This window comes from Xenopus laevis, chromosome 9_10S (genome assembly GCF_017654675.1).
Source record: "Xenopus laevis strain J_2021 chromosome 9_10S, Xenopus_laevis_v10.1, whole genome shotgun sequence".
Lineage (NCBI taxonomy): Eukaryota > Metazoa > Chordata > Amphibia > Anura > Pipidae > Xenopus > Xenopus laevis.
The window spans coordinates 113,280,446-113,544,337 of NC_054388.1; the positions used below are offsets into that span (position 1 = coordinate 113,280,446).

The 263,892-nt window shown below is 42.2% G+C and overlaps 3 protein-coding genes and 1 long non-coding RNA gene across 6 annotated transcripts; 3 read left to right on the plus strand and 1 right to left on the minus strand.

Annotated features, from left to right (window-relative positions):
* The first annotated feature begins 16,201 nt into the window (after positions 1 to 16,201).
* LOC121399050 (NACHT, LRR and PYD domains-containing protein 1a-like) lies at positions 16,202 to 71,184 on the plus strand. Its single transcript, XM_041578856.1, has 9 exons — positions 16,202 to 17,085; positions 28,268 to 28,377; positions 31,930 to 31,979; positions 32,371 to 32,591; positions 37,796 to 38,061; positions 41,984 to 42,109; positions 60,211 to 60,373; positions 61,838 to 61,870; positions 70,865 to 71,184. The coding sequence occupies exons 1-9, from the start codon at positions 16,212 to 16,214 to the stop codon at positions 71,146 to 71,148; spliced, it is 2,127 nt and encodes a 708-aa protein (XP_041434790.1). The 5' UTR covers positions 16,202 to 16,211; the 3' UTR covers positions 71,149 to 71,184.
* Positions 71,185 to 84,443: 13,259 nt separating this feature from the next.
* LOC121398821 lies at positions 84,444 to 112,341 on the minus strand. Its single transcript, XR_005964529.1, has 3 exons — positions 112,296 to 112,341; positions 111,047 to 111,143; positions 84,444 to 85,182 (listed from the first exon to the last, which is right to left on the minus strand). It is a non-coding gene; the product is annotated as an uncharacterized LOC121398821 (long non-coding RNA).
* LOC121398819 lies at positions 103,608 to 208,077 on the plus strand. 2 transcript variants are annotated; one of them, XM_041578155.1, is made up of 19 exons: positions 103,608 to 104,508; positions 132,423 to 132,476; positions 132,623 to 132,676; positions 132,804 to 132,857; positions 139,353 to 139,406; positions 167,344 to 167,397; positions 167,544 to 167,597; positions 167,725 to 167,778; positions 171,714 to 171,767; positions 171,866 to 171,910; positions 186,163 to 186,189; positions 186,971 to 187,083; positions 188,151 to 188,200; positions 199,489 to 199,709; positions 200,437 to 200,696; positions 201,678 to 201,803; positions 202,666 to 202,807; positions 204,675 to 204,707; positions 207,270 to 208,077. In XM_041578155.1, exons 1-19 carry the CDS (start codon positions 103,815 to 103,817, stop codon positions 207,539 to 207,541), a joined length of 2,415 nt encoding a protein of 804 aa, XP_041434089.1. In that variant the 5' UTR covers positions 103,608 to 103,814; the 3' UTR covers positions 207,542 to 208,077. The 2 variants fall into 2 exon arrangements, with proteins under 2 accessions (XP_041434089.1, XP_041434090.1); XM_041578156.1 differs by lacking the exon at positions 186,163 to 186,189.
* Positions 116,326 to 118,734, plus strand: LOC121398820. Of its 2 annotated transcripts, none has more exons than XM_041578158.1 (3): positions 116,326 to 116,495; positions 117,764 to 117,827; positions 118,489 to 118,719. In XM_041578158.1, exons 1-3 carry the CDS (start codon positions 116,326 to 116,328, stop codon positions 118,570 to 118,572), a joined length of 318 nt encoding a protein of 105 aa, XP_041434092.1. In that variant the 3' UTR covers positions 118,573 to 118,719. The 2 variants fall into 2 exon arrangements, with proteins under 2 accessions (XP_041434092.1, XP_041434091.1); XM_041578157.1 differs by lacking the exon at positions 116,326 to 116,495 and adding an exon at positions 116,534 to 117,461 and having other exon boundaries at positions 118,489 to 118,734.
* Positions 208,078 to 263,892: the final 55,815 nt, after the last annotated feature.

Below are 263,892 nucleotides of genomic sequence, written 5' to 3' on the forward strand. Positions count from 1 at the left end.
ACTGTGTAGATTTGGCAAGGAGACCATGAAATTAGTAATGGACAGGAGAACATCATCTGCAAACAGGGAGACAAGAAACTAATTTTTCCCCAATCTGGGTCCTGTAATATCTTTATTGTCTCTGATGGCCGTGGCCAATGGCTCTAGACTGAGAAACTATAGAAGGGGGAAGAGTGGGCAGCCCTGCCTAGTACCATTTGAAATATGGATCGTTGAGTGGTAGTGTAAAGGAGACATTTTGTGTAAAAAATAAGAATGTACCAGTGCATTATACTCATTTAGATATAGAAGAATTGTGCTTAAAAAAGTAGTGTTTCAGACCCCTGAATTCCCAGGCTGTGCAGGGTAGCCAGCGGCAGCTCACTGCACTTTAGGATAGGAACCAATCAGCAGCTGTCAGGACCTGATAGGGAACTGAAGCCTGTATTTGCTTGTGTGACTGCAGGGCTGTGATTGGCTGCCCCCCTCCTACTGTGCCTCTGGCTGGATAATGTTAGAACACGCCCACCCCTCATTTGAAACACAGACAGGGCCCAGAGAACATCTATAGTGAGCTCTAATAAGGGGCTATTTTTAAAGATAATTTCTAGCACCATGTAAAAGCAACACCATATATTATATTGCCTACAAAATTAGGGGTTTTTTTCATTTATCTTATATGTCTACTTTAAGAGTTGCTTTTTATACATTGTATTGTTGCCAGAAGCTGTGGCTGAGCTTCATGTGGTTTTTAATAGCACCCCATACCCCCCCTTAAACTAATGGGGCCCTATACTTTTAAAAATGGGAGTTGGTTGGACAATGCCTCTCCCTTAAAAGCCGCATACTGGCGGGGGAGGATAGATCCTTTTCACTGAAACCAAGGTTCAACAGACACTGATTACACTGAATGCTACTATGCAGGGACCGCCATGTGGGGTTTACCTTGACGTGGTATGGTGGCTTTTCAATTTTATGATCATAACTTTGTAACTAAAAACCCCTGTTTTGTAAACTTACTTTTGAGACAGGGGCCCAGGGAATGTACATTAAAACTAGCACTTCCTTTATACTTAAATATACTATTACTTAGCCTTTAGAGTGCTTCCACACCCCTATTTTTATACTTTAAGAGTTGCTGTGTGAGTGGAATAGAGTGATTTTATAGCAGTTAAGAAGGGACCTTCAATCACCATTAAATGTAAATGGTCAAACATAAAGCACCAATCTAAGTGGTCAAGCTCTTTTTTCTGCATCCAAGTTGAGTATGACAGCGGGGGGAGGGTTGTTTTTCTATGAGATCTATTATATTGATATCCCATCGGGTATTATCTCCAGCCTGTCTACCGTGAATGAACCCCATCTGATCAGGATTGATGAGATGGGGCATTATGGGGACCAGTCTAGTAGCTAGAATCTTTGTAAATAGTTTAAAACCGGTGCTTAGTAGGGCTATGGGGCAGTAGCTTCCAAATTGGCTGGGGTCGGGATGGGGAAGCCCATGAGGAAGGAGTTGAAAAGTTTTGCTAGATATGGGGTTAGTGTAGCATTAAACATTTTGTAATATGAGTAGGGAAAGCCATCCGGACCTGGTGCTTTCATTGAATGAAGGGATTTTATTGTGGCTGCGATTTCCTTTACTATAGGAGCATTTAAAATCTCTAGATCTGACTAAGAGGGTTTGACCTTAAAGTGATACTGACACTAAAAAAAAACACTTTTTAAAACATGAATGTACATTAAAAGTTACCTATACGTCATGTTGATCGTTTTTTGCTGAGAGGTTTGTTTATCTAAGTTATTGTTAGTTGACGTTTCTAAACCTGACTGTTTTACCAGCCTGACTGTCCCATCTCAACCTGAAAGTTTCTAATGCTAACGGACTCCTGCTGCACAAATATGGCAGCCTCCTCATACAGGAACATGGGGCATCAGACAGGTAATGTAAAAACATTGTGCAAATACTTTATGGCAAAGTTATAAGTTGCTTTCAAAGGCAATAATATGATAGATGTAAAAAAGAGTTTAATTTCTGGTGTCAGAATCTCTTTAATATTCTCTTGAAGAAAGTCTACCTACTTATGTTCAGTAGGTTTTTGTGGAGTTTGCATTTGAGTGCTTCAAGTTATACAATGCGGAATAATACGTTCTTTAAAGCAACTTTTCACTGTGATTTGTACACACTTGAAAAAGGGCCTTTGCTGCCCAAAAAAATGTCATGTGGACACACAATAAAGCCCTGAGTAGCAGGTATTCTGCTGTTTACCCTTGATTTCCATAACTTATGATTGAATAATACATTCTAAATATCTATGCTATTTCCTCAGGGGAATACACCATTTGACCATTTCCGGCAGCCTAAAGGGGGTACGATGGTACTGTTTCTCTCAGAGCATCAGGTTGTTCTCTAGCTATAATATATGCATTGCCTTCATTTTCTTTCACCTGGATGCAAATGAAATGAGGTGGTCTCTCAGAACTGCCTTGAGGCCTTCCCACAGTGATGCAACATTATCTACAGAGCTATGGTTGTCTTTAGTCAGTTATGGTATCCTGCCTGCTAACATTAGGGTCATTTAAAAGTGCTTCATTCAGACGCCAGTGGGGTGTCCTTGCAGGCTGATGTGTAATGTCCATCTCCAGCATCACTGCTAAGTCATCTGTCCATGAAGTGGGCAGAATGGAGGTGGCAGCTGGAAACAGTAGGAGGTCTCTAGAGACCAGGAAAGTCTATTCTAGTTAAGAGGACATGCCTGGCCCAAACAAAGTGTAAGATCTCTCATTAGGGTAGTGGATTCTCCTGATATCCCTATGATCCAACTTACAAACAAAAGAGCCGTCCCTAAATTCAGAAAACACCAAATTATAATCTCTGCCTATTATAATGGGTGTTTGATAGTTCCCTTTCACTTTACACAGCTTGGAGCGGAGACATTTTAGCTGCAGAAATTACATTTGAAAGACATTTCAAAATGTACCAACAAAAAACATCCTAAATATAAATGCCAGGGTCTACTGAACACTTTGATGCCCAATAAACATAGATTTACCAAATTATGTGGCACACAGTGGCACCCATCCAGGATATTAAGCACACCATCCCCAGGCTTTGCCTTTAAAACATTTTATTTCAGTGGAATTCACACACAAGCTTTCGGGGGGAAACCCTGAGGAAGGGGGTTTCCCCCGAAAGCTTGTGTGTGAATTCCGCTGAAATAAAATGTTTTAAAGGCATAGCCTGAGGATGGTGTGCTTAATATCCTGTTATCCCATGTGGCAGGCACACAAACAGCCTGTGGCACAATAGAAACCCCACTGGATCCTTTTCCTTTCCTCTAACCTCCCACGGGCCACTCACCCGGGGGCTCACACACAGAGCTGACAGGCTCAAACAGAGCAGAAAAAGGCATCCAGCGATGAGATTCATTCAGCACATTGTAGCAAGCAGTTAAGGGCAACAATGTTGCATCAAAACATGTATTATGTATCCATGGATGTTAGTCTTTTATATTGTGAAAAGTCCCCAGGCAACAGCAGGAGTTCATGGTGCAATGCCAGTCAGATAAAGCAGCCCAAAGGGAGGGTTTCAATTAAACCCCTTGGGGTCATGGTGTCCAAACGATAAATCCATCTGGATTCTCTGGATTCTCCATAGGGCTAAATCCCTATTTCCTCCTCTGGGTGGTGGAGGTTGGTGATCTATGGCCATACATCGAAATGTGGGTAATTCGTGTTCCATTTTGAAGAAAATGTCTGGCCACTGGTTGTTTGGCTGAATCTTTTTTTTTTTTTTTTTTTTTCTTTTTATTTATCCACAAACATAAATAGATAAACAAATAAAAGAAGAAGAAGAGAGAGAAAAAAAATACAATAGAATAGAGTAAGAGTATAAAGGAAATATAGGGGTATATAGGGCCCATGGCTATCTCACAACTGGGTACATCTGGCATCCACTACCTCGCCCTCCGACCGTATCTCCAACCTTTAGGGTTGCTGGGACCGGTTACTACCTTTATTGTTTCGGCTGCCTCCCTTATCCCCTCCCCGGTGCGTTCCAGTCTTTACTACTGAGGAGTCTCCCTATATTCCTATTCTAATTGACATCCCCTTTAACTCGGATTATTTAAATACCTAACCCATGGACCCCAGATATCCCAGTATATGTTACTCTTATTGTGAATAATATGTGTTATTTCTTCCATTTTTCTAGTGTGTTCTACTTCCTGCTGCCATTCCATGCTGCTTAATGGGCCCTTCTGCTTCCAATGTCTTGGGATTATTGACCTAGCCGCATCCAGCAGGTGTAAGGTAAGTGGGTCCCTTAATAGTCCCTTCTTATCCATATCAAAGCTTAGCAGAATCAAAGGGGCGTTATCCAGCGACAAATTGGAGTTAGTTATTTCTTTTATTACTTTGAGGATTTTACCCCAAAAGTCCTGCAATTCTTTGCACTTGCACCAAATATGTGTGTGTGTCCCCCTCTCCTTACCACATCTCCAACATACATCTGTGAGTGTGGGAAACATCCTATTCAGCCTACTTGGAGTAAGGTGCCATCTAGTTACTATTTTGAAGTTCATTTCCCTCACTCTTACAGCTCTAGATGATTTATGGGCTTGCAACACGATCTTATTCCACATCTCAGGGGGGATCTCAATACCCAAGTCTTTTTCCCATTCCCTAAGAGCTGTATCTTTGCCCAAAGAGATGTTTGATATTAAGAGTGTGTATGTATTTGATACTATTTTATTAGGAACCTCTTTACTATCCAGTGATATTTCCCATTTGGTCAATTCTCTATCCCAATCATCCTCTTTATATTTATAGGTGTAATTTTGCAATAGGCGGTAGTTCCATACATCTCTAACATGTTTTCCCCATTTCTTATGAATATCATTTAATGGGATCAATTTATTGTTTTCCAGGAAGTCGCTAATTCTAGTTGTTCTACCCTCAAATATCCGCCAATTCCCAAATGCACCCCTCTCCATGCTAGGTATAAAAGAAATGTTATTTATTAAGGGTTGTAATATATAGGGCCTTTTAGTCAACTTCAACCTTGTTCTATTGCCGTACCAGATCCTAAGTGTGGTTGAAATTAAAGGGTGGGCTTTCACCTTGTCTGATATGTCTTTGGACTCACACCATAAATGATTTAACAGAGGTATCCCTGCCCACTGATTTTCTAACACTGCCCACTCTTTCATCCTTTCTTCCCTTGCCCATTGTTTAATACGAGTTAAATGAATTGAGATATAGTATAGCCAGGCATCTGGGATAGCTAACCCTCCTCGATGTAATGGTAGTATTAATTGTTTATATTGAATCCTAGCCTGTTTACCGTTCCAAATGAATTTTATAAATAGGGATTTAATTTTTTTAAAAAAAGCAGCTGGTAAACTAATTGGCAGAACTTGTAAGTAGTAATTCAGTTTAGGCATCAAGAACATTTTCAATGCTTGTACTCTTCCCATCCATGATAAGTTTATTTTATTCCATTTATTAACCTTCTCCTGTAGTGTTAACAGTAAGGGGACGAAATTGCTGTTATATAACTCAGACATATTTGGGGTTATGTTAACACCCAAATATTTAATACTACGGTTTGCCTTCTTAAAAGGAAAGTTCTCTGTTAGACTATCCATCATACTTTCTGGGGTGTTAATACTCAAGATATTAGATTTTGTAAGGTTAACCTTAAAGTTTGATAGAGTTCCAAAGTGTTCTATGAGTGATAGGAGGCTGGGTAGGGAGGACATCGGGTTTGAAACAAAGATTAGCATATCGTCGGCAAAAGCTATTGTCTTATATTCTTTCTTTTCAAACTTCATTCCCTCTATCTTTGCCTCCAATCTGATATGTGACAATAGTGTCTCAATTACCAAAACAAATAGCAGTGGTGATAGCGGGCATCCCTGCCTGGTTCCATTAAAAATATATATTGGGTCAGATAATTTACCATTTACTTTAACTCTTGCATATGGATCTTTATATAGAGCTAAGATGCGACTTATTGTAATCTCCCCTATTCCAAATCCCCTCAAGACTTTTTCCAAAAACGGCCACCCCACTCTATCAAAAGCTTTTTCAGCGTCAATTGAGAGAAGTGTTGTTGGAATTCCTACTTTTTGCCCAATTTTCAATAGTGATAGTATTTTATAAATATTATCTTTTCCCTCCCTTTTAGGTATAAACCCAGCCTGGTCCTCATGTATTAAATCTGGTAAGTATTTTTTCATTCGGTTTGCTATTATTTTAGCGTATATTTTTAAATCTATGTTTATTAGGGAGATTGGCCTATAACTTCCACAAAGCTGGGGGTCTTTCCCCTCTTTTGGAATAATTGTAATGTTAGCTTCTTTTGCCTGTTTATGGAACCCACGAACTCCATCGATTGTATTATAATATGAACACATCAAGGGTATTAATTCTGTTTTATACGTTTTATAATACAGTGCACTAAAACCATCTGGTCCAGGACTCTTTTCCACGGCCAGTGAATCTATGGTGTCACTTATTTCTTGTGGTGTGAAAGGTAAGTCCAGTGTATTTCTATCTTTTGCTTCTAAAGATGGTAATTGTGCTTCCTCTATAAATTTATCTATTTCCTTCGATTTGCCTTTGTGGTCGACCCCTCCCTGTAGTCTATATAATGTTTGATAGTACTGCTGAAATATTTTAACAATGCTTTGTGTGTCATAATAAGACTTTTGATCCTTGCCTTTTATTGCTGTAATATGAGTTGCACTATTCATTTTCTTTAACTTTTGAGCAAAGTATTTGTTACATTTATCCCCCAGTTCGTATCCTTTTTGTTTGCTGTTCATGTATGCTTTGTATGAGCCCTGGTCTAATATTGCTTTCAATTGAATTCTTTTCTTTTCCAGTTGCTCTAAAATATCTTCTGTTATTCTTGTTTTATGTATCTGCTCCAGGTTCGAGATCTCTTTAAGTAAGTTATTAATTTGTTTCTCTTTTTCTTTTTTTAGATTACTGCCAAGAGCTATCAACTGTAGGGATGGGCGAATTTTTTCGCCTTGTTTCGCCGAAAAAATGACGCCCATAGACTCGTATGGCAGCGTGCGTCAAAAAAAAAGACGCGCGTCAAAACAGTTTCGCCGCGCGACAAAACTTTTTTGCCGCCCATAGACTTTAATGGGCGTCTGCGACATTTCGCCGGCGGCGAATTTTTGGCGAAGCGAAACGGGTCAAATTCGCCCATCCCTGATCAACTGTCCTCTGAGCACACATTTTTTAGTTTCCCACAGTGTCGCCACCCCAACCTCTGGTCCTGAATTCTCTTTTAATATTTGTTGCAACATATTCCTTATTTTACCCTTTGTGTCTTTTTTATGTAACAATAAATCGTTAAATCTCCATGTGTATTCTTTGTCATTTATTTGAGGTATATTCAACTTTAAAAAAATTGGGTAGTGGTCCGAAAACAGGTTTGTTACAATTTTGGCCTCCGTGACCCAGTGGAGCCCCCTTTGTGAGACAAATAAATAGTCTATCCGCGTGTAGACCCTGTACTTTTTTGAAAAATGTGTATAATCTTTGTCTTTCGGGTGTTGGACTCTCCACGTATCGACCAAACATAACTCTTCCAATTTTTTTTTTAAATTATTTATCCCCTTATGGGATATATGGCCTTTCCCATTGTAAGAGTCCATTGATGGATTGAACATCAGGTTAAGATCCCCTCCCATTATTACTATCCCTTCTTTAAAATTATTTAAATCTTCTAAAAATTTCTTTAAAAAATTAACCTGTGCTGTGTTAGGCGCATACACATTAGCTAACGTAAGCTTGGAAGCCCCTAGGTACCCCTTAGAATCTTAGACTGTTTGAAGTTAGTCAGCTCACGTTTATGTTTAAGCCAGTCACAGGTGCTGTCAGTTTTTAAAGTCTCTAAATGACCAGTCTCAAGTTTAGATATGTCCTCCCGTACCGTCACCAGGTCTTTGCCCACTTGCTCTACCACCAATAAAATTAAGTCAAGGGAGCAATGGTTAAGTATGCCACAGGACTTGCTGCAAAAGTCTGGATTACTACGGCCAATAGTGGGGATATTGTTAATTCTAAAGCCCCTAGGTATTAACTTCTGTCTATGATAGTTGAAAGAAAAACCCCATGTGGTTGCAGATCCACTGCTTTTCTTTTTAAATCCAGCAGTTCATGGTAAATGTTGAGGAGCTTTACTTACAGTCTCTTCAAATGCTGTGGCTGGGAACAGAATCCCGGCCTGCATCAGATGTTGTAAAGTGTGTCGATATTTAGTGTGAACTGTGTATGCTGCAGCTTATCTCGTCGCTCTCTTTGAAGACACCAACCTGTGCGCCATCCACGCCAAGAGGGTCACCATCATGCCCAAGGACATCCAGCTGGCCCGCAGGATCCGGGGCGAGAGGGCTTAGTCCCAGCAGCACAACACAAAGGCTCTTTTCAGAGCCACCAAATCCCCACTCAAATGTGCTTAAAGGTTGATATATACTGTTAGTGAAATCCTGCCCAATCTTGTAGACAATAATGAATAATATTTAGCGGTAGTTCTACTTTGAGCTAAAAATAAATATTATCTTTAAAAATGTACCCTTTATTGGAGCTTCCTACAGTTCTGCTACAGCAGCTGTCCAAGTTTTAAAGGAAACATATTTTGTGAAAAACAAGAATGTGCCAGTACATTATACTTTCTAAAAAAAACAATTGGCATCAGAAGCCACAAAATCGTTGCTGTTTTCTTTATTACTTAGCTTTCTATTCAGGCGTCATTTTCCAGTTACTCATTGAAACCACTTCCTGGTTGCAACCTGCTAGGGTAATTGTGACCTTTGCAACCAGATAGTTTTTAAAATTTCCATCTGTAGAGCTGCTGAGATGAGAGCTTTTAATCAAAAAGCTAAAATAATTAAATAACAAATACTAAAAAATGATGATTGCAATTCATTTTCCACATCATACTTCATCACTCTCTTTCTACATCATACTAAACGTTAATTTAAAGGAGAACTTAACCCTAAAAATGAAAATGCCTAAAAATGCCATATTTTATATAGTGAACTTATTGCAGGGGGGTAAAGTGTCAGCTTGTCAATAGCAGCAATGATCCAGGACTTCACACTTGTCACAGGGGGTCACCATCTTGGAAAGTGTCTGTGACACTCACATGCTCAGTGGGCTCTGATTGGCTGTTGAGAAGCTAAGCTTAGGGCTCGTCACTAATTATCCAGCAGAAAATGAGCTTCCCTGGCTGTAATATAAGCTGATGCTACAGGTTTGCTGATTATTCAATTCTGATGCTAATTGCACTGGTTTCTGTGCTGCCATGTAGTAATTATGTGTATTAATTACTAATCAGCCTTATATTGTGACATTTCTATTCTATGTGTACTGTATATTGTGAGTGGCTCCCTAAGCTCAGTAAGTGACAGCAGCACAGAGCATGTGAATCAGTGAATCAGCAGAAAAGAAGATGGGGAGCTACTGGGGCATCTTTGGAGACACAGATCTTTACTGCTAAACGGCTGTGGTTGCCTTGGGCTGGTACAGAATCACAAAACACAAATGTACATAATTTCTACCTACTTTTTTAGTTCTCCTTTAAAGAGGACCTGTCACCTTTCATCATGCCTTGGGAAATGCAAATTGCATCTTTAAATAACTTTTTCTACACCTCTGCTGCCTCTGTAAACCAAGCCATTCTGTCCCAAGCCGTCTCTGCATTTCATCGGGCTGCAATGTTTCTCCTCCATCTTTAATTATGACGTTGGTTCTGTGCAGTGAAATGTGTATGTGCCTGAGAACCACATGATAGAAGGTGACAACACTCACAAAGTAAAACCAACTTCTAAATGTAAAATTTTGCTCAAAAAAACATTTCACCTTGATAGTTTGATTAGTAGTACAGCCAATGTAACTTTTCTTTGCCTAATGGAATATTTATTTTATTATTCAAATAAAACAGAGAATTTAAAAAAAAAAATACATCCAGGAAGGAGCATGTTTGTCTAAAACGTTGTGCCGTGCTATACAATATTTAATGGATTTATATGAATAAAAGGCTCTCCAGTTGACACTTTATAGCAGGGCTGGACTGGGCCGGAGGGACACCGGCAGAAAACCTGGTTGCCCCCGGCTCTTGTGGGCCCCTCTGGGCCACCCTGCACTTCTTCTTGCTGCCTCGGCCTCCCTTCTTAGGGTACAATCATGGTAAAAACTCAAGTTTGCTTGCTTGCACGCGCAATGCAGGGGGGGAGAGCGCAGCACCAGTGATAAACTTTGAGATACGTTTTTCAGAAGTGAATTGTATCTCAAATTGAATCTCGTCCATGAGTTTTTAATGTGATCCCTCTCACTCAGCAAGTGAAAACACCAAGTGAAAACATTATAATTTGACATTCATTAACTATTAAAGGACATGTCAACCTTATTTTATGTTATAGCATGCCTAGGTAGAGCGACTTAACCCAACCCAAACCGCATCAATTGCGCTCCTGAAATTGCCTTCTGTGCCCCACACAGCTGCCTCGTTCCTGGCTGTATTCATTAGCTCATCCGGCAGCCATTTTCCCTGCATTACATTCTTCCGGCTGTAAATGGGCATGAGCCAAAAGCCCCTCCCACTTGACCTCTCCATTCAGTTTATTCCCTAAAAAATACTTTATTTAAACTTGTTTGAATATGTTTTAACATGCTGAATTACTTAGAAAAAAATCCTGGTTGGGGAAGGTGGTGAAATGGTTAAACTCTCCTGCATGTCCTCGCTCGCTCCGCTCGTGCAGTCATAAGAAGGAATGTGTGTTAGGAACAAGGGGGCAGAGCATTAGTATAAATTGACTATAGCAACCCTCCCCCCATGCTATCACCGATTCCTCTCTACTGCGCATGCTCAGGATGTTCTGCCTGTAAGTGCGCGTGTGCAGATCGCCAAGAGCCAAGGACAATTCTGAAGGGAGAGGGACTGAGCGAGCAGGACAGAAGCAGGAACAACAAGCGAATGAAGCAGCTGAGCTGTTTGCTTTTCAGAGACCAGAGTAAGAGGTATGTAAAGAATGTAGTGAGGCATTTTAATGATTCGATTTTTGTTGTGGGGGTTGACATGTGCTTTAATGTTACAGCAAGGAAGACAGCCATTGACTGTAGTCAAATTAATTATATTTTGACTCAACCACATTAAGGAACACATGAAGTATTAAACTATGTATGAGATTTCATGTCCAAGGCCAACGAATATTCTTGTCAAAGGTTGATTACTGTATAGATCTTGCTATATGTAATACTTTATTTTCATACATTTGAATTTTAACTGTACAACTAATCTATGATACAAAAACGTAATGATATTAAATTTGAAATGGAAGAAGCATTTCCATCCACCTCTTCTGGAGTAACGATAGATGATAATTACCTGATACAGGTCGGTCAACAAACCATTTTTGGTTACACCTATTTTTATCCCAAGTAACTTCTATATCACTTACCCGCCACTGCTCCTGTGCTACATACTATGGGGCAAAATCAATAAAGGGCCAGCAAAGGCTCTGCCACACTTTGTGCCAAATCGTCAGGCACAAATTCGCTATTACTACGCTTATTCACTAAAATGCACTAAAGGTTCATCTCTGTAGCTGAATGCTGGCAAAGTTTCACTAGCCAGCCATTAATTTGTCACCGCAAGCATTCATAGCGATCTTTCGCTAGCGTTCATTTCTGCCTAGCTAAACTTCGTACATACTCTTACGCTTAGGTCAATTTGAATAGGGCGTATATACGTCTTTATTAGAGATGTTGGTGCAAATGCTTGAAGTGGCCACTTATTATTACACATGTCCATGGAAGCAAATTAGAGACAAAAGAGATCCTCTAATGCCCTAGACATGAGCCCACCCTAAAACAAATGGCATGCCCCTTTTGACGGCAATCCCAATGTTTTTTTAATAATTTTTTTGACTTTTCGGCATACAGGATATGATGTCACTGACATAAGATCGAGGAGGATGAAGCTTCATCTTATCAGTTCACAAGGTCTAAGGTGGTGAAGGAAACTATGGCGAAAAAGGGAACGTTTTGTAAAATTCACACCTTAGTGGATTTGTGGAGTAACAATCGTTTGCCGTGTGATAGGGAGCGAAACTGCACTAGCGATTGTCTCTTTCACTAGCGAATTGTTCTCTACTCCAGTAACAATTTTTTTTTAAAAAGATTTTTGTTTCTTTGTAACGAAAAAAAACCACTAAGACAGTTTTAACTTTTAAATCACAAAGCTTTTATTAAGAAATTACTTGCCAATTCTCTGCATGCGCTCCTCTTTAGAAACGGCGACAGGGTGGCGATCAATTGTGCGGCGTTTGATTTCGGAGATATTGATTTTAGGAGAAATCGAGCGCCGCACAATGGATCGTCGCCCTGTCACCATTTCTGAAGAGGAGCGCATGCAAGGATCGGTAAGTCATTTCTAAATAAAAGCTTTGCGATTTAAAAATTAAAACTTTCTTGTGGGGTTTTTTTTCTGATAGGAGCATCGGCCTGGGGTTTCAGGTAAGTATATATAATCACTTGGGGGTGCGTAACTTTTGGCACCCCTGAGTAAATAAGCCTTTCCTCCTCCATTAACAGAGACAGAGTCTAATACAGGAGCTGCAGTCTAACTTCCCAGACAACCCACAAAGATCAATTTCTTCTGCTAACAATACCGAACAAATCCTTCCTGATCCACATTTAGGAAATAATAGCTGCTGCACATGTGGACACTGTATAGTAATAATGCCTACAAGTGAGGAGTGTGTTTGCTGTGAGGAGATACCAAATGTGCTTCTTCAAATTACAGAACATTCAACTTGTATTACTTCCATTCAGCTGTTTCACACAATGTGTTTAGATAAAAGAATATCTGATATACATTACATTATGATTACTAACCAACCAATTCGAGAGGATACAAGTTTACACCATAGGTAAGAAATTTTAGTTTTTATGTTGCAAAAGAAATGTATTTTTTAATTTATGTAGTTATTCATTTTGTATTTTTTAACCAGAAATCTACGAAGGACTGCTAACAAAAGATTCACTTCATGGATTCATGGTTTTCTTGGAATAGGAGTATGTATTGCTATCCCATCAGGTGCTGTTGCTGCTGTTTGTAAAGCTTATCCTGATCTGGAAGCAAATTTGTAAAAGTTAGGGATTATTGTGCCATGGATATGGCTTATAGAATACAACCTTGAATTTGTATTTAAAGGACCAGTAACATTAAAAATTTTTTTTCAAAATTCGTTAGTATAGAACGAAAAAGAAACATAGGCAAATAAAACTTTTAAATTGCAAAGCCTTTATTAAGAGATAACTTACCAAAACTCCACTTCCTGTCCTCTTCTAAAACGGCGAAAGGGCGACCATCCATGCAGCGGTGTTCAACTTCTCCTCCCTGGCAATTCTAGTGACAGTATGTGAAGGAGCTCTGCAGCGATTCCCCTATTCCCAGCAGTCGGACTTTGACTCCAGCCTTTCCTCCTCCGGCGAGGAAGAAGAAGAGGAGGAGGGCAGCCTCTGCCTCTCCAGCGGCAAGTGTTGTCTGCAGGCGCACCGATCTGCTGAAGAATATCCCCAGGACTACGGTGCACAAGCGCATGGACAAACCCCTTGTTCCCGTGATGTTCCCACCTGAGTGTGCCTGGGGCAGGCAGTCCCCGCTGCTACAGGAGAAGGCGGAGATTTTAGACTCAAAGGCGGAGCGGAATGCCACGGTTTGCAGGAGCTGTGCACTTGGAGAGTGCACTTGGCCGCGTGGAAAGCCTTGTGTTTGCGCAGCTCCTCCACGTCGTACTGATCCATGCGCTTGGGGATATTCTTCAGCCGATCGGTGCGCCTGCAGACAACACTTGCCGCTGGACAGGCAGAGGCTGCCCTCCTCCTCCTTCTCCTCTTCTTCTTCCTCGCCGGACGAGGAAAGGCTGGATTCAAAGTCCGACTGCTGGGAATAGGGGAAGCGCTGCAGAGAGAATAGCCAGGGAGGAGAAGTTGAACACCGCTGCATGGATGGTCGCCCTTTCGCCGTTTTAGAAGAGGACAGGAAGTGGAGTTTTGGTAAGTTATCTCTTAATAAAGGCTTTGCAATCTAAAAGTTTTATTTGCCCTGGTGTTGATTTTTCGTTCTATACTAACGAATTTTGAATTTTTTTTTTAATGTTACTGGTCCTTTAACACTTTTGTTATAATAAAATTATTAATGTTGCCATTTTTTTCTGTTGCAAATTGCAATAAAAATTATTTACATGGACTTTTTGTTCTTGATTTTTGCACCTTGAAAAATGTATTTTTGGTGGCTCATTTATGATACTTGATACTTAGAGCATCGCCAAAAGAAACCATGGGTGTGCTGATGAGCTCACACTTCTTGACCTGTGGTGGAACAGGGACCCAGTGAACAAGGCTTTATTTATAGCAGGTCAGATATTCAGTAGCAGGATCTAAGAACATTAGTTAGTTATACCTAGCAATCAGGAGAGACATCAGGGAGTATTCTCCTAACAGTTGCCTTAGTCAATGGACAGAAGTAGTGATGAGGGACAAGAATGTCTTAGAACTATTCTCCCTGATCCAGGTCTGCTATTTGGGACATTTTCTTACAGACCATGTTACACTCTATAGTGGTCAATCATAGTTCTGCTTGCTCTGCATTTCACTGTGCCATTCCATTTCTCTACTCTACATTTGTCAGTATTTCTATACATAACCCTGTAGAACAATTGTCTTGGTCAATAAACCAGGTCTGTTTCCGTTTACTGCAAAAACCTTCTGGTGTTCTATCTCTATTATTTTTTTGTAAGCTAACAGCACAAGTGAGTTGTAGTTGCTCACTTGCTCTACCTCCCCCTTGAATGGCCATTCTGTGTATTAGAGTTGAGTATACACCATGCTCTATATCAATCTAGCTAGTTCCTGTCTGTGTTGCAGATACATATAGTCAAATACAAGATTCCTCTGCACTCAACCCATTATCAATATATTTAAGACAGAGACATTTTGTGCTACTGCTACTGAAAAATGCCTTACCCTTTAAACAACACAGGGATTGTTTGTCGATATATTGCAATATATTTAAGCTGAACAACTACGTCACAGTCATCCCATATCTGGCCAGTCCTACGCTTAATTTTCATCTGATTCATTAAGAATTCTATTGCTTCATTATACATTTTACACAGGGACTAAGTTTTACCTGCAACTTACTTGTTGCTTTCAAAGTAAAACTCCCAAACTTGGCTGCCCTTTTATTAGACACCCAGGTGTGCTCCGCCAATGAGGCGAGCTGAGGCGCTCGCCTCAGGTGGCAGCGCCAGATAAGTTTCCAGGGGTGGCAAAAAGCCGCTCCTGTCACTTTAAAGAGCCGAATTTCCGGTTTTGAAACCGGAAATTCAGCTTTACTAGTGCAAGAGAGCGCAGTTCCGCTCTCCGCACTAGTGTTTCTGCGAGGGGAGGGGCGGCATTTAAGGAGCCGCCTCAGGCGGCGTCTTCATTAGAATCGGCGCTGTAGAGACCAGTGGGATCACCTGACTATAGCTGGGAGGGGTGGGAGCTACAACACGGAGCTGGTCACTGCTCCTGTATAACTAGAACAAACAAGGGAAAGTTGTGCTCACCACTTAGTTTAAATAGCCCTGCTTGTCCCCTGCACCCACTGCCCCCAAACTGAAAGACAAGGTGCACAGTCATCTCACTCCAGCACTGCATCTCATCACCCCAAAGTTCCAATCTGAGGAGCTCCATAATGGATATAAACAGAATTGAGGTGATGCTCCTATAAACACAATTCAGTTTGGCTATTATGTGTCACAGTCAGAACCTGCAGTGCAGCTCAAGCTCCTCCTTTGTTCCTCTCATTGGTGCCAGTGACAGACACAACTCGACATCTGAGGGAACAGTAGTGCCCTGCCCCCACCATCCTAAACAGTCACATTAACGTGTGAGTATAAAGTTCATTAGAAGTGGAAGAACCCAGGGTCTCCTAGTTGTGACTTTACCCAATACTTCTGCGCTTCTGTCTGGAACACACTGACTCACACACACTGACTGTGCTCTGTCCCCTAAGCTCAGCCCCGCCTTCTCACTGTTCCACGTATCTCATTGGTCATAAGTGTACAGAAGGTTGAATGAACTACACGTAAGGGAGCGTGCACTATATATAAGGGAGTAGCAAAGCGTAGCAAGTCGCAGAGAAGTGATAGTAAAGTGCAATGAGTCTGGAGGAGCCGGTGCAAGAGACACGGGGAAGATCAGGCAGGAGCAGGAAGATGAATAAGAAGCCGGGTAGTGTCCGCCCTCCCTCTGTACAAAGCAAGTCGTATACATTTTGGGATCTAGACATTTCAAGGGAGGATAAGATGGAATTATCTTTAGTTCCCAACCCGCCCCGAGCAAAGAGAAAAGTGACAGGAACAATCAGCAATAAGATCAGACACCGACCAAAACATAGGGATAAGCGCAATATTACCATCAGGTACCGGAGCTTCTCCAAAAGTTATTTCCTCTTGTCCCTTTCATTATCCCGGGCAGGATTCTACTATGTGGGGCCTGGGGACCGGGTGCGATGCTTCTCCTGTGGGGGAGAGTTGGACAACTGGGAGGACTGGGATGTGCCCCTCACCCGACATCGACTCTCCTATCCCAACTGCCACTATGTGCGGGAGCTGCACGGAGCCACATCCTGGATATTGAGAGATGAGGACAACAGGTTAGAGACTTACCGGGGGCACAGTCACCATTTCCCAAATAACAACCAGCAATGTTTGTCCCAGGCAGGATTCTACTATGTGGGGCCTGGGGACCGGGTGCGGTGCTTCTCCTGTGGGGGAGAGTTGGACAACTGGCAGCCTGGGGATGAGCCCCTCACCCGACACCAACAATCCTACCCTGACTGTCCCTATGTGAGCAAGTGGGGAGCCAAGACACAAGCTATCTCTCTATCTAATAAACATCCTGATACTGACTCAAATAAATGTCTGAGTTATGGGAATAAGTCTCCATCGCTCCATGCGAAGAAGAAGAGAAGACTCCGTCCAACTGTTCCCAGCAGCTCTCTGACCCATTGTGACAAGTCTGACCCCACAGGTAAGCATTAATGTCTTTTTAAAAGAGACATGTAAAAAATAAGAATGTACCAGTTAATTATACTCATTTAGAATTGTGTTTAAAAAAGTAGTGTTTCAGGCTGATTTATTGAATATTTCTGCAAACACCCTAATAATCCCTCCCTTCTCTTCCACTTGCTGCTCCCTGAATTCCCAGGCTGTGCACTCAGCTCACTGCACTGTAGGACAGGAACCAATCAGCAGCTAGCAGGACCTGATAGGGAACTGAAGCCTCTCTGTGCTTGTGTGACTGCAGGGCTGTGATTGGCTGTCCCCCTCCTACTGTGCTTCTGGCAGGGACCGTTAGGACACGCCCACCTCTCTCTTGAAACACAGACAGGGACCAGAGAACATCCATAGGGAGCTCCAATAAAGGGGCTATTTTTAATGATAATATTAATTTTAGCACCATGTAAAAGCCAAGCCATATATTACTGAAAATTTCCTACAAAATTAGGGTTTTTTCATTTATCCTATGTCTCCTTTAAAGCGTACATAATGAAAGTCCTTGTAAGATGTGTCAGGAGATTTATTTCCATCACTTACCTCCCGGCACGCCTCTCTTAGTACTCATGTGCAAATGTCCAGTTTAGCATTTTGACGCCAGGGGCCATGACACTGAGCGTCATGACATCACCAGTGTTGAATCTTTTGCTGCCAAATCCTTTTTAAAAGCCGGATTTACCATTTTGTCAGTGCCCAAGCTAGGCTTCAGTTTACTTATGCATGTATGTATGTTTTTATTTGTATAGCGCTCCTTGAGGGCAAAGCACTGTACAGCAAAACAATAAATTAAAAGTAACCAACAAGGGGTCATTGAAATAAAAAGTAAAAATAAGTGCATTATTAAAAATACAATTCACGTAAATATAAAATATAATTACAATACAGATTAAGTGCTCAGTGTCAAGGAAACAAAAGGCTAGAGGACCCTACCCCGTAGGGCTTACAGTCTAAATGGGAGGGTAACATTCAGACACAATTCAGAGGGGTATTAAGGTGCTGTGGGTTACAGTTTGTTACACTGTCAAATAAGTGCCAGTTCCCAGTACTGTCCCTGCTAAAGTGTATTTTTGACTTTGATATCCTGGTTTTGACACCTGCCTGACCCTTGACTATGATTCCTGCCGCCTGCCTTGAACCCTTCGTCTGATTCTTGACCACATCTTCTCTAAATCCTTGCCGATACCTCACTTACGGACTTGTTTCTAGCTACACACATCCTTGTTGGTTTCCGCAGCAGAAAGCCTGGGCCCCAAAAGGGTGTCGGTGAATACCAGAATCCACAGGGTTCACCTGTGCATTCGAGTGTACCCGTCACTGCGCAAGGTTCCTGATTACAGTTAGTATGGGCTGCTGCGTCCTCTTCTATGGAGGCTTATTTTGACATTATTATTATTATTATTAACATGTATTTATATAGCGCCAACATATTGCGTAGCACTGTAAAGTAAATGTGATTATACAACTACATCACATGAATTCTATACATAGAATATTTGGAGTTACATACATCTCAAGCAATACTGGTACAAAAGGTGAGGAAGGCCCTATGCAGAAAGAGCTTACACTCTAAAGGGAAGGGAGTAATACACAAGGTGTGGGAGTGGGCAAGATCGAATTAAGTGGGTGAGAAATGTGGTACTGTATGTGGTGTTGCGTTTGGTAGTTAAGCAGAGTGAGGGTAGGCTTCTCGAAAGAAGTGCGTTTTAAGAGATTTCTTGAAAGCAGAAAGGTTGGGAGAAAGTCGGACAGACCGTGGGAGAGCGTTCCAGAGGAGGGGTGCAGTCCTTGCAAAGTCTTGAATGTGAGCATGTGAGGAGGTAATGAGAGAAGAGTTCAGTAGCAGGTCAGTAGAGGAGCATCGTAAGCCATTGGGTGAGTATATAGAGATGAGTTCAGAGATGTAGGGTGGGGCAGAGTTATGAAGTGTTTGAAGAAGAATTTGATTCTGAAAGGTAACGGAAGCCAGTGCAGGGATTGACAGAATGGCGAGGCAGAGGAGGAGCGGTTGCTGAGGTGTATGAGCCTCGCAGCAGTGTTCATTATGGACTGGAGAGGTGACAGTCTCTGGAGGGGAAGGTCAATTAAAAGAGAGTTACAGTAGTCTAGACGTGATATGATGAGAGAGTGAATAAGAATTTTGGCAGCATCTTGGGTGATAAATGATCATATTTTGGATATATTCCTTAGGTGGAAGTGACATGATTTAATAAGTGACTGGATATGAGGAGTGAATGACAGGGCAGAATCTAGGATAACCCCAAGGCAATGGGCCTGGGGAGAGGGGGTGATAGTGGAATTGTTAACTATGATGGATACTTCTGGGATGTTACTGGTGTTAGTTGGAGGAAAGAGAACCATTTTAGTTTTAGAGAGATTTAATTGAAGGTAGCGTTGGGACATCCAGGTAGAGATAGCGGACAGGCAGGAGGAGACGCGAGTTAGGAGTTCTGGGTTGAGATCAGGAGATGAGAGATAGATCTGAGTATCGTTGAGGAACCCCAACAGAAAGATGACATGATGATGAAATGTCTGGACAGCCAAGAGACACAACAGGTGCATCTTGCTAAAGCATTGCAGCATATTACCTCGCAAGACACTTCAAATTTCTGGGACCTCAGCTCATTCTCCCCCGTCTGCACCAGCAAAGGTTCCTGAGATTCCAGCTCCAGTTCATTTTGGGGGTGATCCGGATGCTTGTCGAGGATTCCTAACGCAATGCAAGATCCAGTTCGACTTGGCACCCGACCATTTTACCATGGAGAGGTCTAAAATCTTGTATATCATCGCTCTTCTATAGGGTAAAGCCTTTGCTTGGGCTTCTCCGCTACTGGATAGAGATGATCCCCTGGTTCATGATTCTGTGGCCTTCTTTTCTACTTTTCATCAAGTTTTTGATGTTCTGGGTCGGAAACTTAATGCCTCTGACCGGCTCATGAAGATCAAACAAGGATCCTATACGGCCTCCAAATATGCTGGCTGCTGAAGTGTCCTGGAACGCTTCATCAGAAGCCAATAGCACAAAATGCATCAGGAGGGTGAGGCTAACACAAGGTAGGCAGACTGGGGGGAAGGCACTGTGGTGTGTTTGTAAAATGTGTTGATATGCAATTTTGCTGTGGTTAAAATGCACAAATGTTTTAAGTGAGAAGCTGTGCATGTCTTTAATTAACTAATTCTGGAGCTTCAGGTAATTTTATCAACAAATCTTGTGTGAAATCCTGTGGGTTAAGATCTGAGCTGCTCAAGGTCCTGCTTTCGGCTTGTGCTGTGGATGGCTGACCAATTTCTCCAGAACTCCTTTCTTCAGCCATTACTCCAGTTCTATTCCGAGTCGGCAGTCTTCATGAAGAGGAGATTTCCTTTCTAATCATTCAGTGTCCTGAGACTCCCATAATTTTGGGGTTCCCTTGGCTCCAGTTACATAATCCCTCTTTTAATTGGTCTGCTGGTGAACTGCTTGGAGCTCGTTCTGACGCTCAAATTGTATTTTCTCCTCCATTCTTCCAGTCTCTGCTTCTACTTTGTCCGCTACCGCTAGTCTTCCAGATGTGTATAAAGATTTCACAGATGTCTTTGAGAAGAAGAATGCTGAGATTCTACCTCCACATTGGGTTTACGATTGTCCTGTTGATTTGTTACCTGGTACTATTCCTCCTAGTGGAAGAACATACCCTCTGTCTATCCCTGAAACACTAGCTATGAAGGAATACATTTTGTAGAACTTATCCAAAGGCTTCATTAGGAAGTCTACTTCATCTGCTGGAGCCGGGGTTTTTTTGTGCAGAAAAAAGATGGCAGTCTCAGACCTTGTATTGACTATCGTGCATTGAATAAGATAACGGTTAAGAACCGGTACCCTCATCCACTTATTCTGGAGCTCATTGATAGGTAAAGGGGAGCCAAAGTCTTTACCAAACTTGACTTAAGGGGAGCATCTGCCAGGGTGATGATGGAAAATGGCGTTCAATACCCGGGATGGTCACTATGAATACTTGGTCATGCCCTACAGCCTATGCAATGCCCCCGCTGTTTTTCAAGATTTTATCAGTGATGTTCCGTGATTTGTTGCAGTCTTGTGTCATTGTATATCTGGATGATATTCTGGTCTACTCTTCTTCATTTTAGGATCATGTTGCCCAAGTAAAACAGGTTTTGGTCAGAGTAAGAAAGAATTGTCTCTACGCCAAACTTGAGTAGACCAGTTTTTCCTTTTTGGGATATGTTATTTCTTGTTACAGCTTTGAGATGGACCCAGTAAAGATCTCTGATCTCTGATGTACTAAATTGGCCAGTTCCCACGGGCTTGAAAGCAATACAGCGATTTTTGGGCTTTGCCAATTTTTATTGTAAATTAATAAAGCACTTCTCTCAGACCATTGCTCCCATTACAGCGCTCACGAAGAAACCATACACAACTTCATGGACTCCGGAAGTGCAAGAGGCTTTCTGTAAGCTCAAACAATTATTCACTTCAGCTCCTATACTCATTCATCCTGATCCAGCTCGTCCGTTTATTTTAGAGGTGGATGCCTCTGAGGTGGGCGTAGGTGCCGTCCTCTCCCAGAGAGTGGACTTCCAAGGAACTCTTCACCCTTGTGCTTATTTTTCCCACAGACTTTCTTCAGCAGAGAGAAATTATGATGTGGGCAACTGCAAATTATTGGCAGTAAATCTCGCTCTGGAGGAACGGCGTCACTTGTTGGAGGGTGCTAATCAACCTATTACCATTCTTACAGATCAGAAGAATCTAGAATATACTTCTGCCAGAAGACTTAACCCTCGTCAAACTCGATGGGCTCTTTTCTTCTCCAGGTTTAATTTTTTCATTTCTTATTGACCAGGGTCCAAGAATATGAAGGCGGATGCTCTGTCTAGATGTCTCATGGAAAAGGAGGCTGATCCCTTCCCACCCTGCCCTATTATTCCCTCTGAGTTTATTGTGGCTCCTACTTCTTTGTGCTGGTCTAAATGTGCAACTTTGGATTCTCCTCCCGAATGTCCGGCTGGGAGGTTATTCATTCCTCAACAAATGGTTTCACAAGTTCTCAACTGGGCTCATTCATCAAAAATTTCTGATTGTCCCGGAGTTAAGAAGACACATGAGTTTGTGTCTAAAAACTATTGGTGACCTTCACTTGCCAAGGATGTTAAGCTTTTCATTTCAGCCTGTTCTATCTATGCACAACAGAAGATTCCTTGTTCCTTACCCTGTGTTCTGCTTCAACCTTTGCCTATACCTGCGCAAACCTGGCTAAATATTGCCATGGATTTAGTTGTGGAGTTGCCTAAATCCTCCAAGATGACTACTCTTCTAGTGGTGGTCGACAATATTTTCAAAGATGGCTTATTTCATTCCTCTGAAGAAACTCCCTTCAGCTGCTGTCCTGGCTCAGGTTTTTATTAAGGAAATTTTTCATCTGCACTGGCTTCCTCAATCTATTGTGTTGGACCGTGGTGTGCAGTTTGTTTCCAGGTTCTGGTGATCCTTCACTAAACTGTTGGAGATCAAATTAAAATTTTACCATACTCAAAGCAATGGTCAGACAGAAAGGAACTGTTTTTGCAATATTTTATTTCTCAAAATCAAAACAATTGAGTTGAACTTCTTCCTTGGGCTGAGTTTGCCCATAATAATTTTAAGTCCAGATTCTTTGGACTGTTATCCTTTTTTCATCGTTTTTGGTTATAATACTTCTTCACTACCAACTAACATCTTTAAAGTGGAGGTTCCTGCGGTGGATGCATTGGTCTGTGACTTTAGAGCCATCTGGTCACAGGTTCATCAATCCCTCCTTAAAGCTTCTTCACGTCAAAAGATGGCTGCGGACAAACGTTGTTTTAATATCTCAGCTGTCAATCAGATTTCTGCCCCACCTCTATGCCTGAGGCATAGAGGTGGGGCAGTCAATCACTTTCACTTTCAATTCACTTTCCATTCAACAATTCCTACATGTCCCTGCATTCCACACATTTCCCCTTCCCTCCTCAGGCTCTATAATTGTGTAGGTTACTATGCGTCAGCATTAGGTCCCCCATTCTGGTGCTTACACAAGATTTTGGGGTGATACACAATTTGTTTTAATAAGTGTCTTTAAAATGGCACCTGCCTGCTTGCTGTGATTGTATAATTTCAAGACTGAAGGAAACAAAATACTGTGACACAAATGTGAAGCAAGGAGAAAACCAGTATATGAATCATTCCCTTTGCCTGTCAGTCTCTCCTTTATATGAAGCAATGTATTCTCAAGCCAGTCTCTCAGACATTAGACAACTAGCAGACAGATTAAAAAAAACTAAAAGGTTGAACTTGATGTTACTTACTATGTTGTTATGTTACATTCTGAACCCCCATTTTACATCCCCTAATTTTAAGTTTTCCCTCATTTTACATAGTTGTTTTGTGGTCCCACCTATATATTATGCATAATACATTGCCCTGGTTTTACATTTTCCTGGATTTTACACCATTTTTTTATGGTCCCCTGAAAAACATAAAATGGGGGTTCTACTGTAAAGTAAATCGCTATCTGCATAATCACAGCCTGAAAGAATCTCATAAAAAATAGGAAATAGTGTTTCATCTCCCTTCCAGCCAGTATTGTCATTTAAAGGGAATGTCAGCCCACGAGAATTTTTTTGCCTAATGAAAGAAAACATAATAGAAAAAAAAAATAATGTACACAATATATACATTGCAACTCCCTGCACCTGGCCATGCTTTTCACAGGGTTAAACACAGAACAAAAATGGGAAGTCTTTAAAATGCTGCTTAATAAATCTACTTGTCAGTATATTCCACTTGTAAGCAAGGAACGTCGTTGCAAAGCAAAACCTTTTTTAAGTGTTAGTGTTGAGGTGGGTAAAAAGGCGCGATTTTAAGGTTTTCACGTTAGCTGGGACAGCTGAATCATTTATAAGGTACAAGGAGGCCAATAAATCATGCAACAAATCTATCAGGCAAGCTAAAATTGATATGGAAAAGGATATTGCAGTAAAAAGAATCCAAAATTAGTTTTGAAATATGTTAATAGTAAAATGAAGCATGAAGGGATGGGATCTTTAATATCAGAGGGGGTCAGCTGATTGATGAGAACAGAAAAAAAGATCATATTTTTCGTCTGTCTACACAAATGAGGAATCATTTAATGAAGGTTTCCGTCCCAATTCTAGTAATACATGGTTCACACATGAGGAAATTCAAAAGAGACTAGAACATGTTACAATAAACAAAGGTCCTGGGCCAGATGGTATTCATCCAAAGGGTACTTAGCGAGCTTAGCTCTATGATTTCCAGACCTCTTTACTTAATCAGGATTCATTGAGGTCTGGCATGGTGCTGAAAGAATGCTTATGTGGTGCTGTTATTCAAAAAGGGATCCTGCTCTCAGCCTCAAAACTATAGGCCAGTGGTAGGAAAGATTTTCAAAGGGTTAATAAAGGATAAGACTGGACTTCATAGCAAATCATAAAACTATGAGTTTGTGCCAGCATGGTTTTATGTGTAATAGATCTTGCCAGACTGACAATTTCTTTTTATGAGAAGGTGAGCAGGGATCTAGATTCTGGGATGGCAGTGGATGTGATTTACTTAGACTTTGCTAAAGCATTTGATACAGTGTCACACAAAAGGTTACTGGTTAAATTAAGGAATCTTGGCCTGGAACATAGTATTTGTACCTGGATAGAGAACTGGCTAAAAGATAGACTACAAAGAGTGGTGGTAAATGGAACATTTTCTAATTGGACCAGTGTTGTTAGTGGAGTACCGCAGGGCTCTGTACTAGGCCCCTTGCTTTTCAACTTGTTTATTAATGACCTGGGGGTGGCCATTGAAAGTACTGTTTCTATTTTTGCAGATGAGACTAAATTGTGCAGAACTATAGGTTCCATGCAGGATGCTGCCACTTTGCACAGTGATTTGTCTAAACTGGAAAACTGGGCAGCAAACTGGAAAATGAGGTTCAATGTTGATAAATGCAGGTTATGCACTTTGGCAAAAATAATATAAATGCAAGTTATACACTAAATGGCAGTGTGTTGGGAGTTTCCTTAACTGAGAAGAATCTTGGGGTTTTTGTAGATAAGTTAACTCATTAAAGTGGACCTGTCACCTACACATAAAAAACTGCATAATGAAAGTCCTTTCCAAATTAAATATGGAACCCAACATTTTTTTTCATTAAAACATCCATACCTGTTATAAAGGTGTTTAAATATCTAAACTGTCAATCAAATATTACCTGCCCCCCCCTATGCCCGTGGCATAGAGGAGGGGCAGTCAATTACTTTCACTTTCCATTCAGCACTTCCAGGCTCTATATTTGTGTAGGGCAATGCACATGGACTTTAGGTCCCCCATTCTGGTTCATACACAATGTTTTGGGGTGATACACAATTTCCCTTAATAACCGGGTCCACAAAATGGCTGCTGCCTGCTTGCTGTGATTGTATAATTCCAAAACAGAAGGAAACAAAATTTAAATAATAAATACAGTGTAAGTAAAGTTTATTTTGCTCAACTAACATGATAGAAAATAATTTGAAATTATTTCTTAGGGTGACAGGTCCCCTTTAACTTATCTCAATGGATGAAAACATAATTGTGTCTCTTTATAGGTCCCTGGTGAGGCCTCATCTGGAGTATGGGGGCAGTTTTGGACTCCAGTCCTTAAGAGGGATATAAATGAGCTGGAGAGAGTGCAGAGACTAAGTGCAACTAAACTGGTTAGAGGAAGGGAAGACTTAAATTATGAGGGGAGACTGTCAAGGTTGGGGTTGTTTTCTCTGGAAAAAAGGCGCTTGTGAGGGGACATGATTAGACTTTACAAGTACATTAGAGGACATTATAGACAAATAGCAGGGGACCTTTTTACCCATAAAGAGAATCACGTACCAGAGGCCTCCCCTTCAGACTAGAGGAAAATAAGTTTCATTTAAAGGAACAGAGTAGGGGGTTCATCACAATGAGGACAGTGAGGTTGGGGAATGCACTGCCGGGTGATGTTGTGATGCTGATTCTGTTAATGACTTTAAAGGAGACATATAGGATAAATGAAAAGCCCTAATTTTGCAGGCAATTATAAGTAATATATGGTGTTACTTTTACATGGAGCTAAAAATTAATATTATCTTTAAAAATAGCCCCTTTATTGGAGCTCCCTATAGATGTTCTCTGGTCCCTGTCTGTGTTTCAAATGAGGGGTGGGCGTGTCCCTTCCAGAAGCCCAGTAGGAGGGGGACAGCCAATCACAGCCCTGCAGTCACACAAGCACAGGCAAGATTCAGTTTCCTATCAGGTCCTGCTAGCTGCTGATTGGTTCCTGTCCTACAGCGCAGTAAGCTGAGAGCAGTCGGTTCCCCTGCACAGCCTGAAATTTAGAGCTAGAAGCTCTAGATGACCCAGATAGGACATCTTTCCACAGCACAACAGAGACAGAAAAACTGGTATGAACAACATGCATGAGAACATAGTTTCCTAGAAGGGGATCAAGTTCTCCTCCTGCTTCCTGTCAAACATGACAAGCTACAAGCAGCTTGGGAAGGCCCCTACACAGTGACCCAGTGACTGCATGAGACAACATATGTGGTAACCCTCGCATACAACCCTCAACAGTACAAGACAGTTCATATTAACATGATGAAGCCATTCTTTATCCGGGAGGAGCCAGTCTCCCTACTGATGGTAGTGATGAATGTTCCATTCCAGGCCTTTTACCTGATCAGAAGGAACCATCCACAATCCAGCATGTCACCCTGGAAGAACAACTCAACTCAGATCAACAAAAACAATTGCAGCATCTGCTACAGACCTATGCGAGACCCATTCCAGGTCATGCAAGTCTAACGGAACATCAAGTGCTTGACAGAAAACCACTCCCTGATTCACTGCCTAAAAAAGATGAAAGCACTAGATTTTGTGTTAACTACAGGAAGCGCAACATGATCAGTACCACATATGTATACCCCATGCCCAGGATAGATGAACTTTTAGACAAGCTTGGGGGGGCACATTTTTAACTACCCTGGATTTGAGCAGAGGGTACTGGCAGATTCCACTGGCTGCAGAAGCACAGGCCCAATCTTCTTTTATCACCTCATTTGGTTTGTATCAATTCAGAAGTCATGCCATTTGGTTTAAGAAATGCCCCAGCTATGTTCCAATGCCTAGTAAACTCTTTACTAGAAGGCTGCCAAGACTTTGCACAGGCCTATTTGGATGACATTGCTATATACAGCCAGACCTGGGATGATCATATCAATCATCTTAAAGGAGACATATAGGATAAATGAAAAAAAACAACTAATTTTGTAGGCAATCATAAGTAATATATGGTGTTGCTTTTACATGGTGCTAAAAATTAATATTATTTTTAAAATTTGGCCCTTTATTGGAGCTCCCTATAGATGTTCTCTGGTCCCTCTCTGTGTCTCAAATGATGGGTGGGCGTGTCCTAACGGTCCCTGCCAGAAGCACAGTAGGAGGGGGACAGCCAATCACAGCCCTGCAGTCACACAAGCACAGACAGGCTTCAGTTCCCTATCAGGTCCTGCTAGCTGCTGATTGGTTCCTGTCCTACAGTGCAGTGAGCTGAGTGCACAGCCTGGGAATTCAGGGAGCAGCAAGTGAAAGAGAAGGGAGGGATTATTATTGTTTTTGCAGAAATATTCAATAAATCAGCCTGAAACACTACTATTTTAAGCACAATTCTGCTATATCTAAATGAGTATAATGTACTGGTACATTCTAATTTTTACACAATATGTCTCCATTAAATGTCCTGTCCTGATTTCCCAATTTCCTAATTTGGAAATCAGGACAGGCACTTTTAACCCAGGCAGCCCTTCTAAAAACCAGATTGTCCGGTTGAAATATGGACAGGTGGCAACCCTAGCACATATGCTCACAAATTAGACCCACGGTGGGCCACAGCCTGTCTAATGAAACACGGCCTACATGCTGTACATCTCACCCTTCTCAAGTAGATGTTTTCACCCATCTGGAACAAACTTTTATTATATGGTATCAATAAGGGAACTGTAGAAAAAACACATATTAATAGCCTGGCAATATAAAACCAATTCCTCATTCCTACAAACATCCGTGAATTTCAGCATCTTGCCATTTTATTGATATGTTGTATAATAATCTTTTTCAGCTCAGGATACAGGATTTTCTCAGACCATTAAAATGGAATCTAAAGAGCAAGAACAGAGCACCAGTGCCCGGCCCAGTGGATATGTGATGGATTGTGAGCTGTGTGGAAAGGTAACCAGAGTTTAAATATATTTGATTGCACATTGCACCTCACTGTCCCCAGATTTTACTTTAAGTATCTGGTAACCTTATTATAGTGTCATAGTGTTTGGAGCAGGGACAAAGGAGCGAGCTGACTGGGAAACAAGCAGGACAAACATGAACACTAATTTATATGTACAGGCAGGGTTAGCAAGGCAAGGCAGAAGGTAGGCACTGACCCACACAGGGTAAACAGGCTGGTGACAGGTTAACAAGCTCAAGTCAAAGTCCAGAAAATGGGTTACAACAGGCAGCATTCATGTAGGGACAAGTAGGGACAAGTAAAAGTCTGCATCAAATCAGGATACCAGAGCAGATGCTAGTGTACCTGCCCCAAGAGACCAGCAACATGCTAACCCTGTGCCATTAGTGAGATTGGCTCTTGAAAATTAAATTTTCCACTTGTAATACTTGTGTGGAGGGTACCCCAAATATTGACCTTGTTGCTGCAGACTGATATAACAGGGACCTGGGCAAGGGGTCTAAGCAGGGCCGGATTTGAAGAAGCGGTGCTCCAAGGTCAGTGCCGGATGCTTTGCGCACCCTCTCCCATTGCCGCATGGTCCTAGTGCAAAACCCCCCCGTGCACCCGTGAGCGCGCTCTCAAGCACCGGGACACCCAGTGCTCCTTAGGAAGCAGCTGGGTAGCATGCTGTCCCTGAAATTTTGCCACCCTAGGCCCAGGCCTCTGTGGTCTCACCACAAATCCGGGCCTGGGTCTAAGCACCAATATTAGTAGACTCTGTCTCTTCCGGTGGACACTCCCTTATGGGATGGAGGAAGGGATACCACTACAGGATCAGGTACAGAGGGTGGTTGTTAATGGGACATTCTCTACTTGGAGTAAGGTTCTTAGTGGGGTCCCTCAGGGCTCAGTATTGGGGCCACTTTTATTTAACTTGTTCATTAATGACTTAGGGGAGGGTATTGTAAGTAATGTATCAGTGTTTGCAGATGACACAAAACTATCAGCCCAATTAATTCCATCCAGGATGTGGCACTTGCAACAGGATCTTGACTAACTGGCAATCTGGGCAGCTAAGTGGCAAATGAGATTCAATGTTGATAAATGTAAAGTCCTGCACCTGGGATGTAACAATATCCACTTATACCCTTAATGGGACTGCACTAGGCAAATCCATAATGGAGACGGAGCTTGGAGTCCTTGTAGATAATAAACTTGTCTGTAGCAAGCAATGCCAGTCAGCAGCATCAAGGGCAAATAAGGTCTTGAGTTGTATTAAATGGGGCAGAGAGTCACGGGAGGAGGGGGTCCCACTGTATAGAGCCCCATCTAGAATATGCCCTACAGTTTTGGTCTCCATCACTCAAACAGGACATTATTGTATTAGAGAGGGTACAGAGAAGGGCAACTAAGCTGGTAAAGGGAAAATCTTAGCTATGAGGAAAGACTGGCCAAATTGGGGATGTTCACACTGGAGAAGAGGCGCTTAAGGGGTGATGTGATAACTATGTATAAATATATAATCATATAATGCAGGGCCGGAACTAGGGGTAGGCATAGTAGGCACGTGCCTAGGGCGCAAAGCTGGGGGGGCGCCAGGCACGTACTTGCTCTGTCGCCTACCCCATTGTCTGGTCCTAACTTTCCCCGACTGGCGTTGATATTCTCTTGGTAATTGCGCTTCTGCGCATGCGCACATGTAGATTTGTGCATGCGCGCCTGCGTGTAGTTTCGCCCATGCGCACTCAGACAGCGCCGTGGCCGGCCAGGTTGCCTAGGGCGCCTGGCCGGGTTGGCCTGGCTCTGATATAATAATCTCTCTAATGATTTATTTACCAGTAGGTCTTTCCAGCTGACACAAGGTCACCCATTCCGATTAGAAGAAAAGAGGTTCCAGCTAAATATTGGGAAGGGGTTTGTTACAGTGAGAGCTGTGAAGATGTGGAATTGTCTCCCTGAATCAGTGGTACAGGCTGAAACATTAGATAGGTACAAGGAAGGGTCGGATGCTTTATTCACCAGTAGCTCCTCCCAGCAGACAGGAGGGAGCCAATGAGATTAGAGGAGGGAAAGGGGTGTTACAGGGAGAGATGGGAAGTGAATCAGGGGTACAGGCTGATACATTAGATAGGTATAAGGAAGGGTCGGATGCTTTATTCACCAGTAGCTCCTCCCAGCAGACAGGAGGGAGCCAATGAGATTAGAGGAGGGAAAGGGGTGTTACAGGGAGAGCTGGGAAGTGAATCAGTGGTACAGGCTGATACATTAGATAGGTACAAGGAAGGGTCGGATGCTTTATTCACCAGTAGCTCCTCCCAGCAGACAGGAGGGAGCCAATGAGATTAGAGGAGGGAAAGAGGTGTTACAGGGAGAGCTGGGAAGTGAATCAGTGGTACAGGCTGATACATTAGATAGGTATAAGAAGGGGTTGGATGGTGTTTAGCAAGTGAGGGAATACAGGGATATGGGAGATAGCTCATAGTACAAGTTGATCCAGGGACTGGTCCGATTGCCATTTTGGAGTCAGGAAGGAATTTTTCCCCCTCTGAGGCAAATTGGAGAGGCTTCAGATGGTTTTTTTTGCCTTCCTCTGGATCAACTGGCAGTTAGGCAGAATAAAAAAGTTAAAAGGTTGAACTTGATGGACGTGTGTCTTTTTTCAACCTAACTTACTATGTAGTTCCCTATCAGGTCCTGCTAGCTGCTGATTGGTTCCTGTCCTACAGTGCAGTGAGCTGAGTGCACAGCCTGGGAATTCAGGGAGCAGCAAGTGGAAGAGAAGGGAGGGATTATTAGGGTTTTTGCATAAATATTCAATAATATTCATATATTCAATAATTCAATAATTCATATAATTACATTAACAATATATGGTAACATTTTAGTAAAATTTCTAACTTTCAGCTCTTCTGAGGTCCTTATGGAGACCTTATGAGGAATTGTATTGATAAAAGGCCAATAATCTGTTAATTTGGTGACTCCTGGGAAGTGTGGCTGTTACCATTCCTGTTATATGGTTCTGAGGTATTGGGACGATTCCACAACCAGTGGGTGGTCTCTTCATGTTTTCAGGTCGTATCATGTTGTGTTTAAATGTATAGACCGTGATGTGTCAGATTTGCTGCGGAAGAGATTTTATGTGTGTTGTCCACATGTTAAAGGATTTTATTGTATTTTGTTCTTTTCGGGTTAGTGCTTCTAGCCAGTCCATATGGAAGATAGGATGTAATTTTTGTTTTACCTGCGTTATGGACGGGGCTCAGTAATTAACCATTGCTGCAGTATTGTCTTTCTAGCTGTTGTTGCTGCTAGTATCCCCTTCAAATTCTTTTCTGCTTTTGTTAATTGTGCATATGATGCAGTGTTGCTAAAAAAAATGTAATTGTTAATTGTGCATTTGTGTTTGGAGAGGTTTCCCAGCCATCTGTGCCCCATATGAAACCACTTTTCGACAAAAGGTTTGTAGCAAAGAGCAGGACCATAACTTATGTATTAAGTCAGCTTTGGGGGGGGGTATAAGCAATTCTGTTTAATAAAATTGTTTTATTTTTGTTTAGATTTCTAAAACTGAGCAAGTCAGGCCAAAGATACATGGAAATAAATACAGGTACAAAGCACTTATTTCTCATGTTTATTCAAATTTCTCACTCTACTTAAATAGATAGAAATAAATTTTTTGCTCCACTGAATTAACGTTGCCTCATCGCCATAATATGTTTTTAGCTAAAAAAAAAAAAAAATACAATATATGGATTTTTTTAATGGATAATTTTTAGTTAATTAGCCCTGAAATGGAAAAACATTGGAGACCATGGATCAATTTGTCTGACACCCTATGCAACCTGGCCAGCCACTTTGTAGCCCCAGTCCCTGCACATATTTGTGAGATGACAATGTAGTAGAACTCGGCTGAAGGGGGAATGACCAGTGAGCAGTGGGGAACAGATGTTAATAATACAAGTAGATTCTAATTTAATTCACTGCCCATTGCTTTATAGATTAGAGCTGCCATGCAAGGGTCTCTTCCGCTGTTCAGAAACAGGAATCCAGTTTCGTGTGAAATCACAACTTGCTATTGAATATGAACTTCTTTCCTGGAGTGATTATTTGGAAACAATGAAGCAATATGATATTGTTGGGCCCCTCTTTAACATCTCCATAACATCAGAACCTGGCTTGGTATCAGAGGTCTATCTGCCCCACTATGTGTGTCTGAAAGGTAAGTCCCAAATAGTGATGCGCTAATTTGTCCAAGTTCACCTGAAAATGCATGTGACCCCCACTAGAAAATCCCCAAAAGTCTATACATGGACAATTGTGTAAGTATGCAGCTTACACCCCAGTAAAACACAGCAGTGTTGCCAGTTTTGTAATGGTAGGACTAATAATGACAAACTTCTTGTTACATAGTTACATAGTTAGTTACATAGTTAAATTGGGTTGAAAAAAGACAAAGTCCATCAAGTTCAACCCCTCCAAATGAAAACCCAGCCCCATACACACACCCCTCCCTACTTTTAATTAAATTCTATATACCCATATCTATACTAACTATAGAGTTTAGTATCACAATAGCCTTTGTATTATGTCTGTCCAAGAAATCATCCAAGTCCCTCTTATAGTCATTAACTGAATCATCACCCGGCAGTGCATTCCCCAACCTCACTGTCCTCACTGTGATGAACCCCCTACTCTGTTCCTTTAAATGAAACTTCTTTTCCTCTAGTCTGAAGGGGAGGCCTCTGGTACGTGATTCTCTTTATGGGTAAAAAGGTCCCCTGCTATTTGTCTATAATGTCCTCTAATGTACTTGTAAAGTCTAATCATGTCCCCTCACAAGCGCCTTTTTTCCAGAGAAAACAACCCCAACCTTGTCAGTCTCCCCTCATAATTTAACTCTTCCCTCCCTCTAACCAGTTTAGTTGCACTTAGTCTCTGCACTCTCTCCAGCTCATTTATATCCCTCTTAAGGACTGGAGTCCAAAACTGCCCCCATACTCCAGATGAGGCCTCACCAGGGACCTATAAAGAGACACAATTATGTTTCATCCCTTGAGTTAATGCCCTTTTTTATACAAGACAGAACTTTATTTGCTTTAGTAGCCACAAAATGACACTGCCCAGAATTAGACAACTTGTTATCTACAAAGACCCCAAGATCCTTCTCATTTAAGGAAACTCCCAACACACTGCCATTTAGTGTATAACTTGCATTTATATTATTTTTGCCAAAGTGCATAACCTGCATTTATCAACATTGAACCTCATTTTCCAGTTTGCTGCCCAGTTTTCCAGTTTAGACAAATCACTGTGCAAAGTGGCAGCATCCTGCATGGAACCTATAGTTCTGCACAATTTAGTCTCATCTGCAAAAATAGAAACAGTACTTTCAATGGCCACCTCCAGGTCATTAATAAACAAGTTGAAAAGCAAGGGACCTAGTACAGAGCCCTGCGGTACTCCACTAACAACACTGGTCCAATTAGAAAATGTTCCATTTACCACCACTCTTTGTAGTCTATCTTTTAGCCAGTTCTCTATCCAGGTACAAATACTTAGTTCTAGGCCAACATTCCTTAATTTAACCAGTAACCTTCTGTGTGGCACTGTATCAAATGCTTTAGCAAAGTAAATCACATCCACTGCCATCCCAGAATCGAGGTCTCTACTTACATTCTCATAAAAAGAAATTAAGTTAGTCTGGCAAGATCTATTACACATAAAACCATGCTGGCACAAACTCATAGTATTATGATTTGCTATGAAGTCCAGTATCTTATCCTTTATTAACCCTTCGAAAAGCTTTCCTACTACTGACGTCAGACTAACTGGCCTATAGTTTTGAGGCTGAGAACGGGATCCTTTTTTGAATAGAGGCACCACATTAGCAATTCGCCAGTCTCTCGGCACAATGCCAGACCTCAATGAATCCTGAAAAATTAAGTAAAGAGGTTTGGCAATCACAGAGCTAAGCTCGCTAATTACCCTGGGATGAATACCGTCTGGCCCTGGACCTTTGTTAATCTTAACATGTTCTAGTCTCTTTTGAATTTCTTCATGTGTGAACCATGCATCATTAGTTGTATTACTAGAATTGGGACTGTTAAGAAGGAAACCTTCACTTACTGGTTCCTCATTTGTGTAGACAGATGAAAAATACGAGTTCAGAATCTGCGCTTTTATTTTGTTTTCATCAACCAGCTGACCCCCCTCTGATAGTAAGGGTCCCACCCCTTCCTGCTTCATTTTTTTCTATTAACATATTTTATAAATAATTTTGGATTCTTTATACTGCTTGCTGCAATATCCTTTTCTATAGCAATTTTATCTTGCCTTATAGCGTCTTTGCATGATTTATTGGCCTCCTTGTACCTTATAAATGATTCGGCTGTCCCAGCTAACTTGAAAGCCTTAAAAGCAGGTCTTTTCTCACCCACCTCAACACCAACACTTCTATTGAACCAAAAAGGTTTTGCTTTGCAATGACGTTCCTTGCTTACAAGTGGAATATACTGACAAGTATATTTATTAAGCAGCATTTTAAAGACTTCCCATTTGTGTTCTGTGTTTAACCCTGTGAAAAGCATTTCCCACCTAATATGTTGCAGAGATGCCCTCAGTGTCGGACTGGGCCGGCGGGACACCGGGAAAAAACCCGGTGGGGCCCGGGCTCTAGTGGGCCCCGCCGGCCCAGATCCGCTATTTAGTTTGGCTGCGCGACCCCACTTTGTCGGGGTCGCGGTAGAATAGAGGATCTGCGCATGCGCACAAAGGTATTGCAGCGCGCGTGCGCACAAACGCGGCACCGCGCGCATGCGCACTGCTCCGCTGAAGCACGCCGGAGAGGCAGCGGGGCCAGAGCGGGGCCCTGGGGCAATAGCCCCGGTGGGCCCGAAGCCCCCCAGTCCGACCCTGGATGCCCTTATACTGTCACAGTTTGCACGTCTGAAATTTAGTGTTTTAGTTCGTCCCTTATAGAATTGCTTCTGCAACAGAATCTCAAAGGAGACCATGTTATGATCACTATTCCCTAAATGCCCCTCACCCACACAAATGTTAGAGATGAGTTCAGTATTGTTAGTTATTACAAGGTCCAAAAGAGAGTTATTCCTAGTAGGTTCTTGAACGAACTGGAATAAAAAGTTGTCATTCAGCATATTTACAAACCTACTCGCTTTTTCTGTCTTAGCAACCCCATTACCCCAGTCAATGTCTGGATAATTGAAGTCACCCATAGCAACAACTTGACCCAGCTGTGAAGCCGCTTGTATCTGCAAGAGTAGCTCGGCTTCATACTCGACACTTATACCAGGTGGTTTATAACATACACCAATGATAATTCTTTTTGTTACCTTTTGCCCAGTCAAAAACGCTACCCAGAGTGATTCTACACCCTCACCAGTGGCAGCTATTGTTATTTCTTTAGCGCATGGCTTTAATTCAGGCTTTACATACAAACACACTCCTCCACCCGCTATTTAATCCCTCTGTCCCTCCTAAAAAGGGTGTAACCATTTAAATTCACAATCCAGTCACATGTTTCATCCCACCAGGTCTCAGTGATACCAATTATATCATAATGTTTAGAGCATGCAATTAATTCCAGGTCTCCCATTTTACCTGACAAACTCCGTGCATTTGCAGCATACAGCGGAGGTTACTACTTTTACTTTTGAAATTTGCATTACTTAGTGAAGAATTATACATTAAGTTAGTATTATTCTGTTTTCCTTGTAACAGAGGGACCTCCTTAGCTGGTAAACTGTATGCCCCCCTCACTCCTCCCCCATGACCCCTTACTAACCCCACTGCCCCGTCTACCCTAGCTCCCCCATAATTCTTTATCTCACCCCCCCTTGCCTAGTTTAAACACTCCTCCAACCTCTTAGCCATTCTTTCCCCTAGCACTGCGGACCCCCTTCCATTGAGGTGCAAACCGTCACGACTGTATAGGTTGTACCCCAAGGAAAAATCAGCCCAGTGCTCTAGGAACCCAAACCCTTCCTTCCTACACCAAGACTTGAGCCACGCATTAAGCTCCCTAAACTCCCGCTGTTTTCCTAAACTTGCACGTGGCACAGGCAAAATTTCAGAAAAGAGGACATTGGAAGACCTTTCCTTGATCTTAGAGCCTAGATCCCTGAAATCATTCTTTAAGGTCTTCCATCTACCATTTATTTTGTCATTAGTACCAATATGCACTAAGACAGTTGGGTCATGCCCAGCCCCACCCAATAATTTGTCTATCCGATCAACCACATGCCCAACCCTGGCACCAGGTAGACAGCAAACTGTTCGGTTGTAGCGATCCAGACGACAAATTACCCTATCCACTTTCCTAATAATTGAGTCCCCTACAACCACAATCTGCTTAGGCCTGACTCTACTCTCCCCCCCACCACTACTAGAGAAACTGGTCTCCCGGCTGTTAGAGAGATCAGCCCCATCTAGAATTGCCAATCCAGAGTTCATACTCCCATCATCTTCACACAATCTGGCAAATTTGTTGCGATGTATAATCTCTGGATCAGCCTCCATTTTCCTTTTGCCCACCTTAGATTTTCTAACTGTCACCCAGCTAACTGCCTCAACATCCTGCTGCTGTTCTGTTCCCCCCAAACTATCTGACCCCGCTAGGTCCTGCTCAGTGAGCAAAAGACTCCTCTCAAGATTGTCAATTGACCGCAGTGTTGCAATTTGTTGCTCTAGTGCTCTAACTTGAGCCTCCAAAGTGGCAATTTGCGCACAACCACCACAGAGGTAAGTATTGTGGATCTCTTGTTCCAAATCTACATACATATGGCAGACTGTGCACTGAGTCAGACCTTCAATCTTGCTAGCACTCATTATCCCAGTTACAGATCAAAACAGGAAAAAATAAAATATATAAAATAAAAATTAGGGTTTAGAACAAACTTTTGACCTAGTTTGAACCTCCTTTAGTTTTAAACTCCGATGTTTATTACTCCACTTACAGATCCCCCACTTAACGAGCAAACACTTAAGAGAAGCTAACACTAGAGCAAGCTCCACTGGAGTCCCAGGGGTTCTATTGATACAGTATGTTTAGGTGCAACTAATCAAACCCCACCCCCTCATACGGAGGGAAAACTAACTGCAAAGTAAAGCAGGTAGTGACAAACTTGCTGTAAGCACAATAGTACACCAAACTTTGTTGTTTAGCACCCAAGACAGAAAAAAAAACCTTTAAAAAATAAAACCACAGTAGTTAAATATAAACCTTAATATAAAATAGCAGTTAATAAATACTTATCCTTTTCAGTTGATTTGTTTGCTTTAAGTTGCTTTAAACCAGTCAGCAGCCTGATTGCTTTGTCCTCTTATCACTGTCTGCATAATACTAAACTATAAACTTTCACTTATCCACTGCAAATTAATGAGCCGGTTTATGTTTCTCTACAGGTGGAAATGTGGATGCTATGGAAATGAAAATCGCTCATTATAAAGATGACAATATGATTTTGGAGTCGCCAACCAGAGTTGAGCCCTATTATGCTGTACTGGAAAATCCCACCTTCTCTGCAACTGGAGCTGTTCTGTTATGGCTTTTACCTAATATCTTCCGAAGAAACATCCCAATTCATGGAATTGTCCAGTTGTATTACAGACACATTAGAGGTTATACCTTTCACCTCTACTTAATGCCACAAGACCTGTCTCTAAGGAAGGTAATTCATTCGACACCTCTATACTAGAGAGCTACAGCCAAACCTCTATTTTGCTTTTGACGCCTTTAGGAAATTTGTATGCTTACCAGTTACCATCAAAATATCTTTTCCATTAGTCCAATGGTTAACTCTCTTGTGTCCCTGATAAGACAGGTAGCACAAAAAAGTTTATTAGCCAACCTTTAAACACTTTTGCTTAGCCCCTCCCCCAGAACGTTATTTTCCTAGTAAACCCAGAACAAATTACAAAGCACACTTTACTGCATAACACATTTTTGTGGTGAGATATTATTGTGCTGCCTTACAGACTAACAGAAAAGAACATTTTGATGGTAAGTACCAATTTTCTAAATCAGTTATGTCCTACAGGCATCTCATCATGGGAAATTGCTAGCTTTCCTTTATAGGAAGGGTTATATCTTCTTAGAAGTGCAACTTGAAGCACTTTGTTGCCAAAGGGTGTATCTTATGCAGATACAATGTCTAGTCTGTTTGACGAATATATGTAGATGTGACCACATTGCCACCTTGCAGATATCCAACGGGAAAAATAGAGAGAAAGTCTGCCTCCAACTTTCATCTGTGATAGCCTGGCATCAGAAGTCCAGTTTTCGGCCCTTACCTTCTTTAGACTTGTTTCTTCATTCTGTGTCTCTATCTAATCCTACAAGTCTAGTGCATGTAGATTCTCTAAAGTATTCTTTAAAAATCTTGAACATATAGTCCTGTGAGAACTACTTCTTGATCTATGTCAAAAAAGGTCTTTTAGAGGCTCTTGTATGTGGCCTTCATACAAGTCATAAACATTCTATGCATATGATCATGCGGTAGTGGCTGCTCTCATGCTTCACAGCATCTGTGTTTTCGGTCTTCTTAACAGGAGACTTAGACATCTCAAACAATAACCGCCAAGGTTAAAAATGTCGGTACCTTGTCCCCCGTGCCATTCTTTCAGGTACATGTACTGGCAGAAGTACTGGCAGAAGAATAATGGAACTGCAACTTCCTGTCCCTGCACACTGCTTGTTCCTGACCACATCTCGTCGGTATCACTTCCTATTCAAGTTCCTTGTAGCGACTGCCCTCAGTACCATGGCCTTCAGAGACCATGGGAGGTTAAAACAATGGTTGCATGCTTGAAAGTTAGCAGACTTGTACTCAGCACGACTCTCACTTTCTTCCTTGGCTGGGTGTACGTTCTCCAATGGCCACTTTCCACTGGTAATACTGGTAAGGAAGTCCAGCACCCAATATATTTCTGAATAAAAAAAGCCTTTATTGGTGCAAAGGTATTAAAGCAACATTTCAGACCATGCAGTCTTTTATCAAGCTTACTAACATGTAATTGCCAGTGCCACTTATACTCTATTACACTATCTAGTGGTCATTTGTGAAAAATATTTCCATTATCACAAGACGACAAAAAAACAATTTTTATACATTTAATACCATGGGGCAGATTTATCAAAGGTTGAGGTGAAGCTTCGAATTTCAAGCTATTTTTTGTGTACTTCATACTTGAGAAAACTTCGAAATTCGAAGGTTGAATTTTTTTGACGTACTGTCTCTTTAAAACTTCGACCATTTGCCACCTAAAAGCTGCCAAAGTGCTGTTTTAGCCTATGGGGGACCTCCTAGAACCTCTATGGAGGCAATTGGGGGAGATTGGGAGATCGAAGGTCGAAGTTAAAAAAAAACTTCGAATCGAAGTACGATGGTACGATTCAAAGTAGGCCGAACTCGGCCCACTTCAACCCCATAAAACCTTTGACCTCCATTTGATTGGTGTTTTTGAATTCGAAGTTTTTTTAACTTTGACCTTCAACCTTTGATAAATATGCCCCCATGTGTCCAGATCAGTAAATAAACAAGTGTTCAATATCTACCGTAAGAGGCAAACTCGACAAGGTGTCTATAGTAAGTTTATCTGTAAAAGATAAAAACATTAAATATGAATAAAAATCTGTAGGAACACATTAAAATCATCTGAAAATGGGAATCAAGTCATATTCTTTGCTTAAACCCCATGGTTCTAGGGTTTCAAGTTATCTAATCCAGAATGCCTTCTTATATAGTAACTTCTTTTGTCTATTTCCTCCCCGTCGCTTTTGTTTGATGGTATCTACAATCTTGGGGAGGAAATAGACAACTGGATCAAAGATATGCAAATAAAACAAGTTTGGACAGCGCTGATCCACAACTTTTATGCTGTGTATCTTTAAAAGGAAACATTTGAAATAGTAATGATAAATTACAAAACATGTTTTTTATGACATGGGCTGTTAAATTACTTCTATTGTTGGAAAGGTGAACATCTCCTTTAAAATCCAAAGTTTAAAAGACCAGCGCTAAATGAAGCTCAGGGGAAAAAAGTAGGATGAAAATGGAAAACAATAGAAATGTTCATAGTGTAGTATTTACTTATAACGTTGTAGTTCCACACTTTCTTATGTTCCCAATTATACCTGTAGTGTGATTATCCTTTATAAGTCACCACGTGGGGGAGATGATGTCAGACGCCTATGACTTGCCTTAAGCGTTTCGTCTCTAATCACTGCTTCTCTCTTTATTTGGCATGACCTCAGGTAATGCCAAATAAAGAGAGAAGCAGTGATTATCGATGAAACGCGTAAGGCAAGTCATATGCGGCTGACGTCATCTCCAAGCATCCAGGAAGTAGCGAGGGGGGTGTGAAGCCCAAACCTCCAACTACTAAAGCCACTCAGAACATCGGACTTAAGCATGGAGACACGTTATGCCTGATTTTAATCATGAAAATGGTCATTTAGCGCTGACCTTTTAAACTTTATTGTATTTTACTCGAGGAGAAACAAGCTTTTGTGGGTCGGATACTAAAGGGGAAGATCCAGAAACTTTGTTCATCTTTTTGAACATCTCCTTTAGGGGCAAATTCACCAAACAACGAAGCGCCTAACGCTAGTGTGAATACGCCAACGTAGTGCATTTTTGTTAATTCGCCGATTCACTAACGGACGCTGGCGTAAATTCATTAGTGTTACTTCGCACCCTTACGCCTGGCGAATTTGCGCAACGGACGTAACTACGCAAATTCACTAACGCGCAAATTATTCTGAACGCTACTTTTTACGCTAGACTTCCTTCGCCACCTCAGACCAGACGAAGTGCAATAGAGTAGATAGAGATTGCTTCAAAAAAAGTTAAAAAATTTTCTAAGTCCCCAAAAACGCTGGCGTTTTTTCTCTTTTTATGGGTGATAGGCTGAAAAAGTTCAAAATTTTTTTGGGGCTCCCCTCCTTCCCCCCTACATTTCCTAACTCATGGCAACTTAACTATACAGTGGGCATATGTGTAGGGCAAAATAAAAATTTTATTTGCTGTTTTGAAGGTTTCCCAGGCTTGTGTAGTGCTGATACGTATTCCTCCATTGTAACTTCAATTTGGCGCCGTATGCAAATTAACCATCGCTAGCGTAACTTTGCTTTGCTTGGCGAATTAACGCTAGCGCAACTTCGCAACCTTAGGCTTCCCCTTAGCGCAACTTCGGATTTTAGTGAATTTGCGTAGCGCTGGCGAAAATACGCCTGGCGAAGCGCGGCGAATCGGACGCTGGTGCAACAACGGATCTTAGTGAATGTCCCACAATGTTTGTTATATGCGTTGTGATTGGGTGAATAACTGTGTGCAACAGCTTAACTAGAGTACATTGCTGTATTTATTTAATTTACTTGCAAATCACATGAATATGCTGTTAACTTTCTTTAAAGCTCCAAAATATAAATATCTTATTCTGCTTTAGCCTTTCATCCCTGAAAATAACTTGCTTGATTTAAACTTTCATCAGCCTCCACTAATTTAGCCAGTTCCCTGAAAAATGTAACATGTTTGATTTAACTGCTGAAAGATTTATTCATATAATAACTAGATATTGTTCTGTATTTAGGAGGTGGAGGACAAGGAGACTACAGATCATTTTTATCGAATTAACAAACCCCCGCTGGCATGTAATGTGTACACTACAAACAGATATACTGTGACAGGACCGGCTGCAGCAGAAATAAATCCACCGGTGAGTCTGACACACGCATGTTGCTATAACGCCCAAAGCAGTAGATCAGAGGGAATCAGAAGTCCAAAAAAATTTTGATATTCTGGGTATTCCTCTTTTGTTGACTATAACCTTTTAGTAAATCAAGTTGACTAAAGGTTGGGTAAAAAAAGAGATTAACGTTAAAACTTTAGTCTCCTCTGCAGAATTTACGTAGTAATATAGGTTGAAAAAAGACACACGTCCATCAAGTTCAACCTTTTAAGTCTATATTTAACCTGCCTAACTGCCAGTTGATCCAGAGGAAGGCAAAACCCCATCTGAAGCCTCTCCAATTTGCCTCAGAGGGGGAAAATTCCTTCCTGACTCTCAAAATGGCAATGGGACCAGTCCCTGGATCAACTTGTACTATGAGCTCTCTCCCATATCCCTGTATTCCCTCACTTGCTAAACACCATCCAACCCCTTCTTATACCTATCTAATGTATCAGCCTGTACCCCTGATTCACTTCCCAGCTCTCCCTGTAACACCCCTTTCCCTCCTCTAATCTCATTGGCTCCCTCCTGTCTGCTGGGAGGAGCTACTGGTGAATAAAGCATCCAACCCCTTCTTATACCTATCTAATGTATCAGCCTGTACCCCTGATTCACTTCCCAGCTCTCCCTGTAACACCCCTTTCCCTCCTCTAATCTCATTGGCTCCCTCCTGTCTGCTGGGAGGAGCTACTGGTGAATAAAGCATCCGACCCTTCCTTATACCTATCTAATGTATCAGCCTGTACCCCTGATTCACTTCCCAGCTCTCCCTGTAACACCCCTTTCCGTCCTCTAATCTCATTGGCTCCCTCCTCTAATTTCATTGGCTCCCTCCTGTCTGCTGGGAGGAGCTACTGGTGAATAAAGCATCCGACCCTTCCTTGTACCTATCTAATGTATCAGCCTGTACCACTGATTCACTTCCCAGCTCTCCCTGTAACACCCCTTTCCCTCCTCTAATCTCATTGGCTCCCTCCCATCTGCTGGGAGGAGCTACTGGTGAATAAAGCATCCGACCCTTCCTTGTACCTATCTAATGTATCAGCCTGTACCATTGATTCACTTCCCAGCTCTCCCTGTAACACCCCTTTCCCTCCTCTAATCTCATTGCCTCCCTCCTGTCTGCTGGGAGGAGCTACTGGTGAATAAAGCATCCGACCCTTCCTTGTACCTATCTAATGTATCAGCCTGTACCCCTGATTCACTTCCCAGCTCTCCCTGTAACACCCCTTTCCCTCCTCTAATCTTATTGGCTCCCTCCTGTCTGCTGGGAGGAGCTACTGGTGAATAAAGCATCTGACCCTTCCTTGTACCTATCTAATGTATCAGCCTGTACCACTGATTCACTTCCCAGCTCTCCCCGTAACACCCCTTTCCGTCCTCTAATCGCATTGGCTCCCTCCTCTAATCTCATTGGCTCCCTCCTGTCTGCTGGGAGGAGCTACTGGTGAATAAAGCATCCGACCCTTCCTTATACCTATCTAATGTATCAGCCTGTACCACTCATTCAGGGAGACAATTCCACATCTTCACAGCTCTCACTGTAACAAACCCCTTCCCAATATTTAGCTGGTAAATAAATCATTAGAGAAATTATTAAATGATCCCTTTATATAGTGAATAAAGTACCCCCTCTTCTAAAATATAAGGATATTATTAGTTACCGAGGAGTTTCATGACCATATAAAAACACGAGGCCGAAGGCCGAGTGTTTTTATACAGGTCATGGAACTCCGAGGTAACTTCTAATATCCTCATATTTTACAACTGGGGGTACTTTATTTATTATAATACACAAATTTTAGTGAGTCATGTGACAGAAATGACATCACTACTCACCGTTTATAACTGATGACATCACTACTCACCGTTTATAAGGATATAATTTACAGGATATTCATGACTTTTGTGTATTATATATTTATATACAAATCCATGGGGAGCTGGCACTCACGATAAAGCAAATCAATTTGCCTGGGTGCACGATCAAAAACCTCTCAAAACACTTGCAAAGAAGATCAGCACTTCACAGGTCTTAAAAAATAAACATCATTTACAGTATTTAGCAATAGACGAATAGATGTTTCAGCTGAATCCTCAGCTTTTCTCAAAGTTCCAAATACATTTGAAACCATGTCTTTTAAACACTCACTGGCGGGAAAACCCATTAGGCTATATCTATGCATGTGTAGCGCTACAGTAATTTGAGTGCACCTTACTCTACTATAAGCTTCACTCCCAGTACATATGATCCGGATGAGACCTTAAAACCTGAGGGAGTGAGCCTTCACAGCGATGTGGAAGCAGGGTGTAGTGCAACTATAACTGTATTCAGGGTGCAAAGAATTGGGTGCCAGTGGTTCTTATAACTTAACCATAGAACAGATTTATTGAGCACAATATACAATCCTCAGTGGAGTGTACATAAAGAGAACATTTGCAGGATCATACAGTACATTGAATAGGCAGTACTCACAACACCTTTGGTCAGTATAATTCTCCTCAGAGATAGGAACAATACATGCAGCTTTGAGGAGGTACACCCAGCTTTTAGCCTTTTCTCTAAGTGGAACCTGAGGGGAAACTCTACCCTAGGTCTGTACACTTAGTCCCTACTTCTGGGCAATTAGTACCCTGGGATCTTATTCCCACTAAAATCCTCGTAGGAGCCTCAAACTGCTCAGCTAAATAACCTGTCTGTCTGTCACTCCTAGAGTGATCTGTAAGGGTGAGTAGCCTATTCTTATTAGACCTGACCTGTCTAGGTTCCACTCGAGCTCTGCCTCCTGCACAAGCTAGAGCCAGCACAAGATGGACACTGAAAGCATGGCTTCAGAGGCTTTTATACTCTAGCACAGTGCCATCTGCTGGTCACTGTGAGAAACAACAAGGGGCATAGCTTAGAGCAGGAAGAGCAAACAGTTCCCCTCCCAGCTGTATTTTAGTACCCAGTTAGGTGACTATAACACTAGGGTACTGCCTGCCAATAATACTAGGGGTGGCTATTTTACACATCCCTACACATGCAAACTAACCCCAGGTAACCTCAAGTTCTGGTTTCCCTAAATTACATAAGTATACGACCTACCAAACATCCCACTGTGATGCTGTGTTGTAGGAGAATTCATAACAGCGGTCTCCCATCTCCTCCTAAGTCAGTGATTATAACATATAATACAGCATAACAGTGGGATGTTTGGTAGGTCGTATACTTATATAATTTAGGGAAACCAGAACTTGAGGTTACCTGGGGTTAGTTTGCATGCATAGATATAGCCTAAGGGCTCTTACTCACTGGCGTTCTGACCTGCGCTCCCCTGCGTTCCGTTTTTTGGCGTTCAGCCGCAGGGGAGCGCAGGAATAGACGCATGTCATTATTTCAAATGGGGCTGTACTCACTCAGGTGCGTGTAGGCGCCGAATGCAGGTTGAGACGCAACATGCTGCATTTTTCCTGCGTTCGGCGCCTACACGCGCCTGTGTGAGTACAGCCCCATTTGAAATAATGACATGTGTCTATTCCTGCGCTCCCCTGCGGCTGAACGCCAAAAAACGGAACGCAGGGGAGCGCAGGTCAGAACGCCAGTGAGTAAGAGCCCTAATAGGGTTAATTATAGAACCAAGAGGTAATATACCAATATAAGTAATGTTTTATAGTCCAACTAATGTAGAGGAGCCCGTTGTGTTTGTCTCAACGATTTTCACAGGAGCAATTTAACTAATCGTTTCCCTGAGTGCAAGTTTAATGTGAATAGAAAAGATATAGATTGAACTGGTAACATTTATGAACAGTTTTGTGAAGCACCAGGATAGTTTTAACAACATTATTGCTTTTTGTTATTAATCTTGTCTGTGTAATAAATCTGATGTGTATGTACTGATATTTTGTATACAAATTGACCGGATGGAATCATAGCTGAATATTTAATTGAATATTTAATCTTTTGAATAGAAAAGAACTGATTTAGCACATCTGCCTTTTCTGTATCATGTTACAACCATACTGGTACCATTGTTTAAAGGAGCACTCTCAACCCGCATCTTTTTACTATTAAAATATTTTAAAAAACTTTTTTGAAATTAGTCTTAGCTTCTGACACATTGTGTTCCCCATTTTCTATCTTTGCCTTCTGGATTGCTGTTTTACAACATTTATTATAGTTTTTATATTCATTAACCCTTTAAGTGCCATAGAACGTAAAATCTACGTTCTGTGGAAAAGTCACTTTAAATGCCACAGAACGTAGATTCTACGTTTTGCAGCACTTCTGGGTTTGGGAGTGGAGGAGCAGCTTCTAGAGCCGCTTCCTTTATTCCTATTTAATACCCTGCCCCTAGGCAATGAGCAGAGTGGGGAGATTGAGTGGCCCCTGGAGCACAATTGCCCAGGGGCCCCAAGGCAGCAGCAGGCATGTGAACCTATGTGTCCTTCTGCTGCACATTCTTCTCCTCCTCCGCCCAGTTGGGCCCCCCTTGCAGTATTCAGCTGAAAGTCTGCTAATCTGTGAGACCGTTTTTCAAGGATCTGCTGCCTTTTCCCCAGGTTAACACAAACAAAAACACACAAACACACACTTATTATACTATTGCACACTTAGATTCATACTTGCACACACTCACATATACATTTTTGGGGATTGGGGGTCACACACACTTGCACACTTGCACACTCAGATACACACACATAGCACGCATATAACACACAATTTACCAATTGTACACACACATCCGCACATATGCTGTTTTGTGGCTTTTTCCTTATCACATCGGGGTTTTTTGGCTAAAAAAAATGATTTATTGCCATTGTGAATAGAGTATTCGCTAACGGAACTTTGCAATACCTTTTGTATGTTGTTTCGGTGATTATATTGCAATTTTGGGGATTTTGGTGCATTTTTAGCCATTTTATTGCATTTTCAGCTCAGCATAGGTGTTGTTTGCTTTTTTCTGTCCGTAAAATCTATTTTGCCAAGCTAAAATATTCAAACGTTGATTCTGATGGCTTATTACACTAGTCTGGAAAAAAAGCATTGATTTTTGTTTTTTTATTGGATTTTAGTAATTTATTTGCATTTCACATTTTTCTTATATACTATATATCCATTTGGGCATCTCTGTGCACCACATAGTTTGGTATATGTATGAATATTGGGCATCAAAGTTTTCAGTAGAACCCTGGCCTTCATATTTAGGTTTTATGCTGTTACATTACAAAATGTGAGGCATATAATGGGGTAAAATTCACGCTTTGTGATGATTTTCAGAAATTTGATAACAACTGTTACGTTCAGCATAGCTTTACAGTAGAAACACATATTTACCCATATTGGGTCTCTGTACTGTAGTAGCAAGTAGTCAGCACAACGATTATCAAATTCCATGAAGGCAGTGCACGTTATTTCAATATCCACTTTCCATTGGAATCATCATAGGTAGAAGAATTTTGAAACAGCACCACAATATTTTTCTTATTTCTTAAAAGCCTTTAATTGTGCATAGGGCATCACAGCTTTCTAGGGTCTCTGTACTGTTAGGGGGTCTTATGTCACATAATACACATGCCAGGTGCTTATATTGCGGCAGCCAGCGCGTCAGCCGTGAAAATGTATATACACTATTGTCAATTGGGGGGTTTATGTATGCTACATAGTTTGGTATATCTATGCATATTGGGCATCAAAGTGTTCAGTAGACCCCTGTCATTCATATTTAGGATGTTTTATGCTGATACGTTACGAAATGTGGGCCATATAATGGGATACAATTCAAGCTTTGTGACACTTTTCAGAAATTTGATAAAAAACTTTACATTCAGCATAGCTTTACAGTTTGGCAGTTTGCAGTAGCAACACATATTTACCCATATTGGATTTTTCAGAATGTGTATTTTCTGAAAATATATGGTTTTCTAGGGTCTCTGTACTGTAAGGGGGTTCTTATGTCACATAATACACTTACAGGGTGCTTATATTGCAGCAGCCAGCGCGTCAGCCGTGAAAATGTATATACACTATTGTCATTTGTGGGTCTCTGTGCGCCACATAGTTTGGTATATCTATGCATATTGGGCATCAAACTGTTCAATAGACCCCTGGAGTTCATATTTAGGATGTTTTATGCTGATACGTTACGAAATGTGGGGCATATAATGGGGTAAAATTCAAGCTTTGTGACGATTTTCAGAAATTTGATAAAAACCGCTACGTTCAGCATTGCTTTGCAGTTTGGCAGTTTGCAGTAGAAACACTTATTTACCCATATTGGATTCATGAGAATGTGTACTTTTGGAAAATATATGGTTTCCATGCTGTAAGGGGGTCTTATGGTGCATAATACACATACTGGGTGCTTGTATTGCAGCAGTCAGAGTTTCATACGTGAATATTCATATGTACTATTGTCATTTGGGGGTCTCTGTATGACACCTAGTTTGGTAATTCCTTTCATATCAGGCATCAAATTGTTTAGTAGTCCGCTGGCGTTCATATTCAGGGTGCCTTTTGCTGGTACTTTACAAACTGTGGGGTAAGTAATGGGGTAAAATGCAAGCTTTGTGACTATTTTCAAGCGTTATGTTTAGCATAGTTTTGTGGTTTTGTAGTTTGCAGTAGAAAGATGTAATTACCTGCTTTAGATTCATCAGAATGTGTACTTTTAGAAATCATATGGTTTTCTATGATCTACTTAGTGTTAGGGGGTCTCATGGCACATAATATAGATACCAGGTGCTTATATTGTGGTAGTCCGAGTGTCATACGTAAAAAATTCATATACACTATTTGAACTTGGGGTGGGTCTCTGTATGCCACCTAGTTTGGTAAATCTTTGCATATTGGGCATCAAACTGTTTAGTAGACCCCTGTGTTTATATTTAGGATGCTTTATGGGTACCCATTAAAGATTCAGTAGAATGTGTACTTTCCAAAAATATATGGTTTTGGGGGGTAAACATTTATTTCTGTGTTTTACCCCACAAAAATTCAGTCAATGTGTTGATTTTTCATTTGCTGAAGTTACCCACAGGACTATTTGTATGAGCTAATGAGATTGTGTCATTGATTTCCTTAAGCAGACAGTGTGGAACCCTAGTGGTGAGAAATCCCAGGCGTTGCACTCTGATTTCTCAAAATCCAGGCGATCCCCCAACTCTGGTTAACCAAACCTGGCAAAGGCGGCGGCGGATGCCGATGGATTCCAACATCCTAGTATTAAAAGATGGAATGTAAAGTAGGGGCTCATTTAGAGTGTCTTCCCCTTGAATGGCTCCTTGCCTTGACACAGAGAACAATTGCCGGTCATACCCCATATTGCGTACTTGGTGATAAAAGCTTAATGCTAGGGTACATCACTGTGGAGAAGGATCTGCATATAAGTATCTCTGTATTTGCTGGAGACAGAAGGTGTGTACTTGAGAACATATGCACACGACTCCCTGTCCTCCCTCTCTCAACGGGAGGCTTGAAACACCTGCAGAGACCCAGTGCTTTCCTATCCGGAGAAAGTACAGTAATCTTGTCTGGATCTTAGCAATGAATTCTTGGGTTGGGCTAAGACATATCAGCTGGTACCAGAGCTGAGAGGCCACCAGCCGATTGATCACCAAAGCTCTCCACCTCATAGAAAGTACTTTAGCAAAACCCTTCCATTTTCCCAGGCGGGTTAGAACACGCTCCTTAAGTTCAATGAAATTCTGTGAGACAGGATGCTCCTCAGCTGATAGGTAGACCCCCTAACTATTTAATGATGTTAGTCTCCCACAAGATGTCACAAAAAGCAGGAGGCTGGAAATCCCTGTAAAGAACCCTCCAGAAGGCCTGAGCTCTTGGACCAGTTGATCCAAGCAGCTGAAGCAGCAGCATTGACCTCTTGACACTCTTGTGCCCAATTGAGATCAACTAGGTTCTGAACCACAAGAATTGCATCATCAGCATAGGCTGAGAGAACCACCTTCATGTCTGGTTCGTTGAGCACCAGCCCTGTGAGCCTTTTCCTTAAGAGACGCAGGAAGGGCTCAATGGCCACATACAGTTGTCCTGACAAGGGGCATCCTTGCCGAACTCCTCGTCCAATGGCCAGAGGTGTAGTCAGAGACCAGTTGACTTTAGCTAAACACTAGCCAAAGCTATAGGCCTGCAGAGTGCCTATAAGATATTGGTTATCCACCCTGTCAAATGCCTTCTCTTGATCCAGAGAGAAAAAAGCAAGAGATAGACCAGTCCTTCTCACAAAATGTAGTAAGTCTTGGATCAGAAAGATATTGTCAAAAATTGTCAGACCAGGGACTGTATAGGACTGGTCAGGATGAATCACCTCTGCCAGCACTGATTTGAGCCTGTGTGAGATAGCATTGGCTACGATCTTATATTCTGTGCTGAGCAGTGAGACTGATCTCCAGTTCTTAATAAGACAGAGATCCCCCTTCTTAGGAAGTAGTGATAACACTGCTCAATAACACAAAAGTGGCAACTTACCATTCTTGAGGGCCTCTGTTAGGACCCTATGAAAATCAGGGCCCAAAGTATACCAGAAGAACTGGAAGAACTCTACGGTCAGTCCATCAAGCCCAGGAGATTTATTGTGGGACATTAAATGGAGTGCTTGAGAGAGTTTATCTAGAGTGATTGGTGTCTCCAACCTATCTTTTCTCCTCTCACTGACCACTGGAAGGCCATGTCATAGCTCCACACAGGCATCTGGAGAGATGGGATCTGGAGAAAAAAGGTTTTGATAGAAGGACCGGGCTCTGTCCTGGATAGCCTCTGGATCCTCAAGGGGGGGGTGCCATCCTCCACAAGAAGGCATGTGATTTGTTTTTGGTTCCCCTTCTTATTCTCCAGAGCATAGAAGAATTGCAAACCATGATCCATGTCACAGAGTAACTGCATCCGGCTTCGCACAAAGGCACCGTAAGCCTGTTGCTGTTCCATGTTATGTATCGCTTCTTTCACGCTGAAGGGCTTGGTCTTCAGAGCCTAATAGCCTTTGCCCAAGATCAAGCACCTCCACATTCAGTGCCTCAATCTCTGCATTGCGCTGTCTGCTCACACTTCTGGTATACTCTTCACACAAGAGCTTTAGGTGAACCTTGCCTACATCCCACCACTGATCCAAGGTGGCAAATGCATCCTGAAAAGCCCTCCAGCCTCTCCATGTATCCTGGAATGACTTTGCAAAACCCTCATCTTCTAATAAACTGTTGTTAAAGTGCCAGTAAGCAGCTTTTGGCAGAGATGGTGCGGCTGACAATCTAAGGGTGTAACGATCGCCGCCCGGAGCAGGCCCAGGAGCTCCGGGCGGCGCGTCCTCTCCTGCCGGCGTCGCTCCCAAGATGGCGGCGCCCATGGCCGCCACGTGGGTAAGCGGCGCCGGCGCGATGACGTCAGTGCGCCGACGTCGGCGCAAGGACGTCAATGACGTCATTAAGGCGCCAAATTCAAATAAAAAGCCTGTTTAGACGCCAGGATGGCGCCCAAGTATAGGAAACCTTGCCCTCAGTATTTCCTGGGTTCCCTGTGTGCTAATATTCCTTATCCTGATCCTGATTATTATCCTTGACCCCTGCCTGGCCTTTGGACTTTGCTGTTATCTGCCTGCCCCTGAACTCTTGCCTGGATTCTGACTACTCTCTGGATTAACCCCTTGGACACCGCGACCTTGCACCCTCAAGAAGGCTTCCTCCTTGATCCCGACTACCTCCCTGGAGGGAGCTCCTGGCTCCCTGACATTATACTTGGGCCATGGATCCTACTGAGGAAGCTACGCCTGATGTCGGACGAGCGCTCCGTGGACTGGCATCCCGCATGGAGGAATATGAAGCCCAGCAGTACCACATTGCACAGGCACTCGATACCCTTCTCTCCCGAGTGCCTCCAGCGCCTCCTGCTTCCCAAGCGGCTGCAAATCCTCCCTTGGCGGACGTCTCATCTAACACAGGTTTCTCGTCTGGTGAGCCTCGTATTCCGCCTCCTCCTCGCTTCAGTGGGGACCCACAGGCCTGCAGAGGTTTTGCTACACAGTGCCAGATCCAGTTCGAGTTTCAACCCTCGCACTTCCCCAATGAACGTTCCAAGGTGGGGTATGTAATGTCTCGTTTGGTGGGCAAACCGCTTGAGTGGGCAACATCTCTTTGGGAGAAGAATTCTCCACTGACTTTTGATGCCAAGGCTTTTCTGCAAACATTCCGTACTGTGTTTGATGCCCCGGGTCGGGTCACTAATGCTCCTTCTCGTCTCCTGCAACTCCGACAGGGAAACCGCAGCGTCAGTGACTATGCTATTGACTTTAGAACTTTGATGGCTGAAACTTCCTGGAATGACGATGCCTATAAGGCCGTATTCTATCAAGGTCTGTCGATCTCCTGCCTGGAACCATGCCCCTTAGAGGTCGTACTTATCCTCTCTCTCCAGCGGAGACCACTGCTATGAAGCAGTATATCCAAGAAAATCTTCAGCGGGGGTTTATTCGCCCTTCTACCTCTCCTGCCGGGGCTGGATTCTTCTTCGTGGAAAAGAAGGATGGAGGCCTTCGTCCTTGCATCGACTACCGGGGTCTTAATAAGATTACGGTTAAGAACCGGTATCCCTTGCCCTTGATTGCCGAACTCTTTGACCAATTGAAGGGGGCTAAAATCTTCACTAAGTTGGATCTCCGTGGGGCGTACAACCTCATTCGCATCCGTGAGGGTGATGAATGGAAGACGGCTTTCAACACTCGTGACGGGCACTATGAATATCTCGTTATGCCCTTTGGCCTTTGCAATGCCCCTGCCATCTTCCAGGAGTTTGTTAACGATGTGTTCCGGGATCTCCTAGGAAGGTTCGTAGTCGTGTACCTGGACGACATCCTGATCTTTTCTAAAGACCTAGAAAGCCATCGCTCCCAGGTGAAGGAGGTACTCTCTCGTTTGAGGAAGAACTCTCTCTTCGCCAAGTTGGAGAAGTGCGTCTTCGAGGTGTCTAAGATCCCCTTCCTAGGATACATTATCTCTCCTGAGGGATTTGAGATGGATCCCGTGAAAGTGTCTGCCATCCAGGAGTGGCCTCTCCCGCTGTGTACCAAGGCAATCCAGAGATTTATCGGATTTGCTAATTACTATCGGCAGTTCATCCGGGGGTTCTCTTCCCGCATTGCACCTATCCTGGCCCTCATCCGGAAAGGGGGTAAACCCAGCTTGTGGCCTCCATCTGCCATTGATGCTTTTCAGTCCTTGAAAGAGGCCTTCACGTCCGCTTCTGTCCTCCGACACCCCAATCCTGAACTACCCTTCTGCATCGAAGTTGATGCTTCTGAAGTCGGAGCCGGAGCCATCCTGTCTCAGAGACACCCCGCTGATGGGAAGTTGCACCCCTGTGCTTATTTCTCCAAGAAGTTCTCGTCCGCAGAGCAGAACTACGATGTCGGGAACCGAGAACTCTTGGCTGTTAAACTCGCCCTTGAAGAATGGCGTCACCTCTTGGAGGGTTCTCTGATTCCTGTTCAGATTTACACCGATCATAAGAATCTCGAGTTCATCCAGTCCCTCAAGAGGCTAAACCCCAGACAGGCAAGGTGGGCTCTCTTCTTCTCTCGATTTAATTTTATCTTGACTTATCGCCCAGGCTCCAAGAATCGGAAGGCCGATGCCTTGTCTCGTAGCTTCACTCCGGTGGACCGCTCTCCTGAGAGACAAGAGCCAATCATCCCTCCAGTCAAGATTATTGCCTCCCTGTATCCACAGTTTGCCGATCAAATCCTGGCTGGTCAGTCTTCTGCTCCTTCCGGTACTCCCATTGGGATGGCATTTGTTCCTCCTGAGCTGCGTCTGCCTATCCTGCAACAGACCCATTGCTCCAGGCAAGCCGGACACCCTGGCCCAGCTAAAACTCTTGAACTCTTACGACGCCTGGTCTGGTGGCCTGATATCCGCAAAGATGTGAAAGACTTTGTTGCTGCTTGTAATGTTTGTGCCACATCTAAGTCAAGCCACTCCCGCCCCAGTGGGTTACTACAGCCCTTGCCAGTTCCTTCCCGTCCCTGGACCCACCTGTCCATGGACTTCATTTTTGAACTTCCTCCCTCCTGTGGGAACACGGTGATCTGGGTTGTCATTGATCGTTTCTCCAAAATGGCCCATTTCATCCCTCTGAAGAAGTTGCCCTCTGCGGTGGAGTTGTCCCAGCTATTTATCCAGTACATCTTCCGCCTGCATGGTTTCCCGGTGGAGATCGTCTCCGATAGAGGCACACAGTTTACTGCCAAGTTCTGGCGTTCCCTATGCAAAGACCTGGGAATTGTTCTTCAGTTTTCATCTGCATACCACCCGCAGACGAATGGGGCAGCTGAACGTGTCAACCAAGCCCTGGAACAGTTCTTGAGGAACCACGTTTCCCTTTGTCAAGATGATTGGTCTGATCTCCTCCCGTGGGCGGAATTTGCTCATAACAATGCCTGCCACACTTCCACTGGAAGGTCCCCATTTATGGCGGTGTATGGTCAACATCCTCAAGCCTTCCCACAAGACTTTGTGTTGTCCGATGTTCCGGCCACTGATGACCATGCAGCCCACATGTCTGCTATTTGGGCCGCAACCAAGTCCAATCTGGAGAAGAGTGCTCTGGTTCTTAAGACGTTTGCAGATCGTAGACGTAGACCCTCTCCTCCCTACAAGGTCGGTGATAAAGTCTGGTTGTCTTCCAGGAACATTCGGTTGAAGGTACCATCTCCTAAGTTGGGTCCGAGGTTCGTAGGTCCTTTTTCCATCCTGGAGGTGATCAATCCTGTGGCTGTCAGACTTCAGCTTCCTCCTGAGATGCAAATTCCCAACGTGTTTCATGTCTCCTTGGTGAAACCCGCTACCCTCCAACCGCTTTTCTGTTGTCCAGCCTCCTCCTCCTACTATCTCTGTGGATGGTCAACAAGAATATGAAGTGGAGAAGATCCTTGACTCCAGAATCTCCAGGGGGTCTCTTCAGTACCTCATCAAGTGGAAGGGCTTTGGCCCTGAAGAATGCTCCTGGGAAGGATACTCTGATGTCCATGCTCCTCGTCTGGTGAGGGAGTTCCATTCCAAGTTTCCCCAGAAGCCAAGTCCTGGAGGTCCGGAGGCCCCCCGTGAAGGGGGGGGTACTGTAACGATCGCCGCCCGGAGCAGGCCCAGGAGCTCCGGGCGGCGCGTCCTCTCCTGCCGGCGTCGCTCCCAAGATGGCGGCGCCCATGGCCGCCACGTGGGTAAGCGGCGCCGGCGCGATGACGTCAGTGCGCCGACGTCGGCGCAAGGATGTCAATGACGTCATTAAGGCGCCAAATTCAAATAAAAAGCCTGTTTAGACGCCAGGATGGCGCCCAAGTATAGGAAACCTTGCCCTAAGTATTTCCTGGGTTCCCTGTGTGCTAATATTCCTTATCCTGATCCTGATTATTATCCTTGACCCCTGCCTGGCCTTTGGACTTTGCTGTTATCTGCCTGCCCCTGAACTCTTGCCTGGATTCTGACTACTCTCTGGATTAACCCCTTGGACACCACGACCTTGCACCCTCAAGAAGGCTTCCTCCTTGATCCCGACTACCTCCCTGGAGGGAGCTCCCGGCTCCCTGACAAAGGGATACATAATTGTGGTCTGAGAACGGTGCCAATCTAATGGTGCTCGACTGGGCTTGTGACATGAGATGGCTTGATATATCCTATCAATCCAGGATTGAGAAACATGACCATCTCTCACCCGATATAGGTGAAGGCATCCTTCTCTGGGTTCTGTTCTCTCCAGACATCAACCAAGGAGAAATTAGCAATTAGTTCTTGCAAAACTGACTCCGATGAGTCCCTTTTCTTGGGTACATTGTGGTCTCAAGCATCAAGGGTGTAATTGAAATCATCCCCTATAATCAAGACTTCATCAGAGTCAATTGTCTCCATATTGGCTGACAAACTTTCAAAGAACCGTGCCATCTTTGGTCCGGTAGTAGGGGCATACACATTTATTAGATAAGGGATTGATAATTTCCTCTCTCCACTAGAGCTTTGAGAACCTCTCCACAATATGTTGCAGGAGAAGGATCAGAATCACTTGCCATCTGGAGACCCTGCAATGGCTCAGGTGTTCTCTCAACTTCACCTAAAACACATTTGGAAGTATTTGACACACCAGCAACATAAAAAATTAGTTCCCCAGCAACAGGGGGAGCTTTGGAGGCTTGATGGTTAGCCTCTGCCCTCTCCACTGCCTCCTGTGCCTCCTGAATGTCAATAACATTGGGTTCAGTGGAAGACAAGGGAGGAGAGATCTTAGCATGAACAGTAGAGTTTGTCTGGCTACCCTCCTCCGTATTCACAGCTCCACCCTCACCATCCTCCCTAGCAGTCTCATCTGCAGGGTCCTGTATGGGGGTTAACCCAATATTCTCCCCCTCCTGGAGTGAAATACCTTAGGCACTAAAAACCGAGGCTGGTTGTAGTTCCCAAATCTCGGCACTCCACCTTGTCTGGAGGCAAGAGTGCATGGTCTGACACCGGTTGACCATGACCAACAGTTGGGCCAGACAATGTAATCACATGAGGGGCAAATGATTTGCTGCCCTTTTTACCCTTTGATGGGAGTGCTCCATCATTAACCGCTAATGCCCATTCCTCAGGTACCAGCCAGTTAGATTTAAATTTCCACTTTTTCTTGGCATCCGAAGAGGAAAGGCCACTGTCTGTCTCCACTCCAACAGGTATTGCAATCATGGGCACCCCCATACCTTCAGTGAAGAAGGAGGAGGTTTGGATGTTGTAGAGGTGAGTTATATAGTGGTTCTTTAGTGAAGGAGATATCCCCTTTGAGGACCCTGCTGAAATAGTCCCAGCAGGATAAGATGTTTTATTTGAGGCACTTGGGGCAGGAACTGGGGCTGTGGTCTTAATATGCCCTTTTGGGCAACTCTAGCGAGTGTGCCCCTGGTTCTTGCAAAGGAAGCACCTCACTTCCTCTGTGCTATAACATTTTTTATACAGCACCCCTTCAAACGGAACCCCGAAAGACTTCACAATAGTGTCTTGACCACGAGGTAAAAGTAGTAGGGTAATTTAAGACATATTTGATTTTAATTCCCCAAGGGCTTGCAGGTGGGGGTACAATAAATGGTCTTGCAGGAAAGGGGGCACATTAGATAAGACTATCCGTGTGCCCAATCCTTCTAGGGGTTCTACAGGGACATAAGTCCCTCCCACTGTGATACCCCTCTGCAATAACTTATGCACTGCAGTTAGTGTACGGGCAAATATTATGGCTTTCCCATACATTTTACTTGCTGTCACTATTACAGAGGGAACCACCGCTTCAGCTGCAGCCTTTATATAAGCCTCTATGCCATGAGTGACATTAGGCATCTGACCCCATGCTTCCTTGTAAGCTTCTCTACCCCAGCAGTGACTTGGCTAGGGTTGCTGCCAGTAGCTACTGCCTGTGCAAATGTTTTAGCAGGGGTCACATTGGCTGCAGCAGCAGAAGTAGAGGCAATGGGGCTTTTTGACATGGGCTCTGACTGGTGTTTCCTTGCAGAGCTACAGCTGGGGTTTTCAGCTCCTTTTGCTTTAGAACCTTGAGGTATTTTTTTATAACTTTTATAACTTTCCTTTTTATTCCCTCCCATAATTTTACAAAACAATCCATAAAAAGAAAGCTTATTACTATTGATCAGCAAAGAGTAAATTTTAAGCTGAGAAGCTCTGGCAGCAAGAGAGTTAATGTGAGCAGGTGCCTGGGAGCTGCACTGCTGCTGCTGGAAAAGATTTTATACTTTTAAATCATTTTCCCTTTAGCTTTCTCTCTTCACAAAACTGAGTGCAAAATCAAAATCACCACTCAATCTGTACAAAAAGCAAACAATTTATGCTGAAACAGCAGAAAAATGCAAGTGAAACTGACACCCAGTTGTGGGGGAGGGGATCTAACAGTGAGTTTGTAGCCCAGAGCAAGTGAAGGGAACTGGGTTAGCAATCACTCACCTTCTGGGTCAAAAGAAAAATCGGTTTTTAGTAAAGAAAATCAACTCAAACTTCCCAAATTTCACACACCAAGTGGACAACACATTCACACACCAAGTGAAAATAGAAAATCCTGTCTCAAACAGGGATTTATATACCTAGTTCAATATCAAACAGAGAGCTTTCTCCTATGTGTTGATTTTCCATTAGCGGAAGTTACCCACAGGACAGTTTATATACGCTACCTTCATTTTGGGGCCTGTAAATGCCAGATACTTTAGTAAACCTATGCACAGTGGGCACCAAACTGTTTGGAGGAACCCTGGCAATCATATTTAGGGTGCTTTTTCGTGGTACATAATGATACATGGGCGATATGATGCTGGAAAGTTGAAGCTTTGAGGCAATTTTTAGATATTTCACCAAAACTAAAAATTTTGAGAAAGCCTTGCTTCTCTGTAGTGTGTAGCAGCAAGGCATGGGTACCCATTTTAGACTCGGTAGAATGTGTACTTTCAAAAAAATATATGGTTTTGCCCCACAAAAACTGCAGTAAATCTGTTGATTTCTAGTAGCTGAAAAAGTCCCGAACAATTTGGATGTGCTAACTTCATATTGGTGTCTCTAAATGCCAGATACTTTGGTAAACCTATGCACAATGGGGATCAAACTGTTCAGTGGACCCCTGGCAATCATATTCAGGGTGCTTTTTCTTGGTACCTAATACAGTGTGGGATATGCGGAGCAGCAAAATAAAACCTTTGAAGTGATTTTTCAGAATTTTAAATTTTTTTATGAAAACCTCTAGGGTCAGACAAGCTTTGATGTTTGGTAGTTAGAAGTAGAGAGACATATTTACCCATTTTAGAATCAGCAGAATGTGTACTTTTCAAAAATATATGGTTTTCTGGAGTAAACCTACTATTTCATGATTTTTTGACCTTGGAATCTAAAGTATGCCGTTTTCTGCCTTAGTGCTTTCAAAATTCAGTTTTATACTACAGGGAGTTTTTGCTGTACAAAAGTCCTAAATCTCCCTAAAACTATACATATCTGGTATTGGCACATTAGAGAGACATACGGCTTTCCAAATCAGTTGGATTTTCATGAGTAAAATAATATATTTTTCTGGTATAAATTCATATACTATGAAAAACAGGAACTTTTAATTTTTTTTATTTAGCGCTATAAATCTTTTTGCAGAGGTGGAAATACTTAGTTTCTCCCCCAAAAAACAATGTATAGTTTTCCTAGGTAAACTATAGGTTTCCCCTCAGAAAATGCCCCTAAAGTGAGAGAGCACAAAATGTTTCAAAAATGGCTGGCATAAACAAAATGTGAAATTCTGCTGGCACTTAAAGGGTTAAATCCAGCTTCTGTTTTCAAATGCCTTTCTCTTCTTTCCTATTAACTTCTTTACTTCTATATTAAGCCACATAGGATGATTCTTGGTGCTTCTTCATTAACTTCTTAATAAATAGAGAACATGAAAGATTTCTGTTCTGTGTTTTTAGCTGAAAACATAATGTCCCAATCTATTCTCCAAAGGGCAGCCCTTAAGGTTAATTTGCTTTTCTGAAATTCAAGGTTTTTGCTGCCGCAATTTATATTTGTTTTTTTGCACCAGACATTAAATGAGATCACATTGTGGTCTTTATTACCCAGGGGTTCAATCACTTGCACATTTGTGAGCAGTGACCTAATACTGGACACAATTAGGAAATCAATGAGATCTCAGCTGAGGCCTTACTGAATACAGAGCCGGGCCAAGCCGGGCAGGCGCCCTAGGCTAGTTGCGCGCTTCTGCACATGCGCGAAAAGACGCTTCAGCGCATAGACGCTTCATCGATGCATGCGTTTGCGTACTCACACAGATGGGTGGTCGGCAGAGAAGGGATCAGACTAGGGGTAGGAGTAAGTACGTGCCTGGCACCCCTCCACCTTTGCACCCTAGGCACGTGCCTATTCTGCCTACCCCTAGTTCCGGCCCTGACTGAATATACTGTGACCTAAAGTCTCTTGTGCTAATAAGCAAGTTACATCCAGGGGTAAAAGTTCAAGCTTAAAGAAGACCCCAAGTTCCAAGGCTACAAAACCTTCTGGGGCTGAATAATAATTATTCTGATTTGTTATTTGGACCCTTTTAGGACATTGAACTCCGCAATGATAGGACGGCTGTCTTGGACAATTACAGTGAAATCTATCTATCAGAAGTGAAAGACGGAGTTACCTTACGTCTGATATTGAGACGAGAAAGGGAAGCCACAAATGAAACAGAAGAATTTATATGGGAAGCTGTGCTAAGGGAAGGTAATTGCATTTGGATATAGTGACAGAGAATATCTATCAAACCCTCTATTATGAATGTTGTTTTTTCTTTGTACTTGTTACATAACAAGATGTCCCAGGTGAAACACTGTAGGAATATGTCATTAAAGGAGACATTTTGTGTAAATAATAAGAATGTACCAGTGCATTATACTCATTTAGATATAGAAGAATTGTGCTTAAAATAGTAGTGTTTCAGGCTGATTTATTGAATATTTCTGCATAAACCCTAATAATCCCTCCCTTCTCTTCCACTTGCTGCTCCCTGAATTCCCAGGCTGTGCTCTCAGCTCACTGCACTGTAGGACAGGAACCAATCAGCAGCTAGCAGGACCTGATAGGGAACTGAAGCCTGTCTGTGCTGGTGTGACTGCAGGGCTGTGATTGGCTGTCCCCCTCCTACTGTGCTTCTGGCAGGGACCGTTAGGACACGCCCACCCCTCATTTGAAACACAGACAGGGACCAGAGAACATCTATAGGGAGCTCCAATAAAGGGGCTATTTTTAAAGATAATATTAATTTTTAGCACCATGTAAAAGCAACACCTTATATTACTTATAATTGCCTACAAAATTAGGATTTTTTTCATTTATCCTATATGTCTCCTTTAAATGTATTACCATTTAATTCCGTGTTATCCAGTGTGGAGGAAGCAACTGACATTCCATAACAATATCATGGCACCAATCTATGCACAAAGGTTCAAGATTTATTCATTAAAATTATACCCATGATTAACATTTCTACTGGGTTTTTGTGCCTTTTTCTTGAGAAACTTGGAAGAAACTTTAAGCATAACTGATCTTTGTAAGAAATAATGAATAATACATGGTTTCACTCTGGGCTTGAAATGCATCATTATAATTGAAAATGGCCCATTTATGTTGCCTATAGAGCTGCTACGGTCCCTATCAGGTCCTGCTAGCTGCTGATTGGTTCCTATCCTACAGTGCAGTGAGCTCAGTGCCGCCTGCTCCTCTGCACAGCCTGGGAAAGGAGGCAGTTGCCACAAGGGTTTTTTCAGAAATTTTCAATAAATCAACCAAAACATAAATTTCCTTCTATATTTAAAATGGTATAATGCACTGGTACATTCTTGTTTTTCAGACAAAATATGTCTCTTTTAAAGCTTAAATACCATGAATATTGTCAGCCTATCCAAACTGTAAATAAGAAATCCAACCAGTGCACCCAAAGAACCTGCATGCCAATATGTTTATCTGTACATATTGAAAATAAATATTACATTTCAGATATATTCTGTTAGTGAGAGAATATATTAAGGTTTAGAGAGAATATATCATGGCATATGGATATTTCAAGTGGGTAGGGGCACTTTGTATCATATATATATATATATATATATATTTTTTTTTTTAGGATATAAATGTTACTGTACTGATCAATTTCTACATAAAAAATTGTTTTCTTTGTTTTCATTCCAGATGACGTCAGGCAGACAGAGCAGAATGTTTGCGGTTGGTATATAATCCAACATATAATCCAACATATATTGTTACAAATCATTTTCTTGCCCCTACTGCAGTCTTTGCCTCTCTAGATAATTAATGATAACCATCCTGGCCTGGTTGATTTTATAGCTGTCCCAGTTTGTAGTGTTTTCTACTATTTTAATTCAGTGCCCATTTGGGCCCTGCTCCCATGGGGGCCCGCAGCACATACATCAGCAGTCTTTAGTATAAAATGAAAGGACTGGCAAAGGCAGAACCACTAACCAACCTCTTCCTTCTGTGGCCTCTCACACACCCATTATCTTTTATAAAGCTCCTCACTCACAAACAGTCAGAGTTTCTAAAAGTCAGAGAAAAGCCACTGAAGGGAATTGTTACAATTGTACAGAAGAACACAGGGGCCAGCAAAAAAATAATTGTAATAATTTAAGATAAGCAATTTTAGCTTCATTAGCAAAACTGTTATAACACATAAAACATTGCTCTAAAATTCTCATTAAAAGTCCTAATTATGAGATTAAAAGTCATTATTCATCAGACTTTTTTTTTTTTTGCTGGCCCCAGTGCTCTTCCGTAGAAACCCAGGACTGTGGGCTGAGATTTTAAAATCTACACTGTCCCACATAAAATAGCACATTTGGGAGGTATGGGTTAATGGGTTAGGGATTTCAACCCCAGCTTGAAATATATTCTGCATTACCAGATACTCCCTCCTCTCCTTCAGCAGTTTTTTTTTCCTGTGCATAGATTAAGTCCCGGGTACAACCCTACAGGGATTGGATAGGCTGAAGGGTGAAATTTTAACGTCCCTCCAGCCTGTCCAATTCCTTGGGACTTAAACGAGAAAAGAGCCATATCTGCAGAAAGAAGGCATAAAAGTAGGTAACACATGTCCAATTCAAACCAATTAACTAGTGTCAGTGCTGAGAGCCATGGAGGCAAAGATTAAAGGCACATGTGGATTAGGGGAGAGAATATGGGTTTAGGGAAAATTATCCACTGTGCTAGCATACCTCACAATATTTTGGAAATAGAAAGAGGGACAAAAAGATTTGCCATGTGTAGAGCAGCAACATTTTTCACCACTTCCATTGTGTGCCCAATTTTGCAGGTTATGAAAGTTTAAACACATTTCTGTTTTTTATGTGTTATTACAGTTTTGCTAATGAAGGTGAATTTACTTTTAAACTGCAAGTCACAGTTTCCTCAAGAGACTTGCTTATCTTAAATAGTTAGAATTATTTCTTTGATTATTATAAATTGTTACAAATGTATCAAAGTGCACCTGCCACATATTCTTGGCTGTTTGCCAAAAGACAATTAAGTTTTAGAAACTTTGATCTCCTCCATTGAACAACCAGAAAAAGATACAAAGAGAAATTCAGGACATTTCAGTAACAATCCGGGACTGCAGGTTGAGCTGTCAAAATCGGGACTATCCTGTGAGAAACGGCACAGTTGGGAGGTATGTGGTAGGGGGAGTAATGAGGGATTGAGCATAAAGGTAACACCAGCTAAAAGGAGGGGGAAAGAGAGAGGTGGAGAGGGCAACAGAAAGTGGTGCTTAAGTCAAGCATGAGAAATGCTAGATATATGCCATAAAATGATCAGGGAGGAAGAGCTACTGTATATGGAAAATTTGACAAAAGGACAAGGTAGAGGAGAGAGGAGAAAACACAGGAGAAAAAGTGGTGATAGAATGGTTGATGTTTAAAGGAGATATTTTGTGTAAAAAATAAGAATGTACCAGTGCATTATACTTGTTTAGATATAGTTTCAGGCTGATTTATTGAATATTTCTGCAAAAACCCTAATAATCCCTCCCTTCTCTTCCACTTGCTGCTCCCTGAATTCCCAGGCTGTGCACTCAGCTCACTGCACTGTAGGACAGGAACCAATCAGCAGCTAGCAGGACCTGATAGGGAACTGAAGCCTGTCTGTGCTTGTGTGACTGCAGGGCTGTGATTGGCTGTCCCCTCCTACTGTGTTTCTGGCAGGGACAGTTAGGACACTCCCACCCCTCATTTGAAACACAGACAGGGACCAGAGAACATCTATAGGGAGCTCCAATAAAGGGGCTATTTTTAAAGATAATATAAATTTTTAGCACCATGTAAAAGCAACACCATATATTACTTATAATTGCCTACAAAATTAGGGTTTTTTCATTTATCCTATATGTCTCCTTTAATAAAGTGTAAATCAGTGTATATATTTTTCAGTAATGGGTAAGATCATATAAGTAAAAACCATGCATTTGTGGCACTGGCAGATTTGAAAAAAGTGGAGGAATAAAAACAATTAAATGAATCCAGTAAGAGGACAAAGGGGGGGGGATAAATAAATATGAAATATAAGTGAAAGCAGAGCAAAAAAGAATGAAATAAATATGAAGGGGACGGAGAGCTGGATAAAATGGGGAAAGTGGTGAAAAGATTTATGTATTGAAATCAAATAAAAGGTCACCGAGTTAATTCACCTGGTATAGGAGGAGGTTCAGGTGCACTGCCCTGAACCTTCAGCTAAGGGAGCAGAGCCAAACCATAATGCAGCTGAGCAGGCAATCAAAGGACCATTCCTTCACACAGATATAGATAAAAAGTCAAGTATATTTATTTGGTTCTGTTAAGGCATGGCCTTACACATTTCAAATCATCGTGTCACGGTTGGCACCCTAAATTCAGAACCAATGCTAAGCTCCCTGTTCTCGGCTCTTGCTTCCACATTTAACAGCCGCCTTTCACCTCAGGAGGAGCCCTCGGCTAATCGGATGCCGCCAGGTCTCATTAAGAGAGGTGCAAAATGAGGGGATCTGAACAAGCAAAGGGGCACAATGGGTATTCAAAGTCTCTTGGGCAGAAGGTCGCGATACAAGGCGTAGACAGAAAGCAAAGTCAGATCAGGCTGGGTCGGGGCAGGCAGAGTACAAACAAAGTCAGGCATGCAAGGGTCAAACCAGGAGGTCAATCAGAAGGGATACAACAGAATAAGCGAAGTCAGTTACCAGGCAAAGGTCAGGATATAGAAGTCAGAATTGTCCAAAAACAGGCAGGGGTCACAACAGGATATCAGATCACAGAAAAAAACAAGACAGGTAGCGCACATAGGAACCTAGAACAAGAAACCTATAATGGGCAATGATCACAAGTCCAAATACTCCTCTTAAACCTTTTGGATTTCAAACTTTTATCATGTCTGTGTGAACATAGTAACATGGTAAGTTAGGTTGAAAAAAGACACACGTCCATCAAATTCAACCTTTTAACTTTTTTTTTTAATCTGCCTAACTGCCAGTTGATCCAGAGGAAGGCAAAAAAAAACATCTGAAGCCTCTGCAATTTGCCTCAGAGGGGGAAAAATTCCTTCCTGACTCCAAAATGGCAATGGGACCAGTCCCTGGATGAACTTGTACTATGAGCTATCTCCCATATCCCTGTATTCCCTCACTTGCTAAACACCATCCAACCCCTTCTTATACCTATCTAATGTATCAGCCTGTACCACTGATTCACTTCCCAGCTCTCCCTGTAACACCCCTTTCCCTCCTCTAATCTCATTGGCTCCCTCCTGTCTGCTGGGAGGAGCTACTGGTGAATAAAGCATCCGACCCTTCCTTGTACCTATCTAATGTATCAGCCTGTACCACTGATTCAGGGAGACAATTCCACATCTTCACAGCTCTCACTGTAACAAACCCATTCCCAATATTTAGCTGGAACCTATTTTCTTCTAATCGGAATGGGTGACCTTGTGTCAGCTGGAAAGACCTACTGGTAAATAAATCATTAGAGAGATTATTATATGATCCCCTTATATATTTATACATAGTTATCATATCTCCCCTTAAGCGCCTCTTCTCCAGAGTAAACATCCCCAATTTGGCCAGTCTTTCCTCATAGCTAAGATTTTCCCTTTAGCAGCTTAGTTGCCCTTCTCTGTCCCCTCTCTAATACAATAATGTCCTGTTTGAGTGATGGAGACAAAACTGTAGGGCATATTCTAGATGGGGCCTTACCAGTGCTCTATACAGTGGGACCCCCTCCTCCCGTGACTCTCTGCCCCATTTAATACAAGTCAAGACCTTATTTTCCCTTGATGCTGCTGACTGGCATTTCTTGCTACAGACAAGTTTATCATCTACAAGGACTCCAAGCTCCGTCTCCATTATGGATTTGCCTAGTGCAGTCCCATTAAGGGTATAAGTGGATATTGTTACATCCCAGGTGCAGGACTTTACATTTATCAACATTGAATCTCATTTGCCACTTAGCTGCCCAGATTGCCAGTTAGTCAAGATCATGTTGCAAGTGCCACATCCTGGATGGAATTAATTGGGCTGATAATTTTGTGTCATCTGCAAACACTGATACATTACTTACAACACCCTCCCCTAAGTCATTAATGAACAAGTTAATTAAAAGTGGACCCAATACTGAGCCCTGGGGGACCCCACTAAGAACCTTACTCCAAGTAGAGAATGTCCCATTAACAACCACCCTCTGTACCCGATCCTGTAGCCAGTTTCCTATCCACGTGCAAACGACTTCATTTAGCCCAACAGACCTTAGTTTAGAAAGCAGTCGTTTGTGGGGCACAGTATCAAACGCTTTGGCACATCTACTGCCCCCCCACTGATCAGAATCTTACTTACCACATCATAAAAAGCAATCAAATTCGTCTGACATGACCTATCCTTCATAAAGCCATGCTGATTGCTGCTCATAATAACATTCACTAGGACAAAATGACACAGATGTCAAACTTACTGGCCTTTTATTGCCAGGCCTTTTTAAATATTGGAATAACATCATCTTTTCTCCAATCCATAGGCACCATACCAGATGAAAGTGAATCTGAGAAATTCAGAAAAAGCGGCTGGTCTAAAACTGAACTAAGCTCTCTTAGATGCCATCAGGCCCTGGAGCCTTGTTTACATTAATTTTTAATGTTGTTTAAAGCTTTATGAATCATATCCTGAGTCAGCCACTGACTAGATTGAGCTGAGCCATCAGTGCAGCTGTGAATTGAGCCTGGGAACTCAGACTCCTCTATTGTATACACTGAACTGAAATAGCACATTTGCCTTTTCTGTATCTGTTAAAACCAGACTGGTACCATTATTTAATGGAGTAACACTCTCAACCTGCATCTTTTTACTACTAATATATTTAAAAAACTTTTTGGGGTTAGTCTTAGCCTCCTCCGCAATGCACTCTTCCTTTGAATAAGCTTTTAAATCCTGCCTAACAGACATCCTCCTCCTCCTTTTCTATTGCCTCTGTCCCTCCGAAACAAATTATAGCCGCTGATATTAACTGCCCAGTCATGTGACTCATTCAGCCATGTTTCGGCCACACTAATCACATCATATTTTCCTTCCAACACCAGCAGCTCCAGCTCTCCCATTTTACCAGTCAGACTCCTTGCATTTACAAATATACATTTAATACTGGTACCATATTGAACAAATGACAGTACCCCCAGCCAAATATCCTCCCCATTTTCCCTTGCTTTGTCCACTACCTCATCTAACCTGTCGTCTACGGAATCCTTTACTAAACCCTCCCCAATCTTTTCCCCCAAATCAGCTGCACCATCATCATTGAGGTGCAGCCAATCCCTAGCAAACAGCCTGTAGCCGATTGAGAAATCAGCCCAGTTCTTTAAAAACCCAAAACCCTCCTCCCTACACCAATCTCTCATCCACGCATTAATCTCCCTAAACTCCCACAGCCTTCTTATGTCTCTGAGAAAATTACCTTGGAAGTCCTCAGCCTAAACTTTACACCTAGTTTTTTAAAATTGTTCTTGAGGATCTCAACACCTCCTCTAACTTTGTCATAGGTAACTATGTACTGTATACTAAGACTTCCAGGTCTTCCCCAGCCCCTCCCAATAATATGTCCACTCGTTCCACCACATGCAGAACCCTAGCACCAGGCAGGCAGCAGACTATTCAGCATGAAGTCTCCCTACGGCAGATTACCATATCCACCTTTCTAATAATTGAATCCTCTAAAACTAAAATCTGCCTTTCCTTCCTTGCACTCCCCCACCACCCGTATTAGAGCCACTGCCTCCCAGGGTGCTCTGAGAGTCAGCCTGCTCCATACACACCAGTTCAGAGCTTTCCTCCCCAGTGTCTTCAGCCAAAATGGTGAATTTGCTGTTTTGGACAAGCTGTGGACCAGCCCCCCTACTCTTCTCTCCCCCCTACTTCCCCTCCTGACTGTCACAAACCTTCCTCCCTCATTAGCCTCTACTGCCCCTTCTCCTCCCCCCACTCCACTAGCCCCTGCCAGTGGTTGCTCTGTGAGCCTCCTTTCCTCCCCCACATTAGCCACTGCGTTCAGTGCTGCAAGTTCCCCCATCCCCTTAGAGTCTGCAGTTCAGATTTCAAGATGAAAACCCACCGACATCTCTCACATGTAAATACTGCCTGGAACTGCTGCTCCAACACCACATACATGTGACACTGAGTGATACCAGCAAACCCACTTGCACTCATATTTATACTGGGTACTTACAGTCTCCCAAGTGCAATTCCTCACAAACGCGTTTTTTTTTTTTTTTTTTAAATGCCTAAAGGTTTTTAACGCTGCTTAACACTTAATTGGTTACACTGGAGAAGAGACAGTTAAAGGGGTTTATCTAGTATAGGTAAATCTAAAAACAACTGGACTTGCTGAGTAATCAATGAAGACGTTTCACTACTCATCCGAGCAGCTTCTCCAGTTCAACTGACTGGTGTGGGAAGTTTTCGGCATATAAACTCTTCCACTAATCCAATCACAATGGCCCATTGTAACTCTTCAGAGAGTTGACATTTGAAACTCACAGAGGTGTAGATTCTGTGTAGTTACTGTGATAGGATTATCCAATGTGTCATGCAACTCATGGATGTGTGAAGTGTTCTGAATCCGCCGGGGTACAGATGTTAGAACAGCATTGTATGTAGCAGACAGGTGGTGTCGAAGGCCCCCACCTTTGTTCAGGGATGGTTTCTCCACCTTGACATGAATCGCCTCTTTCACGCCTCGTTCAAACCAGCGTCTTCTTTATCCAAGATTTGGACCTTGCTGTCTTCAAAGGAGTGTCCCTTGTCTTTTAGGTGTAGAACGACAGCTGAGTTTTGCCCTGTAGAGTTCTCCCTCCTGTGCTGAGCCATTCGCTTGGAGAGCAGTTGTTTTGTCTCCCCAATGTATAGATCTGTGCACTCCTCACTACACTGGACTCCGTATACCACATTGCTTTGTTTTTCTTTTGGTGTTGGATCCTTTGGGTGTACCAGTTTTTGTCTCAGTATGTTGCTAGGTTTGAAAAACACAGGGACGAGGTGTTTGTTAAAAATCCTCCTGAGTTTCTCTGACACTCCAGCTACATATGGGAGGACTATGTTTCACCTGTGTCTCCTGGCGGTTATTTCTATTGGTGTTCCTGTTGGGCTTGGTTGCTGCTGTTTTGACAAAGGCCCAGTCTGGGGAGCCACACGCTTTCAAAGCTCCTCTGAGATGTAAGGCGGGGGCCTTCGACACCACCTGCCTGCTACATACAATGCTGCTCTAACATCTGTACCCCGGCGGATTCAGAACACTTCACACATCCATTCATACAACTCTCACAAGTAACACCTGTATCTAGGAGTCACATGACACATTGGATAATCCTATCACAGTAACTACACAGAATCAACACCTCTGTGAGTTTCTTCAGATGTCACCTCTTTGAAGAGTACAATGTGCCATTGTGATTGGATTAGTGGAAGAGTTTATAGGCTGAGAATTTCCCACACCAGTCAGTTGTACTGAAGAAGCTGCTCGGATGAGTAGTGAAACGTCTTCATTGATTACTCAGCAAGTCCAGCTGATTTAGATTGACCTATACTAGATATACCATGACCTGGATGAATGAAAATCTTCATAGTCATAGTTAAAGGGGTTGTTCACCTTCAAACAACTAATTTTCAGATAGATCACCAGAAATGATTACTTTTTCCAATCTGTTTTCTATGTGTGTCAGTTTCTCCAATATTATAAAGTATATTATAAATGATAAAGTATAATTTTTCACCTTCTAAAACAGCTCTGGGAAGGGGCGTCGCCAACCCTGTAAACAGATCTAAATTGATACATTTAGTTGATATATTTCTTATCTTTCTTATCTTTGTCCCTGTTCAGCAGAATCCCTAAGTTTCATTACAAGTATCTGTTAGATTTGATACAATAGTTACTAATAATCCAGAGATGCTGCTGAGAAATTAACTAAATTGTAACAGTTAAGATTCTGCACCTGAATTACTGAGCTGTCAGACTCAAACACCAGAGACACAAACATTCAACTTTAAACTTTTGGAAAAGATTTGGGAAAAACAGTAAAAAAATAAATAATGGAAATTAATTGAAAAAAGTCTATCTTTCTGGGGAACAATCTGAAAACAACTGGACTGAAAAAATGTTTGGGAGGTGAACAACCCCTTTAAAGGAGATTTTGTGCAAAAAATAAGAACGTACCAGTGCATTATACTTGTTTAGATATAGAAGAATTGTGCTTAAAAAGTAGTGTTTCAGGCTGATTTTTTGAATGTTTCTGCAAAAACCCTAATAATCCCTCCCTTCTCTTCCACTTGCTGCTCCCTGAATTCCCAGGCTGTGCACTCAGCTCACTGCACTGTAGGACAGGAACCAATCAGCAGCTAGCAGGACCTGATAGGGAACTGAAGCCTGTCTGTGCTTGTGTGACTGCAGGGCTGTGATTGGCTGTCCCCCTCCTACTGTGCTTCTGGCAGGGACAGTTAGGACACGCCCACCCCTCATGTGAAACACAGACAGGGACCAGAGAACATCTATAGGGGGCTCCAATAAAGGGGCTATTATTAAACATAATTTTAATTTTTAGTACCATGTAATTGCAACACCATATATTACTTTTGTTGGAGTAGAAGAATCCTGAAACAGAAAGGCATGAGTACTTGACTATATCAATTTCCCTTCTGTCCAGCAGATATGGAGCACATTGTTGATAAGCACCGATCCCAACTGATTAGAAGGGTGTCACACATTGATCCAGTCCTGGATGATCTCCTGCAGGATGGGATCTTGACACAGGAACAATATGATACTGTGCGCCAGCATAGAATTTCCCAGGAGAAGATGAGGAAACTCTATGAGTATATCAATTCCTGGGGGAATTCTGACAAGGAGAAGTTCTATAAATCCTTAGCGGAACACAATGGGTCACTCATCAGAGGTATTAAAGGACCAGTAACATCAAAAAATAATTTTTGAAAATTCGTTAGCATAAATAGTAAAAAAAAGCTAAGACAAATTAAACTTTAAAAGTCATTATTAAGAAATAACTTACTGAAACTCTGCTTGTGCTCCTCTTCAGAAAGCGATTGGGCGATCCATCGTGTGGTGCTTGATTTCTCCTCCCTGCCTTCCTTATAAGAGATAGCCAGGGAGGAGAAATCGAGAGCCGCATGATGTATCGTCGTCGTGTTGCCTTTTCTGAAGAGGAGCGCAAGCGGAGTTTCAGTAAGTTATTTCTTAATAAAGGCTTTGATATTTTAAAGTTTAATTTGTCTTGGTGCTTTTTTTTTTTCCATGTATACTAATGATTTTTTTTTTTTAAAAATTGATGTTACTGGCCCTTTAAAGAGAATAAAAAGAGAAAAAAGAATAGAAAATATTTTAAGTTGCCCAAACTGTGTTCACTAGAATATACAATTGAGTAATATCTAATGGAGCTAGTAATACTGTACAGTGGGGCCCTCTAGCAAATGATTTGCCTGACTGCAGTGGCACAATGGTTAACCCAGTCGTCTTGTGGTGCTGGGGTCATAGGTTTGATTCCAACCAGGGCACTATATGAAAGGGCTTTGTATATTCCCACCATGGGGTATATTTATCAAAGAGTGAAGTTAGAGATCATCACTGTCCACTAGAGTGAATTTCCACACTCTCCATTTATTTCTTTAAAAATCGAAAGGCATAATTATCAAATGGTGAACTTTTACTTTCATCCATTGATAAAAACTCTTTTCTACTCTTCTACTTGTCAGGATTCCCCCAGGAATTGAAATGAATGGAGAGTGGCGGAATTTCACTCTAGCAGACTGTTGCGATATCAGACTTCACTCTTTAATAAATATACCCCTATATCTATATCTATTTGCTCTCACACCGATAAGGACCTTAGATTGTAAGCTCACTAGGGCAGGAACTGATGGGAATGTGATAGGGACCTTAGATTGTAAGATCACTGAGGCAGAGACTGATGGGAATGTGATGGGGACCTTAGATTGTAAGCTCACTGGGACAGGGACTGATGGGAATGTGATAGGGACCTTAGATTGTAAGCTCACTGGGACAGGGACTGATGGGAAAGTACAGCGAATATAAACTTTAAAATGCTGCAAAAGGAGACTAAAATACAAATGTAATAAACTTTTCATTACAAAATGTAGAAAGTTAGAACTTATGTTCTATTGTTCCTTATTCACCATGTAACTTTATTAAATGGCGGCTATATAATGAAAAATCTGTATTACAGTGTGTTACTTTGTTCTGTCTTTGTAAAGACTCACCCTGGTGATCCAGTGGGAGGGCGGGGATGCCCGCCGCATTGATACTTTGCTGTGAAGCGCTGGTTCTCCTATGGCGCACGCGGTACGCACTTCCTGGTTTTACGCACCGGGCGCATGACGTCATCACGTTTCGATGTGAAATTTTAAATATTTAAAGGGGCCTCAGGCTTGAAATCATTGCCCGTTGTTAGGTCTATTTGATTAATTTCTGGGGGCAATTTTGTCTGTGATTTATCTGGTTTTTGATCCCTGCCAGTCTGACTCTTTTGAACTCTGCCAATCCTGACCTTTGCCTGTCTGACCATTCTCTGAATTCTGCCTTTACCGACTCTAATCCTTTAGAAGCTGGTGTTGCCTTCCATCCTATCCTTGGTAACGAACGTGACCGTTTGCTTGTTCAGAATGCTTGCTTTGCTCATCTCAAGTTTAAGACCTGGCGGCATCTGAGTAGCTGAGGGCTCCTCCCAAGGCCAAAGACGGCTGCTACGGGCAGAAGATTGAGCCATGGCCAGGGAGCCTAACACTTGTTCTGAATTTAGGGAGCTGTATGTGACAGTCTTCTTGTTGATAACTCAACTGCTGCCTAGGGTAGAGAAAGCGGTTTGTGTTCATAACAGAACTGAAGGGAAATAAAAGTTGAGGGAATCAAAAAACCTATCACTGTGGAGATCTGATTTTATAAGATCCTTCTTATTCTGTTGTGTGCTGCTGCATGACAAGGCTTTGTGATTCAGATAAAATCTAAAAAGAAAGACTCACACTCGCACACCCTGGCCGTCCAGACTTCAGCGACTCCCAGGTGCTCGATGCTAGAGGGAATGGGCAACCTCAGAAACAACGTAGGAACAAGACACACCGGCACAGCATGGGTAATTTCAGCAGGTTAAACCTTGCTCGTTTATTGCGGATGCAACGTTTCGGGGCCCCGAAACGTTGCATCCGCAATAAACGATGCAACGTATGTCCTGTTCCTCAGATAAAATCTAACCCACAATGTCAAATCAAAATATCCTGTATAATTTAGCAATATGTAAGGTGAATCAGATAAAAGACTTGATTCAATCCAAGGCAATATGGTACATTTTGTGTGATAAATGTAACTCTTTGTGTGTCCGCTATGCAATTCATTGTGCTAAAAACATATCCCATTAACCAATATATCTCTGTTACCTATGTTTTCACTACCTAATGGGCAATTGAATGTAGCATTAATGCTTTCTTTTTGTAAATGAACCCGAAACTTCTCAGCACGTCAAGTCTCTTGCGATAACTTCTGGTTTTGGTCTTTCTCCTATCACTAAAGCCTTTTCGACGTTATTCCGCCTTTATTTTCTCACACATGCACCTTATCGCGCATGTTTTTTAAAACCACTTACAGCTACACCAATGTATATTTTATTAACATAAGTACTTTTAAATGTTCTATTCTTTTTAAAAAATAGATTTAAAATATGACCTAATTATCTTATTTTAATTTCTTACACTTCCATTCTTTTTTTAAAAAAAATTAAATAAGTGTGTATAAAACTTGACTAGTGGTGGGCAGATCTGTCCCATTTTGTGTCAAAAATTTGCGAAACGCATTGAAGTCAATGGGTGTCTGAATAATTTTGATGCACGACAATTTTTATGTGCGCGCCAATTTTGAAGTGCAACAATTTTTCTTTGTTGCAGTGGATTTTACACTGGCAAATTTTTGTTGCAGTTTCCTTAATTTATTCGTTGGTGGCTAAATGCGGAAATTTGCTGCAAATCCATGCCTGGTGAATTTATTCGCCCATCACTACACTTGACTAATACTACATTAGAATTTATTTTGGACCTACCAAGCAGCCATCCAGTGTTTGAAATGCCAGACTGCAAGTTGACTTGGAAAGGGCCTTAAATAAACTCTAAACTTTTTATTCAGCTGCCAATAACACTAGAATGTTTACCCTAACACCTCAATATATTTTGTGTTCTGGCTTTTTGGCCACATTCTAAAGCTATCAAGACAAACCTTCACAAAGATATTGATGTGATTAAAGGAGACATTGTTGCTGATTTTATTGTTATGACCTCGTTATATATAAAGCAAAACTCAAAGATAAGGCTATTTCAAATAGAATGAGATTTATTGAGTTTAACAACAGAACATAGACTGGTTTTGCTTTTGGAAATCAGTCAATGTGACACCGAAGTGGAACACGAGGGCTTTGCCAAAGGCATTCCCCTTGTCACAAACTTTTATAGATTCAAACGGGAGTACACAAACATATATTATATAACTTGAACCCTCCCAAAATGTTGGAAGAGGAGTGGATGTTCTTAACTACAGATATTGCAACTGAAAACAGTTTCCAGCTTACAACTGTCCCTCAGCCTTGCAGTTCTTCATCTGTTAAAAGCAGACAATGTGATGAACTCAGTAAATGAAGAAAGCACTTCTGTACAAGGGGCCCCATCCAACATCTGCTGACACTCTGAATTCTGTCAGTAACTTACAAAGTGGACTCTTATCATGGGGGTGTCATTTACAAGAGAAATAATTAAAGGGGGAATATCACCCCTCCCTGCAACCACCCTGCTTTAGACCTGGTATTGCTGAATCAGAATGATAGGGACATTTGTTATTATGTTGGCTATGAAATAGCCAACATACTGTTCTTCGAGTTCAGCTCGTTCTTCTTCTTATTATTATTATTGGCGAACCCCATTTTCTAAACGCTACTCCTCCTACAGTTTTAGGGGTGCAAGCACCAAACTTTCCACACTTATTCCTCTTATAGCAAAGTACGTTGCTTGTGCTTTAATAAGCGATCCCACCCACCCCGCCCCTGTGGCGACCCCCCGACGACCCCTTTTTTCCCATTGAGATTGACAGGGAAAAATTTCAAATCGCTGCCACTTGTACAGTTTTGAAGATACAGTCCCCAAACTCGGACCACATATTGTTGATGTCACCCCGAATAAAAATAAGTATTTTGGGGGGGCACCCCAAAGTGGGCGGAGCTACCAACGCCCAATGAAAATTGAGCAATTTTCTAAACGCTACTCCTCCCAGAGTTTTAGGAGTACAATTATGAAACTTTGCACACTTGTTCGACTCATACTCGAATAGGTTGCTTGTGCTTTGTTAAGCGATCCCAACCTCCGTGCCCCTGTGGCGACCCCCCGACGACCCCTTTTTTCCCCATAGACTTTCATTGGAAAACTTGAAACTTTTGCCACTTGTACAGCTTTGAAGTTACACTCACCAAACTTGGGTCATTTAGTCATGGGGTGAAACTGAAAAATTCTGTCCTATTTTGGAGCCGCAAACAACCAATCAGATTTTCCCTATTGACTTCAATGAGAAAATGTAAACAGCTGTAATTCTCACAGTATTAAAGCTAGAGCTCTCCCAAACTTGGCACCGTGGGTCACTGGGTGACTCGGCTAAAATGTACCTAAAGTGGGCGGAGTCTACAACAGCCAATCAAATTTCAGCCATTCAATTAAATAGGAAAATGTTAAACTGCTGCCGCTCTTAGACGGTTAATGGCAGGGTCCTCAAACTTGGCACAGTTGGTCACTGGGGGACTGGGATTAAAATTAAGAAAAGTGGGTGGAGCCAAAACCAACCAATCAGATTTCTTTGATTGATTTTAATGGGAACAATTAAGAAGGCTGCCATTCTCACAGTATTGATGTCAGGGACCTTGAATATCACAAATGTGGTCGCTGGGGGTTTCCACTTCAAGTTTAGAAAAAGTGGGCGGAGCCACCAACAACCAATCGAATTTCATTCATTGATTTTCAATAGAAAAAAATAAAAATGCTGCCATTTTTACACAATAAATGACAGCATTCCCAAACTTTGGAATGTTAGTCACTGAGTGACTGTGGTTCACAATTAGGAAAAAAAAGGGGCGGGGCAACAACAGCCAATCAGATTTCAGCCATTGACCTTAATTAAAAATGATAAACTGCTGCTATTATCACAGTTTAAATGCTAGGTGTACCAAACTTGGCTCAATTACTCACTGGGTGACTGCGGTCAAAATTTAGGAAAAGTGGGTGGAGCCAAAAACGGCCAATCAGTTTTCACCTATTGACTTCAATGTAAAATTTTTGATTTCTGCCGTTCTCACAGTTTTAAAACCAGAGGTCCCAAACTTAGCACTGACCATGACTAGGTAACTGGGGTTAAAATTCAGAAAACTGGGCGGAGCTTAAGACAGCCAATCAGATTTCTTTGATTGATTTTAATGGGAACAATTAAGAAGGCTGCCATTCTCACAGTATTGATGTCAGGGACCTTGAATATCACAAATGTGGCCGCTGGGGGTTTCCACTTCAAGTTTAGAAAAAGTGGGCGGAGCCACCAACAACCAATCGAATTTCATTCATTGATTTTCACTAGAAAAAATAAAAATGCTGCCATTTTTACACATTAAATCACAGCATTCACAAACTTTGAAATGTTAGTCACTGAGTGACTGTGGTTCATAATTAGGAAAAAAAGGGGCGGGGCAACAACAACCAATCAGATTTCAGCCATTGACCTTAAAGAAAAATGATAAACTGCTGCTATTATCACAGTTTAAATGCTAGGTGTACCAAACTTGACTCAATTACTCACTGGGTGACTGCGGTCAAAATTTAGGAAAAGTGGGTGGAGCCAAAAACAGCCAATCAGTTTTCACCTCTTGACTTTAATGTAAAATTTTGTATTACCGCCGTTCTCACAGTTTTAAAACCGGAGGCCCCAAACTTGGCACTGACCATGACTAGGTAACTGGGGTTAAAATTCAGAAAACTGGGCGGAGCTTAAGACAGCCAATCACATTTTACCAAACGCTATTCAATGGGAATATTTAAATTCCTGTGAATCTTACACTGTTAATGTAAGAGTGCTCAAACTTGGTCCATTTGGTGAAGGGGTGACTGGGATGCAAATTTTTAAAAGTGGGCGGAGCCAAAAATAGCCAGTTTGTTTGAATGGATTTCAATGGTAAAATTGGATTGGCTTTAAATTTCACCGTTTTAATCCGGATTCTACCGACTTTGTGTACTCTCTAGGCACCGGGGGCGACTGGGCAAGACACCTATAGCGTTTCATAGCCAACATCCCGTGGTTTCTTCAGAAACGACACCCTCTAGTTAGACTTTATTATTCTTACACTCTGACACATAACCATTTGTCCGTCATTGGAATAGGCTGTTCTCATATAAATGTGGTCATATAAAAATATATTATCAACATATAGACAGGCCCGGATTTGTGGCAAGACCACAAAGGCCCGGGCCTAGGGTGGCAAAACTTTAGGGGTGGCAAAGCTTTAGGGGCAGCATGCTGTCCAGCCGTATCCTAAGAAGCACTGGGGACTCAAAGCTCCCCAGTGCTCCGATGCTTGAGAGCAGACAGGCTTCAGTAATATATGGTAAAATAAGAATTTACCAGTGCATTATACTCATTTAGATATCAGTAGCTAGCAGGACCTGACAGGGAACTGAAGCCTGTCTGTGCTTGTGTGATTCCAGGGCTGTGATTGGCTGTCCCCCTCCTACTGTGCTTCTGGCAGGGACCGTTAGGACACGCCCACCCTTCATTTAAAACACAGACAGGGACCAGAGAACATCTATAGGGAGCTCCAATAAAGGGGCTATTTTTATAGATAATATTAATTTTTAGCACCATGTAAAAGCAAAACCATATATTACTCATAATTGCCTACACAATTAGGGTTTTTTCATTTATCCTATATGTCTCCTTTAAAATGAACATAATGGAGAGGCTGCATCACAGGCTGAGACGATGCTTCACCATCCATCTCAGGCTGCATGTTGTTCAGTGAGGAGGCGGCACCCAGATTTAGTGAATCAGCTAAGGGCAGAAGTAGAAAGTAGATTTATTTAAATAGAATATATAGATTTCTCTTTTTAACTACAATAAAGTCACTTGTTTCCTATTTATTTTGCTATTTTTGAGCAAAAGTGTGTATAGGTGAATAGTGTAACAACAGTTGACTGGCATATAACTGCTGAGAACAAGTAAATCAGATGTAAAAATGTATCTTAATGGTATATTAACCATCCATTTGGTTTTCACACATCTCATCCTGTTTAATTTGTACTGTACAAATGCAAGTGCTGTATTACTCAAACTGAAATTCTTTCATTGCTAGCTGAGTAGATAGAAGGCGATCCGGCTACAGAAGGGGCAGCAGAAGAATAGGCAAATGCACCACCCAATGAAGCAAGACCTTCAGCAGCATCACCGACATCTGCTGCAGAAGAACCTGATGAAGTTCCAAGATATCAGAAGGAGAGGAAGGAGAACAGCAGCTGTAACAACTGGTGCTGAGACCCAAATAGTAGTGGAAGATCACTACCACCACACTGACCTACTGTGTGGCCTGGTCCAGCAGGTCAATGAAATAAGGAAATAAGGAAGGAGTTGCAGGAGATGAAATAGATCCTGCTCACATAGGGATAACATTCCTCTTCCAGTGTTTTTGTTGAAAACAGATTATTTAAGATGTAGCACCTATATAATAAATATGGATATCTCGGACACGATTTCTAAAATATAAAATATATATCTTTATTCAATCCATTAAAATTTGTCAGTTTGGGTACAGTGCATGTTGCTCACCACTGACGCATTTCGTGCCCTAAGGCACTTCCTCAGAGTGTTACAGATTTTTTTACAAGGCACAACTTTATAGCAAGCCATAATTAAAGACAATGCACATTATCTGATTCTTAAAGGTGTAGTACACAATTAGAAGGATGTATCTTCTCATCCTATCTTCTGTATCTGAATCTATTAGAACTATTTAAACAACACATGCTATAAAATTAAAAGAAATATTGTTTCATGTATGTTATTTCTCTCTTGGGGATTAATGGATAACACATTGTGGGTAATTATATAATACATTTCTTTTATTGCAAACATCATAAATTTCTCTATTCAATAACATATTTGATTTCCCAATCTTTGTTTAAACCTGTTGGTTTCACTGTTTCTAAAGTGAACATCCACCATGTTTCTCTTTTATTAATAAATTTCTCCAAATACCTTTTTCTCCTATATAATCTACCATGTTATATACCTTGGAAGGATATACACTTATCATTACCATTATGTACATTTAGAATATGTTCAGCTATGGATGACAAAACATCCTTTCTCCCTACACATGCTATATGCTCCAAAATTCTATCCTTCATTCTTCTCATAGTTCTACCTACATATTGACATCCACATATACTGCAGTGTACCCAAACTGACAAATTTTAATGGATTGAATAAAGCTATATATTTCATATTTTGGAAATCGTGTCAGAGATATCCGTATTTATAATATAGGAAGTGGTTCCACTGCCAGGAACCCGGATTATAGGACACGTGACATCTGGAACCAATCGGAGATCCCCCACACTTATGTGAATTTTGTTCCAAAATAGATAGTGTAAGAGTAGGATAGGAGTAGTGAAGGGCACAAGTGAGTCGGAGAACTGCTGCGGAGACACGGAGGTGGGAACCATGATAGTTCAATAATGTGTTCTTGGAGTGTTCATTTAATCTGATGGGAATACTAATAAGAAAATACAAAAAGGAACAAAATCGATTGAATATGGAGATAGAGTAAATCAAAAATCAACTGATTAATTATCAACATTTGCCTGACTATAAAGAGAAAGAGAAGAAAGTGAATGAGGAATTGGATAATATGGAAAAGAAAATAATGGAAAGCAAACAACAGAAATTCTTGAGAGACAAAGGAGACTAGGAGAATGAAAGAGTTTACTTCTGGGGAATGGAATTAAATAAGGAGAGAGGTAGATGGGAACGAATAAGACCGATTTTGAAACAGAACAAATGGTTAAAATCATCTAAACGTGGTTCCACACCTATACGTGATATGGATGAGACCCAAGGAGTAACTTTTTTAGTAGCCACAACAGCTAAAATGGATACGAGTTGGGAAATACAAGAATCTGGAAAAGTAAAAGGCAAAATGAAGAAAGGTGGAAAAAAGATAAAGGACAGACACGAAATAACAGAAGAAAGTACAGAGGAAGAAGAAGGGAAAAAAGAGAGAAAAGTGAATTTAAGTAAGGGAACAAGAAAGGTGGAAATACAGAAGAAGAAGAATTAATTAGGTCCCAGAAAACCAATACAGATGATGATCTTGTTATAAATGTGTCACTGTAAATTTTGACTAATTATGAAAGAAATTTATTGAACAAGGGTTTATCCTTCTGTCCAACCAGTTATTTCTCCCTTTTCTCAACAATAATAGATCTTAATAGATTTATGCGGTCTTTATCCCTTAAAAGATATTTCAAAAGTGTTGAATGTGATAAACCTGAATTAAGTGAAATTCCGCTAGATTTTAGAGAGGAATATGGGGAGAATTTTGACACACAGGATATTATGCAAGTATTAGCTGACATAGAGGAAGTGAGTATTTTAGATAATGGGGGTGAAGGCAATATAGTGAACACTGATTTAAAACCCAAGTATATATTTTACCCAATAGGACAGAATGGACCATTTTTGGATCATTTCTAGAAATTGATATGTGATGATTTAAAAACACTCTCTAAAACGAGAGATATTCCAAAAATAAATAAATACCAACATAACAATCTAACCAAAAAAGAATATGAAGCGTAACAATCTCTGAAAGATAATGATAATATAGTTATATGTAAATCTGACAAAGGGGGATACATTGTCATTCTAGATAGAGATTATTATGAAACTGATATAATGAACCAATTACGAGATACCAAACAATATCAATGTTTGGAAAATGATCCAACAAAAATATTCCAGTCGAAACTCACCACAAAGGAATTCGATTACATTTGGTATGAACACCCCAAAATTCCAATTTTTCACACATTCCCCAAAGTTCATAAGGGAACCCCAAAGGTAGACCGATAATAGCAGGTATGGGGTCCCTCAATGAGAAACATGTGGAATATGTGGATAAATTACTCCAACCGATAGTTGTCAATCTTAATTCATATATAAAATTGCAGGATGTCACATGGGAAAATGATATGATTTGGGTAACTTTAGATGTTTCTGCTTTATACTCCTCTATAGAACATCACCTTGGCCTTCAGGCCTTGTACTTTGGCTGACAATTCCAACCTGTACTCTAGAGAACAGAATGAATTTGTTTTAGAGTCTGTCCAGTACCTTTTGAATCACAACTACTTCACAACTACTTCATATTTGAAGGTCGGTATTATCTCCAGAGGTGTGGCACTATAATGGGGGCGCGGTTTACGCCCTCATATGGTAACCTACTCATGGGATGGATTGAGAGTGCCATATCTTTGGAGATAAATCAGTTTGGAGCAAACACATATTTAAATAGTACAGGTTTATAAATGACCTGATCCTGATCTGGAAGGGAAATATTGAACAAGTACAAAAATTTGTGACTTTCTGTAGTAATAATGAATGTGGTATTGAATTTACTTATAAGATCAAGAAAAAATCTGTATAATTTTTGGATATACTATTTTCACATGAGGAAGGTTCAATAAAGACAGATGTATATAGGATATCTATTAGCAGAAATTCACTTTTGTTAAGAACTAGTACCTGAACCGCTTCTGGAGGGCATCCTGATTGGGCAATTCCTCAGACTTAGGAGGATTTGCTCCACTTGGGATGCCTTCCAGAATGCGGCAATTGATCTGTGCTATAGATTGGTGAAGAGAGGATATAGTACCATTACCCTTAAAAAGGCATATGAACATGCGGTTCTTAGTGACCATAACCACATGCTACGGGAAAGTGTTAGAGATAAACGTGATGTAAAAAATAAACACAGGAGATCAAATCAAACTGATAAAGAAAAAGTTTATGTTGTGACTGATTACAGTAATGAAGCTTCAGACATAAAACAGATAATTATGAAACATATGAACAAATTTTAATGGATTGCATAAAGCTATATATTTTGGAAATCGTGTCAGAGATATCCGTATTTATAATATAGGAAGTGGTTCTACTACCAGGAACCCGGATTATAGGACACGTGACATCTGGAACCAATCGGGACACTTATGTGAATTTTTAAGATGTGGCACCGTTATGCAATTTTTATATTAAAACACTTGTTCCAACCTGTATATTTGTAGTTTATTTTCATTTAAATGATACTTGAAGTTGTTTGGATAATATCACACAACTACGACTATTTGCAATCTCAGTCATGTAACATTGCATAGTATTTCAGATTCCTTACATTTACACATAAATATATGGTTCAATCACATAAATATAATGGTTTATTCACATAACTATATGGTTTATTCATTTTAATATGGGATACAAAGCACACAGATACTGTCTGTTCAGATTTATTATTAGTGGTGCCTATCGTAGTAAGCTATAAGTAATATATAAACTATAGGTGGTACTTTTTGGTTAAAAAGCATAAAGACTGAGTAGTAGTAGATACCATTACCAGTTTACCAGAGCTAATATAAAAAAACACAGATGTTTTTAAGAAAATGGCAAAATGTGAGCCCTTTTTTTCTTTTAAAAAGATAGGTGTCCTCTAACAATGCAGGGCATGTGTGTAGCAGTATACTGAGCAAAACATGCATGTGAATTGGTCTTCCCATTGACTCCAATGCAATTCAGTAATTATCACAGTCTACAAAGCTTGAAAGTAATGGAAACGTTTTATGGTTAGAGCCAAAACTGAAAAAGGTGACACAAACAAAACACACACGGGGCAGATTCAATGAAGTGCGAAGTGGCTAAGGCTAGAGACATTTCACCAGCAATGATATCCGCAGCTTTTTGGCCAATTCACTAATAGGCAAAGGCGAAAATACCCTAGCGAACTGGACCATCGCTAATGTTTGTTCGCACTCTATCGCCAGGCCACTTTTCGCTCTAGCAAATGGATGTAACTCAGCAAATTCACTAAAATGCAAATTTAACAGAATGTTACCTCTTTCACCAGAGTTTACTTCCTCACCACAGACCAGGCGAACTGGTAAAAATGAAGCTACATCCTCCTCAATCTTACGTCACTTACATCCAGTGTCAGAATGGTATGCCAGGGGCCCACCAGAAAACTTTAGAAAGTGGGCCCATCGGTAAACCGTGACCATGGGCCCACTTTCCAAACTAGTATTCCTCCTCTCTTTAATCTCCTAGTCTTTTATATTTACTTACCATATTTTATTATTACTATACTATACTTCCATTATTAAACCTCTTTTTTCCCTTAAAGGAATGGGGAATGACCATGTAAAAGGCCAAATGGTTAGAAGCCAGAGGGCCCACTGACACCTGGGCCCACCTGGAGTTTTCCTGGTATCCCTGTGGACCAGTCTGACACTGATTACATCATATCCTGTATGCCCGAAATGCATTAAAGTTCTAAAAAATGCTGGCAGAATTGCCTTTAAAAGTCTGAACTATTACAGATTTATGTGTGAAAAAATTTTCCAAGCTAATTTGAGGGGCATGCCACATTTATTTTAGGGCGGGCTCATGTCTAGGGCATTAGAGGATCTTTTATGGCTTTATTCAGGTTCCTTGGACATATGTAATAAAAAATGGTAATTTCAACCATTTGCACCATCTATATCTTAAAATTCACCAAAATGTGAAGTTGCATCTCGGCTGCCGACTTTTTGCTAGCGTTACATCGGTAGTGCAAGCATTTATTAGCGAAGTTTCGCTACCATTAGTTTCTGTCTGGCAAAACTTCGTTAGCCTAAAAGGTCTAACGAAGTTTTGCCAGGCAGAAACTAATGGTAGCAAAACTTCGTCTCCTTTAATGAAGTGTTGTAGTTGTATATATCGTGGTCATGTTTTGGAAAAACAATTTCTGTTGCCAGATTTCTGCCTCTTCTATTTTATTAACTAAGTGGGTATGTAACATTTTAACACTGAGCATTTGTTTTTAGATGGGGGTCAGTGACCCCCATTTGAAAGCAGGAAAGAGTCAGAAGAAGAAGGCAAATCATTTGAAAACTATAAGAAATAAATAAATAAAGTTTTAGAATTAGCCATTCTATAACATACTAAAAGTTAACTTAAAAATTAGTCGACCCTTTGAATTGCTTCCAGGTTAAAGAGGTCTTCTAACATTTTGAGGTTTGGACTAATCCTAGGCTGGTATTTTTAAATATTAATAAATTTTTATTTTTGTTTTAGATTCTGCTGTGAATTGAGCTGATACATGTTGTTTATTATAGCCTGCGAGATTGGATTGGGGGGGGGGGTCACATGCTATTTGTCTCTTTTAAGCAACTTTAATAGTTATTTTCAGTTTGTGATGCAATTACCCTAATATAGGCAAGAATCTGCTCAAAGGGCTTCGCCCAAAGAACCCCTGGAACGGCACATGGTACCCAAAAAACTCCAAATAATGCCCAAGAGACTAAATATATTGCCCAGCAGGTACACTGGGTGGAGCACGTGAATTGCAGAATATTTGAAAGCTTTAGCTTCAATATAGGTCCCTGATGAGCGGTCTGTTGTGAAAACTCAGTACCCAGAACAGTTGATCTTTCTCAGGTTGCCCCCAGGACCTGACATAGTCATAGAGTTGTCTCATCTTCTCCTGGGAGGTTCTTCTGCTTATTATTGTGTCATACTGTTCATGGGTCAGGATGTTATGATTCAGGAGATCATCCAGTACTGGATTAACATTGGTTGTTCTGTTGATCAGCGCCCTACGGTGTGTATTAACAAAGTGCTGCTCACCTGTGGGACACAAAGAAAACAAACCAGATTGCCTCTATAATAGCATTATAACTGAACAGCCCACTTTATTTATAATGTTCTCCTCCCCATCACTTACTTACTTTCACACAATCCCAAATAGAAGTAACCATATTTTTAAGGTTTTCTGAGAGACATATATCTCAAGTGAATATACTCCAGCGTGAAAGTGTCATCCTATGCAATGTGTTCAGAAATACAGCAAAAAAATTTACAAAATGCTCTGCTGCTGTTTCTAAAGAGGATAATTTTGCACCAGACAGGCTTCATTCCTCTGAGTGCTGTGAAAAGGACATTGGAGCATGTGCATGTTCATCATTGTTTAAACGCAGCTCAGAACCCTCCATTAATATATAAGGATTAATAACCTGTTGTCTGCTGATTTCTTTCTTTCTCTAAGGGGCAGATTTATCAAGGGCCAAATTTCGAAGTAATGGTAGTTTTTTTTTACTCACATTACTTTGAAATTCTAATAAACAAAGTTTTATTCTGCGGCTGTATAGTCCGTATTTGAATAGTTTGCAATTAAGGATTAGCGCATTCAATCAGATTCGAATCAAGCAATTTGCCCAAAAAAACTTTGATTTTTCAAAGTCCACCAAAACACTCCTATTAGGTTCTAGGATGTCCCCCATAGGCTAAAACAGCTATTCAGTATTTTAAGATGGCGAATGTCGAAGTTGAAGTTCGATAAATTTCAATATTCAAATAGTTTATTTTTTTTCAAATTTGATTCAAATTTTGGGCTATTTGATGTCAATGTACAAAAAATAGTTCGAAATTCAAATGTTTTTTATTCTAATTTTTACTTTGACCCTTGATAAATCTGCCCCTAATTGTTTATTGTATGCTCCTGAAAATGTTTTGTGCACCTGGTTTCCTACAGATCTAGAACTTTCCTACAGGTAAGCCTGAACCACAGTCTCCAGGACAGTCACACAGAAGCTTCTCGTTGATTATAGCTATATTGCTAAGTTGGGTTGAAAAAGAGCAAAGTCCTTCAATTCAACCCCTCCAAATAAAACCCAGTACATATAAATACACACATACCTCTAGTGACCCATATATACACTTTGTAAGAGATGTGTTGGAAATGATGATATTTTTTGTGTATTTTTCACTATTGGTAGACTGGTCAATAATTAACTCCAGGGAAAACTGTGTGTTGCTGCAGCAAGTAAGTCTGTGTTTATTTGTCAGCTCGGGAAAAGCTGGATAAATGGATTTTATGAATTTGAAAAAAATTTGAAAATTCAAATATCGAAATTTATCATGTCCTGTCTCTTTAAAAATTTGACTTCGAATTGCAGTTTCAGCCTATGGGGGACCTCTTAGAACCTATTTGGAGTCAATTGGTGGACTTTGAAATCTTTTCAAAGTTTTTTTGGGGAAAAACTTTGAATCGAATTTGATCGAATGCGCAATTACTTCGATTTGCACGATTCTAATTCGGCCAAATACGGACCTATTCAATTGAAAGTGGACCTATTCGACCAAAAAAAGAACTTCAACCTAATTTCAGTTGGTTTTTTTCAATTTGAATTTTTAAGTTTTTTCAATTCGATAAATATGCCCCTTAGTCTCTGCACTCTCTCCAGCTTATTTGTATCTTTCTTAAATGGGATATAAAGATAAAAAAATAAAATCCCATGTTTACTTTCTTTAATGAAAATGAAATCTATCTCCAATATGCATTAATTAAAAATGTGTACAGTTTTATAAGAAACCTGACTGTATGCAGTGAAATTCCCCCTTCATTTTACTTGCTCTGACAGATGCAGATAGGAAACTTCAGAGGATCCCTAACTGCTCTGCAGGGAAACAATCTTACTTTCAAACAGCTGGGGGAGCCCCCCTCCTTACTTCCCGGACCTCAAGCAGCTTTGTTTGTTTCCCTGTAACAACTTTGTAGAGATTTGTATCCACAGACCCAGTGCAGTCTGTATATTCTGATTATTAATCAGTCTTGCTGTATTGGCTTCTGGCAGATATTATTTGACTTGTGCTGTTTTGATCATTTATGATGATCCCTAAGCTTAACCTCCCAACTGAAGCCCAGACCACACTGAGCATGTGCATAGTCTTGGTCTTGCAAAGATGTTTAAAGGAGACATATAGGATAAATGATAAAACCCTAATTTCGTAGACAATAATAAGTAATATATGGTGTGGCTTTTACATGGTGCTAAAAATTATTATTATCTTTAAAAATAGCCCCTTTATTGGAGCTCCCTATAGATGTTCTCTGGTCCCTGTCTGTGTTTCACATGAGGGGTGGGCGTGTCCCTGCCAGAAGCACAGTAGGAGGGGACAGCCAATCACAGCCCTGCAGTTACACAAGCACAGACAGGCTTCAGTTCCCTATCAGGTCCTGCTAGCTGCTGATTGGTTCCTGTCCTACAGTGCAGTGAGCTGAGTGCACAGCCTGGGAATTCAGGGAGCAGCAAGTGGAAGAGAATGGAGGGATTATTAGGGTTTTTGCAGAAATATTCAATAAATCAGTCTGAAACACTACTTTTTTAAACACAATTCTTCTATATCTAAATGAGTATAACGCACTGATACATTCTTATTTTTTACACCAAAATGTCTCCATTAATACTTTTGGTTTCTTGTTGGTTTCTTGTTGAGCTCTCGGCACCTCCTGTTTTGTGTTTGCTTAACCATGGCTTCCTTACAGGGTTGGACCGGGGGACACATCAGGGCCCCTGCCCCCTCCCCAATCGCAGTGACCCCAATGTCCCCCTTCCCCCTCCACTGGCGTGCACCTGCTTTGCATCTTCTTTATGTGATTGGGCGGTGGGAGGTCAGGAGTGCCAGCTCTGTGGCTCTGCTTTATTAATACCTCCATTGCTGCTGTTATGAGTAGGTACTACTTACACAGATGGCTGTTAGCTTAAGGCTGTGCCCACATTCGACACAATAAAGGTGGGAATTCAGTGGTGGTAGACTTAACGGTAGCCAATAATTTATCAAATATCAATGAAATCCAGGTAACTTTAACCTACATGCGTCTGTTTTATTCACAATGGAGTTTTCCAGAGAGCAATAACTGGTAACAGTGTGTAACAGAAGTAACAAGAAGTTCCTCATTAGTCAGAACACCCAGTTCATGGGCATATAGATTGCATAGGGCTTACCCTTTAGAGTTAATTTTTAGCCCCAGCACACCAGCACCTCTTTTATTCCCAGAGATTACCTCACAAACACTTAGCAGAGAGCACCCCAACCTCGGGTGGTGACATCACCCCCCAATGTGCAGTGCTAATTACCCCCTGATTGCTCACAGGATGTTCAATTCCTCTTACATGCAGAGTCTTATAGAGGATTCTGGGAGATATATACCTTCCCTCTAGAGTTTTCCCAGACGTAGTGCCACTATATGTGTGTGTATATGTAAATATTGCCTGACAGATAATGTGATGCCACCCAGTCTGCCCAGGGAACACAACATTAGTAGCCATTTGTACAAGCAGATCTGCAGGAGTCTCAAGTCAGCAGGGCAGCACCACATACAATAAGTGCCAGCAGCTACAGGCTACATCTTACACAGCTTAGTACTGCCGGGCAGGGCCATTGGATTTAACCCAACTATGCAGAGAAATTGGACATGTCTGACACTTTAGAAACTAAATGGTAAAACATAATCATTAATAGTATGATTAATATGACAAGAAATACCAACCTTGTACCATTGGTTGTAACACAGTAAGTAAGGTTGAAAAAAGACACATGTCCATCGAGTTCAACCTTTTTTTTTTATTTTTTTATTTTTTTATTAACTACCTATCTGCCAGTTAATCCAGAGGAAGGCAAAAAACCCATCTGAAGCCTCTCCAATTTGCCTTAGAGGGGGAAAAATTCCTTCCTGACTCCAAAATGGCAATGGGACCAGTCCCTGGATCAACTTGTACTATGAGCTATCTCCCATATCCCTGTATTCCCTCACTTGCTAAACACCATCCAACCCCTTCTTATACCTATCTAATGTATCAGCCTGTACCCCTGATTCACTTCCCAGCTCTCCCTGTAACACCCCTTTCCCTCCTCTAATCTCATTGGCTCCCTCCTGTCTGCTGGGAGGAGCTACTGGTGAATAAAGCATCCGACCCTTCCTTGTACCTATCTAATGTATCAGCCTGTACCCCTGATTCACTTCCCAGCTCTCCCTGTAACACCCCTTTCCCTCCTCTAATCTCATTGGCTCCCTCCTGTCTGCTGGGAGGAGCTACTGGTGAATAAAGCATCCGACCCTTCCTTGTACCTATCTAATGTATCAGCCTGTACCCCTGATTCAGGGAGACAATTCCACATCTTCACAGCTCTCACTGTAACAAACCCCTTCCCAATATTTAGCTGGAACCTCTTTTCTTCTAATCGGAATGGGTGACCTTGTGTCACCTGGAAAGACCTACTGGTAAATAAAGCATTAGAGAGATTATTATATGATCCCCTTATATATTTATACATAGTTATCATATCTCCCCTTAAGCGCCTCTTCTCCAGAGTGAACATCCCCAATTTGGCCAGTCTTTCCTCATAGCTAAGATTTTCAATACCTTTTACCAGCTTAGTTGCCCTTCTCTGTCCCCTCTCTAATACAATAATGTTCTGTTTGAGTGATGGAGACAAAACTGTACGGCATATTCTAGATGGGGCCTTACCAGTGCTCTATACAGTGGGACCCCCTCCTCCCGTGACTCTCTGCCCCATTTAATACAAGTCAAGACCTTATTTGCCCTTGATGCTGCTGACTGGCATTGCTTGCTACAGACAAGTTTATTATCTACAAGGACTCCAAGCTCCGTCTCCATTATGGATTTGCCTAGTGCAGTCCCATTAAGGGTATAAGTGGATATTGTTACATCCCAGGTGCAGCACTTTACATTTATCAACATTGAATCTCATTTGCCACTTAGCTGCCCAGATTGCCAGTTAGTCAAGATCATGTTGCAAGGATGCCACATCCTTGCAAACATCTGCAACTGGACATCCTTGTCTGGAACATAAATCCACGAGTGGAATCTTTGGGCCCGAACCGCAGCTGTCACTCCCAGACGTGCAAGTATTTCCGCCTTCAACTTGCTGTAGTCACTGGCATCTGCTGGCTCCAAATCATGATAGGCCTTTTGTGGTTCTTCACTCAGGAAAGGGGCCAGTAAACTTGCCCATTCACCAATTGGCCACCCTTCTCGCTCAGCGGTGCGTTCAAAGGCTAGTAGATATGCCTCAACATCATCAGTAGCCGCCATCTTTTGCAGGTAATGGCTTGCATGTATGAGCTTTTTCCCATGCTGGGTGAATGCAGGGTTTAGACTGACTTTGTCTGACAAGGCCTGTATTTCCTGCTGCACCATTCTGGTAGCCGCATGCTGTTCCTGACGGGCCTCGGCCTGTACCTCTGCCAGCTGTCGCACTAGTGTTTCAGTGCTTTCTTGCTGGATTTTGGCAAGAGTAGCTGTAGATATCAGAGTTTAAGATTTAAGCCATAAGTGGTTATTATCAAAGAACAAAGATTATAGAATATGACACTAATACAGAATTGCTGTGTTGTAGAAGAAGCTGAAGGTTAAAGGCCATTCTGTTATTAGAATGTAGAATGTTTGCACAGAACAAGGAATCCATCTGTTGTCTCATGTCACAAGTATTGATAGTGCAAGGCCAAGAAAGACACATATAGTTTCAGAAACAACAGCATAGATACCATTCTGGACACTGAGCTGACGCAGTAGTTGCACCTTATTTGGCTTTTGTACTGAGACTGGGAGTCTGTCCCTACAATAGAAATAGTGAGACAGTTATACTTAAACAAGAATGATGATTGGATGCCTCTGGATCAGCCCCATGGAAGAAGAAATGGTTAAATAGTCATCTGTTGTAATTGTTCCCTCAATGTCATCACAAGCTTTCAGGACGTATGAGCTATTATTTAATACTCTGTATTATATTACTCTGTATTAATGTATATCTCAAATAAAGCTGTCTGGTTAATATTTTGAGTGAATCTGATTGGTTCAAGTCAGGCCCAGGGGGAACTTCGGGGCCAGGCTCAATTTGAGTAAGTATTTATTTAAATCCAAAAGGCTTCTTATCTATCTTATATCCCTGGAGGACTATAGGAGCATAAATCCGACAGTAGCAACACTTTCTCCTTTATGTAGAACCAGCTGCTGCAAAGCAGCAACACTCTGGGAAGCATGTCTGTTTGTCTCAGCAGCAGGTCTGTTTCTTGCTGCACTGCAGTAGACTGAATGAGAGCTTTTATCACATCCTCCATTTTGGAAACTGCTGTACTTTTACCCTCAGACTTTAGTGTGGTACCCAATGCATCCTCCACCACGTGTGACAACTAGACCTGTAGGGGTACCTGGCTCAGTGTCTTGGGGTTGCTTTCCACAGTCTTTTAGGGTAAAAACAGTCACAGTAGTCGCTCCTCTTAAACGCAAGTGCCTACAGTTTATTCTGTTACACAGTCTTTGGTAACAAGCACACAAAGAAATCAAAACAAGGAAAAATAAACCCTTGCACCAGAGCGCTGGCTAAACACAGTTGGCAGCCTAACTACAGTTGGGTGGCTTTCCCAACACCAACTTAAAACAAAAGAATCAAAATATAACACAAAACTTTGTTAATCAGTACCTTCCTTGTGCAGTGCAGCTTCTGCTCTCTCTCTCACTCTCAGGTGGGAGGGGTCCCTCCTCCCAAGGTCAGTCAGGTACTTTAGCAGCAGTAATTACCTTGCAGCTTTGGTCTGTATTAATTAATCCATGTTCCAGGGTGTTGTATTATATAACACCCTGGGAGAAACATATCGCCCATCTATAACTAACCCAGCTGCTTTGTTACAATATATATATATATATATATATATATATATATATATATATATATATAATATCTATCTAGCTCTTTATGTATTGTTACCCCTAAGTGTTTAAATGAGGTCACCACCTGGAGACGTGATATATAGTCAGGGGTGCCCGGGGGGAGAGGGTCTATCGGGAAGATGACCGATTTAGAATGGTTAATTTTAAGACCAGAGTAACAACCAAATTCAGACACAGATATAAGGAGACTTTCCAGAGCTTGGTGTGAATTTGTCAAGTACAGTAGCATATCATCCGCATATAGCGATATTTTTTCAGTAACATTCCCCAGTCTCAACCCCTGTATCCCTTTATTCGCCCGTACATGTATGGCCAACGGTTCAATAGCCAGAGGGAAGAGCATTGGGGTGCAACATGTAACTTAGTGTGCATCTGTCTGCCATGTAATAATTAAGCAGGAGATGATTGGGTTGTTGAATGGCACGTTGCTCTGTAGTTATGTAGGAACTCTGTTTCCAAGATTTCCCAGTAAGATTTGCTGTCTTTATACTTCTGTTGTATCGCTTGATTTCTCCATTTGCTTGTGGGTAATACACTGATGATTTCCTTTGCACAATATTCCTCTCTCTCTCAGAAAGAATTCAAACTCAGATGAGACAAACTGTGGTCTGTTGTCTGATATTAACTCCATTGGATTACCTTCTCTGCTGAAGACAGAAATGTTATTACTGTAGCTGATGTTATCTGAGAAACAAATGCAATTTCAGGCCATTTACTGTAATAGTCCATCAAGGTTATAGCAAATCTACAGTCTATAGGAGCATCTGTAAAAGGACCGACAATATCAATAGCAAGTTTTTCCCATGCTGAATCAGGGAATGTTACTGGCTGAAGTGGTGGTGTATGTGTGAGAGCTGTTTTGTCATGATTCTGACAAGTAACACAAGAACAAATCACAGTTACCACATTGGCATCCATTGCTGGCAACCAGTATAGTTCTCAAAGTCTTTGTTTTGTTCGTACAATTCCTTGATGACTCTCATGTGCAAGTTGTATGAGCTTTTCTTGCAAGGTCTCTGGTACCAGTAAGTGGAGAGCTCCATGGACAACATAGCCATAAGGACAGTTCATATCTAATCCTGTAGTAAAGTTGAAGAAAATCAGGACTGAGTTTGTTCTCAGCATTTGGCCATTTGCTTTGTAAGATGTCCCATTGTTTTACTTGAATTGGACATGTGAGGCAAGCTTGCTTAAAATCAGCAGCTGTAACTGTAGATGATAGTAAATCAGTCAGTGCTACAACTACTATGTCCTCATCCAGTGTATCAGAAGCTGCAGGTAAAGGTAGACGTGACAATCAACAGTAACATTTTTCAAACCTGGTTTGTATTGTACTTTTTAGTTGAAATTCAGTAGCCTTGCTGACCATCTAGATATACGAATTCCAGCTCTTCCTAGTCCCTTTGCTGTAAGCACTGTAGTTAAAGGGCTATGATCAGTGCATAGGGTGAATTCTCTACCCCATAGGTAGGTTATTGATTTTTCTGTTGCCCTAACACATGCTAGAGCTTCTTTTTCAACAGTTGAATACTTACGCTCTGTCTCTGTAAGTGTTCTGGATGCAAATGCAGCAGTTTTCTCTGTATGATCAGCATTGATCTGTGTGAGAACTGCACCAACCCCATAGTCTGAAGCATCTGTAGTAACCATAGTGGGTAGTGCAGGATCAAATAAAGCTAGCGCTGGACTGTTCACAATTATTTCAAAGCTATGTTGAGCAGTCTCTGACCAGATCTAAGAGGCTTCACAATCACAACTGAAGCATATTTGGGAATAAACTTAGAATACCATGAAGTTAGACCTAAGAAAGCTCATAATGTCTGGAAATCAGATGGAGGAGGTGCTTGTGTAACAGCGTTGACATGGTCAGGGTCAGGCAGTAATCCCTCTTGTGAAATTATATGACCCAGAAATGACAGCTGAGTTTGTCTGAAGTGGCATTTGGAAAGGTTCAGTTTCAGTCCTGCAGAATCAATGCATTTCAGAACAGTTTTTAGGTACTTGTCATGAAGATCCATAGTTGGAGCATAGACAATTATATCATCAAAGTAGCATTGTACACCAGGTATGTTATGGAGTATAGAAAACATCAGTCTTTGAAAACAACTCGGTGCTGAAGCCAGTCCATAAGGTACACGCTTGAACCGAAACAAACCATCATGGGTGATAAATGCAGTGAGGTCTCTGCTTTCCTCATGCAGTAATACTTGATGATAAGCACTCTGAAGATCCAGGGTAGAAAAGAGTTTTGCTCCTCGAGTTCTGAAAATAAAAAACTGCTTTATTAGTTTCACAGAGATCAACACACAATCGAATACCTCCAGATTTCTTCATTGTTACAACAATTGGTGAAACCCATTCAGAGGATTCTGATTGCCTCCATTTCTGGCATACTGGTTTTATATTTGGTCTCAACTTAACTTTGTGTACAAAGTTCTTTGCACAACCCAGTGAAGTGTTGCTTTGTGGTGAAATTTTAGACACAGGCTGTGTGGCAGGCACTGGTGCTGTAGTAATGAGACCATCAACTAATTGTAGGTTTAATGCAGCAAAGAGATCCCTTCCAAGTATAGCAGTTCCCTCATTCACAATGTAAAAGTCACATTTTGCAGTATTTGATTCAAATTGTACAGTCACTGGCAAGTAACCAAGCACAGGGATTGGATCCTTTAAGTAACTGACCAGTCTCAGGGCAGGTGCAACAAGCGGATCTTTTGCAAAGTATTTCAAGAAAATCTCCTTTGGTTGTATAGAAAGAGCTGAACCTGTATCACATCAGGTTAATGAAGTGTCCCTTGTCAGCAGAAGCAGTACTGACACTGACATATAAACTTGTCTGGAATAAATGTACCAGCTTTATCCACACTTACTACTGTGACATTTGTAGTAGTGATTTCATGAACATTTTTAGCAGAACTACGGCAGATCTTAGATACACAAACAGGAGGACGGAACTCCGGTAAAAAAACCTTTTTTTTATTGCTGGATACTGTAGAAATACATAGGCCTTACGCGTTTCGGGAACACCTTCCCTTAGTCATAGGCTTATGACTAAGGGAAGGTGTTCCCGAAACGCGTAAGGCCTATGTATTTCTACAGTACCCAGCAATAAAAACCTGTTTTTTTTACAGGAGTGCCGTCCTCCTGTTCGTGTATCTATTGTTGGCAGTGGGGACGCTGTGGACTGAGCACCCGGCACTACAGGGGAGCAGCTAAGTGGTGGTGAGTTTGAAGCGGTCCTAATTGGTTTTGTGGAGATTACGGCAGATCTTAGCAAAATGTCCTACCTTTGTGCATTTGCTGCATCGTTTAGCTTCTGCAGGACATGTAACATAATTTGCAGTGTGTTGTGTTGAACCACATCAAAAGTAGTATTTTTTATTTGTATTTGCTGCATGGTTTTGCAGTGTAGGTGAATCCCTTTCCTTATCCCTGGATTTTGCCTGTGACTGTGCATTATTAGGCCACAGTGCTGAATTCACAGTCTGTACATTCCCAGCAGTTCCCTGACTGAAAGTTTTAGCCTCTGCCACTGCTGTTTCAATTTGGCTAGTGACTGTAATAGCCTTTGTATGGGTTAAATCCTTCTCTAGGAGCAGTCTCTCTCTCTAATGCAAGGTGAGTTTTTTCCACTATTTGATTTCTTAGCATTTCATCTGTTAGATTACCAAAGTCACAGGTAACAACCAGCTCTCTCAAAGCTGCTACAAATTGTTCTGTTGATTCACCATTACGCTGTCCACGTTGGCGGAAATTATATCTTTCAGCAAGCCATTTACTCTTGGCACGAAAAAGTTCTTTATAGCAGTAAGTGCAGATTCATAGGTCTCATCAGGTAATGGTAATGTATAGAATATACGCTGTCCCTCTGCTCCCAGGCAGTGAATAAGTAAAGCTTTCTAGCAGCAGAAATCTCCCCTTGGTCAGCAGCAATAATGTAAATTTCAAACATACGGATCCAAGCAGTAAAAGGTATGGTAGGCTCACCAGGGTTTGGGAGAAAATGTGCAGGCTGCTGCAGAGATAGAAGAGACATCTCGTCTCCAATTTCCTATGTTTTGGTAGCCGAGGATGAGTTGGGTATAACAGTGCTTTATTAGCAGGTTCATGCAGGCATTACAGTTCAACAGTAACCAACTCTAATCATTTAAAGCTGTATAGAAAGTACTATGTATTCACAGTATAACTATTGTGTACGGTGACACCTACAGGCCATTTGTATAAATACGTAAATACCCCTTTTATTGGAGCTCCCTATAGAGTACATAGGAGTAGGAGGGGGACAGCCAATCACAGCCCTGCAGTCACACAAGCAAATACATGCATCAGTTCCCTATCAGGTCCTGCTAGCTGCTGATTGGTTCCTGTCCTACAGTGCAGTGAGCTGGGAATTCAGGGAGCAGGAAGTGGAAGAGAAGGGAGGGATTATTAGGCTTTTTGCAGAAATATTCAATAAATCAGACTGAAACTGTAACACTACATTTTTAAGCACAATTCTTCTATATCTAAATGAGTATAATGCACTGGTACACAAAATGTCTCTTTTAAGGGATACATGTACTGTTAATATGAATGAATTGTATTACAAGAGCACCACCTGTTGGTCAGTTTCCCACCAGTCTGTGCTTGTGTGACTGCAGGGCTGTGATTGGCTGTCCCCCTCCTACTGTGCTTCTGGCAGGGACCATTAGGACACGCTCACCCCTCTTTTGAAACACAAACAGGGACCAGAGAACATCTATAGGGAGCTCCAATAAAGGGGCTATTTTTAAAGATAATATTTATTTTTAGCACCATGTAAAAGCAACACCATATATTACTTATAATTGCCTACAAATTTAGTGTTTTTTTTCATTTATCTTATATGTCTCCTTTAATTATTATTATTATTATTATTAACATGTATTTATATAGCGCCAACATATTGCGTAGCACAGTAAAGTAAATGTGATTATACAACTACATCACATGAATTACATGAATAGAATATATGGAGTAACAAACATCACAATCAATACAGGTACAAAGAGGTGAGGAAGGCCCTATGCATAGGCATACAGTCTAAAGGGAAGGGAGTAATACTCAAGGTGTGGGAGTGGGCAAGATCGAAGTAAGTGGGTGAGAAATGTGGTGTTGTATGTGGTGTTGCGTTTGGTAGTTAAGCAGAGTGAGGGGAGGCTTCTCGAAAGAAGTGCGTTTTCAGAGATTTTTTGAAAGCAGAAAGGTTGGGAGAAAGTCGGACAGACCGTGGGAGAGCGTTCCAGAGGAGGGGTGCAGCCCTTGCAAAGTCTTGAATGTGAGAATGTGAGGAGGTAATGAGAGAAGAGTTGAGTAGCAGGTCAGTAGAGGAGCGTAGTAAGCGAGTGGGTGAGTATATAGAGATGAGTTCAGAGATGTAGGGTGGAGCAGAGTTGTGAAGTGCTTTGAAAGTCAGTGTCATTAATTTGAATTTGATTCTGAAAGGTAACGGAAGCCAGTGCAGGGATTGACAGAATGGCGAGGCAGAGGAGGAGCGGTTGCTGAGGTGTATGAGCCTTGCAGCAGGGTTCATTATGGACTGGAGAGGTGACAGTCTCTGGAGGGGGAGGCCAGTTAAAAGAGAGTTACAGTAGTCTAGACGCGATATGATGAGAGAGTGAATAAGAATTTTGGCAGCGTCTTTGGTGATAAATGATCGTATTTTGGATATGTTCCTTAGGTGGAAGTGACATGATTTAATAAGTGACTGGATATGAGGAGTGAATGACAGGGCAGAATCTAGGATAACCCCAAGGCACCGGGCCTGGGGAGAGGGGGTGATAGTGGAATTGTTAACTATGATGGATACTTCCGGGATGTTACTGGTGTTAGTTGGAGAAAAGAGAACCATTTCAGTTTTAGAGAGGTTTAATTTAAGGTAGCGTTGCGACATCCAGGTAGAGATAGAGGACAGGCAGGAGGAGACGCGAGTTAGGAGTTCTGGGTTGAGATCAGGAGATGAGAGATAGATCTGAGTGTCGTCAGCATAGAGGTGGTAGTGGAAACCATACGAATTTATTAATTTGCCAAGGGAGGAAGTATAGAGGGAGAATAGTAATGGTCCCAGGATAGAGCCTTGAGGAACCCCAACAGAAAGAGGTAGGGGAGAAGATGATACTCCATTGTAGGAGACACTGAAGGAACGATTGGTGATGTAAGAAGAGAACCAGGACAGGGCTGTGTCACGAAGGCCGAGTGAATGGAGGGACTGGAGGAGGAGAGGGTGATCTACAGTGTCAAATGCGGCTGAGAGGTCAAGCAGTATTAGTAGTGAGAAATGATTGTTGGCTTTAGCGGTTAAAAGGTCATTAGTTAGTCGAGACAGGGCAGTTTCCGTGGAGTGTTGTGGCTTAAAACCAGATTGTAGGGGGTCCAGCAGGTTATTGTCAGAGAGGAATGAGGTTAGTCGGTTGTAGACTAGGCGCTCAAGTAGTTTAGAGATGAAAGGTAGCAGAGAGATAGGTCGGAGGTTGTAAAGATTGGAGGGATCAAGAGAGGGTTTTTTCAGAATGGGGGTGACAAGAGCATGTTTTAGTTGAGAAGGAAACAGTCCAGTTGAGAGGGAAAGATTAAATAGGTGAGTTAAGGCTTTGATTAGACAAGGATTGGTATTGCGGAGAAGTTTTGAGGGAATTGGATCAAGCGGCAGGTGGTAAGGTGAGAAGAGGCCAGAAGCTTTGAGACTTCCTCATCAGTGACAGGGGTGAAGGAACACAGGAGAGACTGGGGAGTGTGGAGGGAGGGTGGTGGAAGTCTAGGGGGGTTGAGTAGTGTAATGTCCCTTCTGATAGTGTCAATTTTGTTTTTGAAGTGCTCAGCAATATCTTGAGCAGAGACAGATGTGCATGGAGGGGGTGGAGAAGGGGAAAGGAGAGTGTTAAAGGTGGAGAAAAGTTGTGCTGGTTTTTTAGAAAGGGAGTTAGAGTAAGTAGAGTGAAGTAAAGTATGTTTGTTTGGCTTGGAAGAGGCTGGTGTTAAAGGAGCGCAGGGCAGATTTGTAGCTCCAAAAGTCTGATTCTGAACGGGATTTGCACCAGCGACGCTCAAGTGCACGTGAGTGTCTTTGGAGCTTTTGTATGAGCAGTATTCCAAGGTTGAAGTGGTTTGGGTCCAGAATGTTTTGTTTTTATAGGAGCAGCTCATTTAGGGCAGTGGTGAGAGGACTATAGTAGACAGAGGTAGGACATGAGATGGCTGAGATATTAGAGTGAAGAGAGTCAAAGGAAGAAGAGAGATGTGACACGTCTACAGCTTGCAAGTCACGGTAAGTACGTGTTTGGGGAATAGCAGGGGGTGAGGAGGGGGTTAGTGAGAGATGAAATGTGATCAGAGAGGGGAAATGGGGAGTTAGTAAAATTGCTGGTTGAACAGAGTCTGGTAAATATGAGATCCAGAGCATTACCATTGGAGTGAGAGGGGGAGTCTGAGCACAAAGATAAGCCTAGGGAGGAGGTTAGTGAAAGAAGTTTAGAGACAGAAGAGTTGTTAATGTTGTTAACGGGTATATTAAAGTCACCTAATATGATGGATGGGATGTTAGATGAAAGAAAGTAAGGAAGCCAGGCAGCAAAGTTGTCCAGAAATTGTGCAGTTGGTCCTGGTGGTGGATATATGACAGCAATGCAGAGTGAAACAGGAGAAAAGAGCCTAATGCAGTGAGTCTCAAATGAGGAGAATGATAAAGAGGGAACAGGTGGAAGAACTTTAAAAGTACAGCGGGAGAGAGAAGCAAACCTACCCCACCTCCAGGTCTGTTACCAGGTCTGGGAGTATGAGTAAGGTGTAGGCCCCATAGGACAGGGCAGCAGGTGAGGCAGTGTCAGTAGGAGAGAGACAGGTGTCAGTAAGTGCGAGTAGGTTAAAGGAATTTGCAATGAAATGGTTGTGTACAGCAGTGAGCTTGTTGCAGACAGATCTGGCATTCCAGAGAGCACAGGAAAGATTAACTGGGTTTTTGGGTATAGGAGTAAGAGTTCTGTACTGTTGGAATTTGCTCCGGAGAGAAGGAGCTCGTGGCCGTGATATAACTGGGATGGGGTAAGGGCCAGGGTTTGGGGAAATGTCCCCAGCTGCCAGTAATAGAAAGGAAAGAAAGACTAATTGAGAGCGGGATTTATAAGTTCTTAGTTTGTATGAAAAAGAGGAGTTTTGTGGAATAGCTAAACAGAGCACTTTATAAACTTCATGTGTGGAGAGGGAAGGAGAGGAGATGAGAGAGGCTGAGATTTGTATAGAACTGGGATTTGATGGAGGAGGTAGTGAAAAATGTTTTATGAAACATGAGAGTGAGAGGAGGAGAAATGCAGGATAAAGTATGTTTGGAGAGTAACAAACTGGCAGGTACAAGCAAATCTGTGTTCTTCTTATCCCAGATGGTTCACTGTTGATTGCAGGGGAATCCGGTTCCTTTTGCCTTGTCAATGCCTTGTCAATGCCTTGTCCAACTGCCTTGTTTAACTGTCATTTCTAAGCACTTGTGAAATGTTAGCACTTGTGAAATGTTAGCACTCGTGCCATCCCCAATACAGGGTCTGAATTTATATGTAGCTGATTGGGAAAACCAGAGCCTAATAAATCAAATAATCAATTAAATAGCTAACAAAGGAAAGAGTTTTACAGACACCAGAACCAGGTTTGGGGCAATAAAAATATGTCTTGTTCACGGAGGAGTGGGACACAGATGTGTGCTTGAGATATTTATCAAAGAACTAAAGTAGAATACTCCTGACAGATAAAAGTTATTGGGGTTAACAGATACAAGTAGGGATATAGCAGAGTTACCAGAATAAGCAGTTGCAGTATATGGATTTAGCATTTATTATCCCTTATAATACATGAGTGATACTGAGAGTTCCCTGTATAACTCAGCCTGCAGCCTTGTGCCTTTATATGGTCACAGAACAACCCCTCAGTGACTTCTAATATCCTTATCATTTACAGTAGTAGGGGGTACATTATCCCTTATAATACATGAGTGATACTCAGAGTTCCCTGTATAACTCAGCCTGCAGCCTTGTGCCTTTATATGGTCACAGAACAACCCCTCCGTGACTTCTAATATCCTTATCATTTACAGTAGGGGGTACATTATCCCTTATAATACATGAGTGATACTCAGAGTTCCCTGTATAACTCAGCCTGCAGTCTTGTGCCTTTATATGGTCACAGAACAACCCCTCAGTGACTTCTAATATCCTTATCATTTACAGTAGGGGGTACATTATCCCTTATAATACATGAGTGATACTCAGAGTTCCCTGTATAACTCAGCCTGCAGCCTTGTGTCTTTATATGGTCACAGAACAACCCCTCAGTGACTTCTAATATCCTTATCATTTACAGTAGGGGGTACATTATCCCTTATAATACATGAGTGATACTCAGAGTTCCCTGTATAACTCAGCCTGCAGCCTTGTGCCTTTATATGGTCACATAACAACCCCTCAGTGACTTCTAATATCCTTATCATTTACAGTAGGGGGTACATTATCCCTTATAATACACGAGTGATACTCAGAGTTCCCTGTATAACTCAGCCTGCAGCCTTGTGTCTTTATATGGTCACAGAACAACCCCTCAGTGACTTCTAATATCCTTATCATTTACAGTAGGGGGTACATTATTCCTTATAATACATGAGTGATACTCAGAGTTCCCTGTATAACTCAGCCTGCAGCCTTGTGCCTTTATATGGTCACAGAACAACCCCTCAGTGACTTCTAATATCCTTATCATTTACAGTAGGGGGTACATTATCCCTTATAATACATGAGTGATACTCAGAGTTCCCTGTATAACTCAGCCTGCAGCCTTGTGTCTTTATATGGTCACATAACCCCTCAGTGACTTCTAATATCCTTATCATTTACAGTAGGGGGTACATTATTCCTTATAATACATGAGTGATACTCAGAGTTCCCTGTATAACTCAGCCTGCAGCCTTGTGTCTTTATATGGTCACAGAACAACCCCTCAGTGACTTCTAATATCCTTATCATTTACAGTAGGGGGTACATTATCCCTTATAATACATGAGTGATACTCAGAGTTCCCTGTATAACTCAGCCTGCAGCCTTGTGTCTTTATATGGTCACATAACCCCTCAGTGACTTCTAATATCCTTATCATTTACAGTAGGGGGTACATTATCCCTTATAATACATGAGTGATACTCAGAGTTCCCTGTATAACTCAGCCTGCAGCCTTGTGCCTTTATATGGTCACAGAACAACTCCTCAGTGACTTCTAATATCCTTATCATTTACAGTAGGGGGTACATTGTCCCTTATAGTACAGTAGCATCAAAATATAAAAGTTTTTTAATGAAATGACAATATAATGTACTGTTGCCCTGCATTGGTGATATTGGTGTGTTTGCTTGAGAAAGACTACTATAGTTCATATAAACAAACTGCTGTGTAGCAGAGTATTGCAGCAAGCTGTAAAAAGAATCCAAAGATATTTTTTAAATATATAAATAGTAAAACTGAATCAGGAAGGGGTGGGACCCTTAATATCAGAGGGGGTTGATGAGACGAGAACAGAAAAAAGCTGAGATTCTGAACTATTTTTTGTCTGTGTACACAAATAAGGAACCAGTAAGTGAAGGTTTCCTTCTTAATAGTCCCAATTCTAGTAATACAAGTAAAGTTGCATGGTTCACGTGTAACGGGGCAAATATCTCCTGTGCTGTACCTGTTGTTAACCCTTGATGTGCCACTGAACCTTCAGTGAAACACAATGCAGAGCGTTGCAATGCAAACACATTCTCTTTATTTGTCACAGCTTTCAAAGGAACAGCAGCACATTCACAAGGTTCAATCTCCAAGAAAACATTGCCCGTAACAGCACACTCATAAGCAAAGAACACAAATAGCGAGCACTCACCGACACCTGAACCACGAGGTGCTAATTCCACCAGTGCTGTCACGTATAAACACCTCCGGTCTTCAGCGTTTGGGAATACAAGTGTACAATAGTTCATATGGAGCACTTAGTGTGTTAGTTAAAAATCTTCATTTATTAAATATAGTTAAAAACATGAATATAACTCATATGAATATGATAAATATCCCACGCGTGACGCGTGACGCGTTTCGTGGCTTCTCGCCACTTCCTCAAATTTTGGGACTACAAGGCCCTTGAATGATTTGGGCTGAATAAATCTACTGTGCACAGCTACAACTCACACACAGGCCCAAACAGCCCCCACCAGCCCAATAGATAGTGACTGTGTATGGCATCTCACTGCAGCCCCTCTGACATTTGCCATAATCCACAGATCCCAGTCAGGACCTGTCTTCCTTCTTCTGGTCTGCTCTCCCGCCCCATTCTTCTCACACCCATTTCTTTCCATCCTCTCCCTTTGTGTACATTGCCCTTCCCTTTCTTATCTCAGCTAGAACAGCACATAGTGCACAATAACCAGCTTTCCTCTGCTGCAGAACATTTCCCTGGGCATTCATTTTAATAGAAGTGTGCTGGCCTTGTATACTAAAGGATAACAGTTCTATGTTTACCTGATAACAAAATCTATAACAAATAACCTGTGGGCTGGAAGTCTTCCAATGAAAACTGATACACGTGCACAGTTGGAGGAATGCTCTGGTAGCCTAAAGTGCCTCTGGGTGGAGCAAAAACTGCTCAGTGACAGGTGATCCATTAGACAACACCACAGACACATTGCTGATTTAACCTTGAGAGGACAGCATGGCAGAGGCACAACTCCCAATGCCCCTAGAACAGGAAGAGGCCGTGGGCGCGCTACTAGAGATCCTACAGAAGGTCAGTAAGAAGAAGTTCAGTTTGATAAAGAAGAAACTAAGAGACTGGAAGGTCCCGGCTGGGTACGAGCAGATACCAGAGAGGAGCCTACAGTGCGCACGTAGGCCAGAACTTGCCATTCTCATTATCCACCACTATGGGGTGCAGTACGGGGTTGAACTGCTGCAGCAGGTGCTGGAGGATGTTGGGGACCACGAAGGAAGCAGGGAGCTGAGGGAATACCTGGAGCAGGAGGGAACTTCATTTAGTATCTGGTGGAGATGGGAGTCACGTTTCCCTCACTTGTCTCCCAATGACTTGGCCGAGGCAGGATTCTACTATGTGGGGCCTTGGGACCGGGTGCGGTGCTTCTCCTGTGGTAAGCGTTTGCACAATTGGCAGCCTGGCGATGTGCCCCTTACCCGACATCTAAACTCCTTCCCTGGCTGCCTCTATGCTTGGGGTAAGATGGGAATAGATGTGGGAAAAGTGGGGCCATGGCAGAAATTATTCCTAAAGGATCAGCCCGTGTGCCCGGAGATGACAGAGGAATGGAACAGACTGGCCACCTACAGATCAGGGCCCTGGTACCCAGGAGAGCAGCTAGCACAGAGCAAGATAATGATAAATCCTCAACCAGGTAAGGTACCATACCAGCTAACTGTGTTTGAAGGTGTTTTGTTCATATTTACAGGTTGTGGGTCCTTGTCTCCCACACACACATTAGTAGCAGTTGCTATGAATAGTTCTCTCAACAGACCTGAGTAAAACTGGCCACCCTATATGTGGATTACTTAGGATCCATCTGGATATTTCACCAATAGCGTTGGGTTCCCTGCAGAGCTATTGCCCAAGGATTGTAACTACTACTACAAAGTTAAAATGCACTGAAACCTCCATAAAGATGAGGCAAAATATGCCATCAAATCCAAACCCTCAACACAATTCTTGATTTTTATTTAAATTTTTATTTTTCCATCACAGGATGTTTTAACCACAGTTGAAAATACTACACCATATTATGTTCTTGCTTCTTTGTTCTCAACGTTTGCTTTAGGCGCTGTTCTACATGAAAATATATATATTTTTTTGGAATATATTTTTTTCTTTTTTTTTGGACATTAACATTATGTGTCTACATTCTTATATCATAATAATAACAGTAATAACAATACCAACTCTCGGCTCAAGACCAAAAACAATAATAATATCAATAATAATAGGATCTATATAGGGTTCTGTGGGTAGGAAGCTAAAAACCTGTTAGTTGGGTGACTCCTGGGGGTGCATGGCTTGGTTGTCATTGGTCTTGTAGTTGGTCTCTGAGGTATTGGGACAATTCCATGACCAGCGGTTGTTCCGTCAGTAGTGCTGTGTCATACCATGTTGTGCATCGAAATGTGTGTACTGTGAGATGTCTGAGTTGTTGTGGTAAACATTCTATATATGTTGTCCATATTTTAAAACATTTTGTGGTGTTTTGTTCCTTTCCATATGTCATTTTTGTACTATTGTTATGATGGGAGTATCTTTGTTTAGCCAATATTGTAGTATTTTTTTCCAGGCAGCTGCTGACAGTCTTCCAATCAGATTCTTGTCTGTTTTTGTTAACTTTGTAAAAGTTGTGTCATTGCTAAACATTGCCCATTCTACTTGTACCTGAACAGTTTTTTCAGTCATCTGAGCACCATATTCTGCAACGTCCTTCCAGAAATTTTGTAAGGAGGGGCATGGCCATAGGTTGTGTATTAAATCTGCTTTCGGGGATTGGCATCTGAGGCAACTGTCAGAGGGCAGATTTCCCATTTTGTATCTCCTAATTGGAGTTAAGTAAGAATTGTGTAGTGTTTGTAGAGCCATTTCTTGATATCTACTGACTGGAAGTAGCTTCACAGCTGTGTTGTTTTAATATTTCAGGGGTTCGGGGATGCAAAGCCAGGCCTTTGTTTGTTGTCTATGTCAATTAATGTTTTTGGGGAGTTGTTTGTTTTGTATGTTTGTTTTTCCAGATTCGGTTAATTGGGTGGGTTTTGTTGTTGGGCATTTTTTTGATTGCACTTGTTGCAAAATGGAGAACTTGGAGAGTTGGAAATACATGTTGTGTCGTGAATGGGAATTTGGAAATCTTGCTTTTTAATACTGCAATTGTTTGTTAAAGGATAATTACTCTATAATGATTCATTATTTATTCTTTTTTCATTCCATGGAGACATATTGTGTAAAAAATAAGAATGTACCAGTGCATTATACTCATTTAAATATAGAAGGAATGTACTTAAAAAAATTGTGTTTCGGGCTGATTTATTGAATATTTCTGCAAAAACCCTAATAATCCCTCCCTTCTCTTCCACTTCCTCTCAGCTCACTGCACTGTAGGACAATCAGCAGCTAGCAGGACCTGATAGGGAACTGAAGTCTGTATTTTACTAGTGCAGGGCAACACTGCATTACATTTTTATTACTTTAAAACAATTTCATTTTTGATGTTACTGATCCTTTAATATGAATGAATTTTGTTACAGCAGCTCCACCTGCTGGTCAGTTTCCCACCAGTCTGACCACCAAGTAGTCAAGGAAGTTGTCAGAAGAAAGAAAGAGGCTTCTCCAATGTTCTTCTGCTGCTGATTTGAGAAAGGTTTGCTTAGAATAGCACTTATTTTAAAAGTTTACTTACCCTTTAAGAGATGATCATGACAGCTAAAGGTATATAAACTGAAGCATTGCATATGAAGGCATTTCATTTTACCCTCTACAAAGAAGGAAAGCTCATTGTGCTTATTTTTTGTTCTTTTAACACACATTTCCATTGAAAATTATCCCTATAGGGTTTTTAAAAATCTGTCACATCATGTAGGCAATGATGATTAATATATGGCTCCTGATTTCAGTCTGGCACTAAAAAAATTGTGGTCAACAACTATATTAAATCACAAAGCATTCCATTTTATAGATAGGGACTGCATGGGTAGGGATGCTCTAAATCCATAATGTTTGCTTTTAGCTGAATACCTAACCTTCTTGGGATCTAGTCATCAGGACTGGTCTGGAAACAAGAGGAGTAAAAATACAATAGGTTGGAGCTGGAGCGGGTCAAGGGAGGGTGCATCACTAGTGCAAAGAGCCCTATTGCACTTGCTGCACTAGCAGAGCTGAATTTCCATTTTAAAATTGATATAAGGTTCTTAGGCAGCTTTTTGCCACCACTGGCCACTCATTTCTGATTGAGGTGAGGTTCTCACTGCCCTGGACAGCTGACTTGTTTTCGGTAGCAAATCATAGGCTACCAAAAAAGCCCTTGGTTGGCTCCCTTTTGTTTCTGCAAGTGTTTGCAGAAACTCATTACATGTGCTTTTGGACTGTCAAAGGAGTTGAAAAGACCCTTAAAACTCATGGATAATGAAACAATCCCTTAAAGGAGACATGTAGGATAAATGAAAAAACCCTAATTTTGTAGGCAATTGTAAGCAATATATGGTGTTGCTATTACATGATGCTAAACAATATTATCTTTAAAAATAGCCCCTTTATTGGAGCTCCCTATAGATATTCTCTGGTCCCTGTCTGTGTTTCAAATGAGGGGTGGGCGTGTCCTAACGGTCCCTGCCAGAAGTACAGTAGGAGGGGGACAGCCAATCACAGCCCTGCAGTCACACAAGCACTGACAGGCTTCAGTTTCCTATCAGGTCTTGCTAGCTGCTGATTGGTTCCTGTCCTACAGTGTAGTGAGCTAAGAGCCACCAGCTGTGCTGCTACATGGCAGTTTGTTTATATAAACTATAGTAGTACTTACTGTATCTGTTATCTACTGTGTCTACTTATCTGTTATCTATCGGCTGTGCTGCTACATGGTAGTTTGTTTATATAAACTATAGTAGTACTTGATATCTACTGTGTATCCTGTGCTTGAATGGCTGCCCCCATGGCTACACAGCAGCTTGTTTATATAAACTATAGTAGTACTTATCTGTTATCTACTGTGTATCCTGTGCTTGAATGGCTGCCCCCATGGCTACACAGCAGCTTGTTTATATAAACTATAGTAGTACTTATCTGTTCTCTACTGTGTATCCTGTGCTTGAATGGCTGCCCCCATGGCTACACAGCAGCTTGTTTATATAAACTATAGTAGTACTTATCTGTTATCTACTGTGTATCCTGTGCTTGAATGGCTACCCCCATGGCTACACAGCAGCTTGTTTATATAAACTATAGTAGTACTTATCTGTTATCTACTGTGTATCCTGTGCTTGAATGGCTACCCCCATGGCTACACAGCAGCTTGTTTAGATAAATCACAGGCGTCTCGTCGGATGCAACTGAAATAAGGTAAGTAATTCAGTTATCGCATCATGTTGCTGCATTGATGCGACACGACTGTCGGATGCAGATGCTGCATGCTGCGTCTGCATCTGACAGTCATGTTGCGTCGCATCAACAATGCGACACGATCCAACACTGCCATTACTTACCTTGTTTCCATCGTGTCGGACGTGACGCCTGCTATTTTGCGTAGCGCATCGGATCGTGGCGGAATCGGTTGTGTAGTCCTGCCCTTAGACAGCTTTACTAGCTGCAGCAATACAGTTTTCCCTGGAGTTTAGATTTCACCAGCTTAATGCTGGTGAAATACACACAATATTGTGCCCTTTAGACACCCATATCTTACAATTGTAGGGGACTGGTAAATTAGTTCCCCAGTATTAATTAGCAGGCAGTCCCCTAGTGTTATAGACACCTAACTGGGTCCTAAAATACAGTTAGGAGGGGTAACTGTTTCCTATTCCTGCTTTAAGCTATGCCCCTTTCTGTTTCTCACAGTGACCAGTAGATGGCACTGTGCTAGAGTATAAAAGGCTCTGAAGCCATGCTTTCAGTGTCCATCTTGTGCTGGCTCTAGCCGGAACCTAGACAGGTCAGGTCTAGTAGGGATAGGCTACTCACCTTTATAGGTCACTCTAGGAGTGACAGACAGTCAGGATATTTAGCTGAGCAGCTTGAGGCTCCTCCGAGGATTGTGAGTGGGATTAAGATCCCGGGTACTCATTGCCCAGAAGTAGGGACTAAGTGTACAGACCTAGGGTAGAGTTTCCCCTCAGGTTCCACTTAGGGAAAAGGCTGAAAGCTGGGTGTACCTCCTCAAGGCTGCCTACATTGTTCTCGTTCATGAGGGAACTTATATTGACCAAAGGTGTTGTGAGTATTGCCTATCCAATGTTGATGTATGATCCTGCAATGTTCTCTTTGATGTACACTCCACTGAGGATTGTATGTTCAATAAATATGTTCAATGGTTAAGTTATAAGAACCACTGGCGCCCAATTATTTGTACCTTGAATACCGTTACAGTTGCACTACACCCTGCTTCCACATCAATGCGAAGGCTCACTCTCTAAGATTTTAAGGTCTTATCCGGAGCACATTTATTGGGAGTGGAGCTTATAGTAGAGGAAGGTGCACTCAATTTACTATAGCGCTACACAATATATATATATATATATATATATATATTTCCTGCTGTGTGGAACTAAAAACATTTATGATTATCTTCAAGGTGGGCAGCTACCAGGAAATTATGTGAAAACAGTAGAAATGATCATGTTTAACAGCCCAGAATTTTTAACAGAACTTTAACGGAGACATATTGTATAAAAAATAAGAATGTACCAGTGCATTATACTCATTTAGATATAGAAGAATTGTGCTTAAAAAAGTAGTGTTTCAGGCTGATTTATTGAATATTTCTGCAAAAACCCTAATAATCCCTCCCTTCTCTTCCATTTGCTGCTCCCTGAATTCCCAGGCTGTGCTCTCAGCTCACTGCACTGTAGGACAGGAACCAATCAGTAGCTAGCTGGACCTGACAGGGAACTGAAGCTTGTCTGTACTTGTGTGACTGCAGGGCTGTGATTGGCTGTCCCCCTCCTACTGTGCTTCTGGCAGGGACACACCCACCCCTCATTTGAAACACAGACCGGGACCAGAAAACATCTATAGGGAGCTCCAATAAAGGGGCAATTTTAAAGATAATAATAATTTTTAGCACCATGTAAAAGCAACACCATATATTACTTATAATTGCCTAATTGCCTAAAAAAATGTTTGCTTTCATTTATCCTACATGTCTCCTTTAATTAAAATAAGAGGCTTTTTGGCAGAGAGCCCAGAAAACTCAGCAGCTGCACTTTTATAACAATTTAAGATAAGCAAATATGCAATTGTAACTAAGAAGATAAGCAGGTCTCTTGGGAGGATTGAGATTAGCAGTTTAAAGGGCAATTTCACCTTCTTTAGCAAAACTGTTACAACACATACATGACCCCAAAACTCTCAGAAATGTGTTCAAACTCTCATAGCCTGCCAAGTTTTGTAAAATAGACATGGTAATTAGGGGGTCTGGCCAATGGGCATAGTCAAAGAATAGTTTTTGTCCCTCTTTACATTTTTCAAATGTTGGGAGGTATGTAAAATTGTCATTTTCATATAATTTGGACCTCAAACATTTTCACTGAGGTTATGACCCTTAACCCTTTACTTATTTTCCCATTCAGGTTGTGCTTGTATTTTATTTATTCCCAGCATTGAGAACATGTGATGACTTCACTCTATGGGGCAGATTTATCAAAGGTCGAGGTGAATTTCCAAATGAAAAAAATTTTAATTTCTAGCTATTTTTTGTGTACTTCGACTAGGGAATATTCCGAATTTGGTTCGAATTTAAAAAAAATGTGAAAATTCGAATATCGAAATTTATCATGTACTGTCTCTTTAAAAATTCGACTTTGACCATTCGCCATCTAAAACCTGGCGAATTGCTGTTTTAGCCTATGGGGGACCTCCTAGAACCTCCTGAAGTTTTTTCAATTCAAAATTCGACCCTTGGTAAATATGCCCCTATATGTATTATAACAAAGCAGCTAAAAGAAGCCCTCTGTGCACATCCAGTCTTGGTGGCGCCTGATTTCATAATGCGATTTATTGTGCAAACAGATGCCTCGGATGTGGGCTTAGTGTCGGTTCTGTCACAAGAAGTGAATGGGGAGGAGCACCCAGTAAACTACTTGAGTAGAAAACTTAGTTCCCAGTAGAGGAACTATTCAATTGTGGAGAAAGAATGTTTAGCCATAAAATGGGCCCTGGAATCATTGAGATATTCTCTCTTGGGCAGACAGTTCACTTACATGGATACGTACTTGAGCCAGAACAAAGACAAAAATGCAAGGGTTACCAGGTGGTTTCTGAGCTTGCAGCCTTACAGTTTCACTGTGGAACACCGGGCTGGAATAAAACAAGGCAATGCTGATGGGCTGTCAAGGTTATACTCTTTAATGTAAATAGTATAAAGAAGTATCTCGAAATCTGCACTCGGAATTTAGTCTATAAATAGTTTTATTGCATTTAAGTTACTCTCACAACCGCTTAATCCAATAATATAATTACACATGTGTTAGTACAAAATTTCATTTGTTAGTGTTCCAAATGAATTCATACAGTGTTGGACTGGGACACCAGGGGCCCACCAGAAAACCTTAGACCAGGGGCCCACCAAGAAAATTTAGGCCAGGGGCCCACTCTCAGGACTATTGTTCTTCCTCTCCTCACTCAACCTCTATTCTCCTAGTCTCTTTAGTTATACATACTATAATCTATTATTCCATCTATTTAGCCTTTGTTCTCATAGAAATAGGGAATGGCCATGAAATAGGCCAAATATTTAGCAGCATGAGGGACCACTGACACCTGGGCCCACCGGGAGTTTTCCTGGTATCCCTGTGGGCCAGTCCTACACTGAATTCATAAAAGTTCCAATATGAATCTGTTAAAAATAGAGAGTCACTTAAAGAGAGTGGCTGGAAGGAAAAAAGGATAGCAAGTCTGCCTGTGTCCAATTTTTGCCACAACCACTTTGCAACAATTGTTTCCATCCTGCATCCGGATGATGTGTTAAAGTGGCAACAGTAATATCAGGCAATTTGATTATTTAACAGCAGCAGAAGGAGGAGGAAAAATGAAATTAACGTTTCCTCAGTGACTCTCTATTTTTAACAGATTCATATTGGAACTTTTTATGAATTCATTTGGGACACTAACAAATTCATCAATTAATGAACTAACCAACTAATGAATTTATACACCTTAAACAATCAGTCTACAGTATTATCAAGTGATTGCGCACTATGATGAACTAGGAATAACCAGGGATGGGCGAATTTGACCCGTTTCATTTCGCCAAAAATTTGCCGCCGGCGAAATGTCGCAGACGCCCATTAAAGTCTATGGGCGTGAAAAAAAATTTGTCGCGCGGCGAAATTATTTTGTCACGCGTCTTTTTTTTTTTTTTTGACATACAAGTCTATGGGCGTCATTTTTTCGGCGAAACGAGGCGAAAAAATTCGCCCATCCCTAGGAATATCAAAAATTTAGTCTTACCTGAAATTTTCCTTTTCTTTAGTCCGAAAGGCAGCACATCACAATTGGGTAATAGATTCCATTTCTCCTGATAGGACAGAATAATAAACAAGCTTAATTAACCCCTATAAGAGTCACCTCCTCCCCCCAGGCATCAGTGTTCATTTTCTAGCTTCTTAAATAAAAACACACCACTTCTTTAAATTTATCGGGAGGGATTATTGTGCTGCCTTTCGGACTAAAGAAAAGGAAAATTTCAGGTAAGACTAAATTTTTGATTTTCTTTATGTCCTACAGGCAGCACATCACAATTGGGATTTAGCAAGCTAAACACAGGGAGGGATCATTATTTCTCTGCCAAGGCCGATACCCAAACTGTACTGCTAAAAGGCTGCTTCTTGAGAGGCTGCTATGTCAAGCTTGTAGAACTTTGCAAAAGTATGTACATTACTCCAAGGGACTGCTCTGCAGATATCTCAAATATGCACTTGTGATCTTTCTGCCCAAGAAGTGGACACTATCCTTGAATATGCTTTTAAATCTGCTGGAGGTTTCCTCCCTGCCATATAAGCTTTCCTATCCAAGGATCTTTAAATGGTGACTCTTCCACAGGAATTGTTGTTCTTTTAGAAAGTCTTGCGATCAAAACATCCACCTGAAGTGGCTCCTCCCAGGGCGCCTCCTTAGCATCTATAGGAAACATCAATTAGAATCTTTTTATCAATTTGGGTGTGTTTTCCACCTAAAATAAATAAAACCGTTCCTTAGATTTGTGTTGTACTAATGAGGAAGAATCACTATCAGCAACTGAATCAAGATTCTAAACTAGATTACAAATCTCTAGAATGTCAGCAGGTGACAGACGTGTATTTATATTTGATCTGACTTAATCAACATATTTTGACAACAGTTTCTTGAACCAGCTAACAAACTGTTCCTTGTTATTTACTGGCCACTTGAAATACAGGATTCACAATTTGACTGAGAATAATCTTCAGGCAATGGCTGATCACATCCTGAACATATATTATATCTGGATTTTCGCTTTTTCCTGGAAGATCTTTCTCCAGACACCTAAAATATATGAAAAGTGAGCATAAGTACACATATTAACTTTGTAAATGTGACCCCAGTAAATCTGCTACACATAGTACCTTTAGCAGCCTAATCACAGTCTAGCAGCTTCCGCTACAGGAACGGACACACAAATGGCAAATGCTGCAAAATACCTGCTTAAGGGGATACCGCACCCTTAGCTGTGAGTTTCCTGGAAATATCTTAAACTCCTCATACTCGCCATATTTTGCATGCATGTGGTATAAATGATACTCCCTAACCAGTAACAGTTTTATACTGGTAAAGATAATAGAATGCAGGACAGCCTAGGAATGGTAACAGCAATGATAATTTGCAATCATTTGAATATCACATTATAACAGATTTCTAAACACTCATTTGAAATGGTAAACTGCAGATGCAATACCATTAAAATATAACTGTAAAGGAGTAATAGGATATTTGCAACCCCTATATCTTTGTAATATAGACAATAAAATTAAAAGTTTCCTGAATGCACTGCCCTTGTACTCTACAAGGTCATGATTTAATGGTGGTAAACTGCAGTGCCGTATAAAAACTAATGCAGCATAATGGACAAGGTACCACTAGTACAATCTACACCCACATACCTCGCATGCTGAGGGATTATAACTACATTATATTAATAACCCCTTAACTAGAACATTAGTGAAAGTACAGTTCTGTATTCTGTATGTTTGGATCTATATGTCACTTAAAGCTAGTCACTTACAACTGGGTAGTTGTATCATTAGAATAAGACACAGCATTATCTATCTAGTATCCATATATTTTGGAATTAACAGATAACCTGCCAAAACCCACATCCATAAATGTAGTACAGTTAGTGTTGATATACTTAGCTATTGAGCATAGTCAAGATAACCTACAGATTACACCGTAGGATAGAAACACGGAAAAAGCCACAAACACAGTACAAATACTTCAGAAATTGGCATGTGATAGTAGCTGGATTAACCTAGAGAGATACTAAGTACGGTAGTTGTAGAAGGAAATAAAAAGACCTGAAGCACTATGTTAATATGGTGCATAAACCAAAAAAATTCAGACAATCCATCATGAAACTATTTTCACCGCTGTAATGTCATAGCAATGAACTGCCGAAAATGTTTACTTTTAACATTTACAGTGCAATGTCTGCAGAAATTGCAATGTGGTAAACACATTGTATTTCTGGAGTGCCCTTTGTATTCATCTGCTTAAATGCTGTCAATTGTAAAGATTGCAATATGTTAATATATTGAATTGCACAGTACAAATAATTCAGCGCCGTGAATGGTTATACGATAACTTGGGTTGCAACCGAACTTGCAGTATAGTAAAAGTGAACTGCAGTCGTGCACATAAGTAAATTGAATGTATGACCTTATGGACAGGTTACATGCAGATGTCATAGTAAGGCAACAAGTGAAGTAAAGGGTGCCCTTAGTATAATGCAAGGGTGTGTTAGTAAAACTGGTTATATCATGATAATACTGATGTTTGCAGACCTATATAGTTGTATGAACTACAGGACTTCAACTGGCCTCCATATTCTCAATGACTATCCTGCTAGTACTGGTTAAATGAAGACATTCCAATATGGTAATATAGAGAACTGTAGGCGAGTATTTAGTACAACACTCTGAAAGGCTATACAATGATAGTTTTGATCATATCATTACATAAATTGTAAATAAGTAATAATGAAACACAGAAGTGCACTTAATATCCATATACTGAATGGCTATTCTGCTCTTACTGGTAAAATGCAGACGTGACGATATGGTATTATAGGGAACTATGGAAGCACAACACACTGAATGGCTATACAATGATAACTTTGATTAACAATAGCATAAAGTTACATAAATTGTAATATAGTAATAATATCTGCAGAAATGCACGTAATCCAAATGCTGATGGACTATTCTGCTAATCCGGTTTGATTGCAGCCATTACACTATAGTAGAATAGGGAGCTGTAGTTGAACATTTAGTAGAACACCCTGTGCAGAAGTGCACTTAATCCATACACTGCAGGGCTATTCTGCTAATCCTGTTTGAATGCAGCCATTACACTATGATAGTATAGGGAGCTCCATTTGTTGCATGGCAGCTTCATGGTATCACAGGTTAATGCAGATGTTGCCGTATGGTAGCAAAATGAAGATAGCCATGCACTTAGTTTGAATGCGGTCATTACATATGATATGTTGTATTATGATACTGCTTAATACAGGTATTGTGGTACAGAATCCTGGTGGGGAGCAAGGGTGTGATTAGTGTAACACACTGTATGGCTATATCATGATAGTACTTATGCCTGCAGACATAGTAATAATAATAACCATATTTGCTGAATGGTAGACATTGTAATTCAGGAATGAACAAACATTTTTACGCACAAGAAAAATTGCAGGTAAGAACCACCACCTGAGGATTAAATCCTGCAATACTCACTGCTTCATGGTGAAATTGGAGTCTCATGTGGTCATTAACCACCATTTCCTACTAACCATAACAAGTAACCGGTTTAGTAGCCATATTGTTGGGAAACACGGTGTTGAGAAAGTGACAATACTGTGTATATCCCAGGGATTTGGTTAACCATACCCACAACAGTTCCAATGCCTTTACTGAGATAGCCAAACAGGTAATTTGTTAAGTCAGGCTCAAATACCTGCAATCCCAAAAAGCTATTCCATTGCGTCCTACAGGCAGCACACCAAGGGTTAAACTCCAGTTCCTCCTGATAGGACAGGTAGCATAAACAATTATTAGTCAGCCTTTAACAACCCCCTTAACCCCTCCTTCATCATGTTTTTTTCCTGTCCTACCTGTGGATGGGGTAGTGAAGTGGATGAAGATCCAGGTCCTGAGGGATTTGAAGGCCGACTGGGGACTACCTGTAGGTCAGGCCCTGGGGGAATAGCAGCATTCCTAGGCAGATAGATCGCTAATGGTGGCGATTGATGTGGCTGGCCAAAGTTTTCTCTGTTGGGGGAACTGAAGGCAGCAGTACACGGAGCTCACAGACAAGGCAGTGCAGTGGCGTGATGTCACTTCCGCCCTTACGAAGGCAAACAGGAAGAAGGGCAAAACGGCTGGAACCAGCATTTCTGCAGAGTTCTATTAACCTAAGGTATTTATAACTCTACTTCAATCTAGGAAAAAGTCAACATCTTCTGCATATGAAAGAATCTGGAAGGTGTATGATAGGTGGTGTTCCCAGAAAGGGTTTTCTTCGCTTCAGAAGGGAATTGCTCAGATCTTACAGTTCTTGCAAGATGGGTTTGACAAAGGATTGCAGCCAAACACTTTGAGAGTGCAGGTGTCAGCATTATCTGCTCATTTGAACACAAGGTTATCCTTAGAACCGATGGTGAGAAGATTTCTAACAGCCACTAAACGACTGAGACCGAGAGTTAAATCATTTGTTTCTCCATGGGATCTTGATTTTGTCCTTAATAGATTATGTAAACCTCCCTTTGAACCGCTACAAGAAATTCCATTGAAGATGCTGACTCTTAAAACGGTTTTTCTCACAGCAATAACATCAGCTAGGAGAATAGGAGAGATACAGGCATTGGGAGCCTCGGATCCATATATAGTTTTTTTCTCAGACAAAGTATGTTTGAGGACTTTACCATTTTTTATACCTAAAGTACCAACATCGTGGTGTACAGATGAAGTGATAAATCTACCAATATTTTTTCCGGAGCCAAAAGACGATGCTGAGAGGTTACTTCACAGTCTTGACCTGAAGAGATGTTTGATGATGTATCTAGAAAGAACAAAACAGCTGAGAAAATCAGATCATCTCTTTATTTTCTTTAGTGGGAAGAACAAAGGAAATAAGGCTTCAAAGGCATCGATTGCGAGATGGCTCAAAGAAACAATTACAACTGTTTATGTATTGGAAAATAGAGAACCTCCAAAGGTTACAAAGGCACATTCAACGAGAGGTATAGCGACATCCTGGGCAGAGAGAGCTTGTGCATCACCTCAGGATATCTGCAAAGCAGCAACTTGGAGCAGTTTGCATACGTTTGTGAAGCATTACAGACTAGACATCTTGTCAGCACGTGATACAGCTTTTGGCAGCAAGGTACTGCAAGCAGCTCTTCCGAAGGAGACTTAACCCACCCAGTTAGGGAAGCTAGCAAATTCCCTTGGTGTGCTGCCTGTAGGACGCAATGGAATGAGAAAATTGGTATACTTACCAGTGGAATTTTCTTTTCCATTAGTCCGTAAGGCAGCACAATAATATCCCTCCCTGTAAATAAAATTGTGTGTACAGCAACCAGTGTGTGGATTCTTGTGTATGCTAGGAAAATAACATGATGAAGGAGGGGTTAAGGGGGTTGTTAAAGGCTGACTAATAATTGTTTATGCTACCTGTCCTATCAGGAGGAACTGGAGTTTAACCCTTGGTGTGCTGCCTTACGGACTAATGGAAAAGAAAATTCCACTGGTAAGTATACCAATTTTCTCAATTTGCATGCCAGAGGCAATTAGTGCACCAGGCTCCTTTGCATTAGGAGCCTTTCCCTTAAAGGGACAGCACATTTGCTGATGTAGGCTGAGAAAAAAAAAATAAAAAAATAAAATAAAAACAGCTAGTATTACTGAGGCTAGGTTACCAAACTTTCCATAATGATGTGGATCCAATCCACTATAGTTGATAAGGCTGCACAATCTGAATGCTATCCGGCAGACTGCAGAGTGCACAGTGAGGAGAGGCCCATACTCCTGTTTGTATGTAAAAGCCAAGTTATTGTATGCATGTTATTCCTCTGAGTACATGATTTACATAGTGAGTGGGAATAGTTATTAGGCAATAGTTCTTCACATCCTATGACCCATAGTAATTCTGCTAAGACTATCCATTGTACCTTAGCAGCCTAGTCAAATTCTAGCAGCCTGGCAGCTTCCGCTCCAATAACTGACCCAAATGACAAAGGCAATAAACACTGCAAGATTACCTGCTTTCCATAAAGTTCCTGGTTTATACTGCCTTGTCCACCTAGACGCGCACCTACACAGAACGGTAGTGCGACGTCATCAGCATACGCCCGGTAATACCGGCGTGTAGCGCTGAACCACATCCAGACATATTCTTCTTCTCTCTGCAGGTCCTCACCCTCTCTCCCAGCAGTCAGGTTACTAGTGAGGACTCTGCATTGCCTAAGGGAGTTTTTCCTGCCTCCCCGAAGTGACCCACGCTGGCGTGGTCACTTCTACGGCCTTCAAGCTCTCAAGCCTGGATCTTCAGCCTTCCGGCCATCTTCTACGTCCTATCCTGGAAGGACAGAAAAAAAAAACACTGATGCCTGGGGGGAGGAGGTGACTCTTATAGGGGTTAATTAAGCTTGTTTATTATTCTGTCCTATCAGGGGAAATGGAATCTATTACCCAATTGTGATGTGCTGCCTGTAGGACGTAAAGAAAAACAGCTTTTTACAATTCCATTCAGCATGAAATAATGAATGTTATCAATTTTGATTAATCCTATGTGACAATTTATTCTTTCGTACTTTATTGAATTATAAAAATATGTAGGTTTTTGCATACGTGTAAATTAAAAAAATGAAATTTTGTACTAACACATGTGTAATTATATTATTGGATTAAGCGGTTGTGAGAGTAACTAAAATGCAATATAACTATTTATAGACTCAATTCCGAGTGCAGATTTCGAGATACTTCTGTATACTATTTACTTCTAAAACTTTTTATCTCCTGCACCACCCTAATTCATGTGGTTGTGGAAGTCTGTTTAATAAATTAGAGTGCTGTACCAATTATAAAAATTCTAATTATTGATTCTTTTATATATAATGTCCATGGTTGCTCACCCCTCTAGGTCTGAGCTGGGGGGGGGATGTGTAACAAAGCAGCTGGGTTAGTTATAGATGGGCGATATGTTTCTCCCAGGGTGTTATATAATACAACACCCTGGAACATGGATTAATTAATACAGACCAAAGCTGCAAGGTAATTACTGCTGCTAAAGTACCTGACTGACCTTTGGCCCACCACAGAGTGAGAGAGAGAGCAGGAGCTGCACTGCACAGGGGAGGTACTGGTTACCACTGATTGTGTTATATATTTTGGTTCTTTTTCTGTTAAGTTGGTGTTGGGAAAGCCACTAACTGTACTTAGGCTGCCAACTGTGTTTAGCCAGCGCTCTGGTGCAAGGGTTTATTTTTCCTTGTTTTGAGTTCTTTGTGTGCTTGTTACTAAAGACTGTGTAACAGAATAAACTTTCTATATATGTAATTCATGTGATGTAGTTGTATAATCACATTTACTTTACAGTGCTACGCAATATGTTGGCGCTATATAAATACATGTTAATAATAATAATAATAATAAACTGTAGGCACTTGCCTTTAAGAGGAGCGACTACTGTGACTGTTTTGTTTACCCTAAAAGACTGTGGAAAGCGACCCCAAGACACTGACCCAGGTACCCCTACAGGTCTAGTTTTCACAGTGTATAGATAGATATAGATAGATAGATATAGATAGATAGAGAGATAGATAGATAGATAGATAGAGATAGCTAGATATATATATATATATATATATATATATATATATATATATATATATATATATATATATATATATATATATATATATATATATATATATATATATATATATATATACAGTGGTGTGAAAAACTATTTGCCCCCTTCCTGATTTCTTATTCTTTTGCATGTTTGTCACACTTAAATGTTTCTGCTCATCAAAACCCGTTAACTATTAGTCAAAGATAACATAATTGAACACAAAATGCAGTTTTTAAATGAAGGTTTACGTTCTTAAGGGAGAAAAAAAAACTCCAAATCTACATGGGCCTGTGTGAAAAAGTGATTGCCCCCCTTGTTAAAAAATAACTTAACTGTGGTTTATCACACCTGAGTTCAATTTCAAAGGTTATAAAGCCATTTCTAAAGCTTTGGGACTCCAGCGAACCACAGTGAGAGCCATTATCCACAAATGGCAAAAACATGGAACAGTGGTGAACCTTCCCAGGAGTGGCCGGCCGACCAAAATTACCCCAAGAGCGCAGAGACAACTCATCCGAGAGGCCACAAAAGACCCCAGGACAACATCTAAAGAACTGCAGACCTCACTTGCCTCAATTAAGGTCAGTGTTCACGACTCCACCATAAGAAAGAGACTGGGCAAAAACGGCCTGCATGGCACATTTCCAAGGCGCAAACCACTTTTAAGCAAAAAGAACATTAAGGCTCATCTCAATTTTGCTAAAAAACATCTCAATGATTGCCAAGACTTTTGGGAAAATACCTTGTGGACCGACGAGACAAAAGTTGAACTTTTTGGAAGGTGCGCGTCCCGTTACATCTGGCGTAAAAGTAACACAGCATTTCAGAAAAAGAACATCATACCAACAGTAAAATATGGTGGTGGTAGTGTGATGGTCTGGGTTGTTTTGCTGCTTCAGGACCTGGAAGACTTGCTGTGATAGATGGAACCATGAATTCTACTGTCTACCAAAAAATCCTGAAGGAGAATGTCCGGCCATCTGTTTGTCAACTCAAGCTGAAGCGATCTTGGGTGCTGCAGCAGGACAATGACCCAAAACACACCAGCAAATCCACCTCTGAATGGCTGAAGAAAAACAAAATGAAGACTTTGGAGTGGCCTAGTCAAAGTCCTCACCTGAATCCTATTGAGATGTTGTGGCATGACCTTAAAAAGGGGGTTCATGCTAGAAAACCCTCAAATAAAGCTGAATTACAACAATTCTGCAAAGATGAGTGGGCCAAAATTCCTCCAGAGCGCTGTAAAGACTCGTTGCAAGTTATCGCAAACGCTTGATTGCAGTTATTGCTGCTAAGGGTGGCCCAACCAGTTATTAGGTTCAGGGGGCAATTACTTTTTCACACAGGTTTGGATTTCTTTTCTCCCTAAATAATAAAAACCCTCATTTAAAAACTGCATTTGTGTTTACTTGTGTTATATTTGACTAATAGTTAAATGTGTTTGATGATCAGAAACATTTTGTGTGACAAACATGCAAAAGAATAAGAAATCAGGAAGGGGGCAAATAGTTTTTCACACCACTGTATATATATATATATATATATATATATATATATATATATATATATATATATATATATATATATATATATATATATTGATCTGCCAATAGAAACTTCTCCACTTTATGTGGACCTGGGGAAGAGACTCAATTATGTGAGTTACACACATTAGTGTCTATATTATCTGCAGGAGCAGAGAATTGTGCTGCAACTATTACCTGCTACACATTTGGTGTTGACAGCAGTTTAACCTGGGGGGGGTGAGGGGAGTGCATTGAACTTCAACTTTGTACATTAAAGGACACATTTTGTGTGAATACTATAATGTATCAGTATAAATATTTTAAATATTCATATTTTTTTAAGTACACTTCCCATCTGTTCCACTTGCTGCTGCCTCCTTTTCCAGGCTGTTCAGGGGAGTCGGCAGTACTCAGCTCACTGCACTGTAGGACAGGAACCAATCAGCAGCTAGTAGGACCTGATAGGGAACTGAAGCCTGTCTGTGCTTGTGTGACTGCAGGGCTGTGATTGGCTGTCCCCCTACTACTGTGCTTCTGGCAGGGACCGTTAGGACACGCCCACCCTTCATTTGAAACACAGACTGCTTGTGTGACTGCAAAAATACATTATTGCCTACAAAATTAGGGTTTTTTCCATCCACAAGGACATTTATGCTTTTGTTAGTCTCCTCTACAATTTTGTTTCCATTTAAAGAGGTGGTTTGATTTTATAGGAGACATACAGCATAACTAAAAACCCATCCTAATATTGAAGGCAGTACTGAATAATATAAGGTGCTGGTTTCACTTTGGGCCAAAAGTTAATATTATCTTTATAAAGGGTTCCCTTATTGGAGCTCTCTTTAGATCTGCTACAATCCCCTATATATGATTGATTGCTTCTCTGGCCTCATCTATGAGGAGTAGGGATGGGCGAATTTTTTCGCCTCGTTTCGCCGGAAAAATTACGCCCATAGACTCATATGGCAGCGTGCGTCAAAAAAAAAAAGACGCGCGTCAAAACAGTTTCGCCGCGCGACAAAAATTTTTTGACGCCCATAGACTTTAATGGGCGTCTGCGACATTTCGCCAGCGGCGAATTTTTGGCGAAGCGAAACGGGTCAAATTCGCCCATCCCTGATGAGGAGACTTGTGGGGTCCTCAAGGTTTTCCTGGAAAATATCATCAATGTTGTTGAAGTGTTGGCAGGTATGTGACGCATGTAGCCAACTTTATTTCACTTCAACCACAAATATCTGCAATGCTCACCTTTTTTTTTAAAGGAGAAGGAAAGGTATTTTTACTGCTATTGCAAACATTCCCTCCTCTTAAAACGCCATAGTTTAAGTAGGAAATTTAGTTTTGTTTAATTGCACCGGCACATTGAAAAAATTCACCACTGTGGACTTTGCGGCCGCCATCTTGGTTAAGGTCACATCATAGGAGAGGAGTCTGTTGCACGTTGGATTAGAAAACGTGCGCTCCTGTGAAGAGAACTGAGGCGCGTCTGTCTTTACCACATGACCTAAACGTCATCGCTGGTCTGAGGGGAAAGTATCATTTGCTCATGCGCAGGGCTTAGATGATTTGTACTGCGCATGTACAAGCCCTCTTGTGCAGTTTTCTATCAACGGAGGGATGTCTTATATTTTATGCACTTTTCAATATTTTTAAAGTCGATCTTTGCCTACAGCTGAACAAGAACTTGTATAGAGGCAGCATTATTGTAAGTAGCTCTTCACATATGGGGCAATCCATATAGCTTTATTTATATTTTACCTTTCCTTCTCCTTTAAAGTAATGTGGAGCTTGTTGCCAAAATGTTAGACAATACCCAATTTTGAATGACATTTTAAAATAAACCATGCCCACTTTTGAGACTCCATTTATAGATCTCATACGTCTTTTGTCTTGGCAATTACCTAAATTAATATAGTTATACTCCCAATATTAAAGCAATAGGGGGACTATTCTAGAACAAATTTATTTTCTGCTCTCCTTCAACTCCAGCAAAGAGGTACCCTGGCATGCAAACCCTTTTTAGGTACATACCTGTACAGGTGAAAACCTTATTTAAAGCTGAGATTGTCACCCTTTATGTGACTCTTATGTGCTGATCATTGACATCACAGGAGTGGGGTATGGATGGATTAGTGACATCATGGGATGGATGGTGCTCTATCATGTGGGTGGAAAATGGGCAGCTTGGGTTGAGAATGTAAGGGTCTGGCAGTGAAACAGTTAAGTGGGCGGCATTGCTGGTAGTTTTGTTAAAACATCCCTGGCCCTAGCTCTATTTAAAGCACAATTTCAAACATATAGGAGATCATGTCATATATTTTGAAGTAAAACTGCACTGAGCAGTTTGAAGCAGTCAAATTTTTGTCCAAGGGCCCATACTTGCATATTAATTAGTAAAGGGCGAATTTTTTCGCCAAGGGCAAATTCACCGGCGCCCATTTTGATGCAGGCGAATTGTCGCTGGCGTCAAAATCACAATTAAGTGAATTTTTCGTCAGTTTTGCAAATTCGCAAAATTCGCGGAGAAGCGAAATGGGACAAATTCACCCATCACTAATATTAATGGATAATTAAGCACATGTAGGTGTTTTGCAAACCTTTGTTATTCCTCTGATTTTACTTTTATGCTGCATTTTGGTGAATATTGAATAGTGACAAAGCTATTTGTTTATCAGTGCTTAAACGTGCATTTCATGTGTGCCTTAAACTAAAACTATCTCTTTTTTATTCAAGTGGAATTATTGTATGTGTGTGTGTCTGCAAGGGTTAAGGTTTGTGGCTAGCAGCTCAGGAAATGAGTGTAGGAGTAAACACTGTCTAAGCAAGTGTTACGATAGAGTCCGGAAGAGTATGGGGACCGAGCTCTAACTTGTTCTTGTGGTTAAATGGTATAGAAACTGTCCTGTAGTCTTCACTACCCCTGCCTTGACTTCTGTCTAGGAGGAATCAAACCTGGGGCAGCCAATCACAGCCCTGCAGTCAGACAAGCAAAGACAGGCTTTAGTTCCCTATCAGGTCCTGCTAGCTGCTGATTGGTTCCTGTCCTACAGTGCAGTGTGCTGACTACAGCCAGCTCCCCTGCACAGAAGGAACAGATAGGTGGGACGAGTAGGGATTTTGCAGAAATTTTCAATAATGTAATTGGAAATACTACTTTTTAAAGCACATTCCTTCTATATCTAAAATAATTGAATACACTGATAAATTATTGTTTTTACACAATATGTCCCCTTTAAAGAGGAACCATCATGAAATGAACATGAAATCATTGGCCTACTGGCCTATGGCCACAGATCTTCCTCTTTGGCTTCTAGTTACTGACCCAGCTGGATCTGTTCCAGGAGCCTGGAGACACCAAGGCCCAGAAAGTTATTCTGCCCTAGAGGGACCAGTACCTCTAGTGATAAGTCAGGGAGCAGGGACACCATGAATTAGGCTTAGCCAGAGACAGGTTAGATCTTTAATAGGACTTTCTAGCAGAGTCAGATAAATTTAAATAACATGAGCAGTTTTGTGCTCCTACAAGGATTGTATTAGGGAGTAGTTCTCCCCTAGGCTCTGAGTCTGCCTACAGTTAAGGGACTGCAGCTGGACAGGGAATCAGGCTTTCCGGATTATTTCACTGTATGGGACCTGGCCCACACCTGGGCATTGCATCCTAGAAGCGTACTCATGGTCCTGTTAGGTTTCCATGTCTATTGCCCTGCTTTGCCAGTGTGTGCCATACTCTGCCTGCCCTATGCTCCCTGTGTGTGCCATACTCTGCCTGCCCTATGCACCCTGTGCGTGCCATACTCTGCCTGCCCTATGCTCCCTGTGTGTGTGTCATACTCTGCCTGCCATATGCTCCCTGTGTGTGCCATACTCTGCCTGCCCTATGCTCCCTGTGTGTGTGTCATACTCTGCCTGCCATATGCTCCCTGTGTGTGCCATACTTTGCCTGCCCTATGCTCCCTGTGTGTGTGTCATACTCTGCCTGCCATATGCTCCCTGTGTGTGCCATACTTTGCCTGCCCTATGCTCCCTGTGTGTGTGTCATACTCTGCCTGCCATATGCTCCCTGTGTGTGCCATACTCTGCCTGCCCTATGCTCCCTGTGTGTGTGTCATACTCTGCCTGCCATATGCTCCCTGTGTGTGTCATACTCTGCCTGTCGTATGTTTCCTGTGTGTGTCATACTTTGCCTGCCCTATGCTCCCTGTGTGTGTGTCATACTCTGCCTGCCATATGCTCCCTGTGTGTGCCATACTCTGCCTACCCTATGCTCCCTGTGTGTGTGTCATACTCTGCCTGCCCTATGCACCCTGTGTGTGTGTCATACTCTGCCTGCCCTATGCACCCTGTGTGTGCCATACTCTGCCTGCCCTATGCTCCCTGTGTGTGTGTGTCATACTCTGCCTGCCCTATGCACCCTGTGTGTGTGTCATACTCTGCCTGCCCTATGCACCCTGTGTGTGCCATACTCTGCCTGCCCTATGCGCCCTGTGTGTGCCATACTCTGCCTGCCCTTTACTCCCTGTGTGTGCCATACTCTGCCTGCCCTATGCTCCCTGTGTGTGCCATACTCTGCCTGTCCTATGCGCCCTGTGTGTGCCATACTCTGTCTGCCCTATGCTCCCTGTGTGTGTTTCATACTCTGCCCGTCCTATGCTCCCTGTGTGCCATACTCTGCCTGCCCTATGCTCCCTGTGTTTGCCCTGCCCTATGCTCCCTGTGTGTGTCATACTCTGCCTGCCCTATGCACCCTGTGTGTGCCATACTCTGCCTGCCCTATGGTCCCTGTGTGTGCCATACTCTGTCTGCCCTATGCTCTTTGTGTGTGCCATACTCTGCCTGCCCTATGCTCCCTGTGTGTGCCATACGCTGCCTGCCCTATGCTCCCTGTGTGTGTGTCATACTCTGCCTGCACTATGCACCCTGTGTGTGCCATACTCTGCCTGCCCTATGCTCCCTGTGTGCCATACTCTGCCTGCCCTATGTTCCCTGTGTGTGTGCCATACTCTGCCTGCACTATGCACCCTGTTTGTGCCATACTCTGCCTGCCCTATGCTCCCTGTGTGTGTCATACTCTGCCTGCCCTATGCACCCTGTGTGTGCCATACTCTGCCTGCCCTATGGTCCCTGTGTGTGCCATACTCTGTCTGCCCTATGCTCTTTGTGTGTGCCATACTCTGCCTGCCCTATGCTCCCTGTGTGTGCCATACGCTGCCTGCCCTATGCTCCCTGTGTGTGTGTCATACTCTGCCTGCCCTATGCTCCCTGTGTGTGCCATACTCTGCCTGCCCTATGCTCCCTGTGTGCCATACTCTGCCTGCCCTATGTTCCCTGTGTGTGTGCCATACTCTGCCTGCACTATGCACCCTGTTTGTGCCATACTCTGCCTGCCCTATGCTCCCTGTGTGTGTCATACTCTGCCTGTCCTATGCTCCCTGTGTGTCATACTCTGCCTGACGTATGCCTCCTGTGTGTGTGCCATACTCTGCCTGCCCTATGCTCCCTTGTATGCCATACTCTGCCTGCCCTATGCTCCCTGTGTGTGTGTCATACTCTGCCTGCCCTATGCACCCTGTGTGTGCCATACTCTGCCTGCCCTATGCTCCCTGTGTGTGCCATACTCTGCCTGCCCTTTGCTCCCTGTGTGTGCCATACTCTGCCTGCCCTATGCTCCCTGTGTGTGCCATACTCTGCCTGTCCTATGCTCCCTGTGTGTGCCATACTCTGTCTGCCCTATGCTCCCTGTGTGTGTTTCATACTCTGCCCGTCCTATGCGCCCTGTGTGTGCCATACTCTGCCTGCCCTATGCTCCCTGTGTGTGCCCTGCCCTATGCTCCCTGTGTGTGTCATACTCTGCCTGCCCTATGCACCCTGTGTGTGCCATACTCTGTCTGCCCTATGCTCTTTGTGTGTGCCATACTCTGCCTGCCCTATGCTCCCTGTGTGTGCCATACGCTGCCTGCCCTATGCTCCCTGTGTGTGTGCCATACTCTGCCTGCACTATGCACCCTGTTTGTGCCATACTCTGCCTGCCCTATGCTCCCTGTGTGTGTCATAATCTGCCTGTCCTATGCTCCCTGTGTGTCATACTCTGCCTGACGTATGCCTCCTGTGTGTGTGCCATACTCTGCCTGCCCTATGCTCCCTTGTATGCCATACTCTGCCTGCCCTATGCACCCTGTGTGTGCCATACTCTGCCTGCCCTATGCTCCCTGTGTGTGCCATACTCTGCCTGCCCTTTGCTCCCTGTGTGTGCCATACTCTGCCTGCCCTATGCTCCCTGTGTGTGCCATACTCTGCCTGTCCTATGCTCCCTGTGTGTGCCATACTCTGTCTGCCCTATGCTCCCTGTGTGTGTTTCATACTCTGCCCGTCCTATGCGCCCTGTGTGTGCCATACTCTGCCTGCCCTATGCTCCCTGTGTGTGCCCTGCCCTATGCTCCCTGTGTGTGTCATACTCTGCCTGCCCTATGCACCCTGTGTGTGCCATACTCTGTCTGCCCTATGCTCTTTGTGTGTGCCATACTCTGCCTGCCCTATGCTCCCTGTGTGTGCCATACGCTGCCTGCCCTATGCTCCCTGTGTGTGTGCCATACTCTGCCTGCACTATGCACCCTGTTTGTGCCATACTCTGCCTGCCCTATGCTCCCTGTGTGTGTCATAATCTGCCTGTCCTATGCTCCCTGTGTGTCATACTCTGCCTGACGTATGCCTCCTGTGTGTGTGCCATACTCTGCCTGCCCTATGCTCCCTTGTATGCCATACTCTGCCTGCCCTATGCTCCCTGTGTGTGTGTCATACTCTGCCTGCCCTATGCACCCTGTGTGTGCCATACTGTGCCTGCCCTATGCTCCCTGTGTGTGCCATACTCTGCCTGCCCTATGCTCCCTGTGTGTGTGTCATACTCTGCCTGCCCTATGCACCCTGTTTGTGCCATACTCTGCCTGCCCTATGCTTCCTGTGTGTGTCATACTCTGCCTGTCCTATGCTCCCTGTGTGTCATACTCTGCCTGACGTATGCCTCCTGTGTGTGTGCCATACTCTGCCTGCCCTATGCTCCCTGTGTGTGCCATACTCTGCCTGCCCTATGCTCCCTGTGTGTCATACTCTGCCTGACGTATGCCTCCTGTGTGTGTGCCATACTCTGCCTGCCCTATGCTCCCTGTGTGTGCCATACTCTGCCTGCCCTATGCTCCCTGTGTGTGTGTCATACTCTGCCTGTGAGAGATTAGCATGTTGGGGGTTTGTTCTGGAAGGTTTGTAAAAGTTGTTAGAGAGTCCCTAAGGTACTGTATTTAATAAGGTTCTGGGTATTGCTGCACCAACCACAGGGAAGGAGGAGGCATATGAATTTAATGTATCATGAGTGATAAGTGATATCCTTGCAGTGAGAACCAACCATTTGTTGTTTAAAATGCAACCACCATTAATGTGGATTGGTCTTAAAAGTTCTTGTGATAACATGGGTGTGGTTAAAAGGGGAGTGGCTAACACTGGCCCATCAGCCCAATTAGCACATGCAATTAACTGTAGCTCTCTCATTTTCCCTGACAAACTCTATGCATTTGCCAGCATACAGCAGAGGTTACTACTCTTCCCCCTCATATTTATATGACGTAATGGAGAGTAAGATCTAAAGTTTCTATTTTTTTGCTCTCGCGGTACATGATGTACCTATGTCAGCTGTATAGATGGTTATAGTTATATTTGATTCTGTTTCCTTAGAACTTATTTCATTTTTTTTATTTACCTTTGTTGCAAGCATGACACCCCCTATCCTTATAAAGATTTATAATATAGATAGAATTTGTGAGATGTGTGGCTGGATATGAATATAATGAGTAGTACAACCTGCTTGCACACCCTGGCCTCCGGGAGTTCAGTGCCTGGTGCACGGTGTTGGAGGGGTCAGACCCTGACAAAGGGGCCTGCCCCCGAAACGTTGCACGTTCGCAGAATAAAATTTGTAAGGGTATATCCCTGCTTTTGCTTGCCTTGAGTGCCAGTGTTTTCTTGGATCATTTGGATATGAATATAATACATTGCAGTTATATGCAGTCGCCCCCCCACAGTGCAATTAAGTTTCATATGTCAGATCAGACTCATTGGTTTCTTGTTGCACCTCATTGTGTACATGTTACAGGCACTGATTGGTTTCTTGTGTCACTTTAAATAAGAGTGAGTTGCACAATGACACAGAACTATAATTACTGTAAGGAAACTGCAAATCAGGGGCGGTTGCAGGAAAGTGGCAGAGAGAACAATGACAGAAGTCAGTGTTGGAGGCTGTGAGAGAGTGAAGCAGCAGCGGTTTTACTGAGTATTGAGATCTGGGACTCAGAACTGGGATCTGAGCCCTGGCCACTGACTAAAATCCCCATAGAGAGTAAAGCTGAAAGAGGGACAGTAGTTGAATAGTTATAAAATGGTTTTTGCAACTCAACTTTAAATTTTTTCCATTGCAGCTCCTGTTCATTTGCCAGTTTTATTAATTCAACCAGTTCATCAGTGGTAGGTGTTTGATCCTGGTTGTGATTTGAACCAGCATACTGTCCCTTTAAGAGGCTTTCTGCTTGGGGTTGTTCATTTATATCAGAACAATAGTTTCCCTCTGATGTGAGTACCAAGATGGCTGTTCTCTGTTACCCCATCTCTACAGAGGGAGTAGCAATATGGCTGCTGGAGTTTGTTCCCACTGCCTCCCCTGACTCCACACCAGCTCCAGACACCACCCGCACCCCTGCACATGAGGCAGTTGTTGTTACCAGAGCATGGTGTGCTTGATGCCTCTCAAGGGAAGTTTTAAAAGCAGCCATTCCTCCCCCACAATCAGCCACTGTAGACTAGGGTTGCCACCCGGCCGGTATTTTACCGGCCTAGCTGGTAAAACACCTGCCAAGGCCAGGGCCGTTATTACAAATTTACCGGCAATGTAGCTGCCGGTAAATTTGTAATACTCTTAAAAAGACCCCCTCGGCCCGCCCCCAATCCCCCTGTAAACTTACCTTGTCCTTTGGTTCTTGTCCTGGCCGCGCCGTGGCCCCGCCCCTTTGCGACACAACCCGCCCCTTTGTGACACAACCCCGCCCCCTTTTTGTACCCTTTTGCAAAAGGTGGCAACCCTACTGTAGACTGCATGTCAGCCGCATGGTGCAAAGCAGCTGCTGCATATTCAGCCCCTGATTGTTTGCTGGGTTGTGCTGCCTCTCCACCCGCAAACTCACAGTCTTCCCCTGACACAGCTTTCATAGAGGCAAAGAGATCAGGAGAAATAAAAAGCTGACTGGTTTACATTTCATCTTTGTTTATCAACACGTATCTCAGAGCTTTTACTCTGCACACAACCCTCCATATTTGCAACAGATACAATTTCTACTTTACTTTCCATTTGTCTTTCTTTCCCAACAATCTCCTTCCTTCCCTCCCTCTCACTCATCACACACTTTACTTCCCTGTCAGGCATTTTCACAGCACTGGCAGCTGCCTTTTCCAAATCCTCCACGTCTGTGGAAGAAATCCTTCCCAAGGAAACAGATCTTGATCTTCTTGCTGCTCCTTTCCTTTCACTCCCTGCTGCTTTACTCCTTGTTTGCGCCATCCTGGTGGATCTCACACCTTCCAGTGTAGGCCCCAAGGTCTGGGCCTCACGCTGGGGGTTTGCCCGCCCAGGCCTTGCATGGCCTGGGCTGACACTCTCCATCCCTCTGGTTCTCCAAGAGCTCACTGATACACGTCTGCTTCCAGCGGGGATCAGATAGGATCTGTGCAGCCACTGGCACAGAATGCTCTGTTATACAGCAAGGTCCCACACCCGGAGCTAAGAGGGCATGAGGCGACCTCTGGCTCTGGCATGCCCCTGCTTCCCTATACAATGTTGTGGGTCCTCAGGTTACTGGTAAGCAGCGTTGGACTGGGGTGCCTGGGGCCCACCAGGAAACCTGATTTCAAGGGCCCACACCTAATGTACAAATACCCCCAGAAGTCATAACACCATGGCACAGTGGCAATTACATGTACAAATACCCCCAGAAGTCATAACACCATTGTACAGTGGTGTAGTAGTTGTAGTTACTACCTTGCTTCCCTTTCTCCAGTGCTGAAATCAATGAACCAAAGGAGGCATGTATTTTCAATGCTGGCCAATGAGATGCTTCACAGTTTTATGAGCCCCTGCAATTCTCTCTGATGGTCACATCCAGATGGAGTAATTTGATCTGGCTGCAGGGCAGGAGACAAGGAAGGAGGGAGCCTGTGAACTTGATTGGGTCAGCTCTGTCTTCAGTGCAGGTGCGATCAATGGCCACTATCCATTAGCATACTGCAGAAAACTTGAAGCACAGCACCAGTTTGTGTTTAAAGTAAAAAAGCCTTTATTCAGTACACATGGCAACGATCTGGATGAAGCAAAATTTCAGGCCTTGTTTTGCCTTTTTTCAAGCTCAAGGTAGCACCAGGGGAGCTGTAAAAATAAAGTCTGGCTGCAGAGAAGAAAAGCTCCAAGGGATCTAGAGATAAAAGCCAGTGCAGGCTGCTACTGCAATGAGTCTGTGTAGAGAGATGCGGGTGGTGCAGGTGACAGTGCGCCCACTGGTGGAGTGGCCCGCTGGCATGTAAAATATCACATAGTTATCTGGGCAGGATGCACTGTGCCACTAATGTAAGGGCCAAGGACCCACCAATGCCAGGGCCCACCAGGTTTTTTGCCTGTGCCCAGGCACGCCAGTCCAACCCTGCTGGCAAGGGTTAGCACTGATAAATGATACATGAAATTTCAGACATATAGATTCTTGCCTTAGGAAGTCAGCAGAACAGTACACTGCATAGAGAGAAAGATGTTCTTCTGCCACTGACAGGATTAGAGAAAGTAGAGGCAGTGCAATGTGGGGAACTCTCCTGGTGATCAGAGGAGAATATGTGGATTTAGCTGCCAGACCACAGACAAGCTCATATGTCTTCTCTTTATTTGCAGGTGGTGGTGTACATTATCAGGGTGGCCATATCCGACCTGAGGGATCTCTTGCAGGTGAGCAGAAGAATAACCAGGATAAAAAGTGGTTGTATGTGGAAGGGGCATATAAAGATTACAGGTCTCATCTGGGATTAATGACACAGTGTGATTAAACACGCAGACAAGTAACTTTTACTCATATGTCTACTCTTTATATTCAGGTAGTGTTACATATACTCAAGGTGGCCGTATCCAACCTCAGGGATCTTTTTCAGGTGAGTGGAAGAATAACCAGGATAAAAAGTGGTTGTATGTGGAAGGGGCATATAAAGATTACAGGTCTCATCTGTGATTAATGACACAGTGTGATTAAACACTCATATGTCTACTCTTTATTTGCAGGTGGTGATATATATACTCAAGGTGGCCATATCCGACCTGAGGGATCTTTTTCAGGTGAGTGGAAGAATAACCAGGATAAAAAGTGGTTTATGTGGAAGGGACATATAAAGATTACAGGTCTCATCTGTGATTAAACACACAGACAAGTAGCTGCAGGAGGAATGCTGTAACTTTTAGTATGTTATAGAATCACTAATTCTAAGCAACTTTTGAGTTGGCTCTCATTTTTGCTTTTTTATAGTTTTTTAATTATTTGCCTTCTTCTGACTTTTTCCAGCTTTAAAATGGGGGTTACTGACCCCATCTAAAAACAATTACTCTGTAAGTCTACAAATGTATTGTTATTGTTACTTTTTATTACTCATCTTTCTATTCAGGCCTCTCCAATATATTCCAGTCTCTTTTTCAGATCAGTGTATGGTTGCTAGGCTAAATCACTCAAACCCCACATAATAATTAAATCCAACTGCATATTGACTCAGAATGTACATCATACTAAAAGTTAATTTTGAAGGTGAATAACCCCTTTAATCAGAAGAGAAAGTAGCAGAGAAAACAGAAAATCACATTCAGCATAAAGTCTCATACATAAGACTCTAGTACTAGGACACTATTAGCAGATTCAATAGGAAATACAGTATATGTACAATTACCTACATACATATACATATTATCTAACATTTAACATTCGCCTTCTATCAACCCCTGGTTCTGTCCATTGTTAGAATGTCATCTAAAGATTAAGGAGTATGTGTGTCACGATTGGCACCCAAAACCGATGGCAAGCACCCTAGTCTCAGTTCGTGCTTCTGCCTGTAGTAGCCGCCTTTGGCCTTGGGAGGAGCCCTCAGCTACTCAGATGCTGCCAGGTCTTATAATGAGAGGTGCAAGGCAAGGGGTTCTGGACAAGCAGAGGGGCACAAATGGATAGCAAAGTCTTTGGGCAGAAGGTCAATACAAGGCGTTAGAGAGAATCTGAGTCAGTTCAGGCCGGGTCGAGGCAGGCAGAAAGCAAACATAGTCAGGCAGGCAAGGGACAAAACCGGGATGTCAAACAGAGGGATGAAGCAGTGGAGGTAGTTGGATTTCAGGCAAGAGTCAGGTTTTAGAAGTCAGGATCGTCGAATAGCCAGGGGTCACAACAAGAATCAACAGGATCAGAATACAGGATTAGCAAAAGCTTGAAAGCACCAGGTATAAACCTATCTCGGGCAAAGTCCTGTGGCTTTAATAAGCCTTTTATAGTGGGGGGACACCCATCTCGTTGCCATGTTGGGTCAGGGCGTCCGTCTTCCTCTTTAGCGCCGGTTCATTAGGGCGCATGCGGCGCACCTCTGCAAGATTTAAAGGTGCACGCACGCTGGCGTGATGATGCCAGCGCGCGTGCACCTTTAAATCTTGCAGAGGTGCGCCGCATGCGCCCTAATGAACCGGCGCCAAAGAGGAAGACAGACGCCGTGACCCAACATGGCAACGAGATGGGTGTCCCCCCACTAGACCACCAGGTGAGATTGTCACATTACCCCCCCCTCTAGGGGGGCCACTGGCCCCCCAGGTTTCTAAGGAAACTTTAGGTGGAACTGTTTACTGAGACCTTCAGCCCTGATGTCACTAACTGGAAACCAAGAGTTCTCCTCAGGGCCATAGCTATTCCATTTAACTAAATATTGAAGCTTACCTCGCACTAGGCGAGAATCGAGGAGCTGTTGGACTTCAAACTCAGACTGACCTTCAACCAACACTGGGGAAGGAACAGACTGTTGACAGACCTGTGAAGCTGGCTTTAAAAGAGATACATGAAAGGAGTTAGAGATTTTGAAATTGTCAGGTAGTTTGAGACGAACAGAAGAAGGATTAATTATTTCAATGATGGGATATGGACCAATAAACCTGGGCCCCAACTTGAGGGAGGGGACCTTAAGCGTAATGTTTTTTGTAGACAACCATACAGAGTCTCCTACCTGATATTTGGGTGCCTCTCTACGAGACCTATTGGCTGCTTTTTTCTGAGTGGCTGTAGCTGCAGAAAGAGAGTTGTGCACCCCAGACCAAATTTTTGCAAATTGCTTGACAGAAGAATTAACAGAGGGTACAGGGGACAATGAACCAGAAAAAGAAAATGCTTTGGGGAAAAAAAAAAAAAAAAAGCTCGCCATAATTTGGAAACAAACTGTACCCCCCTATCAGAAACAATATTGACCAGAAAACTATGCAACTTAAAAGTATTAGAAATTAATAATTCAGCTAAGGTTTTGGCAGAAGGGAGGTGTGGGAGGGAAATTAAGTGGCTCATTTTGCTAAACCTGTCCACAACCACCCAAATCAGAGTCTTCCCCTGAGAAGGGGGAAGATCAACGATAAAATCCATCAAAAGATGGGACCATGGTTTGTCGGGAATTGGTAGTGGCCTTAACAATCCCTGTGACAAATTCCTAGAGGATTTTGACCTCTGACAAATAGGGCAGGAATCAACAAATTTACTGAAATCCTGCTTAAAGAAAGGCCACCATACATTTTGAGACAAAAGGGACACAGTCTTAGCGATGCCAGGATGTCCCGCCATTTTGGAATTGTGGGCTTTGCCCAAAACTTGTTCCCTCAAATCTTCAGGAACAAACCACCGCCCTGGGGGAGTTTCTACAGGAGCAGAGGACTGAACAGAGGACAATAATGGGAGTAGGGAGGAATAGGGAATGAAGGATGGCTTCAAGGCAGCTCTATCTACCAGGCAGATAACAACTCAGCCACACCCTCCTCCTAGGCTAAACACACCTCCCCCCAGCTGATTGGTCAGTACACTCTAGCATTGCTTTCAATGAAGTTGCCAGATATGGAGTGTGTGATGTCATCTGTTCCTCCTGTATCATGGCTGCTGAAGTCTGGAGGGAAAGTGATTTGAAAAGAGAGGATTCCAGCAGAGAAGCAGAATTTCAGTTTTATGTAAGAGACTGCACAGAATTCTACAGAAAGTCACATGCAGGTGGTAATCTGGATGCAGGCAGGGAATCTGTGGGTGTTTGTGTTTAGGCTCTTTGTTTTTTTTTTTTAGTGAATTACACTGACATCTTAATGTAACATGGAGGCTCTGAGGGCAGAGAGCTGCACATTATCTTTCTAGCTCAAAACAAATCTGCTTCCCAACTATACTTTTTGTATATTTGTGCAATAAATGTGCTGTACAAGCGACTGTAATGTGTTTCTTAATGCTAAAATAGTAAGTTGTAACCATGTGCTCTCTGCCTCCCAGGATGATCTCATTTATGTTCTGCCTGGTAGGATGGTGATGTCACTATAAGCTGCCTGGTAGGATGGTTTTCATATGAGCTGCCTGGTAGGATGGTTTTATATGAGCTGCCTGATAGGATGATGTTGTTGTTGTACTATACAGTATGCTGCCTGGTAGGATGGGTTTCATATGAGCTGCCTGGTAGGATGGTGTTGTCTCTGAGCTGCCTGGTAGGATGGTTTTCTTATGAGCTGTCTGATAGGATGCTGTTATCACTGTGAGCTGCCTGGTAGGATGGTTTTTATATGAGCTGCCTGATAGGATGTTGTTGTCACTATGAGCTGCCTGGTAGGATGGTTTTCATATGGGCTGCCTGGTAGGATGGTGTTGTCTCTGAGCTGCCTGGTAGGATGGTTTTCTTATGAGCTGTCTGATAGGATGCTGTTATCACTGTGAGCTGCCTGGTAGGATGGTTTTCATATGAGCTGCCTGATAGGATGCTATTATCACTATGAGTTGCTTGGTAGGATGGTTTTCATATGAGCTGCCTAGTAGGATTCTGTTGTTACTATGAGCTCCTGGTAGGATGGTTTTCATATGAGCTGCCTGATAGGATGTTTTTGTCACTATGAGCTGCCTGGTAGGATGGTGTTGTAACTATGAACTGCCTGGTAGGATGGTTTTCATAAGTGCTGCCTAATAAGATGATACTGTCACTATGAGCTGCCTGGAGGGATGGTTTTCATATGTGCTGCCTGATAAGATGATACTATCACTATGAGCTGCCTGGTAGGATGGTTTTCAAATGAGCTGCCTGATAGGATGCTGTTGTCACTATGAGCTGCCTGGTAGGAAGGTTTTTATATGAGCTGCCTGACAGGATATTGACATTGTGTGAGCTGCCTGGTAGGATGGTTTTCATATGAGCTGCCTGTTAGGATGCTATTGTCACTATGAGCTCCCGGTAGGATGGTTTTCATATGAGCTGCCTGATAGGATGTTGTTGTCACTATGAGCTGCCTGGTAGGATGGTTTTCATATGGGCTGCCTGGTAGGATGGTGTTGTCTCTGTGAGCTGCCTGGTAGGACGGTTTTCCTATGAGCTGCCTGATAGGATGCTGTTATCACTATTAGCTGCCTGGTACGATGGTTTTCATATGAGCTGTCTGGTAGGATGGTGTTGTCTCTGTGAGCTGCCTGGTAGGATGGTTTTCCTATGAGCTGCCTGATAGGATGTTGTTGTCACTATGAGCAGCCTGGTAAATGGTGTTCTTATGAGCTGCCTGGTAGGATGGTGTTATCACTACGAGCTGCCTGATGGGATGTTGTTGTCACTATGAGCTGCCTGGCAGGATGGTTTTCATATGAGCTGCCTGGTAGGATACTGTTGTAACTATGAACTGCCTGGTAGGATGGTGTTGTCACTATGAGCTGCCTGGAGGGATGGTTTTCATATGTGCTACCTGATAAGATGATACTGTCACTATGAGCTGCCTGGTAGGATGGTTTTCATATGAGCTGCCTGATAGGATGCTGTTGTCACTATGAGCTGCCTGGTAGGAAGGTTTTCATATGAGCTGCCTGACAGGATGTTGTCATTGTGTGAGCTGCCTGGTAGGATGGTTTTCATATGAGCTGCCTGTTAGGATGCTGTTGTCACTATGAGCTTCTGGTAGGATGGTTTTCATATGAGCTGCCTGGTAGGATGATGTTGTCTCTGTGAGCTGCCTGGTAGGATGTTTTCCTATGAGCTGCCTGATAGGATGCTATTATCACTATGAGTTGCTTGGTAGGATGGTTTTCATATGAGCTGCCTGGTAGGATTCTGTTCTTACTATGAGCTCCTGGTAGGATGGTTTTCATATGAGCTGCCTGATAGGATGTTTTTGTCACTATGAGCTGCCTGATAGTATGGTTTTCATATGAGTTGCCAGGTAGGATGGTGTTGTCTCTGTGAGCTTCCTGGTAGGATGGTTTTCCTATAAGCTGCCTGATAGGATGCTGTTATCACTATGAGCTGCCTGGTAGGATGGTTTTCATATGAGCTGCCTGGTAGGATGGTGTTGTAACTATGAACTGCCTGGTAGGATGGTTTTCATATGTGCTGCCTGATAAGATGATACTGTCACTATGAGCTGCCTGGTAGGATGGTTTTCATATGTGCTGCCTGATAAGATGATACTATCACAATGAGCTGCCTGGTAGGATGGTTTTCAAATGAGCTGCCTGATAGGATGCTGTTGTCACTATGAGCTGCCTGGTAGGAAGGTTTTTATATGAGCTGCCTGACAGGATATTGACATTGTGTGAGCTGCCTGGTAGGATGGTTTTCATATGAGCTGCCTGTTAGGATGCTATTGTCACTATGAGCTCCCGGTAGGATGGTTTTCATATGAGCTGCCTGATAGGATGTTGTTGTCACTATGAGCTGCCTGGTAGGATGGTTTTTATGAGTTGCCTGGTAGGATGGTGTTGTCTCTGTGAGCTTCCTGGTAGGATGGTTTTCCTATGAGCTGCCTGATAGGATGCTGTTATCACTATGCGCTGTCTGGTAGGATGGTTTTCATATGAGCTGTCTGATAGGAAGCTGTTGTCACTATGAGCTGTCTGGTAGGATGGTTTTCATATGAGCTGCCTGGTAGGATACTGTTGTAACTATGAGCTGCCCTATTATTATCCCTATTATTCCCATTAGGATGATATGGTTTCTATGTGCTGCCTGGTAGAATGGTGTCTTTCTATGTCAGTAAGCTATACTGACAGACTTTTGGACATAAATGACACCTGAGATGGATGGCATGTAAATGGTGTATTGTCAGATGTTAAATGCAAACTAAGAGAAGAAAAGCTCCAAGGGATCTAGAGATAAAAGCCAGTGCAGGCTGCTACTGCAATGAGTCTGTGTAGAGAGATGCGGGTGGTGCAGGTGACAGTGCGCCCACTGGTGGAGTGGCCCGCTGGCATGTAAAATATCACATAGTTATCTGGGCAGGATGCACTGTGCCACTAATGTAAGGGCCAAGGACCCGCCAATGCCAGGGCCCACCAGGTTTTTTGCCTGTGCCCAGGCACGCCAGTCCAACCCTACTGGCAAGTGTTAGCACTGATAAATGATACATCAAATTTCAGACATATAGATTCTTGCCTTAGGAAGTCAGCAGAACAGTACACTGCATAGAGAGAAAGATGTTCTTCTGCCACTGACAGGATTAGAGAAAGTAGAGGCAGTGCAATGTGGGGAACTCTCCTGGTGATCAGAGGAGAATATGTGGATTTAGCTGCCAGACCACAGACAAGCTCATATGTCTTCTCTTTATTTGCAGGTGGTGGTGTACATTATCAGGGTGGCCATATCCGACCTGAGGGATCTTTTTCAGGTGAGTGGAAGAATAACCAGGATAAAAAGTGGTTTATGTGGAAGGGACATATAAAGATTACAGGTCTCATCTGTGATTAAACACACAGACAAGTAGCTGCAGGAGGAATGCTGTAACTTTTAGTATTTTATAGAATCACTAATTCTAAGCAACTTTTGAGTTGGCTCTCATTTTTGCTTTTTTATAGTTTTTTAATTATTTGCCTTCTTCTGACTCCAGCTTTCAAATGGGGGTTACTGACCCCATCTAAAAACAATTACTCTGTAAGTCTACAAATGTATTGTTATTGTTACTTTTTATTACTCATCTTTCTATTCAGGCCTCTCCAATATATTCCAGTCTCTTTTTCAAATCAGTGTATGGTTGCTAGGCTAAATCACTCAAACCCCACATAATAATTAAATCCAACTGCATATTGACTCAGAATGTACATCATACTAAAAGTTAATTTTGAAGGTGAATAACCCCTTTAATCAGAAGAGAAAGTAGCAGAGAAAACAGAAAATCACATTCAGCATAAAGTCTCATACATAAGACTCTAGTACTAGGACACTATTAGCAGATTCAATAGGAAATACAGTATATGTACAATTACCTACATACATATACATATTATCTAACATTTAACATTCGCCTTCTATCAACCCCTGGTTCTGTCCATTGTTAGAATGTCATCTAAAGATTAAGGAGTATGTGTGTCACGATTGGCACCCAAAACCGATGGCAAGCACCCTAGTCTCAGTTCGTGCTTCTGCCTGTAGTAGCCGCCTTTGGCCTTGGGAGGAGCCCTCAGCTACTCAGATGCTGCCAGGTCTTATAATGAGAGGTGCAAGGCAAGGGGTTCTGGACAAGCAGAGGGGCACAAATGGATAGCAAAGTCTTTGGGCAGAAGGTCAATACAAGGCGTTAGAGAGAATCTGAGTCAGTTCAGGCCGGGTCGAGGCAGGCAGAAAGCAAACATAGTCAGGCAGGCAAGGGACAAAACCGGGATGTCAAACAGAGGGATGAAGCAGTGGAGGTAGTTGGATTTCAGGCAAGAGTCAGGTTTTAGAAGTCAGGATCGTCGAATAGCCAGGGGTCACAACAAGAATCAACAGGATCCGAATACAGGATTAGCAAAAGCTTGAAAGCACCAGGTATAAACCTATCTCGGGCAAAGTCCTGTGGCTTTAATAAGCCTTTTATAGTGGGGGGACACCCATCTCTTTGCCATGTTGGGTCAGGGCGTCCGTCTTCCTCTTTAGCGCCGGTTCATTAGGGCGCATGCGGCGCACCTCTGCAAGATTTAAAGGTGCACGCACGCTGGCGTGATGATGCCAGCGCGCGTGCACCTTTAAATCTTGCAGAGGTGCGCCGCATGCGCCCTAATGAACCGGCGCCAAAGAGGAAGACAGACGCCGTGACCCAACATGGCAACGAGATGGGTGTCCCCCCACTAGACCACCAGGTGAGATTGTCACATTACCCCCCTCTAGGGGGGCCACTGGCCCCCCAGGTTTCTCAGGAAAATTTAGGTGGAACTGTTTACTGAGACATTCAGCCCTGATGTCACTAACTGGAAACCAAGAGTTCTCCTCAGGGCCATAGCCATTCCATTTAACTAAATATTGAAGCTTACCTCACACTAGGCGAGTGTCAGACTCACCAGTATAATCCAGTCGTAGAAGGAGCTGGAGCAGAAGATAATGAACCCACAAGCGCCTCACACAACCGCTACCCACTTGGAGTGGAACAAGGAGCAGGGTTGTGGAGAGTAGCCAGTGAGACGATAGCGAAGTACAAGGGATTAAGCTAAGTCGTAGTCAGGAGATCCGAGGTCAGAAGGCAGGCAGCAAGAATCGTAAACGGTGAAACAGGCAAGAAGGTCGAGACAGGCGGCGGTAATCAAATCCAAGTTCAGGCAAGGGTCGATAATCAGGAATCCAAACAGTTCAAGACGCTAGGGTTTCAGTTCAAACAACCTAATAACCAGGCAATGCATTACAGACTGGTTTGGGTTTAAATGCAGATAATTTGGCGCCAAACTGGCGTCACTGCGCTGACGTTGCGGAACTGACACCAGCACGTCCATCACAGGCGTTTCCGCCTACGTCCTTGCGCCCGCGACCGTCGCCTCCGCGCCCGTCGCCAGCTCCCGCGTCAGATGCTGACGCGCATTAGCGCACCCGCGCCTGCGCCGGACAGGACGCATGCGTGCGTTCTCACATTGCCCCCCATAGAGGAGCGGCCTCAGGACGCGACCACCAGAAGGCTTACCAGGATAAGTTCCATGGAATTTCTCCAGCAACTCTGGAGCGTGGATGTTAGATGCTGGTTCCCAGGAATTTTCTTCCGGACCATAACCCTTCCATCTTACCAGGTACAGGAGCCGCTTGCCTCTTAACCGGGAATCCAGGATCTCCTCAACCTCAAATTCTTCTTGACCATTGACCACCACAGGTAGCGGAGGAGGAGCCGAACGCCCAGGAAATCGGAACGTCGAAGCCGGTTTCAGAAGAGCAGCGTGGAACACTGGATGGATGTGCCAAGACGCTGGCAATTTAAGCTGGAAAGCTACAGGATTGACTTGACGAATAATTGGAAATGGACCCAAGAAACGTTGACCCAACTTCCTACAGGGACAAGAAAGTTTAAGGTTAACAGTTGACAACCAGACACAGTCACCCACCTTGAACTCAGGGTCACCTCTCCGTTTTCGATCGGCGTAGACCTTGAAATTTTGTTGAGCCTTCTTCATGTTTTCTTGAAGTTTTTGAAAGTTGTTAGATAAAAAAAGCTAATCGATCCTTGACAGCAGGAACTACAATGTCAGAAACAATGGCAGAGGGAAAAGTTACTGGATGAAGACCGTAGTTTGGGAAGAAAGGGGACTGATTGATTGAAGAATGATGGGCATTATTATAGGCAAATTCTGCTAGAGGAAGAAGATTCACCCAGTCATCTTGGAGGTATGAAGAATAGCATCTCAGATATTGCTCGAGAGTCTGGTTAGTCCGTTCGGTCTGGCCATTGGACTGAGGGTGGAAGGCAGAGGAAAGGGACACCGAAATTTTAAGTGCCCCACACAACGATTTCCAAAACTGAGATGTAAATTGTGGTCCCCGATCCGACACCACCTCATCCGGAAGACCATGAAGTCTTACTACTTCCTTAATGAAGGTATCAGCAGTCTCAGAGGCAGAAGGAAGTCTAGGTAATGACTTAAAATGAGCCATCTTGGTTAAACGATCCACAAAGACAACAATGGTAGAACAATCACAGGACAAAGGTAAGTCAGAAATAAAGTCCAAAGAAACTGATCCCCATGGACGGGAAGGCACAGGCAGAGGTTGCAGAAGACCAATAGGCCGAGAGCGAGAGTCTTTGGATCTAGAGCAAACTTCACAAGATGCAACAAATTTAAAACAGTCTTTAGCTATCCCAGGCCACCAAAATAATCTCTTCGCCAAGATAATGGTCTTCTTGATACCTGGATGACCCGCCAATTTAGAATCATGCACATTCTTAAGGACCTCTAAGCGCATTTGTTCAGGAACAAAAATTTTACCTTGATGAAGAAGAAGACCCTCCTTGGAGACTAATGATGGTTCCGAAATATTCATGGAAGCGTTTTTAATTCCATCTACCAGGGTAGACTGTAGCAGGAGAAAATTATTAGAGTTTAAAATTGTTTCAGGGGCCAAAGGAATCTCGTCTTCAGAGGAAAACATTCGGGATAAGGCGTCTGCTTTAACATTTTTAGACCCAGGTCGATATGTGAGATGGAAATTGAATCTCATGAAGATTAAGGCCCACCTTGCTCTCTAGGTCTCTTGGCTGAACGTAAATACTCCAGATTCCTATGATCCGTAAAGATGAGAATTGGATGTTTAGACCCTTCAAGGAGATACCTCCATTCTTCAAGTGCTAACTTAATAGCAAGTAATTCACGGTCGGCAACATCATAGTTACACTCGCTCTTGGCCAACTTACTAGAGAAGAAAGCAACAGGATGAAGATCCTCCTGAATTCCAGTTCTTTGCGACAACACAGCTCCCATCGCAAGTTCTGAAGCGTCAACTTCCAAGTTGAAAGGGAGGGAAACGTCTGGATAATGAAGAATTGGGCCTGAAGTGAAGAGAGCCTTCAGCTTCTCAAAAGCCGCCTGAGCCTGTGGTGACCAACAAAACTTCAGATTATTACGAGTCAACTCGGTAATTGGAAGAATGACTTGGGAAAAATTCTTTATAAATTTTCTGTAAAAATTTGCAAAACCAATAAAACGTTGAACCGCTTTTTTGGAAGATGGAATTGGCCAATCAAGAATTGCAGAAATTTTCCTGGAATCCATCTGAATTCCCTGAGGAGAAACAAAAAAACCCAAGAAGTCCACAGATGTTTGTTCAAAGACACATCTCGATTTTAGCATAAAGCTGATGAATGCGCAGACGAGCCAAAACTTTCTTTAAATGTAATCTGTGTTCTTCCAAGGAATTAGAAAAAACAAGGATATCATCCAAATAGATGATGATGAAAATATCAAGGAAGTCTCTGAATACATCATTGACAAAATGTTGGAACGTTGCAGGGGCGTTGCAAAGACCAAAGGGCATGACCAGGTATTCAAAATGCCCATAACGAGTACGAAAAGCCGTCTTCCATTCATCGCCTTCTCTTATTCTGACGAGATTATATGCGCCGCGAAGATCCAGTTTAGAAAAGATCTTAGCTTCCGCCAAGCGTTGAAAAAGTTCAGGAATAAGAGGAAGTGGATAACGATTTTTGACAGTAATCTTGTTCAGATCCCGGTAATCAATGCACGGCCTTAAAGAATGATCCTTCTTTTCAACAAAGAAGATCCCGGCTCCAGCTGGAGAAGAAGACTGTCTAATGAACCCTTTGGCCAGATTCTCATCTAAATAAGAACGAAGTTCCGATAGTTCGGATTCGGATAAAGGATAAACTCGCCCAAAAGGAATTTGAGCCCCAGGAAGAAGGTTAATAGGGCAATCATAAATACGATGAGGAGGTAACTTGTCTGCCCCTTTTTTATTAAAAACGTCCGTAAATTCCCAGTAAGCTTGAGGAAGAAGATTATGAATTTCAGAGGCAGGGGATAACGAACAAACTCTACTTGAAGAAAAAATACATTGAGAGGAACAAAAATTTGAAAGAAAGTTCACTTCGCCGGTAGTCCAGTTGATGGATGGGTTGTGTTTGTAACCAGGGTAAACCCAAGATGACGGGAAATAAAGGAGAAGAAACCACATCGAAGTTCATGACTTCAGCATGCCCTTTATTTAATACAACAAAAAGTGAGACAGTCTCTTGCACCACAGGGCCTGAGGTAATCAGAGAACCATCTGCCACACGGAGAGCTATGGGGTTCTTCTTAGACTGGAGTGGTATCTGGAACTGTAGTGCCACCTTATTATCCAAGAAACACCCGCTGGCCCCAGAATCAAGGATTGCTTGAAGCTCTACCCGCTTGTCTCCCCACTGCAAAGATAAAGAGACAGTCAGGAGAGGCACGGGAACATGGCAACTGGAAAAGTCTCTTTCAAACATCCTCTTACCCGTTGGACGGATCGGGCAACCTCTTAGCAAATGACCAGCTTGTCCACAGTAAAGGCAGAGGTTGAGTCTGCGACGTCTGATCCGTTCCTCTGGAGTTAATGCCGATCTAATGGCTCCAATCTGCATAGGCTCTGGGGCTGCGCTGAAAACGGGCGGAGAGACAGCTGGAGGAAAAGTAGAAGGCATTCGAATAGGAGGTGGAGCGGTTGGCAGCATCCAAGACTGAGGAAGAAGACCTGCTTTCTCTGCCTGTTCTTCCTCTCTACGTTCTCTGAGCCTCCGATCCAGTTGGATGGAAAGAGAGATGAGCTCTTCCAAACTGTCAGGGATGCCAGTGCGGGCTAATTCATTCTTTAATTCGGAAGAAAGTCCGAAGCGGTACTGGTTTTTAAGCGCTGCCGGGTTCCATTCCGTGTCATCAGCCCATTGCCGAAATTCCAGGGTGTAGTCCTCCGCTGGGCGGCCACCTTGCTTCAGGGCACGCAGGGAGGCTTCGGCGGTAGTTGCTCTGTGAGGGTCATCGAAAAGAACCGCCATAGCATCGAAAAAGGAGTCTACTGAGGCCAATACAGGACTGTGACGATCCATAAGACGAAAGGCCCATGTCTGTGGCTCTCTCGTAAGAAATTAGATAATCACCCCGACCCGGGTCTGCTCATTAGGATAAGTGTGTGGTTTGAGCGAAAACAGCAATTTGCAGTTGCTCCTAAAGTTCCGAAACATCTTTCGGTCACCAGAAAACTTCTCCGGAAAGGCCACCTTAGGTTCCGAAATTTCAGAGGTGATCACCTGAACTTCCGTTGGAGCAGGCGGAGTTGCAGCGGCCGTGGAAGGGAGAACGGCTGGTGGATGGGTCCTAATGTGCTCCTGTAGCTGAGTATAACCACTTTGCAGCTCCCGGACAGCTTGCGTGAGGGACGACAGTTGTTGAGTCAGGACGGCAAACGGGGACGCCCCTTCAGCTGGATCCATCTGGCCTGGTTATACTGTCAGACTCACCAGTATAATCCAGTCGTAGAAGGAGCTGGAGCCGAAGATAATGAACCCACAAGCGCCTCACACAACCGCTACCCACTTGGAGTGGAACAAGGAGCAGGGTTGTGGAGAGTAGCCAGTGAGACGATAGCGAAGTACAAGGGATTAAGCAAAGTCGTAGTCAGGAGATCCGAGGTCAGAAGGCAGGCAGCAAGAATCGTAAACGGTGAAACAGGCAAGAAGGTCGAGACAGGCGGCGGTAATCAAATCCGAGTTCAGGCAAGGGTCGATAATCAGGAATCCAAACAGACGCTGACGCGCATTAGCGCGCTCGCGCCTGCGCCGGACAGGACGCATGCGTGCGTTCTCACAGCGAGAATCGAGGAGCTGTTGGACTTCAAACTCAGACTGACCTTCAACCAACACTGGGGAAGGAACAGACTGTTGACGGACCTGTGAAGCTGGCTTTAAAAGAGATACATGAAAGGAGTTAGAGATTTTGAAATTGTCAGGTAGTTTGAGACGAACAGAAGAAGGATTAATTATTTCAATGATGGGATATGGACCAATAAACCTGGGCCCCAACTTGAGGGAGGGGACCTTAAGCGTAATGTTTTTTGTAGACAACCATACAGAGTCTCCTACCTGATATTTGGGTGCCTCTCTACAAGACCTATTGGCTGCTTTTTTCTGAGTGGCTGTAGCTGCAGAAAGAGAGTTGTGCACCCCAGACCAAATTTTTGCAAATTGTTTGACAGAAGAATTAACAGAGGGTACAGGGGACAATGAACCAGAAAAAGAAAATGCTTTGGGAAAAAAAAAAAAAAAAAAAAGCTCGCCATAATTTGGAAACAAACTGTACCCCCCTATCAGAAACAATATTGACCAGAAAACCATGCAACTTAAAAGTATTAGAAATTAATAATTCAGCTAAGGTTTTGGCAGAAGGGAGGTGTGGGAGGGAAATTAAGTGGCTCATTTTGCTAAACCTGTCCACAACCACCCAAATCACAGTCTTCCCCTGAGAAGGGGGAAGATCAACAATAAAATCCATCAAAAGATGGGACCATGGTTTGTCGGGAATTGGTAGTGGCCTTAACAATCCCTGTGACAAATTCCTAGAGGATTTAGACCTCTGACAAATAGGGCAGGAATCAACAAATTTACTGAAATCCTGCTTAAAGAAAGGCCACCATACATTTTGAGACAAAAGGGACACAGTCTTAGCGATGCCAGGATGTCCCGCCATTTTGGAATTGTGGGCTTTGCCCAAAACTTGTTTCCTCAAATCTTCAGGAACAAACCACCGCCCTGGGGGAGTTTCTACAGGAGCAGAGGACTGAACAGAGGACAATAATGGGAGTAGGGAGGAATAGGGAATGAAGGATGGCTTCAAGGCAGCTCTATCTACCAGGCAGATAACAACTCAGCCACACCCTCCTCCTAGGCTAAACACACCTCCCCCCAGCTGATTGGTCAGTACACTCTAGCATTGCTTTCAATGAAGTTGCCAGATATGGAGTGTGTGATGTCATCTGTTCCTCCTGTATCATGGCTGCTGAAGTCTGGAGGGAAAGTGATTTGAAAAGAGAGGATTCCAGCAGAGAAGCAGAATTTCAGTGAGAAGTTTTATGTAAGAGACTGCACAGAATTCTACAGAAAGTCACATGCAGGTGGTAATCTGGATGCAGGCAGGGAATCTGTGGGTGTTTGTGTTTAGGCTGTTTGTTTTTTTTTTTTTTAGTGAATTACACTGACATCTTAATGTAACATGGAGGCTCTGAGGGCAGAGAGCTGCACATTATCTTTCTAGCTCAAAACAAATCTGCTTCCCAACTATACTTTTTGTATATTTGTGCAATAAATGTGCTGTACAAGCGACTGTAATGTGTTTCTTAATGCTAAAATAGTAAGTTGTAACCATGTGCTCTCTGCCTCCCAGGATGATCTGATTTATGTTCTGCCTGGTAGGATGGTGATGTCACTATAAGCTGCCTGGTAGGATGGTTTTCATATGAGCTGCCTGGTAGGATGGTTTTATATGAGCTGCCTGATAGGATGATGTTGTTGTTGTACTATACAGTATGCTGCCTGGTAGGATGGGTTTCATATGAGCTGCCTGGTAGGATGGTGTTGTCTCTGAGCTGCCTGGTAGGATGGTTTTCTTATGAGCTGTCTGATAGGATGCTGTTATCACTGTGAGCTGCCTGGTAGGATGGTTTTCATATGAGCTGCTTGGTAGGATTCTGTTGTTACTATGAGCTCCTGGTAGGATGGTTTTCATATGAGCTGCCTGATAGGATGTTTTTGTCACTATGAGCTGCCTGGTAGGATGGTGTTGTAACTATGAACTGCCTGGTAGGATGGTTTTCATATGTGCTGCCTGATAAGATGATACTGTCACTATGAGCTGCCTGGAGGGATGGTTTTCATATGTGCTGCCTGATAAGATGATACTATCACTATGAGCTGCCTGGTAGGATGGTTTTCAAATGAGCTGCCTGATAGGATGCTGTTGTTACTATGAGCTGCCTGGTAGGAAGGTTTTTATATGAGCTGCCTGACAGGATATTGACATTGTGTGAGCTGCCTGGTAGGATGGTTTTCATATGAGCTGCCTGTTAGGATGCTATTGTCACTATGAGCTCCCGGTAGGATGGTTTTCATATGAGCTGCCTGATAGGATGTTGTTGTCACTATGAGCTGCCTGGTAGGATGGTTTTCATATGGGCTGCCTGGTAGGATGGTGTTGTCTCTGTGAGCTGCCTGGTAGGACGGTTTTCCTATGAGCTGCCTGATAGGATGCTGTTATCACTATTAGCTGCCTGGTAGGATGGTTTTCATATGAGCTGTCTGGTAGGATGGTGTTGTCTCTGTGAGCTGCCTGGTAGGATGGTTTTCCTATGAGCTGCCTGATAGGATGTTGTTGTCACTATGAGCAGCCTGGTAAATGGTGTTCTTATGAGCTGCCTGGTAGGATGGTGTTATCACTACGAGCTGCCTGATGGGATGTTGTTGTCACTATGAGCTGCCTGGCAGGATGGTTTTCATATGAGCTGCCTGGTAGGATACTGTTGTAACTATGAACTGCCTGGTAGGATGGTGTTGTCACTATGAGCTGCCTGGAGGGATGGTTTTCATATGTGCTACCTGATAAGATGATACTGTCACTATGAGCTGCCTGGAGGGTGATTTTCATATGTGCTGCCTGATAAGATGATACTGTCACTATGAGCTGCCTGGTAGGATGGTTTTCATATGAGCTGCCTGATAGGATGCTGTTGTCACTATGAGCTGCCTGGTAGGAAGGTTTTCATATGAGCTGCCTGACAGGATGTTGTCATTGTGTGAGCTGCCTGGTAGGATGGTTTTCATATGAGCTGCCTGTTAGGATGCTGTTGTCACTATGAGCTTCTGGTAGGATGTTTTCCTATGAGCTGCCTGATAGGATGCTATTATCACTATGAGTTGCTTGGTAGGATGGTTTTCATATGAGCTGCCTGGTAGGATTCTGTTCTTACTATGAGCTCCTGGTAGGATGGTTTTCATATGAGCTGCCTGATAGGATGTTTTTGTCACTATGAGCTGCCTGGTAGTATGGTTTTCATATGAGTTGCCAGGTAGGATGGTGTTGTCCCTGTGAGCTTCCTGGTAGGATGGTTTTCCTATAAGCTGCCTGATAGGATGCTGTTATCACTATGAGCTGCCTGGTAGGATGGTTTTCATATGAGCTGCCTGGTAGGATGGTGTTGTAACTATGAACTGCCTGGTAGGATGGTTTTCATATGTGCTGCCTGATAAGATGATACTGTCACTATGAGCTGCCTGGTAGGATGGTTTTCATATGTGCTGCCTGATAAGATGATACTATCACAATGAGCTGCCTGGTAGGATGGTTTTCAAATGAGCTGCCTGATAGGATGCTGTTGTCACTATGAGCTGCCTGGTAGGAAGGTTTTTATATGAGCTGCCTGACAGGATATTGACATTGTGTGAGCTGCCTGGTAGGATGGTTTTTATATGAGCTGCCTGTTAGGATGCTATTGTCACTATGAGCTCCCGGTAGGATGGTTTTCATATGAGCTGCCTGATAGGATGTTGTTGTCACTATGAGCTGCCTGGTAGGATGGTTTTTATGAGTTGCCTGGTAGGATGGTGTTGTCTCTGTGAGCTTCCTGGTAGGATGGTTTTCCTATGAGCTGCCTGATAGGATGCTGTTATCACTATGCGCTGTCTGGTAGGATGGTTTTCATATGAGCTGTCTGATAGGAAGCTGTTGTCACTATGAGCTGTCTGGTAGGATGGTTTTCATATGAGCTTCCTGGTAGGATACTGTTGTAACTATGAGCTGCCCTATTATTATCCCTATTATTCCCATTAGGATGATATGGTTTCTATGTGCTGCCTGGTAGAATGGTGTCTTTCTATGTCAGTAAGCTATACTGACAGACTTTTGGACATAAATGACACCTGAGATGGATGGCATGTAAATGGTGTATTGTCAGATGTTAAATGCAAACTATTAAACCAAACCCCTCTATATTTAACTGCGTTGTCCGTGCTGTAATTATATCAGTAATCACTGAACCCTGCACCAGGACCATAAGTAGGCCTCCAGTGTTCATGCTCCTACTTAGGAATTATTACATAGACCTTGGGAGCAGCTAAATGTGGCAGTTCCCAAATCCAACACATACCTCTGTAGTGTGGCACCAGGTACATGGGAAACATTTACTTTTAGGAAGTGTGATTCATGCACATCTGTAGAGGGCACAGGGACAATTTAATGTTTAGATTGTAAGCTCTGTTGGGCAAGGCCAACTGTACTACTTATATCAGTTTTTATATTCTTGTATGTAATCTGTATGTTCAATGTGTACACTTATCTCATTTATTTTACAGTACTATGTAATATGTTGGTGCTTTATACATTCAGTCCTAATAAATCACTTTTAACTTTTTATAACTCTAAGGTCTTATTTGTGAAGCTACCTCTTCATATTGACTTGTTTATTAGCTTAGTGCTATATTGTCACTGTTTCTTAGGAGCAACATTGTTGTTGCTTTATAGATACATGTTAATAATTATAATTCTGGCAAAGTTTAAAGCATTCTATTAACTGTGGTCCAGCAACACCAAGGTCATATTCTTTAGGGGATTATGACACATTCCTATAAAACCCCATATGAACTTTACGGTTTTATTTTTTTCCAGATTAAAAAGCCCCCATGCCACCCCAAGTCCAATGGTACCAAAAAATCAGCATGGGAAAGAGAGAAGCAGATGCTGAGCAGTTTTCTCCTATCACATTGAGCTGGAGTTGGTGTGATCCTTCAATATGCCGATTACAAATAAAAATACTCCTGGGGACTATAGATTGCACTGCCTCCAGCACAGCGTGACTGACAGAATCAAACAGGATCCAAAACTGTGTCAGAGTGTCATTTTTAAAAAGAAAAAAGTTCTACATATTGTCTGACACACTCAGAGATTAGTTGCCCACAATGAAATTCCTCTTCTGTTTTCCCACAACTATTACTTCAAATCACCAGTGGAAAAACATATGCAGGGGTTTGTTTTTTCAAAGACGTCTAAAGTTTCCTGAGGCAATGCTGGGTGATAAAAGTTCATTTCTATAAACTACACTCCATGTGAATGGAACTAGAACTAGTGATGCACAGAGTGGCCTGTCACCTGTTTAGTTGGGCTTGACAATGGCCGTCTGCAGAGGATTGCAGTTCACATAGTGCTACACAATATGTTGGCGCTATATAAATACATGTTAATAATGACTTGTGGGCCATATTCACTGCCAGTCCAGCCACTTCTTGACCATCCCTACACTGTCCTAACCAAACATCTTACAGTATAACCAGCATGAATTGTCATTGCTATTTATATACTAATGCACACCTGCCCCTTCTAATGAAATCAGAGACAGTCACCTTGGCACAGGCATATAAATAAGCATGATGGTTAGGGATGGGTGAATTTGACCCATTTAGTTTAGCCAAAAATTCACCGCCGGTGAAATATCGCTGATGCCCATTAAAGTCTATGGGCGTCAAAAAAAGTATTTTTATGTCTATGGGCGTCTTTTTTTTTGGACGCACAGCACAATACAACTCTATGAGCGTCATTTCCATGGCGAAACAAGGAAAAAATTCACCCATCCCTAATGATGGGCCATGCTTGGGATGGGTTAGGGTGAGTTAGGGTCAGTAGGACAATAGGGCTATTTTAGGACTACAGTTGTAATAAGTTCCCACAGTCACTGAGCAAAAAATCCAATCCATTAAAGGTGCTTGCTCCTTACATTTCCATAAGTATAGCACTTGGCACTGCTGCCTTCTGTATAAATTTTGAGCAAAAGCAGCAATTGGATTTGCACACAATCACTTATTGTTGTTTTCATGTACTACCCCAGTAGACATTTTTAACAGAACAAAATGAAGCTGATGTTGACAGTCAGATTTTTACGGGTACAGATAACTTGGTCATAATGCTTGTGAATAGAGTTGTGTTGCATATGTAAGTGTAACTACTTGAAATGTCCCTTTAGGGAATATTTATCAGATTGAAACTAGAACTAGAAAGTCCCCTTAAAATATATTCCACAACTTTCTATTAATATCTATAGGTTATTTTAAGGTGTATTTATAAAAAGGGTAAACTCTTACTTATACCCATTAATAAATATGCTCCCCAAACCCCCATACAAATAAATAGCAACAGAATTTCACTCTGTGGGGCTGTGGCAAGCTCTAGTTCCATTGTATGATAAATATTCCCCAAAATTAGAATCTATATTTGATACTTTCTGAAAAAGTGATTAATGCTTATATACAGCCCTTAAATTGATCTGCTTTTGTAGCTGGAGCTTTACATGGGTGGGTTGCACTAGCGACATTGTACTACATTCAGCTCACAACTCCTTCAAGTCACCTAGGGGTATATGTATGAAAGAGTGAAGTTAGAGATTGCCACAGTCCTCTAGAGTGAAATACCGCCTCTCTCTATTAATTTCTCTGTTCATTTCTATGGGATTTCTAAAGGTGTATTTATCAATGGGTGAGAGTTCAGCCTTTGATAAATACGCCTTTAAAAATGCCATAGAAATGAATGGAGAGAGGCGGTATTTCACTCTAGCAAACTGTGGTGATCTCTAACTTCACTTTTTTATAAATATACCCCTATGTTTTAAACTTGTCTTGGTAGACACTTTTTTGTAGCAAAACTGAATTATAACCTTGACACAGAATTTTTAAGGGACATGATAAAAAAGGGAATGTATATGAAAAAAGAAAAATTGCTATAAACACCATTTTATTTCCTGGTCAGAATTTTCTTATTTTACCCTTTGTAGAAATATAGGTGGAGAAAAAGTCGATATAAGAAGTTCTATGCCTATACTGACAGGAATCAGCAGGTGTGGAGACACATGGGGTCAAATTTACTAAACGGCAAAAATTCGCTAGCGACTGTTTCTCACCCATAGCAACATTACACCAGGCAAAAATTTGCCCAGACGCCAGTTCGGGCCAGTTTCGTCCTGTTACTTTGGTAATGCAAGAAATTCAATTTGTAGATGCGCTAACTTTCATTTCATTCTATAGGTCTTGTGCTCAGGTTAATTTACATACGGCGGGAAATTTAAGTTGAATGGATGTCTTTATGTTATGTTTTGTGTCAAATACATTACATTTCCACTGTTAATTACACAAGTCCAGGGAACTTTAATAAAGACACTAGAGTTGTTATATTGCCCTACACATGAGCCCACTGTATAGTTAATGTTCCATATGTTAGAAAATGTATGGGGGAAACCAGTTACACACAAAAACATTTTTAGGACTTTTGCAGGCTATCACTCTGTAACAAGGGAAAACTCGCCAGTGTTTTTTGGACTTTGAGGCATTTTCCGCTCACAGAATATAATGTAGGTGATAGAAGATTGAGAAAGATCTAGCTACTTTAATGCAATTCGCCTGGTCTGAGGTGGCGAAGGCAACTCTGGCAAAAGATGTAACATTCAGTAAAATCCGCATCTTAGTGAATTTATGGAGTAGTAACCTGTGGGTGGCAAGGCTGGGGAAAAGTCACTAGCGTTAGCAACTTTGCCCTTTAAAAATCTGCCCCTTGGAGTGGACTTGAGCACAGAACACAACATTATACATGTATGTACACGCAAGCCAACTCTCTGCCCATCAGTGCACTTGACTTACAGCGATGAGTGAATCAACTCGGATCAGTTTTATCTCAGCCTGTGTTGCCATAAAAAAAACAGTAGAGTCAAATGATGCAAATTATAATTTTTATGAAAAATGTTTACGTTTTGACTATGTATTACATACCGTATATACTTGAGTATAAGCCGACCCGAGTATAAGCCGAGGTACCTAATTTTACCTACGAAAACTGGGAAAACTTATTGACTCTAGTATAAGCCTAGACACAACTACAGCCCTGTCTCCAAGCAGCGCACATTCTGCCAAAGCGACCCCCCCAGCGATCAACCGGACTTCTTTGCAAAGCTGATGGTGACAGAGAATCGCCAAACGGATTACTGTGTCCATTGTCCCACTGTCCCACTACCATGTGCAGAGGGCACTGTTTGATATTGCCATCACTGTTAATCTTTCGTATAACCAACAGACGGTGCTGTGTGATATTGCAGTCACTGTTATTCTTTAATATAACCAACAGAGGGCGCTGTGTGATATTGCAGTCACTGTTAATCTTTCATATAACCAACAGATGGCGGTGTGTGATATTGCAGTCACTGTTAATCTTTCATATAACCAACAGATGGCGCTGTGTGATATTGCAGTCACTGTTAATCTTTCGTATAACCAACAGAGGGTGCTGTGTGATATTGCAGTCCCTGTTATTCTTTCATACAACCAACAGATGGCACTGTGTGATATTGCAGTCCCTGTTATTCTTTCATACAACCAACAGATGGCACTGTGTGATATTGCAGTCCCTGTTATTCTTTCATACAACCAACAGATGGCGCTGTGTGATATTGCAGTCACTGTTAATCTTTCATATAACCAACAGAGGGCGCACTGTTATTCTTTCATATAACCAACAGAGGGCATTGTGGGATATTGCAGTCTCTCCCCAAGTGATCTGTTGGTATAGGAATGATAAACAGTGACTGCAATCTCAGCTATCGGGTTGGGTACCGCTGACCCGAGTATCAGCCGAGGTAGACTTTTTCAGCACATTTTGGATGCTGAAAACTCGGCTTATACTCGGGTATATACGGTACTATAATTTGAGGGGAGGCCAAAGAGACTGACAACATTTCTTATTTTATCGTTTAAAAGGCACCTATTGCATACAAAGCCCATGCTCTGGATGGAGGAAATAATTGTATTTCTTTAAGAAAATCACACTTGTGAGTGCTGCAGCTTTCTCATTGTGTACATAAATACAGAAATTGTTTATTAGGGACATAAGTATTGTTTACCTCATTCTCTCCTACTCCCCACCTCTGGTGGAAGAAAAATGTTATGTATTAGGTTCTGTTCTGTTCCCACATGAAGGCGAATGAAGGTATAACTAATAGTAGCTGTGTGACTTCCTACCTTCGTATCCAAGCAGTGGGGCAGACCGGACCGGCAGACGCTCAGGTTGGATGGATCCAAACGTAGACACAGAGATGAAATCAGCCTGGGTTTATTTGATCCAGAATACAGCAATAAACGGTGATACAATACTGTCTGTAGTAGTGGTATCAATACTGTCCTGTATATGACTTTCCTGAGGCTAACTGCTGGTCAAAAACTGATGCCTTCACAAGCCCAAAATGTCTGAATGTCCAGTCACACAGTAATGAGGCACTGAAAATGGCTGCCGGAAGTGAGAAGGACTGAGCTGCAGAAAACCACGCCCCTGAGAGGAAAAACTTTACTAACAAGAACAGAGGTGTGCAGCATGCAAATTTTGTCCAGCAGAAAGCAGCAGTACAACAATGCACAGAAAATAACATAGATAAGAAGGATTGATAATAATGTAAGCAATTAACTATGAGGAGAACAGCACACTCCCCGTCTGAAATTTACTTTGGGAATTTCACTATGACGAATGTCCATGAAATATAACACAAACCTGCAATAAAAACATGTTAGAATGCAATAAACATAACAATATAGTTGGCTTTCTTGGCTTGTAATAGAGAAGATGTCTATAGTTCAACTTCAGTCCTGTTCATCCTGCAGGAACGTTCTCAATTGGCAATATCAAAATGAGTTCGTTAATTGGCCTTGCGAACGTTTTAAGCTCGCCCTTCCTGAAGATCTTCAACTCCACTTTTCAGACTTTGCCATCCTTGCTAGGGAAAACCTTTGTAATTAGTCCCATAGGCCAAGCAATCCTTTCGGTTTGTTGCTCCTTCATCAATACAAGGTCTCCTTCTTTCAAGTTTGGTTTTTGGTGTTGCCATTTTCTTCTTCCTTGAAGAATATTGAGATACTCCTTTCGCCATCTGTTCCAGAAGTAATCCGCCAGGTATTGTACACGTTTCCAGTGTTTTTGGTAGACATTCGCGTGAGTAAATTCTTCACTAGGCATTAGTATATTCTCAGTTTTTTGGGTAAGTAGAGTAGCTGGAGTCAGTATGGCTGGTGTTTCAGGATCCATAGACACTGGCACAAGGGGTCTTGAATTAATAATAGCCGAAACTTCAGCAAGAAGGGTGACAAGAGTCTCATGCGTGAGTCTTGAAGAGTTTACATCCATCAACATAGAATTTAAGATGTTGCGTGAGATCCCGATCATTCTCTCCCAGGAACCCCCCATATGGGAACTATGAGGAGGATTGAAGATCCAGGTGCAACCTTTCTCCTCCAACTGATCTTGAATGGGCTTGGTGTCGATGTTCAGTTCTCTACAGGCTCCAATGAAGTTACTTCCTTGGTCTGACCTCAACTGTTTCACTGGTCCTCTGATTGCGAAGAACCGTCTTAAGGCATTAATGAGACTGGATGTATCCATGGATTCTATCACCTCTATGTGAACGGCTCGCACACTCATGCAAGTAAATAGCACAGCCCAACGTTTACTGTTTGCGTGACCGCCACGGGTTCTGCGTGCGGACACCATCCATGGCCCAAAGACGTCCAGGCCAGTATAGGTGAAGGGCGGTTCTGAACATAGTCTATCCGCAGGCAAATCAGCCATTTGTTGGTGTAGCAGTTTCCCTCTTGCTTTGCGACAGTGCACACAGTCATGCAGTATTCGGGCTACAAGTTTTTTCATACCTATAATCCAAAGACCTGCAGACCTTAACTTGCCTTCGGTGATTTGTCTGCCCTGGTGTTCAGCCTTTTTGTGGTAGTGTTGGATCAGCAGCACGGTGATATGATGTTTGCTGGGAATAATTAGAGGATTTTTTTCTGCAACTCCTAGGTCGGCTTGATTCAAACGACCACCAACTCTGAGCAGGCCAAAACTGTCTATAAATGGATTTAGGTTGGCAAGAGGACTTTTTATAGGAATCTTCTGTCTGTTGTACAAGCACTTCCATTCTACGTTAAATTCTCCCTTCTGGACATGACGTATTATGAGAGACTCGCTATGAGAAATGTCCTCAGCAGAGAAGGGTTTATGGCAGACATGCCAACCATGACAATCTTTATCTTCCTGAGTATTGTGATAACATCTAGCGATGTGCACTAACCTTGCAATAGTTCTGATGAGTCTCATCCAACTGGAGAAACGTTCAAAGCGATGACAATTGAGGCTGGAGGTTTGCCTTGCTTCAGTGACTAATGCACTAACTTCAGCGCGGATTTCTGGATCATTATCCGGATCCTGGATGCTGAAATCTTCCTGTACACATTCATCCGCCTCTCCTAGCAGAAACTCTGGACCTGTAAGCCAAGAAGAGTTAGTAAAAGAACCTATAGACATAGGCCTAGTGGCATGATCTGCTGGATTGAGTTCGGATGGTACATAGTGCCATTGTTCAGGTTTGGAGGACCTCCTGATTTTCTCTATGCGGTTACTGACATACACATAAAATCGTTTTTTCTGATTGTAGATGTAACCTAAAACGACCTTACTGTCAGTGTAATACTGGACTTCATCTATGTCGCCATCCAATTCTTGTTGTATGAAATCCGCAATTTCCACTGCTAACACGGTCCCACAGAGTTCAAGTCTGGGAATAGTATGATCAGGCTTGGGGGCTAACTTAGCCTTACCAAAGACAAATCCAACGTGATTTTGATTGTTGGGGTCTGTCACCTTCAGATAGGCCACCGCTGCTATGGCCTCAGTGGAGGCATCCGAGAACACATGGAGTTCCTTCTTTACGCTAGAGGTAAGTGAGGTTTTAATATAGCATCTTGGGATGCGGATCTCATCTAAAGCACACAATGATTGCTTCCAGGCTTCCCATTTTTGCTCTTTATCAGAAGGAAGAGGGGTATCCCAATCCTTGATGGTTTCAGAAAGCTGTCTCAGTAGGGATTTACCCTGTATAGTGATGGGTGCTACAAATCCCAGTGGATCGAATAGGCTGTTCACCACGGATAGGACACCGCGTTTTGTGAATGGCTTGTCTGCACAACTTATTTGAAAACCGAAGGAGTCGGCTGAGAGGTCCCATCTGAGGCCCAAGCTCCTTTGCACGGGTGGACTATCTTGTCCCAGGTTAATATCCTTGAATCCAGGTGCATGATCACCCGACTCGAAGGCCCTCATCACGGCCAGGCTGTTTGAGGCTATTTTGTGCAGTCTAAGTTTAGCTTGGTACAACATGCCTTGGGTCCTTTTCAGCAGATCGATAGCCGCTTCCTCAGTTGGTAGTGATTTGAGTCCATCATCTACATAAAAGTCTTTTTCCACAAAGTCTCTGGCATCTGTGCCGTACTCCGATTCTCCTTCTAACGCAGTTCTCCGAAGGCCGTACGTCGCTACGGCAGGTGAAGGGCTATTTCCAAATACGTGTACCCTCATTCGGTACTCCACCGTCTCTGCGTTGGTGTCATTGTTCTTATACCACAGAAACCTGAGGAAATCCCGGTGGTCCTCTCTGACTACAAAACAGTGGAACATCTGTTCGATATCAGCAGTGATGGCGATAAGCTCTTTCCTGAACCTCATCAGCACTCCGACCAGGTTATTTGTCAGATTGGGACCTGTAAGAAGGACATCGTTAAGGGATACACCTTGGTGTTTGGCACTTGAATCGAAAACAACCCTAATTTGATTAGGTTTCCGTGGATGATACACTCCAAATGAAGGCAAGTACCAGGACTCGTTGTTCTTTCCTAGGGATGGAGCTGGTTCTGCGTGGTTATTACGGAATATTTTATCCATGAAGGCAACGATGTGTTCTCTCATTTCAGGCTTGCTGTTCATGGTACGCTGAAGAGAGTTAAATCTGGATAGCGCTTGCTCTCGATTGTTCGGGAGTCTTACCCTGGTGGCTCGGAAGGGTAATGGAGAGACCCAGTGATTGGTTTTGTCTTTAAAGAACTCACTGTCCATTATCTTGACAAACTCTCTGTCCTCTACTGACAAGGCTACTTTATCGTCATCTTTGGTTGTGCGAAAGACCGATCTCCCCAAGTTGTCAGCAAAGAGGGGAGAAATGATGTCAGGTGGTTGTATGAGGTCTGGAGACTTCTCTTTCACTTCATAGTGATGAGGACACGGCTTAATGCAAGTTGTGCGTCCATCTCCACGCACGTACGTTTTGAAGGAGTTAATTCTTGGTTGATCCAAGCATACATTTCCTATGACTACCCATCCCAAGTCCAGTCTCTGGGCATATGGTTCGTAGTCGGGACCATTACATTGTTGGCGCACCTTGTGCACCCTTAGATTGTCTCTGCCGAGCAGGAGTAGAATCTCTGCGTTGTTGTCCATAGGTGGGATAACGTTGGCAAGGTGCCTTAGGTGTGGCTGGTGAAATGCAGCTTCTGGGGTAGGGATCTCATCCCTATGGTTAGGTATTTGATCGCATTCGATGAGTGTTGGTAGGGGTATTTCTGTATTCCCATTGATGGGAGAAGCAATGAATCCTTGTGCCCTCCTTCCGCTAGTCTCTATGCGGCCCGAGCAGGTGTTTAAGATGTAGGGTTCTGATGGTCCCTCTATTCCAAAGGCATCGAAGAATTTAGGTCCTGCTAGGGACCGGTTGCTTTGGTCATCAATGATAGCATACATTTTTACTGCCTTTTCTGGTAGTCCCTCTGGATAGACCTTGATTAGGCATATTCGGGCACAACATTTCTCACTCTGGCTGTCGCCACATACTTCCAAACATGAGCAGGAAACGGCGGTGGCTGTGTTAGCGTGATTCTGAGGCTCCCCGCCATGACTTGGAGCGGGAATGGTGGTGAAGACAGCTGGTGAGTCTCTGGTGAGTGGAATTGGGTGCATAGCTGAGGCATGTCTTTCACTATGACACTCCTCACACTTGATGATGGATTTACAGTCCTTAGCCATGTGCTCCAATGAAGCGCAGCATCTGAAACATACCCCAAGCTCGCTGAGGACTTTCTTCCGCTCCTGTATGGTTTTAGATCTAAACCCTCTGCATTTGTTCAGTGAGTGTGGTTTTTATGAATGGGACATTCACGATTGAAGGACTTGTCTCCTGATGAGGTATTGTACTGTTTACCCGTGGGTGCTGCAGGTGATGGTAGGTTAGTCTTTCTGACACTCACGCTGCTCTTAAAGTCTCTGTTTTTATGCAAGACACTTTCATACCTTGAAGATGGTGTCGCTGAAGCTGTAGTGTTGAACTCCAGAAAATCGAGGCTGGGGTCATTCCTCATCTGGGACTGTTCATCGATGAATCTGCAGAAATGAATAAATGGGGGAAAGGTGACGTCATGCACTCTTTTGTACCTTGAGACTGATGCCGCCCACTTTTCTTGCAGACTGTAGGGTAACTTCACGACAATTGGGTTCACTCCATGGGCTGTATCCAGGTAGCACAGGCCGGTCAAGCGAGGGTCTCTTTTGGCAAGCTCTAATTCCATGAGCAGATCACTCAAATCCTGAAGCTTATGGACATCCTTGAGATTGATCTTTGGGATGTTCTGTAGTCTCTTGAATAGGGCTTTCTCTATTGCTTCTGCACTGCCGAATGTATGTTCGAGTCTCTGCCAGGCGGCAGCGAGACCTGCTTCTGCTTGTCCCACATAGACAGTTCTGAGGCTCTTAATACGACTTGTGGAGCCTGGGCCCAGCCATTTGATCAAGAGGTCGAGCTCCTGCTCTGCGGTCAGGTTGAGGTTGGCAATGGCGGCTTTGAAGGTTGCTTTCCAGGCTCTGTAGCTCTCTGCACGGTCATCAAATTTTGAGAGACTTGTGTTAATTAGCTCTCTGCTCACCATAAACCTGGCAAACTCGGACATATCCGATTTCTCACTGCTTGTTGCCATGACAACTTGTGATGCCCCCAGGGCGTGTGGGCTGCGTGGCGTGAAAGGGTGAGATGCTTCCGGGTAGAATGATGTTGCTGCAGGGTTGAGCTGTGGTCTAGCCTCTGTAGATTGTGATGACTGCTGCTTGGGCTGTGGCGGTAAGCCGGGAAATGCCGGGTAGCCTTTTTGCTGTAACACCTGTCCTTGAGAGGGCACATCTGGGTGAACGTCATCAGGTTGCTCAGGTGCTGTGGGTGGCACTGGCACTGTAGGTAGAGTTGACTTGAGGGTTTCAGTTTTGTCGGCTTGGACAGTACTGCAAACTGGGGGTGGTGCAGGTAACTGTTTCAGTACATAGTCACTGGTGCGATCAGCTGGATCATCTATCTCCTGTGGTGGCGAGCAGACTGGGTCAAGGCCTTGGCTCAATGCTTGCTCAAGTAGTCTTACTTTAGCTAATGCAATTTCCTCTTCCATCTCTGATTCAAGAATCTTTATTCGGGCCTCTGCTTCTGCCCTCTTAGCCTCTGCGTCTGCTCTCTTAGCCTCTGCGTCTGCTTCGGCCCTCTTAGCCTCCGCCTCTGCTTCTGCCCTTGCAAGAGCTTCTTTTTCAGTGAAGGAGCGTCTCACCTTGGATTGCTCTGCATTTATGCGGGCCTCTAGTAGTCGGTCGCTTAGGGCTGAGCTTCTTGAGCACGATGATCTGTATGACCGAGAGGAATGTTTAGATGAATTTGATCTGTGGGATCTAGTTTCTTGCAGATGGGAGATACGGAGTTCCGCTTTATCTTTAGCACGCAGCACCATGGCGTCTCTTTGTCCGTCTATATATTCTGCCTTGCTCAGTTCTGACGGGGCTTCATCATTATTAACATCTTTTAGAAAGGTTATATACCTTGTGGACAGTCTCTTATATCTTTCATGAGCTGTATTCAGCCGCCCTATAGCAACTTGTAAGCTTGTGGCATCACCTGAGGATTTAAGTCCTGAAATGATGGAGGAGACTCGTTCCCATAGCTCTTCCAGGCTATCGCATAGCTCATCTTTCCTGGTTTGATAGTTTTCTCTGACCTTTATTGTCGGTTTGAGAGAGCGTCTTGGTCGCACGACTTCGTCTGCTGGAAGTGTGGAATCTGCTTCCTGTTCTTCATAATGATCAGTATCAGGTTGCATGAGCATTGTTTCATCACTGGGGAACTGTGCGAGGTCCTTTTCGGCCATTTTGATTTAAGGTGCGCTGTCTCTTTAAGAAAATAAACTTTTGAATTGGGGGCTGTAAATAGCAGTGCAGCTCCGCCGAGGCACCCTGACAAGGTTCCTAAAGTGTTTTCAGTGAATTGTTGGATTTGGATGGAGGGGGACCCCACGTGCATTAACAGTTCTTGTACTATGCGAACAAAGGTTAATACAGGATGTAGAAAATGGCTTGATGGGTTGTGGAGGACTTTCAGGTGAGAGTATAGATACTGCAGACACGTGGTGCTTGCTCTTTGGCTTCTGTGACATGCACTGTATCTGGGCAGATTTGCTGCAGGTGGGCCTGTTGCCAGGGAGATTCCTGAGTGTGGTACTGAACTGTGAGGTAATCTGTGGCCAGGGTATGGGCATTAAGGCAGTTTTTGACTGTTCTGTTCCCACATGAAGGCGAATGAAGGTATAACTAATAGTAGCTGTGTGACTTCCTACCTTCGTATCCAAGCAGTGGGGCAGACCGGACCGGCAGACGCTCAGGTTGGATGGATCCAAACGTAGACACAGAGATGAAATCAGCCTGGGTTTATTTGATCCAGAATACAGCAATAAACGGTGATACAATACTGTCTGTAGTAGTGGTATCAATACTGTCCTGTATATGACTTTCCTGAGGCTAACTGCTGGTCAAAAACTGATGCCTTCACAAGCCCAAAATGTCTGAATGTCCAGTCACACAGTAATGAGGCACTGAAAATGGCTGCCGGAAGTGAGAAGGACTGAGCTGCAGAAAACCACGCCCCTGAGAGGAAAAACTTTACTAACAAGAACAGAGGTGTGCAGCATGCAAATTTTGTCCAGCAGAAAGCAGCAGTACAACAATGCACAGAAAATAACATAGATAAGAAGGATTGATAATAATGTAAGCAATTAACTATGAGGAGAACAGCACAGGTTCCATTTAATTTGTCTAACTAATTTTTTTGTCTAATTAATTTATAGCTGTAAAGTTACCCCCTCAAGGCTGCAAAGATGTTGGAATTATGGGAAAAAAAACATGTAAACTTTTTCTTAAAATTGTACTTGGAACACTGCACTTGTGCTCAATAAACCCTTTAGGTCAGGGCTGTCCAACTGGTGGCCCATGGAACCCCCCTTGTGTGGCCCCTGCACATGAAAGTCTACCTGCTGTGTCTGTTTACCATGTATACAATTTAAAAGGTATCACTACAGAGATTAACAGGCCTCTGCATTGTTTAATTCTCAAATTCAAACTAATCCCGCATTGTTCACACCTGTCACACCTCTACTGTTCACACCCCTAAAACCCTGTACTGTTCACACCTGAGACCCAGACTGAAACTGCCCACATTGTTCACCTGTTCACACTCATACAAACTGCTAAAGGGGCACCAGCACTGTGTCACTGTATGCAGTACATTTTAAAGTGGCCCTGATAGGTTTCTGTGTCCCCCTCCTCTGTTCTGCCTTCCCTATGCTCCTAATGTGTGCCAAACTCTGTCTGCCCTATGCTCCTTGTGTGCCATATTCTGCCTGCCCTATGCCTCTTGTGTGTGTGTCATACTCTACCTGCCATAAGCTCCCTGTATGTGTTATACACTGCCCTATGCTCTCTGTGTGTGCTTTATGCTGCCTACCCTATGCTCCCTGTGTGTGCCATACTCTGCCTGCCCTTTGATCCTTGGTCATGCCATACTCTGCCTGCCCTATGCTCCCTGTGTGTGCCATACTGTATGCTGACTGCCCTATGCTCCCTGTGTATGCCATACGCTGCCTGCCTTATGCTCCCTGTGTGCCATACTCTGTCTGCCCTTTGCTCCCTGTGTGCCATACTCTGTCTGCCCTTAGCTCCCTGTGTCTACCATACTCTAGCTGTGTGTGCCATACTCTGCCTGCCCTATGCTCCCTGTGTGTGCCATACTCTGCCTGCCCTATGCACCCTGTGTGTGCCATACTCTGTCTGCCCTATGCTCCTTGTGTGTGCCATACTCTGCCTGCCCTATGCTCCCTATGTGTACCATATACTACATGCCATATGCTCCCTATGTGTGCCATACTCTGTCTGTCCTATGCTCCCTGTGTGTGCCATACTCTGCCTGTCCTATGCTCCCTGGGTGTGCCATACTCTGCCTGCCCTATGCTCACTGTGTGTGCCATACTCAGCCTGCCATATGCTCCTTGTGTGTGCCATACTCTGTCTGCCCTATGCTCACTGTGTGTGCCATACTGTGTCTGTCCTATGCTCACTGTGTGTGCCATACTCTGCCTGTCCTATGCTCCTTGTGTGTGCCATACTCTGCCTGCCCTATGCTCCTTGTGTGTATCATACGCTACCTGCCATATGCTTCCTATGTGTGCCAGACTTTGTCTGCCCTATGCTCCCTGTGTGCCATACTCTGTCTGTCCTATGCTCCCTGTGTGGGCCATACTCTGCCTGCCCTATGCTCACTGTGTGTGCCATACTCAGCCTGCCCTATTCTCCTTGTGTGTGCCATGCTCTGCCTGCCCTATGCTCCCTGTGTGCCATACTCTGTTTGCCCTATGCTCCCTGTGTGTGTCATACTCTGCCTGCCCTATGCTCCATGTGTGTGCCCTGCTCTGCCAGGGCTGTGAAGAGCCATGTTGTTCCAACCTGTTTCAACTGCACACCACCGGCGGAACTCAGTGCAATACACCTCCGCGTCCGGTTTTCCGTGGCGTAAGCCTGTCTGTGCTTGTGTGACTGCAGGGCTGTGATTGGCTGTCCCCCTCCTACTGTGCTTCTGGCAGGGACCATTAGGACATGCCCACCCCTCATTTGAAACACAGACAGGGACCAGAGAACATCTATAGGGAGCTCCAATAAATGGGGCTATTTTTAAAGCGGACCTGTCACCTACACATAAAAAGCTGCATAATGAAAGTCCTTTGCAAATTATATATGAAACCCCAATAAATTTTTTCATTAAAACATCCATACCTGTTATAAAGGCGTTTAAATATCTAAACTGTCAATCAAATATTACCTGCCCCGCCTCTATGCCCCTGGCATAGAGGAGGGGCAATCAATCACTTTCACTTTCCATTCAGCAATTCCTACATGTCACTGCTCTCCTCACATTCCCCCTTCCCTCCTCAGGCTGTATATTTGTGTAGGGCACTGCACATGGACATCAGGTCCCTCATTCTGGTTCATACACAAGATTTTGGTGTGATACACAATTTCCCTTAATAACCGTGTCCACAAAATGGCTGCTGCCTGCTTGCTGTGATTGTATAATTCCAAGACAGAAGAAAGAAAAATTTAAATAATAAATACAGTGTAAGTAAAGTTTATTTTGCTCAACTAACATGATAGAAAAGAATTTGAAACTATTTCTTAGGGTGACAGGTCCCCTTTAAAGATAATATTAATGTTTAGCACCATGTAAAAGCAACACCATTTATTACTTATAATTGCCTACAAATTAGGGTTTATTAATTTATTCTATATGTCTCCTTTAAAGGACATGCTTCAGTTCCCTATTAGGTTCTGCTAGCTGCTGATTGGTTCCTGTCCTACAGTGCAGTGAGCTGAGTGCACAGCCTGGGAATTCAGGGAGCAGCAAGTGGAAGAGAAGGGAGGGATTATTAGGGTTTTTGCAGAAATATTAAATAAATCAGCCTGAAACACTACTTTTTTAAGCACAATTTTTCTATATTTAAATAAGTATTATGCACTGGTACATTCCTATTTTTTACACAAAATGTCTACTTTAAAGGGATACTGTCATGGGAATTTTTTTTAAATGCATCAGTTAATAGAGCTGCTCCAGCAAAATTCTGCACTGAAATCCATTTCTCAAAAGAACAAACAGATTTTTTTATATTCAATTTTGAAATCTGACATGGGGCTAGAAATATTGTCAGTTTCCCAGCTGCCCCAGTCATGTGACTTGAGCTCTGATAAACTTCAGTCACTCTTTACTGCTGTAGTGCAATAACACAAGATACTGCTATAACAAAAGATAACAGCTGCCTGGAAGATATAAGAACAGCACTCAATAATAAAATCCAGGTCCCACTGAGACACATTCAGTTCCGTTGTGTAGGAGAAACAACAGTCTGCCAGAAAGCAGTTCCATCCTAAAGTGCTGGCTCTTTCTGAAAGCAAATGACCAGGCAAAATTACCTGAGATAATTGCCTATATACCAATATTACAAGTTTAAAAATACACTTGCTGGTTCAGGAATTAAATTTTAAATGGTAGAGTGAAATATTTGCAATATAAATAGTGTAATTTAGAAATAAAAACGACATTATAAAAATCATGACAGAACCCCTTTAAGAATAACTTTGTCCTCGTTAGGACACATGCTCACAGTAATAATGTCTTGATATTACTTTACCAAATTCACTTCCTGGGGCACTTAGTTACCCCTGAGGCTCCAGGCCTTCCAGCTAGCCATTTACCCTGCAACTCCCATCCTTACATACCCATTGCTTTCTGGATTAAACCACCCACTATGGTAACATTATGACCTCTGGCTCTGTCGTGCCCCTGCTTCCTTATGCTACACTGTGGGTCATCAGGTTACTGGTAAGGGTTAGCACTGATAAATGATACAAAGAAATTTTAGACATTGCATATAGATTCTTGCCTTAGGAAGTCAGCAGAACAGTACACTGCATAGAGAGAAAGATGTTCTTCTGCCACTGACAGGATTAGAGAAAGTAGAGGCAGTGCAATGTGGGGAACTCTCCTGGTGATCAGAGGAGAATATGTGGATTTAGCTGCCAGACCACAGACAAGCTCATATGTCTTCTCTTTATTTGCAGGTGGTGGTGTACATTATCAGGGTGGCCATATCCGACCTGAGGGATCTCTTGCAGGTGAGCAGAAGAATAACCAGGATAAAAAGTGGTTGTATGAGGAAGGGGCATATAAAGATTACAGGTCTCACCTGGGATTAATGACACAGTGTGATTAAACACGCAGACAAGTAACTTTTACTCATATGTCTACTCTTTATATTCAGGTAGTGTTATATATACTCAAGGTGGCCGTATCCAACCTCAGGGATCTTTTTCAGGTGAGCAGAAGAATAACCAGGATAAAAAGTGGTTGTATGTAGAAGGGGCATATAAAGATTACAGGTCTCATCTGTGATTAATGACACAGTGTGATTAAACACTCATATGTCTACTCTTTATTTGCAGGTGGTGATATATATACTCAAGGTGGCCATATCCGACCTGAGGGATCTTTTTCAGGTGAGCAGAAGAATAACCAGGATAAAAAGTGGTTGTATGTGGAAGGGGCATATAAAGATTACAGGTCTCATCTGTGATTAATGACACAGTGTGATTAAGCACGCAGACAAGTACATGCAGGAGTAATTGTTGTAACTTTTAGTATGTTATAGAATGACATATATTGAATGACATCATTCTCCACCCCCACTTCTGACTGGACAGAGCATTCCCCAGCAATTAAACCTTAATTTGTAATCCATATAGGCAAGATCCTAGCCCCCCCACTTGTCTAATAATTCAGCCTTATAGGGAGGGTAGTGTAAATGATGCCATCTATTAACCAGGAAAAGAAAATTCCAGTAAGTATGTAACCCTTTCTTGGCAGGAATATCCAGGGCCACACTGTGGCGCCGACAATATAGATCCCAAGCCTCCGCTAAGTGGGAGATTTGCGGGGTTTAGATAAGTTAAGTGCCTCCACCCTAGGCTAAAACCAGATATTGGTGGCATACAACTCCCTGGGAACTGCAATAGCAGTGGTTTTGGTACCAATTGTAGCAGACAATAAACCACACAACAGACAGATATGCAGTAATATGTAATATTAGAAATGCAATATATGCAATAAGAACAGTGAAATAACAATAATACGATGAATATAAAGTGAATAAAGTACCCCCTCTTGTAAAATATAGGGATATTATAAGTTACTGAGGAGTTTCATGACCATATAAAAGTACGAGGCTGAAGGCCGAGTGTTTTTATACAGGTCATGGAACTCCGAGGTAACTTCTAATATCCTCATATTTTATAACTGGGGGTACTTTATTTATTATAATACACAAGTTTCAGTGAGTCATGTGACAGAAATGACATCAGAACTCACCGTTTATAACTGATGACATCAGAACTCACGGTTTATAAGGATATAATTTACAAGATAAGATACACAGAGATCCTGTGAGGCAGAGCAGATACAGGGAAGCAGTCTGGCAGCTTTAATCCACACTGAGCTTGGGATGCTGGTGTAGGGAAAGGCTTCCTGAATTCCTGAGGAGATCCACTGTCACGGAGGCTGCTGGGAAATCCACAGTCCAGATCGGGTGTATACGCTGGCAACTCACTACAGGGCCGAAGTCCTATCTATCCTACAGGGATCACTTCCCCAGCAATAGCTCAGGCAGCCGCACTAGTTCCACTCACTATGATGGCTGACTGGAAAGGGTTAACTAACTCCCTGTGCTCTGACTATGGGATTCCCTATATGGGTAAATATTCTATAGGTGAAATCCCTAGCTTCCTACTCAGATAAATCAGCAGGAACACTCACAGCAGAGAGGAGAGATCTCAGACTGCTCTCAGTAGTTCTGTGCAGAGACCAGGCTTTCCTCTTCTCTTCTTCCTGGTTAACCTCAGCCTCACTTTCATTTTGGCTCCAAACTTCTTTGAGAGGTCACAAGGTCAGAAGCAAATCCTTCTTGCTGATTGGCCAGGCTGTGGCTAAAAACTGTCTCACTGCAGTGCAAGCAGCAGCCATGCTTTTGGTGGATCCAGATTTAAAGTCACAGGGCAAATAACACTTCCCTACAAGTATGTTATTCATTTTTTTCTATGTAAGCCTATATAAGCAATATACAAGGGAGGGTTGTATCAAAATAATAATATCCCAATTGAATGCCAAAACAAATAATTTATTCTTTAAAGGATTGAACAGCTGACAAAACACTCTGTCCAAACTAAAAATAGGAGAATAAAATCCTGTCCCTTCTTGCAAGCTGGAAGTGTGATTGCCCCCTATGTTTGCAATCTCTCTACATATTTGAACAGTACTCTTCTCTTTTCTCTGTTCTGTGGAATCTGAGATATTACCATCTGATTTTGCTGAGGAATATTCTTGAACTCCAGAAAATACCCTCTTTCTATTGTATCTAACACCCACTGATCCGTAATTGACTCCGTCCAGGCCTCTATGAATTTTGGGGGGGAATTCCGGGGATGTTTTCAGTCTGGACTCTCTGCATCTCAGAAATATTTTCTTGAGCCTCTCGTGGCAGAACCCCTGCCTCTCTCTGCTCTTGCATTTGAACTCTCACCTTTTCTCCAACCTTGCGACTGAGAAAACTCTCTTCCTAGTCTGTAAGATCTCTGTTCCTTAAATGTTGAATTATTTTGAACGTTTGTATCTGTCTTTCCTAAAAGGAGTCAGTTGCAAACCCCTGTCTGTGTTCCTGTTGCAAGAAGACACTTTTTCCTCCAGTGACCTTCTTTATGAGATCCTCCAATTTAGAGCCAAACAACATGTCACCTTCAGATTGTATACTACACAAGCCTTTGATGCTCTATCTGCATTCCACGCCCTGAGCCACAATGCTCTTCTGGACGCCACCGACAATGTTAAAGCTCTGGACGAAGTCTTGACTAGATCAGCGGATGCATCTGCTACGAAGTCTGTAGCAATCTTAAGATCAGACATAGACTTGATCATACGCTCTCTGTCTACTCCCTATTGAAGAGATTTCTCAATATTATACAGCCATGATTGCATTGCCCGTGACACTGACATCAAGGCTATAGCCTGTCTGCATGAGGCTGCTGTTGCTAAATAATTCTTCTTTAACATAATATCCATTTTAAGATTTATAGGCAACAAATAAAGAGACATAATCCACTGGTAACACCGTTCTCCTTGAGAGCCTGGCCACTGCTGTGTCCACCTTAGGAGGTTTCTCCCACACTTTCTCCTGCTCTGATGCAAATGGATATAACTGGATCTTATTTTGGACAGTAAATCTGGCATCTGCCTTTCAGTAAATCTGGCATCTGCGTTTCATGCAACGGGAAAGTTGGCCTCTCCTTTTTCAATAATGTAAAAGGCTTACTAGTGGACGGTTGTGGTTCCTGCAACTCTGTCAGATTTAGTTCTTCTCTCACCGCCTTTATCAATGGCTCTATAAACACAAAGTCAAAGGTTAGAAAAATCCTCCTCTTCCCCCTCTGACAGTTCTCCCATTGAAGACTCTCTTAATGGAGATTCATTCCAAGAGAAGCATCCCACATCTGACACTCTCTTTTTTGACTGTTATATTCACACTAAAGCTTCCTTAATGCCCTGTGCTACTGCTTCCTTAATCTATGACATTATGTCTATAGAATCCTTTGAGCTTTCTCCAGCTAACTTCTTTGAACATGATAAACAAAATTTTGAATGCCTCATTGGAGAATTGTCACATGCAGCACATCTTGCTCTTTCTCTTGCTCTTACTGGGGAAGACACGCTGACGCTGATGCTGTGAATGAGAAGAAAAAAAAAAAAAATAATAATAATAAATAAATAATTATCTTGCTTTAAGCTCCATACACCCTTCTTATTGATTTTATGAAATTGCCCCACCTCCTGTCATCTCTGCCAGTTGCCTTTGGGCTGTGTGAGTGACGTGACTCCATATCTGTTGCTGAAGAAAATAACATCATCTTCCCTGCATGCTCTCAAGCTATTCGTTCTGTAAAAAAAAAACTCTGCCTACCAGTAAAGCTCAGTTTCTTCCTGCAGACTTCCTTATAAGCACATCATCATGCTAAGCCCACCCCCTGATGGCAGTATGCTAAGCCCCACCCCCTGACATCAGCGCACCTCTTTGGGACTTATCCAGCTTTAATAATATTATTCCTGAACTCCAGCCACTTGGTCTGAACCTTATTATATTCCTGTCCCTGCCACCAATACCAGTCTCAGTCAGGTCTTGCTTAGAGGCCACCAGTCAGAAGTGGGGGGTTGAGATCACCTCTTGTTTTTGATGCCATATTAACCAGGGAAAGATGTTCTTCTGACACTGACAGGATTAGAGAAAGTAGAGGCAGTGCAATGTGGGGAACTCTCCTAGGGATCAGAGGCAGATATGTGCATTTAGCTGCCACACCACGGACAAGCTCATATGTCTTCTCTTTATTTACAGGTGGTGGTGTACATTATCTGGGTGGCCGTATCCAATTTGAAGGACCTTTTTCAGGTGAGCAGAAGAATAACCAGGATAAAAAGATGTATTTCCCTGCAAAAGCTGAGACAAGTAAGGATGTTGCAATTAATGTGTCATTTCTTCATCTGCAGCTTTTGATTTTATTCCTGCAATTAAACCACCAAGACTTCGAACAGGTAAGACCAGAAGAATATTCAGCAGCCTTATTACTGGCTTAGCAATGGTAGGCAGGGGGTGGCAAGACCAGGACAAATGAAATATACAGGGAAAGTTTACCTAAAATGTAATAAATAATACAAAGACAATTCAGACATTGAAGATGTTTTCATTGGGAAGTCACTTGGCAGTTTAGGCAATGTTCCACAAAAATAACAAAAAAGATCTCTGATTTGGTCACAACCAGTTGCTGAATATGCAGACCTAGACCTGTATTGGTCAGTTTGTCTTGCAGTGTCAGTAGCAAAACTGGTCAATTAACTTATGCAGTTTAAGAATATCTTTGTCCTCGCTAGGACACATGCTCACAGTAATCATGTTTTAATAACCACGCCCACCCTCCCCCAGGGAAGAGACATCTACAAGGGCTCCCAGGTAATTGTTAAAATCTGCACCCATCCGTGCTTTACAAGTCCCCTTCTGCCAACATCTCCCACACCAGCAGCCTAAAAGGGACATCCACTGCCTAAAGGAGGAAAAACTGTCTCTCTAGCACACACAGAGCCGCTGAACAAAATGGGGCCTACCTCGACAGAAGCCGGGGACTCGAGTTGTAGAGGTACCCGGGAGCAAGCTGGGGGCCTGAACAGCAGGACAGACTGCTGAGCTGCAGGGAGACTGCTGGCCTGGTGATGTGGGGCACTGCCAGGGAAGACTGTGGGCCTAGTGGGGTGGTGCCACATACGTTTGTCCAGTTTGTTTTTGTGTTACTATTAGTTACCATGTGTACTACCTATGAGAGACACACTCTGCTCGAAATCAGGAAGAGATGCACAACTTCTACGCCAAATCTGCTGATGGAGATTCTGTGAAGTCTGGGCTTGCTAACAGCACTGGAGCTCAGAACAAAGACCGGGACTGCGAGACGCTGCTGGCCGAGACGCAAACGCTACACTTGTTAACAAAAGCGAGGAAAGCATACGGGCATTAGCACCAGGCTAAAGGCTAACCCGGTCCAACCAGTGCTACCGTCAATCCTGCTCTCAAACATTCGCTCCTTGGACAACAAGATGGATCATCTGTGGCTCCAGCCTTCAAGCCAGTGAGAAATAAAGGACTGTTGCCTCTTTATTTTCATGGAAACATGGCTAAACACAAACATCGCTGACTCAGCTATCCAGCTAGCCGAGCTAGCCTGCTACCGAGCCGACAGAAATGCTGCATTGTCCGGCAAGAGCCGAGGTGGCGGTTTGTGCATCTATATCAACAAACTCTGGTGCACGAACTCTGCTGAAGTGACTTGCCACTGCTCACCAAAAGTGGAGTTTTTAATTGTTAAATGTCGGCCTTTCTATCTGCCGAGGGAAGTTACCGCAGTAATAGTGGTAGCTGTATACTTGCCACCTAGCTCATATGTTAACCTGGCACTAGGAGAGCTGTACGATCAACAAGCTTCAAACAACGCACCCAGACAGAGAGAACTGTTTGGACAAAGTCTACATGAATGTGTGCGGCGCCTACAAAGCCTTCACGCGCACCCGCATAGGTTCCTCCAACCACCGGACAGTGATGTTATGACCCACATACACATCGCTGCTCAAATGCACAAAACCAGCCACAAAAACCATCACAGTCTGGCCGAGTGGAGCTGTGGACTTCAGGACTGTTTCAAATGCACAGAATGGAACATGTTCAAGGAGGCTGCTACCCACAATGACTCCATCAACTTGGAGGAGTACACAGACTGTATGACCTGCTACATCAACAAATGCATAGATGATGTTACCGTCTCCAAAACTGTCACCACGAGAGCCAATAAAAAACCCTGGTTTACAGCAAAGGTTCGTGCACGGCTAAGAGAGAGAGAGCTGCCGTTTTCCAGTCAGGGGAGAGTGCTGCTCTTAAAACAGCCAGGGCCAACCTCTCTCGAACCATCCAACAAGCAAAGCAGGAGTACATACTGAAGATTCAAAATCATTTTGACAACACAAAAGACTCACGCAACTTATGGCAAGGCATTCAGGCTGTCACACAGTACAAGCCTGCACAGAGCAGCAGTGACGAAGATGCCACACTCACAAGTTCTACGCACGGTTTGACGCGCTAAACAAAGAGCCTGTGAGGAAAGCCACGCCTCCACTTACCGACTTCTGTCTACCCACCGCCGACGTGAGGTGAACCTTAACCAAGTTCAATCCACAACAGGCTGCCGGACCAGACAACATTCCTGGTCGTGTGCTCAGAGACTGTGCTGATCAGCTGGCTGACATCTTCACTGACATTTTCAACACATCGCTAAGCCAAATGATCATCCCCACATGCTTCAAGTCCACCACCATCATTCCAGTGCCAAAGAAATCTTCAGTAACCAGCCTGAATGACTACCGCACTGTTGCACTAACCCCGGTCATCATGAAATGCTTTGAGTTGTGATGGCACACATCAAGAGCACCCTCCCCCACTCACTGGACCCACTACAATTTGCATATCAGCCAAACAGGTCAACTGAGGATGCCATATCTTCTGCTCTCTACCTCTCACTAACTCATCTGGACAAGAAAGACAGTTATGTGAGAATGCTGTTTATAGACTTTAGCTCAGCATTCAATACCATCATCCCTCAAAAGCTGAGTGGGAAACTAAGCGAGCTGGGATTGAGTACCAATTTGTGCAATTGGATCTTGGACTTTCTGTCAGAGAGGCCTCAGTCTGTTCGTATCAGCGACAACATTTCCAGTCCCATCAGATTGAGCACAGGAGCTCCTCAAGGATGTGTTCTCAGCCCGTTGTTGTACACATTGCTGACACAGGAGAACTCGCCCTGCTCACACACCACTCAACATCAACAGCTCCACAGTAGATATAGTAAAGAACACCAACAGGCCCGGATTTACAAACTTTCTGCCCCTAGGCCGGCTCTACTCATCGCCCCCGCTCCCCTGCCGGTGCCGTCCCCTTCGCTTCCCCTGTCTAACATGGTTACCTCCACTTCCGGTTTCCCCCTGTCCAGCGATGTCCCCTTGCCTTCCAGGGCCTTGCACTTTCTGTGCGTGCGCATGCCCATAGCTTAACACTCGGGAACAGCACTGTGCCGTCCCCTTCGCTTCCCCCTGTCCAGCACTGTCGCCTCCACTTCCGCTTCCCCCTGTCCAGCGATATCCCTCCCCTTCCAGGTGCTGTCCTCTTCCCTCTCAGTGTGTGCGCGCGCATGCGCACATCTTAACACTTGGGAACAGCACTGGAGACTGACATGAGTCTCCAGTGCTAGTTACTGATGCGGCTGGTCTGCCCCTGAAATTGCGCCGCCCTAGGCCCAGGCCTATGAGGCCTTGCCACAAATCTGGGCCTGAACACCAAATTCCTGGGAGTCCACATTTCTGATGACCTCATCTGGACCACCAACACTGCCTCCATCACCAAAAAGGCTCAGCAGCGTCTTCACTTCCTAAGACGACTGAAACAGGCCAGCCTTCCGCCTCCCATCCTCACAGTGTTCTTCAGGGGCACCATAGAGAGCGTCCTGATGAGCTGCATCTCCATCTGGTACAGTAGTGCCAGCTCGGCTAACCGGAAAAGTCTACAGCGGACTGTCAGAGCAGCTGGCAACATCATTGGAGCGGCTCTTCCATCACTGCAGGACATGTTCCACAAGCGCTGTGTAAGAAAGGCCTCCTGCGTTGCACTGGACTCCACACTCCCCTCACACAGACCATTCACGCTGCTCCCATCCGGCAGACGCTTTCGCAGTATTAAAGCCCGAACAACCAGGCTGCGCGAAAGCTGTTTTCTACCAGCGACTCCTCAACTCACTGCCTGTCCTCCCACTACATTCCAGACACACCTGAACTGTGAACTTAACATTGTGAACTGTTAATTTATTTGCACAATTCTAAAGGTTTACACATGTATATATCCAATTTCTGCCGATATATTGCACATTTCATGTTTACATATTTATTGTGTATTTTATGTGCCTTTTTGTGATATGTACCAGCTGGAGCCACGTTGTCTCATCTCACTGTGTATTTGTATACTGCTGAGATGACAATAAAGTTTACTTTGACTTTGAATTCACTTCCTGGGGCACTTAGTTATTTCTGCGGCTGCAGGCCATTCCAGCCAGCCATTAACCCTGCAATTCCCACCCATTGCTTTCCGGATTAAACCACCCCACCGTGGTAGTTCTATGCAACTATGGGGAGGGTAGGTGGGAGTTTTACTGTACTGTCTTAAATGAAGAGGAAGCGGGGAATTCCATGCACCCCTGATTAAACCTAGCCTTCGACATTGCCCCAGCAATCCTGTGAAACCTCTAAATCAATTATATCAGAAATACCCTCAGGCTCATTGGTCTCCCCCACAAGTACAGCTAGGGAAAAATTCTCAGGTTCTTCAATAGCTACCCCCCACGGGGCCCAGTAACAAACTTGTTTCAGGGCTGCACTCAATAGGCCCGGGCTTCATTACATTGGACTTTTTATGCTGGGTTTTCTGGGTTTTTTGGTCCCATAAGCAGCGTCGGACTGGGACACCAGGGGCCCACCCAAAAATCTTAGACCAGGAGCCCACCAAAAGACCTTAGATCAGGGGCCCGCTCTCAGCACTATTATTCTTCCTCTCCTCACACAACCTCTATTCTCCTAGTCTATTTTCTTTACGTACTATAATCTATTATTCAATCTATTTAGTCTCTTTGTTCTCATAGAAATAGGTAATGGCCATGAAATATGCCAAATGTTTTAAAGCAGGAGGGCCCACTAACACCCGGTCCCACCGGGAGTATACCTGGTATCCCTGTGGGCCAGTCCGACACTGCCCATAAGTTCCAAAACAATGGGAAATCCCTTCCCAGTATTACCTTATCCATAAGAGATTTTACCACCCCTACCTCATTACAGATAGTACCAGAGGGAGTTTCAAAGATAACCATGGCAGTGGGATATTCTTTAACATCCCCATTTATACACATGACCCCTAGAGAGGACCATTTTAGTGTATCACTGCCCACATGGTCAGCGTTTACTAGAACACACAGGCTGAGCAAATAAAGAATGTGGCTTTGCGGTATCACACTCCATTGGTTCAGTAGAGGCACGTAGCAGCTATATGTCCATGTTCATTGCACCACCAACACCGTATTTGAGCCTGGTCCCAGGATGAGGAAATGGGTTTAGTTTTCCCTGCCCCATTTTGCCATGTTTCTGCTGTCATGAATAGGCACTACTTATACAGGTGTCCGTTTCCTTAAGCTTGTGCCCGCATTCGACACACCATATGTGGGAATTCACTCAAATGCTAGTCTCAACAATAACTTGACAATGTAGAAAGGCAAGGACTTCCAGGCAACTTTAACAGAAATCCGTATCTTTTACTCACAATGGAGTGTCCAACAAGTAATAGATTGTAACAGAATTAACAGAACTTACAAGTAGTGCTTATGAATCAGAACAGCCTCTCTTTACATTCTGTGTCTCGTAGAGAGTTCTGGGAGATTTGTATCTTCCCTCTAGAGCAGTCCCACACACCGTATTACTATATATATATATATATATACTGTATATATATATATTGAAAACTTGAAATATATATATATATATATTATTAAATATATTTCTCACTTTCACAATACAGGTTAAAACTCAAAGCAGTACATTACCAAATTTCCAAAGCACTGCTCCATAGCACTCCACAACACTGATTTCAAGGCCAAACATTCCACTAACAGTAGGTTTACTGTAGTAAACTACACATTTTCTAAATCTGACAAATCCAAAATGGGTAAATATATCTTTGTACTCCAAAATTGCAATTTACAGTTTTTCTGAAATTGAAGTTTCATGTCCCTGAATCTGGTGTTTCAGGCTGGCAGCTCAGTAGTGATGTGCGGTTCAGGGTTTTCCTGACCCGCACCTGACCCTAACCTGCTCTGCTCCAACCCATGCCCACCCGCACCCATGCTTCCAGGGTCCTTTTATAGACCCGCACTGACCGGCCCCGTCAATGATGTCACAATGACGTCACAAAAGGGGTGGGACGAGCAGACGCGAGACTATAAAACCGGAAACCCAGAAGTCGGAAGCCAGCATTTGAAGGTGGCGGGCGGGGAGAGCAGGAGAAGAGCTAAGCCCACACCCACCCCCCGCGAGGAGCAGTGCAAGGTTGACCCGAAACAGCCTGACCCGAGGGTAAACACACGGGTCCCACGGGTATCGGGTCGGTGCAGAATTGGGACTGTCACAATTTCCTCCATTTAGTTTATACATTTCTCAGCAACATCTGTGGGAATATTAGCAACTATTATATCAATTCTAACAGCTGCTTCTAAGGAAACTCAGGGATTCTGCTCAGCAGGGACAAAGATATAAATGGAGCAATTTAGTTTGATCAGTTACAGAGTCACTGACATCCCCCCCCCCCAGAGCTGCTTTAGAAATACATAAGATATTATGTCTGTCCAAAAATCCAAGTCCCTCTTATAGTCATTAACTGAATCAGCATCACAACATCACCCGGCAGTGCATTCCCCAACCTCACTGTCCTCATTGTGATGAACCCCCTACTCTGTTCCTTTAAATGAAACTTATTTTCCTCTAGTCTGAAGGGGAGGCCTCTGGTACGTGATTCTCTTTATGGGTAAAAAGGTCCCCTGCTATTTGTCTATAATGTCCTCTAATGTACTTGTAAAGTCTAATCATGTCCCCTCACAAGCACCTTTTTTCCAGAGAAAACAATCCCAACCTTGTCAGTCTCCCCTCATAATTTAACTCTTCCCTCCCTCTAACCAGTTTAGTTGCACTTAGTCTCTGCACTCTCTCCAGCTCATTTATATCCCTCTTAAGGACTGGAGTCCAAAACTGCCCCCATACTCCAGATGAGGCCTCACCAGGGACCTATAAAGAGGCAGGATTATGTTTTCATCCCTTGAGTTAAAGGGATACTGTCATGGGGAAAAAAATATTTTTCAAAATGAATCAGTTAATAGTGCTGCTCCAGCAGAATTCTGCACTGCAATCCATTTCTCAAAAGAGCAAACATATTTTTTTATATTCAATTTTCAAATCTGACATGGGGCTAGACATTTTGTCAATTTCCCAGCTGCCCCTGGTCATGTGACTTGTGCCTGCACTTTAGGAGAGAAATGCTTTCTGGCAGGCTGCTGTTTTTGTTTTTCAATGTAACTGAATGTTTCTCAGTGGGACATGGGATTTTACTATTGAGAGTTGTTCTTAGATCTACCAGGCAGCTGTTATCTTGTGTTAGGGAGCTGCTATCTGGTTACCTTCCCATTGTTCTTTTGTTTGGCTGCTGGGGGGAAAAAGGGAGGGGGTGATATCACTCCAACTTGCAGTACAGCAGTAAAGAGTGATTGAAGTTTATCAGAGAACAAATCACATGACTGGGGCAGCTGGGAAACTAACAATATGCCCCATATCAGATTTCAAAATTGAATATAAAAAAATCTGTTTGCTCTTTTGAGAAATGGATTTCAGTGCAGAATTCTGCTGGAGCATCAGCACTATTAACTGATTCATTTTGAAATTTTTTTTTTTCCCATGACAGTATCCCTTTAATGTCCTTTTTTATACAAGAACTTTATTTGCTTCAGTAGCAATGACACTGCCCAGAATTAGACAACTTGTTATTTACAAAAACCCCAAGATCCTTCTCAGTTAAGGAAACTCCCAACACACTGTCATTTAGTGTATAACTTGCATTTATATAATTTCTGCCAAAGTGCATAACCTGCATTAATCAACATTGAACCTCATTTTCCAGTTTGCTGCCCAGTTTCCCAACTTAAACAAATCACTGTGCAAAGTGGAAACAAGGTCCCTGCTCACCTTCTCGTAAAAAGAAATTAAGTTAGTCTGGCAAGATCTATTACACATAAAACCATGCTGGCACACACTCATAGTATTATGATTTGCTATGAAGTCCAATAACTTATCCTTTATTAAAGCTTTCCTACCACTGACGTCAGACTAACTGGCCTATAGTTTTGAGGCTGAGAACGGGATCCTTTTTTGAATAGTGGTACCGCATTAGCAATTTGCCTCAATGGATCCTGAAAAATTAAGTAAAGAGGTTTGGCAATCACAGAGCTAAGCTCGCTAAGTACCCTGGGATAAATATCATCTGGCCCAGGACCTTTGTTTATCTTAACATGTTCAAGTCTCTTTTGAATTTCTTCATGTGTGAACCATGCATCATTAGTTTTATTACTAGAATTGGGACTATTAAGAAGGAAACCTTCATTAACTGGTGCCTCATTCGTGTAGACAGATGAAAAATACGAGTTCAGAATCTGCGCTTTTATTTTGTTTTCATCAACCAGCTGACCCCCCTCTGATATTAAAGGTCCCACCCCTTCCTGCTTCATTTTTTTATTATTAATATATTTTAAAAAATTGGATTTTTTTTTACTGCTTACTGCAATATCCTTTTCCATATCAATTTTAGCTTGCCTTATAGCTTTTTTGATGATTGGCCTCCTTGTACCTTATAAATGTTTCGGCTGTACCAGCTAACTTGAAAGCCTTAAAGGACCAGTAACATCAAAAAATATTTTTAAAAAATTCGTTAGAAAACAACGAAAAAAAACACCAAGACAAATTAAAATTTCAAAATTGCAAAGCGTTTATTAAGAAATAACTTACTGAAACTCCACTTCCTGGCCTCTTCTGAAACGGCGATATGGCGACCATCCATAGTGCGGTGCTGGATTTGTCCTCCCTGGCTAGCTCCCATAGGCTTCTGACAGCAGGAAGACGGTGCTGGAAAGCAGACGGCTGGATAAAGAGCTGAAGTGCCCGGTGTGCTCCCGGAACATCCTTGTGCAGAGCAGCGCGCCTCTGGGGAGATCTTGCACGGACTCAGCCTCCTACTAATCCAGCCCTGCAGCAGCAGGCAATTCTTAGCGAGTGCCCCAGGCGGATGGCAGGGCACACAGACATCGCAGACATCCCCTCTGGGCGCATCTATCAGCACAGGAGCGTTACATCGCAGGAGCATTACAAGCGGTGTGGGGCTGGTGCCGGCCGGTGTCTGTGTGAGGCGCAAGAGTGAGCGCACACTGACAGCCGCACACTTTTTTCACAGGCAGCAGCAGCACTCGGCCATTCTCATGCACGGATTGCATCGCGCCGCTGCTCGGAAGCCTCCTTAGTCCCGCTCTGGAGAGAGGCTGCTGGGATTGTACCGGTTCCAAGTCGGAGCGATAGAGGCTGTCAGTGTGCGCTCACTCTTGCGCCTCACACAGACACCGGCCCGGCACCAGCCGCACACCGCTTGTAACGCTCCTGCGATGTAACGCTCCTGTGCTGATAGATGTGTCCCAGAGGGGATGTCTGCGATGTCTGTGTGCCCTGCCACCCACCTGGGGCACTCGCTTAGAATCGCCTGCTGCTGCAGGGCTGGATTAGTAGGAGGCTGAGTTCGTGCAAGATCTCCCCAGAGGCGCGCTGCTCTGCACAAGGATGTTCCGGGAGCACACCGGGCACTTCAGCTCTTCATCCAGCCGTCTGCTTTCCAGCACCGTCTTCCTGCTGTCAGAAGCCTATGGGAGCTAGCCAGGGAGGACAAATCCAGCACCGCACTATGGATGGTCGCCATATCGCCGTTTCAGAAGAGGACAGGAAGTGGAGTTTCAGTAAGTTATTTCTTAATAAAGGCTTTGCAATTTTGAAATTTTAATTTGTCTTGGTGTTTTTTTCGTTGTTTTCTAACGAATTTTTTTTAAAAATTTTTTGATGTTACTGGTCCTTTAAAAGCAGGTCTTTTCTTACCCACCTCAACACCAACACTTCTATTGAACCAAAAAGGTTTTGCTTTGCAACAATGTTCCTTGCTTACAAGGGGAATTTTAAAGACTTCCCATTTTTGCTCTGTGTTTAACCCAGTGAAAAGCATTTCCCACTTAATATGTTGCAGAGATGCCCTTATACTGTCAAAGTTTGCAACCCCATTACCTCAGTCAATGTCTGGATAATTGAAGTCACTGTCACATGTTTCATCCCACCAGGTCTCAGTGATACCAATTATATCATAATGTTTAGAGCAATTAATTCCAGGTCTCCCATTTTACCTGACAAACTCCGTGCATTTGCAGCATACAGCCGAGGTTACTACTTTTACTTTTGAAATTTACATTACTTAGTGGAGAATTATATGTTAAGTTAGTATTATTCTGTTTTCCTTGTAACAGAGGGACCTCCTTAGCTGGTAAACTGTATGCCCCCCTCACTCCTCCCCCATGACCCCTTACTAACCCCACTGCCCCGTCTACCCTAGCTTCCCCATAATCCTTTATCTCACCCATCCCCCCCTTGCCTAGTTTAAACACTCCTCCAACCTCTTAGCCATTCTTTCCCCTAGCACCGCGGACCCCCTTCCATTGAGCTGCAAACCGTCTCGACTGTATAGGTTGTACCCCAACGAAAAATCAGCCCAGTGCTCTATTGACCCAAACCCTTCCTTCCTACACCAAGACTTGAGCCATGCATTTAGCTCCCTTAACTCCCGCTGTTTTCCTAAACTTGCTCATAGCACTGGCAAAATTTCAGAAAAAATTACATTGAAAGATGTTCACTTAATCATAGAGCCTAGATCCCTGAAATCACTTGTTTAGGTCTTCCATCTACCATTTATTTTGTCATTAGTACCCATATGCACTAAGACAGTTGGGTCATGCCCAGCCCCACCCAATAATTTGTCAACATGATCAACCACATGCCCAACCCTGGCACCAGGTAGACAGCAAACTGTTCGGTTGTAGAGATCCGGACGACAAATTACCCTATCCACTTTCCTAATAATTGAATCCCCTACAACCACAATCTGCTTAGGCCTGACTCTACTCTCCTCCCCACCACTACTAGAAAAACTGGTCTCCCGGCTGTTAGAGAGGTCAGCCCCATCTAGAATTGCCAATCCAGAGTTCATACTCCCATCATCATCACACAACCTGGCAAATTTGTTGAGATATATAAGCTCCGGATCAGCCTCCATTATCTTTTTACCCACCTTAGATTTTCTAACTGTCACCCAGCTAGCTGCCTCAATATCCTGCCGCTGTTCTGTTCCCCCCATAAACTATCTGACCCCGCTAGGTCCTGCTCAGTGAGCAAGAGACTCCTTTCGAGATTGTCAATCGACCGCAGTGTTGCAATTTGTTGCTCTAGTGCTCTAACTTGAGCCTCCAAAGTGGCAACTGCTCACAACCACCACAGAGGTAAGTATTATTGATCTTTTTTTTCCTCCAAATCTTCATACATATGGCAGACTGTGCACTGAGTCAGACCTTCAATCTTAATAGCACTCATTATCCCAGTTACAGATCAAAACAGGAATAAAAAGAAATTCAGGTTTAGAACAAACTTTTGACCTAGTTTGAACCTCCTTTAGTTTGAAACTCTGGTGTTTACAACTCCACTTACAGATCCCCCACTTAAAGAGCAAACACTTAAGAGAAGCTAACACTAGAGCAAGCTCCACTGGAGTCCCAGGGGTTCTATTTATACAGTCTGTTCAGGTGCAACAAATCAAACCCCACCCCCTCAAACTGAGGGAAAACTAACTGCAAAATAAAGCAGGTTATGACAAATTTGCTGTAAGCACAATAGCACACCAAACTTTTCTATTTAGCACCCAAAACAGAAAAATAACCTGAAAAAATGAATGAAAATAAAACCACAGTATTTATATATAAAACCTTACAATAAGATAGCAGTTAATAAATACTTAAAGGGGACCTGTCACCCTAAGAAATAATTTCAAATTCTTTTCTATCATGTTAGTTGAGCAAAATAAACTTTACTTACACTGTATTTATTATTTACATTTTGTTTCCTTCTGTCTTGGAATTATACAATCACAGCAAGCAGGCAGCAGCCATTTTGTGGACACGGTTATTAAAGGAAATTGTGTTTCACCCCAAAATCTTGTGTATGCACCAGAATGGGGGACCTGATGTCCATGTGCATTGCCCTACACAATCATAGAGCCTGAGGAGGGAAGGGGGAATGTGAGGACATGTAGGAAGTGCTGAATGGAAAGTGAAAGTAACTGACTGCCCCTCAGGGGGGCAGGTAATATTTGATTGACAGTTTAGATATTTAAACACCTTCATAACAGGTATGGATGTTTTAATTAAAACAATTTTTGGGGTTTCATTTTTAATTTGCAAAGGACTTTCATTATGCAGCTTTTTATGTGTAGGTGTCAGGTCCACTTTAAAGGGATACTGTCATTGGAAAAAAAATTCAAAATGAATCAGTTAATAGTGCTGCTCCAGCAGAATTCTGCACTGAAATCCATTTCTCAAAAGAGCAAACAGATTTTTATATTCAATTTTGAAATCTGACATGGGGCTAGACATATTGTCAATTTCCCAGCTGCCCCCAGTCATGCCCCCTCATAACTGTATTTTAGGACCTAGTTAGGCATTTATAACACTAGGGGACTGCCTGCTAAATAATACTGGAAGAGTTATTTACCAGTCCCTTACAATTGCATTCCTAGTAGCAGTCTGTAAGTCAGTGCTCCAGCTTCTTTTAGCTTCATTTAATATTCTTTTTATATTTATATATTGCCTTTAGGCCTGTTCTGTGGTAAATGCTATGGTGTTGTATACTTTATTTACTGAATGAACTATATCAATAAACATCTCTAGTTCCCAAACCACCAAAATATTAACCATGATATTACTGGCCTGCCTTTGGTCTTTTTGACTGCAGACATCAGGTCTGTTTGTAATGAACAGTGATGAGCACTAAAATTCACAAGTTTCGAAAAAAATTGCAGATGGTGAAATGTGGAACTTTACCGCAAATCCATAGATGGTGAAAAAATGTGCCAATCACTACTAATGAAGTGACACATTTAAGTTGATAAAAGTCTGATTGTAAGAATGAATACTCTGAACAGTCAATTCAAATGCCATTCTTTTCAATGGGGTGCTAGTTAGCAGCAGCTCTTGGCGCTGTCACCAACTGGAATCCTTGCACCACAATAAAAATCCCAACATGGAAGGAAGGATCTGGACAATTCTTTTCCATACTGTTTCCTCCACCCCCCCCCCCCCATTTTTCTCTCATCACTAATGGAATGAAAGTTCTTGGGATATCGCGCCTGCAGTACATCAGGCAGTTGTATTGTGAGCTGATGTTTTGGGTAAAGGTAAAGTGTCTGAAAATTACTGCACGTGGCTTGAGCCTAACATTTACTACTCCGCTGTTTAGAAATGCATAAGGTTATTTCCACAAAACCAATTTAGGCAAGGTAAACAGAAGCATTGAATTATTATTAAAGGAGACATATAGAATAAATGGAAAAAAAAAACACGTTTAGTAGGTGATTATGAATAATAAATAGTGTTGGTTTCAAATTAATATTATCTTTAAAAATAGCCCCTTTATTGGAGCTCCTTATAGATGTTCTCTGGTCCCTGTCTGTGTTTCAAATGAGGGGTGGGTGTGTCCTAAGGGTCCCTGCCAGAAGTACAGTAGGAGGGGGACAGCCAATCACAGCCCTGCAATCACACAAGCACTGACAGGTTTCAGTTCCCTATCAGGTCCTGCTAGCTGCTGATTGGTTCCTGTCCTACAGTACAGTGAGCTGAGTGCCGCCGGCTCCCCTGCACAGCTGGGAAAAGGATATGTGGGACTAGTAGGGTTTTTGCAGAAATTCACAATGAAATTATCAGAAACACAACTTTTTTCAGCACTTTTCTTCTATATCTAAAATATTAAAATGCACTGGTATATACTTATGTAGGGATGTGAAAATCTTAGACACCCTTACACTTTACAGACAGGCACATCCCTAGTAATATGGACACCTCAGTGGGTCCTTATGGGGACCTTGTGCTTATGTAACCCCTGCAGTTCACACAGTGTACACTAGTGGCACTGTGCCAGAGTATAAAAGGTTTAGGAACCATGTGCTCTGGGTCCATTGCTTTAGCCCAACCAAGCAGGCTGGAAGGGAATGGGTGATGCTGACCCTAGGCGCTTTGGCCCTAGTAATTAGACAGCTATACTCGTTTTATAGATCGCTCTAGGAGTGATAGAGAGGTTAAATATTTGAGCAGCTCAAGGCTCCACCGAGGAGATTAGAGGGATTAAGATCCCAGGGTATTACTGACCCAAGTAAGGAACCAAGTGTTGAGATAGGGATGTCAGGAGTTTCCCTAGTCTGCCACTGGAAGATATCCTGAAAACTGGGCACTACCCATCACATGCTGTCAACTTACTCTCTGCTGTTTATTCCCTAGCCTGTGGGGATTCAGCCTATACGTGCTGTGAGTATATGCTTCCTTTATGCTGCTGTGTAATTTCTATACTCCATTGTGGATCAATGTGCTAAATGATCTCTGTGCTCTTGTTCAATATATATTGTTCTTGGTTCAACTGTTAAAGAACTACTGGCGCCCATCATTGTGCTATTGCATCAGGTTACAGTTACACTACACCCTTGCCTCCACCTCGCTGCGAGGGCTTACCCCTGAGAAAGAGAGCTCATCGGTGGTCTCAGCCCACCAAGGAAAGTAGAGTAAACGGCCCTAGCACAAGTCAGTTTACTATAGCGCTACACTTATTTTTTACATAAATATGTCTCCTTCAAAGGATAAGTAAACCTTAAAAGGTAGTCAAGGAAGTTGTCAGGAGAAAGAAAGAGGCTGCTCTGATGTTCTTCTGCTTAGGAAAGATGTGATAATGGTTTCTAATTTTATTCCTAAGCAGAAGAACATCAGAACAGCCTCTTTCTTTCTCCTGACAACTTCCTTGACTACTTGGTGGTCAGACTGGTGGGAAACTGACCAGCAGGTGGTGCTGTTGTAACAAAATTCATTCATATTAACAGCACATGTATTCCTTAATATCTTGGAATAAAAATAAAATAAATAATGAATGTACATGACAAGAAAGCTTAGACTAGCCCCCTCATCAATTTTACATTCACTTATTTTAAAGGTTTACTATAGACATCTTATATAGTAAAAGAGTCTGGAACACGTGAAAATGTATTAACTTGTATATTAAAAGGGGTTAATTATGACATACATATCAATAATGTTCCAGCTAAAGAAGGAGGAGCTTTTGCAGCAGTGGGAGGAGGAGCTTCTGGAGTGCAGGAAGTGGCTTCCAATTATAGGCTATGGGAAACTGCAATGGAATGTGCGCTCTGTGGAAAGGTGAATATTGTTATTTCATTAATTTCCTACTAGCCTGCATTTTTTGCCAACATAGCACCCTATATAGAGAGATCAAAATATAGATGATCCAAAGTGCAAAACTCTGGTAAGAATGTGCAATTTTAATGACATGTCATGGCTAATAGCACAGCACAATATTTTACATATTGCAGCCACAATAATTTCTATTCGGCTGAATCAATGTATAACACCATTAGTTGGTGCTATCGGAGTTATGTGAAAGGTGTGTGCTAATGTTCTGAGCTTTAAAAGAGACCTTCCTAATATTCAATAATGAATAATATATTGTGCTGGTTTTACTTTGGGCTTTAAAAATAGCCCCTATATTGGAGCTCCCTATAGATGTTCTCTGGTCCCTGTCTGTGTTTCAAATGAGGGGTGGGCGTGTCCCAACAGTCCCTGCCAGAAGCACAGTAGGAGGGGGACAGCCAATCACAGCCCTGCAGTCACACAAGCACAGACAGGCTTCAGTTCCCTATCAGGTCCTGCTAGCTACTGATTGGTTCCTGTCCTACAGTGCAGTGATGAGGGTGCTATTCTAAAATCATGGATGTTCTTTTCCTTAGGAAATATTTGAGAGAGGTTTCTATTTTTTTCCTAAGCAGAAGAACATCAGAGCAGCCTCTTTCTTTCTCCTGACAACTTCCTTGACTACTTGGTGGTCAGACTAGTGGGAAGCTGACCAGCAGGTGGCGCTGTTGTAACAAAATTCATTCATATTAATAGCACATGTATCGCTTAATATCTTGGAATAAAAAAAGAATAAATAATGCATGTTCATTGGTTCTGAGAAAAGCACTCTCATCAATTTTACACTGACTTATTTTAGAGGTTTACTTTTTAGCCCAAAGTCAAACCAGCACCATATATTATTCATTATTGCCTACAAGGGGTGTCAGTTATACTATATGTCTCCTTTAAGAGAAAGTCTTGAGGAAATGCTAAAATTAAATGCCAAGTGTCCTTTCCTTTTTTACAATAACAAACACTTGTTGCTTGTGCCTAAACTACAAAAAGTAATAAACCAGGGCTTATTTCTTTTGCAGGTCCCCCCTATAACACATTTGTCTTCTGAGATACATGGACATATGTTCAGGTACAATCCATTTATTCAGTGTATTATAGTTTTTCCATTCACCTTTGTGTTATCTGAAATAAAAGAAGTGTCAAATAAAGGCCTTCTTTATTATTACAGGCACAGCTGCTAGGCCAGGCATCAAACACAATTCTCTAGGGATTTGCACTGACAGTAAATGATGTTGTACCCAGTGCCATTGTGCCTATTCTGCCATTTATGTCGGGTGCACCATAGTGAGGTGCAGGGGAGCCCAGTCATTGACAGCTAAAAAATACAGTACTTTTTGCACAATTGAGGAGAATATGAATATCAGGGCAGGGGACAGGGGAGGACTTCATGCCTCAGAGAAACCTTGCACCATGCACTCCAGGTGTAAAAGTGGATAACAGAGCTGACTAAGAAAAGAGTGCCCAAATCATAACCCCTGTGCCACTTGAATGCCCGATAGGCCCACTCCTGGTAACTACAACCAGAGAGGCAAGGAATGGCCAAGGCAGTAGAGACTTGTTTGTAGACATCTATGTTAAAGGGGCACTGAAGTAAAAAGTGGTCCATTGTTTCCACTTCCCCAGAACATTCCTCCCGTGGGCAATCACGGTCATCGGTGTGTCTGTACTTCAGATTGTCATTAACATAGAGCTTCCCATGGAAGGAGCACCAGACGACATCCCTAAACTTTGGGGGGTCCTTGGGGAGTTGACTAAAGAGAGCCCTGATCTCAACACTTTGTCTGGACAGTCCTTCAGGGCCAGTGATGCATGAAAGTAGGAACCCAAGACTCTCCCGTCGATCTCCCTTCTGGGAGAAGCCCTGATCTCCCCAACAGACACACACCACCGCCTCATCAACTTCAGACTCACTACGACATAAGGTGGGAGAGCGCCACGTGGAGCATGTATGCTCTTTACCAAGCCACCTCTCTGCCAGCACTCAAGGTAAGGAAGGACCCAAACTCTGAAGATTTCCACCCACAAAGGAGGCTTCTCCAAAAGGAGGTTGTTATAGTTGTACTTAATAAAGGTGTTCACAAAGAACACAATGGGGTTCACCATACCAAGACCCCCTCCTTCCTTTGTAGGTAGGTAACATTCCTTTTGATGAGGTTTGTCTTATTCCCCTATAACAGTTGGAAGAAGAGACCTTTGAAAGCCTCTGGCAAAAGGCACACGTGGCTGAGATAGAGAAAGATTGGAATCAGTTAGGTTTTGATAAGATCCGCCCTTTCTCTGAGGGTATATTTCAACCCTTTCCACCGGTTAACCAGAACACCTGCGGTTTCCAATTTGCACTCCCAGTTTTGCTTGGCGTAATCACCATGATCAAATTCAATGCCAAGAATTTTAATTTTGGGCTGGGCCACTGGGAAGACATCTGGGAGACTGAAGGCAGGATCTCCCTTCCCCATCCAGAAAGTTTCACACTTATTCTGGTTAATCAAGGACCTGTAGGGCCTCTCGTAGTCCCTTAGCATACGTGCCACAGTCTCTGCCTCCTCCCCATTAGACATGACTACTGTGACATCGTCTGCATAAGCGGAGACCTTCACGGCCCTCCCAGGAGACAGAGGAACCCCCGCTAATGCATCGGCCTCTATCCGCCTAATGAGGGGATCAATGGCAAATACATAAAGTAGAGGGCTCAAAGGACAGCCATGTAAAAGTCTTTAATCCACGGAGCACTAGACCAGGTCGGCAGTTAAAATGTTTAAATTTATTAAAGATTAAATAGTATACATGGACATACACCAACAGTGTATCAAACAAAGCCCATGCTTTACGCGTTTTGTGGCTTCAATGCCACTTCCTCAGAAGGACAGCCCTGTCTGACCACAGGAGAAACCCCAAAGCTCTCGGGAAACTCTCTGCCCCTCTGTACAAAACTTTTAGCCAATTGATAAATTTGCCCGGAAGACCATACCTGTCAAGGAGTAACCAGAGATACTCATGGTTTATCCTATCAAAAGCCTTTGACTGATCCAAACTCAGCAAATACTTACCCCACTCGCAGATCCTGCACCGCTCTAGGACCTCCCGGATGTCAAGGACAACCTTAATCTGGTCCAAACCCTTGGACAGGAGAATAAGAGCTGAGTGTCTCATAGAGGGAGGGAGTAGGCCCTCTTCCAGGGTGCTATTGAAAACCTCTATGAGACGAGGGGCCAGGATTTTAACAAACTGTTTATAAAATTCAGCCGTTAGGCCGTCAGGCCCTGTAGATTTTTTGAGGCCGAGGCCTTCAATCGCTGTCCTGACCTCCTCAACTCCAATCTCACACTCCAATTCATCAAAAGGAATGTTCTCATCCTGCAGAAAAGGGGTCTCTTCCAGAAAGGAAGACATACTGGCCTGGTAGAGCCCCTGCCCCTTCAGCATAGTAGTTCTTAACAACTCTGAGAATACCAGGGACCGAAGTTTCTAGCACCCCAGCCTCATTTTGCAAGCCATGTATGGACTTGCGGGAAAACACTTCCCTACAGATTTTGAAAGGGTCAGGCGAGTGGTGCTTCCCGTAGTCCCTCTCCAAAACCAGGGAAGAGTACCTGTCATACTAATACTCCTTCATGAGGACATGAACCCTGGCAACTTCCCCACTTTGGCCACCATCAGACACCAATATGTCTAACTTTCTCCTGAGAGCTTGGTAGGCACGATCTTTATCAATTTGTATTTTGTTAGCTAGGCCTCGAAAGACTACTGCTGCCCTCTTTTTGACCATCTCCCACCACTCTGCCTTAGTGTTGCAGAAATCTAATAAGGATTCTTGAGCCTGAAAGAAATCCCTGAAGGACTGATTTACACACTCCTCCCCCAGGAGGGCCAAATTCAGGTGCCAAAGACCCCTTCCCCTCTAAGGAGACTCTGAGACATTCAAGGACACTCCCACCATACAGTGATCAGAGAATTCCACAGCTGTCACCTCAGAAAGAGACACTAAAGTCCTGCTTAACAAAAAACCTGTCTATCCTACTCCTACACGTTCCTCTTAAAAAGGTGAAACCTGTGTATTACAGCACTAAGCTGTGAGAGGATGTGGGCATAGGGTAGGACTCACAAACAAAACTCCTTTTAGGGAATGAGCCCTTTATTTAGCATGGCAACTTCACATAACAGGTTTTTCTCAGAGTCTAGATCAGTGATCCCCAACCAGTAGCTCGCGAGCAACATGTTGCTCTCCAACCACTTGGATGTTGCTCTCAGGGTCCTCAAAGGAGGTGCTTATTTTTGAATTCCGAGCTTGAAAGCAAGTTTTAATTGCATAAAAACGAAGTATAGTGCCAAGTAAAGCCTCTTGTAGGCTGCCAGTCCTCATAGGGGCAACCAAATAGCCAATCACAGCCCTTATTTGGTACCCCAAGGGACTTTTACATGCTTGTGTTGCTCCCCAACTCTTTTTACATTTGAATGTGGCTCACTGGTAAAAAAAAGGTTGGGGACCCCTGCCTTGGACAGTACAGTATGAGGGTATAGCTTATTGTGTGCCCAGAACATTCCTTCTCTGTATATTTGTATTTATACATATGGGAAGGAGGTGCCATACTGTTTCCCTTAGACCAGTGATCCCCAACCAGTAGCTCGTGAGCAACATGTTGCTCTCCAACCCCTTGGATGTTGCTCCCAATGGCTTCAAAGCAGGTGCCTATTTTTGAATTCCAGGCTTGGAGGCAACTTTTTATTGCATAAAAACCAGATGTACTGCCAAACAGAGTCTCAAAATAGGTTGACAATCCACATAGGGGCTACTAAATGGCCAATCACAGCCCTTATTTGGGTCGCCAGGAACATTTTTCATGCTTGTGTTGCTCCCCAACTCCTTTTACTTCTGAATGTTGCTCACTGGCTCTAAAGGTTGGGGATCCCTGGTCTAGATGGTAGCCAGCCTGCATTCAATGAGTCTGCATGAGGATAATGCCAGGGTTGGGCACTGCTACTACTGGTCACTGGAACATGTGGGTACAGCTGTGATGGTTTACAGTTGGGCAGTCTCTGTGATCTTCCATTTGTATAAAAAGTCTTAACAAATTGGAATTCTTAAAAGCCACCTTTGTAAGCCAGAAAGGGAACAGCCCCTGTCGTAAATGCAGAACAAGGTTTGAGTCCTTTTGCCAACCACAAGGGCCAATCACATGATAGGCCAGGCATGCCATTATAAGGACCAATCCGACCATGAATTATAATGGTGCAAATCACAGCTAATACTGTTTGGCCAATGGGGTGCCATTTGGTGAGCATGCCCAGTTTAGTCTGAATGTAGGATCCAGACAGTACCCAGCTCTTGGGGTCATCTATGTGTATTGAGTTACAGAGTGTGCTGGTTTGTTTGCCCTCACAGTAGGGGTCACTTACCAAAGAATGCAGGCCTGGCTATCCAACATCAAAAAACACATAGGGAAAGGAGCAAAGGTTATCATACACATACCATTTGTTGAAGCAGTTAGAAGCAACTAAGCCATAACATAATAGTTGTCATTTTTCCCTCCCGAAGTAAAAAGTTTGTTTTATCACAATTTCTCCCCCCTTCCAAATAGTGAGCCTGCTGGGGGCCTATACAGGTTCCCAGCAGCCTCACTAGCCAATTCCCATACAATAACATGTCCGTAGTAGAGAAAAAATAGTCTCTTAGGGCTATTCCACACGGGGAGATAGGCACGCGTTTGCGGTCGCGGCGACAAAGCGCCGCGCCAGTCGCCGCGACCGGCGCAGGTGACAGTTTTGTATGGGCGCCTATGTAAAAACGCCTGTGCTAACCACACAAGGCGATGCGCTTTTCAACAGTCGCCTGAAAATGCCTCGCCAGGCGACTACTTCCGTGTGGAATAGCCCTTAGAGTCCTGGATGGAGTCTGTCCCAAAGCCCCAATGTTCTCTCCCCCCTCCCATGCAGTTACAGTCCATGACACACAGTTTGGTTGCAGATTTCACAAACAATTCCCAGTCACTGAGCAAGTAATTTGTTCCAGGGCAAAACAGGGGTATACTTTGAATACACCACATGGTAAATGTGAAAAAAATTGGAATGTAACCTGAACCCACAGGATTTAGGGAAGATATTTCAGGGCAGCCATCATCAATCCCCTCTCCTCCATCTGGGTTATCCAGTAAATGTCATGGTTCTGGCCTCCAGGACAATAAAGGGGCTTTCCAGGGAGAAGGGGACATTCAAAAGTGAAAAAGTCTGTATTCCCCTTCCCAGCAGTCAGGCCAGGTGACTCATTGTCATCTAACCCCAGTAACAAGTGAGAGAGTATTCCTAAAGCTTTTTCGCTCTGGCCTTTTCTTTAGTTCCACATTACCCCCAACCTTTCTAGGGGCCATAGTTGAAACATCACACAGTATGGGATCCCTCCACCTGGGGAATGTTGAGGGGATGACACTGGGACTCACCAAACATGTACTTTTCTGTGGGGTGTTCATCTGATCCTCTTTAACCATCAGCTGCTCCTTTGGTGATGGGATATCTTCCTCTTTCTCCTCCATGCAATCTTTTCCCAATTCTTCCAGTCCGGAGATCACACAGCCACTGGACTCCACACTGACAGGGTTTTCACTTGGGGAAGTCACAGCCTCTGCCAAGCCTTTAAATGGGCAGCAACCAAGCTCAGGTTCTGCAAGCATTTCTTCCCTACGACGATCTTCAAATTGTAGGATCCCCACATAGTCTCTTATAATATCGAGCTCCCGATAAACCAGTACACCTAACCAGTCCCTCCTTTCCTCTGTATCATTCATGCCAATGTATCTAAACCGGATTGTATAGAGGCTCCAGAACTCCTCCTCTAGGTCACCCACAAAGGTGTTGTAGTTACAGAACGTCTGTTGGTCCCAGAGCTCTTGCCACTCCACCCAGATGTGGGGAAGGGGGCGCACTATGTCGGAACTATACTTGTATCTCCCACCTGGTTGGTGCATTGTGCTCTGCAGGACATAGTAATCAGCCTCCAGGTCTGCCTCCATCCTTACCAGCTGTTCTTTTTTCCCTCCCAATTAAAAGTTTGTTTTATCACACCATGCAGTTAGGGAAGTGGCAAATGTGCACATCCTCTAGACCGGCCTGACTAACCATGCTATTAAGGAAGATGCTATCGTAGCCCAGCCGACCTGCAGCACCTCCCCTATCCATAGGCCTAGTCACGATGTTAAAGTCACCTCCAAACACTATCGGCTTGGCTGTAAAAAGAAAGGGCTTGATCCTGCTAAACAGCTCCCTCCTCGCCTTCAGTGTCTGAGGGCCATACACATTAATAAGGTGAAGATTCTGCCCGTTCAGCAGGATGTCCAAGACCAGACATCTGCCCATCTCTACCTCAATCACCCGTTTGACTGTTACCTTATTGGTCTTAAAAAGGACCGCCACTCTGCTGTAGGTCTCGGCCACAACAGACCAGTGGGAAGGACCGTGCGTCCATTCTCTTTTAGCTCTATGGAGCACCTGTAGATTACATAATCTGGTCTCTTGCAAAAATAAAATCTCTGCCTCAGTTTGGGAGAGCAAAAAGAAGGCCACTTCCCTTGCACCTACAGACTTAACGCTCGCGACATTAATGGTCACGACACGTATTGGAGGGGGTACAGCCACTTACAGGGTGATTAAGATGAGGAGGTTTCTGCCATCATTTTTGCCTTCCTATCATCATCAGAACATTCCCTCTTTGCAGAGATACCAAATGGGAGTTTCTCTGCTTCAGCAGGATCAATATTTTTAAATTCAGAGGAAGAGTCAGCATTACAAGAACTTGCAAGCTCCCTACTCACACGCTGCTCCTCCTCTGCAAACTCCTGCTCCTCACTTTCTACCCCCCAAGATAATGGGGCAAACCTATTTACAGATAGGGGAATGGGCCACCCCCCTCCTCATGAACACATGAATGGGCACTCTCTGCACATTCCTCATTAAAAAAAATTCGGTGATCCCCCAACCACTCACAGTCTTATAAGCCTTCTTTTTGGCCTCAGCAGATTTAAAGGGTTTACCTGCCTTAACCCAATCCCCCAATATGTTTTTAACAATGGATAGAGCCACACTTGGCAGCTCAGAAGGGGGGTCTCCTGAACTACCCATTGGGGGATTGGTACCTGACCTCTAGGCTGATCCCTCCCTCTTCCCCTTCCCCTCATGGGCCTAAAAGATGTTGGAGGCTGTGGGGTTTGGGAAGGCTGTGGAGTTTTGGGATGCTGAGATGGATTATGGGGGATGATTGGGTCAGGATCAGGCATAAGAGGAGTCATCGCAACAACCTGACCCAGTGGGGCTTCGGTCTCAGGCTCCTCCGCTTCCATCCTGAACTCCTCATCAATGCTTTGCCATGACATAGGACAGGAACCGTACGCATGGCCAAGCACTCTGTTCAAGTTGCACCTTATACTTTTGGGACAGTGTTTGGCAACATGACCTACTCCAAGGCACATGGCGCATTTCAGTACATCGCAACTGATACTGAAATGCCTGGTGGAGCCACACTTCCAACATTCCCTGGACTGGCTGGGATAAAAGCAATAGACTAAATCCCAACCAATGTATGCGGAGCTGGGGATGTGCTGGGGGACATTGCCTACAGTTTGCAGGCGGACTTTAGCTTGCCAGCTCCCCGTCCATATACCCCTGTGCCCAAAAACCTTCTCCAACTCTCCTATCTCCCCATATCTTTTGAGCCAAACCTTGAGATCTGCAGGGGGGATGGACTCATTCTCTAGAAGAAGTAGCCGTCTTGGTCTTCTTCTTGGCCATCCTCTTTCTTTTCTGATCTGTCTGATACTCCTGTTGCCCAGCAACTGCACCTTTGTACTGAGAGTTCTCTTGTTTCACTACCAGCTCTGTCCTTTTCCAGATGAGATGTAGTATGAATGGCTGAAACATCTGGTTGCTGTGAGAGTTCCCCAGAAACAGTTGGGACATCTTGTTTCTCTGCGCTGTTATTTGCAGCAGTGTGGCAAAGTGCCTCTGTTTCAGGCTTTTCCTCAACTGACTGCTCTGCGTTCCTTACAGATGGTCCATTCCCAGAGTTCTCTGCTGCAGCCACATTAGCATTAGGTTTCTGTGCCCATGCGGCCAACACAGCAGGTGCCGACTGCACCCCGACATTCTCAGCTGCTGCTGCTGTACCCCCAGATTGTGGGGCTGCCTGGGAGACTCCCAGAGACAAGGGCTGATTCTGGGCTGGGGCAAAGCAGGGAAATCACTTGCCACATAAACAAAGTCACTTACTTTAGGCAGTTGTTTCTGTCTCCTTTGCTTCACCTTCTCCCTTGGGTCAATGTCCTCTATTTCCTCAGAGGAAAAGACCATTTTTGTGGTCTCAGAGTGCAAGGAGATTCTGCCGCTCTAATCTCTCTGAGAAGACCCGGTGTTCCAGTAGGGGGTACCACTGGGGGGTACCTGTAGGTGTAACAGTGGGGGTACCAATGGGGCTGGCTGGTATGGCTGGAGGGCCCCAGAGCTGTCAAGCTCCTCATCACTGGATACCTCCTTGATCGCTCTGCTTTTAAGTGACGCTTTGTATTTCTCCTCCTGGCGCCTCTGCTCCATCTGCCGGAACCTCTCGGCATTATCAAACGACTCTTTTACAGGACCAATTCCATTGCCAAGAGTTTCCACCTCCTGCTCCAAACTGTGCAGTTTGTCACACAGGGCTGCAATTTCCACCCGCTTTTTAGGCAGGGCCAGACTGTATGCATTTGCACACGCATGTCTCTTGTTCTTTATCAGAGTCTTTAGGGTAGCAATCTCTGCCTTTTTCTACTTGTACCTCTGTATTCCTTTTATCTCTCTGTACAGACTATGAGCAAACTTAGGGACTGTTCCTGCTGAATTGTGCTTAGTACAGGGAATACCTATGCTGTCATAGTTTTATGGGATCTCTCTGTACAGACTAAGAGCAAACGTAGGGGCTGTTCCTGCTGAATTGTGCTCAGTACAGGGGAATACCTATGCTGCCATAGATTTATGTTATCTCTCGGTACAGACTAAGAGCAAACGTAGGGGCTGTTCCTGCTGAATTGTGCTCAGTACAGGGGAATACCTATGCTGCCATAGATTTATGTTATCTCTCTGTACAGACTAAGAGCAAACGTAGGGGCTGTTCCTGCTGAATTGTGCTCAGTACAGGGGAATACCTATGCTGCCATAGTTTTATTGGATCTCTCTGTACAGACTATGAGCAAACTTAGGGGCTGTTCCTGCTGAATTGTGCTCAGTACAGGGAATACCTATTCTGCTATAGTTTTATGGGATCTCTCTGTACAGACTATGAGCAAACTTAAGGGACTGTTCCTGCTCAATTGTGCTTAGTACAGGGGAATACCTATGCTGCCATAGTTTTATGGGATCTCTCTGTACAGACTATGAGCAAACTTAGGGACTGTTCCTGCTGAATTGTGCTTAGTACAGGGAATACCTATGCTGCCATAGTTTTATGGGATCTCTCTGTACAGACTATGAGCAAACTTAAGGACTGTTCCTGCTGAATTGTGCTTAGTACAGGGAATACCTATGCTGCCATAGTTTTATGGGATCTCTCTGTACAGACTATGAGCAAACTTAAGGACTGTTCCTGCTGAATTGTGCTTAGTACAGGGAATACCTATGCTGCCATAGTTTTATGGGATCTCTCTGTACAGACTATGAGCAAACTTAGGGGACTGTTCCTGCTGAATTGTGCTTAGTACAGGGGAATACCTATGCTGCCATAGTTTTATGGGATCTCTCTGTACAGACTATGAGCAAACTTAGGGGGCTGTTCCTGCTGAATTGTGCTTAGTACAGGGGAATACCTATGCTGCCATAGTAAGCACAACAGATAAATAAAACAACCTTTCACAAATGTGCACACAATTAAAGTAAGTATGGTTACAGTATGGGTCTAAAAGATTATCAATAGATTGAAGTTGTGAAACTCTAGTACAGGGGTCAGCAACCTTTACTATCAAAAGAGCCATTTTGCCCCCTCTTCCACTAAAGAAAAATAGTCTAGAGCCGCAAAACATAACACAGCTTATAAACTTTTAAAAGTTTTGACCTTTTTTTAATTTTAACCGCTACAACAACAGAATACAACAAACAGCGTGCAGTGTGTATATGTATGCGGGTTAGGGTAGGGTGCGGGTCGAGAAATTCTCCACCCGCACATCACTATTGTAAGCACTTGTTGATTAAAGGGCCACTACCTTATTATTTTCCCAGTGGAACTCTCTGTACAGGTTATAACAAAACACAGGGGAGTAGTCTTTGTTAACTGTGCATTTGTTTGTAAACTTATGGTATGGGGATCATAATTACAATTAGTTGCTTTCTCCCCACACTCGAATGTGCTTAGTACGAAACTGTCCATTGGACCCCATTTTGCATTACCAATAATTTTGTGCTGTTGTGGTGTCCGGGAGCTGCTATCTGGTTACCTTCCCATTGTTTTGCTGATGGGCTGCTTAGGGTGGGGACAAGGGAGGGGGTGATATTACTCCTACTTGCAGTACAGCAGTAAAGAGTGATTGAAGTTTATCAGCGCACAAGTCACATGACTGGGGCAGCTGGGAAACTGTCAACATGTCTAGCCCCATGTCAGATTTCAAAATTGAATATAAAAAAATCTGTTTGCTCTGTTAAAAATGGATTTCAGTGCAGAATTCTGCTGGAGCAGCACTATTAGCTGATGTGTTAAAAAAAACATGTTTTCCAGTGACAGTATCCCTTTAAGGAAGACTTTTAGGATAAATTAAAAAAAACTAATTTTGAAGGCAATTATAAGTAATATATGGTGTTGCTTTTACATGGTGCTAAAAATTAATATTATCTATAAAAATAGCCCCTTTATTGGAGCTCCCTATAGATGTTCTCTGCTCCCTGTCTGTGTTTCACATGAGGGGTGGGTGTGTCCCTGCCAGAAGCACAGTAGGAGGGGGACAGCCAATCACAGCCTTGCAGTCACACAAGCACAGACAGGCTTCAGTTCCCTATCAGGTCCTGCTAGCTGCTGATTGGTTCCTGTCCTACAGTGCAGTGAGCTGAGTGCACAGCCTGGGAATTCAGGGAGCAGAGAGTGGAAGAGAAGGGAGGGATTATTAGGGTTTTTGCAGAAATATTCAATAAATCAGCCTGAAACACTACTTTTTTAAGCACAATTCTTCTATATCTAAATGAGTATAATGCACTGGTACGTTCTTTTACACAAAATGGCTCATTTAAAAGAAAAAATCATGACATTTGCCGGTTGCTTAAAATTTTCTTTATGCAAAAAAAAAATTTTCAGTTGTGGAGCCCTATAACAGTTTTTTTGACTGTCGGATTTGGATTTGATTGTTGCTGAATTTTCATTTATAGAGCACATCTGCCATGGAAAGGACTCTTCCGCTGCGCCGAAACAGGAATACAGTTTCTTATAAATACTCCTGCCTTAATCGACTTTGAACTTGTTTCCTGGGGAAATTACTTGAAATCCCTGCAGGAAAAGAGTTTAGAGAATGTGGGCCCTCTGTTTAACATCAGAGTTCTGTCTGGGCAGGTATCAGCCGTGTATCTACCTCACTACGTGTGTCTGAAAGGTAAGCTCCATTCTGCATTCCTCACAATTTAGTTAAAGGGGTGGTTCACCTTTTAGCTAAATTTAAAGGAGACATATAGGATACAAGAAACCTCCTAGTTTTGTAGGCAATAATATATACTATATGGTACTGGTTTTACTTTTGGCTGTAAATCCATATATTGTCTTAAATGAGACATTTTGTGTAAAAAATGTACCAGTGTTCTCTGGTCCCTGTCTGTGTTTCAAATGAGGGGTGGGTGTGTCCCTGCCAGAAGCACAGTAGGAGGGGGACAGCCAATCACAGCCCTGCAGTCACACAAGCACAGTCAGGCTTCAGTTCCCTATCAGGTCCTGCTAGCTGCTGATTGGTTCCTGTCCTACAGTGCAGTGAGCTGAGTGCACAGCCTGGGAATTCAGGGAGCAGCAAGTGGAAGAGAAGGGAGGGATTATTAGGGGTTTTGCAGAAATATTCAATAAATCAGCCTGAAACACTACTTTTTTAAGCACAATTCTTCTATATCTAAATGAGTATAATGCACTGGTACAGTCTTGTTTTTCACACAAAAAATCTCCTGAAATGAATGTAAATGACAAAGGTGCTTAGAATAGCCCCCTCCTCAATTTTACATTTACCTATTTTAAAGGTTTAGTTATCGTATAATGACCAAAATAGAACAATAGTGATCTTCCAAGATGTGATATCTGTTAGGCTTGCATTGTAATGTTGTACATTTATTTTTTTTTAGATCGAGATGTTGATGTTAAGAAGTTTAAAATCGTTCATTATAATGCTAAGGGCATGACTCTGGAATCACCATCGATAACGGAACCTTTTTATGTCGCACTGGAGAATCCCACCTTCTCCTTTATTGGAGTTGTTTATAAAGTAGCAAATTTATTTCGAGCTAAAATCCCGGCTCACGGAGCTGTATTTATATACGGCAGATTCATCAAAGGTTATACCATTCACCTCTACTTCATGCCACAGGACCCCTTGGTAAAGCAGGTAATTCACTAGTATTGATGTATGGGAACATGGAGCTTTTTCAGTCACTTGGCTTGTGTAGTTACTGATCATTTATGTCTTGGATAGCCAACAAGAGAGATGTGACCCTCCATGGTCTCTTTTTTATGGTCTCCTCTTTGCTTGTGAGCTCATTGTCTGAAAACATTCTTTTCATTGATTCAAGCCTGCCGAGATGTATATGGGATAACTGGAAGCAGTTGGGCAGCAGTAATGTACAGTATGGCATTCATCAGTGTCCAGATGGCTTATCAAACAGGAGAAATAGTACAGAGATGCAGCTTCTGGCAGTTTCAGCAGACTAGCTGTCAGCAGTGTCATTTATACCAAATACTTGGGGGCCGATTCATTAACTTCGAGTGAAGGATTCGAAGGTAAAAAGCTTCGAATTTCTAAGTTTTTTTGGGCTACTTCGACCATCGAATGGGCTACTTCGACCTTCGACTACGACTATCGAAGGATTCGAAGTAAAAATCGTTCGACTATTCGACCATTCGATAGTCGAAGTACTGTCTCTTTAAAAAAAAATTCGACCCCCTAGTTCGGCAGCTAAAAGCTACCGAAGTCAATGTTAGCCTATGGGGAAGGTCCCCATAGGCTTTCCTAAGTTTTTTTGATCGAAGGATATTCCTTCGATCGTTGGATTTAAATCCTTCGAATCGTTCGATTCGAAGGATTTAATCGTTCGATCGAAGGAATAATCCTTCGATCGTACGATCGCAGAATTTGCGCTAAATCCTTCGACTTCGATATTCGAAGTCGAAGGATTTCAATTCCTAGTCGAATATCGAGGGTTAATTAACCCTCGATATCCGACCCTTGATGAATCGGCCCCTATGTGTTGCAGTCTGGATGTCACTTTACTGGTCTGGTTCCTTTCAGTTGTATGTTGTTCTGTGCCTTCTGTCCCCTGATCAACAAGAAGTGCTCCATCCATATGACATGGCACTACTTTATCTTTAGGCTGTGCACAAGAAGGAGACTGCAAATGGATTTTTTGTTGTGGACAAGCCTCCAATGACAAGAACTGTGTACACTCGAAAAAAATATCTCATAAAAGGACCAGCAAGTGCAAAAATAGATCCAGAGGTGAGTGGCACATACATATTATTACAGCAGATGCCTTCACATGTTAAAGCCCATTAGAGTAATTTTTCCACCTAATTTAAAAAATGTGGTTCTGTTGGACCCACAGTCACAGTACCATTTAAATCATGTTCATCAACAAAACAGATTAAACAAATTACCTTCAATGAAGTCGGGTTTATATATTCAGTGCTTTACAAATAATAGCAACAACAAAAAAGAGAAGTGATTGGCCAGATTGGTCTGCTTGTAGCACATACTTTGTTGCTAGAAAGGTTTCCAACTTTGTCATCCATGATGAAACCCCCTTCCGTCGGTGTCAGTGAATGCCTTTACCATGTGCCAATCTAGAGAAACCAAATTAATAAAACAGCCGAATCCAAGTGCCTGGCCAAACCTAATCGAACCCTGAAAATCACGTAACTTTAGGTCATCCGACCAAGGAAATTGCAACATTTTTCAGTGTGTAGATTTTTTTCTCATACTTTGCCCTTATGTGCAAATGAATGTTTGGATTTGGTTTGGGATTCAGCAGAATAAGAAGTGAACAATTTGGGATTTGTCATCTCAATTCCCAAAAAAGTGAGAGGTAGTTAACTGACCAATGCAAAAATACTACCCCCATGATGACATAAAGTTCAAAATAATCAGAGGTGTATAGGCAGTAGGTTGTTTATACAGAGCTCATCATCTATGGTTAAATGAACTCCTCTAATAACAGGGAAGATAGAACCTATGTTCTATCCAGGCTATTTTTCTAATATTATTCCTTTCATGTTCCTGACTTTTCTCTAAACCAATACCACCTCCAATGCAAAGCCATTGGAGCTTTCAGTTGTCACTTATATTCAGTTGTCTGTTGCAGGATCTCAAGCTGCGCTTTGATACCATACCAGAGATGTACAATTACAGTGAGATCTACCTGACCAGTGTAGATAAAGACATTATCTTAAGAGTGACAAGTGAAAGGGATGAGAAAATGGTGTGGAATGCTACTCTGAGGAAAGGTAATTTTTACTGCTACTATAACTAACAAGCATTGGCACACACACACATTATATAATATTCAGGCAGTCTCCAAAGGATTTGGCCAGCTAAGTGGGTCCTAATTTAGAGTTTTGGACACCCAAGTTGGCCCTTAGCATAGCTTGGAAATAGTTTGCCTTTCCTAGGTTAAAGGAGACATATAGGATAAACTGAAAAAAAAAACCCTATGGAGGTAGGCATTTACTATATATACTATTTGAAGTTGGTTTCACATTGTGCTAAAATCAATATTATAGCTATAGAGCTCCCTATAGATGTTCTCTGGTCCCTGTCTGTGTTTCAATTGAGGGGAGGGCGTATCCTTATGGTCCCTGCCAGAAGCACAGTAGGAGGGGGACAGCCAATCACAGCCCTGCAGTCACACAAGCACAGACAGGCTTCAGTTCCCTATCAGGTCCTGCTAGCTGCTGATTGGTTCTTGTCCTACAGTGCAGTGAGCTGAGTGCACAGCCTGGGAATTCAGGGAGCAGCAAGTGGAAGAGAAGGGAGGGATTATTAGGGTTTTTGCAGAAATATTCAATAAATCAGTCTGAAACACTACTTTTTTAAGTACATTCCTTCTATATCTAAATGAGTATAATGCACTGGTACATTCTTATTTTTTACACAATAATACATGTACTGTCAATTAATTTTATTCCAAAAGCGCCACCTGGTGGTCAGTTTCCCACCAGTCTGACCAGCAAGTAGTCAAGGAAGTTGTCAGGAGAAAGAAAGAGGCTGATGTTCTTCTGCTTAGGAAAACAATTAGAAACCTCTCTCATATCTTTGAGTACGGACCATGTGCACAGACCTAGGGACTGCTTTAGCCTGCTTAGCTCTGGTACTCTTAATATGAATGATTTTTGTTATAACAGCACCACCTGCTGGTCAGTTTCCCATAAGTCAGATCTGCAAGTAAACCTAAGTAAACCTTTAAAATAAGTGAATACAAAATTGATGAGGGGGCTATTCTAAGCATGTTTGTAATGTACATTCATTATTTATTTATTTTTTATTCCAAGTTATCAAAGGATACATGTATTGTTAATATGAATGAGCATGTGTATGATTAACCAGCAGGGTCAGAGTCCGGGGGTTCGGGCCCATCGGAGCTGCCACATTAGGGGCTCACACACACCTCCTCTATCCACCTACCCACCTCAGACCAATGCGTATCTGCTTTTCTTGCATCGGACGGGAGAGATCAAACAGCACCAAGTGTCAAGCCGGTAGGAGTGGATCTGGGCTGGTGGGGCCCACCAGGTTTTTTTCCACTGGCACAGTTCAACCAGAAATAAAACAGCCTTATACTTTCTATTGAAACATATAGAAATGATCGTCCTTTTTATTAAATAATAAAATTGTATTGCACTTATAAAAAGTCCATAGAAGTGAAAGTAAAACACTAGTTCAGAAAACACTATTTCCTATGGGTCTGGGTCTTTGTGTGCAGAGTTCGAATATAAAGCCCTTACCTGGTGTCTGGTGCAGAAAAGGGTAAGCGTTGAGGGGCAGGGGTGTCATTAGGAGGTGGCATTGCAGGGGCCGTCTCAGACGCTGATGCCAAATAAATGAACACTTGCACTGCTACTAGTCATGGTAAATGGCCACAAATATGATCAATATGTTTTGTGGAAGCTTATAAAGCTATGAGTGAGTGCAAATAGTTTCACCTTCCATTGAATACACGTGCGCCTCCAATCAGAAGCACTGTATTCATAGGCAGTGTGATGTGAAACATGTAGGTAACCCCTGGAGTGTCATCTGTCATCATATATAAGCACCATATATAACCATCATATGTAATCAGCTTTTCCCTAACACAACTTTGTTTTCCCATTACAGAGGAGCTTATCCCAGGAGAACAGAAGTCAGCAGGTTGGTATCTCTCCAGTACGTTATAAATAAAGTTTTTCTTATATTATTTTGTGACTTGTATAATGGGGATCATCTGGTAAGAGAGGAAATAAAAAATGGGATAAATAGAAACAATACATTAGGGAGCAAAAGAATCAAAGGGGGAGAAAAATGACAGAGGTGAAAAAGAATGGAAGGACAAAGGAGAAAATGAATAAGGGGGAAAAGTGGAAAATGGGAGACAAAGTGCAAAGAAGGTGAGACACTGTGATTTCAGAAGAGCAAGGGGTGAGGGAGATTGAAAGAACAGGGAATAGTGAAGGAAAAGTAAAGGAGGAGATGGGGGAAGATCAGAAGGAAGGAAAAGGTGAGATGATGCTGAAATATGGAACAAAGTGAGAAAAGAAAGGAAGAAAAGGACATTTAAAGCAATATTTGGGATGATGTGAACAAGTAGTTCCGAGTATATAAGAGGAGGAGAGGGTTGGGGAAAGTAAGGGTGGACAATATAAAGACACAAGTAGGGTAGAACACTCTTTAGAGAAGCAGATGCCCCAGTAGCTCCCCATCTTCTTTTCTGCTCACTGCACATGCTCTGTGCTGCTGTCACTTACTGAGCTTAGGGAGCCACTCACAATATACAGTACACATAGAATAGAAATGTCACAATATAAGGCTGATTAGTAATTAATACAGATAATTACTACATGGCAGCACAGAAACCAGTGCAATTAGCATCAGAATTGAATAATCAGCAAACCTGTAGCATCAGCTTATATTACAGCCAGGGAAGCTCATTTTCTGCTGGATAATTAGTGACGAGCCCTAAGCTTAGCTTCTCAACAGCCAATCAGAGCCCACTGAGCATGTGAGTGTCACAGACACTTTCCAAGATGGTGACCCCCTGTGACAAGTTTGAAGTCCTGGATCATTGCTGCTATTGACAAGCTCAAACTTTAGCCTTGTCCAATAAGTTCACTATATAAAGTATGGCATTTTAGCTATTTTAATTTTTATGATTTAATTCTCCTTTAAAGCAAGCTCTAGGCAGTTTCACACATATTTTAGGCAGCTTCACACACATATTGGTATCTATTTGTAACGTGATACCACGTTAATTTGATATGGTCTGTCATTAGTAAAATTGTTGGTTGTTTAAATTCTTCCAAACTGATTGATGTGGCCACTTACCATAGATATTGTGCCAATAATAATTGATCAATTAGATCAATTATCAACATTTCAATATAGAATTATACACACTTTAAATATTAGCCAATGCACAAAATACACAGCCAATAAAAAAGACTCCATGCTTCCTTTTGTAGTAGAATATAAAGAGGCCCCACTTTGTATGTATTTCTTTGTGATTATGGATAATGTACAGGTATGGGGTCCGTTATCCAGAAACCCATTATCCAGAAAGCTCCAAATTACGGAATGTCTGTCTCCCATAGACTCCATTTTATCCAAATAATCCAAATTTTTAAAAATTATTTTCTTTTACTGTGTAATAATAAAACAGTATTTTGTACTTGACCCAAACTAAGATATAATTGTTCCTTATTGGAAGCAAAACCAGCCTATTGGGTTTATTTAATATTTACATGATTTTCTAGTAGACTTACCCATAAAGTGGATCACCGTACCAGAGGCCTCCCCTTCAGACTAGAAGAAAAGAAGTTTCATTTAAAGGAACAGAGTAGGGGGTTCATCACAGTCAGGACAGTGAGGTTGGGGAATGCACTGCCGGGTGATGATTCAGTTAATGACTATAAGAGGGACTTGGATGATTTCTTGGACAGACATAATACAAAGGCTATTGTGATACTAAACTCTATAGTTAGTATAGATATGGGTATATATCATTTATGTGACAGTAGGGAGGGGTGTGTGTATGGGGCTGGGTTTTCATTTGGAGGGGTGGAACTTGATGGACTTTGTCTTTTTTCAACCCAATTTAACTATGTAACTATGTAACTTAAGATCCAAATTACGGAAAGATCCGTTCTCCGTTCCTGATAATTCTGATTAACAGGTCCCCTACCTGTACTCATAGGAACCAGGGGGCAAGGGGTCTTTGGCCCCCCAGAATTTCATATGCTGCAGGCATTTTCTTTTTCTTTTCCAGTCTGTCCGGACTGCCCGCTGCCTTTACAAGGTTAAAAAGTGTCAAAGAGAGGGGGTTTGTGTATGAGCTGGTGGCATGCTGCCTGATTTCATGCTGTGTCGAATCAGGCCCTGCAACTTTGTGAATTTCCATGCAATGGGATCTGATCACATTGTGTCACTCCTTACTTACAAACTCTGCTACTACTCCATGTTGGCTTTCTTTCCTCTGATGCACTGCTGCCCAGTGATCCAGTGCAGGCACGCTCGTGGGGAGGGTGGTATGCGGGTGCCCACAAAATCTGGTTGGCGTTGGGGGCCACAAACTTTTGAGAAGAATGTGCGGGAACATACCCAAAAGAGCCTCATTGCTTTAGGTCTGCATCTGCTCCTACAGTAGTAGGGTAAAATGGGGGTTTATGGAATTGGGGTGAAAGGGTTAGATTATTGATCATTCCTTCTTGTGTGCAACAGGTGGGAAGCACTTTATGGATAAGCACAGAACAGAGCTGATTGCCAGGGTGTCTCACATTGATCCAATTCTGGATGATCTCCTGGATGATGAGATCCTGACCCAGGAACAGTACGACTCAGTGAGAAGCAACAGAACCTCCCAGGAAAAGATGAGGCAACTCTATGACTGTGTCAGGGCCTGGGGAGACGGTGAGAAGGAGGAACTCTTCAAGGCCATGAAAAAACATAATCAGCCTCTAATCTCAGATCTAAAACACAAATCTATATCATAGGCAGATATTCCCATTCAGGCTTTAATTGGTATTTTAACATTCTTCTTCCACAGATTCTGGCATCTTGGTGCCTATTTATTGGAAGATTCTGAAATAGAGATTTCATATGAAAATGTGCTCTTTGTTTTTATATATATATTTCTTAATTAAATGTTTCAAAACTGCTGTGAATGTGGTTCTGCTGCTGCTTAGCATTGTTGCACCTCCAAGTCCCTGCTGTGATGGAAGCAGGAGATACCGTTAGTCTTATTAGGCAGAGAATCTGTAACACTAGTGACTTGTTATAGTGAATTAATCATGTTTTACAGAACAATCCCACATTTCACAAATAAATAAGGTGCATGGATGGTTAATTGTGTAACTCCCAACCCAAAGATGGCCAAACCAATCTTTGTGCGATGCGTCAATTTATAAGCATTTACACCTATTCATGCTCATTAATTATTTTGGCAAAGAACAACAGGGAAAGGATTCATATTCAGTTCTGGATGAGCTTGATAAAGAGCCAGGCGGCTCGAAAACGTTGCTCTGCTGTTGCCCTGCATGTGAGAAATAAAGGCTTTTATTTTAATCGGAGTGCTGCCCGTTTGAATTCCTAACAAGAGTTATATTCGTGTGGAAGGACACGTGGGAAAAGTGCACCCGGGAACAAAATTGCAGACAAGTGAGTGCGACCTAAATTGAATTGAATTCAGTTCTGGATTCACCTGTGTGAAGAATTTGGGATTCATCAGGATTCTAAAAAGTATTCAGTGTATCTCTACTAAATTACAAAGCCCACCTTTTCTTTTTCTACGCACATCATCGGTAAATACAACAGAATATCTGTTGTCACTGCAACACAAATACATCTAACCAATGAATACTACTAATTAAATAACCATACTGAACACCAAAACTTGTGGAAAAATAAGAGAGGCCCTGAGGTCGCAGCTTTAGTAAACATTTAGCATATTAAGTTTCCACCACCAAATGCGGCCCAGTTGACATCACATGTCATTTTTTAATAGTACCCATTAAAGAGGAGCCAAGAGCAGAAACCTTTCTCAAATCTTTCCTAAGCAGAAAAACATCAGAGCAGCCTCTTTCTTTCTCCTGACAACTTCCTTGACTACTTGCTGGTCAGACTGGTGGGAAACTGACCAGCAGGTGGCGCTGTTGGAACAAAATTCATTCGTATTAACTGTACATGTATCCCTTAATATCTTGGAATGAAAAAATAATAAATAATGAATGTAAGGGGCAAAAGTGCTTAGAATAGCCCCCTCATCAATTTTACATTCACTGATTTTAAAGGTTTACTTATCCTTTAAATAGCATTTGTTAATTCTTATGTTACAGTTAGAGATCCCACTTGAAGGGCAATAATTGGTTTATTTAAAGGAGACATTTTGTGTATAAAATAAGAATGTATCAGTACATTATACTCATTTAGATATAGAAGAATTGTGCTTACAAAAGTAGTGTTTCAGGCTTATTTATTGAATATTTCTGGAACCAATCAGCAGCTAGCAGGACCTGATAGGGAACTGAAGCCTGTCTGTGCCTGTGTTTGACTGCAGGGCTGTGATTGGCTGTCCCCCTCCTACTGTGCTTCTGGCAGGGACCGTTAGGACACGCCCACCCCTCATTTGAAACACAGACAGGGACCAGAGAACATCTATAGGGAGCTCCAATAAAGGGGCTATTTTTATAGATAATATTAATTTTAAGCACCATGTAAAAGCAACACCATATTTTACTTATAATTGCCTACAAAATTAGGGTTTTTTAATTTATCCTATATGTCTCCTTTAACAAATAACTATTTCTTATGTTATCTTAACATAACAAATATCTCAATAAAAAGAATTAAACAGGATGGTGATTTAGACAAGCTGTTTGTTGACAGTGTCTTGAGATCTACTGATCACCAGCTAAATGTCTACTGGTAGATCCCCATAGGGCCGGGCCACACCGCACAGGCGCCCAAGGCAAGCCGGCGGATGTGGTGCCGCTTAGCGCTCCTGCGCATACAAATAAATGATCACCACTCTGTTACTTAGATTCCAGAGTGTCAGTATAGTGTCAGTATGTCTCTTATGCCCTTTTGCAGAAGTGTTGCTCAATAGCTGTCTGTACCACAATGGCTATGTTTAGCCAACAGATGTTTAAGAGGCTGTGGACATTTGGAACCAGAAAACTCTTATGTTGCAAAACTGCACATCTTACAGGAATGTATAAATATATATGTCAGTAAGTCTCCTCGCCAGACCATCTATGGTATTTCCGTGTACCCCTTGTCACAATTACTGTAAAAGCCTTCTGAAAGCTATATAACGCCTGGACCAAGAGGTGGGTGTTTGGTGAGTCCTTGGCTGACATTCTGTGTGTTACTCCAACAGCTTACCCAGACACAACTGTTATGTTGGATTCTTTTTGCCTATTGTTTTGTTAATTGTTGTGTTAATCAGCTGAAATTATCTGCCATTCATGATAGGAATCCGTAGTTTCCTTCCTGTTTTTGTATTTTGTACGTCTCATATTCCTTATCATGAAGTTTAGTCTAAAACATCTTGAAATAGAAATTACACGTGTGCTGTTTGATGGATGCAAAGTGATCCATGAATGTTGAATGTTTGCCTAGCCGAGTGCGTGAATAACTTTAGTGTAACTGTCATATGTGTGATGGTGTACATGAGAGAATTTGTGGCTCTATCTCAGAGTCTGCTTGCTGTTTAGGAGTTTTTCTGCGGTTCCTGTTTATGGGGCGACCTAGCAGGCCAGAAATACGGAAAACTAGGTTTTCTGAAGGAAATTCTTTAGAGTGTGAAGTGTGAATCACTTTCCTGTCTGTTTGAATTGTCAGATGAAAAACGAGAGCCATACAAACATCTAGGTGTTTTCCATCTGCAACTTCAAACCTATTTTCTCCCTTTCCACTCAATTGTAAGCCTGTTCTAAATTACAGAGAAAAGTATAACATCATTTTTTCCTGCAGGTGACTCCAGTTTATATGTCTGTTTGTTTTCCCTGTTTGTTTTATAAACCAATGTTAATGGCTCGCTGCTAAGCTTTTTTGCATCCTACAGGTCTGTTAGAGCATATTTTGAATATAATACTTGTGTGTATGGAACTTGACTTGACTTGACAGTTATATGACTTTGATGTGTCTGTAATGAATATGTTTACCTTACTGTTTTTGGTTCTCTTTAATGTTTATATGTTTTCATAGGTACCTCTTGTAATATAATATTTGTTCTATGTGTCTGTCACTACAATATTGTCATTTTGTCTTAGACTATCATGTCACTATTCGTATCTTATCCTAACATTGTCTTCTTTGTTATTATTCTCATAGTAACATTAGTTCTCTTGTGTATTTCTGTTTGTGAATGGGTTACTCGTGAATAAACATGTTCCATCAGTTTAGAATATGTAACAATCCTCCTAGATATGCTAGTTGAGTGCCCAAAACATTTTAAGTTTCAAAGCCTTTGTTACGTGTCACAGTGGAGGGGACAAGACTGCGTTTTCCTGGCCAGAAGGAGATAGTATTCTTCCCTCATAACTTGAAATTCTACTGTGACAGATAAAGGATATGTGAAAGAGTAAATATTTTACTATACAAATTGCATGCCATTAGATCTAGCAGGCTTATACCAACCAATAGAAAGTGATATTTCTCACATATACTTCAGCTGAGACATTACACCTATTCTCTGCTCCTTGCTCAGCAAACTTAGATCCAGTCCTTAATATGGATACCCAGGAGCAATTAAATGCCATTTAAATGTGCCTATTGACAACCTTAGAGTGATACAGGGTTACACAATCTCAGAACTTTTGGTTCCACAGACGGTGCAGCCCCCAGTAATGAAGATTCTTATTGAGCTAATAGTTCAGGATGCTTTAAACTTATTAACAGTAGTACTACCCCTGAATCTTCTGAATATCCTGATGACCAAATAAATCACAGTCAGTTGTTTCAAACGCCATTGCACACTCACACTGAAGTACTTAATGGTGCATAAGACTTCCAGCACCCTTTAGAGGAAATCTAGTTCAAAGTCCAATTAATATCAAGAAGGATTCTATTTGCTGGTACTGTCATAAAAACTACATTTCCCAGAATCCTCCGCCGCACAATATTTCAGATACTTAACTTCTCTCACTGTTTTGTAACTTCCTCTTTTGTCAGCCGCTGGCTCAGGAACTTTTAACCACAGCAAATATTTTTAACTTTACCATTTCATACTCATCTGTATTTTTTTTCTGTATCTCCTGTATCTGGATCTTTTTCACCAACATGAAGGTAAACTTGATGCAGTTTGGACCCATACCCCATTCACTCATTGGTACAGGTTAAATTATTTTCATTATTCTCTAGACAGATGTGAATCTATTATTCCATATTATTGTACTGCATTTGCAGTACAACAAGAGAGGAGTATTATATTGTGGGATCTGTTGTTATTACTAATTTTTCTAATTAAATAAGTTTCAGTTCATAAAAATGCAGCTTATGTGCTTGTGCCGCTGATACAGAAAAAACAATTCTCCCGTACTCATTGCACTTGTGTATCTTGCATCACACGTCTGCAATTGTAAGAATAGGCAGAAGTGATTTAGATTTATTGTTGATTTCATCTGATAACCCGTAATTTCACTACCAAATTTGTAGAAATGAAGGATGCTACTAAAATGGGTCTATGTCATTCTCATTTAGGTTAAAAATGTAAATATATATATAAATATATATAAAGGTACAAGAGAGAACTTATTAAATGTTTTTCCTGGTTATGATTAATCAATATTATTTTGTTATAAGAAGGGAACAGTACAGGTTGTATTTGATAGTTTACACAATTACATTTTCAATTCTGTTACAAATTTGCAAATTACACTGATACTAAGTGGAGTTGTGTCTTTGTACCATCCCACTTCCAACAACACAATTACTGGCAGCATTTGGTTGGATTTACTTCCAGTTGTCCTGTTAATTCTCCGCAACAATCCTATCAGGTGTTGTGGACTCTCTCCATTTGAATTAACCACAAGAAAACAAACGTCCTTCACTCATATCATAAATATACAACCACTTCTCATTACTGACAGTTCATACAGTAGTTTCATTAGAGTTCTTTAGCTAGTACACTAGACAAGTCAGTATTATCAGAACACCAGATATTGTCACATTGTCTCTTTGTTTCCAGGTGATCTGAGCAAAATTCCATCAGTAGCTGTTGAGATTATTCACTATATTCCAATTTATTCCAAATAGAACAACTATCATTGATCACACCACTCATTAAAAGAAACTCTGCATGCATACAAAGAGCCATTTCAAAGTTTGCCATTCATATCTGTGATGCCTTTACATTTTTGCCTATCCTAATATCGAATCCATGGACTGATTATGAACTCTTAAGAACTGTACAGAGACTGCTGCATTGACTGAATACAAGTGACTGTTGAATATTTCTTCATATGTCTATCCACAGCCATGATGTCTCTCTGATTGGACTTTCCTCTATAATGAACTGATGGACTGATATTGAAATGGGTTAATTTTAAGTTTTCAATTCATACAGTATTGAATGTGATATAGTTAAATTGTGTGAAATTGACAAGAACAATGGGAATGTGATAATGTAACATTTTCTCTATATGTTTAGTTTTAAATTAGTTATGAAAAAACAAAGGTAAAATTGTATCTGTTTAAAAAAGGTTTTAGAAGGAAAGTAATTCCTGTAATTACTTAATTGTATTATTGCCCCAGGTCCTCAGCTCTATATGTTGCTGATTGTGTGTAAACAGCACTGACATCGAAAAAATGATAGAATCTATAATAATAGAACTCTGTCATGTGCTAATATTAGTATTGAATAGAGTCTACATTCCAAGACTAATCCCGCCCATAATGTAAAATCTATAAAAAATATAAATCTATCACTGTCATAAATATAGAGGTTGTCCAAATAAATAAAGTAGCTGACCAAAATAGTATGATTTTAGATTAGTATGTGTTTGATAGGAAAAAGAAGGTTGTACTCACATTGTTTCTAAAATGTTTGTTGAATGTTATATAGTCAAAGTTTTAGCGCTGCAACAAAAACTAACTTTGAGTGAAGGATTCGAAGTAAAAAAGCTTCGAATGTTGAAGTGTTTTTTGGGCTACTTCGATCATCAAATGGGCTACTATAACCTTCGACTACGACTTCGAATCGAACTATTCAAACTAAAAATCGTTCAACCATTCGATAGTTGAAGTACTTCGACCCCCTAGTTCGCCATCTAAAAGCTACCGAACTCAATGTTAGCCTATGGGGAAGGTCCCCATAGGCTTGGCTAACTTTTTTTGATCAAAGGATATTTTTTTCGATCATTGGATTAAAATCCTTCGAATCGTTCGATTCGAAGGATTTTATCGTTCGATCGAAGGAATAATCCTTTGATCGTTCGATCACACTATTTGCACTAAAATTGATATTCGAAGTCGAAGGATTTTAATTCCCAGTTGAATACTTCTGTACTGGTGCTGCCATGACGTTAAACTGTAACTCACAACAGCACACACCACTGTCCCAATTATATCAGACCTCCCTTGTTCCTGGGGGTCCTCTCAGCACTCTTACTGTGCCTATGATTTACTAATATAAAACATTTTTGAAACGTTTCAAGAGAGGAATGTTATATAATATATATCTGGAACGGTCTAAATCCTAAGACGGACGAATGGCTAGTGTCAGAGGGTTGATATTTGTCACCCCCGCCCTCTATGACGCCATAACACTATAGGGCCCAAGGCAGGATGGACTATAAGGGCTAATGGTCAACTGTGGACAATGGTCACTCATATAACTTATACTAGGCCATACAAATAAATGATCTCCACTCTGTTACTTAGATTCCAGAGTGTCAGCATAGTGTCAGCATGTCTCGTGGGGCCCTTTTTGCAGAAGTGTCGCTCAATTACTGGAAATACCACAATGGCTATGGTTAGCCAAACAGATGTCTACAAGGCTGTGGACAGTTGGAACCAGAAATCTCTTATGTTGCAAAACTGTACATCTTACAGGAATGTATAAATGTATATGCCAGTAAGTCTCCTCGCCAGACCATGTATGGTATTTCCATGTACCCCTTGTCACAATTACTGTAAATGCCTTCTGAATGATGTCTCTCTTTGGTGAGTCCTTGGGTGACATTCTGTGTGTTACTCCAACAGCTTACCCAGACAAAACTGTTATGTTGTATTCTGTGTGAATAAATTGCCTGACTATTACTAAAGGTTTTCTTTTACTGAGTTTTGTCTTACACAAGGTCAAAATGGTACTACTAAAAATACCATCACTGGGGGAAGGCGACAGACGAGGTACGTGTCTGGTGCCCCCCCAGCTTTGCACCCTAGGCCTACTCTGCCTACCCCTTGGCCCTGGCCTTGGAACACCATCCACCTTTTGGGCACCCTGGTCTAACTCATGCTGTTTTGTTGACCAGCTGCTAGAAGCACCCCTTTTGGCTGTGCACTGGGTATTACTTATTTGGAGCATCAGGGTGCACGAGACACTCACATAAAGTTACTGGAAGGCATTAGCTCTTGGAAAAGGGACACATTGCCAGGGAGTGAATTGAGCAAGGGCATTTTCCACCCGCAGGGCCGGGCCAAGCTCTGAAAATTTTAAAGTTTATCTTGTTACTGCAAACTGTGTGTTTTATATTCCTGGTGGAATTCCCTTCAGGTGTACCTCAGGAAACTGAGAAGATTGCAGTAACGCTGGTGTTTATTATGCTACTACTGCTACAAAGATATGACATATGGTGGTTTTCCTGTAGTTACATCACCTACCTCAGCCTGCACTAGAAGAGCTGAAATTCTGATTTAAAAAAGCCTACAACTAGTTCTGACCCTTAACACCGACATATCTGCAATCTTCTCAGTTTTCCACCTCAAGGGCACTCCACCAGGAAAATAAAACACACAGTTTGCAGTAACAAGATAAACTTTAAATAAAGATAATAAAGCTGTAAATATTAAATACAAAATACCCCTTGGCCCTGGCCTTGGATCACCATCCACATTTTGAGCACCCCTGATCTAACTCATGCTGTTTTGCTGACCAGCTGCTAGAAGCACCCCTTTTGGCTGTGCACTGGGTATTACTTATTTCGAGCACCAGTGTTCACGAGACATAAAGTTATTGGAAGCTGTCACGGATACAGTACTTCCAACCACACGTGACTTTAGGTGTGGCTATCAGGGGTCACTCACTCAGTCTCTCACACACCTTGCACACAGGTAAGACTAACACAGAAGCACCCCAAACACCAACCAACACCCACAAAACTCATTCGCTGCCACCATCTATCATTCACAGGCGATAGAAACCTAATGTGACTATTCCCCTGCTCTCTCTAACAGGTAATTACTCACAATACACCAATGCATAAAACACTCTCTCACTATAGTCAGTTAGTTCCTACTGACTCAACAAGTACTCCAGCATGCAGAGGGTTAAGGCTCACAGTTAACTCTTTCAGGCTAGGTTCATTTAGAGCATCAAAGACAATCTTATTAAATTCTCTTTAATACTACAAAAGGTATATCAGTGCAATATACAAAAAGATGTTACAAAAAGAGACATACATTCAATAATACAATTACAAACAGTTGTAAAATAAAAGGGAAAACATGGAAAACCTATACTTAACTCCAAAGATATCGAATTCCTGGTCCTGGAGGCAAGGGGAAACAAACGGGATAACTTCCAATCGCAATTGGTCCTCCAAAGTAAATCCAAAGTTTAGTCAGAAGAGCTGACTATTTATTAGTGATTTCCGGGCATCTTCCTAACATGCATCATGGTGTTTTCCCACCTTCCACGAATTCAGTTGATTTCCCTGCCTGTAACTGGGCTTGGTGATGTCACAGGCAGAATAGATTGGGGGTTCTCTGATCCTCTACATGTGTTAAAGGAAATGACGCTGCTATATAACCACAGCTGAACATCTGTTATTCTGGCAATGAGAAGGGAGAAGCTCACAAATCAGCAGCAGCTCCACCAATTTTCTAGCGATGGACTTCATTTCACAGTTGCGAGGCTCTCTGAATATTCAATATGTGGATGGTGAGTTAAACAGATTGATATAATAAGGGGTTATGGCACATGACTTCAGGCTAGGGGAAGTCCAACTTTGCAGAATACTGGAACTAGAGCCTTAGGCTCAGAGGGGAATGTAAAGGTGGCCATACACGGGCCGATAAAAGCTGCAGACCGTGTCGGCAGCTTATTGGCCCGTGTATGGGGGCCCCCCGACGGGCTTCACCGATCGAGATCTGGCTGAAAGTCGGCCAGATCTCAATCGGATGGGACATAAAATCCCGTCGGATCGCGGCCGCATCTATTTATTAATGTGGTCCCGCGATCCGACCGCCCATTAGGCATCGTTAGGATCCAATCGTTGGGCCCTAGGGCCCACGATCAGATCAGCCCAATATTGGCCACCTCAAGGTGGGCATATCGGAGGGAGATCTGCTCGTTTGGCGACATCGCCAAACGAGCGGATCTCTCCATGTATGGCCACCTTAACATTGACCCCATTTAATTCTTATCCCCAAAATGATCCAGGGATTCAAATTTGGTAGGTTGTGTAGCAGCAACATAAAAGAGATTGTATATTGTTTGCCCAGGTCTTAAAATCATTCAAATGTTTTCTTTTACACAGCTAACTGCTATATGCTACCTGCTGACTGCTTGCCAGGGGTGCTTATTTTATTCAGCACCCCCCTAGCCCAGTCACAAAGCCCCCTCTGCCCCTTCCTGATTGATCTCCAACCCCCACGGTCCCCCAAACAAAGCATTGTCTGACTGGGCTGGCAGGACACCAGGAAAAAATCCGGTGAGCTCCACTGGCCCAGTCCGACCCTACTTTTATTACATTGCTACTGAAGTGGAAATACAACACCTATAATTGAGTAAATTCAGTCTCCTCTGGTGTTAATTGCTTAAACCTTATTAACAATTATCTAATGATTATTTTGAAGAATTAAGAAGAATGAAGGTATTTCTCTTACAACTGGCTATATATATATATATATATTTATATATAAGCAAAGTCCCACCTACTGCCTCAGATAACACATAAGGCTATGCCTCGGGCAGGTTAGCGGTGTCATCATACTTAAATCAAAAATAAACCGCACTCACAGGGCTTTATTTAAAAGGGTGACATTAGATTCATTCAACGTTTCGGATTCTTTTTCATGAAGTTGGCTCAAGTTTTGGGCCTAAATATTGAATAAATCTATTTTTACCTTTAAAAAAGCCCAGTGAGTGTGGTTTATTGTTGTTTATTTGTTTATGTATGTATGCATGCATGTATGTATATCTGTATGTATGTCTATATATATATATATATATATATATATATATATATATATATATATATATATATAATACAAACAGCACTCACGCTTTGCAGTATCTTTGCGGTGCACGTCCCATGAGGTCTCCAGTCAGTCCTCCATAATATATATAGTTCAAATAAGAAACAGCACTCGCCATAAATGCTCAATATTTTGTATTAAATAGTAAAACAGTTACATCACCATATATGTGCACATACGTAACAGCGACGTTTCGAGCCGAAAAGGCTCTTTCTCAAGCCATGTGAAACAATGGTGTAAAAGTGCATACAAAGTCCATAACGTCCTTTATAGTCCAGCAGGGGAAGTGACATAGTGCATTCTTGTTCATACTCTCTGTAGGGATTCCACCCTGTAACCTGCATAAAATGTACATAGCCTTACAAATATATATACATAGGCAATTGCTAAACACATTTTTTCTGATATCCTTCAATTATCAAAGAAACAGATATAGATCGTAGTCTCTATTAAGACCATGTGGGTGGAGTGAATTTAATTTATTAATCCACCAAACTTCCCTTTGTTTTAATCTCAGTTCCCGATCCCCTCCTCTCTTAAATGGAGGTACAGTTTCCAACACCATGAATCGTAACTGGTCGACCGTATGGCCAAATTCCTTAAAATGTCTAGAAAGTGGCAATGCCAAATTGCCATATTTAATGGTAGATTTATGTTGTGAAATCCGTGACTTGACTTTCTGGACAGTTTCCCCAACATAAATCTTGCCACATGGGCACACGATAGCATATACCACATATTGGGACAAACAGGTATGGTATCCCCTAATCTGTATAATCTCGCCAGTGCTTGGATGTACGAAAGTTTTTCCCTTTATCACATATTTACATTGTGTACAATTTAAACATTGGTACATACCCGTATTTCTGGCACCAAGAAATGTATTATCTCCCTTTTGAACTAGGGATCTAGATACTTTAGATCCAATAGTTGTACGCTTTTTGTATGATATCAATGGAGGGGAAGCAAATTCTCCCACCATAGAGTATTCCCTACGTAGTATGTACCAATGTTTACGTAGAATGGTATTGACCTGCTTGCTCAATGGTCCATATTGGGTCACAAAGGTGATCCTTGACCCCTTTGTTTTCTTAACCTTTCTGTGATCAATGATTTTTTCTGCCCTGTCTAATACCCTAGATGGATATCCCCTCTGTTTAAATTTAGTTCTCATTTGTTTAGTTTGAAATTCTCTCGTCATAGGATCACTTACTAGTCTACGCACCCGAGTGAATTGACTAATAGGGATTGACTGTTTAGTGTGTAAGGGGTGATTACTTGCAAAGTGGAGTATCTGGTTTCGGTCAGTGGGCTTAGAGTATGATTTAGTTTGTAAGCCTCTCTCCCTGTAAATTAGAATATCCAAAAATGACACTTCTTTATGATCACAAATTCTGGAGAATTTAATGGAGGAATGAAAACCATTGAGTCGTTCGTGGAACCGCGATAGGGAGCCCATGTCACCCCGCCATATAACGAAAATATTGCCGATATATCTCCACCAAGCTACACAATGTGCCCGGTAAAGATCATCCCGATATACGTATAGTTCTTCAAGCCAAACCATGAAGGTATTGGCGTATGAAGGGGCGACATTGGATCCCATCGCGGTCCCACGCAACTGTAGATAAAATACTTCCTGAAAAACGAAGTAATTCATCCTCAGTATGATTTCTAGTGCCTTCAGAAAAAAATTAATTTGCATATCCTGATATTGTTCACTCCCACGTAACAACCATTCACAGGCTTTTAAACCGTCATTATGCGGTATCGAAGTGTACAAACTGGACACATCAAATGTGGCCAGTATGACATCTTCTTCATCTTGTATCTTTAGACTATCCAGTCTTTCAAAAAAGTGACCACTATCTCTCACAAATGAGAGAGTGGTCGTTACCAAAGGTCCAAGAATCTTGTCCCAAAAAATGGCCAACGGACAGAAAATTGAATTAATGCCCGATACGATCGGGCGGCCAGGAGGATGGACAGGATCCTTATGGATCTTGGGCAGTGTATATAAAGTTGGTGTGCGTGGAAATGTAACAGTAAGGTATGTCTTTAGTTCATCAGAAATCACATTGTTATTTACCATATTGGTTAACATATGATCTATTTTTTTGGAAATTTCTGCGATGGGATCCCCATCTAACCACCTATAAACTGCCCCATCTGACAATTGCCCCAGAATCTCACCGATATAGCAATCAGTATCCATGATTACGATCGCACCCCCCTTATCAGAGGGTTTGATAGTAATCATGTTATTTTCTTTCAAACTGTGTATTGCATCCCTTTCTATTTTTGTTAGGTTAGGTATCACACTAGGAGAATCTAGCCCCTGTTGATACACCTGTTCAAGATCCTGCTGGATGTTGTTAATATATGTTTCCACAGCAGGGTAGGTAGTTGGGGGAACAAATCTACTTTTGCTGCGGAGACCAAATTGTTTCGAAGTAAGTAAAGCAGTCTCACCATCCTCGAGTGCGTGTGTGTCTCTGTTGTCCATAGTAGAAAAATGTACCTTTAGTCGACTAAAGGTACATTTTTCTACTATGGACAACAGAGACACACACGCACTCGAGGATGGTGAGACTGCTTTACTTACTTCGAAACAATTTGGTCTCCGCAGCAAAAGTAGATTTGTTTTACTATTTAAAAAATGGTGATGTTTTACTATTTAATACAAAATATTGAGCATTTATGGCGAGTGCTGTTTCTTATTTGAACTATATATATATATACAACTATAAGCTGGTACACTCAAAAATCCAAAGTGTAGTAACAAAACTTCAAAAAAGAACCGCACTCACAGGACTTGATATAAGTGCAAAAAGTATGTGGTTTATTTCAACGTTTCGGCTCCTAACTCAAGCCGTCATCAACCTGATGATGAAACGATGAAATAAACCACATACTTTTTGCACTTATATCAAGTCCTGTGAGTGCGGTTCTTTTTTGAAATTTTGTTTATATATATATATCAGTCCAGTGAAAGCACTCACAGCATTGACTCTTCAGATATATATGAAAAGGCCTTTATTAGTGCATGGTGCATCAACGTGTTTTAACTCACATGGAGCCGTCATCAGGATATATATATATATATATAGACAAATACAGGAGTCCTCTGCACTCAACATATTATCAATATATTAAAGACAGCGACATTTTGTGCTACTGCTACTGAAAAATGCCTTACCCTTTAAACAAAACAGGGATTGTTTGTCCATATATTGCAATATATTTAAGCTGAACAACTACGTCAAAGTCATCCCATATCTGGCCAGTCCTATGCTCAATTTTCATCTGATTCATTAAGAATTCTATTGCTTCATTATACATTTTACACAGGGACTAAGTTTTACCTGCAACTTACTTGCTGCTTTCAAAGTAAAACTCCCAAACTTGGCTGCCCTTTTATTAGACACCAGTGGGATCACCTGACTATAGCTGGGAGGGGTGGGAGCTACAACATAGAGCTGGTCACTGCTCCTGTATAACTAGAACAAACAAGGGAAAGTTGTGCTCACCACTAATTTTTATATTATATAAATAAAAAGACCTATCTAAATACTCTGCATCAAATTTCCAGATAATGAATCTTTCCATAATTTGGATTTTCATACCTTTAGTCTACTACAAATCATACAAACATGAAATAAACCCAATAGGCTGGTTTTGCTTCCAATAAGGATTAATTATATCTTAATTGGGATCAAGTACAAGTGACTTTTTTATTATTACAAAGAAAAAGAAAATCATTCTTTATAATTTTGATTATTTGGATAAAATAGAGTCTATGGGGGACGGCCTTTGTGTAATTTGGATCTTTCTGGATAACAGATTATAGATTTTTAATTGTTATACTGGCCGCCCTGATTTAATTCATTGTATGGTTGTAATAAGGTAAAATGTAATTAACACCTGAAAATATTGGATTCACTCAGTGATTAGTTTGGTTTACAATACTCCACTATTGTTATATCCACCATCTTGCCCTAATTTCCCAGTTTGCCCTTTTGCAACCATTTGCAGTTTTAATTCTACTGGGCATTTTCAGGCCTAAAAAAAAAAAGGACCCCAGAGTTGACAGTTTCCATTAATGTGTGACATTAGCTTTAGAAATGCAATCATGTTTGTCTGTATTTAAACACTTTATTCACATCCTTATCTGGATAAAAGTACTTTCTAATTTTCTTAGTGGGGAGGGAGAGGGGGAATTCTCTGAAAAGCCACAGTCCCAGTTCATAGCAGTGCTAAGGGAAGTGCCTCTCTTTATACTCAGCAGAATTATACAGAGCAACAACAATAAATAGGCAAAACTCATGTTGCCCTGAATCAATAGCGCATGTAGAAGTCTTACGTGATGATTAGGTCAGTTTCATCCATGCTCAGTTAATTAGCAGCCCCAGGGTCGGACTGGGCCCGGCTCTTGTAGGCCCTGTAGGCCCAGACCTGCTCTCTGCTCAAGTCTTCTTTCTTCTGCCGACCTCCCTTCTCCAGGCCGGTCACACCAAAAACACAGTACGCACACGAGAGGCAGGATAAACGAGGGTTGCGAGAGAGAGCCCCCCGGTACGACACTGAGCAGCCCAGCCATACCAACACCCTGTACTAAAGCTATAGTACACCCCAGACCACCATTTTAGCCATGGTATCAATAACTGTAACCAATAAGGAAGAAGGGCATTTTTTTCAGTAGGTTCTTATGTGCCTTTATCTTGGAAGTCCCACTGTAACCCATGTTCTGCCATTATGGTTGAAGACATGTATAGTAATGGTACAAAGGTTACCTTTTATTTATATGGCAAAAACGCAAATAATTAAGGGTTGTTAAAGGGATACTGTCATGGGAAAACATGTTTTTTTCAAAACACATCAGTTAATAGTGCTGCTCCAGCAGAATTCTGCACTGAAATCCATTTCTCAAAAGAGCAAACAGATTTTTTTATATTCAATTTTGAAATCTGACATGGGGCTAAACATATTGTCAGTTTCCCAGCTGCCCCCCATCATGTGACTTATGCTCTGATAAACTTCAATCACTCTTTACACTGTACTGCAAGTTGGAGTCATATCACCCCCTCCCCCCCCAGCAGCACAATGGGAAGGTAACCAGATAGCAGCTCCCTAACACAAGATAACAGCTGCCTGGTAGATCTAAGAACAGCACTCAATAGTAAAAGCCAAGTCCCACTGAGACTGATTCAGTTACATTGAGTAGGAGAGATAACAGCCTGCCAGAAAGCAGTTCCATCCTAAAGTGCAGGGACAAGTCACATGGCAGCTGGGAAACTGACAATATGTCTAGCCCCATGTCAGATTTCAAAATTGAATATATAAAAATCTGTTTGCTCTTTTGAGAATTGGATTTCAGTGCAGAATTCTGCTGGAGCAGCACTATTAACTGATGTGTTTTGAAAAAAACGTGTTTTCCCATTACAATATCCTTTTAATCCAAAGGAAAAATGGGAGTTCACTAAAGAAGGGTTTGGTGGGCTAGAAAAATATTCCGCAAATAGGAGTTAAAATCAAAAAGGACTTTATTTTATACTATTAAAATAGCAAACAGGCATCAGTTACAGGTGTACTTCCTACTCTATGACATGTGTGGTCACCTGACGCTTTTCATGACTCTTTCTGGCACTTCATAAGACAACCATGTCAGGTGACCACACATGTCATAGAGTAGGAAGAACACCTGTAACTGATGCCTGTTTGCTATTTTAATAGTACAAAATAAAGTCCTTTTTGATTTTAACTCCTATCTGCGGAATATTTTTCTCGCCCAACAAACCCTGTGAATATAACATTGACTGGAATGGAGACCAGTAAGAGGAAATGCCTGCGCAATATGGAGTAAGCACAATGGAAGCATGACTGAAGAAGCTCATATAAAACTTCCCAGAATGGATTGATTTTAAGTGTATTTATTTCCTGAACTGATAGTTATTCGAGTGCTTCCAACTGATATTTGTTTGTGTCAGTCTCACACCAAAGGATGCCAGTTGGCACTAGCCAAGCTCCTGTTTCTCACTATCCTGCTGGGAGATCTCGATCAGTCGCTAATCCATTCCAGGAGCGGCATGCAGCCGCTGCTACAGGAAGAGACCGAAGAGTTTATCCTAATAAACCCATGAACCCACAGGAGGAACATGAAAATATAAGTACGCTGATTGAAGAAGATATGATTATGCAAATGTATCTGAATTCTGCAAGTAAGTTAAACCATGTGATAAGTGAATATGGGAGGGAACATGACTTGTGCTATGGGACTAGGGGAATGTGAAACATAATGGAACAAGTACCCAGAGAATGAAGGTTCATTATTTATTCTGCAGTTGGACTTGTTACAGGATCACATAGTGGACTGATATAGGACAATTTATACGTAGCACTTAATCAAAGAATCCCTGGGGGGACACCTGCCATATGTAAAATTTGACCTTTAATATGGGTGCCAGTTTTATTTAGCACAAAGCATTTTTTTGCTTACAAAAACCATTGATGGCCAGAATAATGGCCTTATGTTGTAAAGACATTGCACAATTAGATCCCAAAAAATTGTGTGATTTAATAGAGCCCAAACTCCAGTAAGAGAAACAATATGATTTTTCCAAAATATTACCCCCACCAGTGATATGCAGCCCCGACACCAGGAGGGAGCTCCCGATGCCGGCAGTCACCCATTATGCACATAGTTTAATTTGTATGCTTGTGTCTGGCGGGGGGATTTTTGGAAAAAAAATCAGATTGCAGGCTCTTTTAGCCTGAACCACTGTGGGGGGAACAATTTTCCACTTATCAGTGACCTTTAACCCAGTACCATGTATGACATCTCAATAACAGAGAGTAAGCAGGTTGGGTAGCACCAAAATTAAAGGAGAATAACCCCCACAATAAGAAAGGTCCCCTAGATAGATAGTACATATATTTATATTATAAAAAGTGGCCCGACTATCATGCTCGCTCACTTATTATAGCAGAGTAGTGCAGCAGAGCTCATGGGCGCCATCTTCTGCATCTTCCATCACTTTGGTAATCTATGAGCAATTGTTACTGATACCGTACTGCTCCAACAGTGCATGCGCCAAATAGTTCAGTGTCTGCAGTCCCTTACAGAAGAAGACCAAAGATCAACTCTGAGCAACTCTGGAGCAAGAACAAGTGAGCATGATATTCATACACAATATGTGAGCAATGCTTATAATCTAAAAGGAGGAGGAGAACCTCCTCTTCCCAATGCAATAATATGGGGTTCTTGGGAAAGGACTAGCACAGATGGTAAATATCAGTGGCTTTACAAAAAGTGACTTTAAAAGCTTTTTTGACCTCTTCATGGGAATTTATAAGTAAGCTAATGGCTGGGGCTCATACCAGGCTGTGACTAGTTAGCATTTGTTTGATATGACGATGGGCAATGAGTCACATAAACCTTTTTTCCTTATATCCTGCAGATGGGGAGCACTTTATTGAAAGGAATAGAAAACATTTGATCAACAGAGTGGCCCACCTTGACCCCATCCTGGATGACCTCTTGGCAAAGAGAATACTGACTGAAGAGCAGTATGAATTGGTGCGTATTAGAGGGACTGCCCAGGAGAAGATGAGGCAACTTTATCATAATGTCAGAGGATGGGGAATCACTGAGAAGAACTCATTCTACCAGTCATTGAAAGAAAATTGCAGACCTCTCATAAGGGATCTAGAAAGCCAATAAATGTGGTCTCCTTACCAAAGCCTTTTCTGTATACAAATACAATACAAATAAAAAAAAAAGTAAATAATGATATAAAAATGCTAACATGCTTGGACAGTATCTAAAGCTTGCAGGGCTGGTTAGTGGAGAAATTATTCAGCTATGTATATCAGTTTTTGCAATTAAAGGAGACATATAGGTGTAAGGAAAATGAGTGATTCACAGAGTAGTAGTAGATAGAGAGAATAGAGCAACATCTTGAATATGGCGCTTAGAGCTTTTGGCAATTCAAGGAATGTGACACTGTTTAATGCTTGATTTTCAACATATATAGCATGTTAATTGTAGTTTTTACCATATATAGTATGCTAGCTGCTAAAATGTATAAATCTCTTCTTATATCCTCTGTGGGGGAAACATATATAAAGCTTAATTTGGGGGGAGGCTCTTTGACTTCTGCCTGGACTTCAGAGTATCTGGTTATGTTGGAATTGCTGCTGAGCCATTTTATGGAGGGGTCCCTCAGCTAAGTATCAATAAATCTCTTATGTTTGTTTTACTTGTGTGTGTCAGTCTAATCACTCTAGAGACAGATCAATACATTTGGTAAAAGGAGTGGGGTCTGTAATTTGATTACTGACGGTGTCTGTATGTCTAATAGAAAAGTTTCTGTACAGCACCTTAAAGAATAAAAATGCCTTTATTCAATTTTTCATGGCAGTATCTGGTTAGCAACGTTTCAGGCCTACATGCGGCCTTTTCTCAAGCTCACTTAACACTGATTAAATTAGCTCTTTTATAGACAAAATTTCGCCACCTACTGGCTACAAAGTGGTATAAAGATACAAATGTAGTCATTAAGTGCAGTAACTAAAATATGGATACAATTTTGTAACAAAGTCGTTATATTCATACAAAACTTCTTAACTCTGTATATCATACAGTCGTAGTACTGAATCAGACACATCTGAAAGACATAATAATTAAAAAAACAATTAAAACCAAAATATTTAGCGAAAAATAGCTTGGAGATCATATTCTCGATTTAACCCTTGTGGGGCTAGTGTTTCCAACTGTCTTATCCAGGTGGCCTCTTTCCTCAGTAATGTTTTAACCCGGTCCCCCCCTCGTCTAAGAGTAGGTACATGGTCCACCACTTGATAGTTTAATTGGTGTATTCCATGACCTGTCTCTATAAAATGGTGTGCAACTGCTTGCTCTCTTTTGCCAGTTCTGATTGCAGATTTATGCACCCTCATGCGCTCTCTAATGGGACGTGTTGTCTGTCCCACATATAGTAAGCCACACGGGCATTTTATAATGTATACAACAAAACTTGATGCACATGTGTAGAAACCCCAAATTTTTATTGGTGTACCTTTACGTGGGTGATGTACCACATCCCCTTTCTGGCAAATAGAGCAGCAGTTGCACTCCAAACAAGGAAAAGTTCAATTTTTTACAGGACACAAAGTTGTTTGAATCTGTCTCTTGCCTCCTATGTCAGATTTGACCAACATGGATGCCAATGTCCTATCCTTCTTATAGGACAGGGGTCCCCAACCTTTTTTTACCCGTGAGCCACATTCAATGCAAAAAGAGTTGGGGAGCAACACATGCATGAAAAAAGTCCCTGTAGATGACAGAAGGGGCTGTGATTGGCTATTTGGTAGCCCCTATATGGACTGACAGCCTACAAGAGGCTCTGTTTGGCAGCACATATGGTTTTTATACAATCAAAACTTGCCTAAAAACCAGAAATTCAAAAATAAGCATCTACTTTGAGGCCACTGAGAGCAACATCCAAGGCGTTGGTGAGCAACATGTTGCTCGCGAGCTACTGGTTGGGGACCACTGTTATAGGATATCAGGGGTGGTTCGCTAAAACTCTTCACTTGAGGAATGCCCTCCTTAAGAATCTTCCAATGTTTTCTGATAATATCTGTCACCTGATGACTTAAGGTATTATATTTTGGCACAAAAGGAATACGATCTCCACGTTGTCTATTTTGGCCCAAAGTGTAACTGTTAAAATTTGGATTCTCAATTTCCTCCCGTTGGGATTGTAGCAATTTGTTGGGATAACCTTGTTCTCTAAATTTTTCTTGCATCTCATCCAATCTTTGAGATAGTATTTGACTGTCCGTCACAATACATTTCACCCTACCAAATTGTGATTTTGGAAGGGTGTCTGTATGTCTACTCTACCTCTTTTCCTTGTCTATCTACAAATTGTATTTTTTGTATTTGGTCTGGGGATAGTAGGTACTGTTTGTGTATTTGAATAAGAGACATTCTAAAAAATGTTGTGATAAAAAGGCTGAAAGGGGGGGGAAAGCACTTGTGAGAGAACGGGGATATTGCCCAGTTGGGTGTCTGTCACAGGACAGTGGATATTAGTAGCCCGGGAATGTGCTAAGTACTCCCCCGCCATTGAGGTGGCTAACCCAAAGTATGTAGTAGCAAATCTTGACTTCTCAAAGTATGATAAGAGGGAAAGTAGAGCTGCTGCAGAGGTGGGTTGGTTGTGTTTTCAAGTGTTAGAGCAACAGACTAAGCAGATACAGGATTTAGAGTTACAACTTCAAACTGTCAAAGACCAATTGCAACTGTTAAGGTTATGCAGTCAGAATGCAGAGCAAGAAAAGGAACAATTAGCTGCACAGTTTGAACAGTATATTATAAAGACTGTTAATAGGAAAAAGAGGAGAAAGAAGCAGAAGCTCATTAGAAATCACGTAGAAGTGCAGGCTTTGATAACCTCTCAGGATTGGGAGGGGGTGAATGAATGATCAGGGTCTGAAGAGGGGATGGATGATGACATTTGTGAGGTCAGACCCATTGTAACTCATAGACAAAAGAGAGAGGTGAGGGAGAAAAGTGGACAGCAGGCAGAACACACATATTCCACATCTGGAGGTGATGTGTCAGCTGAGCAACAGTTAACTGAGGAAACTCGGTCATGGTCAGCTAATGAATTAACTGAAATTGGGCAAAAGTTTACACAAAAGGTTGGGGAGGGATTACTGGAATGGGTTTTACGTGTCTGGGATTTAGGAGGTGATGGTATTATACTGACGGACAGAGAAGCAGTGGGTTTAGGAAGTGTAGCCAAGGATCCCCGTGTTCGTTTATACATGAAACGTGGGCGTAACACAACTGGGACATTTTCCTTATTGCATTTGTAGCGCTATAGTAAACTGACTTGTGCCAGGGCAGTTTTAGCTACTTTCCTTTGTGGGATGAGACCACCGATGAGCTCTCTTTCTCAGGGGTAAGCCCTCGCAATGGTGTGGAGGCAAGGGTGTAGTGTAACTGTAACCTGGTGCAATAGCACAATGATGGGCGCCAGTAGTGCTTTAACGTTTGAACCAAGAACTGTGTTTATTGAACAATAGCACATAGATCATTCAGCACATTGATCCACAATGGAGTATAGAAATTACACAGCAGCATAAAGGAAGCATATACTCACAGCACGTATAGGCTGAATCCCCACAGGCTAGGGAATAAACAGCAGAGAGTAAGTTGACAGCATGTGATGGGTATTGCCCAGTTTTCAGGATATCTTCCAGTGGCAGACTAGGGGAACTCCTGACATCCCTATCTCAACACTTGGTTCCTTACTCTGGGTCAGTAATACCCGGGGATCTTAATCCCACTAATCTCCTCTGTGGAGCCTTGAGCTGCTCAACTAAATAACCTCTCTATCACTCCTAGAGTGATCTATAATTGAGTATAGCTGTCTAATTACTAGGGCCAAGGCGCCTAGGGTCAGCACTACCCATTCCCTTCCAGCCTGCTTGGTTGGGCTAAAGCAATGGACCCAGAACACATGGTTCCTAAACCTTTTATACTCTGGCACAGTGCCATCTGGTGTACACTGTGTGAACTACAGGGGTTACATAAGCACAAGGTCCCCATAAGGACCCACTGAGGTGTCCATATTACTAGGGATGTGCCTGTCTGTAAAGTGTAAGGGTGTCTAAGATTTTCACATCCCTACACATTTAATTAGGAATTCTATTGCACAGACTATAGACAGTCCAGACCAGACCCCCTGGGAAGTTACAACAGAGGGGATGCAGAGACTGAGAGCAATGGGATGTATGTCTGGTATCACTCCCGATCCTTTACCTGACAGAGGGGTGAGACATGTAGTGGTTGACTGGGGGGGTCCTGACATGGCGGCTTTTACACCATTGATCAAAAGGAAATTGCTTATCACAGCCCCAGAACAGTTAAAAGCCCCTCTTGTCACTATGTTTAGAGCTTTAGAAGCAAAAGAAGAAAGTACGATTTATGATGCGGCTCTTGGGTCAAATAGGAGAAATGAACGTTGACAGAAGTGAAAGGAAACAGCAACGGAGTTTAGCTAAGGGGGGCCAGGGGGGGCATACATGTGTTAAAATTACTCTCGGACAAATGTTTCTAGATTTGCTAAACAGTAGTGTTCCAATAGAAACTATTGATGGAAAGGAGACTAACTTTCTGATCGCTATGTGGAGGGAACTAACAGCAAAGGGGAAGTTGAGGCCAGCCAAACCTAAAAAGGTTGCCCTCAGTGATGTTGAGGAATTAACTCTGTCAGCTCCTCCTATAATTGACTTAGATGAGGAGTTGAGCCCAACCCCATTAACTGTTCCCTCCACATCGCCATATGCAGAATGTAAGAATCTGTTAGATGACATGAAACACACAGAAGGGAAGGGGTGGCAGTTGCCACAGCCAATAGACTGAAGGGGTGGCAGATTCCCAGGGCCTGCCATAACAAAAAGCAATGCTATGAAACCTGGGGATCCATGCCTTACATACCAGTCACTTTATATTGGCAGGGACACAACTCATTCCAAGGTACAGCTCAGCCAGACCAACAAAATGCAGTTGCAACGACTGAAGGGTTGGGAGGCAAAGCTGCTGTTGCTGTACCTGTTGGAATGCAATTAGGTAAAAGTCTTATTTTTGAAGCACAAATCTTCATTTCCTTAGTACCAAATAATATTGTGGGAATGGATATTTTTAAGGTACAATATGTGGTTATACGGTTGGGAACATTTATTGTTGGAGTCAAGAGTTTCACTATAAATACTGTAATGGCCATTGTGTATGACAACATTGAATGGACTCCAATTCACATATCACCTCCACCAAACCAAGTGAACCTGAAACAATGCCATCTTCCAGGTGGTCAAAAGGAGATAACAATGGCAACTGAGATGATGGTGGAGATGAGAGTTTTCAGACTGGTAGTCAGTCTATTCAGTGCCCCAATGTTGCCAGTAAAAGAGACAGATAGCTCTTGGCTTTTAACCATTGATTACAGAGAAGTGGATAAAGTAGAGTCTCCTTTGGCTGTATTAGTGAAAGAAATGGTAACAGCCGTGGAGCAAGTGACTGATGCATTTACCAGTTTGGTTACAAATCAAGGACTGGCTCAAAGTATGACTTTCATGACTATTAGATGGACTGGTCCAATCAAAGTTATTCCACAACTGGTTTTGGACTGTATAATAGAGGCACAGCACATCACTGGACTGTTTTGTTACTGGATACGTTATGTGCTACTGACTGTTTGTTCAATTTACTTTGTTACAAGGAAAAAGACTGTTCTTCAGTTGAGGGAAGAGGATAAAAGTGCCCTGCAAACTGCTATGGAAGAAAAACAATTCCTTGTACTGTACACTGCCCTGCAACCTGATGAAGGAACTATTATGGATGTACCTGTCACAATCGGGACTGATTTAGCAATATCTGGATGGGCAAATGGTAATAAAATTAACTCGTGTGCAGCTTTTGCACAGAAACTCACTTTCCTGAAGTGGAAATTGTATGTACAAGTAAGGGGGGGAGTGTCAAGTGAATCATCTCAAGTGTCACAGCAGATATCTGGATTAGTTGGATGTGATAACTTTGAGCAACCCGTACTGACACTTTCCCCATCTACCATAAAGGAAGCAGTGATATCTGAGGACTTCATTTTATTGTTTACAGATAGATCTGCCACTATTATTGCTGCCAGACAATGACACGTCTGGACAACAGCTGCTTTCCAACCTACAGCCCATCCAACTAGAGTGGGTGGATCTAGCCAATATGCTGAATTAATGGCAGTAGTTTCTGTACTGGAGGAAACAAAAGGCTTGTTGAATATATATACAGATGAATGGACAGTGTTCAGAGCTTTGACTGTGATACGTATTTTAGGCCAATGGACACATGAGCACTCGGGACATCGAGTGGTTCAAGGCGCTATGGACTATGCAAAGCATAAAGGAATACCTTTAATCACTGTACTTGCTAAAGACATTGTGCAACAATGCCCTGTATGTCAGAAAGTGAAGAAAAGATCTTCATTACATAAACTTTCTAGAGTATATGGAACACTACTGACACTGGGACTAATTTTACTGGAGTGGGCATCTCAACAAGGAGTATATTGGGTGTTCCTTATTTCATATTATCCGCAAGCCACAGGATTAACTGAATACATTAATGGTTTGTTAAAACTGCAGGTAAAACCTTGGGCTCCAACTCATACACTCAGGGGGTGGAACAAGGTACTGTTATGGGTGGATAATGGGATCATGGAATATACTGCTGAGAGTTAATGTGTGTTTCAAGCTAATAATGATAGTGTGAAATGGGAAACTGAAGTTGTTTGGGAGAACTGTTTGGAGAATTGTCTATTATATGTACAGGGGTTATGTAACATCTTTTTGGATGTGTGTGAAGAAGATACTAATCCTCTTTTATCTTCCAGCCTACTATGAATAGAGAGGTCAATATCCTTAAAACATGGCTGGCAACATGGTTATACCTTTTCTGATGATTTGTGTGCTCTGATGTGATATAACATTTGGTTTATGGCAAGAGAACTTGATTCTACAAATGTTTATACAGACTGCAAAGCAGCAAAATGAATCTAATTATTGGGGGGCATCATTAACATGGACTGAACTAAGGGACTGTTCTTAATTTCTCTTCATTGCTTAATGCTTCATGGATGGATTATTGGAAGGAAAATCAGATGAAAGGACTTGCTTATTGGACTATAAAAGATACAGATTTGGTGGATAAACAAAGTTTTCCATAGAACAAGACACAAATTATTTACTACTGATGATATGATATGGACTTGGTTTGCATCTTGAACAGGGTGGGACATGAAATTCTGAACAAGTGGGTGCATGTGTCTTCATCCCAGATAATGCGGTTGTCATTCTAAGCCACATTGAGTAGGTTAAATTGTAGGGAAAAAGCTAGAGCTATTGCTAAGGATGGTAAAAACCCTTTTAAATGGATGCGATCAATAGGACCCTGGTTTATTTTATGCTTGTGTTTAGCTTTTTCTATTATTCTGAAACTGATTTAATGTATCAAGGCTAGTACCATATCTGACAAGCGTCAGGTATTGCCCAAACATGTCAATGCTTTGAATTGATTTCCTATCATACTTCTCTGTAAATCAAGGGGTGGAATGTAAGGAAAATGAGTGATTCACAGAGTAGTAGTAGATAGAGAGAATAGAGCAACACCTTAAAGATGGCGCTTAGAGCTTTTGGCAATTCAAGGAATGTGAAACTGTTTAATGCTTGATTTTTACCATATATAGTATGCTAGGTGTAGTTTTTACCATATATAGTATGCTAGTTGCTAAAATGTATATACTTCTTATATCCTGTGTGGGGGAAACATATATAAAGCTTCATTTGGGGGAGGCTCTTTGACTTCTGCCTGGACTTCAGAGTGCCTGGTTATGTTGGAATTGCTGCTGAGCCATTTTATGGAGGGGTCCCTCAGCTAAGTATCAATAAATCTCTTATGTTTGTTTTACTTGTGTGTGTCAGTTTAATCACTCTACAGACTGAACAAGAGCCCATCAATACAATAGGATAAATGAACACAACCCTAATTTTGTAGACAATTATAAGTAATATATGGTGTTGCTTTTACATGGTGCTAAAAATAAATATTATCTTTAAAAATATCCCCTTTATTGGAGCTCCCTATAGATGTTCTCTGGTCCCTGTCTGTGTTTCACATGAGGGGTGGGCGTGTCCCTGCCAGAAGCCCAGTAGGAGGGGGACAGCCAATCACAGCCCTGCAGTCACACAAGCACAGACAGGCTTCAGTTCCCTATCAGGTCCTGCTAGCTGCTGATTGGTTCCTGTCCTACAGTGCAGTGAGCTGAGTGCACAGCCTGGAATTCAGGGAGCAGCAAGTGGAAGAGAAGGGAGGGATTATTAGGGTTTTTGTAGACATTTACAATAAAGTCACCAGAAACACAACTTTTTTTTTTTTAAATTCTGATTTATTAGAAATTTCAAAAAGGGATACAGAAAGAAGAAAAGGGAGTAATATACTTCGGGGAGTCAAATAAAAGAATAAGGTATCCATTTGGTCATATATCATATAGTATCACAGTAATATCGAGGGAGCAACATTACATAAGAAAAACCGCCAATATCAACATAAGGCAATCGTTGTAGAAGGGAAAGGAGAGAGGAAATAAAAGGAAGAAATATGAGAAAAGGAAAAGGGAAGAGATAGAAATCTTCTAGCAGACATGAATATCTCTCGCACAGGATGCATCACAAATAGGGGTCTTAGAGTCGGGAAGCTAATTCAACCATTTTATTATCCATATAAACTGTCACAGCTACACAATGCATACAGCAACAATAATGCACCTACCCTGTAATAACGAAGTGTGTACAGGGATCCTCCAGACGAGAGAAGCCAGCTCCCACCGGATCACATCCACATGCAGAACCCATAATATACTAGCTAATGCTTGGAAATCAATCTGTACCGAAATCCCAGTACTACTGTGTCCCTATGAGTGACAGGCCAAATCAGGAAAGACTTCCCACCCCAAACACACTACCAGAGTCGAGGCTGCCTAAGTCTGCATCAACAATTCATATTTAGCCGAATTCTTAAACTGTACCCAATAAAACCATTTCGGATTATATTTCTCTATGTCTTGTGTGGATGATGCTTTGTATCCTTCGAACCTTTCAATCTCAGAAATCTTCCATAACCAATCCCGCAACCTGGGGTGTGTACGCTGTTTCCAGTTTATGGGAATAAGTAGTTTAGCCGTATCTAACAAAATTGGTACTAGAGATTTGCCAAAAGCCCTAATTGAAGTGGAAGTGTGGTGGAGAAGTATCTCCAGGGGTTCATTAGGAATGTCCACATCCATGAGTTCTTTAACAACATCTCTTATCTGAGACCAATAGTTAAGGTCCCCATAGACGCGACGATTCTTCTTTGCGAAACGACCGATTTCAGCGCAGCCCGACCGATTCGTCAAATTATCGTGCGGTTAGTGGGATTCAAACGATCGTACATCTTACGATTTTTCGTCCGACATCTGCCAGGAAATTGATCGGCCAGGTTAAAAAATCTTTGTCGGTCCTAGTACAATCTATGGATGTTTGCAGGGCCAAGCAGGCAGCTCCCCTTTGTTTTCCTGGTAAATTGGTCGTTTTAGTTGATGGACAGTTCGAACGTTCGTACGATGGTTCTCAGAAGATCTTGGTCTCACGATGTGGATTGGATCTGTTGAAAATCTGTACATCTATGGCCAGTCAGACCAGGGCATCCCCAGAAGATGTGAGACAGGGTCCCAACTCCTTCATCACATCTCCAACACGAAGGCGATATATCTTGGCCAATTTAGCTGGAGTTCTATACCAGTGACTTAACAATTTATAATTGAGTTCCTGAATTTTGCAGCAGGTCGAAGTTGAGTGCGCTAAACAAACAATCTTATCCCAATCCCTCTCCTCCAGTCGTACTCCCAGCTCCGCCTCCCATTTAAGCTTAAAGATACCTCTCGGCGGGATGCATTGATATAGGTAAGAGATCGTTCTATGTGGAACATCTTTCGACTCCCAAAGAATTTCTACCTGTGTAGGAGGTGCAGTAGTCGTTAAATGCAAGCGTCGGGATAATATAAAATGTCTCACCTGCTCTAACGGAAATATATCCATAGGAGATGGGGGGACATTATTGAACAGAACTTCCCACTGTGGGACTGTGGTATTGAAAAGAAAAGATTGTGTGGTGGAAGGCCCAATCAAAACACCTATTAACTTGTGCAGCTTTTAAATATGCTTCCCAATCTGGAAGTCTCCATTCCGCTTTAGAGCCGACAATTTAGAAGCAGATATTCTGGGATTTTTACGATTCCAGATATAGTTGATAATCAGGCTTTTCAATATCTGTAGGATGTGTTTGGGGGGTGGGTAAGGGATGGTCTGGAATAAGTATAAAAATCTCGGCAAGATGTTCATTTTAGTCACATTGATTCTGCCAAACCATGATAATGAGGGCTTTTCCCAGGCCTTCAAATCCAGTCTCACCTTATCTAACAATGTCTCATAATTCGTTTTCACAGTTTGAGCAATAGAAGAGAATATTGCCAATCCCAGGTAAGTAATATGTGTTTGGGTGTATTTAAAGGGGAAATTTGACATAAGATCGGAGTATTCTTGTTTGGGCAAGGACATATTTAACGCCTCCGATTTGGTCAAGTTTATTTTAAAATTGCTAAGCTTAGTAAACCGGTCGAATTCCCTCAATAAATTAAGCAAAGATATACGTGGATTGCGGAGGAAAATAAAAGATCATCTGCATATACAGATGCAGCCACTTTAGTTTGTCTGTTTGACACAGAATAACTAAACACAGATATCCCATTTATCTCATTTAACACAGAAAACTGTGTCACAACATCCCTTCTAATTAAAGCATTCACCATTGTGAACAATGGTGCTTTGGTATGCTAATGAAAAGGTTAAATGCATTAAATGAGTTAAGATGACTTTAGATAGCACAGGTTCTTCAATTAACCCTGAGTCATGACGCATTTAACTCACAAATGCAAGTGGCTTCATCTGTACAGCAATTTTATGGGTGGTGTCTTTCACAACTAGTCCAGAAATATCGGGGTTTGCCCTAATTTGGTTCAAGAAGCTTTCAATTGATAAAGCAAACAAGAGGGGCGAAAGAGGGCAACCTTGACCGGTAATATTACAAATTAAGGGGTTGGAGAGTGTACCATTTATTTTGAGGCTAGCGTAAGGGGACGTGTAGAGCGTCAGAATCCATGACATCATTCGGGGACCTATCCCTACCGTCCATAGGGACTCAGCCAGGAAGGACCAGTCCACACAATCGAATGCCTTTTCGGCGTCCGTAGGGCGAATCATAAATGGAATCTTTTGTTTCTGGCTAAAATGCATAAGGGAGAATAATTTATTAGTATCTCTAGCCTCACGACCCTAAACAAAGCCGACTTGTTCCTCATTAATGAGGGATGGAAGTAGTTTCTGGAGGCGTTGAGCAAGCACTTTAGAATACAATTTCAGGTCCACATTGAGAAGGGAGATTGGTCGGTACCCCCCCGGGTCTTGTCGGTCCTTACCTTCTTTATGGATAAGGGCGATATGCGCTTCTAAAGCTTCTCTGGGTATGGGTTTCTCGGACGAGATGGAATTTACAGCTTCTAGCAAATGCGGTGTTAGGAGAGGGCCGAACTCTTTATAGTATGCGACCGTAAACCCGCTGGGGCCTGGTGCTTTTCCCGTTTTAGCATCTTTTATAACCCGTAGTAATTCACCTGTAGTAAGAGGTGAGTCTAAGGCCTGGACTTGTTCATCGGTGATCTTATTTAAACCAGCCTCTGCTAGGTATGCCCGTATGCTGTCCAATTTTGGGTGGATTGGGAAAGTGGTAAATTGGAGTTAGGAAGTTGGTAGAGTTTAGAATAATATCCCCGAAAAATTTCGGCAGTCTGGTGTGTTGTGAGCCCCTGGTTATCTTTAAGCACTAAAATATGATTACGCGTCTGTCGTTGTCTTAAGGCTGATGCCAACAATCTCCCACATTTGTTCCCATGCTCAAAAAATAGCTTTCTGTTTAAAGCTATCACTTTTTCAGTGTAAGAGGTATAGACATAGACATCTCGCAATTGTTGTCTTGTCTGCGTTAACTCCGTCAGATAAGAGGGTCTCCCAGTTTGCTTATGTTGTCTCTGTAAACTATGTATTTTAGCTATCAGTTTATTCATGGTGCCCAGTTTTTCTGCCTTCTTTTTAGCTCCCAATTTAATAAGTTCTCCTCTCAATACACATTTATGTGCAAGCCAGATCATCAATGGGTCCATCCCCTCAGTTTTATTTTCAGTGAAGAAATTATTTAAGAGAATTACTAATTCTTTCTTGAGAACCGGGTCTCTGATAATGGAATCATTAAATCGCCAGGTCGGCTGTGATCTGGTGAGAGAGGGAACCTGAAGTAAGCAAGTGACCGGGGCATGATCTAACCAGGCGATCACATCAATTTTGGCCTTCTCCAACAGTCCCAAATCACTATGTTTAATAAAAATATAGTCCAATCTACTATATACAGTATATTATGAGGGTGCGAGAAGAGGGAATAGTCTTTAGTGGCCGGATTCAATAATCTCCACGTGTCAATTAAAATATTGGATCTCAATATATCCTTAATGGCAGTGAGAGTCCTACGGGAAAGATTCGAGGAACCGGAAGAGGTGTCTAGTCTCGGGTCAAGAGCTGTATTAAGGTCACCCCCAACGATATAAGTACCTTCTCCAAAGTCAGCAAGATCTTGCATAAAATCCTTTAGCGCACTCAACTACTCAGTTGGTGGTAAGTACACCAAGGCTATAATGAATTTGGAATTGTTTATAGTTCCCTTGACCAAGTTATACCTCCCTAAAGAATCTGTTCTCACATCTATAGTGGAGAAGCCCAGGGCATCAGCGATGAGTACCGCAGTACCACGCCTTTTAGAGTGGAATGGCTTGCTAGTATGGATCGTGGAGAATCCTTTAAGTCGTAATTTTGGGACATGACCCACCTTAAAGTGCGTCTCTTCTATGAGAATAATTTGAACACCTAAACGTTTCATTTCCTGATTCAGCCTGTGTCGCTTGAAAGGGATATTTAAACCTTTAACATTCAAAGTACCTACTTTTACCTTAGCCATAACAATGTAGCTGTGGTGGGAGCCAGCCTCTCCCGTCTAGCATTTAACCCATGCGAGGATTGAGTTTGGTAGTACAGGTGCTAGAAGAGATAGAAAAGCAGAAATAAGAAAGAGTAAGACATAATCATATACAATGTCAAAGAATAATAATCAATTCCCGTATGGTAGTAACCCCCTGGTCTTATCCCACAGGTTCCCCTCCAATAGGGGGTGAGGGTAATGAGTAACCTAAGCGGGAGACAGTCTCCCAGTCAACATGCAGTGAAACAAACTAGAACAAATAGCAAGAAAAACAACTTTTTAAAGCACATTCCTTCTATATCTAAAAAGAGTAAAATGCACTGGTACATTCTTGTTTTTTTTACAGAATATGTCCCCTTAAAGGCCCCCTTTCCACATTAAAGGAACAGATGGGTTTTTTGCCTTCCTCTGGATCAACTGGCAGATAGGTAGTTAATAAAAAAAAAGGTTGAACTCAATGGACATGTGTCTTTTTTAACCTTACTTACTATGTAGTAACACTTAAAAAAGTAAAGTGTATCAAAGTAATTAAAATGTAACGTACTGCTGTCCTGCACTGGTAAAACTGGTGTGTTTGCTTCAGAAACTCTACTATTGTTTATATAAACAAGCCGCTGTGTAGCCATGGGGGCAGCCATTCAAGCCCAGGATACACAGTAGATAACAGATAAGTACTACTATAGTTTATATAAACAAGCTGCTGTGTAGCCATGGGGGCAGCCATTCAAGCACAGGATACACAGTAGATAACAGATAAGTACTACTATAGTTTATATAAACAAGCTGCTGTGTAGCCATGGGGGCAGCCATTCAAGCACAGGATACACAGTAGATAACAGATAAGTACTACTATAGTTTATATAAACAAGCCGCTGTGTAGCCATGGGGGCAGCCATTCAAGCCCAGGATACACAGTAGATAACAGATAAGTACTACTATAGTTTATATAAACAAGCTGCTGTGTAGCCATGGGGGCAGCCATTCAAGCACAGGATACACAGTAGATAACAGATAAGTACTACTATAGTTTATATAAACAAGCTGCTGTGTAGCCATGGGGGCAGCCATTCAAGCACAGGATACACAGTAGATAACAGATAAGTACTACTATAGTTTATATAAACAAGCTGCTGTGTAGCCATGGGGGCAGCCATTCAAGCCCAGGATACACAGTAGATAACAGATAAGTACTACTATAGTTTATATAAACAAGCCGCTGTGTAGCCATGGGGGCAGCCATTCAAGCCCAGGATACACAGTAGATAACAGATAAGTACTACTATAGTTTATATAAACAAGCTGCTGTGTAGCCATGGGGGCAGCCATTCAAGCACAGGATACACAGTAGATAACAGATAAGTACTACTATAGTTTATATAAACATGCCGCTGTGTAGCCATGGGGGCAGCCATTCAAGCCCAGGATACACAGTAGATAACAGATAAGTACTACTATAGTTTATATAAACAAGCTGCTGTGTAGCCATGGGGCAGCCATTCAAGCACAGGATACACAGTAGATAACAGATAAGTACTACTATAGTTTATATAAACAAGCTGCTGTGTAGCCATAGAATACAGACAGGTTGGCACAAGGATAGAATACAGACAGGCTGGTGCAAGGACAGAATACAGACAGGACAGAATTACAGACAGGTTGGCACAAGGACAGAATACAGACAGGACAGAATACAGACAGGTTGGCGCAAGGACAGAATACAGACAAGACAGAATACAGACAGGTTGGCACAAGGACAGAATACAGACAAGACAGAATACAGACAGGTTGGCACAAGGACAGAATACAGACAGGACAGAATACAGACAGGACAGAATACAGACATGTTGGCACAAGGACAGAATACAGACAGGTTGGCACAAGGACAGAATACAGACAAGACAGAATACAGACAGGACAGAATACAGACAGGACAGAATACAGACAGGTTGGCACAAGGACAGAATACAGACAGGTTGGCACAAGGACAGAATACAGACAAGACAGAATACAGACAGGACAGAATACAGACAGGTTGGCACAAGGACAGAATACAGACAGGTTGGCACAAGGACAGAATACAGACAGGACAGAATACAGACAGGACAGAATACAGACAAGACAAAATACAGACAGGTTGGCACAAGGACAGAATACAGACAGGACAGAATACAGACAGGTTGGCACAAGGATAGAATACAGACAGGACAAAATACAGACAGGTTGGCACAAGGACAGAATACAGACAGGTTTGCACAAGGACAGAATACAGACAGGACAGAATACAGACAGGACAGAATACAGACAAGACAGAATACAGACAGGTTGGCACAAGGACAGAATACAGACAGGACAGAATACAGACAGGTTGGCACAAGGACAGAATACAGACAGGACAGAATACAGACAGGTTGGCACAAGGACAGAATACAGAAAGGACAAAATACAGACAGGACAGAATACAGACAGGACAGAATACAGACAGGACAGAATACAGACAGGACAAAATACAGACAGGTTGGCACAAGGACAGAATACAGACAGGACAGAATACAGACAGATTGGCACAAGGACAGAATACAGAAAGGACAAAATACAGACAGGACAGAATACAGACAGGACAGAATACAGACAGGACAGAATACAGACAGGACAAAATACAGACAGGTTGGCACAAGGACAGAATACAGACAGGACAGAATACAGACAGGTTGGCACAAGGACAGAATACAGAAAGGACAAAATACAGACAGGACAGAATACAGACAGGACAGAATACAGACAGGACAAAATACAGACAGGACAGAATACAGACAGGACAGAATACAGACAGGACAGAATACAGACAGGACAAAATACAGACAGGTTGGCACAAGGATAGAATACAGACAGGACAGAATACAGACAGGTTGGCACAAGGACAGAATACAGACAGGACAGAATACAGACAGGTTGGCACAAGGACAGAATACAGAAAGGACAAAATACAGACAGGACAGAATACAGACAGGACAGAATACAGACAGGACAAAATACAGACAGGACAGAATACAGACAGGACAGAATACAGACAGGACAGAATACAGACAGGACAGAATACAGACAGGACAAAATACAGACAGGACAGAATACAGACAGGACAAAATACAGACAGGTTGGCACAAGGACAGAATACAGACAAGACAGAATACAGACAGGACAGAATACAGACAGGCTGGTGCAAGGATAGAATAAAACAGTTTCTCTGCACTTTCACTTTCTGTTCCTGGAAATGAGTTGCTAGAGGCAAAGTCTATATTGTTGCTGGGGGAGGGGGAGGCAGATACATCTCAGCAAAACCCTCAAGAGTCTCAGCTAGTGATGGGCGAATGTCCCGTTTTCCTTCACCGCAAATTTTGCGAAAAGGGCAAAAAATTCATGAAACAACGATTATGACTTTTTGAAACTTTGACGCCGGTGAATTTTCGTGGCAATTTTCACTTTCCATTAATTCAGGCCCGACTTCTCCTTGCCCTGTCAGCGTTTTGTCTCACTGCCTCCCTAAGTCTGACTTGCTCCTTGTTGCTGGGCTGTAACAAGATGCACTAAATGCGCATACGCATCCAAGCAAGCTCTCTATTTTTCCCCCTTCAGTCACTTTCCAGACCTGCTCATTATTGGTATCCAGACAAATAGGAGCGAGTTCATTACTGTGCTCTGATATTTCTAAGGACTACAGCGAGGAACAGGCTCTCTGTCACTCTCAAGGATGGCTGTGAGCTTATATTCCAACAAACATAACCCAGCTGGAAAAGAGAGGGTTAATCTTGTTAAGTGATGGAATCAGTGGGGGTCATTTATTATTCCAGCAAGCACCATGGCCAATAGAAATAGAGTAAGATTACCAGATCATCTAAAAAAATGAGGCACTCTTAATAAATACAATCCTGGACAAGTTGATGAAATAAAGTTAGTTCTGCCTAAATAATTGCATTAAGTATACATTATGTCAGTGTTTCGTCATCTAATAAATGTAAAATAGTGATGACACTTTGATTTACTTCATCTTCAAAAAAAGAAAATGAAGGCCAATGCAAATCTAGCTGTAATTATCACATTTAGAGGAACACACAAAATTCCTGGTGTTCTTGGTGCTCCGTCACTGGCAACCACCGGATTAGATTCAAATGTAGATTATGTGAATCAAAAGGCAAACACTAACTAGCAGGAATTCTGCCTCTTTGCCTTTTGATTCACATAATCTACATTTGAATCTATCTGTAGATATGTTACTGGGCGTGTGTGGCCTTATTTGTACACTAGGGGATCTATTTATCATGCTGTTTAATAAAACAGTGACGAAATACACCACACGTCACCACCAGGCAACGTTGTATAAAAAATTTGATATTTATCAACCTGTGTATTAATTTTTTTTATTTTTTAGTATGTTATAGAATGGTAAATTCTAAGCAACTTTTCAATTGGTCTTCATTTTTTTAAAATAATTTTTGACTTATTTCTCTCCTTCTGAGTCTTTCCAGCTTTCAAATGGGGGGTCATTGACTTATCTAAACAACAAATGCCTTGTAAAACGATACATTTATTGTTATGACAACACGTATAGGATCCATTATCCGGAAACCCGATATCCAGAAAGCCCCAAATTACGGAATGGCCTTCTCCCATAGACTCCATTATAATCAAATAAATCATATTTTTAAAATTGATTTCCTTTTTCTCTGTAGTAATGAAACAGTAGCTTGTACTTGATCCCAACTAAGATATAATTAATCCTTATTGGAAGCAAAACCAGCCTATTGGGTTTATTTAATGTTTAAATTATGTTTTAGTAGACTTAAGGTTTAGAGATCCAAATTACAGAAAGACCCCTTATCCGGAAAACCCCAGGTCCCGAGCATTCTGAATAACAGGTCGTATACCTGTACTTTTAATTTTTTATTCAGGCCCTCTGCAATTCATACTCCAGTTTCTCATTCAAATCAATGCATGGTTGCTAGGGTAATTTGGACCCTAGCAACCAGACTGCTGAAATTGCAGACTGGCGAGTTACTGAATAAAAAGATAAATAACTCAAAAACCTCAAACTAAAACATTTTTAAAAACCAATTGCAAAGTTTCTCAAAATATCCCTCTTTACACCATATTAAAGTTAATCTAAAGGCGAATGACCTCTTTAATGATGCACTGATTAACCCTGGTCATGTAAAACATGTATTTCAGACTCCTGTGCTTAAATCCTTTGAGTACAGGTATGGGACCTGTTATCCAGAATGCTCAAGACCTGTGGGTTTCTGGATAACTGATCTTTCTGTAATTTGGATCTTCATACCTTAAGTCTACTAGAAAATCATATAAACATTAAATAACCCCAATAGGCTGGTTTTGCCTCCAATAAGGATTAATTATATCTTAGTTGGGATCAAGTACAAGCTACTGTTTTATTATTACACAGAAAAAGGAAATTATTTTTAAAAAGTTGAACTATTTAATTATAATGGAGTCTATGGGAGACGGCCTTTCCATAATTTGGAGCTTTCTGGATAATGAGTTTCTGTATCCCATACCTGTACTAAAAGACTAATTGTTTTAATTATTGTCTTTCTCAGATTGATTTATTTTTCTCTATACATATATATATTAAAATCCATTCCTACGGCTTTAGGTCTAAGCGTGGGGGCCCAGTTGTAAATTTCCATACCAAGGCCCTTAGGGGTCTAGTTACACCACTGTGTATATGGACAATAAAGGCATCTCATTGCATTACAAAATATAAATACATTTTTTCAGTTATATAACCAGCACATATAGGAAAACAAGCTGCACATGTATAGCACAAATGCATCAAGCAATTTTAACCATCAACTAGTGATGGGCGAATTTATTCGCCAGGCGCGAATTCGCGGCGAATTTGCGCGATTCGCCGCCAGCGAATAAATTCGCGAAACTCCCGCGAAAATTTGCGGAAAAAAATTCGCCGGCGTCAAAATTTTTTTTTCGAGAAACGGACGCCGGCGTCAAAAACGGGCGCCGGCGTCGGAAAAACGGGCGCCGGCGTCAAAAACGGGCGCTGGCGTCAAAAACGAGACGCCGGCGCCGTTTCGCGAATTTTTCGCCGTTTCGCGAATTTCGCGCGAAATTCGCGAATTTTTCGGCGAAACGAAACGGCGCAAATTCGCCCATCACTACCATCAACCATACAATCTCATATAAATTTATATATAATAATTAAAGAGCAAATAAACAGCACCATCTAGGGGCCATAAAGCAGCATTTTTATTGTCAATATTAATTCAGAGATTAGGCTTGACAAACACTTGGGTCACAATCATCTATATGCAGACGAGTTATTAGCCTGTACATGTATGTGTATGCAGTCCAGTCTCTGTAGTAACCTCAATATTTGCTTCATTTGTTTACTGTGTCTAAACCACACGGGCAGTGAAATAAATATCTACCCCCTTTATAAAGGTGAATATTGTTTTATGGCAACTTACTCCTAATGTGTCCTCTAATACAGGGCTACTATCATTTGCTAGCAGCAGGGTGTCACTTGGATTAGTAAATCCCCTATAGCCTATAGCCTTTGGGCACAATTTATATCTAATATCAATAGTTACAGAGTTAGGCTCATTATTATGTTGCATTTCGATACACAATAGCGATTTAGAGTAAAAGCTATTAGTAACACTGGGGGAGGGAGAAGGGTTTCAGCCACTTAGAATAAGAGCATTGCAATTGTTCTATCTATGCCATTATCCTGCTTTACTGTATTGCAGCAAATTCATGTTTTGGTGTGTTCCATGGTCACATGAATCAAAATATTTGTTCTAAGATTTTTTTGGTGTAAAAGGAGACAAGCACCTGACAAACAGCATGCATGACTGCACAGAAATCAGTGTAGTCTGCAGCATGCAATCAAATGCATCACAGGTAGGACTAGCAGAGGCACTCGCATTATGTGATTGCCAGCTGTGCACCATGCTGAGCTTGTGTTTCTGATTCAAATTGTTCCTTTAAAGGATAAGTAAACCTTTAAAATAAGTGAATGTAAAATTGATGAGAGTGTTATTCTAAGCACTTTTGTCATTTACATTCATTATTTTTTTTGTTTTTATTCCAAGATATTAAGGGATACGTGTACTGTTAAAGGGGTTGTTCACCTTCCAGAACTTTTTTCAATTTAGTTGTTTTTATATTGTTCCCCAGAAATAAATACTTTTTTCAATTACCTTCCATTATTTATGTTTTACTGTTTTTCCAAAATGTAAAGTTGAATGTTGGTGTCTCTGGTGTTTGAGTCTGGCAGTTCAGTAATTCTGGTGCAGACTCTAAACTGACAATTTTGCAACAGTTATTTGATCCATTTCTTTCTCCTGACAACTTCCTTGACTACTTGCTGGTCAGACTGTTGGGAAACTGACCAGCAGGTGACAGCACATGTATCCCTTAATATCTTGTAGGTATGCACCGAATCCACTATTTTGGATTCGGCTGAACCCCCGAATCCTTTGTGAAAGATTCGGCCGAATACCGAACCGAATCCGAACCCTAATTTGCATATGCAAACAGAAACGGAACTAGAGGTGTCGGGCCCTGGCGCAGGATGCACAGCCGGGCCCCCGCCCCCCTCAGTAAACCCGGAACTGGCCGGGATATGCACAGCGTGCGGACTGCCGGGGGGCCCTGAGGGGGTGCGGGTCCTGGCCTGCTCGCACCCCCTGCTCCCCCGGTAGTTCCGCCCCTGTATGCAAATTAGGGGTGGGAAGGGGAAAAATGTTTTACTTCCTTGTTTTCTGACAAAAAGTCACGTGCTTTCCCTCCACACCCCTAATTTGCATATGCAAATTAGGGTTCCGATTCGGTTCGGTCTAGCAGAAGGATTCGGCTGAACCCGAATCTTGCTGAAAAAGGCCGAATCCTGGCCAAATCCCGAACCGAATCCTGGATTCGGTGCATCCCTAATATCTTGGAATAAAAATTAAATAAATAATGAATGTAAATGACAAAAGTGCTTAGAACAGTCCCCTCATCAATTTGGCATTCACTTATTTTAAAGGTTTACTTATCCTTTAAAAGCAAACATGTCTGAAACCTACGATGTGCCCTGCTGATGGCCTAATAGTTACAGACACACATTGTATAGTTGTACAGTTTGATGCAAGATATGTTTAGGATTACAAAAGTACATGGCATGTAGAGAATAAAACTGATAATTGACATGGTTGACATTTCAGGTAGTGAAAAAACAACTGACTGATTTTCATGTGGGTAACGATAGAGGAATGACTGGGTTGTTGTACAAGTGGTGGAGGGGCTAGCATACACTGCACGTGGCTGGTTTAGTTAATAAAGAGTTTGTGTTGGTATGAGTTGTATCCATGCAACACATTTTAGGTGCCTACTGTAAAGGGGTGATCATCTAGTCAGCTTGCCAAGCATTGTGGATGGCTGAGAGATCAAACAGTTTAGCCCTTCTCTGTGGTGTAACTATAGAGCAGTGGTGTATCTATAGATAGGGTTTAGGGATGGGTGAATTTTTTCACCTTGTTTCGCCGTGGAAATGATGCACATAAATTTGTATTTTGTTTGGACGCCCATAGACTTTAATGGGCATCAGCGTCCTTTTGCCAGCAGCGAATTTTTGCCAAAACGAAATGGGGGAAATTCATCCAAGCCTAATAGGGTAGCCAACTTTTCTGGAAAAAAATACCGGCCTTCCTATATTTTTATGGTTTTTCCCTATAAATAACATTGGCATCAAGCAAAAAATTAACCTGCCGGTAAAATACCAACCAGGTGGCAACCCTATCTATAGAGCAGTGGGGTAACAATAGAGTAGTCAGACCCTGCAGTTGTAGGGGCGCCTGAACGCACTTCCTCTATAGCTGAAAACAATATCCCCATCCCCAGCTGCTCTCTTACCTGCGGGTGGGAATGCAGGTGACCTGGAGACTGCTGGGTGGGAGTTGGCAGATGTGGGACAGAGAGTGGGGGTGAGTTCAGTTGGGCATTGCAGAGAGACAGGCCCCTCCTAAGGATTTGCTGCAGGAGAGCCTGGCGCACTCTAGTTATACTCCTGCTGTAGAAGAAGCAGACCCCTCATGGGGGACCCGGGAAACAGGGAGCTCTGGATGGAGGAGCTTGCCTCCAATATAGCCATCTACACAACACCATTCTTATATACAGTATGTATATTCTTTATATTAAGGGATCACTAGTAGGTTCTTCAATGAACTGAAATAAAAAGTTGTCATTCAGCATATTTACAAACCTACTAGCTTTTTCTGTCTAACCCCATTACCCCAGTCAATGTCTGGATAATTAAAGTCACCCATAGCAACAACTTGACCCAGCTGTGAAGCCTCTTCTATTTATAAAAGTAGCTGGGCTTCATACTCGTCAGTCGAACACTCAGATTTAGGATACTGGTCAGAAAAGCATCAGTGGAAATAGCAAGTAGGCAGTGAGTATGAAGTTTGAAGAGACTGTGGAAGGGGGAACTACTATATAGCACTCCCAGTGATCTGAGCCCCTAGTATTCTGCCCTTCTCCCTGGGTTCTGCTGTATAGTTCTTACACTACTGAAAAGGAGCTAACAGTCCAACTGGAGGCATGAGAGAAAGACATTATTTCGGGAAGGGCTGGCAGTGTGTAGGCACTGTTTCAACTTCAAACTGGCAATGGATATAAACTGGAGCATTCTGGGAATGAGACTGTTATTTTATGTCCCTGATGAGAGACCCATTGTGCTCCAACAAGTACTGGTAGAATTTCTCCTTCTCATCCCTCCCTCAGACCCTGACACAGTCATAGAGTTGCCTCATCTTCTTCTGGGAGGTTTTGTTGCTTCTCACTGAGTCGTACTGTTCCCGGGTCAGTGTCTTATCATCCATGAGATCCTGAACTGGATCAATGTGGGACATACTGGCAATCAGATCTGCTTGGCCGCTACATAGGAATAACTGCTCTGTAGCCCAGTATTATAGTAAAGTCATGCTCTAGCAAGCCTTGCATCATCTCAGAATCTTGTTTGTGCACCAGAATGGGGGACCTGATGTCCATCCCCATGTCCTGGCTACACAATTAAATGGTAAAGAGAACGGGGGAATGTGGGGAGAGCAGTGACATGTAGGAAGTGCTGAACGAAAGTGAAAGTAATTGGAGGTGCAGCCAATAGTTGATTGACAGCTGAGATTTTTAAATGAGTTTACAACAGCTATGAATGCTTTAATAAAAAAAGAATTTGGATTTCATGTTTAATTTTAAAAAAAAAAGGACTTTTATGATACAGATTTTTGCGTCTGGGTGACAGGTCCACTTTAAGTTCTTCAGCTCACAGTTCTGTCTATTTGTGCCCCTCAGCATGTAGACTCCACAGCTGATGCAAGGAATTCAGAAGGACCTCACGTGTCCTCTGTGTCTTGAGCTGTTCCGAGCCCCTGTCACACCTGAGTGTGGTCACACTTTCTGCCAAGGCTGCTTGACTGAAGCCCAAAAGAACCAAGACCAAAATGGATCAACACCTTGCCCAACTTGCCAAAGCCCTTGTCGCCCAGAGACTCTTCAGATCAACCGTCAGCTGGAACACCTTGTCCAAAGCTTCAAGCAGGTCCCACAAGGCCACTGTCTGGAGCACATGGACCCCCTGAGTGTCTACTGTGAGCAAGACAAGGAGCTTATCTGCGGGGTGTGCGCCTCACTTGGAAAGCACAAGGGCCACAATATTATCACTTCCGCCGAGGCCTTTGCCAAGCTGAAGGTAAACTGGAATGTACTCAATAGCACAATTTCTCAGCTATACTATAAGATACATACAATCCACTTTTATGAGGTGCCCCTGATATCTGTGTGTGTTTTGCTTTCTCTGATTTAACTACACTATGCGCCATACGCCCATTACTCAGGGTTACCTTAAATAAACACTCACAGCTCACAGTTTATGCCATTCAGCTGGATAACATTAATTCCATGTTGAGTAACTTGGTGTCAGCCTACGTTATGCTTTGTATTTGATATATTGCTTTTATATATTACACTGTAGCTGTATTGATGTAAGTGATATCTGACTTTGTTCCAATCTATCCTCATACAGAGGCAGCTTCCCCAGCAACAAATTATTTTGCAGGAGGCAATACTAAAGAAAGAGAAGATGGTGGCTGTGTTAGACAGACAGGTAACTATTTTTAAAAACATTAAGCTGGGGTGCAATGAGGCTGTGACCACAAAATATATTGCAATATATGGACAAACAATCCCTGTTTTGTTTAAAGGGTAAGGCATTTTTCAGTAGCAGTATGCACAAAATGTCTCTTTCTTAAATATATTGATAATGGGTTGAGTGCAGAGGACCCTTGTATTTGTCTATATGTATTTTGTGGTCACAGCCTCCTTGCACCCCCCCTTAATGTTTTTAAAATAAGTGGTGAGCCCAATTTTCCCTTGTTTGTTATAGATCTACATGTGTCCTACTGAGACTATCGCTCCTCTACTAATGATCTGCATGTGTCCTACTGAGACTATCCCTCCTCTACCAATGATCTGCATGTGTCCTACTGAGACTATCCCTCCTCTACCAATGATCTGCATGTGTCCTACTGAGACTATCCCTCCTCTACTAATGATCTGCATGTGTGCTACTTAGACTATCCAAGAGTATTAATGTACCAGCTTCCTTTCTCCCAACACATTCTTCTCATCCCACCATTGGGCTCACCCAATCTGCAACCTCCAATCTCATTATATTCCACAGCCCTTCACTGGGATAGTGTTCTTCCAAAGTTATGTTCTAATGAAATCCTATATGCCATCATGCCTCCCCTGCTCATCTCTTTCCTCCTCTAATCCATAGGCTGAACAAGATTTTATCAGAATCCCCTCCTCCTGGCCGTCTGGACATCCAGCTTCCCATCATCTCCGATGAGTTTAAATTCTAAGTTCGGAGGAAGATGTTTAGAGCCCTGATGCCGGGTAAGGAGATAAAGTGCACTGTATAGATAGTGGCCTAATCCACCAATTCAAGCTAAATCCAGTTCAAATCATCATAACTTAGAATGTTTAACAACAGTGCCGGGCACACACTGGCACTAGTTTGGCAGAGATTGATTTGTATTGTATATTATGAGGACCAACTGTTGTATCTCATGAGACAATATGGTGACTTGATCATGAGCACCTATTTGATAGGTATCATGTCATGTAAGAGATTAGAACACTCTGATACTTTACCTGTGATGTTGTGTAGTTGACTTAAATCTTAGAAACTAGAAACCTTTCTCACATCTTTCCTAAGCAGAAGAACATCAGAGCAGCCTCTTTCTTTCTCCTGACAACTTCCTTGACTACTTGCTGGTCAGACTGGTGGGAAACTGACCAGCAGGTGGCGCTGTTGTAACAAAATTCATTCATATTAACAGCACATGTATCCCTTAATATCTTGGAATAAAAAATAAATAATTAATGAATGTAAATGACCAGAGCACTCTCATCAATTTTACATTCACTTATTTTAAAGGTGTACTTATCCTTTAAATGCAACATGTTATACCCCCAAATGGCCACAAGATGTCACTACATAAACAGCCAACATTATGCTACACTTTTTGAGGTCAGCACACATGGGAAGTTGATCAGTTCTGGACACACAGCCAAGATAAATAAAAACATTTTTGTTTTATGTGGCACCCCTTCCCTATTCTGCCTGACTCTTTTCCAGTTTTTTGTTGGTGTCCCTTATCTTTCTTTTCTCCCCTTCTGCCTTATTCTCCTTCCATCCATTTATCCTTGGGATTCTCAGCTCATGTCCTCAGTCTTTCTTCCCTTCTTCCTCCCCTTATTCACTCTAAGGACTTCTCATCCTTCCTCTTCTGCCCTCCCATCCCTTTCCCTCTTGTTCATTAGGAGGTGCCACCTATAGCAGCAGCTGTTGGGTTAGGCGGCAGCCTCCTCCTGAATAAACTGCTGGAAACCTCTGAAGACATTAGAAAAGAGCAGAAAAAGGTTACAGGAACAGAATCTCTTAAATCTTGTGAGACCCTGCTCCTGTCAGAATTTTCACAATGAGAAGATGGAGGAGACACTTTCTGGGTCGATAGAGGATTGTCCTTAGAGACCAGTTTAAAATGTTGTATAAAGAAAAAAAAAAGAATTGGGTCATCAGATAATTCTTCTGCCTCTGAAGAGGAATTTACACCAAATAAGAAAAAAAGCTTGTAAGGGTAGGAAGGGGTTAATTTACCATGGGAACCACTTTTTCCTCCAAGGATGGAAATCCACACCGCTGCTTCTTAATAATTATGGAATATTTATTGGAACATTCTTGTAACATCCATTCAACTTTTATACATCCAGGGCACATTCACAGTTGTAAATCACGTCACAGTTCAATAACTTTCCATTTCTTGCAAAGCATTTTCTCTCCAATTCATGAACCCCTCACATAGAGTCACAGGATCATCCCTTTCCAGGGTCCTGGCAGCCTGACGTATGTGCTACACCTCACCTGCCCTACTCTGGGTAGGAATTCCCTTCACATACAACCTATGCCCCTCTGGCCTACTCCAGATTTTCCTTGCCCCTCCTTCAGGATGTCTGTGTCTCACTATCACTGCTGCCCTCACTGGCAAAGCCTTGGCTCCTAAGCCTCTACCTCCTCATTGGGGTCTTGGCTACCCATTCTAGTTATCACCTAACTGTCTGAAGTACCAAGTACTTACACTTGTAGCCCTAGCACTATCTTTTTCCACTGTATTCACCAACAACCCTTGGGTGTGGTTCCCCTTTAAATACTTAATGTAATATTCCCCTTCCATGTGCTGCTCCTAATTCTGTGCATGTGCCTATCAGCCACTTGAGCACATGAAACCTTTTCCCACACCATTTGCTTGACAACACTACCATCTAGTGGTGACACATGCAAATGATACTTTTACATTTTAAAACATTTTCACTCATTCATCATTTACAACTTTCCATTTTATATAATTCACATACATTTAGCACACAACACCAATCACCCTCTTACAAGCTGTATAACTTAGTCCTTAGACTCTTGTAAGACTTCCTCAGACAGCTCCCCTTAAAGGACATATAATTTAACTAAAACTAAAACTCCCCCCAATATTGTAGGCAATAATAAACAATATATGGGTAGCTTTTATTTTGGGTTAAACAATAATTTTATTTTTACAAATATACCCTTTATCGGAGCTGCCTATTCTCTGGTCCCTGACTGTGTTTCACATGAGGGGTGGGTGTGTCCTAACGGTCCCTGCCAGAAGCACAGTAGGAGGGGGACAGCCAATGACAGCCCTGCAGTCAAACACAAGCACACACAGGCTTCAGTTCCCTATCAGGTCAGCCTAGCTTTATAAATCAGTCTGAAACACTAATTCTGTAAGCACATTCTGTCTATATCTAAAAGAGTAAAATGCATTGGTTCATTCCGGATTTGTATGTTCACACTATGGAGAGTGTTGAGAGCTGCAGTTCAGCAATGGAGAGCTCACTCTATAGACTGTGTGACCTGACAGATTCAAGCCTTATGTGCTCGACTGGGAGAGTCTAGAGCTTATAAAGAGATCATGACTGTGGATGCCTGTCAGCTCTGTGTGAGACTACCCGTCTGTGTGACTCCTTTGGGGTGAGTGTTACCTGAGGGAAGGGGTAGGAAAGGATAAGGATCCAGTGAGATCCTGTTTGGAGAAACAGGCTGTTTGTGTGCCTGCCACGTGGGAGCAAATACTTTCCATCGGGATTGTATTTGGGCAGGTAGCGCTACCTAGGACTGGAACTCTTTTGGGGACAATGGATGGAGACTCTTGGGCTGTCAAAATGGAGTTGCGGGACTTTTCCTGGCAGGGAATTACCAGGACTGGACTGCTACAGGTTCCTAAGGTAGTGGGTCATGCTTTGAATGCATTTATGTGTATAATGTTACAGTTTACTTATTCTTTAAAATTGCACTTCTTTGTATAAAGTTTATATTTTTTAAATAATAAAGTTGTCGGATTTTCAAATAAATGAATTAATCATAAGAGTGTTTAGGTTCAATAATAACACATAATTGTTTCTGTTTTATATAATATAACCTCCTATTATTTTATGTATACATGATTTATATATTATGCATGTAGTAATGAAGAATAAGTATTTTATTTTGTTTTATACAAATTAATGTTGGGTGGTGAAGATCCATGAAAATTTTCTAAAAGGATAAGTTAGTTGACCCAGGTGTTTTATAATTTTAGACTTAAGCAAATTTCAAAGATTGTAGAATCCTTGGTGTATGTTTGAGTATAAGATGAGAACATCTTAAAGAATAGAGCCTATATGTGTGTTAGGGTAATAATTAATCAAAGACCAGACCATTTTTGAATGGCTAGTGTTTTCACAAGTATATTATATGTACCAAAACTATTAAGGAATCATAAAGTATTGTTCCAGTCTCAGACAATGTCAACAGTAATGTTTAACACCAGACTAAGGAGGTCAAAGGCTATTATGTATTTTTTAGATATTTTTAGGTCATGATGTTTGAGGCAATAGTGCCATCTACAGGTAGTGTAGGACATCACGCCCAGGGGTCAATGATTGACATTTTACAAAATATTTAGATTAGATGATAGTTTAACTTTTGGAGACTACCCTTCAATTCCAATTGGTTAGTTAATTAATCCCAGGGGTTGAGTTTAAGACAGAAAGGAGGGTTAAATTAGGAGACACTGGGATATTAAGAAAGAAAAAAGGAAGAAAAAAAGAGAAAAGAGAAGGAATTAAAAAAGAAACTAAAGAGGGAAAAGACTAAGAACAGGAGAGGAACTAATAACTTTAAAAGAGGACTGGAAAGAGAAAAACAGACTTTTAAACTATAAGCCAAATTAAAGAAAATGATCGGATGTCTTAAAGCTCCAAGAAGAGATCAGGGTGACATCACAGGCCAGTGAGAACTTGCAACCGGTAAATATAAATTTCAGTTATATTTAATGCCATTTAAGTTATCTGCTTGGATATTTGTTATTCCTATATATTGTATAGTATACCCTAAACATCGACTTTCCCAGCATTGCAAACTGGGAATAATCTGTTTAATTTGGGTTTATTTTCCTTTTTATTAATATATATATATATATTATGATGTCCAAGCTAATGACTTAATGGGAAAATAAAAGATTGAGGGAGAATTCCTTAAACAGACCGGATCAGTCACATATTCCTCCTTTGATTCCAATACTTTATTATTAATAAAAGCGTATATTGTCTTATATCTTTTTATTAATAAGAGTGTATATTGTCTTGTGGATGCTTGCCATATTGATGATTTTGGTCTTATCAATTAATATCTGTTGATAAATTTTATCTTGTGTTTATATCAAGAAGTATTTGGTGGATTTTGAAAGAAGTGATAATTTGATTTGTTTTTATTTTATATAAATAAATTAATTATTTTGTTACATAGTTTATCCTGATTTTTCACCCTTTGTACCAATTGATTGAGAAGGCTCGATATCGAATTCAGAGTTGGGCATATACTATTTAAGACTCCTCCTGTTTATTACTTATAAGGAGCCTTAACTTCTTTTATATGATTTTTATCAAATATATGTTTAAATAGCCCGACACTGCCCATTTCTCACCTAATACCGCAGATAATGCTGAAATTTGAACCTTCAAAGAACTGAAACTCAATCCATAATCCAGACCAGACTTGAGAAAAGCCAAGATCTTGCAAGTAGAAGGGTTCAGGGGATACCCGAGCCTCAGACCAGGAAGCAAAAACGGTCCCAGATCCTATGATAAGTGGAAGAAATACCCACTTTCCTGGCCTTCATAAGTGTTTCGACCACCCGATCAGAGCAACCCTGTTGCTTCAGTCAAAATTTTCAATCTCCGAGCCACTATATTGAGGGTTACTGGATCCAGGTGCAGGCACGATCTCTGAATTAATAAATCTTGAATCACAGGCAATTTCAAAGGTGATTGGATAGTCAGACGCCTCAGAAGTGGATCTCATGGCCTCTGTGGCCAATATGGGAGGATACTATAGCATCGATTTGAGAAAAAAATATATTTTTCAGGACTCTGGAATTAATGGAAGATTTTCCCAACTCTGTGATAGAGCATCCACTGCTCTTGTCGATGGAAAATTGGAGAAGAAAGTCTTGATCTTCTTCTTGAAATCTGAGGCCATCAGATCTATCTGGGGAGGCCCCGGTGAGCCACAATCCACTGAAATACCTTTGGGTTCAGCTCCCATTCCCCCTTGTCTATAACTATCGAACTATCAGGCAGATGTTCTGAGTCAAAGACTCGTGGAATGTGGATGGCTGTGATGTCCATTAAATGGGACTGCGCCCAAGCCATGATTGGAATAGTTTCTTTTAAGAGCATGATGTTACCATGATGCTGCCTGTGTCTCCCTGCCTCCTTATATATAACACCGCTGAGGCATTGCCCAACCTGATCTTCACTAACAGGCCCATCAGGATTGGCCTGAAAGCAATCAATGCTTTCCGAATCGATTTTAACTCCAAAATGTTTGATGGCAGGTGTAACAATCTTTCTTCCACACCTGCTGGGCTTCTATACTCTTTCTTTATGGGCTCTCCAGCTTGTGCCAGATGCATCGGTAAAAACCTTTATCCATTGAGGCTCCACCAGGGGAAAAACCCCTGCAAAAATTCACTGGGTCCCGCTACCTCAGCAGATGAGACTTGAACTAGAGATAGATTTTCTGTGACCAATCCTTGAGATACTGATTCCAGTGAAAGGTCATAGAATGCTTAAATGTTCTTTCCTTGTATGTTCCTGCACACTTGATAAAGGGCCTAGCCCAAAACATGTAGGGGCCCATTTACTCAGCTCGAGTGAAGGAATAGAGTAAAAAAAACGTTGAATTTCGAAGTTTTTTGGCTACTTCGACCGTCGTATGGGCTACTTCGACCTTCGACTACGACTTCGAATTGAACGATTCGAACTAAAAATCATTTGACTATTCGTCCATTGGATAGTCAAAGTACTGTCTCTTTAAAAAAAAAAAACGACCCCCTAGTTGGCCACCTAAAACCTACCGAAGTCAATGTTAGCCTATGGGGAAGGTCCCCAGACTTTGCTAGCTTTTTTAGGTCGAAGAAAAATCGTTCGATCAATGGATGATTAAAATCCTTTGATTCAAAGGATTTTAATCCATCGATCAAACGAATTGCGGTAAATACTTCGACTTCGATATTCGAAGTCAAAAGATTTCAATTCGGCAGTCGAATAGAGCGGGGGGACATGGACAGAAGCCTTGCCAGGAAAAGAAACGTGAACAGGAGCCTCGCCAGGATGAGAAAACAGATCAAAGAAGTCGCCGGGGTCGGGAGCCAGATCAGGATCATTGGCAGAATCAGGAGCCAGAACAACATCACAGCCAGAGTCGGAAGACAGGACCAATACAGACACCCATTACAGGTGGCGGAGCACGGGCACCCATCACAGGTGGCGGACCAGAAGCACCCATCACAGGTGGCAGACCAGGAGCACAGGCACCCATCACAGGTGGTGGACAAGGAGCACAGGCACCCATCACAGGTGGTGGACCAGGAGCACAGGCACCCATCACAGGTGGTGGACCAAGAGCCCAGGTACCCAACACAGGTGACCAGTGGCATAGCTAAATATTACTGGGCCCCACAGCAAATTATTTTTCAGGCCCCCAAAATATCTTGAAGTTTACCTGTTTTAATAACATTTATTGAAATTGTATATGAATTAGGGCCTCATGGGGCCCCTATACCTCATTCGCCCCCTGCAGCCGCAGGGTCTGCTTCCTCTGTAGTTACACCCCTGTAGGTGACGGACCAGGAGCCCAGGTACCTATTAGAAACAGGAAGAGGCAAGCCAGGACAGCAATACCACTACTTATAGCAATAGGCCTGATAGAGATGGGATTTACCACCCTACCAGGTCCTGTAGCAGGGAAAGTGGAACTATCCAGAGCAGACAGGTCCTCAGGCCCAGTGGCCAGGGCAGACAGGTCCTCAGGCCCGGAGGCCAAGCCAGATAGTACAGAGGCATAAACTGGCTCAGGAAGAAGGTCATCTGGGAGCTGGCACAGGAATGGAGTGTGGCTGGGCTGCAGGCACCAGGCAGGAACCGGCTGGGCTGCAGGCACAGAGGCTGGAAACTGAAGCATTGGCATGGCAACGGGCACTGGCAGCTTTCGGGGAGCCGGCACAGGCAGCTTTCGGGGATTAGAAGGTTGTGGAGGAGACAAGTGCCAAAAAACTGGAGATGGCCGATCTGACACAGGCCAGATAGCAGTTTGTAGTTCATCTTCATCCGAGTCTAGATCCTCCCAGTCCTCATCGAAGACTGAATCCTTCCAGTCATCATCGGAGACAAAATCCTGCCAGACATCATCAGTGAAATGGATGGCGTCTTCTGCCTTATGCTCTCTACCCCAAGGGATTTGCAGTTTAACAACAGAGTCAGAAGGCATGGAGGGTTTTCCCAAAGGCTTCCTGCAGTTAGGCTGAGTCATTCTGTAAGGTTTACAACAGGGAACCACTGTAACTGAGGATAGCCACTCCATGGGGAGTGGATATGGTGGGAGCCCAGGGGTGTAGCCATAGGTGATTGGAGGCAAAGACATGATAAAAGTAAATAGTAGATTTAATGGCAGCCAGAACACAGAAAACAAAAAGGCAGGAACAGGCAAAAAAGGCTAATCAGGATATCCACAAGGTGACGGAAAAATTGGGGAATACTGGAACAAAATGTACTCACTCAGGAACAAAATACAAGGGATTCAAAAATGAAGGTTTCCAGGTAACAGGATACAGATAACAGATAACAGGATACAGGAACAAGATACAGATAACAGGATACAGGAACAAACAAATTACATACAATGACTCAGCTCTGAGCAAAGCTCAGGGCGGGGTTTATAAAGGGAAGGTGATTAGGAATGGGAGACACATGAAGGTAAACGAGGTGGGTGGAAAACATACTGTGAACAGGCAGATAACAGAAACATCAGAAACATCAAACACAAGAGTTCAGAATCAGACCCACAAGCCCCCAGTGGCTCATGAGGTAAATGCAGCCAGTGTTCAGTGTCCAGAACCTCCAAAACAAGGGTTTGAGTCCTGGGCTGATCCTGACAGTGAACTACTACCAAAAATTCTATTCTAAATTCTCAACTGCCCAGGAGTTCCTCACAAGGGATACTTGTCTTTTTTTTTGTCAATATATGCACATGTGTTGTTAACCTTGTTGTTGTGAGAGTATGTCAGTCTAAAAAAAACTTTTGCAAAAGTGTTCTGGTGGATGTCCCTCGTGAATGACATCTAATTGTTTGTTTTTGCATTGAGAATTGAGTTACTAATACATATTTTTACTACTATTTGTCATTTGTATTAATCATATATATATACAGTATATATAGTATTGCAAGGTCTCTGAGTCTGCCTGTCTTGACTCGTGTCTGGTGATTGCATCGTGCCACTGGAGGCACTAGGATCTCAGTGGTTATATCTTTTGATTTCTCTTTCCTGGAAAATAATCCTTGTGTCTACCCCTAAGTTACATGTGAATGTTATAATTTATTGGGGTCACGGAAGAGTTAAAAGATTCCATACATGGATTGTATATAGAGTTTTTCAATCACACACCCAAGGGCAAATAGCAACACTGGTGTTTGTGAATTCTCGTTTAACACAGTCCACGGAAGGTGATCCGTATGCACAAAGAGTCACGTGAAAGGTATTATATAATAAGGCACAAATGCTGTGATTATCACTAAGGGTGAGGATTTTAAAGTGGACCTGTCACACAGACACAAAAATCTGTATAATAAAAGTCCTTTTCAAATTAAACATGAAATCCAATTTCTAATTTTTATTAAAGCAGTCATAGCTGTTGTAAGCTCATGTAAAAATCTCAGCTGTCAATCAAATATTGTCTGCCCCTCCTCTATGCCCTGGGCATAGAGGCGGGGCAGACAATTACTTTCACTTTCCATTCAGCACTTCCTACATGTCACTGCTCTCCCCACATTCCCCAGTTCTCTTTAACATTTAATTGTGTAAACAGGACATGGGGATGGACATCAGGTCCCCCATTCTGGTGCACAAACAAGATTCTGAGATGATACAAGACTTGCCTTAATAACAGTGTCCACAAAATGGCTCCTGCCTGCTTGTTATAATTATGAATTCCCAGACTGCAGGAAACAAGTTTCAAATAATTTATATAGTGTAATTAAAGTTCATTTTGCTTGACTAATGTGATAAAATAGGATTTTGAATATTTTTTTTGGGTGACAGATCCCCTTTAAGTGTTTAATATACTACACTATATAAATCTTCTGTTATTCCCGTTCCTCAAAATACTTGTTATTTGAGGAATACAGCGAACCTTGTTCTTTGAAGATTAATACAAACAGGCAGAGGAGAGCCTTAAGATTTGCTGGACTTTTTTGGGGGAAACCGTAATTTCCTTGGACTCGCATTGACTTTGGACCATAGAGGATATAACAAAGATGCCAAAAGGTAAGTTCACCCTTCTCCAATACAATACCACTCTCATCCTTATGGCTATAGCATAGTTAATATAACTGGGTGCTGTTTGGTGAAACTCATTTCATTTGTACAAGAGCTTTCACTCTGGCTCCACTCCCTGAGGCCAGTCTCTCCTTCTCATGTGAGTCATCCCTTTGGGATGAAAAGAGCGATTGTAGGAATATGCTTTAATCCATGGTTCTTATGCTTTCACCAATAAATCCTTACATTACAGGGTTAATTGCTTGTAACTGCTATTGCAAAGCTAAGAGATATTTCAGACTTAATGGTTACGCCCACTGCACAATATTGTTTGACACCTCCTTGACAAAGCTGCAGACCATCTCATGATTTATTGGAATGTATGTAACCCCATCTGTTGCACTTGAGTTATTTCTGTAACTTCAACATCTTGCTCCCCCCCTCCATATGTAACACATGCTCTATTTATGTTTTTTGCCATCCTGGTATGTACTGTATCTCCTTATACGCCATTATGAGGGGCGTCCAAAGGGTATAAGAACTAGCTTCAGGTACTAATAAACTAGACAGGTTCTGCATCATATCTTGTGTGGTGTAATGCTTGTCTCCCGGAGTTCTCTGGATCCTAAGTGAGGGGCTCCAAAGGCGTGGCAGGCAAAGGGCGGTCAAGGACCATACTTCTACAACTAACACCTCGGTGCAGGTTCTTGGCAAGGTAAAAAGGCAGGCAATGAAATTGAAAATGAGACCTTCCCAGGCAAATACTAAAAAATGCTGATATTCCTCTAAATTGAGAGATGCTAACTAATCACCTGTGTGGAATACCAACTTTATTGTAGCAAGTGACTCCATCTTGAATTTCTGATGTTTTTAAAACTTGTTCATAAATCTTAATCTAGAATAGGCCATAAATCTCCTGATGCCGTTGAACAGGGAACAAGGGTAAATAACGCCTAGACCCCATTGCTGAGGGGAAACTGGCAAAATTGCCTCCTTTGCAAGTAGCTGAGATATATAGTCCTGAAAGACTGAATAATCGGCTCCGCTGTTGGTTCTCCCTGAAGAAATTAAAAATTGTCTTGAGACTTTTGTAAAAAGTAGGGCCAACCTCATCTCATTGTGCCTTTGGTTGAATTTTAGGGGATCTGGAATTCTTAGCCTTAGAGGCATGAAAAAATCACAACTGACCAGAATGCCAGGCAGACTTGTATTCCTTCCCAAGCCTGTAGGATCAAGCCTCCTCTTTGTGCCTGGAAGAACCCATCTTGTCTTCTCTCTTGAAAACACTTAATTTGGGGCAAAGATTTATCAAAAATACTCTTACTCTCGAAGGGAAGTTTACATAAAGTATTTTTTTAAGCTGTATCCGCATTCCAGGAGCGAAGCTCAATGCCCTTATAGCTGCAGTGGTAAATGAGATATTACAGGCTGCCAATCTTGATAAATCTACTGTTGCCTTAGACAGATGGGTCATGGGAGCATTCACAGATCTCCAGGTAAAAAAGATAAAGGTTAGACATTTTTATTTTCAACAGGAAACTCTTTAGGGCCTTTGGCCCACTCCTGGTCAATGATGACCTTGATTCCTAACAGGTAAATTAGGGAAGGAATCAATTAGTCTGAAACATTCTGAACTTTCAGTTTCCTCCACAGAGGAATGGGATTCATAATCCTCTGAAATAAGGAATCTTAAACAACAGAGGTAGAATAAACAGGTTCTTTAGAAACCATAGGTTGCCTTAGTGTATCAGCTACAGCGTTCTAGATCCCCTGCATAATAGACTCCAGATTGAAGCATATAGTAGAAGTGGAAGTAGACTCTTGTTCTTTATCATGCACAGCAATTCCTGAAAGCATGTCTGGCAAGTCTCTTATGCTTTATAGCAGGATTGACACATGCCCTACAGGGTCTGAAATCTGCACTCTCCTCCCTCCTGTGCCATTTTTTAGAAGCAGCAGGGACATAATGAGAGTAATAATAAATTAACAGCTCTTTTCGCAGAGCCCTAAAATAAAATATAAGTATGCTGGTAGGGCACTCACCCAGTAGCGCAGCCTGATCCAAGTTGTAGCACTGTAAGGACTCCATAGGCACAGAACGCTGAAGCCACGCTGTTTGAAATTAAAAGACCCGCCAGTGACGTCACTTCTGGTATGCGACTGCAGGTGACACCAGAGCACAAAAAGGTTTGTATACAAACAAGCCTGCCCTGACTACAGGGGCCTCTGCACAGTAATATATCGGCAGAGCTTTGAGTGGAGGGAGCTGTAGAACTGCACCCGGTGATCGGATTACAAGAATCCATGAGTGCCCTACCTGCAACTTCTACTTGCCCACAGAAGAAAACAAAGACGAGGGGAGTTGGAGGAGGTGGTACTTATGGGTATGGGAGGCGTGTTGTTTTCTTCTGCTTATCCAACAGGGAGAGAGCATACCCAAAGGTTATTATTATGCTGCCAGGGATGACCAGGAAAAGCTATTGATGGTCAGGGACCCCATATAAGTTAAAAAAAATAAAAAAACATTGGCGCCAGGGCCCCCCATAAAAGTTTTTCTTAAAAAGCATTGGTGCCAGGGCCCCCCTTACAAGTTAAAAAAAATTGGGGACCCAGAGAATATTTTTTTTAAAAAAACATTGGTGGCAGGGGCCTATGTAATATAAAATAATACATTGGTGCCCAGGGGATTTAGGGTCTTTTTCACTGCTTCGGGTCCTTCGGCTGTTTGGCTTTTCAGCACTTCCGCGTTTTGGCAGTTTGGGACTTCAAAAATGGCCGCACAGCTTCGGTGCTCTCAAGGGGGGCCTCTTTCAAAAGACCCCTCCAGGGTCCCCAAAGTCCCCCCCTGATGGCAGCCCTGCAGGTGCCTCTTCTGGCTACCCCTAGTTCTGGCCCTGCAGGGCAGTAACACATAGCAAGCAATCAGCAATTAGCTTTTTCCAGCCCTACAGGTAGGACAATGAAAGTAAAAATGAGATTGGCTAAATGATGGCCAACATTCTATCTGCCTAAGGTCATTTTCCTATTCTCTGTATTCCTATACTCAGATGCTCATTTCTGTTGTATTTACCAATGATGTATTTAGCAAAAAGAGTGGGTTTTGTAATTTAGTAGAGATACACTGAATACTTTTCAGAATCCTGGCGAATCCCAAATTCTTCACACAGGTGAATCCAGAACTGAATCTGTATCCTTTCCCTGTTGTTCTTTGCCAAAATAATTGACGTGCATGAATAGGTATAAACGCTTATAAATTGACACACACACTTTGGACGCCCAGCACATTTTTAACACTTTGTAGGGTTCGGTTCGGCCATCTTTGGTTTGGGAGTTACACAATTAACCATCCATGTACCATATTTATTTGTGAAATGGGGGATTGTTCTGTAAAACGTGATTAATTCACTATAACAAGTCACTGGTGTTACAGATTCTCTGCCTAATAAGACTAACGGTATCTCCTGCTTCCATCACAGCAGGGACTTGGAGGTACAATAATGCTAAGCAGCAGCAGAACCACATTCACAGCAGTTTTGAAACATTTAATTAAGAAATATATTAAAATAAAGAGCACATTTTCCCATAAAATCTCTATTTCAGAATCTAAATAGGCACCAAATGGCAGATTTCACCAGATGCCAGAATCTGGGGAAGAAGA

Coding starts and splice junctions, on each gene's coding strand:
- LOC121399050 (XM_041578856.1), top strand. CDS start 16,212: ATGAGTCTGGAGGAGCCGGTGCAAGAGACACGGGGAAGATCAGGCAGG. Junction 17,086..28,267: donor TGACAAGTCTGACCCCACAG/GTAAGCATTAAT, acceptor AATCTTTTTCAG/CTCAGGATACAGGATTTTCT. Junction 61,871..70,864: donor GACAGAGCAGAATGTTTGCG/GTTGGTATATAA, acceptor TCTGTCCAGCAG/ATATGGAGCACATTGTTGAT.
- LOC121398820 (XM_041578157.1), top strand. CDS start 116,733: ATGGTGAGAAGATTTCTAACAGCCACTAAACGACTGAGACCGAGAGTT. Junction 117,462..117,763: donor ATACAGCTTTTGGCAGCAAG/GTACTGCAAGCA, acceptor CTGTCCTATCAG/GAGGAACTGGAGTTTAACCC. Junction 117,828..118,488: donor TGGAAAAGAAAATTCCACTG/GTAAGTATACCA, acceptor TTCTCTCTGCAG/GTCCTCACCCTCTCTCCCAG.
- LOC121398819 (XM_041578155.1), top strand. CDS start 103,815: ATGGCAGAGGCACAACTCCCAATGCCCCTAGAACAGGAAGAGGCCGTG. Junction 187,084..188,150: donor AATGTGCGCTCTGTGGAAAG/GTGAATATTGTT, acceptor TTTCTTTTGCAG/GTCCCCCCTATAACACATTT. Junction 201,804..202,665: donor GTGCAAAAATAGATCCAGAG/GTGAGTGGCACA, acceptor TGTCTGTTGCAG/GATCTCAAGCTGCGCTTTGA.